At 38.3% G+C, this 265,897-nt stretch overlaps 6 protein-coding genes and 1 pseudogene across 11 annotated transcripts; 3 read left to right on the forward strand and 4 right to left on the reverse strand.

Moving 5' to 3' along the window:
- Nucleotides 1–25,135: 25,135 nt before the first annotated feature.
- Nucleotides 25,136–137,778, reverse strand: CDC73 (cell division cycle 73). The gene is made up of 17 exons (XM_072867779.1): nucleotides 137,567–137,778; nucleotides 131,690–131,795; nucleotides 130,616–130,685; nucleotides 128,949–129,011; nucleotides 128,807–128,859; nucleotides 126,908–126,996; nucleotides 124,434–124,650; nucleotides 111,727–111,825; nucleotides 110,393–110,471; nucleotides 99,512–99,576; nucleotides 46,482–46,539; nucleotides 43,327–43,362; nucleotides 42,865–42,952; nucleotides 36,143–36,304; nucleotides 34,196–34,296; nucleotides 30,702–30,843; nucleotides 25,136–29,444 (listed from the first exon to the last, which is right to left on the reverse strand). The coding sequence occupies exons 1-17, from the start codon at nucleotides 137,695–137,697 to the stop codon at nucleotides 29,408–29,410; spliced, it is 1,596 nt and encodes a 531-aa protein (XP_072723880.1). The 5' UTR covers nucleotides 137,698–137,778; the 3' UTR covers nucleotides 25,136–29,407.
- Nucleotides 68,459–76,637, forward strand: LOC140654260 (beta-1,3-galactosyltransferase 2). Its single transcript, XM_072867388.1, has 3 exons — nucleotides 68,459–68,992; nucleotides 71,011–71,113; nucleotides 73,854–76,637. The coding sequence occupies exon 3, from the start codon at nucleotides 73,990–73,992 to the stop codon at nucleotides 75,256–75,258; it is 1,269 nt and encodes a 422-aa protein (XP_072723489.1). The 5' UTR covers nucleotides 68,459–68,992; nucleotides 71,011–71,113; nucleotides 73,854–73,989; the 3' UTR covers nucleotides 75,259–76,637.
- Nucleotides 131,202–131,572, reverse strand: LOC140654954 (ubiquitin-conjugating enzyme E2 D2-like; annotated as a pseudogene).
- A 4,492-nt stretch (nucleotides 137,779–142,270) lies between the features above and the next one.
- On the forward strand, nucleotides 142,271–146,032 carry GLRX2 (glutaredoxin 2). 4 transcript variants are annotated; one of them, XM_072867782.1, is made up of 4 exons: nucleotides 142,271–142,356; nucleotides 142,994–143,063; nucleotides 144,504–144,680; nucleotides 145,251–146,032. In XM_072867782.1, exons 1-4 carry the CDS (start codon nucleotides 142,289–142,291, stop codon nucleotides 145,368–145,370), a joined length of 435 nt encoding a protein of 144 aa, XP_072723883.1. In that variant the 5' UTR covers nucleotides 142,271–142,288; the 3' UTR covers nucleotides 145,371–146,032. The 4 variants fall into 4 exon arrangements, with proteins under 4 accessions (XP_072723883.1, XP_072723884.1, XP_072723886.1 ...); XM_072867783.1 differs by lacking the exon at nucleotides 142,271–142,356 and adding an exon at nucleotides 142,385–142,636; XM_072867785.1 differs by lacking the exon at nucleotides 142,271–142,356 and adding an exon at nucleotides 142,385–142,569.
- An 814-nt stretch (nucleotides 146,033–146,846) lies between these two features.
- On the reverse strand, nucleotides 146,847–164,834 carry RO60 (Ro60, Y RNA binding protein). 2 transcript variants are annotated; one of them, XM_072867778.1, is made up of 10 exons: nucleotides 164,695–164,834; nucleotides 159,187–159,786; nucleotides 158,594–158,814; nucleotides 158,199–158,345; nucleotides 156,609–156,746; nucleotides 156,080–156,196; nucleotides 155,227–155,340; nucleotides 154,603–154,749; nucleotides 153,208–153,286; nucleotides 146,847–153,125 (listed from the first exon to the last, which is right to left on the reverse strand). In XM_072867778.1, the coding sequence occupies exons 2-10, from the start codon at nucleotides 159,764–159,766 to the stop codon at nucleotides 153,004–153,006; spliced, it is 1,665 nt and encodes a 554-aa protein (XP_072723879.1). In that variant the 5' UTR covers nucleotides 159,767–159,786; nucleotides 164,695–164,834; the 3' UTR covers nucleotides 146,847–153,003. The 2 variants fall into 2 exon arrangements, 1 of the variants encoding a protein (XP_072723879.1); XR_012043425.1 differs by lacking the exon at nucleotides 146,847–153,125 and having other exon boundaries at nucleotides 155,234–155,340.
- Nucleotides 164,835–165,063: 229 nt separating this feature from the next.
- On the forward strand, nucleotides 165,064–185,522 carry UCHL5 (ubiquitin C-terminal hydrolase L5). 2 transcript variants are annotated; one of them, XM_072867780.1, is made up of 11 exons: nucleotides 165,064–165,426; nucleotides 167,002–167,065; nucleotides 168,820–168,925; nucleotides 177,006–177,131; nucleotides 177,218–177,279; nucleotides 177,357–177,487; nucleotides 179,106–179,169; nucleotides 180,278–180,380; nucleotides 180,834–180,947; nucleotides 182,935–183,033; nucleotides 184,917–185,522. In XM_072867780.1, exons 1-11 carry the CDS (start codon nucleotides 165,345–165,347, stop codon nucleotides 184,959–184,961), a joined length of 996 nt encoding a protein of 331 aa, XP_072723881.1. In that variant the 5' UTR covers nucleotides 165,064–165,344; the 3' UTR covers nucleotides 184,962–185,522. The 2 variants fall into 2 exon arrangements, with proteins under 2 accessions (XP_072723881.1, XP_072723882.1); XM_072867781.1 differs by lacking the exons at nucleotides 165,064–165,426; nucleotides 167,002–167,065; nucleotides 168,820–168,925 and adding an exon at nucleotides 172,501–172,626.
- Nucleotides 185,523–239,959: 54,437 nt separating this feature from the next.
- On the reverse strand, nucleotides 239,960–243,232 carry RGS2 (regulator of G protein signaling 2). Its single transcript, XM_072867755.1, has 5 exons — nucleotides 243,085–243,232; nucleotides 242,573–242,674; nucleotides 242,410–242,471; nucleotides 241,380–241,546; nucleotides 239,960–240,913 (listed from the first exon to the last, which is right to left on the reverse strand). Exons 1-5 carry the CDS (start codon nucleotides 243,195–243,197, stop codon nucleotides 240,719–240,721), a joined length of 639 nt encoding a protein of 212 aa, XP_072723856.1. The 5' UTR covers nucleotides 243,198–243,232; the 3' UTR covers nucleotides 239,960–240,718.
- Between the last annotated feature and the right edge of the window lie 22,665 nt (nucleotides 243,233–265,897).

The raw sequence follows: 265,897 nt of genomic DNA on the forward strand, positions 1-265,897 counted from the left end.
ACATATAGCAATAAATGTTAGTGTCTATGCCTAGGTACAAAGAAGGCAGCAAATCCCCAAGGAGACTGAGGGCAAGCTTACAGCTGGGGTTACGGAGTGAGAGGGTTACAGAGGCCTGTTCAAAATTGTGTCTCAGTAAAGAAAAATGGGATTGTTACATACTTTAAATATTTTTAAGATTTAGAATTGAAAGCAAATCTTTCTAAATACTAATAATAGAATTATATTTTAGAGCACACAGTTGTCAGTTTCCCCCTGAAGTGATCAGGCAACCTCCTACCACACATGGTAGAGAGACCGTTTTTGCCATTATGAACGCTTCATTTATGTCATAAAGCCAATTTTAGTTGAATTAACTTTCTAACTTTACATTTCAGTATTACAATTACAGTAAACCTTAGTATGCTCTGTCTTTAGAAGTTAAAGCAGAGTTCTTATTCTAAAGCAGAAAGAGCTATACAAAAGTTCATTAATTAAAAAATCTCACTGACTAAAAAAAAAAAAATCCACCCATTACCAAGGAGATTCTAACCCCTTGTCTGACTGTGAGTCTCCTAATACTTTTTTCTTTTTTATTCACTCATCTGAAGCACTTTCGATACACAACAATGACCAAGCACAATCAGAACTAGTCCATTCATTGACACACTAATAAATTAATAGTTTACCTAATTAACCATTTTCCAAAATAGCTAGCAGCTACAATGTTATTGCTTGGACACCATCATTTCATTCTATCCAGGCAGTTAATTTCTAAGACACTCGTATGCATGGAGTTGCCAGTTTGGCATGCTGGCCTCATTAACTCAGCTGCCTTGCTTCTCCAACCCTATCTGCTATCCAGTTCTGGGAGAGTCCTCCTATGCCTTGACATTGGTTTTGTTCCTGTTTAGTTCTGTTGCATGGCTTCAAGTTTTCAAAAAACAAACTACAACTGAGGAGAGATGAATACTTAAAGTAAGTTATCCTGGAGATGAGTGTCATCTGGTAACCTTTTCAGGTGGGTAAGCAGAACTGGAACATCATCAGTCAGTACAGATAGCACTGGATCCCATTAAATTAAAATGCAGATGATGTTCAAATCTCTCATTCCCCATTTTGCTTTCTGGAACAAGCAAGTTGTCATCTGGAGGTTTATAACCGAGACGAAGTTGAGTTTTGCACTAAGGACAATGCTTCAGTCTTCTTTTTTTAGCATAAAAAATTCAGTGGTCTCCCATTGTCAAGGAGAAATCAAAAAATAACTTGTAAAATAATGAATGCATTTATTTTTAAAATACAGCAGTAGGCTACTCAAACTCACTACCTTTTTCAAATCTTAATATTAGAATAATGCATTTTCAGGAAAGCCTGTAGATAATTAGGATTCACTAACTCTTGCATATGGTATGTTTGGATTAATTTATATTTTCTCATGACCACTTGCTATAACAGAATTATCATCAGCAGCAAAATTAAAGAATACTTATTTAGAAACAGCTACCAGCTTTTACTGTTTCCTACTAAAAGGAACATGAAAAGTTACTGCTTTAATCCCTTTTTACCCATTTCTGTCTGCCCCCCTTCTTTGTAACCCAACCTTTGTCTTCTCCAAAGACAGCTTGATTTCACTGCTATGAGTGGTGGGGAAGGGAAACCCAATATTTAATTGAAGTTAATGTCATACAAGCCAGCTTAGAAACGTTAAGAAAATGAACCCTCTGGTTATTAAATGATTAGTGAGGGTGATAATAAGATTGCTTGGGTGCCATAATAATGCCTACTTTAATAAATTCATGTTTATTTAAAGGTAAGTATTTTATACTTACCTTTAGTATTTTATACTTACCTTTAGATTTTCTGAACTTGGTGCTTTTTGTGGACAGTTGCAAGAGACTTGTGGTATATATTATTCTGAACGTTAGTCTTATGAAACCAACTGTATTAAACTGTAGCTAAAACTACCCTTAAGCAGAGATTATTAGTAATAGACGTTTTAAAAATTTTGTTCTCCCTTTATGTTTTTTCCTCAAAATATGATTTTGCAGCAGGAAAAAAAAAAGCAAGCATATCGCCTTTTCATACCAGTATAAGGACCTTCTTTACTCAAAGCATAAGTATCTGACAGTCTAAAGACAACTTTTGGATGGTTTTGCAAAGTCAAATGAAAACATTGATTCAACTGAAAAATACCAAATTTACTCTCATTTCTTAACTTATTAAGAGTGAATAAAAAAAGAATAGGTAAACTTTGTAAAAGCTGGTAAAGCTTCTACAGATTTAAAGAAGCAAAAAGATTTTTGATACAGATTTTTAAAGAAGCTGAGTTTTTCTAATGAAAAGGCTTATTTAATCTACTAGACAATATTCAGCATCATTGCAACAGTCAGCATGTTCAGATACCACAATATCTATCATCAGCAAAATTAACGACAAGTCACACTTTCTTTACCCCTAAGAATAAAACAGCTGCTGAAACACCTTACCAAGGCATGCACTGGCATCTCCATTATTCAGACTTTATAAATCAAGTCTGGGTTTCTTTCTGAAAAATATGTTACAGTTTATCCTCCAGACCAGTTGAAGGGAAAGTCTGTGGCTTATGGATTAGCTTAGATAACAATGACAGTCTTTATATGCCTTTAACACCAGAAACAAAACATCTTATTGTTACTAATGGTAATAATGTGGGCAAAATTCAAGGACACAGAGGGAAATGTCCTACGTCTCAACTATGTAGGAGCTACACTAATATTTATGAAGTTAGTACAACAAGGGTGGAAACACTCTGCTGATAGGTTTTGAAATAGTTTTATATCAACACTGTATGTGTACAAATCAATAAGAAAAAATACAGGTCCATGGATAGTCAGGAGTTTTTTTCTGCACAGCTGATACTTAAAGCACAAGATGCAGTAAGACTGGAGTACAGATATCTATTAGATTTTGTTAGATTTTAAATCATACTTTGTAAGTTATTCAAAGCATGTTATGGTCCCAACATGTTTGAGAATACTTAGAAACATGGATGAGAATTGGAACTGACAAACCATGCAAAGAATCTAAGTGGACTGTCATTTTTATTTATAGTGTCAAAAAGGACCTCTTCTTACGTTACTGACATCATGATTAGGAAGCCTGCATATCACCACATCTTTTATGCATTTAACAAGCTGCACTGTATCACTGAATAGGCTGAAATTATTGTTTCATACATTTTAGGAGGGATGGTGTATTCCTAACAGAGGTAACAAGCCACTCCTCCAAGGGACATCCTAGTAACAGAAATTAATATAAAGAGATTACAACACCATCAAGTATTGCTGCTAATGACTTACTGAAATATATAATTTTAGTAGCGAACTACTACAAAAAAATAAATGCACATCTCATTAGATATAAGGTAATAATGCCTTTTTGGTTGATATTGACCCAATACCCCAAACACATTTAGCAAGCATTAGCCTTCTTTCCCATCATCTTCTAGTTCACAGACAAAAAGCTTTAGCCAGTAACGTATCCAAATGTTTTAAGTCTCAAAATAAGTCTTTGTCAAAAGTCAAGAACAGATCTTACAGCTATTGAATCCCCTCATGGCAAAAGAAGCCTAAGACATTCTTTCATTCCTCCAACTAGAATATTGGGGCACTTTTAACAAGTCCCCATTTCTTCATGATATTTGAGTACAAACACATCATGTAACATCTTCAGGTGAATTAAACAAAGGAAATAAGAAGAGGAAATGCAATTAATGCAGTAGCCTTGGATATGAGGTTTAGTGTGTTTTGCATGTGCATTTTGAACAAACTTCAGACCTTTAAAGAAAACAGGTTGGAAGAAGATCCTAACCATGCAAAGGATGAATGTAGATTTTTGACATTTAGGGCACACAGAATTATGAGATAAAATATTTGGCATTACCAAGCTCTCACTGCTCTAATTCTCTTGCCTTCCAAATCTCCATATCCTGTTTCTGCTGTTGTTGCATGACATCCTCTCCCCATTTTTCCAACCCCAGTTTCTTGCTCCTGTTGAGACCTCCTCTCTCTACCTACACAGTACTCACCATAACACGCCTACCTGCCTCCCCAACTCACTTTTGGCGACTGCTAATTCTTTCACATGCTCCTATTACCCCCAGCACACCAAGATGTTTCTGTCAGAGCACATCTAGGGATAGCACAGACTTGTGCCTGTGCCACATTGTCAAGAGAAGAGGTCCTGAGGCAATCTGGCTCTAACAGGAGCTCTTTCAAGCCCCTTCTGACTAGTGGTACAGACAGCAATAGCGAGAAACGAGTCTGCCTGTGGCTGGCTGCCCTGAAGAGCTGAGCTGAAGCTAGTTTGCCACACCTGTGCACCCAGCTGCAAGAATTTAAGTTCCTGGAGGGGAGGGAGGGGAGCTATTTCTGTAACATGCCATGGCAATCACTACTGATGCATGCAGCACACCATCCAAGGAGACAGGAAATTTACTAGGGGATGGTTATTCACATTTAATCCTACCCTCTCTACACAACATGTTACATTTTCCCTGCTGCAAAGTGAAGGTGAATCTGGAAAGCTTGGGAATGCAGGGGAGTTCCCTTTCCTGGCTTGGTGGGCTCTGACCCAGGACTCCTCCTATCCCAGTCAGACACTGGTGGCTGATGCAGTTCCCATTTGTGGGTCTGGCCAGTGGCAGGGCTGAGCATGTACACCACAGGCACAGATACACACACGCACACAAGTTCAGTAGTGTGCCTAGATACACACACAGAAGAGAGCTCACTCATACAGAAAACAGTCAGGAATAGAGCTTAGTAAGAAGATAGCGTAAGCTGGGGTGACAACGTGCAGTGCTCAGCCAGGCAAGGGTACTGACCAGCAACCTGCTTGCACTTAACCGGCCCTTTTTATCCCCCCCCTCCCCTCTATTTTTCCATGCTCATTCTTTCCCCATTCATTTTGATCTGCCCTTCTCTCCCCCGAGATGAACAACCCACTCCTACGTACTTTTTCCCCATCGGTCCCAGTTTTGCTACACCCATGCCCACATTTGGTGTTTCTGATCCCATTCTCAAGGTCACCTAAGCTTTCTACTGTATACTGACAGGGTTACCTAAGTTCTGTTGGTATTGCAAGATTTCACTCCCCCAAAGGTTTCCAGTACTGCCCTCCAATTATCTGTGAAATTCACTGTCTCTCACCTAACTCCCCATTAATCACCTGTGAAATCCAACTAAGCTCTCAACTAAGCTCACAGCACAGTACCCAAAGTTGGTATTGATCCCATTACCAAGGTCATCTCAATCATATATGGTATTACTGATATGGCTACTTAGGTACTGTTGCCTTTGCAAGATTCCCTTTCCCAAAAGGTCCCCCTTGCAATTACCTGTGAAGTCTGGATATTTCTTGTGTAATTCCCCCTTAGTCATCTGTGCAATCTGACCACTCCCCACTCTAGGACACACTTTCCCTCTACTCATTTCTGGTGTCACCCCTTCATACATCTCTCCATGCCTTTAGTTTTCCCTTCCTCTAAACCTGCCTATGCTTCCAATTGCTTATCCCAGTTATCATCCTTCTGATCTCTCTTCAACCCTGAAGATGGATACTCAGAGAAAAACTAGATGATTCATGAAATCTAAACAGGTCTGACTTTCCCTTGGATAGGGATAGAGCTATCAGAATTTTTACGTATATTTATCCTCCACCAAAGGATAAGGAAGTCATTTCATTGGTATTGTTGGTTTTCCCCCTTCAAGTCTAAGAAAACCAGCATCTTAATATAGTGTCCCTCCCTTTTCCCCCCATCAGGTTTTTGCCTCTGTTAACAGGAAAACAGTCATCCATAAGAACTCTCTCCAGCAGATGTCAGCTCCTACTTCTTTTAATGAGAATTTCGCAACGAAAACAAGCAGAGAAAAGGGGATGATGAAGCAGAGCTCTTCAGCATCAGGAAGATGAAAAGTTTCCCTTCCCATTTACTAGTGGTGCAATAGCTGAGCTCCCATTAGTTAAACTCATGCACTCGGGATTCATTTCTTTGCTACCATTAATCACTTTATCTCTCACTGAGAAAGCAGAAAGACACACAGGATTCTGTTTTTTGGGATCATGACAAGATCCCCCCAATGGAATAAATTACATAGAAAAGAGTGAATAAAGCACAATTTTTTATCAAAATTGTCAAAGATTCCTTAATGTTGATATAAATAATTATGCTTTGATGTTTTGGGATATTTGCATGTGCCTAATGCAGTCGAACAGGACTGAGCCAATTCCAGGAAGAGTTGTCAAATGAAACCCCTGTTGCCTATATTACCTATTGCTCTAATCTCCTCAGATCACACACCAGTTCAGTCAGTCCTGTTTCTCAGCTTTCCAATTTCCTGCAATACCAAAACACAATTGTGATCCATTTACACTGCAGAAACACCTGCCAGAGAAAAGATTCATTAGCAATTGCTCTTACAGGAAGCAGAGATATACAACAGAGCTCTAGCAGGGGCACCGGAGTTTTGCCATAAAATGAGCATTTTTGTAAGAGTCTTTCAGCACTATGCTGCTGTGCTTGACCTTGTTCTGAACTGTCTCTTTGAAATGGTATGTTGTGGTCCAATGCAGCCTAGAATCAAGAAGGGACCACCCTGGTCACCAATAATTCCTGGCATCCATGCAATAAGTATCTAGAGAAACAAGGCCCATATGGCAAATTCCTTCAACTTCTTTGCAATAGATACAGCTCTGCAACTAGAGAAACAACAACTCAACACCAACACAAGAGGTAAAGATCAAATCAGTGGAGCAAGGAAAAGCAACTTTGAATTCCTAAAGAAGGAATTGGGGAAAAAGGGCAAATAAATCACACCCTGTTGTCATTGTTATATTTAAGTTAATAGGAGTTGAAGGGGATTCAATTTTGTAGGCCAATGCTTTGCAGAGAAATGTAATTTTGATAGCATTCGATTTTGGGTACATTAAGACCCCCAATAGCTGCTTTCCAGAGGATACTGAACATCTGACTTCTGATAATCAGGGCTCCTACTCCCAAGTTAGGCATCTAAAATAACTTTTTCAAAATCACAGCATTCATTATTAAGGCACAGAATATTAGTGATCAATTCACTATGTCAATTCAAATTCTAAAGAATATTTATTTATTCAAATGATTTCTTCAAAGTCAAAACTGACACTTAAGCACTTAGCATTTACATATACCCTTAAGCAATTGCTCTCTAATTATTTTAAGTGTAACCATAAAACTAATGTTTAAGGGCCAGCTGAGAGTGAGGACTCGCTACTGTAAACACTATAAAAGATTAGTACATTACAGCAAAGAGCATGCAGCCTGAGCAGACAAAACAGATAAAATGTGGAGAAAAGAATATTAACACAAAGCAGAGTGATCAAGGATTTATCCTTATTTCTTTGGAAAAAAGAATAGGTTAGTAAGCTAGGAATAAGCTAAACAAAGGGGAGTGAAGAAAAAGAGGACCTTGATACTAAAGGCAATGAGAGAGAAAGTAAGAAGGGTAAATGTGGAGCAAAACCAACATGAAAAGTAATCATAGACTGGGAAAGTGGGAGAGAAAGAAAGGATTGGATGACATGATCAATTGTCACAGAACAGAGGACATCTAGACAGAGCCCAGGAAAGATACTGAAAGTCCAAAAGCTCCTGCTTTGCCTGCTTCCACATAATCCAATCCACTCTATACAAGAATATATGTAAGTGAGCAATTACCTAACGTCACAGGGAACACCCTTCCCTGAGCTCAGAGGTGTCTGATTTTTCAAGTCAATATTTAACACTGTACACTCCAAAGCTAAATTTTTCTCAGCTGAACTCCTCCACAGTGCTCAGTTCAAGCCTTAGCTTTATAGGGCTGTCCAACTTTAATATTCTTTCAGTACCTTAAAGGCTAGCAGGTTCTTGTAATTATTAATTTAATAATATAGCATTTGAAAAAGAAAAAATCTGTAACTAAATGTCATTTAATGATGCATAAAGTATTTCTAGGCCACTAATCATTTATTTTAAAAGTCACCTCATGATTGGCTTTTCTGTTCCTTTTCAAATTTCCCTACTGCTACCAATTTTTCATGAGCAAGTTTTTGTATGTTAGCTAACATGCCCTACACCTTGCTCTGTTGTCATTGGTCTGCACGTCTGCATTACAACCTAATTTAAATGTCTGCTCTCTTTATTACCCCTAAACCTGGTTTTATGCAGCTACCAAGGCTGCATTCCTTTGCTGACCAGTATGTGACCATAGGCTAGTTGGTTTTTAGCCATGGAGCCTCTGGTATCCTCACGTACCTGTACTTTCAATGCTTCTGCCCATGCCTGTACTCCTCTGCTCTGGTCTAGGGTCAGAGATAGCTCACTCTCCACAGAATAACTAGTTGTAATTACTTTGCATTAGTTTAAAAAATATTCATAATGTTAAGTGTTATGCCACACAACTGTACAAAGCTAAGCAAAAGCTAAAATGAGGTAGGTAATAGTCCCCTGGTCACTAGATAATAATCTAGCAGCAACTAGTAATTGCTGTTACAGATAAACAAGCTAAAAAAAAGAAATCTCCAGGCTGGCCAAGACAAGCCCAGCCAAAGCCTGACAGATGCTAACTCCACACTGTTAATTTAACACAACATTGTGACCAGTTACAAGCAACCACAACTCCACATTTACTGGGCTACAAGACTATGCCATAGATCATACAAACACATCCATCATAGTGGATGTCCAAAAAGACTTCCACAGCTCTATTTTCCTGGGTAGCTGTGCAGATCTATAACAAGACATTGTTACCTGATATGATTTCATTCAATGATAACAGAACTTTGCTTTATTCAGTAAACTTGATATCTTCAATTTCCTATTGCTTTACAGTTTAATATTGGGAGTTTAGGTAAGATTTCAGCTGTTATTTCTGCTCCATGTACCAGGCTTACTCTAAAGAGCATCGATATATCTAGTTTGGTTGCATCTTTTTTCTGTTAATATCCACCTTTCCTTTCTTCTTATAAATCCATTAGGATACAAATTACATTTCCAGAAACCCAGCTAAATAATATCTGAAGCAGTCTCTCATCATCCAAGGACAAAAACGTTTTATACTTTCACAAACGGAAGATTAAACTCCAAATCTACATTTGATACAGAAGTCCTGAGTAAATGTGTAAATATTCAAGCATATGCTCTTTAACTTTAAGCAATAAAAGTGTTTGTCACCTCCAAATAGTTCAAATAGGAGTGAGACTAACAAAGAATAAGATTATCTGAAAACTGGAACAAGGTAAGCTTGTTTTGATTTTTCTGCCTGTGTAGTTTGTGATCCTATAAATTATGCTTGGGTCATCTCTGCAAGACTGTCCTCACAGTTATAATGGTTAAAAACACTCATGAACATGCTCTGGGAATTTAAGAGTTATTAAAGTACAGAGAGGCCCACATGGAAATCATTAGAATTAACCTGCTAGGAACCATGAGTCTGTAACACAATGAACAGGCATGGGAAAAAAGTAGGCAGGGATCCCATGAATTTGTTTTTCTCTAGGACTCGGGCTGTAACCTTGACCATTGAGTAGCATGTGTCATACCACTGCATTTCCTGCTGAAACCCCTTTGAAGACTTTAAGTTTCTCACGCTCCTTCCAGTGCCCTCAAAGCTGTTCTGTCATTTCCTTGTTAATGTTTTAACTCAGAGATTTCTCTGCAATTCTTTAATAGAGCAGTAAAATCATTGCAGTTTTTTCCCCCAAGAAAGTCTTATGGGAAATATTTTATAGTGTTTTCCTTTTAAAAAATACTTATGGGAAAGTTTCTATAGTGTCTTTCTAGATCTTGGAGTGAAGAGTCTGTATTGCAAGTAAGAGAAGTCCGGAAGAAATACCATATAATTGGTTTCCATTAACATAACTAGGAAGCTGAGCTGAAGTTTATACAATTTTATACTTTGGGAACTGATAAAGAGCAATTTCATTTTAAGGGATGAAGGTAGAGATAGAAATCATAAGGTTCCATCATAAGAATTTTCCAGTTTTGTTGGAGTGGGTGCAGGAAAACCAGCCTTAAACAAAAGGACAAAGTTGAGCATGGGAAGAAGGGGTGAGAAGAACTCAGGAAAAAAAAAAACTGTTTCTTTTTTTTTCCCCCTACACCACATTTCTTTCCAATCAAAGGCCTTCTATCTAAGCCTCCAAAAAGCTGGTTTCTCAAAGTTACCCAAATTCTCTGCCTGATTTCTGCTGGAAGCTCAGACAAAACCAAAGCATTCCTAGGGAACTTTACAATTTCAAGGATGCAGTGTTTTCCAACAGAAAGCCATTATTTCCAAAAATTGTGAACACTTTAAATATCAATACCAGTGTTGGCTCAACCATTTTAGATTAACATTTCAGTCAATACTTCTGAATTTTGTTATATTAATTCATTTTCCTGCTATTCCCATAGCTTCAAGGATTTGAACTTAAAAATGAATTTCTGCTTATATTGAAAAGAGTTTCAGAATTCCATTTAAAAACCTCGAAGGAGAAGGCAAATAAGCAACTTCCCTGCTAAACTTATTGCATATTTAAAATCTTGTGGGTTGTTGGTTTTTTATTCCTTAGTGCTGGAAAATGGAAATGGCAACTCATTAGAAGGTCCAGCAGAGAAGCACCTAGCATATACACTGTAATAGTAAAGGTTTTATACACAACCTCTACAAATAAATAGAAAAATCTCTCCAGTTCCAGTAAGCTTAGTGCCTATGCCTGATTTTATTAAGATGACAGTTTTGCCTTTTTTCCTCTCAAGTTTTTTTTATGTACTGCTTCTTTCTTTAGGTTTCCTTCAGTTTTAGAGAACATTTGTCTCTTCAGTCTTGTCTGAATACTGGGAGTTTTATTATGCCTTAAAGGAGTATAAATAAAGCTATTAAAAAAACATGCATTTTTCTCTTCCTAAATCTCAAGGTGAAATTTATTTTCAAACTAGGTATGTCCTTCATTTCTCCTATTGTTTGCATATGCTAATTTCTAGGCAGATCAAAAGTTTGACACATTCTAGTGCTTCAAGTTCATAATCACAAGAAAAAAAACTTATTTATATGTGACTGAAAAGTGGTGTGCTCAGTTTTCACTCCATATGAAAAGGGTAGGGAAAAAGCCACATTTCCAATATACTTGGCAAGAGGTAAGTGAAGGGAAGGCAAAATTTTGGTTTATGATTGCTGAATAGAAACTGGATGAGAAAATAGCCTCTTTTTTTTTCCTCTCCAGAGACCACTTCAGCTTATGAAAGTAAACTGTTCAAATAAACCGTTTTCCAATGTTCTGAAGCAGTCATGCTTCTTTCATAAGCAAGAAAGAATTGCTTAACTTCCACAGAAATTAGTGGCGTTAAATACAGGTGTACCCTGTGTAATAAAGGTGTAACGAAGAACACAATATTATGCTGAATATAAAGTGACCTCAGTTTACAAAGATAAAGCAACAAAAACCACCTTTGCCTGACAGAGCTGTTCTTAAGCCTTCAGTCCTTAATGGTGCTAGCTGAACTTGCCCCACTGCAGAGTCTGCTAAGCAAGGCTGAGGAGAGAGAAATTTAGACAGTGCTGGACCCTACGCTCTCTTTCCTGACTTTTGCCAGCTACAGCTGTGCCTGTCACTGCAAAGGGCTTAAAAGCATATTCTCTTAACGAAGGATGGGTTGCATTATTTAGATCTTAATTTCATCTTATATGTGGATCAGTAGAGTGTGTTGAGCTGGCTCCATCCCATCACTGTGTTGCATCAGACCATCCCTTTTGGGCAGGCAGTACACAACCGTATCTTGTTGTTTGGTTATGACAATCACTATGAAACTGGCAACCTAGTCTGCAAATTTGTATTCCTTTTTCAGACTCATGATGCTATTTCCAGAAGCCTTGCATCTGCAAACCAACATACATATGTCTCCTGTCCTTTTTTGGAAACACCAAGTTATGACCTATTTAGTCCTAATCAATACATTATGTGAAGTTAATCAGTTCGGCTTATTACAGATCTTTAAATCTTAAGAATTATATCAGATTGGTCAACAAATATGAAAAGTAGCATTGCTTACACTAAATTGTTGATAATGACTAAGTGCCAAGCCCCTCATGAAATTATTTCTGTATTTTCTCCCTGTTTCCTCCCTAGATTTCTTCTCTGTCCCCCTTCTTAACTCCTGATGTTTTGCTTGTGCTCTGTAATTTTACACCAAAAATTAATGCCCTTGCAACTCACCTGTTAGGAATACTCCTACATATTTTTTCAGACATTGAAAAACATAGATACAAGAACTGTTCAAAGAGTGATTTTTATTTGCCATCATACCCATGTGAAGTAGAAGCTAACGAATTTGAAAATCATTTGTTCTAATTCTTTTGGGGGTGCAGGGAGAAATAACCAAATTAAAAATGCCTTATAAAACTATGCATTCTTCTTTCTTCTCAACAGAATTTTTCTGTGATCCTGCCTGTGAGCTGAATCTTTCAGAAGCCAACCAGCATCTCAACATGAATTCTTCTATGTATAAGACTATGCATTAATGCAAAGCACACAATGTCTACATTGAGGAAAGACAGTGGGGTCAAATGAAGGCGAAGACTCAATATTTAAAGGCTGTTGAAGCTAGAAATGAGGGAAACTATCCTTACAGTATAGAAATAGCTCACAAGTAAAGACAGAAGAACTTCTGGGTATTTGCAAGTTCTGCAATGCCTTCTGAAGCTGAGGTGTAACTGGGACACAGACTGAACCTCAAAGTTGTGGGTTTGGTGTTTTTTAAGTTTTGGTTGTGGTTTGTCTTTTTTTTTAAATGTACTCAGACTGCAGGAACAGCAAAGCTTTGTCAGCCTTTAATTCCACAGAGGAATGCACATGAGATAAACAGCTGTCATTTTAAAAGGTGTTTTCTGCTATCTGTATGCCCCTTCTTTAGCCTTCCCCTGAGAATACAGTACCAGAGGAAAAGCACTACAGTCCTGGACTGACAGCCCTAGGGATCAGGAGACTGAAGTTATCCTAAACAGGGAAAACCCTGTGCAGATACAGCAAGGCACAGCCCCTTCTCCACCTCCCTTCTTCAATTTGAGACCAGCCTGAGATTTCAGTTGAGCCGTTTCCAGCTATCAGGATAGCAAAATATTTATAAAGTTGATTTTGGGCACTCATGTTAGGATACCATACAGAGTCTGACACTTCTTGAGAAAACTGAGTCACATCAAATCACTAGTCTCTGGCAGAAATTGTATTTAAAACATATGTTGCTACCATAAAGTGCTGGGTTTATTTTAGGAAGAGATGAATCTGAAGCAGTCCGCATTGCACAAAGAACTACCAATATTGCCATATGCATATGCTAAAGATTTGGTTCTGAAAGCTGCCTTTTACTTCTGAAGGAAAAACTGCTTTCAATCTCCTAAATGAAGTACAATAGCACCAACTGCTGCTATCTCAACCGATGAGTGCTAGATCCTATTACTATAAGCGCATGAACTACTTTCCAGCACAAAAGCTCATTTACCTCATGAATCAGCTGCAACCCGTCTTTGGCCTTAGCTGCCAATGAACTTCTTTCATCTCTATTCAGATGCAAGCCTCCCCTGATCTGAGTAATAAAATAGAAACCATCCTGGGGAGGGGGGAGACCCAGCTAGAAAACATCTTCCTGGTTACAAAACAACAACAAAAACAGCTCCCTCAGAAAAGTGAGCGGAGAAGTATTTGATTCTTGCAATTAGATATTATTAAAGAACTCCTGTGTCATTCTTTAGCTTTGAAATGGCCCTTCCAGATGTTACATATCTCCGTCGCATATTTCTATGTCTGTCCTGCCTCCTTCGACTTGCTCAGTGATCATGTGCAACGCAGAGATGCACTGAATACCCAGAAGCAGGCTTCAGGGTCTAACAAAAGAAGAACTGTTGGAGCCGAGAGCTTTTAGCAGCTGCATTTATCAAATGTTTTGAAGAATTTGACTTGCACTCCTTCTCTAAAGTCTCTATTCTAACAGAATATTTGGGAAAGGAGGAAATTTTTACAGGGAAAAAAACCATTGCACTCTTCTGCTCTATTCTTATTCATAGAAATCTTCTTTCACACATGATGCTACTGCATCAATAAAATACAGCAGATTGTGTGGGCATGTCCTTTAATGATTTGGAGGTAAAAAATCATAGAGCAATTACAAGGTAACATGTACACCCGTAAAGAACCCTGATGCTCAAAATTAGTGGCTAATAATATTCAACATCACTAAGAGGTTAAATGTTATTCATAATTTCTCGTTGCCTGTGAAGTATAGCACACATCAGGACCATATCACTTTACAAAGTCTTCACTCTGGTCAGAAACAATTGGCAGTTTTCTAAGTATGATTATATCCTCTAATCTGTGCTACAATATGATTATTACAGCTTGGCTGTTTATCTGCATTATGATAACTACAGAATTCCAGGGCACCAAAACTTTCTTGACTGCTGCTTTTTAACATTTAGAAATATGTAACAAAATACTTCTGCAAAGCTCAGGGAGGAAATTTTTAAATATTATATACAAAGACATCAGACTGTTAATTAATGCAAATATATTGATGACATACGTAAGCACTGTTTGGAAAGATAGCACACTTGCTTTTCACCTCTAACACTACTTTAAGAACTAAGCAAATCATATTAAGGTACCAGCTCTAACCCCAAAGCTAACGCCCAGAATCGAAACCAGTGTCCCAAGATAAACTGCTCTTTTGCTGATAATGTGCTCTGAAAAGCCAGATAATGGCCCCTTCATTTGCAACGGGTACATACCTTACACCACCTTCCCACACAGGAATTCACATCATTTTGATCCATTGCATTTCCCTATAAAGAGAACAGATTGTCTTTGTCAAATGAGTGAATTCTAGAACAGGTTCAACATCTTTCAGGGGCAAGACATTTTCAGCAATTGTTATTTTTAACATGTATGAACCTGTTCTACTAATTTTCCTTCTAGCATTGTCCAAATAAACCTGTTTGATTATGTAAGTGTTTCATATGTTCTGCTTTTTCTTTTTTTGAGCTACTCTGATAGCAAATGACATGCTTGTGACAGTTAAGGCAGATTGTATTTTCTGGTACAGTAAAGCAAATCTTTCCAAATTTTTTCTGTACAGTAAAGCAAACCACTCTGAAAATCACTTCATTTTAAGGCTAGAAGAGACTGTGATGATCACCCAGCTTCCCACAGAACAAATCAGAGAATTTCATCCTGTAATTCATACATCTAACTCATCTCAAATTCATTATTCCATGTGCATCTTGAAGAATCTCAGTCTGAGATTCTAAAGTTTTTCTTTTTACTTTGAGTAATAGTTTACATATGCATTTATAGTACGGATCATTGCAAGGAAGAATCCTACATCCTCATACTTATCGGACAAGGCATCTCAGTGTACTTCATACAAACAAGAGTTGAAGGACTGCTCCGCCAAGCATTGAATCAGTCCTTGGTACCTCAACAATAGCAGAATGCCTTATGAAAGCCTCGAGTGTATCCTGAATAGTTCCTTTTATGTTAGGAATGGAGGTGCTTCTCAGGAGGTTCATGACCTTGCCTGAGTTCAGATGGAACATGACACAAAGACAAGAGGTGGTTTCATTTGGCAGCCTTGTTGCAGGCCAGCAAAATCTGCTGTGCACTTGAAACAGGCTTCTGAAATGGCCATAGTTTTGGATTTATCAGCTAGCAACATAGACTGTTGTCTGAAAGACCTATTTCTGTAAGAGAAAGCCTTCCTGACCTCTCCTGTATGAAGAACTGAGTAGCAAAGCCATACTCTGTGGAAAAGAAGGCAAATTAATTTCTTGAGCAATCGGGAAAAGCAGAGGGACACCAAAGCACAAAAGAAACCCCATGTTTTGTATGAAGATATTTCATCAGAAGGGATTAAATCACCTCCAATACCTTGTTAGAGGTGATAGCTATTGGAAAAGATATCATTATAGAGAAGTGCAATAGCAAGGTAAGCAAGTTACCAGTGGTTAAAATGAAGGCCCAACAAGTATAATCATATTGAGTTCCCTCACAAGACAGCCCTGGTAGAGGCATCTTTACTGTTAACCTTCTCAGGAACTGTAAAACAATAGGGTGAAAAACCAGATGCTTCCTGAAATTGGTAGGCTGATAGGTAAAAGAGCTCTATTAAATTTATCTTGGCATACAAGGGAGAAATTTGAGATCTCTAAACTTAATTAATCCAAAACTCTCAGTGCTCAGTTCCAGTAATGACAAATGCTGAAAGCCTGGTTCACTTTGAGCTACATGCATCTCAGAGATCTTTTTACTATTAGTGAAAAGCACCTTTATTGATGAGGAGCAATAACACCAAGAAAAAGATTGATTCTGTGAGACAAACCACAGTAAGACCACATCAGTGAAACTTCAAGACCTCTGTGAGATTTGGGAGCAGAAAATAAGATCTCAAAATCTTTGTAAAATGCATAAAACTATCTGGATAACAGTTTTTGCCTTGTGTCTCACCCTAACCATTGAAGCCACCTTCTGTCATGCATCAGCTGACATCTTCAGCTGGAGGGGAAGAAGGCACATACCCTAAATTAAACTAGGAAGGTAACAGGCAGAGACTACTGACTACCAGGCTTCAGATTTAAAAAAATCTGATTACCCTGTTACCGTATCAGAGACAAACAGAACTCTCTCAGAACAACCTGAAAATAATGTCCTCAGGATAGTAGAATCTCCCACTTATGAAAAAGCATAGACTGACTCAACTCATTTACCAGTGGTTAGAGGATCAAGGAGGTAAACTGATAGGCAGACGGGTCTAATTCTTTGTGCATGAGTCTCAGAGCTCTGCTACTTTCTGACAAAGGAAGAAATTTCAGGCCAATTTGTTTGGATTTCACCTGAAAATCCCCAAACTCTGAAATGCCCTGCACACTGTTGATCGCTGCAATGAGGTTTCTCTGAATACAATTCCCATCCCAGGACAGATGCAGCTGTGGAAACAGATTTGGATAAGGAATGGTGATGAAAAGATGCCAGCTCTGGATATGTCCCACCACTGTGACAAGAAGCGCCTAACAATCTGAACAGTAGCTAGTAAGGAACAAGGCACTTCAGATACATCAATATTGCAATGAATATCAGAATTGTACAATAACATGTCAAGGCTTACAACCAGTTGGGAGGTAAGGAGGACTTTGCAAAAGGGGAGCAGTGTAACACAAAAAAAAGCTAAGAGACTGAATGGGGGTGAAAAGGTACTGAGGAGTATTTGAAGCCAAGGATTTCAAAGGGCCTGCTCCTTCTTTGCTATTCCTTTTCAGTCAAATTGGCCAGGCAGCTACAGAAACAGGGTTACCCCATTCCCATTACCGTGAGCTGCTAGAACAGCCAGGAGCTTGGTGAAGAGCCTTAGACTCTGGCAGCATGGCCTCCCAGCCCTCTCACCAGCATGTTCAATACTATACTGAGGACAACACATGTATATGTATGAACGTTTCCACTTCAACAGGTCTCTGCAGTTTGTAGGTCTATTTTTAAGCAAAAAACAGTTATTTCATATTGAGTTGATATACATGGATTGGGGGGGAAGGATTGGAAGACAATCTTTTACCTTTTTGTTTCATTTAACGGTTCACCCCTCCGATCTTTTTCACCTCAGTTCTCTAGATTCAACCTTAATTCACAACTAGCTTCATTCTCCCACCATGTGCCTTTTTTTTCCTCGAGTATATTATTAATTAAAAGGCATTCAGCATTAATCTGGAATTCAAGTTAAGAAGTTGAATTTACTTCACTTCTGTGCCCAAACAGTCTATTGGTCATGCAGAAAGAGTTATTTTCACTGTGAATATGAATACATTAAGGTTTGTGAAGGACACTTACATCTCCCACAACTACTGCCAGTAGCACACCAATTTGCAGTAACACCTGGTTCAGTTCTACCATTTCTGTAAGAAATTATCATTTCAGTCTATTAGCAAGTTGCTTACGAAGTGTTTCAGATGTAAGAGTTATGAAAATAAATGAGCACTAATTATATTGGAAGTCGCCTATATCTTGGCAACTCTGAAAATACATTAAATTTCTATAAAAAGCTTGTTAAAAAACGGTTTTCATGGTACAGTTTTGATTTCCACATATAAAAGTGTACCACACTGGTTTAAGGGAGGGTTTACAGAAACATTAATTTAGACAAAACACTGTGATTATTCCTAAAATGTTTGGATATCAATTTAAAAAAACTGTGGCTGTCTCGCTAATGGAGGAAAAAAATCATAGCTAACATTTCAAGAAAGGCAGAAATATGTTTTTCCATCAAAAAAATTACTATTATGGGTATAGGTTGTATTTAAAGTACATCACAAAAAGCAATTTTTTCAATCTGGATCTGAAAAAAATACAAAGCAACTCTTCTAAGTGCTTTTCTGCTTAAGCCAAGATAGGTGTGAATTAAGCCACACTACTAATTGGCAGGGGAAACAATCAGCAAATAAACTTGATTGTTAATATTTACATAGGAAAATCATCCTGGCCATTATTAGAAGATTACTCAGAACAACATGTAAATAACACCATCTTCAGCTAATTATAAACTGACTGATTAAACTGAGGAGACAACTGAAACGCAGTAACAGGCGCGAAGGCCAGAACTTACTGCTTTCCTCTGTGTCCCAGCGCGTCCTGCTCCCCTGGACAGGCACCTCACCTACATGGAGATAGCAGAGAGAGGGGAAAATAACTTTGTTTTTTGTTAAAACTGCCGGGGGCCAGCAGGGTCAGCGACCTGGGAGGGGGGACGAGCTGGGGCCAGGCTGCAGCTCCTGGGCAGGGCCTGAGGCGGGGGCACCCTGAGGCGGGGGCACCCTGAGGCACGGCTCGCTGCTGCCCAGCAGGCCCCTGCACAGGCAGCGGTGCCCTCCCGGCCCTGACAGGAGGCAATCAATCTGCTGCCGCTATGAGCGTGTGAGGGAGTCAGTCTTGCTTTGGAGCAGTGGTTATTGTTCATTTTCCCTGGAAAGCACCCGTAAGTCTATTGTCATGGAAGCCCTCGACTCAGTAAGGAACATCAGCACGTGGCTAACTTTAGGCACTTCATATTTAAAGACAGATATATGATCAACTGGGTCCTAACACTAAACAACACATTGCACATCTCTACCAGATACGAGAATGATCATTGGCCTTGAAACACCATGAGACAGTAAGGACACAACTCAGGGGATGTGTGAGCTCATGGAAAAGTCTGGGTCTTTGGAGATCCCCAGGTCCAACCTCCTCTTAGAAGCCGGGCCATAGACTAGGTTATCCAGAGCCCAATTAAGCCAAGTCTTGAGTACTTCCAATGAGGAAATAAGTTTCCACCATTTTGTGCCAACAATTCCTATGCTGAATTGCTCTAATGAAGATTTTTTTTTTTCCTTTGCCCAGGCAGAGTTTCCCCTGAAGCAGCTTGTCCCTGTTGCCTCTTGTCCTGTTACCATGCATACTTGTGAAGAAAGAACTGCTGTCTCCTCTACAGCTACCTTTTAGGTACTGGAAAACAGAACAGCTCTTCCCTGAGCCTCCAAAAAAAACCAACCCAATCATGTTAATTTCTCTTCCAGTGATGAAATAAACAACACTGAAGTCAGATGGAGAGTCAGTCAACACAGGAGAAACATACTACATAGACAAAAGAAAACAAAAAACCACAAACAAATTGCATTCTTAGAAAAAAAAATGAACACTGACAAAATATATCTGTACCCCTGAAAAGTGAAAACAAAGTAATCTGTTTACATTGAACCACCTAAATACAACCTCAGTTTTTAAAAGAATATCTTCTATAACAGAGAAGTCTGTTATATAGAGAAGTCCCCAAGAGGACTAGTTAGCAGGGTTTACGTTAGCCACTAAGTGACCCCCACCACTGCAGGATCAAACTCAAGATGACTGCTGCTACTAGATGAATACAAGTTTTAGGCTAAGACTACAAGCCTTTCACTTATCCTGAAGGCTTAGAAGATCCTTCCATGGCAACTGAATTAGCAGTAGCAAAAGCCTAAGTTTCATGGATTTTTTTCATGAAATGTATGTTGGTCATTCTTGACCATTTTATGCAGAATCTAGAGTGAGCTTCAAAGGGTGCACCTACATTGACGCTGCAGTTTGGATGAGGAATGTGTTCCCACAGAAAACCTTAACGTTCCCCACTTAGTTTGCCTGCACTCTCTGTTGTGGCATGCTATGGAGACATCTCACATCTAATTTAGATAAATTTACTTTAAAACTGGAAATACTTGATCTAGAATCAATAATTTTCTTTCTTTGTGCTCTTTTGCAAGCATAATGGTTAAACAGACATCTGTGGAAAATGATAGGAAAATTGTATTAGCTCTGCATGACACAAATAATGATATTAGGGTTTGCTGTAACTTTGGTAAATCAGGTTTATCATTCTGTTGAAAGACGCACATATTGCTTGAAATAATTGGAGTTAAAAGGGGTGTAACAGGAAAGTAGAAGTTAATAGCACCAAATGTTTTTGTAAAGTGTACAAGGCATGCCATTTAGAACCGTATGTCAACAGCAATCATTCATACTCTCCAGCGGACAGCAGGCAGAATTTTTGCCTTCCAGGCATATATATATGATGAGATGTTTGGACTTGCTACTTCACAGGAAGGCAAAGAAATTATCAAACACTGGTGTCATTGGGTAAAAACAATGAATTTCTAGAAAATTTAAAGATTCAAAGTAATCCATCCCAAAATCAATACTTTACAATATCATTTATATCAATCACGTTATGGCATTGCTGATGCAAAATGAATCTGGCCCTGCGCAAACAGCTGTTTTCTCAGACACAGGTACGGACTTATAGCTTTTTCCTAACTTTACAATACTTAATAAAATTTTTTACATTGTGATCAATTTCCAAGAGTAGAAAAACTGCTGTCTTTCACCATTATTAGCTACATACTCAGATAATGTAAAAGCTATGTCAATTTACCTCATGACCCAAATTAAGGTTTTGCAGGCTCAGCTAGCTTACCCAGAGAGAAAGATGCAATAGTTAGCTGAGTCAGATGACTACTTCATTACAATTGTTTCAGTTGTACATTCTGATAAAGGAAATACCATGAAAAAGTTGTATCATCTTTTAGCATGTAAATCTTAACCTGAAAGTTTCCATATAGACTTTTTCTGACATTTCAGATAATAGAGAAACTATGTATTACTACCTCTAACCTCCAGAGCCTAAAACCACAACAAAATAAGCGAAGTGTTAAGCTAAGATAAATCATGATTGCCTGTAGTCGCTGTAGAAATATGACTCCTTTGATGGTCCTGAAATCTCCTCACCTTACCATTTTATGACACAGTGGAACCCTTGTTTCTCTGTCTTGTTGCTAAAAGCTTCAAGGTTATTGCTGGTTTTTAAGGAGTCTTTTAGTCTGCAGACAATGCCATACACCGCATTGCTAAGTGTGGTATGGAACATTAAGAGCTGCATTAAAGAAAACCAGACAATTATCTTTGTATTTCAGATACAAACTTTATCTCATGTTTTACTACTATAAAAAAAAAAAATATTTGACATGGATATGATACGGTCAATGACTGTTTACAAGGCTAGCAATATAGTACTGGTCAGCTGAATTATTTTTACAGAAATAAAAAGTGTGCAGGTACTGCAATACGGTAGAAAGACAGGAGACTGAGAAAACAACTGGAAGTAAATGCTGTGAAAGAACCAATGGACAGGAACTAAGAAAACTTTGCTACAGGTTGAGATAGTGTGGGAATGAGGACTTATTATGCATTTGTATTGTCGTGCCCCCTCAAACCCCATTATTAAGCAATGACCCCAATCCACCTATTTTTCCATTTTTCTATTATGTATCTCTTCCCAGATACACTACCACCTGCAATGGACATTATTTCCTGTTGCAAGAGATACTGTATACTTAAGGAGCTAAAAATTAGAAAATATTTACACCCACCCCCTCCTCTGATGTGACTGGTAACACATCTGAAGGCATTAATCCCAGAAATAACAGCATAAATCACGATTTCAGAATAAAAGAAGAGAAACACATAAAAAAGTATGTTCCATGATATGAGGCGCACAGAATTGTTGGGCTAGCCATGGCAAATTTATTACCATTTTGACTTGCAGACTGTGTGAAAGATGAGAATGTTGTGAAGATACCTGCATGACATTTCAGGACCCTCTCACATTAAATGGACAAATCCCTGACACATTCAATGCATTTACCAGATTTTTGCAGATTTTGTTCTGCTAAAGTTCTCAAAAGCTATTTCTTGCTTTTGGAAATGGCTAGAGAACACAGCCTTCTTCAGTCTGCATCAGTGTAAAAATAAGCCTCCCGACAGGCAAATTATTAAATGCAGAGTTCTCCTTACCCATAATTTCTTACGTAGCTTAGTTACCATATTGATTATTGTCTTGTGTTGTATGGCCAAATGTCAAATTTGTTCTGAAAAAATTTTCAACGTATGGAGAGCACTGTAATTTTAATACATTAAAAAAAGTAATGATGTAAAAAATTACAACGTGCATCATGAGGGATGCACATTGCTTCTCAGTGGAATAACAACATGAATGTACATACATATAAACACAGAATTAACTGTAATTTTGTACTTACTTAATTTTGTACTTACAAGATCATCCAGCTGCCTTGATATTTGGGGGAAAGAAAAGGCTAGATGAACAGACCAACAGGTACTGACCAAAGCCAGAAAAATCAAGAAGATTGAAAAATCAATTTGATAAAGCTAAAACAAGATTATTGGGAAGGCAGTTTAGGGCATTAACCCACTGAACACAGAAATAAATTTGTTCTACACAGACTTCACAATGAATTGTTGTAAATGTATTTCAGTTTAGTAATCCCACTTTAGGAAGCTTGTCTATGTTTGGGTTTGTGTGTCCCCTCCTCTCCATCTTTAATCCCATTATTCCCTTTTTAGCAACTTGTCAGCAACCAGACTAATTGCTTCCATCATGCATAAAAAACAGGCTCTTTCAAACAAGTTTTATTACAGAATAAAAAGATCTCCTCTCTCCAGTGTAACCTGCAACCTGAATTTCACACAAGATGCAACAAGTGAATTTAAACAAAGTTAGGTCAATGAATGGCTGAAAATACCTACCATACAAAGTGGCTATACATGACATTCTGAAGTAATTAATCTTCCAGTCTAATTCCTGTGTTACTCACAGAATCTTCAGCAGTGATATTTGTCGAAGTGGAACACTGCTGAACAATTTTACTCCCTTCATTTGGGTTATATCTTTTTAAAACCCACAGACATACCTTCAGTAGCATGTTAGCATCAAGAAAACCATGACAGCCTTCTCAAGAATACCACAAGGAAGAACGCCTGGTAGACAACCAAAACAAGCTCCACAACAGGGGACTTGAATATGTAAAAGACCACCTCCTTCCTCACTGCAGTAATCCTGAGTAGGAATGCTTGAATTGAGGAGTGGGTCAGCCAAGATGTCCCACTACCTACAAAGAGGCAGCTGGTGAGGTACCATTCAGTTACACTATCTTTCTCTGTGACCATCTGAACTTTTTAAGGGCATGCTGCAAAATTTATTGATAACTCATACCCCTAGAAAACAATCAAGTCCACGCTTTCTGCCCTTGGGATTAGTATTAGTTGCTGTGGTCACCTCACAATTCTTATGAAATTGTAAATAGCTCTATAAGTGTTGAACAGCATCTGAAAAACAAGTATCAATTTTTTATTTTCTTCACTGCTCATAATTTTGTTACATAAGATCTGTCTCTCACAAAATCAATAACAAAGAAAACTAGTGTGGTGCTCCTCAAATCATTTGCCAGCTGCCGAACAAAGGCTGTCAGGTAATTTAAGTGTTTAGATTTCATTCAGTCTCGGGTTAAGATTGACTTAACTCAGTGGAGCTCAGGATAATCATCCACCATTCTGCTCCTAATACTTATCTGCAGTAACAGGGAGAAATCTACAGTTAAAGATCCTTGGAGAATAACTAGAGACATAATAATTAAGGAAATAACAACTAGTATGCCTTCAGTATTTTTATGTTCAAAACCTCAAAGCTTCATTACTACAGCTCAAAACTAAACTAGAAAGAAGCACAATGAAGTATTCAGTAGGTCATACATACTTTTTTTTTTTTTTTAAGTTTGTAACAAACTCTTTGATACGTAACAGGGAGGAGCTTGTGCTTCTTGTGCTTCCACTGCCCTGTTTCTGCACTGATGAAGATGGGGAAGAGGAATAATTCATGGATGTGCACTGAGCTGATGTCCTCAGAAAGCTTGCAGGTTTGGGAACAGTCCCAGTTTGGGAGACACAGCAGAATGAACGAGTCAGGGAAGAAGATGAGGGGCTGGATGGGTCTCCTGGATAGGATTTCAAGAGGACAGGAACAAGTGAAAAATTAGAAGCAGTTTCTTTAAGGTATTTTTTTACATCCTATTTCACCAATAAAAATCCATTTGGTATTATGGAACTGCAGGGTTGGTCTTGATTGATAGGAACAAGAGAAACACGCTTTTTTTGTTTCTTCTTTCATGGCTAAGTTGACTATTGCATTTAGAAAGACATCCCACCTTTGAAAGCCGTCATCTAAGAATTTTCAAAAGTCGGACTTGAGCTGATACTAAACTATTAACTCCGTCAAAACATCAATAACATAGTCCAGATCTTAGAGAACAGGTCAAGTGGCAAGACATATCAAAAAATTTAAGATTTATCAAAACAGTCATTAAACACAAGTTTATGACAGTTATGTGAAAGTTTAAAGGTTTAACCTCATGAGAAGTTTGCCTTCTCCTTTCATTCAATTAATTCAATTCAGATTCTTACAAGATTTCATTTTAACTTGAACCTTCAAAACCACTGTTAAAATTTGGGCCCACTGACACAGGCCAGAATTTATAATCTACAAACTCATTTAACCAAACTTTCAAGCAACTGCAGCTAAAGATTTACCTCTTGACAGTTTTCAGTGATACATGCAGGAACCTTGTGAAGCAAGTAACCAGTTTTTCCAAATTTGAAATAAAACAAACTAGAGCAAAAGAATTTACAAATGTAAATAAAACCCATAAACCAAGATATTTTTCTTACAGATTTTATGTACCACCTCATATCGAGCAGTTTTACATGTGAACTAGTCTCTGCAATAAAGTTTCAAACATTTGAGATTGTTCTTTGCATTTGCATTCTGGTTAAAAAAATTATAAAATTTTTGTTTAAAGAAAAATTAACACAGTAAATCAGTCTGGATGTAGGGGCTGTCGCTGTGTACTACCTACCCATGAGTTTTGCTTGATTAAATCTCATTATTCCCAATATTATCTGTTTTGAATCACTGCCTCAGAATTGTTGTATCATGTTAACAGCCTTAAGGTAAAACCAAACCAAAGGTGGTAAACTACACAATTGCCATTGAAGTATGTAACTATTCAGAAAATAAAACTGCCATCTCTCAAAAAAAAAAAAAAAATCGGTTAAGTAACAAATGAGCAACTCAGAATATGACATTCAGAGATTCCAGTTTGTGGCACATTTTTCCACATATTAGTTGAACTGTAACCTACTTGGCCAACAGTTTCTTCAGGCGGGGATTTTAATTTCTCAGGAACACATTGCTCTAATAAAGTACTTGGCATTAGTTATGGCTTTTGAATTAAAATGCACTCATGACATTAAATTTTAAAATCACTAAGCCATTAATTTTGACCAGGGTTTTTTTTCATATAGTGTTTGCAAGAATTAGCAACTAAGTGCATATTTCATGTATTAATAAAACTTACTTTTGCAGGTCCCTGCAGAGAATGGTAATATTTTATACACTGACTGCATATCAAATGAAAGCCAAAAACAAATTTGCTGTTCTGATAAAGGCTTATCTGTAAAGTATCACATAATAGTTTAACTTATGATCAAGGGCAACTTAACACACAATCCACTATCTACATTTTCTTCTGTATTCAGAAATAAAAAGGTTTACAGCATTGCAGAACAGTTCTATAAATTGTCTAGGTCAAGCACTGACTTTAGTACCTATCTGTGAAACTATCTTGCTACAAAAATTTCCAGGTAATAACTAAATAGCTGAGCCTACTCAATTGAGGATGCTGATCTGCAATTTCTTCAGGTATGCAAGTCCCCGTGGTTGCCCTGCTTTACCTTACAAAAAATTCCCCCTTTGTCTGCTTTGTTCAGGGTAGCATTCAGAAAGCTCAAATAGTCTAAATCATAGGTATTTTAAATATAAAATCATTATTTCAGATATATCTACTGGCCCCTATAATCTTCCTACTAAAAGAAATAATCACCCACTGATAGTATGGGAGCCCAATAGCAGACTTCAAAACAGTTTTCATCTTGTTTTATCTTGTTTCATCTCGTTCATCTTGTACTTATGAAAGTGTAGAGTTAGGACACTCAAGATGTTTAATAGAAACAGCCAATTTGATATCCAATTCCCATGCTAGTATCACTCTACTGTTCAATAAACTACACTCAGTGAAGTAGCTGAGTTTTAGTTATACGTTTTAACTGAGTACAATTTACACACTTTATACACCTCTAAGTAGTGTGTCAAATTTGCTCAACAATAAGAATGCACTCACTAAAACAGATGTCTGATCCTCCAGCTTCCCTAGTTCTTAGTATTGGCTTTCTTTATTACTCTATATTAACTTGTAGATAAATTAAGCATAACATAAGTGTCTAAAATTCCAGCTGTGCTGCAAAATGCTGCTGCAAGGCTAAATTTTTAAGTCCAAGTAGTTTCATAATCTATGTGCAGTTATTTATGAAGGCAGCAGGAATGCTATTCTGACAACCTAATTAAACTTCCAATAATGTCAGCAGGAATCTGATTGCAAAATGGCTCATTTTATAAACATCACTACTTTTATGACTGACAAAAATATACACGATCAGGTGCCAACTCCTTCACAAATACATATTTTACAACTTGTGTCATAAATTGCTTGCAGGTACAAAATTCTAAGATGTTAAAGATCTATGCTCAATCCGTAAAAAATGGCACAGTTCATACAAAGATTTCATGGATTTTGCTCTTCTGCCAGTTTCACATCCATGTAACTTCACTAGTTTCAGAGGAGTTACTCCCAATCTATACATAAACTTAGATCTAAATCAAGACATCTTCTGTATACAATATTGGACCTGGGATTACATATGCGCTTAAAACACAAGTGAAATACAGGACAGAGAAAAGATAATTGGACCATGCCTATTTTAAGACCACTATATAGTCTGTATATCACAGTGCACACGAAGCACACATTTCTTCAGAATTCGCTTTTTAAGTTTTCTGCCCATTGTAGAAGTCTCTTTAAATCTGAAAAAAAAATTACATTTCTAATTGGAAACATTTGAGAGTTACAAGACCCACACATGATATCCCACTATTTAAAGTAGTAATGAACCCTAAATTGAACCACTTCCTCATGGTAGCGATAGTGGTGTTGATAGCCATTACAGCTTTTCTAATTATAGCACAGGTTAAAACAAAGTATTGAATGTTTTAGCTCACTCATGTATGACATGGATACATTTATAATAAGCTTAAGTATTGGGAAAACACAGTCATTTGGTACTGACCAACTGCCCATACAAATAGGAGAACTTCTAGTAGTTCTGTATTGCCTGCTCTTCTCAGTCACTTTGCAGAATCCACTCAAAAATCCAGCCTCCACTGCTTCCAGTCTTGGAGCCACTGGGGTTTTTTGTTTGGTGGTTTGGTTTGGTTTTCCCCTCCCCCACATTTCCATTAAGACCATTTAAAAATAGTAGTCTCAGTATAGCAGGGCTGGAAACATTTAATTAAAAGTCAGACCTCACAGTCCTCAAATTTAAGACATAGTTTTAAAAACCTCTTAGGGAGATGTGCCTTCTGATTTTATTAAAAATGAAGGTAACATCAAATAAAAAGCAAAACTGAAGAAGAATAGGTAGAACATTTTACTTCTGTCAAACCTTAAATGTAAAGTATATTAAAAAAACATGGTTTGGAATTTCAAGAACAGGAATATAAACATGTATTTTCTATCCCAGAAAAAAATTCATGCGGGTGTTACAGTATTTGATCATTCTCTACATCCACTGGTATGCAACATCAACTTAATGTTATTAAATAGATACAGAGATACCATAAATTCATACAAATACCAGGGTCTTCTGGCCTCAGTTATACACATACTGTAGATCAAGCAAATCTGTTCTTTGGTAACTGGAGTAGGTTCATTTTTCATTCCAATGCAGGACTGTTAGGAGGCCATATTAGCCACTCGTCTCAGAAAATTACAACTCTTGTAGACATAGTCTGGGCTACTTTTGTCACAATAAAATAATATTAGAGGTGGTATTAGAGGTATAAATGCAAAGAAGTTAAAATTATTCATTCCTTGTGGTGGCTCTTTCAGGAATAAAAATCCAAACTCTCTCCTTCTCTATTCATTGTTTAATCTAGGTAACATTTAGACTCATATGTAAAGGTATTTTGATAGATGGGAATGTACACATGCACAATTTCAGTTTAAATAAAGAGAACTGTGTGAAGAATGACAATTTAAAGTTAACATGACTTGAAGGTATTCCTATAATAAAGTTTAAAGATTTAGTAAACTGGGACATTACAAATCAAAAAAAGCGTTTCTAGATTTTTCATCTTCCCTTTTTCAACAAAGACTGACAGAATATACATATACAGGTTGACATTTTGATTTATCCAAAACAATTTTCACTTTGCTTCAGTTTGCAAGTCTATTGACTAAAATGTAATATCATTCACAACAAAATATTTTCAGTAAGTGAAACAATAAGCAAAGAAAACCAAAACTAAGCTCAGAAGCTAAGTAGTTCAGAAAGCCCGGTAACATCTATGTGTGCGTAAGTGTGTCTATAACTTTTTTTTATACATTATATATATAGACACACACACACATATATATACACACACACACGTGCGCACATGCGCACACGCACACACACACATTTGTAACCTGCAGTGAAGATCAATCTATTTTCTAATAAGGAACAAAACACATTATTTAAAAATGTGGCTAATTTAACAAAACAGAGAAGAAACTGCTGCTATCAAAATATACAATTTGGATTGCAGACTAGAAGGCTAACAACATTAAAAAAATAGTTTTAAGCAAAACCCCTTTGCTTCTGAATAACAACAGGTATCAACCTGCCATAGCATGAAGCATCCAAACAAGATTTTATAAAAAGTTTAAACTGTGACCCTTCTTCATTTGTAAAGTTCTTGACGTATCATATAGTGCGAGCTCTGGTCTCCGAACTGGAGCCCCTTTCATTTTTCTCAACCCATACTTCAGGAAATAAATGGCAGCTGAAAGATTCAGAATCTCAAGTGAGATTTGTGCTTTACCATATACCTGAAGAAAAAAAAAACCACAGAAAACAATGTTACTACTCTTTTGGTATTTATAGAAATTTTACTCTCAGGAATAATATGCACAAACTTTGTTAAAAAAAAAAATTCTTAGAGAATTACAGGTTGCCAAAGAGATGCAATGTCTTATACGCCATATAGCTCTGTATTATGCACAATATTTGTCCCACTAAAAGACGGTCAGCTAAAACCTTTGCTTCAAAGAAAATTCATGTTTTCCAAGGCATCACATGACTTCTAACATCGGAAGACTGTTGTTAAAGATAACTAGTTCATTCTGGGAATTCAGATATATAGTTTAGCAGAGACTTTTAAATAAGAAACCATAGAAAGTCTGATGCTTGGAATTATTTTGACAATTTCCATAGGATTTTTCTTTTTGAACTTCACTCAATCATTCAAGCAGTTTGCTGTGCAATCAACATGAAAACATTAAACATTCATGAAATGCATGGGTTTCTCCCTTCCCTCAATATTTCGTCAACTGCTTCATGATAAGAAAGTTTCTTCTCTACAACATCAAAAAGATATCGCAATGAACTTCCCATTCAGAGAGGGTTCTGAACCAGAGAAGCAGAGTCAGAAGCAATGCTGCTCTTCACAGAGCTGCTGGTGCTCCTCCATCCCTCACTTCTCACAAAAAGCGGGGCAAAGTACTTGGAAGGCCCCTAAGATACAGAAGAATCACCAGTCCAAAACTCAATTACGTGCTATATGTTTTTTTATTTCCTTCCTTTTCTACCCAGTGCTGTGGACTCAAGCACATCAGGATAAAGTAATGCTTTGTGGCTTTTTATCTTAAGGTAGTTTCTCACCTTTTCTAGACTGTCATCTAGTGAGGTGGAGAGAGAAAGGAGGAGAGCTCGTAAGCTCAGAACAGCAATCCAAGGGGAGGGCTAGGGGAACAAAGGAAAACTCTACAGCACCTAGCTTGTTCTCCATCCCTTTCCTTCTGCCTAAAGGGAGGTGAGGAATCATGGTACTAATTGATGATTAATGGTAACTATCCTTCCTTTAAGTCCATGCATATTACACTTTGGAGATTATTATTTCTAGTTTATAACAACATATAGTGGTATATATTTAACTGTGTCATCAGGGAAGGTCTAAACAAGCAGTAGTTTCAAGCTAAAACATTGTTCAGATGTCTAAGTATACAGTTCCCTTGACGCCATAACTTTTCATTCCCACCAAACATCATAAAAGCATGAGCGTAAAGGATTTTCAGCAGGAAACATACCTGTCCAAAGTTTCCCAGAAGCGTAGAAATACTGGCCTGTCCAAGTGTCTTTTGTGGTAGCTTAGTTCTAACACTGTTACATCCCATTTCTGTACATTTGGATCCAGACGTACTTCATCATATTTGAGATGAAAAGCTTTAACTGCAGGAAACAGGAAAACATTTAGTGTACAAACATGATGACTTTACAGTGTTTAATTATTAGTCAAAAAGAATTCCCACCCCACCCCTCTTTTTTCAGAATAGAGCCTGAGAACAAAAGTAATGAGCCCATCTCTCAGGAAAGTAAACTACTTAATTAAGGGAACTGAACTAAACATGGTGGTTGGTGGCCACTACCAGGTTTTCATGCTACTACAGGTTTAAGTGAAAGGTCAGCCCCTATTTTTAGATGCATAGATTACAGAATAGCACAAACTCATTGCCAATTCAAGCACATTTTCTTTGGGAAAGAAAGCTGTTATTTCTGAAAATCTTTGAACTATCCAAAAATTAAAAAAAAAACAAAACAAAACATTTCTGAGACCACTGAGAAGGAAGCCTGGCTATTTCCTGAAAGTCTGTGTAGAAGACTGACAGCAGAATGCCAGTGTAAGCCCCAAACGCTACATGAAGCATTGAGAAATTTAGTAACTGATCTAGTACTCAGTTAAAATGGTAAAATATCAACAGTTATTTTGCTCTTGAGAAGTATTGTCACGTGTGAATTATGTAAAGCCTAAGCATTAACACAGTGAGTATTAAAGTCTTCTTGCGATTCTTCTTGATTTCCTTAGCCAAATCATAGTTTTGACATAATGCAAAGTATTTGAGCCTTGTACAATTCCTATCTGGTAACCAATTTGATGCATTTTCTATTTTGGATATTATTTGAGAAGTAAAGCAGGAGCACTTGACCAGACTTGTGGAAACTAGTTATTTTTCATGTCATGGTCATACCTTTTCTGGTACCACACTCGTCATTTTTTCTTCCACAAAATCCACCCACAATTTTAGCCAAATGGCTAAAATAAATAAATAAAGATAAAATCAGTCCTCTTTTCCAGTTACAGGTCAAACTATAAAATTATATATCTAGGAGCTTTCTAGAAGACTGGTATCTGAAATTAGCTTTTTTTTTTTCCCCAGTTAACAAACTAAAGAAGTGACCATCTGGCTTGTACCATTGCCAGATAAATTTCTAAGTTTTGTGAATGAAAATTAAGAATACAGATACATTATCTTTGCCATACAATGTTGCATGTTTCAAAATAACTCCAGAGAAAGCAAATAAAGATATACCGGGGCTATGCATTTACAGAAAACTTAATCAACACCTGACAGAGCCTCTGCATTAAGGTTAAATGATATTGAACAGAAGACAATCCACTTCTGAATCTGAAACAAATCAGTATTAAAGCGCATTAATGTGCTCTAGCACCAAGATCTTTAAAATGGTATTCAAAATTAAGTATTTGTTCATTAAAGTGACATCATTCAAAATTTCATCTGAAACATTCACTTGCAGATCCAAAAATAAGCTTGTTTGCTATGTGAACATTAAACACCGAGGCCACGTGTAAATAAAACTCGGGAGAACAGTTTTAGAGACTCAACTAACAAAGTGCTATGTGACATAGCAATTGAACAAATAAAACCAGTTTGACAGGCTCTGGCCCAACACAAATTTTATCGAGGAATTCTTTATGGTAAGCTACCTGCTTGTTTTCCACAATGACAGTGATAAGCTTTGAATATTTGTTAATTGCTACGGACCCAGTGACTTACATGAAGAAACGCAGACTGCAGATGAAACAAATAACTGTTGCAGATCCCAGAAACCGCATTTACAAAGACTATTGAAGACTATAAATATGGGCAAAGCAATAGTTTCAGGAAAAGGTAAACACATACAACCAGACTGACGTTGCCTGTGCTCTCTCCATGTACACTGTTTTTATTTTGAGGAGTGAGTAAAGTCATTAGGAACAGCCCTACAGATACTCTTACCAGGAAAATATTTTTAAAATACCTCTTTGAAACAACAGAATGCATTTCTAAAATTAAAAAAGGTCCATTTCAGTGTATCTTTATGAGTCAAGTAAGAAGAGATACCCTTGCTTTCACTTGAAAAATGTAAGAATTTGTACACCTTCAGATTGAACTACGCAGGCTATGATTTTGATCTTTCAGCATAGTGAAGACCTCAAAAATGTCACAGTATTTCATGACAATTCCTATGGACCTCTATACATTTATATATACATAACGTTCAAATTAATAGGAACTAGCATGCAACTACTAGCTAGACCTTAAATAGTTAACAGCATTTTTCTTGAGTTTGGTTTTCACAATTTCTTTTTTCCCTCTATCTTCATTTTGAAGTGTTATTTTCTTCTTTCATTAGTCTCTTTTGTTAAACTCTCTCCTGTGGTGTATTTTTTCTTCTACGTTGACTTTCAGGCTCTTTCACTCTCTCCCTGTTCATTCTCAATCCCCCCCTCAAACTCATTCTACTTTCTTGTTCACAGATACATCCTTAGCCTTCCATCTGCCTGTTTTCTTTTTCTTTGCTCCTTACCAAACTAGCACGTTCTTCCCGGATTCTACTTCACATACCAAATATGTGCACACATAAAACCTGAACAAACTTGTTTCCTCATCACACTGACTGGAAGATGACAGACTGAGCTAAGGTGGTTTTTTGTTTGTTTGGGTGTTTTTGTTTGGTGTTTTTGCTTTTGTATGTGTTGTTTGTTGGTTTGTTTTTTTTTTTTTTCAAATCTGTAGCTCAGAAACCGATGGACACCATAAAAAGGTCTGTTTTCTAAGGCAGCTTCACAATGAAGTGACAAAGAACAGAATCTGACAGTTTCTTTAGATATTATCCCACACCTTACAGTCAGAAGAGTGAACTGTGCAAGAAAAGTGCAGTGTGTCTCAAAGCATACTGGGCATAATTGTGATAACTCAAAGAACCTGTTCAGATCTATACAATGATAACATCTAGCTCACAACTTAGAAGTATCTGTATCTTATTAAACTTTCAAGTTTTTGTCAGACACCAGATCATATTTGTAGAGCTTGCTTAGTGAAATACTAGGTGATTAATCCTCTGTTCAAAGTGGTAATGAAATCTGAAGACAGCCTATAAACCTGTTATCTATGAAGTATCTTTTCACTTATACATAATATACATTGTCTTTTCACCTTTTTTTTTTTTTAGAAGCTTGGAAAGTAAATTTATACACTAGCTATTTCTGAACCTCTTGTAAAGATGACAGCTCTTAGAAGATTTTTGTGAGCTTCCACAGGTCAGAACAGAACAACTGCAGAGGGCACATTAATACTTGCCATCTGTGCAAAGACCTAAGCATCTGTCTTCTCAACCATCCTAGTCCAACAGCACTTTGGCAGTACTTGGCAGTGCTTTGCCAAAAGCATAAAAACCTCACAAAAAACCCCAAACAGAATAACAAACCCCCAAACACTTAAAAACAACCCCCCCACCTTACTTTTTGCAAAGATATCAACAGGTGATCCGTCAGGCAAGAGCCAAGGCCAGCCTTTGAACTGCCAAGCAGGACCCTGTACAAACACTGCCACCACACGATCCCTACGAACACAGAAAGAGATGGACACGTTGATGGCCTTGAACATTTAAATCACATGTTTTCTTAAACAGGCAATGTACCTTAATATAGTTTCTTAGTAACAGCAGTATAGCATATTTAACAACCACACCTCCAGTGCAACTGCTTTTTCTGTAAGCAAAAAAATTTTCATGTGATTTTTCTGGACTTTTACCTCCATTCCTTTGCAGAATGCAGTGCAGTTTCTCATGTTACATTCATAAGAAGTCAAACAGTGTTTATTTCTGGTCATTATTACTTTGCTTTTAAAAAGTGCTCCAACATTTTAGAGATAATCTTCTACAAGTAACACCGTAAACTGAGGTGTATCAATTTTAAAGCCTTTATTCTGAATATCGTTAACTTCTATTCTAAAAATTTACTAGGAGAGACAGCTGCTAAATTTCTGCCTCCAGTTGCAAAGTGCATCATTTATTGTAAGGGTATGTAACCATTACCTGTGGACTAACAAAATAAATTTGAAGCTTTTACATTAATAAAATTTAAGAAAACCTTTGAGAATAAACGTCCTCCCACATATGGGCTATCTTTTTCTTGAACTTTTACATCATACAACCATGGTTCCTATCTACTACAACAAATAATTACCTCCCTAGTCTAATCGCCAAATTTAATTCATCATAAAGTCTACCAAATCCCAAATGGAAAAGAATAATCAAGGTGGAGTAGGGTTTTTTTTGTTTGTTTGTTTTTAAAACTAAAGCTTTGCCGTGGTATGGCAGAGCTTTTGTAACAGCTAACAGAAAGAAAACCAGCAACAACATGTTAATTTCTAGATACTAATATCTGATTCTCCCTTGGATAAAAACCAAGCTAAAAAACCCACACCACTTCATCTCTTTGGTCAGAAGCACTTTAGGAACTGTTTTAGATGGTTCTTAAAGGTTTGATATTAAACATTAAGTGCTATTTGATATTTAGAATTTCAAACCCATGGATTTCTGATTAGTTCAAGTTCTCAATACAGAGAACAATTAATTTAGGAACAGGACCTTTTCAAAGTATTCCTCTCCATTAAAATCTACTTCAGAAGTTACAAAACCACCAAAAATGTCGTTGTGCGTGTCTAAAATCCTCACATTTGTGAAGAAGAAGTAAAAATGTTGCCTGATTCATTACATCAAATAACAAAAAGATGTTTCTCCAGAATTTTCCTGCTCAAAGAGAAATATGTTTTCATAGCACCAAAGAATGGGCTACAGACAAAATAGACAGCTTTTAAGAAAAAGCTGCAGATTATGATTCCTTTTCCCCAACAGGGGCTCTCCCTTCAGAAGTAAGCTTTCATGATTGAATCCAGTTCAATGAATATGATTCACTACTGAAACCACAGTTCAGTCTTTACTGTCTGATGTGTTTTCTTTCTTTAACTATTAAAAAAAGTTAGAATGTCAGATGCTGAAGGCCTGCAAATGTATCTTTCTAAGAGATGTCATTCAGAAAGCAGACAAGAAAGGAGGATTTTCTCTCAGATCATGTTTCAGTGACTTGCACACTACAGTATGACGAACCGGAAAACTCATGTGAATTATTCCTATTTGAATTTCTGGAACATTTCAGGCAAACCTAATAAAAATAGTTGTGCTGCTCATACTGTTAAAATGTAGAGTGTTGGATTTCTTAAGAAACTTCTTAAAAGAAGTTTAGTGTCATATTATTTTACTTGAAGACTCCTATACAGTTAACAATCAAATCCACTCTTTTATCCGTATCTTAACTTTTTATGCAATTTAGTAGAATTTTATTGGTCCCCTTCAAATTCTGCATTCTCCCAATTAAGAAATTTTGTAAAGGGGAAATCTATTTTACCAGTCTTGTGGCATAAGTTTCAGAGGTTGGTCTACTACTCGATAAGGTACAGTAACGCTGACTGTAGTTCCCCCAGGCTGCATCTGGTCCTTCCTTCTCTGTATTAGAGTTTCATTTTCTCGTTGACAGCCTTGTTTCTTCTTTTCATCTGATGGTACAAACCTTGGGGAATAAAGAAACATTCAATAGACAAAAACAATTTATTTTATGTAATCAGCAGGAAAAGTAACAACTTTATCAGAACTTTGCATTATTGGCAACAGTCACTGAAGCCATCTCATTTTCACTATGCCAAGCCTCCATCACTACTCATTCAGAACAGCAAAAGACATAATAATATTTCATAAGCCCTTATGATAAAAACAGTCATACTAAAAGGTCCTCTGCCCCTCAAAACTACAGCCAGACCTGTTCTTATGCCTTTGTGGCATTCCTTGCCAACCTTACCCAATACATTTGCAGATGAGAAGCCAGATCACAACCTGCTGAATGGCTATAACTCATTCTTTTTAGTGATCGAGGGTAACATGGGGAAGCTTGGGCACTAAGAAACAGCTGCTTCCTGGAGCAAACTTTAGAGCTTTTGTTCTTGCAGCCATCAGAATTATGTTTTCCAAGAAACCTGGGATTTTTGGTCAAAAAGGTTTTTGAGTGAGGTTTTATTTTTTTAGATGATGGTGATTTTACATTATCAATGATTCACCTGGTTACTATGATGTATGATACTACAATTGAGGAATTTTTTTTTTCCCCTAAATAGCTTTTCTGATAGATTAAGTGCTCAGAAAATAAGGATAACGTGATCCTCATGTCTTATTTAATCTCTGTATGCCAAAATAAATGCTTAAGATGTAACCCCCCCCAAATGAATTACACATCTTTGATTTTTCAGCCCCTCACCTTGAAGAAAAATGCAATTCCATTTCAAGAGTCTCTTCTTTATGGCGATAATAAAATAGACAGAACAGTTCTCAAAATTGTCATCATAAGCATGAGAGACATGCAAGCCTTTTTACTGATGAATCTCAGTGGATTTTGTCAAAAGGAAATATAACAAAATCATGCTTTTTACAGATCTAAAACTATGTCACAGAAAGGTAAGCTGATGTGACTGTTATCACCTACCAGGCCAGCAAAAGAGCAGAGCTCAGACCCATGTTCTCCTAATATTCTGTTCAGAACCACCCAGCTGTACTACTAACACTGTTTGCCACTGAATTTCATTTCCAAAAATTCTGATAAAAAGAAACACTATGTTTCACTTAACTGCAGAAGTTATCAGGAATATTGGTGCTACATTTTAAAAACACAGTACTCTACATAATTGGTAAGATTTCTCTTCATTACAGTACAGATGATGCTTTTTAAAAGTTTACTACATTTTTTGAGTAAGTTGTTTGCACCATTTCTATTTGTTTTCTTCAAGCTATTTCTATTTGAACTAAACCCCAATTTGAATGCGCTTAAACAGGTAGACCGCACTTCCTATTGCTGGAAAAATACAAAAAAGGAATGAAAAATGAAATATGAGGAAAAGTTAAATATTCAGTCAACTTGAAAATATTCGGTTTTGCTAACATCTTATATCCAATGAGAAAATGGCATTTTGGGGAAAAAACCTCAAACACACACATCTTAAGGCAGCACGTGGAAACTGTCAATAAAACTTCAAGCAAAACTATTTTACTTTCCTAACGTAAACAAACAGATGAAGTCCCCTTATACTCTTCACGATTTAACAATGTTTCAAAAACAGAAAGTCACAACCCTTTTTTGAAGTGTGTGTCCAAATGCATACAACTGCACTGGAAAATTAAAAAACCCTGCAAATGACTATGAATTGTGCATTAAAGTTGACTAGTATTGGAAATACAGAAAAAGCATTACAGATGTTAAATGATAAGCTATAAATTAAGTTATGCTTATCTGTCTAGTACACGTAAAAAAACATCATTCTAAAGAAAATGCAGACAAAAAAGCTATACAGGATACACAGGGAAGAAGTACACTTAGGCCACCTTGAATATTATAAAAAACCCTGTTAAGACAGTCATTTCACCAATAATTGAAGTAATTAGAAAGTTAATATTTACATATATTTTATCTACCACAACTGACACATACAATTGCGTGCTACACAGAACTGTTCAACACAGTTCTACTTCGGAAAAAGCTACCAAATGTGACAACAGAATTAAGTATTTCTAGACAAGTTGGTAATTTAAAAACTTAAAAGTCAGGTGCAACTTTAATCATGAGCATACCTAATGGCCTGTCCTGCCAACATGTTGCAGGCTTTGCTTTGCCAATATTAACTGATAGGAAACTGTATTTTATAACTTAAAATAAGGATTTGCTTGGTGGTCTTGAGCTTTTAAGAAAACTATTTATGAGTCTCCCCTCACCCATCAGAACTAAGGAATCTGGGCTGGAAAGGTGAAAATAAAATGGTTTGTGGTTTTTGTTTTGTTTTTTAAAATAATTTTTAAAATTACACACTCCCCCAACACCTTTCTTTTACCCAAGTGGCAAGGTCTACATGAAAAGCCAGGAGCACCTAAAATGGTGGAGAGCTTGAGAAGAATTTTGTTCTTTATTACATGTCCCATGCACTGAATGAGAACAAAGTCTTACAGAATATGTAAATAAAAACCAAACAGCCATACATACATTACAGTGATAATCAAATATTCATATGAACAGCATTCTAAAAGGTCACATTTCAAATTTAATTTGTAAATGTGAGGAAGCAAACACATTTTAAATGGCAACAGGAAACCTAGCCACCCCTGCCAAATTAGACAAGAAGCAATATTGCTATTCTACAGTCTAACAATTTCACCACAATATCTGAGACCCCTCAAATTTGGCTGAAACAGACATTCTCAATTCTACTTCTAGCTTTAAATGTTTCTGTGTTTAAGAATTCATTTCGACACTAGTTTTTTGACAGTTTCTCTCCATTTCAGCTAGAAACTGGGTTACAGCCATTAAGGCACCATTCAGTTGTGCCTCAGTTATGTATCTTCTAGAGAATAGCTTCAGTTTTACTTATTGTAAAAATCTGAATATTTTTGAACATACATACATACTGTATCTTTCATAAGATCTTTCATAAGTCTGTATCTTTACAGCCATACTCTATCTTTCATAAGCCATCAATATAACCATGGCTTACTCCATCACCACCTGGACATAAAAGAAAAGCTTAAGAAATCTGAGTATTAAAGAAAACAGCGAAAACCCCATCTTCTGTTGGGAATTACTTGCCACAATACTATAGCTGGTGGCTTAACTACACATTTGTACCTGACACCTTTTTAATCATCCAACACACTAGAAATGCATTCTGAAACCTGACTGTGCAGGAGCTTACATTTTTTTGTTGCTTCTCCAGATTACTATTCCCTAGTGTAAAAAAAAAAAAAAATCCCGTATCTACTTAGAATCAATTTTTATACACCTACTAGGAAATTAATAGCACTCAATTCTCTTGCTGTTAATTGCCAAAATCATTATTCACATAAAAACTGGTGCACTCTCTCACTTTACAAAGACAGCAGGTCCCTTTCCTAAGGTAACAGGCAAGCGACTGAACAAGATCAAATTATGGGAGGTAATTGGTAAGATACTATCCACTGAAATGCCAGAGCTGCTCATGCCTAGGCTCTAAACTCACATCAATTGCTAGCATTAACTTTAAAACACTTTCACTGAGGCCAGGTCAGCACTTTCTGGCCCCCAACTCAGGCATACTGAAAAATGCATGAACAGAGAGTAAGGCAACTCCAATGCTGGACAGTAACCGAGATCATCATATTATACACTTGATTGTGTTTAGAACTGGAGACTTATTTTTACAACCCCCTCAATGTTTTTGTTAGATTACAGTATCAAAAGCTACATACACCTATTTTTGCAGAATGAAGCTTTTTTGGTATTACATTATCCCTGAATCTTTCAGATAGTTTGCTCAATATCAAAGCTGGATAAATCTCAATGAGTTGCCTGGCCACATATGGTAAAACATATCATGAGTAAAAGCATCATCATAATAAAAATACATAATCATCATCTCTAATCATTTACATCTGCCTGACAAAATTACTGTCTCACTTTTGTTCCATGCAAAACAGAAGCATTGCCTCTGAAAAGCCTAACTTCAGATATTCCCAAATACTTCGTCTGGAAAGCCAGATTTTACACAATAATTATGATCTGTTGCATTCAGTGTTGCATTCAGATAGTGAACTAGAATAAAGTGCATTATATGAAATTTTTTTAAAGAAGCCTCACAATATAAAGTATTGACGTTCTGATTTTAAATTAAATTATATCTTTTTATTATTTTAGAAACTCTTCATTTTTATCTTGTACGTGGCTCCTCAGAAAAACAACCTTTCAAAAGGTTATCAAGAATATTTGCATTTTATACAGCATGTGAATTGTATATATTACAATTATAGATAGAAATGTCCCCCTACAAAATCTAAGTTGCAACAAATATCCAACAGACAAATAAGATATCTTAAAAAAAAAAAATCTTAAACCAGTAACATGCTTCTGGTTTATCATTATATGTATTTCATTCTACTCATGATAGCTTTCTTGCTTTCCATATTCTCTACCTCAAAAGAGAGCATAACATTAGTGATGAATTAAACATGCTAAACATCACACAAATGTCAACCAAATTTGGCAAGGGAAAAAAACCCAACAATACTACAGAGCTATGGAAAGGGTTACTAAAAATGTTGGTGTAATTAGTAAGTTTCTTTCAGTCCTTGACAATTGAATTTAATGCCTACCATAGTACTGGATGAAGACCGTCCTGTTTATTTTACAACAAACAATCTAAAATATCTGCCAATGATACTGCAATTACTTTTTCTCATATCCAAAGTAACAATGTGTTGCAGTCCAGTTACTTATAAAAAAATCCAGCATCCTAGACAAAACTATCCTAAAAGACAGGGATTCAGCTGTGACTGTAAGTTTTGATTTTAAGTGGCTTGATCTCTATTTATAGTTTCAGCTAACTTTGTTCCTTAAGAAACATTTAAATGGAGGGAATCCCAAAAGTTGGTTTTAGTTATGAAACCCAAATACTCATTCTTTATTATCATACACTTCACAGAACTGTGCTGCCTCAGGTATCAGGCATGGAAGAAAAAGTTGCCCTGTAAACAGCCCACGTCACACATGTCTCAGGTTCCGTACTGTAACAATCCTGGGGGGCCTCATTCTCCCAGGGTTCTCCTACACTGCTTAGCACTCTCCCCTGCAATGGCTCTTACTCTTCCAGCTTCAAAAATCCCTTCTCCTTGTGCTATATCATTCATCTCCTCTGATGGCTAACACAAGCAGGCTGATTACCTCTAGAAATAAAAGAAATTCAAATCTACCTGCATCTTCCTCAGTAGGGGTAAGGGGTATTAATTTGGGTGTGTCTTTTCTATCTGGACAATATTTCTTTATTCCAAAACTTGCGGCAATGACCTGTGTCTTCCAAATCTCTACTCTTCTGTCAACTTTAGCTGAAAGTGGAGAACGTGTTAAAGGCAGCAGTGACTTAGAGGCAGAAATTAGATAAGTCTTACTTTGGAAAACCATCACATATCTATCAATCACACTTCACATCAAGGCTAGTTCTACACTCCACACACCTGAACAGTAAAAACAAATCCTGCAGCCATTCCTAAACAAACTACTTCAATAAATTTGAATGCAAAAAAAAAAAAAAATACAGGCCAGGTGGCATATTTTCTAGAACAGCGCTAGACCTGGCATGGCTAAATAAATTAAATGTTGCTCTTCTGAATTCTGCTACTGCACTTCCGATTCATTAACATACCTTGCTTCTTCACTTTGTCTTTCATACTTGTTAACTACATCAGTGTCCTCCTTTGACCCCTTAAACTTAATTTCATTTTTTTCTGGATCATGTTCTTTGCACTCTAACGATCAGCCTCCTCTTGGGGCAGGTCTTGAGAAGTTAACTGTAGCTCTACCCCAGCAGAGCTGAAAACAGTGCAAGCCTCCTAGCACAGATATACTTAGACATGACATATAGGTGCTTTATTCCATTATAGCTATTTCCATGTCAGAAAGTCACAAACTATATAGATGTAAAAGCCAGGGCTTGTACATGTAAAATTTTTTCTTAAACATAAAAACCCACATAAACAAGCAACGTCCTCTGTCAACACAATTCTATCAGTCTAGTAACTGCTTGCACATTAGACTATAGTGTTAAAAGCCAGCATTCTCTCCTATGAAATATTTCAGAAGAGGCACCGAGAGTCCAGTACGCTTACTGGATCTTTGATGATATGTGCCAGTAATCTAGGAACTAGAAATAGCCTAAGCCTTCTTCAATTGTAAGGATTTGTTATCGGTTGCACGTGTGCATATATGTTACATAAAAAAAACCCAAACAACAACCAAACCACACTACACACATTAGAAATGGTACTGTAAGACTTTCTTCTCAATCTGCCCATATGGCCCACAGTCACAACTGTGCAAAAACTCTGAAAATAAGTTTCTGCTTTTTTGCTGCTATTCAGGAGGCATTAATTTCTTTTATACTCTGGTCTGTAAAACTAGCGTGTCACAAGACAGTAGATACTCCCTCTTGCTTAATTACTAATTTGGTACTAGTACACCTTTATATATGAAAACAGTTTTTTTTACACAGTGTGTTCTAATCAGCCACTTACTTCAGATCTTGCAGAAGGTCCTTTGCATTAAGCATCGTTATTAAAGAGGTTGTGGCTGCTGGAATAATGATTATGGGAGTTCGAGATCCTGTAGAGATAATAAAGTTGCATTTGCCTGGGGGTTTTTTTGTTGTGGTTTTGGTTGGTTCCCCCCCCCGCCCCTTTTTTCATTAAAGGAACTGTACATAAAAACAAAACAGTTGCTTAACAGATCAAAATAATGGAAAAATATTCAAGGAAAATTGTAGTAAACCTTTCCTAAACTGAAGGTTTTCATTCATGAAAAAAAGCATACCCCTGTATCAGGAGTCTCTAAATATGGGTAGGACCCGTATTTAGCAAAACAGAATGCTGTCTGCATTCCACTGCTTGTTTATATTGTTGCTTGTGGTTCCAGCAAAAGATAGAGTGGGCACAATTCACACAAAAACTAAAAGAATCATGTAACTAAAATTGACTCACCTTTTTTCTGGTTTGGAGGTGGCCTTGCTTGAGAAACTGAGAAAAAACAGAAAATATGGCAGGATGACTAACATATAAATACAAATGTCGTGGTAAGACAACATTTCAATGATTTTAGTTGCAGGAGTGAACAGAGAAGAGTCACACTATAGTCATTAGATCATTTTCAGACACGCAATACACAAAGTTGAAGGAGGGATTTATAATTTGGGTCTCAGTATTCAGAAGACAAACAGCTTTTGACTGTCTGAAACAGATGTTAGGACAGCTGAGTCAATCTCTCCTAATTTTACTGAAACTAGTCATCCCTCTCCATCCTCCTCAAAAGGTTGGGGCACTATAGCATTGACAAAAATTGCCAGCAATCTTGAAAAAAGCTGCTTGTAGATCATAAGTTCAATAGTGCTGAACCAACAGGAAGACTGTTTCACAACTAATCTTTACAGACCCTCACCTTTTCATTAGTAGTTATCATTGCATGAGATCCGTAGGGTTTAGCTAACCTTAACAGATATAGAACTTTCAAAAATCAAAATCTAAATTTCAGGCTTACTCAAGTTAATTTTGGATTGCAGTTTGAATTACATGAGCTCTTTGGGTGCCAAAAACAATGACACTTGACAGATAGTGTAGCACTCAAGCAAAAAAACCCCAAACAAACAAAAAACCACCACAAAAAAACCAAAACCAAACCACAACAAAAAAAACCCAAAAACACAACAAAGAACCAACAAAAAACCCCCAAACCACCAAAAAAACCACACAAACAAATACTGGCCAGATAGAAACCAAAGAATTCTGCCCCTGCCTCCCCTCTCCCCAATAAAATGTTTCCACTTCAGTCTTCCAAGTTGTGACCTCCTCAATATGGGAGATACTTCAGTCCAAAGTTGGAAAAGCATATATATTTCTTCACTTTGGTGCTATTACTGAATAACCTGGCTTCCTCCAAATAAACATTTTATAGTTCAGTTTTCACAAGTCCTAGCTTAAAGGAAGAACTGTTGTGCTTGATAATTATCATCATACGTGTTTATCCTAATTCACAAAATCAGAAAGTGGTGAGTAGTAGAAAGATTGATGCAGACCAACTCAAGTCTCAACTGCTACTATGCATGACAAATTTCATTAATTGACTTCCAATTTCATAGCACCAACTTGCTCATGTTTATTTACAACCGTTTCAGAAACTGCCTAGAACAGTATAAATATTCACAACACATAGTTGCCATTGTTGAAATATTGGGACCATGTCCTTAATTATCTTTTCCTGACACTGTCAAATGCACAGATATAATTGGCAACACTATATTGAACTACATGAACTTTACCTACCCAATGATTTTTAAATTTTATTTTTTTAAATGTAGGTATCTCCTTAATGTAAAAAGTTCCTGAAATATATGGGCAGTGTCAGCTGCCCTAAAAAAAAAAAAAAAAGGGGGGGGGGGGGCGCGCATGGGAGGGAAGAATCATCTGTAAGAAATTTGATAGCTGTACCAAGGCAGGTTAGTAGAAAAGTAGGTACTGCAGAAAGGTGCAGAAAAAAAATCTTAAGTTAAAAGCACATCAAGGTATTTCTTCAAATCAGTATTGTACAACTGTTTTGTCCAATTCAACTACCGCTTCTTATGTGCAAAGCATCCTCCTCCTGGAAATTGCATGTTTTAAATACTTTGACTGCTAAGAACAGAACAACTGATTTTTTTAAAAGTTCCAAACCCCAAAATATCCTAGAACAGGCAGAAAGATATATATTTTTTTTTTTTCCATGAAGCAGTATATACTTTCTTCAGACTATACCTCTGTTCTTTATTCTCTTTTCAACTTACAATATATAGAGGCAAGATAATGGATTAGATTGGCCTTAGAGAAGGGCAGTATCAGTATAACGTGTATAATGTACAAAAAAATACACTTCTGCCAGTTAATGCCCGTGAAGTCACAGTTCGCAGTAGGGACCTGTGACAACTCAGTCAGATTTCTGCTCTTGCCACTTCTACCCTTTTCATACTGCTGTCTGTCAACTCCATTTGCATTATTATGCTTAACGGGGCTAGTCAGATAAGTATGACAGGCTGCATGACCTTTCTAGAACCAAACTAACCACACACAAGAATCTGTGCACAACAGCATTTAGGTAAGCTGAGAATACTGAATATTAGAATAGATTTTTGGGGAAGAATCATTTTTACAATACTAAGTCTTAGCATGAAATCCTACTAATAAATCTCAAGGAAATAGCAAGGCATGCATTGAAAGCATTTAGTAGTCTCCACAAGAATATACAGTACGCCAGCAGTACTTCTAGAAAAAGTATATTCATTTTAAAAGGTAGCTTTGTTTCCAAAAATCCCAGAATGTTCCCCTTCCAATGCCTTCATAACAACAATAACCATCATCTTGTTCTTAAATAACACCTTTCACTCGAGTCTTTCTTTGACCAAATCAGAAATTCTCATAGTACGTAAACTAAGTGCAGATATGCACATAGCTGTTTGGAAACACTGATCCTCTCATATACTGTGTGTACCCTTACACTTTTAAAAACTCTAAGGGTTTCTCATTAAAACAAAACAAAGTACTTGTATCATTCTATCTTTGAATATCAAATTGAGATTCAATCTGACATACAAAACGGACTTGGTAGCTAAAATCTACTAACTGGGAATTAAAAAGCCAGTTGAGGATTCTGGCCCCATTACAAATATCTTATGTGCTAAGAAGTGTGAAGAAGTAATGATAACGCATTCAGAGAAAGACTTATTTCTGATATGTTAATAATAGAAGTAATAATATATCTCTTTTTGAGATTAGCTTTTCTATTTAGGTTGTTTCTCCTTGGAGTATTAACCAGCTCTTATTATACATTTGAGCTGGCATTTGTGAACTACCAAGCCAACAACCAAGAAGTTCATCTCTTTTTAATTTCACTAGAGCATCCTTTCTATGGGCTAATTGGGCAACACACTAAAGAGAATGAACCCAAGCCCCATGGTATAACATTAACCAAAAAGTTATGTGTTATTTCCAATACATTTGCAGTTAAAGGCCACAAATAAACAGTCTCCACTTCAGCTAAAGTTTTAAATAGTACTTCTTTAAAACTCATACTTATTTGGAACAGAAGCACAAATGATAGTAGGCTACCTTACCTGGTCGTGGTACAGGCTGTGCTGCTGGAGTTTGTGTTTTTCGAGCAGAAGCACCTTCCTTTTAAAAGACAGAAGAGGTAACATTAACAGCTGGCCTTCTTGTCAGGTACATGGGCTTTTTAAATGAACACAGAGCTACAGAGGGTATCATGAAAATGAGGGCAATATGTTTCCATTAAAGAGAAGAAAGAAAATAGTGAAAATATTCTAAACTCGTTTTCAGTTTCTGGTTTAGACTTGGGGAGGACAGACAACCTCATAAGCTTTTATGGGTTTACATTTTAACTATCCAGTGCCAATCAGTAACTTTTTTCCTATATTCAAAGAAACCTGTTCTGTTTATAGTATTGTTTCATTTTATCTATGACCACTTTCACCAAGGGTTAATAACATAAGCATAAGCAATCGGCTATAGAAATTTCAAAACAAGATCTGCTTATGCTCTGGATGGAAAACTAGGACCAAGAAATTGCAGTGCATTCCTTCCTTGAAGAGTTTTAGTGCCCAGAAATAGCACTCATGATAATTAGTTCTGCTCATGCCTTATCCAATTACCTTAATGTAACAAACAAAAGACCTGCACTACTATTTATTCTTGTTAACTCTGCAGAGTCAACACACCACATAAGAGAATAGTGAGGTCACACGTCTGGTTCCAAAGCAACATTAAATTCCTGCAAGAACAAATTCTGTTCTCAGTTACTTCTGTGAAACCTCACTGAACAAAACATGTATTACTAACAATATTATTAACACTGTAAAAAAATGCTATATATTCCAGCCACTTCAATTTGCAAGGCTGACAGAAAACCTTTTAACATGGAACCATGAATTTTATCTGAAAATACTTAAATGCTATGTGAAGCATATCCTTCAACTGTGAGGCACTCAGAAAGGTCAGAGATCCCACCCTGGGAAAACCTGTTGGAAAGGACTCCAATATGGCATTATCACATTTGTATGTCCACGCATAAATAATATGTTCTGCAATTCAAAATAAAAAAAGGCTAATGAGCAGGAGACTACACACAAGCAGCCTCAAGTTCCATGATTTAAACAACACAAAGAAACTGCTTTTCAGTTTCCACCATGAAAGTTAAAACTCTGTTTTTAACTCAAGAACTGTGAAGTACAAATAGAAGAGAAGATCACTTGACAAGTCCTTAGAAAACACAAATTTACTCAAAATATCTCTTCCCTAAGCTTTAGTCAAAGCCACCCATGATTACTTACAATAGGCTGGAGCTGACATTTGGTACAGTGTGCAGCTTTTGTAACTTTTATAGTCAGCAACCTCCTATTAATCTTCAGCATAAGAATTTAACCCCCCATTGCAAGAAACGGATTAAACTCAAATTTCGCTGTACTCTTTTCTGATTATTAAAATACCAACATCTATGTAGGGCACTTGAGACAGTTGTTATTTTAAGACTTACTTTTTCAGTATCTGAGAAAAGGTATTTTTGCCTATGTCCTTTCACAATCATTACTCAGCAAATGATAAAAATCAAAATACCACACTCTAAAGGAAGAGCAGCAGGAAAGGCTGACTACATTTGAAAGAAGCCTTGCGACTGAGAAACAGCAGTTATTTGAAACATCATCACCTTTCTTTTCACCAAGAAAGTGGAAATAAAACATTTTGCATCTGTTTCTATAGAAAAATGTAATTTTCTGTGTGAAAAGACTGTTCCTGTGGTGCACTAATTACACATGTTGAAGAAATACCAAGAATTCTCCCATAACATTTCCTTGAATTTAAAGCATTTTATGAAATGGAAAAAAAAAAACCCTCAAGCTGAAGAAACGTCACTTCCTGCAATGCTGTTCCAAGTTTCTAAATCCAATTCCGTTTGTTTGGATCCTTAACTATTACTGTCTGCAGTCCCACACGTCCATTCCCCTTTCCGCCCCTACAGAATCAGTACGGCAACTTTTCAGCCTCCCCTTCCACTTATTCAGTGCCTCCCATATCTTAAACAGGACCTACGGCAGCTGCAGCGAAGGGAGGGAACCAGGAGCTGCTTCAGAGATTCTGGAGTTTTTCTGCAGCCTTGGAAAGAATTATAACCAAATTATAACCAAAGCCTTACTTTGGTTTCCATATGACTTGTGCTTGTGATTTCTCTCTTCACCAAAATCTCCATAAAGCACCAGAATATACAGAGAATCAAGCCTAACAAAATAATTGGCAAATTATCTGAGAGTTTTTCATACTTTCCTCTGAATTATCTTCTCTAAAGTGATTAAGTGGGAAACTTAGTGCAGAAGCCTAAAACAAAAAGGCAGGGCTTTGAGAACATTGCAACTGAAACAAACAAAAAAACCAGCCCCATAACAACAACAACAAAAAAAGCAGATAAAAAAATTGCATGAAAATATGTGAGTAATGGTAGGAAATAAATTCATTTAAATGAGTAGATACAAGAGACAGCTACCACTTCCATGCCTACAACCTTTCTATTTGTAAGAACAATTTCTGCAAATCAATAAATGATGGAGGTCACAGCTAAATCACTGCCTTAGACTGTGATAATTTCATGGATGAACCGCAGCTCACAACTCCTGATATTCTGGCATCTTCGCACAGAAGCTCATGTGTCAGCTACTGAAGGCATAACATCCACCCTTCGTAACTGATTTACATCTCTTCTCTCTTTATGTTTATCAGTGACCTAATCACCACCTCCTATTATGTAAAAACTGCAGACAATGTAGCAAAAGAAGCTCTGATCAATACTTCAATCCCATATTTCTTAAATGGTTTGCAAGGAGAAAACTGTTAAGATGAGGAAGAAACAAAAGTACAGAGCAGTGATGGTTGACAAGATACACTAAGTAGAGAAGAAAACCTGCTTTCAACAAGGAAGTCATTAGCAGGATAATTTTGCTAACATTTCACACTGTCCTGAAAACAAAAGATGCCGAGTTTAGATACAAAGTGAATGCTTTTCAAAAGCATTTAGATAGAGATATAAGTTTTTCCTATGACAACGCACTAATTTATAATACAAGCTCTGTTTACAAGGCAGGTATAACCACAGAGAACTACATGCTAGGATTTCTCCCAGAAGAAAAGAAAATTGACAGAGTTAGCTTCATTGTTGGTTCATTCAACCACACAAGGTAAGTGCTGCTGGTAATTTATGGTCTGTTGCTACTTGGAGGCAACTTCTCATTTGCATGCTCTAACTCCTTGTAAAGACAGTAGCTTATTTCTCAGTGAACACACAGTAAGATATTTCAAATCTTCTAATGTGAAGTTTTTCATGTAAAAGTTACTCGTAAGTAACTAGCACACTGCAAATTCAAACTCCAGTTAGGGGAGCTTTTGTTCATGCAGCTGTACCCTAAGCATCAGAAGCAGCAGAAATTGCTGTTCAGCTATTTAAAGAACATTCATTTCCTCAAAGTTTCCGAACACTTAACAGTTTTGCTCAAAGATGACATACCTAATTCTTATGCATAAGCTGTTTGAGACTGTTAAGGAGTATATTATGAATATTCATAAGTTGAAACTAATTTAGTAACAAAACCATGTAATTTGAAAAATACAAATCTTCTTTAAGACGACCTCTTAACATCATATTTTAATCAAAACCATATTACTTGGTTTAGTTGTGCTAATTTACCATAGCAGGTTATACATAGTTTACTTATGATTTACATTAAATATATGAGTACTTAACCATTCAGAAGCAACAACCTAACATAGAATGAAATCAGGAAAACAGATACCAAAAGCTTCATACTTTCCTGGATTTCACTGCATCATTTACAGGTACACAACTGTATATACTCTTCAGTGGAATTCATTCCATTTAAGTACTAATGTTTCCTATCATATTAGACATTTGCAAAATGTCTGCCCAATAACTGTTTTTATTTTAGTGTATGCCTTCTGCTATTTAGCATTGTCCTACCTAAACACCTAAAAATATTGGGTTCACAAACCAATGCATGAATAGAAAACAGGTTAGCACACGTGAAAAAAAAAATCCCGATTTCCACTTATAGACAAACAAGGGAAAAAAAAACCCACACCGTGCAGGATGACTGATTTCTACTATTATGGTACGCCCTGGTAATTAAGCTTTTCGTCCCTCATTCCCTGATACAATTTCTATGTTTGTCTTAACAATTCAGACACTGCTATGTGCTCCGATAAGTTTTGTGAAAGTAAACTATGCTTACAATAACAAGAAGCTTTAGGTCTATTGCTTAAAGTCCCTTAAATTTGTACATTTTGTATACAGCTTACTTCACACGTTTCCTTTCACATGTGCATTCATTTTCCCTTCCCTGTTTCTACCTTATACAGGCAAGTTGCAATATATTATGAAGATGCAAGTTGTTTTGGACAGATTCTTATAACGCTTGTCTGTCCTCCAACATATTTCATCCTCAATCCATTTTACTGTAAGAAGTTCAACAACTTTTAAAAGATCTATTTCTTGCAATAGTAAATCTGAGACATTCCATCTACACAAACATCAAAAATTACCTAAAACCAAAAAGTAAACTATGGTCAATATATAGTTGTAGTTAGTTACTCAACAGGGGGCGTTGGTTTGTTTGGTTTTTTTAACAGCTTTTAAAGCCTTCTGCAGTGTTTGTTGACCATTTTCATTTAAAAAAAATAATCTGTCATTCTTTCTATTAATTTGCAAAAATCACCAATTATCAATATTCATCTAATACCATGACCTAACTAGTATTTTTCTATATTTAGAAAAAATTCTATATTTTAGATTATCTAGTGCTTTTCTTAAGTCTAAATGAGCATTAACATCTACAGTTTTTCTTTCTTTCATTTCTCAACTGGAATCAGAAATTGCCTAAACATAACTCATGCTACATTTTAGGAAATGAACCCTCATGTTTTAAGCAATGAAACACGTTATACTGGTAGAATTTTTTTCTTGGGGGCACATTTCACATATACCCAATATAGTTTACTCTCTTGAAGCTATCAAGAGCTTCAAGAAGCTTTAATAAAAAAAGTTGTTAGTTTATTAGTAATAGTTATAACTAAAATAACTAATAGTTTATTAGTTAATAAACTATTAGAAGTTTCTTATTGTGGCTTTACAAGGTACAAATAATGGAAGGAAAAACCTCAAACTATTTCATTGCACATTCACTATCCCAACTGGTTTCTGTGTAGAGATCCATACAGTCGGTAATATTTTGACCTTTAAAAAAATGTTAGGAGCAATGGATGAAATTGACAATTTGATGCCATCTTGTGGCTTTTTTAATTTAGCAAATTTAATTTCTATCTTGTTCCTTTATAATGTTTAAATTAGTACAAGATCTTTACCCAAAAATCTAAAAATTATTAGGTAACTTGCATGCTCCTGCACAGAAGTAGTACAAGTAAATAGTAACATTTGATTCTGCAAGAAGTATTAGCAACTGCTTGCACATAAAACATAAAGCAGCTTTCAGCTTCACCATCCATAGCGGACAACAATTCAACCAAAGACTGTTCTGTTCATAAAGATGAACGTAGTAAAAGCACAACACTCAGATCTCAAATGAGGAAAAAAAACCCAAACATGTGGATGGTAAGCCTCTAAAATTATCTTTAAGAACAGGTTTAAATTTATCTATTCAATTTGGGACAGAAGAGACTCTAAGAATTCATTTTAATTACCAGCAACTATACTATCATTGCCTGAGTGATTTAAAGTATCAACTCTTTGAAAATTCTAGTAAAGCCAGCCTAAAGAACTATGGCAAAATCTAAAAGAACTGCATAGTTAAAAATAATATTATTTTTCTGGAAATTAAATCTTGTATACATCAATGTATGACAAACAGCCAAAACAATGGGATGACTTCAAAAACAGGTATCTAACATCTGGTCCAGATGCCCTACTTTAAGCTAGATAGAAACATCTATCTATTTCATATAAATAGCTTAGATTCTGACAACATAGGCCTTTGTTCTTAAAATTTAAAGCCCTTAAAGGCCGGGGGGGTGGGGAGGAAATCTTCCAAAGAATCAAGCAAAACAATCCAACTGAGTTGCTCTGCCTCTGCAGTCTTCCTAATAAGTCTCTGACTTCTGTTATATCAAGAAAATGTGAATACTATTTTAAGTTTAACTAGTGTTTCATATTATCATTTTATTTACACATGAAACTGGTATAGCTTATTTGCATACTTCTATGCACACAAATCTGCATATGCAGTCCCCCAAGACAGATATTTAAATAATAAATTGCAAGCTTTTTAACTGCCTTACTAATTTTAAACCATGCTGTAAAAAAATAGAATTTGATAACAGGATCTTAACTATTGTGCAAATACTGCTAATATCACAGTCATTTTAACTTCCATTGCTTGTAATACTAATAAAAAGGTCATTTCTACTGTTTACATTGTTTCAACTTCTTCATAGTCTAGAAAAGAGAGTGGGAGTTTAAGCAGAATTAAAGATATTTTTATAGAATGAATTTAAAAAGGGGAAAAGTTAACCATTATTTATCAAAGGCTTCTGATACCAACTGCCTAAGGAAAATAACACCATAGCTTCACTATTTCCTACTTTGACAACTAAAAATCTGATGTGACAAAAGGGGTTAGTAAAAATTATATAAATCATATTTATTTAAAAATACAAAACTGCTAAGACCGAAGATCATGTCTTATCAAGCATAGTTTGACAAAAAATACCAACGGAAGATTGCCAATCCTCAAATTCAGTTGCAAGAAAGAAAACTTGATGCCCATCTTCTTACAAAGATAAGGCAAATTTCATTATAGTTCTCAAAATACTGTTAAAGTTAGTACATACAACAAATTTTGCAAGTGTAAGGAAATCAGATGTAGACAGTCTCTTCTGAATGAGTACAGCGTTACAATGATGGAGGAGATGGAGAAAGGAGAAGCAAGGGAGGGTGGCAGAAATAGAACTATACTGATGTCATCAAGGGACTGAAATGTAGAAATACTTGTTGTTCCTCAGCATTCAAATTAAACTTTTGTTTACAAATCTACTCCTTTATTAATCCATTATAGAATTCAAACTGACAAGATTACTCAAATTCTTAGACACTGACACTGTAAAACATAATAAAGAACAGGACTGATGGGTTTTTTCAGTAGCCCTTTAGGCAGGCCTGGAGATCAGTGTCATTGAAAAAAATGAAAAATACTTACTGCTATTTCTTGTTTATTACAACCAGGTTAAAAGACGTTCAGTTTAAACATGGAAAAACATGACTGGATTAACTGGACTGCTTATAGATAGCTTAGGCAATACTCTGGTTCTGCAAAGAAAATTGATCTAAGCAACACAAATCACAACTGAATCTAAATGAATACTCTAGTGACTAGTGATCAACTAAGGACAAAACAATATAAATATGCTAAAATAGTAATAATAAAAATTATTGGAGATGCTTTTGGAAAGGGTTAATGAAAGCAACAATTACTGAGATGCCTTAAAACTTAAGCATTACCCCCAAAGCTAAGCTTTCAAAACATTCCTGAACAGTCATCAAAGTGTGCTAGAGCTCCTCCAATCTTTATCCTTGCACAAAGTATCAGTAAAATTAAGATCTTCGTCTTGAATTTACATCAGTCAAGTAATTTCAAACTGTTGCTGTTGAAATAGCAATTTTGAGTTGAAGAGGAATGTTGGTGACAAAGCCAGATTAAACATGTAAGCACTTCCATTTTCCTGGGGATAAGCTGTTTTCATCAAAAACCAACCCTTAATCCTGAAAAGAGAACTCCAGAGGTTTTGTTTGTTTAAAAAAATCAAGGCCTGCCTATACCTACCTATGTTTATTTAAATGACTCATTCCCTTGAAATGCATGAAAATAAAAAGTAGGTATCACTAAAACATTATTTTCGCTTAGAATTCTTTCCCTTTGGGTTAATTATCTGAGCTGGCCTCACGCATATTACTTTGCAATCGGTAAGATTTTTGACAAACACAATTTGAGAACAAAAGGATTGTTTCCTCTTTCTCAAAAATCAGGTGCAAAGGTTTATACACTACTGGTTTTCTGTATATTAAAATCAGAACATGCCACATCAATTCAATAGAACTGGAATTTGCGTAATTGTGAATTTACTATGATTTGCTAATGTTTTAGTCCCCAACTTTCAACTTCATGCATTCATGAATCTCTAGTTCCAATACTACCTGTAACTGCAAGTATTAGTCACTCATATGAAGTGGTTTTACAACAGAAACATCACAGAATATGGGGCTCAAAATTCATTTGCCTAAAAGCACTGCTGACATGCAAACTCTAAAGTTACGTAGAAAAGCACCGTTATTTTTCTACTCAGATCCTGCTTTGGAAATGATAGTCAAGGGAATAGTCATATGTACATTAAAGAAAATATTTCTCAGTACAGAGCAAGAGGAAGATCCCACTTATACCTGCATTCAGTGAGCAATAAATTTGCAGAGGAAGAGGCTTAAAAGACCACAAAAAGGTTCCTTTGCAACTTCTGGAAAGACTAATGAAATGTTTTGTGTGAGAGGAATGTTTTCAAAAGCTCTGCAGGTGCCTAAAGGAATACAGATGGATCCTTAACTTCTGCATGAAAATTCTTCCAAAGAACTCAAACAGAAGCAAGACCTAAGCAATTGATTAACTTTATGCGATGCTGTTCAACATCTCAATGCAACAGAAACTGATGAGGCTCTTTCCAGACTCCCCTTGGTTATACTAATCCTGTTGCTAGAACAGGGGATACTGTAATATTAGAATTCTAATACATACGAAGCTATTAAAGACCTTAGGTTTTTTCGTGATTGCTTGTTCAACAAATTATCCAGCACCACTTTTTCCCCAGTTGTACTTCATCCTGATGTGATCTTCTCCTTTCTATTCACTGAAAAAAAAGTTTTAATATTATTCTTCCGTACCTTACCAGCTTTAGCAATCCCAGCACTATAGTTATATATTGCATTATGTTACAAGAAAACATAATTATCATGGGTGGTCACAGCCAGAGAGATGAAACCAATTTTCCAAGTAATTACCTTGGAAGACTTAAAATATCAGGAGAAAATCCTGAAACTGTATTCCTTGAGGAGCCAATGCGCAAAGCTGAACAGTGGAGTGATGAACTCTTAGTTGTTTGTGTTGCCTAGACAAGTAACTGCTGAGTTTAAAACCAGCATAAGCTTTTTCAGGATCAAAAGCTTTAGCTACAGCTATAATAAATTGTAATAAAGAAGCTATGAGATAAGAGGGCTTGAGTGATGACAGTGATGATTATAAGAATACAATGGACTATAACCACTTCGACATGGAAAGGGCTATTTTGAACTGTCACAGGCCAGGGAAAAGTCTAGAAAAATGTTCCAATTACAGATTGTCTTGACACTCAAGGCTTCCTCCTTTATGAATAACAGCCAATCTATTATGCAAGTGCAGCTGCAAAAGAGTAGGAGGTTGTTTCTTTTTTAAACCACAAACGGTGACGATCTTGAGGCCTGTTATAACTGGAACAGGCTGCTAGTAATACTAAAGTACAGATCTGTGCAGTCAGTTGAGTAATATTGGTAATGAAATTTTTGCTATCTCAAATTTTCTTAACTCTTTTTACATTTCTTTACTTTGCGAGTTGTACACTAATAAACCACAGGAGAGTCTTGCTGGACACCCACTTGCTGCATTGGCTACAGCAAAGTTAAGTGATACCAATTGTACACATAGGAAATAAAAAAGGTACTATAAAAAGGAAAAACCATGTGTATTTATATGAGTTATCTGTGTCATTTGCAACGAGTAGTAAGCCTCCAGCATAACATCTATTAAAGCCCTCATATCAACAAACTGTCCGTTGAGACAGAGCAGATTCACTATCTTGGGTGCTGGTGATAAAAATATTGACAAAATATTGAGACACAAGAGATATATCTGTACAACAGCAGATAAGCAAGTTAGAAACAGAACAGTAATTTACCACAAAAATTTCTGAGTTTAGTCCAGCATGAAAGTCTTATGATTTCTGGACTTGCACAGACTTTTTTGTCTGCTTTTTAACACTGTGGCTAAGCACCCTTGATCATAATGGCAGCAAAAGGTATCACTTCTCCATGGCAAGAATGCAAATTCATTCATTTCCCCTTTCTCAAATGCCTAATTTAAGCCTTACATTTACCGTTTGTGCAATCAGAAGAGCCCCTGTGAAATGTTTGCCAAGCACTATACATGAACACAGCATTATTCAAGGTTAAAACGCATGGGAACAGCAACAAAAACTTCAGACAAAGCTTTTTGCAATAAAAGCACCTCTAGCTGGGGGGATGGGACGGGACATACTCGCACTACTGCCAGCCCAGATTCTGTTCCCCGCCTCCTTTCCTCATATGCAGCAACGTAACAGTCTTTGTCAACAGGTTGATAATGTGTTCAGAGGAACTGATCTACACTGAGTTTTTACCAGAAGCTGGGAAATCTGACACATAACAATCTGCCCCCAAACACAAAGTTATCGGTCATCTTGTGAATAAACTTTTATTTCACTAGAAATACTAAATCTGAGAGAAACCAACTATTTTGAACAGACATAGAATACCTTGCATTTTCCATGTACAGGCTTGCTATATGGTGTCATATGAAAAAACACTATTTTGAAAACTATTATGACTGGAGCTGACATTTGATTGCAATGTTTCTTTCTGCCTGGTGATTTCATACACTTGTATAGAGTAAAACAAAAGATTTCAGTAGCTTTAACTTCAAAGAACACACATCTATTATTGGATCAAAATATTTACGTTCAACAAAATAAACAGATCCTTGCAAACATTTTCCCACATTTTAACTCAGGGCATAGAGGCAATTTTGGATTCAAAAGAATATACATAGAAACTTCAAGAACCAAACCTACTCAGTTCATAAGCAGTGTATTAACAGTACCTCAATCTTAATATTAAACTTGAGGAATTACATAGCCTCTAGCTTCCCATGCTTTATATATTTAACACTGTAAAACATCGTGGAAAAAACCTTCCACTCTTTACTATCCTCAAATGGCTGCTCCCACCACTACTAAAAGTCATTAACATATCTTTCTCAGTTTGATATTCTGAAGTCTGTGCATTTCCAAAATTTACAATAGCAGCATCCCACTTTTACCAGTCACAGGAGCTCTGACAAACTCTCTTCTAGACTACCTAGATCTTTTCCCTGGACTCCATTATGTAACAGTTTCACACACACCATGATTATTAAACACCTAGAATAAAAATGCAATGGTTTTGTTACTGTTTATGCCATTTATGGTCCTCTTCTCCAATTCTCTCTCCCTCCAGCTTTCCCAGTGAAATCCATTGCCCTAGATACTTTTCATCGTAGAACTCTCATTCCAGAATTCTGTTTTAATTAAAATAAATTTTTATTTACAATTATGAAGGAGCACTCAAATTAGACCAAAACGTTTATTTTATCCCCCCCAAGAAATTTCCAATCAGTGCAACCAGGTAACTCCAAAAGGCCTGAAGTTTCCCTCCCTAGGTACAGATGTAAACCAATTAAAAAGTTAAAATACTTTGCAGGGATCACTACTACACAGCACTAAATCACACTACCGCACATGTCAGCAGAAACAGCCAGGAAGTTGCCTGAACCCAAAATTCTGTATTTCCTAGATTAAGCCTTTATACTTATCCAACAGATCCCAAGATTTAAAAAAACCTAATAATCCCCCAAACACTACAACAAATTAAAACCTTCTGGTTTGTACCCAAAGAGCAAATAGACAATGCACTGTTCAACTTTCGGTTGTCTTCATTTAAGTGTGTTCTAAAAGCCTGGCTCTTTGACAAAAGTTATACTGCCTTTTGATAGGACTGTTTTACTTCAAAAAGAAATCACGTATGTGAATCAAGCAAGGTATCACAATGTTAATGATCATATAACAAAATCATCTGGGACACAAAAGTATTTTAGTGAGCCATCATAGATTCATATGTTGAAGACAAATAGAAGAATAGATACCATATTTTCATCACAGCAACAATGCTTTCTACTTGTGTGCTTCTTGATAAATATTTAGGTTGAAAGAATTACCTTCAAATTTTTTTGCACTAGCATGCATGCAACAGAATTTGTGTATTATTGCTACAATATTATATACCAAATAGATTGTGCAAACTGCTATTGGTATTTGTATCCTGAATTAGCATATCATTCATACCACCCAATGGTAGAATATCAAAGCTGATGATGTTATATGCCTATATAAAAAACTAACTGTAATGGCAATAAATCATGCATTAAGTTAAAATACAGGAAGGATTCTGGCTGTATCACATAAGAGGAATTTCTCCATTTGGCCTTCTGCCTCTATTTTCAGCTTCCTTTGGCATTATATCTAAATTCCCCATTATTCTTCTCTCTTTAGTAGAGAAGATTAAATTAAGCCCTTCTCAAAGCACTAAGACGACAGCATTCAACTTCTATTTCTTCATTTTATACACAATCCATACACTAGATAGACTATCTCCAAGCTTCTATCTATGCATTATGAGATCTGGTTTATAATATGACTGTTTTTTGAAATGGCTAAGGCACAGCTGTATTTTTGGTAGTGCAGAAATGCAGTCCTCTTAAATGAAAGTCGACTGACAAGGTCTCATTCATACAGTCTGGGGCCATTCTATTCAAAGATGAAGACGGGACAAGGGCCACACAAAAACTCTACAAATTTTAGGATCTTCCTATTATGCTATGACTTTTATACAGTCTTCATCCATCTCTGCAGAAAAAATAACTCCCTGACTAAATGAGCAGACTCAAAAGCATATTTTAAAACAGGTTTTAAAAGTTTTCAAATGGCTGTCTCTCACTTTTTCTCTATACACACCTCCCCCGTGCGTATGTATACACACATACATACACACACACAAATTAATCTTTAAGAACTTCCCACTGTGAATAAATGTCTAAGATGACAGACTATGCCAGTCAGCACAGACACAGGTGAGGTTCTCTGCAACTATTATTTCTGCTACTCACACGTTAGCAAATATCAGTCATCCATAATGATCCTGTGGATTTCACAGTTTATCTGAAGGAAATCTGCCTTAAGCAGCAAGACCTCTTCAGCTCTCCTTTAGCCCTCACATCTGTCCTGTTACTTCAAATAGTTGTTTCGCCTTTGCAAAGTCTACTGTCAGTGACAAAAAAAATAAACAAGATTTTTTTTCTATAGCAATCTGTTGCAAAGCAAGATCCCCCTCTCCGGAAAACTGAGCACTTAGGTGGCAGGAAATAAAAATGAGTAAGCTACTAAGAACAGACAATGTTTTGGAAGAGAGTTAAGCTTTCAATGCCAAGATCTCTATGAGAAAAAAAACAACCAACCACCCAAAAAACCCCCACAAAGTGTAACAAGATTCCTCTGTTATGACACCCTGGAACTTTCTGTACGTGCTTAGGAGGGCTTCACCAGTCACAAACAGATTCAGTTTCACAGAGACTCATCCAATAACTTCCTTGTCTTACTCTGGTGGTACTCTACTTTTACAAGAGAAACACCAAGACAAAATAGCAGCATCACCTTTTGAAAACAGGCAGCATTGTAATTTCATGTGTATCTCAAAAGGCTGGTTATAAGTACAAAACCTCACATATTTCTATTTATTCCTGTTCGTCTAAAAAGGCATTTTGACAATGTACGAAAAACCAGCTATTCAAGAGCTTATGTCAGAATACATATTTCTTCCTTATTTCTCAGCTTCTACGTTGTCATATTCTTGGGTAAATGAATATATGCCTATTTTGAAGGAAAAGCAAAACCTCTTATCTTTGCAAACAGACATTTTTGTCACTGAGTAGTGCCTAGTTTGAAGAAAAACATCTGAAAATTAGATAAAAACAATGACAAGGCACTACCAGTATGAAAGCTGTTCTAAAAAAAACCCCAACTTATTATTGCCATCAGATCTCAATCAACTGGGATCAGATACTCTAGGTAGCACATTTTCCATTCGAGATGACAGAGGAGCCTTAGATTTAGCGATTTCACTAGCTCAGGGCAGCTTTGTAGAAACACAGCTAGTTTACTTCCCAGGCCAGCAGGGCTTCAGAAACAGCACCGCCACACAGCACGGAGCTACTATTTATAAATCTTGCAAGCATCTCATGTATGCTGCAGCATTGTTTCAAGAACAAGCAAGCAATTCTACACAGAGTCATCAGAGCTTATTAGCTCCAGCCACATGGGACCTGAACCGACTCCACCAGACCATTCAGAGTAGGCTGATGCATCTGTTCCCCAATGGTCAACATTCCACAAGGCTTATTAGATTGTGTGCATTATCATGTGAATACACAGATCCAATTTTAATCTGGCATTGGTCCCAACCAACCTGCTAGTGAGAAAAGTACAGAGATTCAAGAGACTCGCTCTAACTTTCCCTGCTGCATCCAGTATTTCCCATGTTACTGACATACCTCCTTGCCCATTCCCTTCCCCCAGCGCACCTCAGGTAAGTGAAAGTTAATTACACATAACAGAAAAACCTCTCCTTGTCAAACCCAGCATAAAACTATATATACTGGTGCATAGTTCCAGACAGCACTGTGTAGAGTCAACTAAAAAAAAAAAGGGGGGGAGGGGGGGGGTCTGGTGGTGTAAAAGTTTTTTCACAGCAAAGAAATCTTCTCCATATGAGGTGACCTAGATTCTAAAAAAAAAAAAAAAAAAAAGGATTCCCTTTTTGCATTGTATCCAGGCCTCATTAAATTAAGAAGGAATTTTTATTCTATTTTATTGCTTCGCTTGCTTACTTAGAAATGCAATATAAGTAGAAAACAACTGTTGTCTTTTTTGCACTATTATGCTTCTTACTGATATTAATAGAATTACAGGGCTTTTTATATTTGGCAAAATAAGTAACCCCAAGGAAAACAGTAAGATGGAGATCCAAAGGTGGAAGGGAGGGGGGAGAAGGTCAGGTTTGGTCTCCACGAAGTTATTTATTTTCTTCTGCAATGTAAACCATAATACTTGCACATGACTGAAGCACAAACATGCATTAACCAACAACTACAGAAAAAGCATTTGTAGAAGTCTGAATAATTAGTTACGCAAATCCTTGAGAGGAGACTTAAAAGAATCTGCAATGTGCAACCCATCGTCCAAGGTCATGAGATGTGTGGGGTTTTTAAGAGGATGACAGTTTTTTGTGTGTTTTTGAGAGGTTGGGGTTTTTGTTTGGTTGGTTTTGGTTTTTTTTTTTTTTAGATGACAGGTGCTCCCTATAAATTTACTCTACTTTAGTAAAACGGATCAGTGATAGAAAGCTTTGCAGATGCTGATTAAGAGTTACAAGAATATGTATCTCTATTACAGAAAAATATAATCTTTAACAAAGATTATAGATCTTAGACCAAATTTTATTAATTCAGTATTATTAAATATATCCAGTATTTTTTTCTGTTAAACACACACCTCCCTACAGTATGCATTAATGATTCTTAATATTATGTCTTGAGATGGACAAGATGCAAGAGAGCTGTCTCTGATTTCTTCTTCTGTTAGAAGTCACTAAATTACAGAAAATAAAAAACCTGGAATTTAAGTTTGAAATGTAGTTTAGAATAGCACAGAAGAATAAAAATTCTCTAGTTCTGAACCAATATACTCTGTCAATTAACATAATACAAACCAAGCTCTAAGGATTTCCTTTAAATCGTGTATTTGAGGACTAGGAGTCCTGGTGACTTTGACTCTACATTAGTAATTTATGTGGAAAAATCCTCAGGCTCACGAAATTAATCTAGAATCTCACACTGATTACAGAAGGAATTATGAATATAGTTATTCACAGAGAAAAAGCATGATTTCCACAGCACAGTTTCCTTTTCCTTGGAAGTCACTAAAGGGATGCTATCATTTGAGTTTAATGAGAATTTCAGAAGTGGAAAGAGAAAACCTGCAGAACAGACTGGCAACTAGGGGTACACAAAGTCATTTTGTATGGTAACTTGATTTCTTTGTTCATCAGAAGCATATACAAATGAACATTTACTTCCAAAGGATTTTTGCCACAAAACAGAATTAACTTTGACATAACCGGAAATCAGTTCAATGATATTAAGCACACTACATGATAAAACTCAGCACATACGAAAATCAGCTTTTTGTTAATATACACTGACTGGAAACTACTTCCAGTTGAGGGAATCATTAACCTGAAACAACATTAGGAAAAAAAGAGACATGAAACTGGCTGGCCAAGCTGAAGTAGTTCTATCAAACTAGGTGGTGTGCAAGATGCTTGGAATAATTTTAGTTCCCCCAACATGCTAAAGAAGGGGCGGCAGGGAACTGCTCTTAAAAGGGGACTTATTCTCCATTTTATGATCCAGGTTTTCTGTTGGATATGAACAAATATTGCTTGAATTTATTACAGGGGTAGAACCTTTTGGATTACTGGAGAAAGGATTTTTCCACAGATTTTGTTGTTTTTCCTAGTTTAAGCATCTGTGCTTGAAGAAAAGGCTTCAGGCATTTAAGACACTTGCTAAAGCTTTGTTATTTCTGCTGTAAGCCCTGCGTGTCCCACAGAATTAGCTGTAAATGAGAATATCTACAGGATGGAGCTATGGGAATTAAGGTACTAAAGCTACTGAGGAAATGTGACAATGGAAAGAGTCAATACAGGTCTCAACCCCAAGACACAAGAAGTTCTGACAGCTCTGAAAGTCCAGCTCTTCAATTTCACATTATTTAACATTAATTGAACATCTGCATCACCAATTTCAACTTCAAAACCAGGATTTTTTGAGGCTGACAAAACGCCCCCATATTCACGTACAAACTCATATACAAAGGGAAAAAATTTAGCAAGCAGATGAACAGTTGGAGCTGCTAATCTCTTAATCAGTCTCACAAAAAAATCTACGTAGCTCATCCAGCAGTCCAAGAAAAAGTGCTAGGCAGGAGGTCTGCATCCTGGTGATGAACCTGATGGGCCAAGGCTCTTCAAATCATTGGGAGAAGTGCTGGATGCCTCAAGAGCCTGAAGATAGCCTAAGGGAAAAAGTCTTTCTGTGGCTGTTGCAGGAAGGAATCAGGCAGAGAGAAGGGGCTGGACAGGTGGTAACAGCTGGAACAATGCATTTTTCTCCTTAGGCAGAAGAGCTGGTGGCCTATTAACTCCCATATGATGCCATCTTCCTGCTTTAAAGAGAGTTGATATGCAGTATCAGTTCTTCCCCAAAGTCTCACTTTCTGTAAGAATTTAAGTTTCATTTCAAATTCTCACGCTGGGAGTGTGAGGGTGGGTGTTAGGGGTAAGTCATAAGGTAAAGGGAAAAAAAAAAGAAGTTTTCTACAGTTTCTATTTTCCACAGTTGTTCTTTAAACTGCCTGCAAATGTTTGGTACTTCTGCTGGTTGGCCTTCTCTCCCCTGCTGTGCTGAATCAAAGCTTCATAAAGTCCCCTCTCTTCTCAGAATGCAAAAGGAACACTTGTGACAGGCAGAAAATATTACTGCTGGCACTGGATTGTCAGTTCATCAGGGGAGAACCATGCAACCAAAAATACTGCACAATACAAATGAAATTATGTTGTCCATCCCCTGGAAAAAAAAGCCTGCATTTAGCACTTGAGATCAGCAATAATTGGATGCAAAGCCTGGGGGAAGACATGAAAAATCGGAATACAAAAAAGAAAGAAGATGTGATAAAGCAAACAACACATTATTGAGGAAAGAAACGTGTCTGGACAGTAGTCCAATACACAAAATTTGTATAACACACAAAACCAGAACAGAAATAAAGTAGACTGAAACCATTTGGTATTTTGGCTTTTCAAATGAATTTTGAAGCACTCCAAACCTGTGTTCCTTACAGGAAGCTGCGATAGGAGAAAGGATAGAATGCCAGTTGGATACCTAGAATGTCAGTTTACTTAATAAAAAAATACAAGCTTTAGAATTATGAAGCATCCCCTTGAAACATTTCCGAAGGCAGACAGAATAAAAAACACCCTCCTGACTTGAAAAGATCACTTGGTCTTTTTGCTCTCCCTCACAACTTCCCAAAGTTAGGGGATGTGCTTATATTCCTTATTGAATGATATAGCAATTATCAACTACTCATTAGTAAACAAAAATATGCATGTTTCAGAATAACTGGAAACCTTTTCTAGTTCTATCACCATTTCAGATTGATCTATATTGCTGCATTTATGTTTTAAATTTAAGACATTCAAAGATTAATGAAATCACTGTTTATGGCTTCGGTGTGATTAGAATAGAGTGCAAAATCTTGACCTTTTTTAAAAAAAAGCAGCAAGAGTAAGCTGGGTTTCACAACTAAGCAATAGTGAAAATCTGCTATGGAAAATAAGGCAGACAATACTGACACTTGTGGTCATTTCTAGATTGCTATTTTTCATTCGGTTACAAACATGCTTGTGATAGTTAAGAAACAAGTTGGGAATCACAAAGTCCAAGCAAATTACAAATATTCTACAACCCTGTCCTGTCCACTCTAAATTACTTATTGGAGAAGTATCTTTCTGAAGCAAAGAGAAGAATGGCCACTGGCCATATACATAATAATTCATAACACAGAAAATTAAAACTAAGCATTTATGACATTCTGTATTAACACACTTCCAGAAGGAAAAAATAAAGTTTAAAAGCAAAAATAACCAACCTTGAAAATGTTGCCATTAATCATTTTGAACTGTCACTTGAAAGGTTTTCAACACATTACAGCTGAAATAATACTACATTTTACTATGATTAAATGGAATAAACTTTGCAAAGTATTCATGGAGTATCCAGAAAGCATGATCCATATGGGAATATTCAGTTGACATGTCAGCTATGATGTACATATTTAGTTTAACTTTCGTGGGACTTATGGCCACCAGGCAGAAAATTACCAAGCAGTACACACCTGACTATTGCGACCACCCTTAAGCTGATTTGAGAAGCTCCTATTAATGTTGTCAAGACAGAACTTTATTTAATGGCTCAACCTCAGGGTTCTATTTATTTTAAAACCAGTTAGACAAGATTCTGCTGATACTCTCTAAAAATGACATGTAGGAAGTTTTTTAAGCTTTTTCAAGAAAATATTCCAAACCTACACACCTTTGTTTTGCGTAAGTACATTTTGCATAGTTCACCGTTGTCACATGCACAGGTTATTCTAAGTAGACATCTTTTCTGACTCCTCACATCTGCTTCTAGCTTTGCAGAACTCACTGAACAGTCAAGCTTTCACTGGCCATGGTAACTCTATAGTGTTCCTTACACACACGCTGTACATCTTCACATCAGAGTAACTCCTTCTTAGTCTTAATAGATGGCAGCATTTCAAACACTAACATTGCAGCTTCTAATTTAAGATGTAACCATAGTAACATTACAGAACATACTACTCCTTGGATCAAGACCAAGCAGTCCACTGACCCTTCACGGTGAGATTTAGCCGAAACAAAGCTTATTCCAACCTCCAGCCCAGCAAGATTACTCAAACCTTCAGGTCATATTTCCAGTACAAAGCAAGCTCTGCCCTCCTGAAATACCTATAAACATAGAGTATCATATAAAAGTAGTAAAGAAGAAAGTGCTATAAAAGAAGAGGAATTTCTTCCTGAAACTTTGACTCTCTAAAGCTACATCAGTCACACCCAGATAGAAAGTAGTAGAAAAATCAAAGCTTTTCCTTACTTTTCTGTGAGATGAGCAAAGACCTGCTCATCCTTTAAAAGCAAAGAATGAGTGAACAAAAGAAATTGTTCATTAAGATTTAAGAATTCAGTATTCAGTTTGTTCACATGGCAAGATGACAAGTTTTACACATACCAACACGCAACAGCTCTGCCTGAACTTTACAAGCTATGCTAAAGTGATATGGTCATATAATTGAAAGCCAAAGCTGACATCTGTTCCCTTCTAAATTTACTTTAAAACAGATTCTATTTAGAAAAAACGGCCCTTGGGATTTTTGTACCTTTAATATTTACTAATGAGCATTCACAGAAAAATAAAAACAGCTCTGCCCACCCCAATATGTAAACATACTACATATAACTCACAAACCTTCAGAAACACATTTCAGGTACAGTGAAGCAGTAGTAAATAAAGTGGAAACACTATGGATTTTACTAACCACGCTGTTGAAATTTAGACTTGCTTCCTGAATACAATGTTATGTGTTTTACCTGAAAATTCAAACATCAGGGGCAGATTTACATGCTGGTATTCGAAAAAACATTACTTGTTTCTATGTAAATCAACACAGTTAAATTAACTACATGAATATCTCACTTGATTTCCTACTCGTAGCTCAGAATGCAGCAAATAGACAATATTCCTAGCTAAACTCTGTCACATATTTGTACATATACAGCAACAGATTATATAAAGTCCTGTATATTATATAGGGTAAGGATAAGAAAGCTTTGTGTGCTTAAGTGGAAAATTCAGTAGACTGAGCACACATGCAACCTTTCAAAGCACTGATTCTCCATTATTCATAAACATCCCAGAACAGTAAGTGGTGCTGGACACATGTCTCTCCTCTCTTGCTCCACCGCCCTGCTGACCCCCCTCCATTTTTTAAATACAAATTTTTTTAGAGTGAAGGAGATATAAATATAACCTGCATATCAGTAAAGACTTGTAACTAATATTTAGGGAATATGCTCATGCTCCTACAGTGTCCTCAAACAGGATCATAGGATTTGTGGAAATTGTCATTAGGATAGGAAATGCATACATTAAAAACCAGACTAAATTAATAGAGAAAGTTAGTGTACATAAGTGATTTTGTTAGGAGGATATAAATCTGATTATGTTTCTAGTAAATTACCAGAATATGCATCTAGAATAGTAAAACACACTGACTGCCTGGGGAAGCCTTATTTGCCAGTAAAGAACGTACCTACCCCCAATCCTACTAATCAGAGATACCATATGATAGAGCAATTATATTTTCTTTATCCTTTGGGAGAAAAAAAAAAAAAGAAGAAGAAAAGAAAAAGAACACCACCACCACCACCACCCCCCTAACCCCAGTCTAAAGAGCTAGTCATTTAACTTTTCAAAATAGAGTGGACAAACACAGTGACTAATAAATACTTGGGTAAGTATGCTGGTAGCTTTCTATTTTCTGAGATATCTATTGTGATATTTTATTTAGAACATAGTAAATATAATAAGATGCTTCAGCATAGAAGGGTCAGTCATCGAAAGGACAGAAATGAAAGGAACACAAGTTTCATTAGGACCAGAAAGACAAATTCTATAATATAGGTATGTCTGTAACTGACAAAAGACATTTTAGATCCATCAATATTTGAAATCAAGTGCCCCCGATTCTGCAATACCAGACTTTGACCTTTACCAAGGAAGAAAGCCATTAACAGCAGAAAGGCAGCTTAACAGCATGCGCTTATACATTAGTGTCGTCCAGCTTAATTGACTCACCTAAGATTACAAAAAGCTGCTTTTATAGAGTAAGCATGTGTAAAGGAAGTATGAGCAAAGAAATATATTTTTTCCTTGGCATGAAGGCACAAAAGATTTATACTCAAAGAGAGCCAAATGGGTTAAATAAGCTTTGGTATTTAAATGCTTATAATTCCTTTGCACTGCAGAACAGCTTTTGGAATACGGGAACAGAGCGTCTAGCATTAAAAATCCCCTAGAGAATCATAAGTTACAGTGTCAAGGAAAAGTGAAAACAATTTGAAAAAACCCCCAATCATTCATTTAATAATCATACAATTTTTATACTGTTCACCTATCATTGTGCTTGAACTGAGTATGTATCATTTATCAAATAGGAGCAAGAGCCTGTAAAGCTTTCTGGCTGCCTTTGGATTTAGTCAAAATGAATGCAAACAATCACGTGGGATTCAGCCAAGCAATGACGTTAAATTCTGCTCTGTCAGAAGACAGCATCTGTCAAAGCCCACATTTAAACTGCTGCCTGCCTGTGCAGCAGCTGAAGAACTACGGAATGGATTGTATAGACCAGAATCCTCGGTTAAAACAGCTCAAAACCATTTCTATTACTGCCTAGCAACAATGAAGGAAGGAATAGAGGGAAATCCTATTACTGAAGGCAACTGAACCACTACGCGCTAGCACTCCCTGCTAACATTACCGTTAGAAATATGGATACTGAGGAGAAGAGAACACAGCACTGCATTGTCCGACAAGGGAAACACTAGATGTAAAAGCTCCAATACGTCGGCTGTGAACGCCAAACAGCCCTGATCAGAACAGAAACGAGAACTACTGTCCTTTTGTTTGAAGGATGAACAAAAAGCCCCAAGACAAGGACAACACTTATGAGCAAAGAAGGTAACACAGCAACGAGCAGACAGATGGACAGATTGGATACTGCGAAAAGCAATCGCAGGAAGCAGACTGTTGGGGGATGTGCGCACATTCGATAGCATCTTTTTTGCTGAAGTGATGGCGTGCCAAAACTATTTTCTGTGGGTATAATCCTCGCACCATAAATGGCCTGACCAAGGAAGGTATGTCAAATCCTTGTGTGTGATATTCATTTGATTGTCTGTTACCTTTTCAGCCATTACAGATAATGGTCGTTCCTAATTTGCAGAGCCCTGAGATAACATGTCTCTGAACAGGGAGAAAGAATTCCAGCAGGTTTTCCTCTCCCACAGCACAATGTCACTACCTTACACTTACTAAATGCATTGCTTTCAGTCTGCACAAGGTTGGTGTGGCTAGAGAGGAGGGATTAAAGGGATAATGTTGCTACTGTAATGATTGCTTTCAACTGAGAAATTAAAAACTCAAACCCCTCCAATATAGAAAAAACAGTTAGAAATCCTCTCAAACTAGGTCAGAATTAATCCTTATCTGAAGTAATCTTAAAGCACTGATAAAATGGCCATGATGTGACACACTGAGAGCACCGAACCATCAAAACAGACCATGCAGTCAAATTACATTATCTTAAAAGTACCTTCAGACCTTTTTACACTTGCTTCCCCCCCGCCCCCGAAACACAAGCAAAATGTCATCAGGCTAGTATCAGCCAAGCATAAACTGGGAGCGTGCAAAAGATTGGACATGATTTAAACCGTCAGCAGTGCAATCAGGCACCACATTTTACAAGTAACATCAGGCTCCCCTGACATCCCAAAAGGAAACCTTCAAACACTATACTCTCAAAATGGTGAGCACATAACTTAACTCCTGCCATCGTTACAATTTCTGTTTAATATCAAAACACTGATTGTTTAGCTTTGATTGTAAAATGACATTCCATATAATTGCCACTCATTTCTATTTATTGTTGAAATTTAAATACTACTTCACTAGTGGCAAATAAACAAGATGAGTATTTGCAATACAAATTTAAGCCCTAAATCTATAGCAATTTTAATATACCACAGAAAGAAAGTGCTTATCTGCAGAATCTACCAATAAGCTATAATAAATCATTAAATGTCAATATAAATGTGCTTTCTTAGCCCAAGGCAATGCTAACATGCAATAAAACAACTGCAGCTGGAAAGAGTTCACATACCTAAGGATGCAGCAGACACCAGTCACTGGTTTCAGATCACTTTTAAGACATTTAGAAGGTTAAGTCACTTTCCAGAACTTTTAAAACAAAAAATTCTACCCTCAGGCAATACTCCTGGAGAAACATGCCTAGCTAGTGCTGCGACTTTCGTGTCTGACATCTAAAAACCTGCACATCAAACCTCATCCTGAGTACTGTTTCATGCAAAAGATTAATGCAGTTTGCAAGTGAACTCAGGCACATTGTGTGAGGCCTAATATGCAAATGCTGCTGCTGTTTATCAGAATACCGACTCAGGCTGCCTTTTGAACTCTTCCCTCTAATTAAAGAGTTTGCCCACACAGCTAATCAAAATACAAAAATCCAGGACGTGTGAATAGGAAGTCGAATGCTTCAATCTGCAAAGCTGTAATTATAGAGCAGAACTGAATGTACAAGGAACCGAAACACCAGCAGAGCACAGATCACAAATAAAAATTCAAGAGGCATTCACAGTTTATATATTTGGCATTTGATAATGCATCAGTGACTGCACAGTCAAGTGCCGAAAATGAAGTAGAATGAAGTAGTAGTATAAGTCATATCTTCAAAATGCAGAGCTACATGCAACAACACACTTCCAGAGGACAAGGTGATTGTATAGAGACCTTTTGCTATCCTTAGGGGTTTTTTTTTTACCTACTGCCAATGATTGGTGCCTGTTCATAAGCCTTCTGTGAAATGAAATTTTAAATATTTGGGCAAAAGCAGTAACGCTCTAACCCTAATTAAGAGTGAGAGAAAAATAATATTTTTATGATACTATTTGATGGTGGTTTTAATATATATTGATAGCTACTTACATTCGTTTTAAACAATGCATCCTAGCACGTAGTATTTTTGAAGGAGCAATTGCTATTGCTGTATTTCAAATGCTTAATACCCACTGTATATTTCGAAATGTTTTACACCTGAATTGCAAAGAAAATGAAACATAAAGTTATTTGTTTTTTTCAGTCAATAGTTTTATGAAGCTGAGAAACAGATGTGCATCCTTCCCCTATCCATACAATGCCTTTTTAAAGGGCAAACAAAGATTGAAGATTTTCTATGGAAATATGTAAGTGAGAAATTACTCTCTTTACATTTCTTATTACTCTAGTTCTGTCCCTCACTGTAAAACTTATGTTAATGTGCACAATGTGAGCATGCAGCCTAAAAAAGAAAAAAAAAAAAGGTTTCAACCATTACAACTGCCTTTTCTGGGACACTTTATCAGTGCATCGTGGAAAGACAGCACCTGGAAACAGTTTTCAGTTTACACAAATACGTACGTAACTTGAGATTCTCACTTTTGCCGTATGAAAGTAGGTGCACAACAAACACTACCTCAATTAAAAATTAAACACAGATTAGTCGTGCTGTGCAGACTTGCTGAAGTATTTGTATGTAATGACTGCAGTTTTAGAAGTGGAACAATTCGGCGCTACAAAATTAATCCAAATTCTAGCTGCTACTCCACATTCGTGGAATTGTGGTTTTGACCTTTCTTCCTAAATGGCACAGGCATGCAATGGAACAATAATTAATCAAATAGTCCCACTGTTGCCCTCCAAACTGGTATCAAACAATTAATTTCCCTGAGATCTCAGGTACCCTTTGAAGTGACATTTATGGTTGCTTATGGAGAGATGTTCTTCCCAAATAGCTGAGTGTTTGTTTAAAACTCACTGCACACTGCAGAGAAACTAAAAGTTTTTAGTTTTGAGGGCAGGCTTTTGTTTTCTAAGCATGCAAAAGCAGGTGCAAGTGGTCAGATAAGCATAAGTCTTCTACATTTGGGGCTTATTTTCTTTTACGTAAGGATAATGGCCGAGTTAAAGCAGCATAAAAAGAGTAGTATGGATATAGTAGTATGGATAATACGTTAATTCTCAAGCTGCATACTTTAGACACACATGTTTAACAGCTGTAGACTGGAAAATAATTTTTAGGAAAATAGCTCAGTCTCTGGTAAGTGGCATGAGTCCAAAGCAGTTAAAAGTAAAAAATCGGAAATACTTTCATTGCACTTGAGAACAAAACTCATGAACGCTGTGTAACAGCACAACGACAGGGAAGAGCTTAACAGATCACTAGGCAAATATTCTGCTATTTCAGAAAGAGAATTAAGGAGCAGGGTCGCCTTCTTAGACACGTTTACATCGTCAGAAACCACAGTTACAATCCCCACTCACTTGCTCCTCCTAGTGGAGGTCAGCAAGAGAGACAATCCCGACTCTGCAATACTGCTTCCCCCTTGCTTCCAAATACTGTGAATGAGGATTCTTCTGCATACATGTTATTTTGCTTATGTATAAACTGACATACAGTAATTAAAGTAAAGCTCAGTTATACGTCTCTCCCTACCCTTTTGAAAGACAAGTTTTCCCTTACATGAACCAGGCAGATTGAATGTTGTCACACATATACAATTTAATGATATATTATTCAACTGCCATCTCATCTTAAATTACTTCCTTAGCATGTAGAATCCTGTAATTTCCCATATAACATGTCACTTAATTTCTTCATTTAAAAACTAATCCAAATACTGGTTTTGGAAGATAGCAAAGCATTTAAAATATTACACATTTATATTAGAAATGGCATCTTCTATGGACTCTTGTTCAACTGTCATCCTTTTTCCTATACAAAACCCTAGGGCCCAGAAATAAATTAGAGCAAATTGAAAATCACAAACGAATTGCTACTGTGCAGTGAAAGGTTCATTTACAAGATGATGTGATCAGCTTTTAATATGCAGCATCATGAAGCTGCCATATTGACTCTGCTCTTGAATATGAAAAAATTTTAAGAGAAAATGAAGCACAGACTGCTTTGGCACTTTTCCCTACAGTTACAGCTGCTGGTAACAATACTTGAAATTTCTGTATGATACCAGAAGTATAGTAGTTACATATAAATTTACAGAGGAAAAAACCCAAAAATCGTGTTCATCAGATAGTCTGCCAGAAACTTAGTGCTGTGCAATTTTACTTCCAGTTAATATGAACATTTACCTGAGATCTCTGCCTACCAAAAATCAACAGCTTAATTTTACATCAACTGCATATGAGCCTGGCACAACAGCCAAGTGTTGCATTCAGTATTTTCCTTTATTGTGGAGTAGAGGGTTAAAGGTGGCTGAAAGGTGACCGAAAATGTTATCCTGCGTTACCATCTGAGGGCTGTGCAGTGAGGTTACTGGACCCTGAAAATTAATTTTGACAGGTGCATCTTCTCATTGACTTTCTGAACATAGTCGGGGCCGGTGGAAACACGCCAAGCGGTGTACTGTGACTAACACAACTCTGCCATAATCAACCTTGCGCCGTCTGTCCCACCACCAATACATGACCATTTTACAAAAAAGGTTTTTAAACTGTGAGCTGTACTAGCCTCTGCATGTCAAATCAATTTTAATTAATGCCAATAAACCTTCCATCTGGTATCAAGGCCTTTTCATTCAGTCCTTCTCAAACACTGCAGAAGGATTTCACAGTCAGTATATATGAAGCTATTTAGGTCTACCTCACACTTTTTCTGCTAACATGATCGATTTTTTTTTTTTCTTTTTATCTTTGGTACCCAGGATGTTTGTTAAAACTTTTACCATGAAAAAAGCATTTTTAAAAGCTAACAAATCAAGTCAACTTTAATCATAAAACAAGGTTGGCTTTTAGCATAAAAATCAAACCTTGTTTATATTAGCATGGGCTGTTTTTTTTTCAAAAACATTTACTTTCTCATTATAAACTTTTATATTATGAGCATGTAAAGTTAAGGATTTCTGATTTTCTTTTTTAAAATCTTTGCAGGGTGAGCCATTTGAAGACAATTACTCGACATGAACAAAAGAAAATGAATACCAAAGAATAGCAGTGGATTCAAAAACAATCAGAAAAGCATTTTGCTTGGCCATTGTCTCATATCCCATCACTGGATTCTTACAACATGCTTCAGTGGCGAAGACGACACTGCTGCTTTGCAAAGATGACCTGGAATACCAAAAGGTCTCTGTTTCGCACCCATCTTATTGGCCTGATCTCTCTCGTATTTCTTTTTGCTATGTTTCTGTTCTTTAATCATCACGACTGGCTGCCAGGCAGGGCTGGATTCAAAGAAAATCCCATGGCTTACACTATACGAGGATTTAGATCTACAAGAAGTGAGACAAACCACAGCTCTCTAAGGAATGTGTGGAAAGACACCATACCTCAGACACTCAGGCCTCAAACAGTCACCAACTCCAACAACACGGATCTGTCGCTGCAAGGAGTAACTGGTTTGGAAAATACACTCAGTGCCAATGGAAGTATTTACAACGAAAAAGGTACCGGGCATCCAACTTCGTATCATTTCAAGTACATCATCAACGAGCCTGAGAAATGCCAAGAGAAGACCCCTTTTCTAATATTGCTCATAGCTGCAGAGCCAGGCCAGGTGGAAGCTAGACAAGCTATTCGACAAACCTGGGGTAATGAAAGCCTGACACCTGGCATCCAAATTGCTCGTATTTTTTTGCTGGGGTTAAGCATCAAGATAAACGGATACCTCCAGCGTACCATACTAGAGGAAAGCAGACAGTACCACGACATCATTCAACAAGAATACTTAGACACCTACTATAATTTAACCATTAAAACTCTGATGGGAATGAACTGGGTTGCATCTTACTGTCCACGTGTTCCATACGTTATGAAAACTGACAGTGATATGTTTGTCAATACTGAATATTTAATACACAAGCTTCTGAAACCAGAACTTCCTCCGAGGCACAAGTATTTCACAGGTTATTTAATGAGAGGTTATGCACCTAATAGGAACAAGGATAGTAAGTGGTATATGCCACCTGATTTGTATCCAAGTGAACGTTATCCTGTATTCTGCTCTGGAACTGGTTACGTTTTTTCTGGAGATTTAGCAGAAAAAATCTTTAAAGTCTCCTTAAGCATCAGACGTTTACATTTAGAGGATGTATACGTGGGGATCTGTCTCGCCAAGCTGCGAATTGACCCTATGCCTCCACCCAATGAGTTTGTCTTCAATCACTGGCGAGTTTCTTACTCCAGCTGTAAATATAGCCACCTAATTACCTCCCATCAGTTCCAACCTAGTGAACTGATCAAATACTGGAACCACTTACAACAAAATAAGCACAATGCCTGTGCCAATGCAGCGAAAGAGAAAGCAGGCAGGTATCGCCATCGTAAACTGCACTAGAAGGATGACGCTCCCTCTGTCAAATGTACTCTGTGTGCAATTTGTAAATACCGCTGAACGCATGTACAGTGAAAATGGATGAGCTTAATGGGACAGCCTTTAGTTGATCCCCATCACATAGTGGAGTCTGAAAATTATTTTTTTAAGTTAAAAAAAGTATAGTTCTTGGTAACACTAATATAATGAAATTATAACCAAAAGGTTTTCCCAGCAAATTTGAGGAAAAAAGATGACAGTATATAAGGATTTTTGTGTTAATGTGCAATAATAAGCATGCACACTTTGGTGGTACAATTGCTGATTTATGTGCCAATAAAATATAATTGAGCATATTTTCCACACTAAAATTTTATTTAAAAAGAATGCATCCATAGCTCTAGTTCTCTTCAATGTAATGATTTCTTGTTATCTAGAATTGCTATAAAATGAAAAATTAAAAACTAAGGAAATGCACAAAGGGCAGATCAATTTTACCTTCAAATACCACATTAAAATTATTATACGCTTCTTCAATGTACAATACATTTAGCAATGTCACATTTACAATTTCGTAAGTCACTACCAATGAACTCTAAACCACTAAGAAAGTACTCCCTTAAAGTAGGTCCAGTTTTGGGAAGGTTGTTTATTTTGCTTAGGAAAAAGGGATAAATGAAATCAAAGTTCAGAAAACTGCCGCTTTGTACATCACCTTTGGAAATGCAAGTGGTGTTCTAGATTCAACCAGATTCTCCTCAAAGAGCTGACTAAAAAGTTACTTAATTCTCTAGAAGTCACAGGACAAGCTCCTAAAATCTGGTGCCAAGTAACATTCATCTTGGCAACTTCATGCAAATTCATTGAATCTGCTATTAATTTCCTTACATAACATCAAGGCAGCTCAAAGGCTGATCAGAAATGCAAAGTGGAACTTCAAGTTCCATTTCACCGTAGTTTCAAAAATGTCTCTTTTGGTGGAAAGAGAGAGAAAACCAACCAAGTCTTTGTTGATTTTGCTCTTTCCTGCCTACCAAAACCAAAGGATCAGTCTAGTGAAAAATAGGTCTACTAGAGAAAATTAAGCCACACATGTTACTTCATAGGTGGGGAAGACTAGGTCATAATAAGATTGAGAGTTCCAGATAGCAATATGGGTGAGAACAAAATGGAAGCAATTCTAAAAATTAAAGCCACAACATGTACCACTGAAAATAAATTGAGAAGTATGTTAAATCTATTTACAGGTTTCCAGTTTTCTAACGAACAGAACTTTTAAAGCTTATTTTCCAACAGAGTTACAGCACAGTTGTATCAGATTCAGGTTATTACTGTTTGTCACAGTGGCAGAGTAAACAATACCCACCTCTGATTTAGCAGCAAATGACAGAACTGTGATTAGCTTTCTGTTTTATTGGAACTTTTTAATTGGATCAAATACAAATATTTGATGTACTTTTATTATTTAATAAAATTGATTATATTTATGGTCTTCAGACTTCACTTTTTATGGGAAAGCTGCTCAGGAAGAAATAAATTTCTAGCTTCAGCATTACTTGAATTTTCTAGTGTTCCCTAGTTCTTAAAGCCTAGTTTTCATACCATGCACAATACAGAGATCACAGCAGGGTTTTTTTTCTTTGTAACAAAAAGACTAATCATATTACTGAGCACTCTCAGCAGTCCTAAGGCTGTCTGTATGCACGAACTTACACACATGAACAGACTGTATCGCACTGGACTAGCCCTCTGAAGAAATTCTGGGAGCTCCTAGTGAAGATGGGCATGGGAATTTGCTCTTCACCTTTTTTGGTGATCCTCCACTAAATTTTGTCATCTGCTGTATTTGAGGTATGATAATTATACATTTGTGCATTTCCAAGATACCTCAAATTGTAGAAATGTCCCTTTCTGAGGAAAGTAAATGTGCATAAAAGTAGCAACTCTCTGCAGAAGAGATTTCTCCAACTAGATTGAAAGTGCATCCACTTAGTTTATGTGATGACTATTGGCATTCATGTGACACAGAGATGCAAGATGCATTAGAAAGTCTTTGGGAGTGTTCTTTCAACACCCATGGGTAGTTTTCTTCACACTCAATCTGCCTGCTTCCTTACAGCTAACGCAGGCCACAGTTAATAACCCAGCTGAAAGCCACCTGGCTTAAGTTAACTATATGCAAAGCTTTACACAATAGTGCAAGTTTTAGACAACCAGAGTGAGTGTTGAAAGCCAGCTACTACTAAAAAGTATTCGGTTCTGGAAGGTGTACGATCCCATAATTGGCCTCTTCCTGAGTAATGCTGGCCAAGAATGCAGTCCATCCTCTTGGAGAGGACTTTAACACTGTTCCCTGCCTTCAGCACTTTCAAGCTAGATGTAGTGTACTCTACTTGGATTTTACCAACTCTGGCTAGTTCAAAATGCCGTTACGGGCTTCTGGGTATAGTCCAAGAGGTTAATAAGTAAACCTTAAATAGTTTGGCACTTGAATCATAAAGTTTGGCAGCCAGACAACCTCTCGGGTACTCCACTTTGGAGCTCATGCATGATGCTGATCTGCCCGAGCTTGGCAGAATTACGGTACGATGCCTACAAGTTCAGTATATCAAACTTCTTGCTAGTTAAAATACTAGTGAGGAGTATAAGATGTTAAATAAAAAGCTATTTTTAATGGCCTTTTAAGGGTCCAACATAATTTTAAAAAATTTGTATTAATGTTTGGGTATAAGTTGAAACTACTCTATAAATATATCTGAATCATTATCAAGACAGCCAAAGGCTACTTAAATCGTTTGTATCCAAGTACTGTTTTCTTGCACAGTTTGTTACAAAGCTTTCAAAAGCAGGAGAGACAGCTTGTATGATGAAATATGCAATTACGGAATGAGAGATCTACATTCCATTCTCTGAAATGTTTTTACTGTTTTCTAGCTTGTGTTTAAGCTATTTGCTCACTCTACTAGAATATAAAAACAGTTCATGTTAAAAATAGTGCAATAATTATTTATATCATTAAAATCTTTGACAAATTCTCTCACTTCCTTTCCCCATAAAGCAAGACAAAAAAATGCATTTTCATTAGCAATAGGATACAAGCTTGTATCTAAAAGTCTGACATGTCTGCAATGCAGTAAAAAAAAAAAAAATATATATAACTAGTTTACTCATTGAGGTATAGAAGTTTGTATAATATTTGCTATAAATGTTTTTACTTCTCTGTGTGTCTGCTTCAGGTTGAAAACAAACACAAAAAGTCATAATGACTCAAAACTTATTATAGGAAAAAAACGCAATGTCATCAGTTATGGTAAAGAAAAACCTCAGAAAAGTGAAGCATGGTAACAAAGATCAGAAACTGGAATTCCATAATTTTTCCCTTTTTATTTAACTTTCAACAAAATAAAGATTTACACATTGATACTAGATGACAAAAAGGAAGTACCACAAAAAATTGTTATTTACCAACAACAGAACTGTGTCTTTCACATCTCCAATGAAATGTGATGTGGGTTATTTGCAGATCACACATCACTAGATTTGAGCATGGAAAATGCACAACTACAGGTTTTGGTGTAATATAACTGATCCTATTCCCAGCCATTGACAGATTTTTCATGGGTAAAGCTCACAATCTGTTCTAGCCTGAAAAAAAAATTACAGGTAAAGGTACTTCCAAGCCTCAGTGGTTGGTCTGAGGGAAAATTCAGTGTCCATTAAGATCTTCATTTAAATGTTACAAATTATTTTTATGTCCTATAAATTTAAAATTATATGATGGCAGTGATCTAGAAGAGATGAGACAGACTGGCTTTCAGGTTAACCTTACTAGAACAGTAATTTAAAATTTGCTTTTCTTTGCAATGCAGTAATATAAAATGTGTCAGTCCATATTTACAAAATATTTTCAGAATATATTAACATGTTAAGACATGCATTGTCTCAAAATCCATTCTAAATCAGGCTCTGGAGGCGAGGGAATCACCTAGAAGCCATTAGACTGCCCCCCCCCCCCATTTTCCTGATACATTAACGCCACAGTGCAAGAAAATCTCATCTCTTGAATGAATACTCATTGCAATGTGTGAAAACTTCCTGGGAGGAGATGAAAGGGAGAGGGAAGATGCTAATATAGAAGCTACTACTTCTTAACGTCAAGAACAGGCTTGTAACTGATTTGCAAAAGCATCAGTAGTTGTTTACATATTTTTCCAATTTTAAAACCAATTTCTCAATCCCTATTTTATGCTGTCAAATAACACAAATAAATAAATATTGGACAATTACTTAATTACATTACAATAACTACACCTATCAAATTTTAAGAGCATTATCGTCCTTTTCATTTCACATTGTTCTTCCAAAGCAGCATGCGATTCGGGTGGCATGCAGGCTCACCCTTGCTGACCACAACAATTTCAGATTGCAGATCATACCTAATAGACATGGTACTTGCTGTATTACTACAGATTACACCTCTAGCCCACTCAGTCCCATCTCCCTTCTCCAGCTCTGCTTCGCAAGACCTAGCCACTCTGGGAGGGGAGCACGGGGGAAAAGAGGGAGGCAGGGAAGCTGCACCACCAGCTATGCAATGCTGCACTGTGAAAATGTAGGTCAGAAAGGAGGGAACATTGTCTTTCCTTTGTACCCACGGCAAGAGTGAAGTCAAAGGCTTTCCAGGGCGGGAGGCTGGGGGAGGGCTGTGGAGAACAACTTCTTACAGCAGGTCAGCTAAAAAAAGCTCTTGAATGTCAGAAAACAGAAGAGTGAAACTAAAAACACAGCAGCTGATCAACACCGCACAGGTTAAAAAAAAAAAAATATAGGGCAGGCTTGGTGATAAGGGAAAGAATTAAAAATGAGGCCAAATTAGAAAGCAGGATCTGAATTTCTAGTGATAAGTGTTACACTGCTCCCCTTCCAGAGAAAATAAAAGTCTATTAGGTAAATCTATTCTTCTAACAAAATTTTGGTTTGTGATTGCAGAGCATGCTTTTTTATTATGGCCTGAACCAAAGCAATTACAAGACATGGCACGATGGCATGGTCAGTAACTCCACAAAGAGTATTTTACATATAGGACTGTCATCACGCAGTCAAACCAAAAGCAAAGCAAACTACATCACTTGTATCTAGGATTTAAATTTCATTTTCAAAGAAAGAGTTAATTCCAGTCTTCATTTTTCCCTGGTTAACTCAAACGAAATCTAGCCCGTTACAATATGGTACCTTCCTTTCACAGTTAAATGACTGCAAAGGAATTTAGCTGAACATGGGATATGGATGAAAACTACCACGTTGCCTTTCTGATATTACCATGGCAACAGTTACAAGAGCTCTCTTAAGCATTTAAATCTGACAGTTTTCATGATAACACTAACTGGATGATAGTAATGATGCATTTTGGTTCATGAGCTAACTGCTGTATAACTCAAACCACAGGGTACGAACCATTCCCTTCGCTTTTCTCAAGACTATGCTTGTGGTCAAAATGTTCTGACCAAGACAGTAACCTTGAATTACTACTCTCAAAAAAACCAGTCCCTCCAGCACAGGGAGTACTCATGGCTTAAAGCTTTATGTACTCTCAAAGGTTTCCATTTGAATGCTTAAGTTGTGCACAGTTGGTGTACAGGGTGGAGAAGTCAGGACTGCTAAAATCTTTGACGGGATTTTTCTCAAAGGGCTTTCATTCCCCTGGGAAAGCTTAAGAGAAGAATACGCGTTCTAAAGAGTGAATTGAATTGCTGCTGATATCTTCCAGGTATCATTTCCCAGAGAGAGAGAGAGAGGAGGAGGAGGAGGAAACCAGTGTTTTTCTACAATCTTTATCAGTTTATAACCAATATACACTTTTTAAAATAAGAAAACACTGCAAGCTGCTTTACCTCACCGGAGGCCAAAGTTTACTGAAGAATATACAAGTATGCCTGAGGACAAGTGCATCAGAACAAGCACATCCATTTCCTTTTAGCCCATTTTGCTTTATCTAATATTAATTGACATTTCAACTGTTTAATATGAATATTCGGTGAACCACTCACTCTGATCTCCCAGATGCTCAGTGTGGGCATAATAGAGAAGTCTCTTTTTCTTTACCTCATTAGAAAGCGAAGTGTGTGAAACACGTTTCTCATCCTAACATTTTAAGGATACCAGCTTTGATATTGTCTTGCAATTAGTTCAACTGAAAAAGATGAAGAAACTGAGAACAGTGTGAAATCCTTAAAGGTTTAAGTTTTCCCAAGATGACAAAAGTCAGACTAGAGGAAATAACCATACTTGCAAGGATGTAAAAGATTAATTTTTTCAACATAAAGAAGTCCTCAAAAAGTTAAGTATTCCCAGCTCTTCCCTGTTAACACTTTTTAACGTTTTGTATTAAATTAAAAATTAAAAACATCCATGCCATCAAAAAAACACCAAATCCCTCCACTCTTGAAAAACCACAACCCCACCACATCTTTTCTTGTGGAAAGGCCAAGTCTTCCCACACCTCAGTAAGCTCAAAGTTTAAAACAAGAAAAACTAACTGCCACAAGAAATCCTTTGTTAATGAAATACCAAACAAGTCACCAAGGAAAACAAAAACCTTGCTCACTGCCTTTACTATTTAACATATCCTGCATTTAAACAAGCTGAGGTCTAAGAAATATTTTGAGAATAAGAGAGAGATTCAAGGTTTCATTCAGAATTTCTATGTTGCTATCATAACTTCCAAAAGAAGTGTGAATTTAGTACGCTAAAAAAAAAAATCTACGTCATAATTTAAGCCTGTTGTGCCATAACATATAGGTTGATGCAAGATGATAAAACAAAAATGAAACACTGGAAAACACCATCTGTGACTCAGTCAAAAATTTAGTACTGCCACTTAATGCAAATGACAGTCTTTTTATAGGCATTCCTCCAAAGTTCACCTAGGCATTGATTTTTGTAGACATAAAAATTCAACTCAATTATCCAGCCTTCTGACTCAAGAGAATAACCAATTTCCCATTGTATCATCCTTGGATAATTTAAAGTATTGTATTTTATTGATTGTTTTTTTTAATGTAGGAAAGGGTAACATTTTTATGTCCCAATAATTTAAAGAAACAAGATTACAATTCAGAGGTACTCTTAACATTATTAAGACTCTAAAGTACAAGTAAATATCATATACATACTTAAGGGGGCAACTAACATATCTGTTCCTCAAAAAGGAAATTACAAAGATTATGCTGTAAGCACGCTGAGGTATACCAAAGGGGAAAAAAAAAAACAAACCCAACAAAACCACAGAAACCACATTGTTCCTATAAAAATGTATCTTTAACAGAGCAGTATTTTCAATAATGCCTCTATTAATGTCATGAGAAAATTCTGTCTTTCAAATCTGAAATTATTTTTAAAAGTTGATGCAGCAGATTACTTCTATCATTTCACCAAATTTGAGTTGGTTTAATTATTTTGGAAGTCAACCACATTACTTAAAAAACCTAATCTTTTTCCTGAATTCTCAAAATGGTAAAAAACCAATAATAATTAGAGGAAGAATGATAATCACAATTCTTTTACTTTACAAAAATTATAATTTATTCATATTTAACAGCCATAGTTACTACTTCATACTATCCAGCTGTGACTTATCCCCTTTTTAAAAGTAGGCAAGTATGCTTGCTACATCCAGCAAAGGCATGATTTTCTAATCAAAATTTGGTTGAGAAACGGATGCTGCAAACAACTTAAGATATCCAACTTTCATCAAAGTTAATAAAGGAATGACAGCCTTCTGCCAATAATTTGGGGGCTTTAAGCCTGAGTAAAATATAATGCTGTCATATTCATTAAAAAAAAAAAATAAATCACTGTCTGGGTCCCTCAACCATTTTTAATTTTTTTCCCTTCCACCATTTCCTCATTTTCTACTAGTAGAGGTTAAACAGTTCGAATGATTTATTGTCCGAATTTCACGCTAGCAGAGCTGAATGGAAAAACTAGAATAAAGTACGCAACTACATTTCTTCCCTACCCCTCTTTCTCTTCATCAAAAAACTTTACACACATGAACACACACTTTCTCTAACATCTTCTGCACACATTCCATAAATCGAGTCTTTTTGAGAAACACGTTTGTTGCATGTAAGATGCCTTATGATAACCAGTCAAATACTAATATTTTACCTCTTCCAGTTCTGTAAGAGAAAAACATCTATGAATCTTGTATTAAAAATTTTTCATTGTAAAAGATCTTACATTAAATAAAGGGTTCCCCCCCCCCATTTCGTATCACAATATTCTCTTGGACTTCTGCGTATTAGCACCTGCAGTACTAATATAATACTTGGATTCATGATACCTTGATTTGGTCATAGAACAGATGAATCCTAGAATGTTCATGACAAAACTGATCATCATGAGCATTAAGTGCCATTCCTTTTTTCTCACCATCATGTACAATTGAATTGTAGAAAAAAGTACATGCTATCATATTCTAGCTAGGATATAGCAAAGTAGTTTTGCATCAGTTTAAAGTGCTGAAAAGAAAATATTCACCAGTACAGTCATTTCAGCATGTACAACTATGATCCAGTTTAAAGTTAAGATAAATTGCAGAGTTGGACAGTGCTCATGCTCTGAAAGAATGGACGGATTCAACCATGCCAGAAGGCTGAGTAGCTGGCCTTCACACTGTTTATTATATTAAGATATATAATATACAAGGTGCTGGATAATTTCCATTTTTTTCTGTGACACTTAAAGACTCTTGGGCAAAAATAGCTTTACATATTTGCTGAACATATTTTACACCGGCTTTGTCAGTTACTTGAAGTGAAAAACTATCACAATGAGATGCGTTGCCATAGAAAAAAAAAAAAAAACAACAAAACACTGCCTCCCACCATGGCCAACTAAAAAATTTGGCATTTCATTGGTTTCAGTGGCCAATACAGACACAAGAATCCATGTTCATAGTTTGTCCCTGGCTTTTAGGAAGTAAATAAAAATGGAATTCATTTTACAATGGTCAATAAAGCTTTGTTTTCTTGCTGTCCTACTTCCCTTTGACAACTACCTCTTCCCAGCTAAACTTTTTCTCAAGTTATCGAAAAGATAGGTGGTAACTCACTAGAAGTGAAACTCTGCAAGATGCAATATGAAAAACTAAGCATTTTTCTAAACAAACCCCATAACAGTCTCCCTCCCCACGCAAACACCTCAAGAACGTGCTAATGATGAAACATTCTCTGTCAGAGAAATTTCCAACTGGTCTTGTTTTAAACAAGGGAACATTAAGTCCCTAAACATTGCTTTTTTAAGACCCCATTCAGAAGAGATGACACAAACCCGTCTGGTTCTGATAAATACCAAACTACAGTTTCCGAATCTTCTATACAACATTTTCAAAGCTTACTAATAAGCTTGAGTCCTTTCGATGTCATCAGAGAATTGGTCACATATTGCAAACCAACTCTTTGCTTAACAGTGGCATCAGATGATATCAGACCAAATCTAATTGACTTGTTTCAATGGTTTGCCAATGTACCAATACAGATTTAAAAAAATCCAATAAGTATAAATAAATGTTGATTAGGATCTGTTATTACCAATACTCCCTCCCTAAACAGTTGATAAAATTTATCCAACAATTCACAGAAATGTTACCTGAATTTCCCCATTGACTAAAAAAATGTAAGGATAGAACATAGAAATTCACCTATACAGATTCAACTATAGGGACGTTTTAATCTGAAACTATATCATCCTCCATATATGTGGTACGGGAGTAGAAATTATCAATGCATTTACTGTGCTGCTGCTAACTACATTAAATGAAAAATACCAAAACAACAGTAGAAATACTTTGTCATTACTGTCCATTATTCTAAACTTTTAAAATTGAGACACTTCAGTAAGTACACACAGTATATCTCCCTCTATTAAACAGAGAGATAAAAGATGCAAAACCAAGGAAAGCCACACTTCTGGGGAAACATGTAGGCAGGACAAGCACCGAAGAAATTGTCAAGAGAAAATATTCTGCCCTAAGCAGCTTATGTAAGTAAATGAGAGGACGAATTTTAAGTGGTAGGCTTCAATTGATCAGTTTAAGTACTGGAAATGAGTGGTTTTCCTTGTGTAATGACAATTGAAGTAAAGTGTGAAAGGAGTGACTATGCCCTAAAATAAAGTCACTCTATTAAACATTCACTGCAATTTAATTTCCTATTCCCTTCTCATCTTAAAGACCCCAAACATGCTACATAAAACTGAAAGCAAAACGAACTACCCTTGGGTTTGCCAACCAAAAACAAAACCAGAAGTTAAAAAGACCTCTGCAACTTGTTTTTTTGGGTTTTTTTTGTTTTTTTTAATATGCACAGAACAACTGCATCATGAAAATTTTAAAAGGTACTGAATTTACATGAAATCCAGAAGATCTTGAACTGCGCATGCTGGAAAATGCGCAGTCTTTACAGACTAGTTAATAAATACCATCGTAGTTCTATATAATCTAGCCATTACTACCTGGACTGAAGAGCAATAGTTTAACTTTTTTTGTGGACCTGATTCAGATCAAATCTGTAAACCTATGTGAGCTAGTAGTGAACACACACACAGCACTAAGAAATGGGACCTCAGGAACAAGAGAAGCAGGAAATGCATATGACAGTCCGGGGAAGCTGATCCCAAACTCAATGGGCTAACCAGTGATCTAAAGGTTTGTAAAGGTGAGAAGTCAAAGCACATTAATTTAAATGCATTGAATTCCCATATGAATTTTCTAATGCAGGAGTAAATTGGCCTTCACTCACTGTAAACCAAGGAAATTAAACTACAGCTAACTAAAGTAATTTTATTCCTAAAGACATCACCAGCCAATGGCAATTTAATGCATTATAACTTATGAATGTTGATGTTGTACACTTTGGTAATTTGCTTTAATTTGCTTGAATGCCTTGATCTAGATATAGCCTTAAGGAATACTTGTATATTGCCATATTAGATTGCATCATCCTTTGTATTAAGGAGAAAAGGTTATTTCTAAATGGCAGAACTATGAAGCACTTGCTTTAACAGGAAAATGGAGACGATTGTCCAAGACACTCAACTTCCTAATGACTCCTAGCCACGCTCAGGTGTCAACAGCTTCACCCTGGAAAGACCTGAGGTGTTTAATTACAAATGAAAAATAACTTAAGATTTTAACCCTTTAAAACAAATCCTGTATTGGGGAGCTCAGGAGCTACAAGAGAAGGCTGGGAGGAAGTTCCAGAAGATCCTCAAGTCCCTGACGGGCACTGACTGACTGAGACTCAAAGGCTACCAGGAAGAAAAAAGGTCATGTTTCAGACACAGAGGGTTTCCCCCCCCCAAAGCTACTCACAGCTATTGTCTTTTTATTAACATTTGCGTGAGTGCAAAGGCATTTCCAGAAGTCTATTTATTTGTCACAAAATCCCTAAACAAGATAGGAATCCAGGAAGATCTGATGCTGAAAAAGGCAGAGAACTTGTGAACTTAAACTATTAAATAGCTCCCAGGTCAGCAGCAGGCTGGAGGCTACGACACCTGGATGACAGGTTACAGTGGTTAAGAATCAGTTTATATCAAAGGGAGAATGCCTGTAGATGCTGCTAGAAAGCACACAGGGTCCACCATGAGTCTCTCCTACAGCAGCTTGGTAATAAGGAGTAAGCATGACTTCAGCCAGGGCTTTATCAACGGAAAAGAAAAATATTAAAATATTAATCAAAAGAACTGAAAGCTAACTGAACCCAGATTTAGATAAGCGTATACCTTCCTATGTAGAAAAGTTCTAAGTTTTAAATATTTTACAGTGAAAAACAAAGAGTTAAAAAACGAAATACAATTTACAGTAATACCTAAATTTACCTGGAAGTATAAAAAATTCACTACAGATCAGTGTTAGAGTGAACAAACTGTTAATAAATAAAGCCAGAATACATATTTTTCCTCCACCAAGATAATGTCACAAAGTACAAGAAGTTTAAAAATGACTGAGAGCCCTCCCTCCCCACCAAAAAACAAACCCAAAATTTACTACAGAAAGGCATAAATGCCTTTCTGCAATTTAACTAGAAGCAAAACATTTTTCTCCTATCATCTTCAGACTTGCCAGAGAACCTTATTCTATTTCCTTCACCCGTGAGAAAAGAAAACATCTGCCCACCCTATCAGCTTTTAATCTTCTTATGGATGATATTAATTTAGCTTCCTTCTGGGGAATGTGGTAGGAGAGGAAACTGGCCAAGCCTACTTGAGCCAAAGTGAGTCTTTAGCTTAAAAAAAAAAAAAACCCACCCAACAACAAAACCAAACCAAACAAAAAACCCTAACATTTGTCAAAGCTGTAAACATTCTTTAGTTATGCCACGTTTATGAAGTATCAATATATCTCTATGCATTTTAATATAGTTTAAATATGGCTTCACTAAAGAAACATCACTTTACTGAACATAAGGCAGAAACTCCTTGAAGTGTGCCAAATATTAAATGTCAGGTTCATCAATCATTTTCATTCCGCTTATGAGAGGCATCAGAAAAAGTTACATTATTTCCTTAAAGATATGATCCTTGTTCATAACTGAGAACTTTCACAAATATTAGTATAGTAGTAACTGCTGTTTAAATGTAATACATTCTTGATCTTAACCTGGAGGATGTTGAGTACTTACTACCTTTTATATTCTTTTCCTTTCAGCTCCATGTAAAGGAGTGATAAAATAATATTTGAAAATATTTTCTGTATGTTTTAAATGTCCATCTATAAAGTGTTCCCTGTATACGGATTATTGTTACGGTACCCATTGTTTAAAAGGATCTAATACCTACATTCATATTTGAAAGAATTACAGTTCACACTGTTTGATAATACAGGCCAACTACAGGCAGCTTTCCAGACAAGAAAATAAAAGGACATTAAGAGTGTTGCTGAGAACTGCCAGGGGAAGGAATATAAGAAACATATTGAATATGTGGTTTTGTTGTACAGTACAATAACATGCATATGAAAGTTACCCTTATTAAATATTTAGCACATCCAAATAAAGGTGAGCAAACTGCCTGATTAGGCTATTCTTTCATTAGTCTGAATGGCAACTTTAACAAACAAGTAAACACAATTTTCAAAAGATTTCAGGTATGAACAAGGAAGTTGATTTACATGTTCAGATTTCATCACATATGAAATTTGAGCCAACTATAAAACTACCCTCTAAAACCAGATGTAACATTACACCAAGCAGTCCAGAGATCCTTTAGATTTTCATTTCTAAGATAGCATTACGATCTGTTTAGTATTCTAATATGTATTTTACTACTTTAATCTGCATTTCACTTGCTGTTCATGTCCAGATATTTCTGGAAGCTTTTTCATGACATTATTTTCCAGACCTAATTATACATGTGAAACCTACTCTAAAATTGGTGGTTTGTTACAGCGTATGATGTCACCCTAAAACAGAACAAATTTTATAGGCCAATATGAGGTAGCTGTATATATTATTATATGTATATATTTATCAGCTACAAAATATTTGGCTTAAGGCCTTATAAAGCCCTCTCCATCCAGAAGTCTTTTGCTTTACTTAGTAACCACAATAAAACACAATTAATCAGGCAGGTTATCTTTTTTAATGACAACTGGATTCCATTTTAATTTCAGTAATATTGCAACCTGTTTGCCTGATTTACATCAACTGCTCCAAAGATAACTAGTAAGTAGGACTGATGAATACTGCTGCATGACGCATCCTCAAGTCTCCTTATTCCAAAGTAAACGGAGAGGCTTCCCCCCCCCCAGGAAACAGATTTGTTAGCAGCCTACTTTAGTAACATTCCCTCCCTCCTTCCACAGTATGTTTTGAACCCACTTTCCAATTTCAGTAAAACCTGTAGAAAAGTTTTTGCCTTTGTCAATTTTATGAAAATTGCTGGCCAGGGAAATAAAACTCTCAAATTACTGCTCCCAAGGAGGGAAAAGCAAGCAGTGCTTTTTCTCTATCTCCTCAAAATGGCAGCACCAAGCCACCCAAAAGCAAACATCTCTAACTCATCAACTGTACTTCCTTCCAGCTCAAGGCAAGTTATGAGGAGATACCCACTTTACTTAGGTGACTATGGAGAAAAAAATACATTACTTTTATTCCCTATGAAGAAACCTAGAATTAAAAAAAAATATTCTAAATTAAAAGTACTATGAATTTACAGCAACTAGACTGACAGTTAACTACAAGCAATCTTATCACATCACTACATCACTTTGCTTAGTCACACAAAACTTTGCTTCACACTTTAACTGAATTTTTAAAAGCATATCTGTTGCTTATGCACAAAACCCACTCATACACCTTTACGGAGGGAAAGTGTCGCCTGCTTTTAACCTCAAAGAGCTAAAAAAGAGAGATATTTTAATTCCAATAATACATCCTAAGTCTCCTAAAGCAGCAAACCAACTGAATAGTTCAACTTCCTAAAACTTAGTCTGCCAAATGCAATGGTAATGTAAGGTGAAATAAAAACATGCTTTGTTAATATTCGTGTTGTATGAAGTCTAACCAGAAGTTTTATACCCTAGCTAATCAAAATACGTATTTGTAAAAAAAACAGTTGTTCTCAAAGTTATTTATCAGCTTCTTTCAACTTACCAACTGCTTTAGATAAATTCAACATTTTAAGTACATTGGACAAACCTTCATTATTTGAAATACTAAGTACTGAAGATCAATATGATCATATAGTAGCAAACAAAAAACTGAGAATCACTTTTACACTTCAAAACAAAATCAGAATGTTTTATCGCAAAGAAATTCATATTCACACTATGCATTTATTGACTCACAAAGATTAGAAACCAGATGGGGTTTTTTACCCAATCAGTATCTTCAGTGTTAAGTCTCAAGTCCTATATACACAAGGTTCCTGTGACTTGGAAACCCCCCAAATCAAACACATCCAGAAAATCCCACAATCCTTTTGGGAATAAAGAGGGGCAAAACAGAAGGTGGTGAATGAAAATTAAAACAGACAATACATTTTTCAATGCTTACCTACATGCACTTTCGTACATATGCAGGTCTCCCCTTAACTCTCTTAGCTTAGCTGAGCAGTGTTTTTAAGAGTTTTAGATGAATAAAGACCAAAGAACCACCCTTCCAGCAGCAGCGATGCAAGTAGTTTCTGCAATATCATATTGCTCAGTGAAAACAAATATAGCTCCAGATGGCAGCTCAGCAGATCGCAATAACAGGTATATTCCGGAAGTTATGATCAGTATTGCCTAGATGCTAGTTGAGTGAGCCATAGCTAATGCAGAGTTCATTATACAGTCTTCACAGTCATTTACCTAATGAGAAAGCCTACACTGAAACAGACTGTATCCAGGACCACCAGCAGCAAACCTGAGTAAACCAGGACTTTGCCTATAGATTGTCCTAGCAAAGATAAAAAAAACACATTCAAACATCCTGAAAGTGAGGATGCAGATTCAACAGCAACAGCATGTGGCTGCATAAGAGACACAGGCAGATTAACACCTGGATTTAGATGGAACAATAAAATCACATAAAGTTAGAGACCAAGATATAATCAGCCTTAATCAATTCCCTTCTTAAATGGTGCAAGAAGGAATTGCCTTAAAGGCTTAAAAATATCATCTCTTTTGCTGTTCTAACCGGACCTTCTCATTAGTGATATAGCGCTACATTTGAAATAGCGCTGAATGACATCACTTATAATCTGTCCCCCAAAAGACTGAGAAGCAGGGTTCTTACCTTAGCATTTCATTAACATTTGCCTCCAAAGATCTGTCTCAATTCTGAGCTCTGCAGGTTTGATATGCTTAGAAAATACCATCTTTGCCTTACATATTCTGATGCAAGAACTAAGGAACACGTACCTATAACACAGTCTTGTAATAACTGTACACCTGAGATGAAAGTCTACCGCACCGAGATACCCTCTGGTTGGATTCAAACACTAACAGCCACATATTGAAAGGGAATTCAATATAAAGGAAAAAAAAAATAAAAACAACCAACCAAAACAAACCTACAACTGCAAGAAGGAAAGGAGGTGGACCTTTAAAACAGCAACTCCAGAACGAAGTCCACAAATTCAAACAACAGTCCTTAAGAATGTTCAAAGAGGGCCTTGACAATATGAACAAAGTACAGAACTTACAAAAATTAAAAAACTCATACAGGAGAATTTGCTCTGGCTTAAGTAAGTAACATGAGTGAGATGTACATGAGACTGGGCTTTGAGGCATGTTCCTATGGATGTTGCTAGGGTAACAATCAAGCTATCCTACTTTCCAAGCTCAGAAAAAGGTATGACTATGATGCTAAGTTACATATAAGCAAGTACTCCAAGCAGAAAACTTGTTTCTACAAATAATGAATTTTACCTTACTCCATTAAGCGCAAATAACCAAGTAGTAAAGTGTCACATGGCCTAATGACAATGGTATAATCTCAACAACTGAACAGAGAAGGAAATCTTGACTCAGTCATCTCAGATCAGTTACATGACTCAGCTGATCATTAAATACTTTAATTGTAATAACTTTGATGTAGTTACTGTATAATGAATTGCAAAGTGTGTTCCTTCAAAACTTTGTTAAAACTCTTATTCAAAGACAATGGGATGGCTACCCATGTCATTATTTTGGCAAATGTGGATAAACTGGCAGGGAGAAGAAGGGATGTTTAAGTGAACTACCTTCTGGTCCCCCATCTGTCACATGCTTATTTCTACTGGGTCCATAAGACCTTTATACTGCCTTCAATAGTTGCGAATAAGTTACAACACTACATAATAGCTAAGTTGTTCTTTCCCCATTAGAAGAAAATTGACAACGAACTGTCAGTTGAAGATGCAGCTATTACATATTCAGTAGATGTGTGGAGATAATTTGTAGAGGGAAATATGTTGACAACATTGTTTAACATATAAGCTGTGTGAAGTGCATGATGTTTGATTGTTCACAACAATTAGGACAACGTAGAAAAATCTGTAGCTCAGGTTGAGCTGGTATCATTGAGCAATGCCCCATAAAACTTCCATTAATAGGTATTACACATAAATCTTAAGACCTAAGAAACAAATGAATGCAAGCACCTATATAAGTTTCAAGCAGAAAGCGGACATACAGTTCAAAGAACACAAATGAAGTTTCCTACACATATTTATTTGGGGTCATGTTTCCAAATGAGAGTGACTCCTGAGCCATTCGTAAAGGATCTGAGTCCTAGTGCACAGTGTACATGGCAGATGAGTTTCTCAAGGGACACCCATAGGGCTAGCAAATAAACTCATATCATTCCGCTTTAGATCAAGACAGGTCTAGCAAGTCATCTTAAAATTCATACCAAGAATTTTTACGGCTCTCAAGCTTTTGTAAGTAAAGCTCCCTGGATGTCTAAAGCTCCACTTCAATGTATACTCAGAAATACTTTGGATTCTCATACTTGGCACTCCTCCATTTAAACAACTCAAGGACCTGACAGGCATGCCACAAGGACACTTAGCACACTGACACAATTGAGTTCTACACAGAACAGTGACTTCAGACCCGTTCATTCAGTAACAAAGCTAGATGGCTCCAGGTCTTGCTCCCTCTTTTGTTCAGTAGCATACTGGGCAACATAGCAATGCCTAACTTCCAGATGTGCGACTGGTTATACAACATCCACTTCTTCTCTTGAATTTGCAGTTCTTAGTCCCAAAATAAAATAAAACCTATTATGAGGAACAAAACAGGCAGTTCTATTGTATAATGCAGTACGACAGCAAGATATCCTGGCACAGATGTACATGATTTACAATCGCTGAGAAAATGAGTGCAGCATTGTTCAACCTAACGCATTTTCTTGAAAGCGGCATTTGTATGTGATTTTCCTTGGTCTCCATCAGCTTGACTATTTACACTAAAACTCTTTAAGGGACAGTAATTTAATGTTTGAAACATGACTGAGGCAATGAAATGCCAACCACTGAAATTGCTGTGTGGACCTTAAACATAAAATACAGTAATAGTACTTAGGAAACTTGGTTGCATTTCATCCACTCTCATTAGAGTAATATAAACACACAAGGCCTTCTAGTCTGTTACCCCAGAGCAGTGTAAGGCTGCTGGCAGACTATTCTGGGGAGACATCCATTTCTCCAGCTCAAGGATATTTGGAGTTAGTGGTCATGTCCTAGCCCTTAAACCTCATGGACCAAGAACTTCATGGTTATGTCTGAATTACAGTTACAGATAAACATACTTAACATGAAAAAACTTTACAAATCCAATGAAAACAAAAGTCTCTACCTCCAGCATCATCTAGGGAACACTCTTCTAATAGACAATTATTACAGCTTTCCTCACCTCCTCTTGATGGTTAAAAACTGAACAGTATGCACACAGAGAGTTCATGGAACGCTGCTCGGCCTGCGGAGGGGAGCGGGGGCATGAGCAGGCTGGTGTTACACTCGTGTTGAGAATAATGACCAGCTTATGCACAGGCTGCATGAAAATTATGCTCCACTTCAGAGCCCGATTCAAACACTTTCAAAGAGTCTGTTGTTTTGTTGACTCCTCCTTCAATACCACTGCTCTCAAATATTTTAATGAGATTAGGACATGACACAGAAGACTGGTGATGTGTGGATAAGTAGTGATATCTCTAATATCTAAGATGGGGGTTTTTTTGTTTTTTGTTTGTTTGTTTTTTAAGGTAAGTGCTATTCATCTGTATACTGAGAGACAATGTCCAATTCCACCATACGCTTCTGAAAACTCATTTCAAGTTTTGGCACTGAATCACAATCTTAATTCCTCACAATAAATTAAAAAAAGATCTTGTGGATTTACCTTCTTACACAGAAGCATATCAATTATCTGAAGTCTTTTACATAAAATATGTGCATATACCATGTTGATTGCTTCTGCCCCAACATGCTTCCTCTCCAATGGCCCAGTCTTTAAAGTGCCAGAAACTTAGCATTCCCCTTCATTCTACTACACACTAATCCTTTGAAAACACACCAGAGGTTAAGCAATCTCTCAGTTAAAATAATAAAATCACTGAGACTATACCATACTCTAAAGATTTTGGGGGCAATAACAGCAACATCCTTTGATTAGTTAATGCTCAAAATCTGATACTGACCACAAACTGATGAAAAACACTGCTGACCTTAGAGGTATTGAACCAGTCTTCTAATTCTTATGAAATTAAGCCTGCTTGTACTGTGGCTTACATAGGGACCCCCTTTTTTATTAGTTGTTTTCTGTCGGAACTATGGAATGTATTTGTTTCAACTGAACTGTAATATATTTTCTTTAATTACTGATAGTCTCATATGCTTACTCAGGGTAATTTTACAACAGAGATTGTTGTAAAGCCTGGCAGTTTACACTGGAAAGATGGATGTTACTTTTGTTAATTTGCAGGAAAAACATCACTGAACTCAGCAGCACTGAAAACTTACATAGAATTTCTTACTAGAGATAAAACTTACATGTTTGAATACACTAAAGAAATTTGCATTTGAGTTTGCTACAAGTTAAGTGCCTCAACTGAAACCCTCACTAACTATACTGATTCTTCAAGCGTAGCCCTGAACTATCCGGTAAGGATATCATGTTAATACCTAAAGAGCTCTTTCATCCACCTGTTTACTGAACAGTAGGAGAAAGAAATGCCAACAGTAGTTCTGGCTGCGTATGAGTGCAGATGATCGACGACAGATTCCATTACTAGCAGCAAAAACAAAAGACAAAGGAAGCTTCTGAACTTCAGCGGCCATGAACACTAAAAGAAACCAAAAGTTAAAAACAGGAGAGCTTTCTAGCAATTAGGAAAGGCAACAAAGTAATTTCTACAAGGGTCTACTGCAGTCCTATGCAGATCTTAATTTGCTTGCACCCAGATTTATAACCACACTGAATCACAGCTCATGACCATCCAGGACTCTCAGAACTCAGAGGAAATCATTCCACAGAACTCTACAGGCTATCACTCTATTCCTTTCTTTCATATCGAAGTCATGAAAGCTTAAGAAAAAAGCACAAAGATGAGTAAAACCAGCATCACCGTGACTATTATGGTCATGGAGAAACAAATATTTGCATGTGCATGCAATTAATACAAAACATGCCCTCAGCTTGGAAGAGGATACATTTTAGTACCAATCTATAAAAGCCAGCTTTATCAGACACTCACAGAACAAGCAACTTCTCCCGTATCCTGAGATAGGTGCAGATGGTTTGTTCTGATCTTGACATCTCAAGCCATAGTAACAGTTAAATGCTTCACATATTCTAGTTACAGAAACCATTAGTCCAAAATTCAATTTCATTATATATAAAAGGTCAGACCCACTTTCTAGGCTTCCACTAGATGACACTGGCTTAGACTCCAAGTTAACATTTCTCTTTAGAAAAGCAGAAGGCTAATGCCCTGAGCATGTCAAATTTACACATGTCAGGAAGAACATGTTGAGAATATCAGCTTAAGATTCTCTTTCAGCATTCCCTCACACCCTGCATGGTACAAAAATACTAACATACTTGTCTTCCATAGCTCTTATTTGATCCGTCTCAAACAGTAAACTTTCCTACTTAAAAAAAAAACAGAAGTTGCCCTGCTATACAGGGGATCAGGCTTTGAAGTGAAGCCTGCAGGTAGACCTGTAGGTTTCTGAAAGTCATGCTGCACAATTTGCAATATGAACTGCTGGGTAACTAGATAGCAAGAGCTACCACCACTAGCTTACTTGTTTCCAAAACATCATCAATCCAGGCAAATAGAAGGTGCTGCAGGTATTAAAAAAGCCTTTCTAAGGAAAATGTCCTGTTATAAACAATTCCAGGTCCAGAATAATGAAATCATGCCTTCACAATAAAAATTCATTAAATAAGTCAGTTCTTCCTAAGAGAGAGTAAGTGTGCCAATTAAGCAAAAACCCTGTTACAGGGAAGAACTGCCAGCAGCACAAGTTATTTTAGCTGACATTACTTCAGAAAAAGCCCACCATTCACCATCTGTTCTGGCACAAATTTTGAATGCTAAGAAAGTTTCCAACATCACTGATGAAAAGAAAGCAGTCAAGATGCAGAAGTTTTTGTTTTGCTGTTAAAAAGAACAAGCATCTAGGACAACTCATATTTCAGCAAGAACAAACACAAACCAGAAGTTTTGCACATTTCTCAAAAATCATGACAGAGAATTACAATAAGGCAGAGTGCAAGTGGAAGACATGTAGGGAATATAACGCAAAACAAATAAAAGCTTCTTACAAATTGTACGTGAGAAGCAGGTGGACAATTCCAGGCAGAGGGTCATGATTTACACGCCAGGTAGTAAGCATATGTCTACAAAGTTATTTCCAATTGCTAACAAGATCAAAGCTTTTGGAAGCTAATGGCTCCATCAACCTTTTAAAAAGAAGACTAACCATCAAAACAAACTGTTTTGTTCAAAGAAAATAAAAGACAATGTGTGACAAGGAAGCCAAAGGAATCAATGTAACACAGAGAGAAGAAAAGTTGGGGTAGACGGTATTACCAATAATGTTAAACATTCAAATGAACCACCACACTGGGATAAACAATCTCTTCCAACATGCAACTCATAACCAAAGTGGAAACTAGAGCAAAAATAAGAAGATACGAAAAAGTGATAAAGAACGAAGATAAAGTAAAACACATTAATTCATCCATCTTAAGGCAATATTTATAATTGCAGAAGCAGTAAGAAATTCTTAATGCCTTTCTACAAACCATTGGTGAGATCTCACTTAGAAGACTTCATGAAATTTTACTTCTCCATGCTTGAAAAAAAGATTAATTCTAACTGAAACAGCTAGAGAAAGAAGACTCACATGGGAATTGAAAGCTTATTTCACAATAAGACTTGTTTAGCCAAGCAAAACAAGAAGTTTTAAGAGAATATGACTGCTCTCTATAAATACATTAATGGAAACAAACACCACAGAAGAAACAGAGGAGCTACCTAAGTCAAGGAGAACAATGGCATAAAAACGAACCTCTCAAATTTCACCATTCATCTGAAATCAGAGGTCTGAAGTTTGAAGACAGCCTCTAACAAAGAGCTACCTAACACTTCAATTCCTTTGAAATGTTTGATGAGTTCACAAAAGGGATTATACCAATACTATGAGGACAGCAGATGACATCATGTAGGTAGGATGCAATTCCAATGCTATCCTCTATATTCCTATGATTTAGCCAATGAGTATAATGTACTTTCCCATTAAACCTCTAGGGGAAGAAATTACTTTCTCATTTCCTCCCAACATTTGTCTAGCATGAAAAACAGGAACAAACCACAAAAACACCCCTGAGTAAAAGCATAATATGGAATTTGCTAACTGGTAGATTAAGTATTCTACACAAAACCACCATCTGAAGATTATGGCTTATAACTGTGTGGTCCCTCACTGTGACAAAGTTTAGACAAAAACAGATGACCATTTCTGTGCCACATAATTAACAGATTTATTTCTCCTTCATCTGAAACACAAAGTCAGTATGTCACCACAATTTATGAATGAGCTAAACATTTAGGGCACCTTTTTAATAGTCTGGAAAATAAGGCTCCAAAAATCCCTTACAAATTCTTTCTTAAAAAAAACGCTAAATGACAGATGGAGTTTTAATATTTCTCATGACACCAGATGATGCTTTATGTGCAGTCATGTAATACCTCTTAAATAGTTATTTCAAAACATTCTAATTTACGTTGCAAAAAGATTTACTAGTAATTTAATATCAGTTATTTTTTCTTTCTTAATGGAAGAAACCAGAAAGGACAGTTTAATAACTCTACCTCAAAACTTGAGGTAGTATGCTGAATGTGAGCTAGGATTCCTAGAATAAAAAACCTGAAAACCTTAATTATATTTTAATTAACTTTAAAAATGATTTTTTTTTTTTAGTTACTGTGCATGCCTTCACTTTTACAGTTTTTATACTGACAAGCTTAAAACTTTTCAACATTTCTACTTTACTATAATCTTACTTTTTTCTTCCTCTTCTTCTTTCTTTTTCCTCCCCACAGGGCAATTTAAACAGAACCTATTTACTAAGTCACTTACTAAGTCATTTCAAGCCACTACCACTTGAAACAGACACATACCACAGAAACCTGGGTTTGGTATAACAACACTGCTTGATCCCTCATAAAGCAGCCCTAAATTCATGCAAGGCTCAAGAACAAGTCTTCGGACATAATGGGTTATCTTCTTCCTTCACCCAATCAAATTCTGAATTAAGCTAGAAACAACACTGTTTAGAACTAAGTAGATTACTTAAAGTATTCCCTTCCCTTTTAAGTATTTTAAGTCCAGAGGATGTTGGGAATGAAAGACTTGGGCAAGAATTTTTATCAAACAAGAAAAAGCTCTAAATGTTTTTAAGAAATTTACATTCAAGATACTATTTTATGTTCAAATTAGGAGTGCAAACTAGAAGTAGTGCATGGATTTAGGAGAGTGTTTAGTGCTATCTATTCATCAGATTCATATAGGTATGCAGATGGCAAAAACCTTAGTGAGGGCTCTACATTAGTTTTGTAGCATCTGTCCTACTTACCAACAGATCAAAACAGTGTTTGTTTGAGAGCATTCAACCCACTTCCACAAAAGCAGACAAATATTGGCCAAAAAAAAAAAAAAAGGAAATCTGTTTGAGGGTCTCTCTCATCTGTGTATGTAGCAATTCCCACTGGCAGCATTGTAAAGTCATACAAAAGAAGTCCAGCCCACTAGGCTAGAAAGCTTCAACAGTAATGCAGAGGTCAAATTCTTCCACCACTAAACAAATTTATTGTTATTAAATGCAGAATAGGAAACAGAGATACTCCAAAACCTAGTTTTATTACTTCAGTTTTGTGAGTATAGTTTTATCACTTATGATTATGAGAGATGTCCTTCATAAACAGACATAAAGCTAGCAAAAATCTGGGCATCTTAATATAGTCGAGCACAAAAAGGCTGCACCTCCACAAGAAGAACCTGGCAGCAGCGCCTTCCCAGCACACCTTTTTACTGCAGACAAATCCCTTGAGCAAAGATCTCTAAAATCTGCAGACCAAATCAAAACATGCTTATCTTTTCACAGAGAAGAACTTTAATCAATTCTGTTAGTCAACCAAAGTGACCTCACAGAGCCTAGGCCAGGCTGACAAGATATACATATATAGGTACGCTATCATTTCTATAAAACATATTTAAGAAAAGACTTTTAGCTTACCGTTACAGACTTCAGAGTCATTCCGTGATAGGTGCCCATGGTATCAATTTTAAAGCCTTCCGTTTCTGCAAAGGAAAAAAGTCTCTTGTAAATCCTTATGAACATAGGGGCAGCATATCTAAATGGACAACACTGGAAATACCTTTGAAATTATTTTTGCAAATAATGCATCTTGCTATTGGTAGTGGTTTAGGCTCTGTCCACAATACAAAACCTGGTTAGTAATTAGGAAATCTGTGTTTTCTTTAGACAGAGGTCCACCTGGTATTTCTGCTTTCGGTATCCAGAGTAGGCTTTTCCTGCTGCACGGAATCATTCAAACCACTCCAGAGAAAGGATATAAATTTAAATATTTGTGAGAATATGTTACAACATGCAAGCACTCTCAGAAATTCTCTTCACTACAAAAATGGAGAAGTACCTCATATTCCCAGAAGGCACTATACTGCAACATATTCAACTTGTACATGTATTAATGGAAAAATATACTTAAGAAACTGGTTTACATGCTGACTATAAAACCGTGGCCACTTAACATGACAAATTAACTTCTGGAGTGCAGAAGAGCATCAATGTCGATTGTCATACGATACAGAGGATAGAATCTGCATAAATTCACACTACCAGACTAAAGGTGATAAAAAGAGTTGTTTTGTTTGGTTTTTTAGTAGTTTTAATCAGACTGAATTTATGCTGAGTAAGTGCCAGAAGCCTGCAAGCTCTCAGTGACTAAACTTGCTGCCACTACCCTGTTTCCTTTTGAATATTCCTTCTCTGTCCTCCTATTCTCAGCGCCCTGAGATCAAAGTCAGCTCCTGAATATTGCCACCAGGACTTGCAAGAAAACCTTTTTCCTTTTGTAAATTCCCTAGACTTGTGCATCTACTGTCAACTGACCCTATCAACCAACCACCCAATTAATTCATACTTTAAAATGGCATGATAATCACCAATCAAACCATGATAAGCTAGCATTTGTCTACACCTAAGCAACTTTTGGGCTATTTTAACTAGACTTGGGTAAAGGTAACTGATATCATGCAGAAACAGCTATTGGGAATTGGAAGATTGCTGCCATTTATTACACCACCTTCACACAATGCATCAGAACAAAAACATAATAGACCAAAAATAATACAGAATCAAAGTAATGTTCATACCTGAATCTACAAAACGTCCAAAAAAAAAAAAAGATATTTTCAAGACTGTTAGAGCTTCTTGCTCTTATCATGAGTAAATTAACTTAAATTGAAACCCAGACAACCCTGAAAACAATGCAAATGCTCTGGGAAGCATCTGTGGTTCTTTCTCCCTTAGATGAGAAAGATTACCAGACACTTGTAGGAAATGAGGCAGAAAAGTTTCCCAGATTTAAATAACTCTCCAGTGCCTAGAAAAAAATACCCAAGAGTTGAAAACTGATCATACTCTTCTCACCCCAGAGACAGGTATCTACTTTCTGAACACTGTTTTTGGTTTTACCTTCCCACCCTCAATTATGCTACCAGACCTACCACCAACTATCAAGTGGAGACGCCTCGTGTTACCGACCATGTTTTGTCTTACACAAAGTCACCTCAGGTCCAGCACTACTTCACCTTGGCTTCTTAAGGCCACCCTCCCCCTTCTGCCGGATTTAACATTTCTGAACTATTCAGAGTTGATCCTGAGAAAGCAAATGGAGGTACAGACAAACATGAATGCAGTCTTCTCCACTAAAAAAAAAAAAGCCTAGCTTCCTTTTCTAAATTAATATTGCCCAAACACCTATCCCCCCAACCCCAAGATGTAATTATGCATTGAGTCTCAGCTCAGGGCTCATACAGCTAAACTTGAACTAAAGCTAGTGCAGCTGCATCCAATCAACACTTCCATGGATAACAGTTTTCTCTGTGACTATATAGGTCACTGTTTCTGGGCAAGGAGGATATTAGTATTTCAGGTAGTGCCTGGAGCCTTGCAGAATACTTGGTAGAGCTCCTCTAAGTTGAAGAGATGCTTTTGCTGACCTGGAGGGACGTAAATCAGAGGTGTATAATCTAGGCTGACAGCTGTTTGTGAATTTCAGAACATCACCAAGAGAGGAACCTTTCCCCTTTCCAGACTGACCTATTACAGGTTCCTCTTGCCTGTGACAGGGAGAATTTCTAACTATTTCAACCAGATGTTCTTCCCAAACTCCAAAGAATACAGACACCCCTTAACAAGACCAGCAAAGCAGCATCCCCTGTTGTGCCTGGCCTGCCATGGTTCCTTTCCTCTCAGCACAAATCCTGGTTCTATAATCAGTTCTACACATTTGTTCCCTGTTTCAGTTATTTCTTTCCACTGGAGTCTTTTTCTACTTTGTTCCTAACAAAACTTTGCATTCCTTCTGAATTCATTAAAAAACCCTAACCCAAGTTTCCATCAGCATTGCAAAGGGAATAAATAAAGGGCCACAGAGCCAGTAGCACAGTTCGAAAGTAAATCAAAGGGGAGAGAGGCACCTGGCAGGGAACAATCCTCTGCTCAACTGCCAGTGGCTTCATCTTCTGCAAAAATCTCCCCAAGTCCCTCATAAAATGTGTCCTGGTTCATTTAATGAACCAGCCACAAGAACCACTAAACAGAGACTCTGGCTCTCGCCAGGTTCCTGCTCCCAGCCTTGTGCTGCCCCTTCCTCCCAGCAGGAGGAGCGAACAACTGGGATCCCACAGAGCCACCTCTTGCCTCAGGCAGTCCAGTGGGCACTCTTGCCTGCTGAACATTTCCAGCAGCTACACAGGCCTTCCCATGCTATTTAACAGCTACTCAGGTAGTAAATAAAACAGTTCTGATAATCTGTAGTAATGGCCAAGTACTTTTCCTTATTAATGTAAATCTAAGAGATGCTAAATGGTCCAAGTAGAATGTAGGTACCCGCTTACATTCTTGCAAACAGTTACTGCAGCCATTACGAGGTCTACTGCGGACCCCAGGGTCTGCTACCTGCAGGTAGGGTGGGAAGAGTAGAAGAAACCACCTCCCAAACTGCTCTCAAACTTCGAAGCTCTCAAATTTCCTGCCTCAAACTCTCAAGCAACTGGTGAATGAGAGTTAAGCATTGCCAGCTTCCAGATAACCACAGCAACGCTCCTTTAACTGGTAACAGCATGGACACTCTTTTCTCAGAATACAGCTTTTTCGACCTGATCCTCTCACATTCACCATGTGATATTCTACCAGTCAGCCACTCGCTTTTCTTGCGGAAATAAACACTGCTACAAGTGAGAGACCCACCACTTGCACTTTTGTGCTTTTTTATAAGGTCTCAAAAATGTGAACACTTGGCCACATACAGTAGTACCTTCAGCTCCACTCACTGTATACAGCCTGTGCAAAGCAGAAAACAAATGCTTCCAAGTCAGGGACTCCATAGTTACAGCTGCATTCCCACTTCAAAAATTGCTGAGGGTGTTAGCCAGGTTAATGCAGCTGGTTGTAAAAGACAATCAAGGACCAGGCTAGAAAGCAGAGAGGCGCTTCTTCCAGAGCATTCTCCGAGGGCAGTGGTTGACCCTGATGCAGCTGCTCAAAAGCAGACCTGGGATGCAAGAGGACCCACTGGCGACAGCAAAAAGGAGCAGAACACAGACCGACCTGGAGCACCAGGGGACATGCCCCCAGCATACATCAGCATAAATGCTGTACCATACCCTCTGGCTAAGAACACAAAAGCAATATGTTTCTCCCTTCCCTCCCAAACCAGCTCGAACCTGTACTGCTGAGTCAGGCACCAGCAGAGAGATGAAATATTAATGCCTGGACAAGTAGTAGTTCGCAACTCCAGTGTCAAAATCACAGCTTCACTGACGGTAATAGAGGAAGCAGATAAAATTATAAGCCATCTACTAAGACAATGGTATTTAAGAAAAGAGCCCTTTAAATAAAAGTATCATGATGACAAGACTTTGGACCCTTATTTTTAAACTTGGAATTAGATGCAGAACAACTGCTAAAAAAATCTACTTGAGTCTTCAATACATTGGGATTTTTCAATAAAATTACAACAAAGTTATCATACACATTTCCTTTGGGCAAAAAGCAGTCCATATTAAATACTTTAAACACAGGTCTAACACTAAGGAGTACAGAATGCAAACAAAGCCCAACATTAATGTATGGTGACAAACTGTATTCCCACTTCTTCTGTTTGCAAAATATAATCAGTTTTATAAACATATAAGCATTGTTAAAAACACTGACATCAACAACTGCCTTAAAAACTACATCTTTAGAGACTAAACACAATAACTAGTACTGAATAATCAAGTCTAATGCTTCAAAAACATAAACTATCATCCGTTAACATTAAGACTACCTTCTCTTCTCCAATCATTGCATGTATTATGATCACAATTTCACAGTTCCATGACCTACAGACTGTCAAAAGAACCATATACTTTTCCAGTGTGGTTCATCACTCGTTACCTTTCTAGCATCACCATGCATCAACCTGAGTGCCTCCTCTCATTTAAAAGAATTAGGCCTGGAAATGAAAATATGCACAGTAATGTATCAGCTTATTGGACTGATTACATTCTACATCACCATTTGGGCATATGTTCCATTTCCTTGCATGCAAGTATTAATGCTGAAAGTGCCTTCCATTTGCTTAAAGCCCCCTGGCTCTACACCAATCTAGGTCATTCTGCATTTTGATTCTGCACCTGCTGCAGCTCTAGCCATGCAATCCAGGTGCAAACTTGAGTACTGATACATTACCAAAAGAATAGTAGCTTTTAAAAGACTCAAATTAACCTGAATTTCTAGAAGAAAGTCTAGGCAAACAGAAACAGAACAAAGGAGCACGTCTCTGAAACACTGAAGAGCTCAAGTTAAAGACTTTGTTTGAATTGTGGATGGGTAAGATTGAATAACCACTTCTTTTTTCAGCTGTGTACTCTTCAAAACCCCAGATAGCAACAGCTCTGCAGACTGCCTGGAAATGATTCACTACCCCACTTCACACCCATAGTAATTAAATCACTGACACCAAATTTCATTCTACATAAGAGTTTACTGAACACTCCTTTTCAGTACTACACCCTAACAAGTTAAAAGTTTCATGCCTAAATTTCCAAGCTACACTAGTTACTTTACAAAATTCTCTGCACAGTTCTTATATAACAGTTCAGTAATAAACTTACAAGTAATTAACACCAAGTTCCTAAAAGTTTCTCACAGTACAAATTAAAAAAATTACAGTACAAATCTGTGTATGTTTTCCAGCACAGAAATGAATGTACAGTACTGAAAGTTATCAAACTACTTGGTCACACCAAGCCAAAAAATAGAGAGACTGCAGTCTTTTTCCACACGTGAATCTCTTGCACATATTCTCTGCTAGAAAAAAAGGCAGAATCTTATAACCTTAAAAATGAATGCAATAAATAGAAGTCTAACAAGGCAGTCAAGTTTCAGAACTCTGGATCTTCTATTAGCAGTTCTCCTCCTTGTGTGAACAGAAATCACACAATTTAAAAGAAAATACTTACAATGAGAAATACTTTCTAAAGAAACTTTCTTAATGCATAGGAGCATAAAAAAAAATTATCATCTGGAGTCACCAAGTTTAAAAACTTCATAGTCCTCTGTTGCCTAGGCTTCACACTTATGACTGATTGAAAGCTAGACATGCTTCTGAAAAACTGCAGTTATGTTTGAAAATCCAACACAATTACAGGAATAATTCAAACATAAAATGACAATAGCAGGAAGTCAACAGCAAACTTTCCTGAAGGAAACACTTGAGTGTGGTAAACAATATTCTTTTCACCATAATGGACTGAAATCACATGGCTGTACAGCACACCCCTCTCCAATTTACACCAGACAGGACCAAAAGGTTTGTTTGTTTGTTTTATAATGATTGGCTTCTGCTATGCTGAAACCATGACAACAACAATAGCAGACAAACAAGAGCAATGCTCCTGGAACACGTCTTAAAGACCTAACACTTGGAGCAGCACAGAGAAACTTCACTTTGCCATCTATACTGAAACGTGCTCAATGGGTCAAGAAAATGTTAAGTCTTCAAGATTATCATCCCAGCACTATTTCACACTCTGGAATTACCGAAGAAACAAGCATGTGAAAAGAAGGATCTCAGGTAAAGCCACCCAAAAAACTGGGGAAAAAATAAGGTGTAGCATCCAAAACAGGTTAGTATCTAGAATGTCCTATAGAACAATCACATCAGCTCAAAATTTCAGTATACCATTGGCTGAGCTGCAAACCATACACATCAATAAATATGTATTTAAATATCAAACATTGAGGCACAAAGGAGAGTACACAAGATACCTTCCTAAGCATCAAATGACATTTGGGCACAGGATTTTTAAATCCTTTTCAGGATTTAAAAAATTGTGTTGCTCAAGAAGATATGACAGACTGTAGTTTGAACAAGATGGTCTGTGGCATGAATAAAATACCACTAGTAAAGGTACACATTAATAAATGACATTAATAAAGTGTAAAAAAAAAAGCTAAAGGGAGTAATATGAAGGAAAGGAATAAAACTACAAAAGGGAAAAGTAGGGCAAGTTTAGCACAGAATGGAGCTCTATGTTGTTGAAGAGAGGATACCATCACTGACTGCCAGCATGAAAGAAACAAAATCAACAGGAAGGAAACAGCAGTCAAGGAAAGTAATTGCAGGGCATTCACCTCTTCACCTAAAACCATTTGAACAGTTCAGCATGATGAGTGCACTGCCAAGTAACTTGTTGTTCCACTGTGGAAATATCTAGGATGTACAAGTCCTACTGCAAGTGACATTCTAATACATGTCCTATGGCATATATCACAGAACTTTAAGAATGTCAAAGGAAAGATTTCTCTCTCCTGCCGAACCAAAGCTGCAGTAACAAGACACCCATTTGAGAGAAAGCTACCAGCTACTGACTCGGGGCTGCATAAGCAGTTCCATTGACTGCAGGTGCAACTGATTATTTGCTCTTCAAGAACAATACCTTACAATTACCAGCCCCCTCACATTTACTATTAAAGCAATCGAAACCATTCTAGCAGCAAAGCCTGTCCCAGCTGGCATGAAGATTTTAAGTAAGCCAACCAGAAAGACATCCTGATACACTGCATCAGAAATAATGATCCATCACAAGAAGCAGAGAAATTTGGCTGCAACTCAGCAGTTTACTTAATGCATCTCATGTTAAAATTCCTAAATTTACTATCTTAGCTCTATGAGATTTGAATTGTTTATGCTAAGAACAAGACTGTTAATGGAAAAAATCTGTATTAAACCACATGAACATTCAAAGAAAAAAACAGTGCACCTCTTTGCTGCCTAAACTTTAAATCTTCATGAATACTGCAGTATTATATGAAACTGCAGATAGACAATAAGCTGCAATCATGCAACTAGGAGAGGACTACTGTGAATCCTTCCTATAGTTTCCATACCTCTGAGGAATGAGCAAACTGTGAGACACAAAGACAAAAGCTTAGACACATTGCCTTTCTTGGCTTTGTTTCAATCTTTAGCCAAAATCACTACTACGTACATTGTTATGCATCATACAATCCCCCCACAATCCCTAGCCAAACACATGCACAGTCGGAGTAAGATGTGGAAACCCTTCAGAGTCACACAATCTATATGGTTCAGCTTTATTTCAGGTGTTACCCATCATTACCAATAAACATGGATACAATGGTATAAAGACTGCAAGTTATTATACTAGAACTTAAATAATCATCTTTCTTTTCCTTCATACTTCTTTCCCAAAATTCCCCATAGTGCAAGCTTTCCATAAACACAGGTAATTCCAAGTTCTTACTAGATTGACTGAAGAAAAAAAAAAGGCTTTAAGGAAAAAAAAAAAAAGCCTTATTTTACTTTTATTGATGACTATGTCTGCTTGCAATCTCACTTCTGTACTGAGTATTTGGGGGCCACAACTTAATTTTGAGGGCAATTAAATTAAAAATCCTTTAAGGAATGAGTTCACTTGTGATATGGTTGCAAGTGATGAGTATAGTTCAATTTTAAGCTAATCACATTACCAGTGCTGAATGGCATAGGAAAACATTTATGCCTAATTATGGCTTTTGAAAACTACCTGCACTGTGAGTTTCAGTTAGACTAAAACTTTAAAGTTATAGTTTTATAATAGAATACCCCAGAAGTAAATAAGATCATCTGTTATTTTCTAAAGTTAATTTGTAGCTGAGGAAGATCTCCAATATCTCTGGGTCCTCTCCTAAGAAATCCAGATGTTAATTACTAATTCTACGTAACTTCCATAAATGCTGTATCAGAACCTTTCATAAGCCAATCTCATATTTGAAAGACATTCTTTCAAACACCCAATTTGTTTTTCCAGTGCTAGCCTACACTTATCTAACTTGGTATTACACTAGTACTATTCTTAAACTACGTATTTCTTTAAATACACCTAGAAAACTGAAATACAAAATTAACTCTGTATGTGACTATGCCAAATATAAGAAACTGGAATGTTAAGGCACATAAACATGTCCTAGAAAGAAGCAGAGTGATAATAATAACTACTCAGGTAGAATACGACCATTTCAGGCATTTCATAACCACCACATCACAAACCAACCTTTCAACTGGAACAAGAGCTGCAGTCCAGTCCATTTCAGCACTGACGGAAACCCCAAGACTACATTATCAGAATCACATAACATACAAATGGATTTTTCACCATTATTAATTACAGGCAGAAACATTCCTCCCCCCCCGGCAATCATTTAATCTCTTCTTTGATTTATGCTCAGAAATTTCTACATTAAACCCACACCAGCGAGCTGCTCAACAAACTCTTCTGGGTTCTTTTTTCCTGCCATGCAAAACCTCTTATTTTCTGCTTCCTCTTGAATCGCACACATGCGGTAAAAGCATAAAATACATTTACCTGTTTAGTACAGATGTTGTCTACACAGGTTGCCTACCAGAAATATGTAATTTGTCATCTAGGACGACACAGACCATTCCTTTACTTACGTTTCTTGTTGTAAAAGAGTCCACAATGAATTATATGCATTGGTACATTTGAACTGTTACACTTGTCCATTAATTTCTTTCTCTACCTTTTATTTCACAACGTCCAGTATAGATACTTACTATTTTTAACTCTTAATAGGAAATGGGAGTAAAAGGAAAATTACTTGGCAGATACACAAGTCTTGAAGATTTAAAATATTATCAGAAGCAAACTGAAGAAGTACTAGTAAAAATATTCATGGTTTGGTTTTATTTTTTTTTCTCCCTTTCTTTCCCAAATTCCCTTGGCTCTTATTATAACAATGAATTCTTCATGGATGCTATTTGTAGATTATTTTTCAGTGCTGAAAAAGCTAGCAAATATACTGCTTTGGCTTTTTTCTCCTACCCCCCCGTGCAATTGTCAATGAGTAGTAGTAAATAAAAACCACTGCACTGAAATAAAAGTATATTGAGGCCAACAGGGAATAGAGTTCAAGAGGATATAATAGAATATCTGACCAAATTTCCTATAGTGAGTTTCACACACACAAAAAACCCATAAACCTAAATGATGTATTCACATGTAAGTACATAATTACAAAACTTTTTTTTTTAATTATCTCAGAGACGGCTACAGTCAGATTCTGAAATTCTTGTACATTATCCAGTATGAGGTGCATGGAAAACATAACTCTCACAAATTTCTTATGGCATGAAATTCTCCTTAGTGTTATATTTTATGCTTTTCTTTCCCCAGTTACAATCAAAACTGAATATCCAAGTAGTACTATAATATACTCTTCCTTTTTATTTGTGTAGCAAAACCAATCACGTCATTTCAATATAAAATTGAACACAATCAGCTACAGTACAGCATTTCCACAAAATCTGAGAATTCACATAGGCAGCATATGAATGTTATTCAGTTTCCCTGAACAAAAAATGATACTAACTTGGACAAAGCCAAATACTCTAAAAAGATGCAAGCTGAATTGCTCATCTACAGTTTAAAATGACATTTAGCAGCATGTAAATTCTTCCAGCCAGAAAAGAAAGCCCCCAGAAGCATGCATAGGAAGCTTCATTAAAGAAGAGAATGAATTTGTTTGAGAACTAGAAGGAAGAGGCAACTCAGAAGTGTAACAAAATTTGCCTTGCCCTCCGCAAGAAACACAAAAGCATCCAACGACAACAGACACAAGATTTGCAAAATAAAAACACAGCAAGACATGAACATGAAATAACTAGAACTGGTACTAAAACAGAAGATTAAAAAAAAGCAAGGGGGACAGAAGAGAAATTTTGAGTTAGAAAGACAAATCATCACTCAAGTTCAACCTTCCACCCTGTTTTAAAATAAGTGAGAATTCTTAAATATTGTAGATTATTTCCATCTTCTCTCCAGAAGGGAGCTAATATTTTGCACTGCTGTTACCAGTTTGTTTTGTAATTTAAAGAGACATAACAAGCTAATAATATTTACTTGTAATTACTGGAAGCAACTTGTAAAGTAATTGTGATTGTTTGAGGACAGGCAATCTATTTCATTTTATGCACCTGACAGTCGTATTTGCAGTTCTGCTTTTTTATTAATTGCATATGACCTTCCCCAAAAAAACAATTATTTTTTTCTTCTCCAAGAAGTTCTGGTTTTAAGCTTTCAGTTTGCTTCCTAAGAGGTAGAAATAATTTCTAATAAATAATATTTTTAGACTTTATTACCTGGAAAAGCTATCTTTAGGCATAGTTACAGCTTTTTTTTTTGTCTTTTCTTAGGTTTGAAAAGTAATGCCACAGGAAATGCCCTAACCCAAACTTTATAACTTGTCGGTTTCATTTCCCAATTTTTTTTTCTTTTAAAAGAAGCATTACAGTCAACTTACCCTCTTTGCCTTTGAATCTTTCCTGATCATATCTGTTGTAAGCAGCTGGAATAGGTTGCTTATTTCGTAAAGTGGGATCCTAAAACAGGTTAAATAAGATTTGTAAAACATACTAAAAAAATATTTGATGGTTTTTGAACTTCATAAAGTATTACACAGAACTGCTCAAGAGTATAAAATTAGTTCACTTTCATAGGAGTTTCAGTGCATTTGAAAACTTCTGATATGTTTCCCTTCAACATCCACTTACAATCTTAGAGAAACAGAGTTTAGAAGTACATACTGAAAGCAATGACAACAACCTGAGGCAAAACTAAAGTAGCAGTAACAAACTACATTAGCTAAAAATCTTTAAGTTTTATGAAATCACTGAATTTTTGTAATATCTCCAGAATTAATGGGGGGGGGGGGAAAAACCTGTCAACTGCCAACTCATGATCAAGCCTTCAGCCACACATAAAATATTCCTTGCCAGCCTGATTAAGCTAAAATTCTGCTAAACCTACAGAATAAAAACAAATTTGGAGGAAAAAAAAAAGGCATTCTGGGAACAAAGTTTTAAAAAAGCACCAATCTAGAGGCACGCTAAATACCAATTCAATCTTTCTTGTGGATGGATTAGTTATGTATTCACAACTATTCTGAATGGGATATTTGAATATTCCCATGCACAATTTATGAAATTCAACACAAAGCAAATATTTAAGTGTTGGAATTCATCTTGCTATTTAAATTTAGTTCTTTGTTAAATGCAGTAGCAGCAAAAACAAATCCAAGTATGATTAAATAGCTTTTATAGCAGACTGCCATTGAGTTCAAGAATATATTAGGTTTAATAGAACTCAATAGTAAACACCACAATACAAAACAAATCCTGTCTAGTACCTAGATAGACTTAAACAATAAAGCTCCAAGTCTGTCCTCCTGATTTATTACAGGCAAATGAAAGCTGGTTCAAGCTGTTCCCACTCATGAGTCATGTTCCAGATTCTTAAACATTTGCTACCCTATCTGTCAGAAAAACAGCAAAACATTTTGTTTTAAATGGCAGTAGTCTCATCTAATACATTTTTTGCAAATAGATGCAGGATGTCGCTAGTGTTTGATAGATGCAGAAGCTGGCACTAGCAGTTTAATCTCTAAGTAACAAGAACATATTGAACAAATTAAAGTAATATATTCAACTCTTTAAATACCCAATAAATGTACGTTAAGTCAAAGAATATCTGTGAAGTTATGCTTGAAAGTTGTTCATTCATTGGAACTAAACCAAAACAAATTTAATATTTAATAATGGCAAGACACAGCCTTCATATTCAAAGTGCTGCTCTTACCGTTGGTGCTGTATTTGGTGCAGGTCTTTGCTCAGGTGCTCGGCCTTCTTCTCTGGCTTTTACTGATTGAAGAATTGCAAAAATATTCTTGGCAAAGTTCTGAAAAACATATCAGATACCTGTGAACCTTGGTGACGATCTGCATTTCACATAATAACAACACAGGTAGAAGACACCATTTGGTTAACTTGTGCTTCACAGAAAAACAAAACCAGTGTACTAATTTTGTAGATAGATGTTTTCCGATTATTTCTCTGTGACAGGACTCAAACATAGACAAAGTTTTAAGGCATCATTGCTACCCCTATTCTTTAAGGCCCAAACTTGCTAAATGTAACTGGCTTCATCACAGCACAAGCTAAACCAAACTCTTCACAAAGAGCTTGTAAACTCATCTCCCTCTCCCCTCTTGCCTACCATGCCCTTACAGTCCCTTTGGAACTCTGTGCTGTAGCAAGAAAGAAAAACTTTTACCCAAGATTTCCAGGACAAGTCTAATCTCTGAGGCCCATGTATCCATCCGCTAATGAGGGCCTGTCCACTCGCTTTTGGCCTCCTGACGGGATGTCTCGGGCACAGTCCCTCTGTCTGCCTAACCCTGTGCTACAAGAAGCTTTCCTCCACCCAGGCACACTCAGCTGCCCTTAGAGCCCTTATGAACCCTCAGGAGGCTTTCCCTGATCCTGCATGGAGCAGCTGAGCACTACATTGTGGTGCAGTTCTTTTATTTCAAATTATAACTTCACTCCATTTGGCACCAACTAATTTAAGCAGTAGAGCCTTCCATTTTCAATTGGAGGAAGCAAGTACAGAAATCACATTCACAAATCCTTGATTCAAGAGTGATCCAGGATAATTCTAATAATTTAATGCAGTGTTTTGTCAGATAACCAAGTCATTCAGGCACAACTGAACAAATGATATCGATCAAGGTTTTTAAAACACATTCCTCCTGGTAAGATTAGGACTGCTTTACTCTGAACAAAAATGTAAACGCTAATTAAACTTTTGAAAGGCATATGCTTATTACATTACCACTCAATAGGCATTTTAAGCTATAGAGATATGTGTACACAATGTCTATCATTACTGACAGTTTTCAGTAATGGTTCATCAGTAAAAGAAACCTTTTATCAATTAAGGAAAACTGCTTTTTTACTGGTTCAGAATAGCATAAAGTATTCACAGAACGCTTAGATTCTTCCAGAGTGTTGTATGCTAACACCGAACTGGTGTTAATGAACACCACTGGCGTTACAAAACAAATGCATGAATTACAAAACAAAGATTTCTGGGGTGAATTTTGCAGAAATTGTTTAGAGCGAGCTGTTATGCAAAGCTTCTCTAAGCTTGTTCACTTGACCTCAGCCAGCATGTTTGTCAACCTGCTCCAAGCCAGAGGGGCAGGAACTAGAAGACCACCAGAAACCACTTATAAAGGCAAAGCCATTCCTTGAGCAAACCCAGTTCTTTTCAGAAAGACTGAAAGAAGTCATACAAAACTGCATTTGAAGTTCTTTTCAGTCAGAAAAATCCGGGGGGGGGGGCAGGACCACAACTTTAAAGGGCTGTGAGCCATGCACATATCAATTATACGAGGACACTCCAAATCAGCTCTCTTCTTCAGAAAGTAAGTCTAACTACATGCTTTTACTGGAAATTCAGAGATTTCTCCCAAACTGGACTGGACAGCACATCAATCACAATTCTTGTAATTGCTGTGCTTCTTCATCACATACTGTCTCTTGGAAACAAGAAGCTACTCAGTCTTCTGAAATTCAGGAGGAGGAACTAATTAAATAACAAAAGGAGGAATTTTATGAGAGTGATTGTCCATGTAGAAGCAAAAAGTCTTCTTTCAGTCACAAGGAAGCTACAACCAGCTTTCACATCCGTATTTCGTTCATAAAACCTACAGTTCACATACTCTTAAAGTGAGCTTAAATGTCAAATTATGAATTTTTCAAAGGTATTTTAGCATGTCAGATTTTAATAGCCTGAAATTGCATGTCCTGGACCGTATTTTAAATTCTTTCAGGTAAAAAAACAACAGGATTTTCTCACATCTGCTGAAAATAAGTCACTAGCTAGCATGGAATTACAGTGTTCTTGCTGATATCTTTTTTCCACAGCATAAAAATGCAGGTCCCCCAAGGCCACAACTAATATCGGTTTGGAAGGGGAAAACACAGCAGTGTTTTAACAAGCACTAGAACTAATATCATCATCTGGCTGCTCATTGGCTTGGTCTGACAGACAAACGATCGAGCAGGAAGTCCACTGCAGGTACCAACTGATTTGCAAAGCCCTGCAGAGTTGCAACACTGCTAAGCTTTCATTGTTCATCCCTGCAGAGGTCAGGATATGAACATCCCCTAGCTTCTGCCCTAGATTTAGTTAAACTTAATACCAAATGCAACATTTTTATTACCAAAAACTTCTGATCAGGGGGACAGAACAGAAAGAAAAAAAAAAGAAAATGTCTGTTTCTCTGCATTACGTCTTAAAAAAATTTGAACATGCTTTAAAAATGATGCTTAAGAAAATCCTTAGTATGTAAAAGGACAGTTCCATCGATTCTTGTTGTTAGCTGCCTAGAGTGCTGCTACTCTGATTAAAGCTCTCTTTGTTGATTCCAACCATGTCTACACCCAATAATTCATCACGGGGTGGGGGGGGGGGGGAGAAGAGGAAAAAAAAGGAGGCTAAATGTTTCAGCAACTACCAAATTGGGCTTTTGGTATTTTCTTAAACAAAGCCCTATCATAATAGATTTTTCCACCCATCCTCACTCATGCCTCTAAAAAGAAGACTCATACACTAGATGTAAATTGAAAGGGAAAACAATGGTAGCCAACAGACGATCAATAACAGCAGCTATGGTCAGATAAACATAGTCAATCATCTTACAGAAAGAGTCACACATATTCTTTAGGAAAGCCTGCAACAGTATGTAAATTCTCAAAATTTACTGGCACAGATGCTCTATTCCTTGCCAACAGTGACTAACATACACCAAGTCAAGTTACTATCACTTCTGGTAATTTAACACCAGGCTGTTTGAGGAGAAATACCAGAGCAAGTAAGATCAGCCTGCTCTGCTGAGGAAGACTTAAAGAAGTTGCATCACTACCAAAAATCCTTTTGTAACAAAAATACTTCCATTTAAATATATCACAATTTATTCTGAAAGACTGCAATCTTCATTCTGCAACCTGTATTTAACTTCTGTAACTAGCCAAAACCCTAATGCTCATTAACAAAGACTTCAAGTCACAATAGCAGCTTTATTAGGTTAGCAAAACAAAAAAAAAAAGGCAAAAAAACCCAAACCTTTTTTCTAAAAATTATCATCAAGGAGAAATATTGAATCCAATTCAATATTGAAATATCGAATTTCTTAAATCCTGAATTATATAGTTGTGATGAAGTAAATCCTCCTTTTTGAATTACATACACGTGCACCTCTCCTATTTTCCTTATTTGCTTTCATTTGAATAACACGTAAAATACTCAACTTCATAGAAAACAATTCTTGAGGCAAAAAAATTACAGAAAATATACTTCATCTCAATCATCTGAACAAAAATAAAAGATTAAATCTAACATATAAAACTAGAAGCAGATACAGTGTTACACAGCATGGCTTATAGGGCTTCAAAACTTTCCTATAGTTGAGTTGTAACCAATTTTAAATCGGATTTTATATTCTGGTATTTCACTGCAGAGAGAGAAGAGCCTAGGAACAACCCTCTACACTCAAATAAACTCTTATTTGAGCTGACAATAAGGATTTCTTGTTGGACACGCATCCCAGGATGATCAAGAGCTGCAGAATGCTATAAACTTTGTCCAAACTTACAGTGGGGCTGGAGAAGAAAGAATCAAGCCCCTACCACACTTCTTTACATGTTTGCTTGATATGTTCAGACATACTGCTAAGCCCTTTGCAGCCACTGACAGACTGAAAGGCATGATGCAGTACCAGAAATGCAATATTCCCATCACACATTTCCAGCAACTCCTACGTACTGCATGACAAAAAAAAAAGTAAACAGCATTCAGGTGGTCTCGTAAAAGCACAGCAGAAATTAAAAAAATTGTTCATATGGAACCTGAACTGATAAACTGTGTATTTAAAAGAAAACATTTTGCACATTTAAATTTAAAGCACATATTTAAATCTGGAGTCCTTCATTAAGGCATCACTCTCCTATGCCTAAGAATCTGTATCTTCAACCTGTAAACTGTTCACCAACATTCAAGCTGATCTTCTCTCCTCCTTGCTCTTCTAATTTAAAGACAATCCTAAAGCACTGCATTTCATATTGTGTGCTAGGTTGCCCTCAGAATCAAAGGTTGGACATATGCAAGATTGATATTCAGGGACAGTTGCAAGCAACTGCAAGCACGCAAATACATTGGTAGAACAGCTACATGAACTACTGGTATTTTCTGCACTGTACTTATTCAGACCATAAAGATTTCAATCATTTCTGACCCAGCATATTTCCTCTCCTTACACAAGAACCCTGCAGATAAAGGCCACAGCTAGAAACATGATCCTGAATTATATAGTTGTGACGAAGTAAATCCCCTTTTTGAATTACGTACGCATGCGCCTCTCCTATTTTCCTTATTTGCTTTCATTTGAATAACACGTAAAACGCACAAGATGCTCAACTGCACTGCCAGGCGTGTTGGCAGAGAGCTCATGGTACCTGTCAAACTATGCGCCATACACTTTTGACCTGCACATACCATACTACAGTAAGTCATACAGCAAGCATACTACCACACAGACAATTTTATAAAGAACCACCTAAATAAATAGGTCATCTTAGTTGTGCTTTCAGGACAACAGTAGTTTAAGAAATTCACAATAAAGTACTGGAATTTATATAGCTAACTAACCGAAGCAGAGTACGTGACTTAGTTTTTTATAGGTTACCTAATCTGACAGCTTAAAAAAATTATTAATAAAACTGAACTTGTTACTAACTGCTGGGGAAAAAAAAAATAAAAATCAGATACTCCCTTTCACAAAAAGTTATTCTGGGAATCAAATAACATTTTTTTATGTTACAGTCAAAAAGTTCATTTAAGTATTACTATAGTCTACCACATTGAATTGAAAATATAGCTATTAGCCCTGTGTATTTCTGGACTATATTTTCAGTAACAAGTTCCACTCATTTGTTCCGTATTAGCTTCACTAAATTTTTATAGCAAGAATATTATATAAAACACAACCAAACCATTTAATTTGAAACAGCACAAAGGCTCATTCAGAAGTTACAAAGAACAGCAACACTATAATATCCTGAAGATACAGCACAGCATAAAATCTGCTCAAAAATCCCCCTCATATATAATCTGAGTTTATTTCTCCTATGGATGCAGCATATGGAAATGTTTTGGGTTTTTTTAATAGTTACAGAAGTAGTGCTTAAGAAGGGTGAAGTTATTTTACAGCTGACCTAAATTTTCTTTCTGGCTTTATTCTACAGAGTTTTCTGACAAATTCGAGGTACCTATTTACAAAACAAGATTCATTATTGCTCAATATAAATACAATTTTTATAGTCTGGCCCATCTTTCCTTTAAGTGCTGTATTCAAAATGTCTGCACTAGTACCTAGCAGCAATATAATGGTCTTCCCAGTTTTACTAAGTAAGCTAAAATAGGATAAAGTGGAGTTTGTGAACTTAAGCTATACCATGCCATTACACTTGTGCACAGCCATTCTAAAACCATATGCTTGTTCCATTTGAAAGCACTAATGAGGATACCAGTTGCTATTAACCTAGCACACCTTCGCCTTTTCAATTTTGCTATTAAAGTCACCACTATTGTGAATTTCAGGAAAGTAGAACAATTCTGCCACCTAGAGCCCATACATAAAGTTGCTTTTACAATCAATTTCTTTTAAAATATCCAAAATTTTACTCTCAGATCCTTTAGCTGTCAAAAGTGGTTAAAATACTATAGTAGTCTTGCTATAAAATTATTTTAATTTAAATATTTTTCCAGTTACAAGATCATATAAAAGAATTTACTGAAATTGTGATTATAACTATAGTATTAATCCCCTCACAGGTGACTTCACTAGTAAGAATGCTCAAAAGGTATCAGAACAAAAATATGAGAACTGAAAGTAACTGCAAAAGCAATTTCTCACAGCATTTACTTCAAATATGTCAGTTGCTGTTAAAAGGATCAACCCTACAAATAAAAGACATGAATTAAAAAAATAAAGTATGCAAATACTAACTGCAGTGATAATAGTTTCCATATGATAACACAAAACTAAAAATGTTGACCACCATAAAGATGAGATTCATTTGGGGAAAACAAGAAGTCCGGCTATTTAATACTTATGTACAGGAATACGGAAAACCATAAAGGAATAACGTTCTGAAATAGTTCAGAGCAAGACACTGTATTAGATAAATTTGGAGCTGTGGGTTACGTTCAAGGAAAATGCCACATACCAGGAAAGTAGTAATCCCTCTGGCTAGGTTAGCTATGAACTCCAATCATCTTACTCAGTTCTGGACTTCTCATCACCGTGCACACAAACATAGCCAGAAGCTGGGGGTGGGGTGGTGGGGAAATAAAACCAAGATTATGGAATTCAATACATACAACTCACAGTCATGCTCTATAAAATGAGGTTAGAGCTGAGTCCATTCCCTTCTGTATTAACGTCCTTTTTTATGGATAGACAATACACTGGGCATCAACCACCTTTTTTCCCAAAAGAAAAGTATAGATAACTAGTACAAAAGGACTGCAATAAGATACCAAATCTGAAAAATGATTAAAGTTTTCAAAAAAAAGTTGTTTAGTTAAACAACTTGCTCATTATATAAAATAAGATTCCTGTGCTTTCAAAACAAAGCTTATGAAAAATATGTGCTGGATAGCCTAGTCTAAGTCCTTCACATAAGAATAGAGAATATAAAAACATCAGGATTAAGGCAGAAAAACATTTTATTTGATTCAGGCTTACCTCCTACTTTATTAGAAAGGAAAGAGGACAACTTTTATATATTTAAAAAGGCCATAATTCTGAATATTCTCTTAATTTTTTGCTAAATATTAAGCAGGGAAAAGATTAACTACCCAGACTGTGAGAGAATCAAATTGGTCAGTCTGCAGAAGTGAAGCAACAGCAAGTAACAAATGAGACCTTTGCTTCAACGTTTCAACCTAGAAACAAAAACATAAAGAAACAATCTTATATTGACAAAAAGATACAATTTCATGGCTCAAAGGTCATAACCTAGAGGGACAAAGTTTCACATAACTCTGATCCCATACCAAGTTTTAACGCTCAAAAAAGTTTTTCCATTATTAACAGATACCTGCACAAGGAGCCCACATCCGATCATTCTTCAATTTTATACACAGTTAATTCCATTAGAAAAATGTTTACCTCAAATTCAGATTTCTCATGTCCAACGTGTATGGTTCTACTTCAGTGCTTTTCCCTGGAACATATCCAGGCACACAGTAATGTTAAGATGCTGTACAGGTCACTCTAGACTCCTAGTGCCTTGCAGTGTCTTCAAAAGACTTACACGAGGCTCAAGGAAGTCAGTAAAGAAGGGATTTACAGATCTGTTAAAAAAGGCCAAGAAATCCACAAAACCAGCAGCTGGACAAGTCTCATGCAGTTGCTGCACACAGATATATAAATGTGTCTGTATATGGATACACATACATGAAGCATGTATAGCAACTGTTCCAGCTTCTTAGTCGAAGCGATTTGGAAAGGTTATGTGGGACAACCTTTAAGCCTTCGCATACATTCGATAGGATGGATTATGTTATTTCTCCTGTACTTAGGGTTAGCGTTCACTCAAGAAAAGGTAATTCTAATATACTCACAACTGTAAGAAAATATGACTGAAGAGAGCTACCCAAAATTTAAAGTTTAGCAATAATCTCTAGCATATCCCTTACAAAGAAAAGGATGAAAGATTTTTTTAAAAAACGTCAGAAATGCTCAGAGCTTACTATTCCTATAAGAACACTGATTCATTTCAAAAAGTTATAAATTCACAAGGCATTCACTAGTGCGTTTCCAAGATTCTAGTTTTAAGATTTCTCTACACACAAGTAGAGCGTGGTCAACCTGGCCCACCCATTTACCATGCTGCTTCTGTAAGCAATATCTCTGAGCCATCTGAGAGATTAAAAAAAAAGTAACCAAATACATCAGAAGTCACCAACAAAAATATGACCTCCAAATACACCTGTGAAAGCTGAAACTCCTGCTTAGGCTACTTTAATTTGTTCCTACAGGAAGAATTCAAGAGCCATGAAAACATTTACAGTAGAGATGGAATGAGGAAGTTTTTCCTTCGGAAAAGATTGCTGAAGCCTGCTACAGGAAATTATAAAAATCAAAGGATTATTCAGGAAGGAAAGATAGAGGAAGGATGTGAAAGGAAGGAACTGATTTCAGTTTAAACACAGTTTTTTCTAGGTGTTCAATGGTTTGTTTTGCAAAATAGCCAGACATTTATCTAAAAACATGTACACAACAACTGAAACCTCTGCAAAGCAGTTAATTCAAAACTTAACACTCCGCTTATGATAAGTATTCTACGTATGGGTTCAAAACTTTAGCTACCAGAGAAGATATCCAGTTCTATATACAAAGGTTCTCTCAATAAAGAAGTTACAAAAGTAGTATTTTGCTAGTATTTTCCCCTAAGATTTGCAGTTTCAAGTGTCAATATTAATTCTGACATATCTTCACCAGACAATATTTCAGTTCAAAATGATTTAACATATATAAAAATCTGGCAAACTTAACCTGCTCTCCAGAAACAGGTTCCATAGTCAATGACACGACTACATTATCAGGAACTCATTTATACCCTTCTAACATGATGTAAATAAGCATCCAAAATTATTATGTCTGCTGTATACAAAAAAGGCCACCAAAAAAAACAGCGAGACACTTAGAGCAGCAAGACACCTTGTCCAAATATCAATCTACAGATTAGATAATATCCACTTTTTCTTCTTTAAACTTCTCTCCCTACACCTGTACTGCTTCTCTCCCCCAGCATATCCAGCTGTACTGGGTCTGAATACAGCAATTCCCTTACCCTGATTTTTGTGTGTGTTTGTGAAGATTAAGAATGAGAATGAAGAGTGAGGACAAACAGAAGAGATTAATTTCTTAAAGCCCCCAACAATTCTGGCTGTTAAAAGAATGGTATAGGAATTCAGAAGTAGCTCTAGCATCAAGCACTTTTATTGCTTTTGAAATCTGACTAAATTTTCAGTTGGTTAGACTGCCAGTTGCCTCACCAAAACAGCAATGTTATGTTGCATGCCTTTAGTCAAATCTGAAATTAAATTGTTTTAAACAATACATGCTCTCAAATAGTTCTAAAATTAAGCCACTACAAGAGGAAAACACCTTAGACTAAACAGATGCAATTTGTCTCTGAAAAGTGATTACATAAAAATGTCACATTATTCATAAAGTCTAGAAGACTACGCTACAGACTTGGGGAAGGCCAACAGATGTTTAAAACAGTGCAGGACGACTCATCCACTAATGATTAAATTAAACACTGCATTTCCAAAAGAAGGTAGAACTGCATAATAACCAGGCAGAAAACTATGGAAAAATACCTCAACAAAAAGTGCTATGCAAAACAAAAATAAGCAGACAAATGTAAATTCCAGAAATCTTAAAAACAGAAGAGGACAGGTGAACTGAAATGTCTGATTTTACAAACAATAGCAACCTCACAAAATCAGTAAAAAGACAGCCAGGGATCAACGCAACATCTGATTAAAACAGAGCAACGGAGGGGGTCGCACAGATGAAAGACCTGCGTGATGCCTTATAGAAAGCTTAGAGTCAAATAAACTATGAATGACCACCAATGAATGATAGCAAATGAATGATAAGCTGTCCCAAATCATTAGAGCATTAGGGCTATATTGCTAATATGAATGGGACAGTACAGAGACTTCCAAAGAAGAAAACAGTAATTACAAGAGATTGCAGTTACTTGGTCGGTTGGATAAGTGTCAAGAAGGAAAGTGATGCAGCAATTAATTCTTTAGCTATCATAAGCAATTGCTTCTTGAAGCAACTGGCCAAAGTAGTCACAAAAGAAAAAACATCTCTTGATTTAGTCCATAGTACCTACTTTAGAGAGGTAGCTGCTGAAGAATATTCTAGAACAGAAGTATTAAGGTACTCAAATTCAACATTTTTGTAAACAAAAAAAAACCAACCCTACAGCCAGGAAAAAATCCACCACTATTTAATTTCAGCAGGGGAGCTACGTAACAATGAAGATGCTATCAAAAGATAATTAAGTATCATGAAAACTTTTAAAGATGTTAAAAAAGAACACATCATCACTGGAGACTTTAAAAAAAATCCTGCAACAGTTCTGTAAAGCAAAAAAGGCTATTTGAAGTAAAAAGCAAACTTTAGCATCAGGAAATGTATCCAAAAGGAGAAACAGTAAATACTCCATAAATATAGTTAAGATTATTGCCATGTACATAGTATTTTGAGAAGCATCATGCTGAAGGAATCAGTACTTTTTTCAAACACATCAAAAACAGAGGAAACCTGCCAGAAAGGTGATAAGGACAATAGATTCTTTTTGCTGTGGCCTTCCTCGTGTTTTCCTTTTGCACCTTAAGCTATCTCTGCATCTTTCTGTACAACTGCGAACACTGGGAAAGTTCACAGGAGTTTTTCTCTGTGGAGAAGAGAGCTTGAAGAGCTGCCTCAGACTGAAGCAATTTTTTGAAAAAATAAAATTGATGTTTTGAGGTGCTGACACTTTTGTTACCATTCTCTCAGGAGTTCTCAAGGAATTCACATATTAAAAAGTCAGACACTACATGGTATGTAAACTACTGCTGAAGTCAATTTTGTTTTTAAACATTCCAGGAGGATTCAGGAGACTGCAGATAAATCTATACCAAGCAGACAGTGAAAATTTACAATAAAAACAGTTATCAGGCACATTAGCAATTCAAGTATCATACAGAAAAGTCAAAACAGCATTTACAGAGGGGTATCATGCTTCCCTGATAAAAATTCTTTAAATGAACAGGCAAGTAGATAAGGAATGATCTGCCTGAGAGAACATATCTGAGTTTCCTGACAACTTTTGAGAAGGTCTTCACAAAGGTTTTAAAAAAAAAAAAAAAAATTTCAACCAAAAAACCCTCCCAACCAACCAACCTACAAACAACCAACCCTGAGCTGTTCTGGGATAAATCACAGCCCTGGGTAACAACTGATGTTTCCCCATCTACTTACTCTCACTGTTACTTGTACAAAATTATAAACATTAACATTCGATGATTTCTGTCCATGCTATCGAGAATGCTCCTGCAGTCCTGCGCGAACAGAAATAAAGACTTGCTATTATGCCTGTTATATTCATCAGGCTAGTCAAAGTAACTGCATGCTGGAGTCCAAGAACAAGTTTTATCTCTTATTTCTTGTCTTTCTCCCCGTGTTAGGTTTCACTTAAAACCACCACCTCATCTCACTGTTATTACAAGGATACTACAATAAAACATTCAACTCTTTCCCTAGTATCTTTGCAAGTTTCCCTTGGGAGACATGTAAAGATATGAATGCCATGAATGATTCGCTAAAGGAGGAAAAGCTACCCAGATTCCTTCAGTACAAACATTTCCGATGACTAAAATGTTAAAGGCTTTTACCACTTTATCAACTGTTCAGCAGTGAGATTGCTACAAATCTCAGACTTAAAGAAGCAACACTCACTCTGTATATAGCATGCGCTACCTGCCACATACCTAGCAATTACCCCATAATTCATGAATGAAATTATTCTACCGCTAATGCCATGAGAACAGGTTGTGAAAATGAGCACTACATAAAATACTGTTAAAAATAAGTCAAATGAAAACTGGGACCTCATTTACTTCTAAACATTACTTCAGTACAAACAGTACTAGAAATAGTGAAGGCAAAGGATGCAATTTGACAATAACCTCAGGAAAACAGACATTTCCAGTCTTTTAGCAAGTTACTTACTGCCTCCTTGAGAAATTTAGTGCCAAGTATCACTGCAATAAAGAAAGCCTAACTGTCCAAAGAGAGCAAGCTGTCAGCTGTGCTTGCAACCATGGTCTGGATGGCACATAACCAAGCACTGCTAAAGACATAGATTAAAAGAGCATGAAGGGACAAAAATATACAGAAAAGCCTCCTCATGGTAACGCTTTCTGGGTTTGTTAATTTCAGCATTTTCTCTCCTTACTTTGGTGTTTTCCACAGCTTAGCAGCCTTTGGACTTTCAATGTACACATGTTGCTACTTCTATCAGTTACTCCCCACTTTTGTCTGTTTCGAACCTACAGGTACTTTCATACAGCCCTCCCAATTGTAGGGCTCAAGCCAGCTTTGTTTAAGAGGAATTAAGTGATTACTTGGTATATTTTAAATGGCTGAAGGAAGTATTTTGAGATACATTTTAGGCTTACTGTAATAAGGTAAGAATGAACTCTTCTGTCACTGTGCCAACAGCCCTGCAAAGCCTGCCTTTATCTACAACACTAAGCATAATCCCCCCAGTCATCTACAGTTAACAAGCTAGAGATACAGAACACAGAAAATGCAGTTTGTCATTTGGATCATAAAAATAGCTTGGTATCTAGAGCATTACCTTGCCTGTGCTTTGTAGGATTGTAGTTCTTGTCCTCCATACTCTCTCCCTGCTGACAATATCTCTGGTTACATCCACTTCAGCATCAACAAAACTTCTCTGTTTAAGAGCGGTTATGTCATCATCCAGATCAGTTTTGATAGTGGATCTTTTCTTTGCCATGATTTTTGCTTTGATAGCAGCAATTTTTTCCACTGACATGGCTTCAGACAAGGACCTAAATAAGCAAAAACAACATAAGAGACTGAATAATTGCATAAACAATTATTCTGAAAATATTTGTGAATGAGTAACTTTATCCTGCTTAAAGCTTATGGCTATTCTATAAATGATAAAATGGTCACCTTACACATACTTGAAGATTACATGAGCTTGGCATTGCTGTTTTGGGCTTGAGAATCAAACTTCTGACAAAAGACTCCATCCCAGTATTAGCACAAAAAACGTCAAAAAAAACCCAACTATAACAAGCAGAAGTAGAGATTGCAAATGTAAAGCATCAGGACTAACATTTCCATTTACAACATTATCTGAATTTCAGCTCCCTGTTATTTTTAGTGGATTACAATTTTGTGTCCAGTCAATCAATCCCTGGCTGCTCTGAGGCTTTCAAAGCATTAATCTAAATTTCGTCTGAGGTGCTGTTATGTGGACTTGTCCACTTGGAAGATGTGTTACCTTTTCAGAGCATGTAGGCCAAACAAACAACAGATGGTAGTAACTTTGTTCACATTAATCTGTGTTTGAGGTAGCTCAGTTCAAGAGTGCAACATCTTTATCTATTTGCTTTTAATTGTAAACACAGAATTTGGTTGCCAAACCATGGGCCCTATTGTTTTGCAGGTGAGCTGAAGAAAAAAGGACCAAAATGCACAATCCTAACTGCACACACCCAATTCAATTTTACGTGATTTTTTTTTGAGATTACATTGAAAAATTAATACAAGAAGTCCTGGTTGTGGGGTATTCTCCTCTTACAACTAAGCTATTGGAAAAGGAACTTTTTTCTGTTGCTGTTAAAGTAACAACAGTGACAAGCACAGAGTTCAAATTCACTGCCTGTAAATGTTATCTGTACTTTTAAAAGGGCAGTCTTTTACATTCAGTGTTAAAAATCTGTAAATACAGAATACAAAGTAATTATGAATGAATATTCAGTAATCCTCACTGCAGCATTGTCTCATAACTCCAAAACAAAAGTTGTGATACACTCAAGGTAGCATCCAAATTATTAGTTTATACAAAACAATGTGTGTACTTTTTGATTTTTTGATCCTTAGACTTTCTAATTTTAAGCCAGTTATGACAATCAGATTTCTTTTTTTTTTTTTCTTCCTATAGTTTCCTTTTAAGTACACCTATATGAGAGAGAGAAAGAGAGGAAGAAGATATTCAAAAGATGTATTAGTCATGTGGTTAGGTGTAATTATGGATTCTATAAATGCCTCACTTGGCTATATTAATTGTTACAAGGCTAACTGATACATTTAGTCCCAGTAAAGGGCAGACAAGCATTCACAGTATTGTTTATGCTCAAGAAATAAATTTCTCAAGAATGCAGTCTAGCAAGTGAAACTACTTATTTGCAAAATCCAATGCAGACAAAGCAGTACGTTAATTCACACTCATACAGCTTAACAGTAGGAAGCTTAACTCCCACTTTACATTATGAGACCTGACACACTAAAGGAATTAAGCAGCTACCTTTATTTTAAGACTTCTGAACTCAGGTATTTGAAAATGAACTACTAGAGTCTGGTATCCTACTAAGCCCAAGATCTTAGCATCAACAAGGTCTTGCAATAATTTCGTTTCTGCCTGGCTTTGGGAAGACATGGTCTAAGACTCAAAACCAGCTGTCATTCTCTGTAAAATTCTGGGTGGATACAACAGAAAAGGAAAGGTGATAGGCAAGTTTTTAAGCACTTGAATACTGATTACTACTTATGGCAATGACAGTGCATTATCCTCTGGCAGTCTACTGCCTCTTCAGAGGCAAGAAGCTCACCTCTATAGGGAGTCAAACAGAGGTTGTGTTACCCTTTGATCTGTTCTCGCAATGTTTTCCTCCTTTTGCATGCAAGACATTTCTCAATATCTCTCTGTATTTCAAAGAAAAATATCCTGTGATCAGCTCCTCCTTGCAGTTCTGCTCATTGTATTTGACTGCTTAGATAAACACCATGGCAGAAGAAAGCAGAAATGGCAGACTTGGCAAGACGAAGAGACAACTCTGCTCACTTCTCAAGACAAACCAAATCTCATGCCATGACATCTGAGCTTCCACTCAAGAACAGGAGTCTGACCAGACATGAAGTTCTGCCTCCTCAAGCACTACTGATGATAGTACCTAAGGGAGGGAGACTTCCACTGAGAGCTGTTGGAAGAAGTAAAACCGGCTGTCTCGAATAGCACAAGAATTGTTACCAGTCCTTTAATTAAGCATTATTCATAAGAAAAAGAAGTATTCCTACCTGATCTGCTCCGTTTGCACAATACCTTCTTTATGTCCTTCCAACCGAGCTGCCAACCGCTCCTTGTCAAGGCGCACACACTCTTCATCCTAGCAGTAAGAGTAATGTTTAACTGTAATGTTTAAATTTTTTTTGCACTTTCATTAATAAATACAACTAGAACTAAAGCTATTCAGAATTTTTTTTTTTTTTTTTTTTTTTTTTTTTTTTTACACATTTGCAAGGACAATCTTTATTTCCAAGTATTTTTGAACTGTGCATTAGTGTTAACTGTACAGCTATTGGAAATTTCCTCTCAAGAACCACAATGGATAATTAGAATAATGAAAAGCAAACTACCATTCCCTCGTAAAGAGCCTTGCACAGATGCCAATTCAGAACAACAGAAAAATCAGTCAGAGAACTTAAAGCTGGCAAACAATGTACACATTTAGGTAGGACCATACATATACACACATATATATTTAAAATAAATTCATCGGACACTCAAATTTGCCCAGATATTTAATCAGTGACATTTTTAAAGAAAAGAACTGCTCAGAACCATTATATCTTGATGCAGAACTTATATAAATGGCTTTCCTAGTGAATATAAAAACAAGTCAAGAGTAAGGAAGCCTCTAGTTACTCAAGCCAGGTTTGAGACAGACATGTAATTTGAGAAAGCAGTAGAGAAATGTAATTTTATGTCATCTTTTCAGCTTCTTAATGCTGGTACCACTTGTGTTCAATCTGTCTTATTTTCCCACAAAACTTAAATAAGCATCAAGACTGTCCTATTGCTAAATGGCTGTTTGGAAAGGCTGAAGCACAGCAAAACCAGTCATGCCCATGTACCAGGAGAGACATGGAATCTCTACACCGAGACAATCTCTGAATAACTTAGAACAGACTTTAGAGACTCTGAGCTATGAGAGCAGCAACAAAACAAACAAACAGAAGATGGCCATAAGCTCGTTAGGCTCATATGCAGAATTCTTGATTCTCCAAATCATGATGGTGAAGATCTACAGTTTCAAAACATACTGGCATCACAACCACATAGGGTAATGTAGAACAAAAATCTATAAATCACTGATAGGTCACATCTCACAGCACTCATATGCTCATAGGCCATTAAGAATGCATGAAGTTTTTATGATTCTTATGCAGTTATAGCTAAGCACAAACAATGTTCAAATCCAATTCTGGAATAACAGAATTTACTTATTTTGATAACTCTTCTTCTAAGAATAAATCTAAAGGCTCGGTACTCTGAAAAAACATACAGCCAGATTTATAACAACTCAGAGGACACAACTGGGTGAACATAGGGTTTTAAAAAAAAAAAAATCAAGAAAAACAGTAAGTCAGTTTTTAAAACCAGGCAGAGTTGAGTAATACAATGGGTGTAATAACTAGACACATTGCTTCTATTCAAGAGGTACTTGTGAAAATACACTGTTAAATTAATTACCTAGGACACAGCTTCAGAAAATAGCAATCACAGGGACAATTTCATATACTGCTATAAAGAGACTAAAATAGCAGCTAAAATAAGTACATATCCATCAATAGAGATAAGACTGGCATTTAAGTTATAATGCCAACTCATGGATGGCAAATAACTGTAATCAGTCATTAAACAGCACTTTTATTCTAATCCCATAGCTCTTAGCAGACAAGTTATAATGCAACAGGCAATTAGAGATATGTGGTCAAGCTTTCCTCTTTCATACTACAACATACATATAGCAACTAAAACTCCATTCTTAAATTCTAACTCCTTCAAGTTCATGTTCACACTAACAGAAGTACTGTGTGCACCCAGAGGATAGGTAGCCCAACTGAATAGCTACAAAAGCAACTAAATACTGTAATTTACCACCACCCCCAACTGATGACAGTTACTGTCATTACCTCTATTCTTGGTTTCTTTGCTTCTGCTAATATTTCATCTGCTGCTCTTTTAACTACAAGAAAAAGAGGACATTAAAAATGAAAGATTGTAGTAGACTTTCATAAAATAAACCTCAAAGTTACTTTTTTAGTTAAACTGTACCTTGAGTGGACCGTTGAAGACCAATTTCAAGTGGAGCACTTCTGTCTATACTTGAAGAGGTTGCTGTAATCGAACACAACATTTCATTTAAGTACAAAAGATCTGCAAAAGTATTTAAGTATAAAAGGAAGAAGGACAACAGATAAACTGCAGCAACGGAAACTCTAACTAGATATGAGGTAGCAAAGGCAGTCAGACACTGGAACTGGAGATATTCAGAACCTGACTGAATACGAAGTTAGATCAGGTTGCTCAGGGTCATTTGGCACTTCTTTGAAAAGGGGATTGAACCAGATGATCTCCTGTGGTCCCTTCCAACATAAAATAGTGATTCTATGCTCTGTATATACCACATAAAAGAAAACAGAGTCACAAAGATAATTATAACCTGGAATCAAGATCTACTAGTTTGTCTAGTTTTTGGAATAAAGAAAACATCTTGGTCCCTTTAAAATATACATAAAAATAGTTTATTGCTCATATTAGAGAAATAATGTCATATTCCAGTATACTTAAAATTCTAAGACCACCTACAAAACAGAACAACTTACAAAAGTAAGCCGCATTTATCTTTCTTTCAAATAAACCTCTTTTCTCTGACTACTGTTAATAAAACTTTTTAGATGATGGAATACCAGACAAATCCGCCAGATTGACAAAGAAGTGATTTGATATATTTTACTATACTGAAGATTTTATCCCACACACTCATTGCATCAAGATCAATGCAGTACTGAAAGTATCCCACAGTCTACAGAAGGAAAAAATCATAAATAGTGTGCTGGTTTTGGCTGGAATAGATTTAATTTTCTTCCTAGTAGCTAGTATGAGGCTATGTTTTGGGTTTGTGCTGAAAACAGTGTTGATAACACAGGGATGTTTTGGCTATTGCTGAGCAGCGCTTACACAGAGTCAAGGCCTTTTCTGCTTCTCACCCCACCCCACCAGCGAGGAGGCTGGGGGTGCACAAGAAGTTGGGAGGGGACACAGCTGGGACAGCTGACCCCAGCTGACCAGAGGGCTATTCCATACCATATGACATCATGCTCAGCATATAAAGCTGGGGAAGAAGGAGGAAGGGGGGATGTTCAGAGTGATGGCATTTGTCTTCCCAAGTAACCATTACGCGTGATGGAGCCCTGCTTTCCTAGAGATGGCTGAACACCTGCCTGCTGATGGGAAGAAGTGAATGAATTCTTTGTTTTGCTTTGCTTGCGTGTGTGGCTTTTGCTTTCCCTATTAAACTGTCTTTTATTTCAACCCATGTGTTTTCTCACTTTTACTCTTCTGATTCTCTCCCCCATCCCACCAGGGGGGAGTGAGCGAGCAGCTGTGCAGTGCTTAGTTGCCAGCTGGGGTTAAACCACAACGCTAAGCATTCTAACACATAAGTATTAACCAAAGGAAGTTAATAATAACAAAAAAGTAGCTCACTTCTAAATAGGCATGTAGGAATGCAGCTCCTATCTAAGCATCATAAAAACAGTTAAGTTCAGAACAAAATTAAAAAATAAAAGAAATCCTAACTTTGAGAAGTTTGAACATATTCAGTTAAGCTGCAAACTCACCATTGTTAACAACCTTGCCCCTCCTACCCCTCACTTGTCCCATAAATATGAATCAGTAAAGTGCACTATGTGTCTAAGTTAAAAGAAAGCATCACTCACATGTTTCCCCATTTAGGTATGCAAGCAAGTCTTTCCTATCAGGTCTTCTTACCACAGGAATGTTTTCAGTCTGAAAAGACAGCAGACTTGGCATTAAACTGTTATTCCCTCAGAAAGTCTCTTGCTGAAGATTTTTCACTTTTCTTGAAAGCTACTCATTCACACAAAGACAGAAACGCATGTCCTGCCTCCCAAGAAAGCATAACTACCAAGCTTAAAAACACAATTACTTCCTAGAGGATGACTACACAAAAAGAAACATGATGTCTGCTATAAAACTGAAAGGGAGGACAGTCTTTTTCCTCCTTCATTTCAAACTTGCAAATAAGATTAAGAACTGGCTTTTAACACAAACACACACACACACACTTCTCTGCCAGAAGTAAATGTTGGTATGCAGAAGAGTATTTCAATTTTGTTGTTCCAAGCATGTACAACACACAGCACTGCTGTATCAGGTAACCATGTGGTACAGGGGAAGATGAAGCGTGGGCTCATAGAAAGCAGTCAAATGGAAATCAAAAGTACTTTCTTTTTAAGAGCTTCCCTATCTTTATTTGTAGTGCTTATCCAATAATTTCTTTAATTAGATTGCATACTTCTGAGTCTACTCCAAAGCTATTCTGCTATACTTTTCTCTGTTTTGTAGATCCTTGCAATCTCAGGCACTAAAGGATCATCTAGATTGGGATCGCACAACAGAGAACAGATAGACAAAAGTACTTTTGAAATAGTTAGTGCTGGAGACAACTGTGACCATAGAATATCAGGAGAAGTGCTATTAGTATTTGGGTGACAGACTCTTGTTGTAAATGCAACCTGGTGGTTTGAAGGGATAATTTGTTGGGAAGTGAATTGTCAAGAAAAATACTCCACCTTGATAGGGACTGTCATTTGATCCCTATGTAGAGGTTTTCTTTTTTAAAGACACACACACACACACACTTTATTGCACATCTTTTTCCCTTTCCCCAGCCAAATTCATACACTTAAATGCTACTATCGTTCCCTGAACATAACTATGCACATATTATAATGAAAAAGACAAAATAAAATTTTTTATGGTCTACTTACTGCAGCACGGCGGACATAAACAGGATGTGAAAGGTGCACATTATTGAGCAGGAACAAGATAGAATCCAAAGTGTAGTATTCCCTGGGTTGGCCTTCTTTCCCTGTCCTGTAAAATCATGAAACAAAGATTTTAACATTTAACCTCTCCATCTGTCTCATGCACACACTTCTTTAGCAAAGTTCTTTTTTCTTTCCAGATGATGGTTCAAAAAGCAAGCGGTAATATTATTATCAGGCAATTGCCAAACTAGTGAACTATCAACTGTGTTAACAAATACGAGTGAGGAAGATATGTTCTTGCAGCCTCTTTACTGAACAAATTATAAAAATTGTCCAAAATCATAAAAAATAATAGCTGGATGGGTTATAAAATATACAAGAAGCAAGACTTGGGAAACCATAAGAACACATTCTCCCACATCTCAAACATATTTATTCTGATTATCAAAGGAACTATCTACCTTATTTGGGACACCTAGAGGAACGCAACTGAACTGCAAATGAAAAAAAATAGTATTACGTGTTCTTCGGGTATAACGGGACAGAATTTTCACCACAAGAGAAAGCACAGTGAAGAACTCAGAATACACAAATGCCGTGAAGTCTAGAGAGCAAAAGGTTCAAAATGGTGCCGAAAGGTCAAAGTAAGGAGTGACTGGAAACTAATTGTACATAAAACTAGCAAAACCAAAACAGACTACAAAATCACAATGAACTCCCATACTTAAGTCCGACCACTTCAGAGCAACCTGACAGCATCAAGCTTAATCTCAGCTTCGAAACAGCTTGTTTGTAAGAGATGCCTTTTAAGTCTAAAAAGGAATCTGTTCTGTGTAATAATTTGAAAAAAAACAATCCCCCAAAACAAGGCCAAACAAAACCCATAGTTTCAGCTTGGCTCCACGTGCATTGAACGTAATTCCCTCCTCACACACATGTTCACCCCTTTATGCTGTTACTAGAAGATTCTGTAGGGAAAGCAATGCCTGTTCCAGTTACAAAACAAAACCTGCTCCCAAATACTTCAACTGATCTGAGAAATGGACCTTTCCATCAGTTTCAGAGCCCCCAGCAGAACCATGAAACCAATGAGACCAGCGACTCCACTGCCCAGACCTGGGACCTGCCAGAGCCCAGCTCCAAGCAGGACAGGGCCTCACCCCACTGCCCAGCCCCTGCCACCAACCAGCCGGCTCACCTCAAAGCCTGAGGAAGACGACCCACCAGAAAACCAGGGCAAAACTGTCAAATGTAAGACTGGCCCAGAATTTTGATTAAACCAGAGATTTCAGGAAGAAATCACTAAAACCATAAGAAGGAGTTCTCCATTCCAAGTACAGTGGCTTTACTCATGGCTCACTGTCGACACACACGCCACTGAAGTGCCAGCCTCACTGGGGGAAGGGAAAGGAAATAAAAATACTCAACCATAACTTTCTTTAACCTGAAAGAGCTACACAATCATCTACTAAATGCAACAGAAGTGTAAGTCTGTTTTCTCCATACTGTGGATATAATTGCTCCACTACTGCTTTTCATGCAATTATTTTTCTGAAATTATCTAGATCAGAAGTGATCTAGATAATTCTAGGTCGAACCAATAAGCGGTTCAGAACTGACTACTAGCAGTAAGGTTGAAAACATTACTTTCATAATGATGCCAGAGAAAACCAATATACCTTTATTCATGCAGAGAAAAGGGATTCAAAGTACAGGGAGAATGGTAGAGTAAAGGATCTTTCCATCACTGTTTCTTCCTTCCAAAAACTTAGTCTGCAGGGGGGGTGTGTGTACATTTTGTTGCTGATGAGGAAAGGGAAGAGACATAGTATCTTTCAACTGCTAAGAAGCCAAAAGTTGGCTTCACAATTACAGCCAACAGAACTGGATTCCTCAGCAAGGAACTGTTTGAGTATTTTACTGTTTAACTGCTATCTTTGATAAGGTGGTATGTAAACATATTCAGAGCACTGGTAGAAGCAAAAGCTTCCTTCACATAGACTTGGCTCTGAAGTGAAGTCTGTCACATGATACAGTTGTCACTTCATTTTAAAATGAACATTTTAGATTATCTAACTTCAGAATAACTCATTATTTCTTTGAAGTGTGTCATATCCACTGAACATTATATAACAAGTCCAGCTGGTCATCTGTTCAAGTTTTTATTTACACTATTTATCAATAAATGGCATAATTTAGAAACCAAGTACTGAACAGTTACCTATTAATTTGAAAATACAGTATTACAAAGCCACAGGCATTGCCAAAGCTCAGCAGGGCACAGCTGGTACTTCATCACTTAAAACCACACACACAAGAAATCCCCATGCTCATTATGGTTGTAAGAGGATGTTTTATTAGGAGGACAAGATATTGCACATTAAAGGGAAAGCGTCAGATGGACAAGCAGTTATATGCAAGAAGAAAATCTAAGTCTAAACTGACATTTCAGCATCAGTTTGTGCTCCTTTCAGGTTTTCCAGACAGGAAGAACCTGCTCAATAAACAGAGAACTGAAAGCAAGCTGATCTGAAGGTAGCTTACTTCACTCAATTTACAAACATCCAAAGTAGCAAAAGCAATTAATTTTCTTATTTCCCATATTTAGTAATGGCAACAATTACTTAAGGAAAAAAATAAAATATTTAAGATTCAGGCCTCAAAAAGTCCAGTACTTATATTTTGCTTTAATGGTTATTAAGAGTTGTATCTCTTAATAAAACAAAACTCCAGCTTAAAAAATTTAGAAAATGTTTACATAATGCAAGAGAGAAAGTTTAACTTGCTGTTTTTAACAGCAGAAATTTATTTCCAGCTCATCCATTCACCCTCAACCTGTGGGTGCCAGGAGTATATTCATTTTTAACTGCTTTATTTCCCCTTTCAGGTTTCAAAGCATGAATTTTTACAGAGGTACTAAAGGGCCTGTGTCTCATCCACAAAAGAAAGCAGCAATCTTTAAAAATACAAGACTAGGCATGCAGAGTATCACACAAATTACAATACCCATGACCAGCTGCTCACTGTTTAAGAACTTCTCAGCTGTGCATACAAGCCCCTCTGCTGGGTAAACAAAGCAAGTAAGTTTCTCTGTTAGATTGATTCCTTCCTTGGGTTTTGAAACAGATTCTGTAATCACTCTTCGGGGGCCACAGATCAGCCGTTAGATCAAAACACAGGAAACACCTAATCTTAGCCCATCTAGGCTTCTTCATGTGCCAGCAGTCGTATTCACATAATTATTATCTGGAAACTAACATGGATTAAAATTAATTTCTGCTTCCCCCCCTCCCCGCACTACTTTTAACCTGGCTCAGCTCCTCAGACCAATTCACTGCTTGGCTGACACTTGTGCTAGCACAGAGAGAAGGCAGTGCAGGGCAGCGCTGCTGACTTCTGCCAGCTTAGCTGCTCAAGGAGCCACAGTGTTAAATGTCTAGTGGGACTACTTCTAATTCTAGCAGGGACAGAATGCCACCACTGCTGTTTGGACTTGCATTACTCTCTCCAGACTGGCAGCAGAGGCGCAATTACAGCAACCATGTGGACACCTAAAACAGAAATCAAGATTTGCTTCATGAAAGACTAAGCCACTAACAACTGCTCACTGCAAGCATAGTTTGGATCCTGTTTAGTGACCTGAATATAAAAGGTTTTGAATCTTAAAAGTTTTTTAAAATGTTCCTCATAAGTCCCTGCATAAGTCTGGCAATTACATAAATTAACAGCTCCTAAACTGTGGTGCCAAAGCTATTGAGCACAGCTCGCAGAACTGGTCTCATTTCTACAGCATCTTCAATTTAAAGATCAGACATATATAGTTCCACAGTGGTTCACAAGAATTGTTGTGAATTGACAACAGTCTGATCCTGCCAAAAGTTCAGAAGCCACTGGTCTGAACCCAGATTTACTAACTTAATTCAAACAAGCAAACCAACAAAAAACCTCCAAATTCTACAACACATCTATCACGACGTGAGGACACAAACAGCTATTATGAGGTTACTGCTGCTGTTCTGCTCAGAGTATCCTCTGTTCACCCAAAGTTCCTTCTTGACCACGAAGATAAAGCTGCCTTAACATACATAATAAAGTTTTCCTCTCCAGCTGCTGTCTGTCTTTTGTTAACAATTTCTGGGCCTAATTCAAGCTCTCCTAAGCCGTAGTAGAGTTCGGTAGGAAGCAGAGGAACTGATATGCCAGCCTAACAGCAATGAAACTTGTCTGTCTAGTTAACCATTACAGTGTCAACCAGTTACTGCTTGGGAAAAGCAACTTGTAGCAAGGAAACCACCACAATTGTCTATATAGTTGCTCAGCAAAAATAGAACGAAGACTTTTCAAGAATTTTAAAACTGCTTATGCAAATATTTTTCTTCCTTTTCAGCCTAGCTACCAGTATCTCCCACTTAGCCAGGAAGTGCAAATAAATCCCAAATGAGTTTCTGAAAGCTTGAAATAAGTAACCAAATAGCACATTTCTAGCTTTAAATAGTGCAAAGTAAAATCAGTTAAAAGAAATCTGTCTACAAATTAAGATAAACAAACAGGTTTCTTTCCTTTCTGTCAAACTAGAAGTCAGGATTTGGGATCAATACTTACAGTCACATCATAATTATGAAAACAAAACAAAACAAAAAATCCCTGGTCACAGACTGAACTACAAGGGGGTTTTTTTGAGAAATCTGCAGGTTCTTCTGTTTTTCCATCAAGCTTCACAGGATAACATACTCTCTTTGATCAGTACCTGAAATGTTTGCTACCTGATATATAACAATAAGCATTATTTTCTCTTCGGTTTAAAAGAGATTCACTGAAGCCCTTCCACTTAGGACATTAAGAGCAAGCAGCTGCTAAATTCAGAGGAAAGGAGAACGAACAACTCCCTTGCACTGTAAGCAATACATATCATACTGGAAAATTCAGCAGGTACAAAACCTCAATTTTCTAGAAGTTTTCTAAAAATAAGCATTTTACCTAATATCATTTAGGCAACAGAAACACTATCTCTACGTGTTTGTTACGATGAGAACAACTAGGAAACAGCCTGCATTAGGTCCAGCCCAGGAAGCGGCCTCAGCTAGGAGCAGGCTGAGGAGGAGCAAAGCGCCTGCACAGTTCAACGGGGCTCGCAGGTAACTACCGAAGGAGCGTTGGTTTGGACCTCGCTGACTTTCCTACACCAGGACAAAGCTCCAGGAAAAGAGAAGTAGCTCGGATAAACTAATACACTAAAAAGGAACGCCTGTTTTTGACGCAAAACCCAGAAAGACTTCGAGAAGCTGCCTCCTGCCATCCCATCGCATGAGCCTGCACGACCCGGGCCCGCCGCGACCCCCCAGCCCCCCGGGGCGCACGGACAGGCCGAGAGCCGAGGAAAGGCCTCGCCCCGGCCCCGCTGCTCGTCTGGCCCAGGGCCGGGGCGCCGGCCGGCCCCTCGCCGGGCGGGGTCCTGGGAACCTTCCCGAAGGGACCGGCGACACCTCCCTGCCCGGCCGGGCTGCAGGCAGCGCAGGGGAGGGAGGCATCGCCCACCGCGCCGCGAAGGGTGCCGGCCGCAGGCCGTCGAGCGGGCCGCTCGGACGCCCCCTCCACCGAGACACCGCGCCCAGCGGGCAGGCGGCACCTCGCCGCGCCCAGGCGGAGGGGAGGCGCACGGCGCCGGTGCGCTCCCGAGGGGCCCGGCCGGGAGGTGGCAGCCAGGCCGCCCGCCCCCGCCCGCCTCGCTTCCTACAACGCAGAGGGAGCCGAAGGGCGGCGGGACCCCGCTCCCCGGGCCCTCCCCTGCAACTTCGGGGCAACTTCTCCCTCCGCCCCCCGCCCGTCCCTTCCCCGGGCGAGCGGCCGCCCGCCGCCCGCCCCGGCCCCGCCGCTCACCCCCAGATGACATAGTTGGTCTTGACGTTCTTGGGCCAGGAGAACTCGCCGAAGATCACCTCGTCGCCCTTCACCACGATCTCCTTCTTCTGCGTGTTGTACTGCCGCAGCACGCTCAGCACGTCCGCCATCTTCGCTCCGGAGCCGCCGGCCGCCGCCGCTCCGCTCCGGCCCGGCCCCTCTGCCAGCCGCGCGAGGACCCCGCCGCCAGCTGCCAGGCCCCGGGCTGCCCGCCACGAACGCCTGAGCCGCGGCAGCACCAGCGCTGCCACCGCCTCCTCCAGGGGGCGACGCCGAACCCGTTGCCATGGAGCGGCGCGGCCCCGCCCTCAGGGCGGCACCCGCCTGGGCGGGGTGGGGCCCCGCCCCCGCCGATGCGGAGCCGCCTCCCCCGGCCGGTCGCGGAAGCGGAGGGGAGCGCCTGCCGCCCTCACGGCGGCTCGGCCGTGACTTCGGGCGGCGAGGCCGGGCCGCCAGCGCCGGCGAGCGGGTCTCGGACGCCGCCGGCAGAGGCGCTCCCAGAGCCGCTGCCGGCCGACCGGCCGTTCCGCGCGCCGGCGCGGGGCCTCCGCCGGGCACGGCCACCGCCGCCGGGAGCGTAACGGCCGCGACGCCGCCCCCGGCCCGGCGCCGCCGCGCTGTGCGTCCGCACGCCGCGTCCCGGCGGCCGTGTGCGGCAGCTGCGGAAGCACCGTCACCGCCGGAGCGTCTGCGGGAGGGCCGGCATCTCGGCGAGGGCCGTTGAGGGGCTTTTCCCCACCGGTAGCCTGGCCGCCGGCGTTGTGCCTTCTCGATACCGTCAGCGTCATCAGCGCTCCACAGAGAACCATCAGCGGCGTCACGCTGATGTGCGCCAGGTACGGAAAGCAGCACAGCTTTTGGACACCAAAACAAGGAGAGCTGAGGTCGCAGCTTGTCAGTCGCAGTGCGCTGTGCCGCGGGCTCCCGCCCCGCCCTGCCCCGCCCCGCCCTTCACGGCAGCATGCGGTCGGTGCTGCCTGGCCAGGGCGGGAACAGAAACGCCTCCAGAAAAGGGTGTGAAAGCTCTCAAAAGCCGTGCGCTCATCTCACACGGCAGGTTGGGGAGAAAAGCTTCTGGAGCCTGGATATAAAGGGGGAGAAAAAAAGATAAAACAGAAAAATCTCGGCTTTATCAATGGCAAAAATGCAATTTAATTCTGACAAGAATAAGCCATCAAAAGACCATAGCAAAAAAGTAATTAGGAAAATATTTAGTGCCTCCACATCCGAAGAAGAAAAAAACAGTAACAACACCGAGCAAATATTGCCTTACCCTGCAGAGTTCAGGAATTCACAGAGCTCCTCTAATGCCATTTGCTCCTCTAACCCCATGCAACGCTACAGGCTTGGGGAAGAGTGGCTGGAAAGCTGCCCAGCAGAGAAGGACCTGGGGGTGTTGGTTGACAGCTGCCTGAATATGAGCCAGCAGTGTGCCCAGGTGGCCAAGAAAGCCAATAGCATCCTGGCTTGTATCAGAAATAGCGTGGCCAGCAGGACTAGGGAAGTGATGGTCCCCCTGTACTCAGCACTGGTGAGGCTGCACCTCGAATACTGTGTTCAGGTTTGGGCCCCTCACTACAAGAGAGACATTGAGGTGCTGGAGCGTGTCCAGAGAAGGGCAACAAAGCTGGTGAAGGGTCTGGAGCGGCTGAAGGAACTGGGGTTGTTTAGCCTGGAGAAAAGGAGGCTCAGGGGAGACCTTATTGCTCTCTACAACTACCTGAAAGGAGGTTGGAGAGAGGTGGGGGTCGGTCTCTTCTCCCAGGTAACAAGTGATAGGACGAGAAGAAATGGCCTCAAGTTGCATCAGGAGAGGTTTAGACTGGATATTAGGAAATTTTACTTCACTGAAAGGGTTGTCAAGCATTGGAACAGGCTGCCCAGGGAAGTGGTTGAGTCACCATCCCTGGAAGTATTTAAAAGACGTTTGGATGAGGTGCTTAGGGACATGGTGTAGTGGTGGTCTTGGTAGTGTTAGGTTTACGGTTGGACTCGATGATCTTAAAGGTCTTTTCCAACCTATATGATTCTGTGATTCTGTGCTCACCGGAGTAACTGAACGGCTGCAGTTGGTGGAGGCCTCCCCCTGCCAGGCACGGTTTTGCTCTCTCAGTGTCCCAGGCTCATTTCTTCTGCTCAGGCATACAAAAACTGGAAGTGCAGTACTTCCCAGCAGAACCCGACAGAGTGGCATCGTCTGGGGCTGGGATTTGAGGCCTGGAAGAAAGCTCTCCTGCTGGCTTATTCTAACCTTTGATGCTCAGAATTTTCTTAACACTTTTCAACATTGGCAGAAAACTTTGTCCCACTTTAAATCACAAAAGGCAAAATTGCATCATTTTTCTTCCTGTAAGTCGTATGCACCGAGACTGACAAAACAGACTAAAAGCCAACAACACATATAATTTCCTGTTCCGAGATGTTAGTGGTATCACCATTTGTGATACCACATTGGCACATATGATATCGAAAGAGTCTAATACACAGATACACTACAACACCTAGTAACATGCTGAATTATACCAATTACTTCCAACATTTTTTTTTCAACTAGTATAGAGTAACATTTATGTACTTAGGAGACAAAAACATAATGAATAAACAGAATATAATTTCTCAGACGGGATTTGGAATGTTTACTGTACCTACGGCTCATGAAAAATTGGAACGGAACTTGAAATGCTTCCAGTGGGCCACGTCCCGTTCCTACGTCTCATCCACAAACCCCACTGCATCACCTAAACCAGCGTTGCCCCTGAAGAGACACGTCCCATACATCTGCTAGACTACAAATACTACTTTCTTCAGCAAGATACAAAGTCATTATATTACAATGACACAAAAAAGCTATTCATCTTAGTCATGCTGAGGTCTGTTGCTCAGTACGCAGTGCATGATGCAGTACATAATCAGCTGCAACACATGGCTGCAAAGAAATTTATTTTCATGTTTTCAAGAAAATGTAGTTCTGGTTTACTTTTTCATTCAAGGATGCCTTCATTAGAAGTTTTAAATAGGAGTTTACAAAATAGTTCCTATAGTTTGCTTTGGGGATCATAGGGAGATTATTAACCGTTATTTTTATCACTAAATCAGGATTTGATAAGAAATGCCAGAGAAACTATTTTCACATGGGATTAGATACTCGAGAGTTTATCAGCTTTATCACAGATTAGGCTAGAACATTATTACCTGAAATGAGAAAGCATGTTACCATTTAATAAAATGAAGGTGTATATAAATGAAGGTGAAACATATCGCATATGTAGGTACAATGTTTCAATTGCGCTTTATGACTAGTTTAACAGAGCTGTAGTCTAGCAGGTTATGCTGACGTTTTATGTGAAATGAAAATTAAGTTGCAAAAAAGGTTTGACAATTTTACATCATAGGTAAGCTCATTAAGATTAATAGCATTAAGAAAAACTGTTCAAGTCTTATAACACAGGAGCAAGCTATACCATATCTGACTACACAGCATTCATTTTTATATATAAGTGAGCAAAACCAAAACAGTACACATTAGTTGATTTCCTTGCACTATTTTTTAAAACATAGGACTGAGTACTGAACAGCGATCCAGAGCACAACCCTGCAAAACTTATCCTCTCAACAAAGAGAAGGGCAGAGAAGTTTCTGCAGTACTGAAATTCTTTTCTAGATCCCAGTGGGGAGACTCAGAGGGTATTCAATAGGTACGCTCTGCCAAGGACATACATATTTGACCAGTGATCCAGGCTCCACAGCAACTTATGTGGGGCTGAAGCAAGAGAGTATTGCCGAACAGCTCTTACTAGACAGTCTGAGGAGAGAAAAAAAAAACAACACCCCCGCATAAAGTAGAATCTCCAAATTCCATAATTCTTTAGGAAGAGAACATTAATTTTCCAGGATTAGTCAAACACACCGCAAGCATAGCTTCCCAGATACCAGGACGAGTTCATTATCCTTCAACACACCATTTGTTGTCTGGGAACGCTCTTGTTTCACGAGTAAGTTTCTGACTATTTGAGTAACTGCAACGCAGGAAAGAAACGTAAAGAAAAGCAGTCAACAGAAATGCTTGACAGAGAAGATTTAAAATAAGTTTTATATTTGGCAAAGCAAAGGCACAGCCGAAACCTTAGCACCTGGGAGTCAGCCACAAGAGGCAGGAGACCACCTCCCCCCCGCACCAGAAGTCGCTCCGGGGCCTCCGGGAAAGCCACCCCATCTCTGTCCCCTCTCCTAACCGCCATCCCGCTGACAGGAGCGCCTCGGAGCGTCTTTACCACCCCTACGTCGCAATTCCAGAAAGGTTTTTCCTCAGAAAAACAGCCTGTCACCACCTGTACCCTAACTGGTAACTCCGCTCCGCCGCGGCTGCCAGGCGTCCCCCAGGGCCTGTCCCCTACCACCGCCGCTGGGAGCTGCCCCCGCCGCCCCACCGCTCTCTTCCCCGCTTCTGGAGACGCTCCTTTCCCCCCGGCAGCCCGCCCTCGCCGCCTTCACCTCCGACACCGCCGTTAGCCGGGCCCTCACCGCAGGGACCCGCCGCCCCGTGGCGGGGCGGGGCGGTGCTGCCCGGCACACGGCGCCTCAGGACACCGGCAGCGCGGCGGGCAGCCCCACGCTCCGCTGGGAGGCGGTGCGGGGGCCTGCGAGCGAGGTCGGGCGGCCGTGAGGGCTGCGGAGGAGCCCCGCCCCTTCCCCTTGGCGGCCATGGCCCTGCAGAGGGCGCTGCGCCGGGTGGCGGCGGGGCTGCGGCTGCGACTGCGGCTGCGGCGCGGGTGGGTCGGGCGGGCGGTGCGGGGCCGGGGTGGGAGCTCTCCGCCGGCGCCGGGACCTTGGGCTTGGGTCGAGGCCGAGAGGACGGGCCCTGCGATCTGTCTTCGTGCCCTTTGAACGCACGTCCTGGGAGGAGCCGCCCTCCGGGGAGCGGAGCGGCGGGTGCCGGGGCCGCCCGGGGCTGGGGCGGCGAGGGGCCCGGCTGGCATCGGGAGGTGCAGGCCTCGGAGCAGCACGCCTGCGGGACCCGCTCCTCTGATGAAGACGAGCGTGGTCCCTTCTGTTAAGTCGGGTTGTGACGTTGAATACAGCCCGGTGTCAGATTTGACACTTGTATCTGGATTATCGTTGGGGGGGGGGGGAAGTATTTCTATTGCAAAGGCAGAATAGCTTTACATCCAGAATAACCGTTTCGGTTATTCTTACAGTCTGCAACATCCCTCTCTTTATTTTCGTCTTCCTGCAGGCATATAAGAACTAGTGTGACTGTAGGTATTGCAGCTGAAGGAAACGTACATGTAATGGAGAAATCGCATTCAGTATTTAAACAAAACAGTATGAAGGCAACCTTTAATTTGTGAACTATAAAATGTGTCATTTGTTTTAAAGCTCGAATATCTGACTTTAATTTCTTTTTAGTTTTAGAATGGGGAATAGTCTGCCTACTTCTGTAGGATTGTCTAACGATGCTGCTGTGAATCAAATACAGGTAACATTATTTATGCAACTCTTACTTATTTGCAACATTCCTAAAAGCCATAGGTACTTAAAAGCTAATCTGATTTATACAAAGAAATTCTGTAAATAGTTCTGCATGTTGAACCTGATTCTTAAGTTTATTAAGTAATACTGGCAGCATTGTTTATCCACAGCCCTGGAACCTGATCTTCCTAGGCTGTATCCATTTTACTTTTTTTTTCAGACCTCTACTCAAATTCAGTACTGCTATCAATATTGGGGATTAAACCTTGTAAAATGATGGATATCAAGTAAAGTAAATATTTAAAGAGTAAGTTGTTTCTTAAAGTAAATTCACGGATACTGAGTAACAGCCTGAATCACCTTGAATTTACAGTAAAGTAATAGGGGTATTTCTTTCTCCCACTGAGAACCCTTTTTGTCACTCTGCTTATCACAGACACATCCTGTTTGCCTTAAAAGTGCTACTAAATAATTCAAGGAGATGCAGCTTGTTTGGTAGACTGTAGGAGGTCTGTGACTGCAGAGCGAAAGAGGGTGCGTGGCAGTCATACCACACGCTCCACAATCATTCTGCTCAGTTTTGGAGTCAAGTGCAGGTCATACACAGCTTCATAGGTGCCAGCAGTGCTTCTGGTAGAGATTAATGCCAACTCTCCTTTGTTTCTCTGCTCCCACAAGAAGAAGATCATAGCGTTCCTGAAAGTTAGACACTTTTAAGTTTTAACTGATTCTAGGTATTCTGTTCAAAGAATAGAGCATACCTTTTACTGAAAAGCTTAAGTGGAGGGGGAAAAGTCACTTTATTTTCTATGTAGTTCTGCAAACTGCTGAAGTTGTACCTCACTGCCTGCTGCACTAGTGCACAGATGCTCTCTGGGATCTGGCCAAGTGCAACTGCAGTTTTTGAGGCTGAGAGTCTGACTTCTTGGTAGCCAGGTAGGAAGCAATTTTTATTCTGATGTGAAAGTATGGGATGCATCCCTAAAGGAGGTGCTAGGCTACCACAGAGGTCTTCAGAACAAATGTGGGGGGCGTATGTTTTGTACCCACCATACACGTGATGGTATCTTTTTGACAGATGTCACTGTTCTGCTCCTTGTTTTTAAAGAAAAGTAGTTCGCTTATCTCCTTAAGATTCTTGTGGCTCTAGATCAGAAGTAGGGAACATTTAGAACCTAAACTAGCTTTTCACTTTACCTTGAAAAAGTGAAAATGAAGTACAGTGTTTTGGAAGATTCTCCAGAAGTAGCCAGCCATTGCTGTAGCATGGCTGGGAACTCCTCAGTTGTCCCTGTTAAAAATACCTTAGAAAGCCTTTTACAGAGAGTAATTTTCCTAATAGCAGATTTTAAACTTCTGTAAATGTTTTCATGACTGTTCGATACTGTTAAAATACACTGACTTAAAAACAAAGCACACTGACTTGAACATTCTTTTGAACGTACAGGAGATTATTTCGGACAACTGTGTGGTGATTTTCTCTAAAACAACATGCTTCTACTGCAAAATGGCAAAAAGACTTTTTGAGGGCATGAATGTAAATTATACAGCTATAGAACTGGACATGAATACAAATGGAAGTCAGTTCCAAGACATTCTTGAACAGATGACTGGTGGCAGAACAGTAAGTATACTTTCTTACATGTAACAAGCAAAGTAAGAATTTACACTACACACGTTCCTCATGGATTATGACCACATCAAGTTCTTCATTTTTTTGAGACAAGTAAACCTGGGATACAAGCTCCTAAACTAAAGAGAAGTTACTGCAGAAGGGTTCTGTACCATCTCTTCCTCTTGAGACCCTCTGGCTCTCCCTCTGAGGTGATCTTTTCCATACTGCCACTAAGATAATTGAGGTATCAAAGTCAGTTTTCATTTGTATGGGTATATTTAACCCATTGTGTTTAACACTTAATCTTGTCATTTCTTAATTTTATGTAGTCTCACTTGACTGAATTATTTTAATTTATTACAATCTCCCATACAGTGACTTTATCCCACTTTTGAGGGGCACGTGAACAAAGTTTTCCATCTCTGTAAATATTATGGAAACGTATGAGTTGTACAGTAATATTAAATATGCATAGGTAAGAACATAACTATTGTGCATATACTAGAGTCCACGTGGGCTTGTTTAGATTTTTATCTTTTTTCTAAGAAGTAACTAACGCAATCTTCATTTTCTTGATAGGTCCCAAGAGTGTTTGTCAATGGGATTTTTGTTGGAGGTGCTACAGATACTCAGAGGCTTCATGAGGAAGGCAAACTGCTTCCATTAGTTCATAAATGTCAAGCAAAAAGAAAATCCTGAACAGCCATCTAGCTTAGCTTAGTCTTCCTTTGTATAAACAGAATTTCAGACAAGTTAGAAGATCACAAAGATACACTGCATCAGCTGGACTCAACAACTTCAAGCCCTGGATTTCTGAATCCTAGATCGTTCTCTGACACAGAATTTATGGACTTGGCAAATTACTTGGTGTCCTTGCCTCTGCTTTACCACAACCAAAATGGTGATAAAAAACATTATGTAACTCTCGGGGCTCTAAGTGTGAGATAGTGACATCATTTTATTGCTATTATATCCTGATACTACGCTTCAGAGAAGTATAGACTGTACAAGAATCCTGTAGAAGTATAGACTGCACAAGAAGGATCCTGAAATTTTTTTGCTGCAAATTAGTTTGCTTTCTGCCTTTGTTCCAACAGTTGCAATAAATGGTCAGTTTAATTTAATGGTTCCTTTAAATTTAATTCTTCTCTGAATGTCTAATTGTAATCATGAAGAAAGTATGAAGCAAAACAAGTTTGTCGTGATATTGCTGTATGCATGTCTGCCTCTCTTACATTTCAGTGTCTGATCACCTAGCTACCGAATTGTATGTCCAGTTGCTACAGAAAAGGGAATAAAGATTCTTGCACCTTTAGAGTGGTAGGTACTTGCTTTCATCTTCACTCTGCACTATGAAGTATCAGTCTGTACAGTGTCATTCAGGAATATCCTTCTATGGGAGCCAGACAGCTCGCTGTCACTAAACTGTGCAGCTACAAACTACGTTATCATCAATCCAACACTATTATGAAACTTAAGACCAAGTAAAATGGGTCTAATATGCATAGAGTTTATTTAGTACTTAAATTCTACAGTCAGAATGCAGTTTACTAGCGATTTTAACTTGCAGTTAAATGTCTAAAAGAAATGTCTAAAATTCAATAGTTTCAGTACAATGTACATCCAAAGCCAGACCAGGCAATGCCAAGACTCTTGATTATTTCAAGAAAGTTCATATGCAAGTAGAAAATTATATCCCATTTGTCAGTAAAAGGGACCGTTACACTACTAAAGGTGCACAGTTTAGAATAAAAACATTAGTCAATGAATTTTTACTCACTTCTTGTGAATAAGACTCCCGTTATTTCCAGTGCTTTCAGCACTGTGTGCACCTAAACTACTTTTTTCCCCTCAAGGGAAAAAAGCAGCACATTTATCTTCAACTCCAGGTAACGAGGACTGTAAGAGTATAATTTAAATTTGACAGCTTCATTTTTGTGATGCAGGTTTGAAATAAGTTTAAACCACATCATTTGTAGAAAGTCTTTAGTATACAGTTGCCTGCACTGTGCATCTTTAACGTGTAACAAGCCGATTAAACACACTGGCCTTGTTATATTTTTATTATTGCCGTTTACTGTATTTTGCTAGTTTCATCACTGTCTTATTAAAATTTTGTTTACAAGGACACACTCATCAAGGTAAACACACACAAATGTGCATCTCTCCCTAAATTTGTACTTAATAAAGCAATTTATTTTGCATATACAGTGGTAACCGAGTATTCTTTTTCTCTGTGTAGAATTCTTAGGCCAGTTATGTTTTCTTAGAAGATTAACAATAATTTTGCACCTGAAAGCTCATAAATCCATCATGTAAAAAAAATAATAATAGTATGCAAAGGAATTTTTCAAAGACCTTTTCATTTTGTTCCCTGTTTAAAAAACAAAAAAAAAGTCCCAAAACAGTAGTCTAAAATAACCCTTTGAGTTCTAAGTTTAAGAAAGCCCAGGGCATTGTCACTTAAGGCAATATTCTAGTCTAACTGTCGAGAAAACATGCTGTATGCCTGCACATCCAAGTGAGTGCCCATTTATTAAAGAAGGTATGTCTTAAGGCACTCAAAGGGTTAATTATGTTTCTTTTTAACCATCCAAGGTTAAGGCTCCCCATCCAAATAGTTTCTCATTAATTTTTTTATATTTCATAGAAAGTAGCAGCAAGACAGTGCCTTCATTATCGGATGGCACAAAGCCATGTTATGTTTAAGTTATTTAAACATGATATGGCAGTTAAAATGTGGTTCTACTCTAGAAAAAAAAAAAGGGGAGGGACCCAAAAATAGTAATTAAAAATTTCCATATTTTTTGCTTAGCATTGTCTCCAGGACAAAGCTGTTTATCTTAAAATAATGCTTGCCCTGTGATCTGAGTGTTAAAAATTATCCACTAAAAGATTCTGTACTTACACTTAAGACATACCTGCTCATCCAGCTTAAATACCGTGCTCCTAAGAAGCACGAGAAGCTGGAAACAAACATCAAGTTATTTAACTAAGCAGATAGAGCTGTGAATGCGCCTATCTGTTTGCCTCATACAGAATTATTTTTAAAGAGTAGAACTGCACTTTTATAGGAGAATGTAATAGAAAAGACATTTTATTTGTAACTAGTTGTGCTTAACTCTAAGAAGCTGGTAGCATTAGGAAAACAGCTATTTATATTCATTATTTGTTAATGAAGCATTTGTAAAAGTTCTCAACATACCACATATATATATATGCAAATATATATATATTTAAACTCAAATTCAGAATGCAGAAATAACTAAAGAAACCATGCTTTACAGTATCAAAATTATAAATCCAAATGTAAGCACACATATTTAAAGACACCATACCTTCTGCTGAAATTAGCTAATATTAAATCTTAGCTTTCAGAGCAGTACATACATAATACACTGTCCTAGTGTTTTACCTTTCCCCCATAGCTCTTACTCAGCAATGTTGTACACTATACTGTATCATGGTAAGATGAAATCTCTACCATTTCAGCAATAAAGTCATTAAAACAGCTTACTTAACAGCATATTTTTCCACTGTGAACCACTGCAAATAGCAAAATAAACCTATAAACTGATGAAATGCTTAAAAAAAAAGATTAAAAGTGCAAGCAAGACAAACAATTCTTTGCTTAAGTTTACTTCTACATCCTATTCTTTGAAGATTTTCTCTAATCAATACTGTAAAGAAGCTGCCCATTTATCCAGAATATTAATTTAAATGTTTCCCTAATTCTGCATGTAACAGCAGCTTGATTATATTTAACAGAATGGTTAAGCTCCAACCCACTGAACTAATTCTAGGAAAAAGCTTTAAATTTGAAAAGCTAATTTTAAGCAGTTACTTTATAAAAATAAAACCATTCACAGGCAGGTGTTGGATTTTTGTGAATAAGCAAACTATATGTTTGTCACTGATCTTTACACAAAGTTTTACCAAAAATCTGATAGATACATTAAATTAAATGTTTTATAAGAGATTTATATAATCAAAGGAAAGAAAAAAATTATCCAGTTTTAAAAAATTAAGATAAATACTGTGACCTCAGTTCTGGTATAAATTATTTAGCTAAGCTAGCACGCTCAATGACAGCAAGAAGGCAGAAGAAGAACAGAGGCAAAAAAAAAGGAATGGATGAGAGCTTGTACATTAAAAGAGATTCAAGTATAGGCCTGAGGTGACAAGGACATAGGAAAGGAGAAAAAAGCCAGCATTAACAGAGAAAAGGAAGGGCAAAACAAAAAGGTAATACAAGAAACAAAGTAAATGGGACCAATACTAATGCTTCTGGTACAGTGGCTATGAGTTAGGTACATAATTAAGCAGCACAGCATTTTGCAATGGAGAAAAGTATTTTCCTAGTGTTTTTACAGATAGAGCTGTTATTAAAATACATTTCCAAAATTGCTGGTGTATTTTTTAAGCCAATAATATATACTTCGTTGAATAGCCTTTTAAAGCTATACCCATTTATGGGCCCCAATTAAACAACAACTATGAAAAAGAAAAACACAACCCTGCTAATGCTTTATGTTTAACAAAGAGGTTTAACAGTACTTTTAAGCGGCAAGATATTTTACGGCCAGTTATTAGTGGCCCTCACATAGTGGCACTTAGACTGGCCCTGCTGACTTCAGATCTACACCTACTTTTAGACTTCTCTTTTTTAAACCCATAGGATCATAAGTAAAGACCCCATATTTTGCCTGTAATCTAATTCTACAAGCATCCCAAACTCTCCTCCTCCTTGCTACAAGTCTAAAATTCCTGACACGAAATTCTATTTCTTGGCAAAATTATTACTTTATTGTTTTTATTCAATTTATTACACAATGCTGATGTATGCATTGCATGACTTCTAAGAAATCTTAGGTGCCTTCTGCCATCTCCACATTCTTGATTGTACCCCTTCCATGAAGAAACCTGACCTTTGATGTTCCTTCGTTACTGCCCTTCATTACAGAGGAATGTTTTACCTCTGCTGTGCTTCCAACCATTACATACTTTTCTTCTTTCTTAAAGCTAAAGTGCCTGAACATTATAGTCTTAGACATAATAGTCTAATACTTAAGAATTGTTAAGGGGGTCACAAGTGAAATGGCAGTCAAACAAAGCCTATTGATTCTGTTAGATATCAGGAAACCTGCATTCACTCAGTCTACAGTTGCACTCTGCATTGAGAGGTTCTTTTTAATTAATGTTTTGAATAAAATTAGCTATCTTTAAACTTGTCCCTGTTCAATTTTTACTGGTAAACTGCAGTGCACAATTACAGCCTCATTTTTGTTTTGTTAGTAGAAGTGTTCCTCCAATGTAAATAATATTAACTTGAAAGAGTCAAGTGTCTCCTCTTTGGTGAAAGGGTAGGTTATTTATCATATACTGAACTGATGCTTAAGCTTAGCAACTTTGTTTTAGCTCACTTATTTATTTTTTAAAAAACATTACAGTAATTATTGCCTCTTTACATGTCCAGATATCGTTTTGGAAATTATCAGTTTAATAACTGAAGACTAAAATCAGGACAAATTTATGCTATGGCAAATGAGTCATGCTGTCCCCTAAAATTCAGTACATGGACAGATAAAAAAGATCCAGTCTATGGAAAAGGAATATGCAGCATCATTCTTCTATGCCCCTTGCTGTAAGATAATAACAAAACCAGACAGAAAGCGGTAGAAACAAAGGTCAACACTATAAAGTTTCAGCTGTCAGCATTTACTTCAGTTTCCCCTCTCTGTGAAAATCTTAAAGGAGGAGCAGATGACAACATGATCTCATTGGTGTTAGTCTTACATCAGATAAGCAAACCACTTAGAATATTCTATTTCTAACAAGATTTTTTAGTACAGAGATACGGTAAATATTTAGGAGCATATTATGTACTCCAGCATGGATGACTATCTTCAACATGGTGCATAGCTATCCAGTGTCAACAGATACAGGGAGCGACATTTTCTATAAGTTCTACTGAAAAGTTCATCTTCACTTACACTCTAGTTCAAGGAATTGTATTTTAAACTGGACTGCTTTCAAAGATGCAACACTACTATAACTGTTTATTCGATCTGTTCGTAACTAGTCTAACCTTTTACTTGCAGTAAATTTATGCACCTAACTGCACAAAGTTACCTGAAATACCTGTTTAAGTTTTCTTTTTATACTTAGTCCAAAATATTTCCTATTACTTCACAAATACTACTCCAAGTAAGAAAAAGTACTTGCAAAAGATACTTATCTATCAGTTATTTTCAACATCTCTAGCTTAGAAGGAAACACCTAATCAGATGTTTGACTATCATGTAATTTAAAACACACTACTACCAAAAACAACCCCAAAACATCAGTGCATTTACTTGAAATAATTATTAACATGTATTGAGCAAATGAGTTTACTTCCCATATTCATGGTGTTTATTTAGAAAGGAGACTAAAAGTAAGAAATTTTTCACAAGAAATGGCTAATTTTCTTTTTCAAACTCAAAGTGCTATGTCTCAGCTTTTGTAGGAACACTTGTTTTTCCGGATGTCACCTGACAAGCTGGTGGCAGTCCTGTATTCTTCAAGCATTCTATCAGAGCTGTATCGCGAGAGCAGTGATAATTCAGAAGTAACGACATTCATGTCCACTGAAAGGTAACATTCCTACCATCAGTTCTTTAAACCATGGTTTTAATGTCAGAAAAGGCTTCCCTCACTCTTTTGATTTATTCATTAAGGTAGAGTGTAAGTATGTAGCAGAATACCTTCCATAACATGTAACCTCACATTTTAGCACCAAAAGAGATATCCATCCTACAGAATGCGAGGTTTGATTTTATAATCAATACGTATGAGGCATAATGAAAAGTGTTACAAGTACCAAAATTATAATATGAACTTGAATTTTACATTTAAAAGCTTGGGTTTTAGGCAGAAAAATATGATCTTACATGTCATTTACCACAACTGGGTTATTTTTATAAATCATAATTATATTCAAATTAACATCAAAATTACTGTTTAAAACAGCCAGAATTAGCATAAGAGGCTGACATATATATGTCTTAGGGGAAGTTGTAAAAGCATCACTAAAAAAAAAAACACCTTTCTCATCTTCTAAGATTGTGATCTACTAAAGAGATCTTTTAACTTCCCCCTATACACACATACACAAAAACACACACACACAGAATTAAATACATATACACACGAATTGCTATCAATTCCTGTTCCAAAGTGATAAGGTATTCACTAGCTTTCTCCTTAGTTGCTCACACTCTTACTATCAGACCAAAAAAAAAAAAAAAAAAAAAAATCCAGTTTCAATCACTTCCTAAACAAGATTTTGAGACTATGAAGGAGGCAACTGTACATTTCATAAAAGTTTTTAAGAATTGGTCACTATAAACTGGAGGTAGTTTTGAAAAATGTTAGCTTGAATTAGTTTACTAAATCAGAAGTAACGTTAATCTACAAAGAGATTTTAAAAAATGAAATACTCTCCTGTTAGGAAGATTGTTTCTGTATCATTAAATACATTCTTTTGAAGAAAATGTAGCTTTTTGTTTCTGGTTGTTACCACTCAGCTTTCAAGAGCAGGCCAAGACACATGCACTTGTTGATCTTCCTCACTCAAAGTGTGCTGATGCTTCCTGAAGTTTTAACATGGACTGAATGTGGCTTCCCAGCCATTTCCAAGGTCTTTTTCCACTAAAAACAGTTTTTAGAACTTCCTTTAAAGTGTAATAATTCTAAAATAGTGCTTCTGAAACTGCATTGTACAGAAACTGCCCCTCAATTTATCTAAAGAGAATTACACTTTACTCCTGAAAACCCAGACCATAATCTAGATAGAAAAAATTAGCATGAGCTCTTCCACGTTCAGTTTTATCAGTATAAAATTTCACTGCGTAACTTTTATACTGCATCACAGTCACATGGTCTCATACATGCCAGAAAATACTTTTGTAGATTTGAAATGTAACAATGGAAACTGTTGAACCTTAGTAATTTGTTTAAAATACAAAGATTTTTAAAAGCCCAAAGAAAAATCCCTCTCAACGAAGTTGCTATTAAACTGACATTATTAAAAATACTAAACCCACTTTTTTTTCCTGCCCCATCCTAAAAGTAATTCATCAATTTATTCTTGCAAACAAGCATTCCACAGCAATGGGGAAAGGGAAAAATTAAAAATCTCTCAGTATTTATAACCTATTACAAATGAAATTAAATTATGTATTGTGTAACCCTGTAGCTACTTTTAGCAAACTTCCCACTGTTGTTTTAAATTGTGTGCAACAGGAAAAAAGAGAAAAGAGATTTCTCATCTGCTTTTCTTGTTTTCCCTTCACAAAAAGGTAACATTCTGATATGTATATAATGTGTCATATTCTAATAAAGTATATTTGGCTGGGAGTTCCCAGGGTGAAGTCTGTTGCCAGCAATGGACCCACTGGGAAGAGCAGAAGCCTAGAAAATTAAATCAAATCCAAAGTGAAGTTTCGAATAACATCCAAAGCTCCTGTATCAAAGCCACATATATCCAACATGCCTCTGTCATCTGGATCTGCGATTGTAAAACCATTTGAGGTCATTCCACAAACAATCAATTTCGCAGGAATACCCATTTTCTAGAGGAAGGGAAAAAAAAATAATCAGAATACACATATACGGTAACTTAAACATGCCAGAGGGCCAAATCTTGCTATCTTGCTTGCATAAACCACTGTTTGAATAGACATACTGACAGAAACTAGATATGCCATAATCAGAATTGCAGACTGCCCATTAACATTGTACTTAACCTGCAGTAGATATATTTAAATAAATGGAAATAACTACAATGAGGTACAACTTCAGGGTAGAACAACTTTCCTGCAATACTAAGATTCACAGATTATTTCAAATGCAAACATTGCATTTGCTATTCTGCAGTTCATTCTGAGAGGAAACTTTCAATAACAATTATCAAATCATCTAATAGGAGTCAAAGAGTGTGTTTTTGTCTAAGGTAAGGATTTCCAAATGTTGGTTGAACATGCAGCACCACAAACAATACAACAACTGTGGCCTGGATAATTCTGCTAAATGAGCTGAATTTGCAGGTTAGTAACCTGTAAGGTAAAGCAAAGCAAATGGCGTGGAGGCCAGAGTACAGGAACTCTTTGTTTAAAGAACAAATTTAGGAATGGGAGCTAATCTCAACTAAGAAAACTAAAACACAGTGGGCAACTTAAAGATTTTTGGTATTAATTTCAACTGGGTGGACATGATATGAAGATTAATGTCCATAGATACATGCTTGCCAAAAAGTATTTTTGTAGTTTAAAAAATAGTCCCTTTAAAGCATAAAAGATTGTTTGCTGATTAAATAAGACTTTCTAATAGCAATGTGCTTGGAGAAGGTATTTTTCTTAGTTCTATTTTAAAATTATGAAGCCGCACAGCTTAGAGTAGCCCTTTTAAAACATAATGAGCTTTCTTCACAAGATACTATCACCTCATCCTATTGACACCTTCCCTACAGGCTTATCTTCATTACTTCATTTAAACTTTGTGGTATCTACTGCAGACATCAAAGTTAAATTTAATTCTGTGAGCTGAATTTCATTCTCTAAGAACTATAAAAAACTTATTCAATCAATTATATATAGAATGCAGAAATTCATGTATTCCCTGAATACCAAAAAAATTTTCACTGATATTGCAGTACACCGAGCAGGGTAGAATAATTACAAATCCTTTTAGCAATTCAGTGGTTTTAAATATGTGCAATTAGTGCAATAGGTGTACTAATGCTGCCTAACTGCAGAATATATCAGTTTTTAACAATATATAATTACTTACTGAAAAAAGCCACAACTAGTTCAGTCTCTAAAACATTTTTAGAACTGGTATTTATTTTGTATTGTATTCATCAATTATAAACAGTCAGAAGCATATTTACCTCTCTGTACTCTCTAAGAGCTGTTGCAGGATGAGTATTTCCAGCAAAAGTCTCGTTATCAGTAAATACAATGAAGACATCAGCAGCTGTCTGGGTTTTTTGAGCCCATATCATTGGAAGGGAACAATCAGTGGTACCCATTGGAATCTTAAAAGAAAAAAACAAACAACCATGGAACACATTAATACAGAAATTAGTAAACCATGGAAAAATTACTTTTTATGTAAGCTTCATGTTTTATCACACACAGAGGCTTCTTTGTTAAACAACAGTTCACTTACTCATTTCATTTCAGTTTTGTCCAGGGTTTTTTTTGTTTGATTTTTAAAATATTCTTTTCAAACCAACTCATAGTGACCCAACACTGACATTCTAAATTGCCATGTTTAATATCTGGCAGTTGAAATAATGACATTTGCTGAACTTTCTCTAAATAAAAGGGAGAAAAAAAATCCAGTGTTTTACTATACAGATACGGACTAAACACATACTAGAATTGATTACAAAGAAAATACAATGTAACTGCTGAGACTTCTACACTCTGACGTTAGCAACAGCTATTTGCTAATTTTGTTTGGGTTTTTGTTGTTGTTGGTTTTGTTTGTTTGTTTGTTTTTTACATACTTCATACATTTTCACTAATACTTGAGGTAACGTCATCTCAGCCGTCACTGGGCAAGGGACCATTTCATGTGAAAAGGCAACAATATGGAAATCCTTCTCAGTACGTGCTACAACCTGAGAAAGAGGAAGACAAAAATAATTTAGTTATATTATTCAGAATTTTTAATGTCTCAATCAAGGCATTCCCTACCAAACACATAACATGACATATCCTTTTGTATTTAAGTCACCATGGCTCCTCATATGCGCTAACGCTTCACTCTACACTTTAAATATTCTGTAATATTACTGCAAATAAACAATGCAAAAATCAGAGCTGAAGAACTACTCTAATTACTATAACTAAAGATACTTCATATTTCTTCTCTTCTCTCTGGCATAAAACACTAAACATTTTTAAACATCAACAGAAGTTCGACTCCTCTAGAATATAAATACACAAAAAGCTTTAGAGTATCAAATTGAGGGGAAAGTGATTGTGCTACAAAGGCCATGTTGATAACTCAAATGCACACAAGAATTATCCCAAAATATCTTAATCCAATCTTTATTATTCTATGAAAGCTTCTGAAAAAAATTAGAATCTATTTTCAGCTAAGGTAAGTGAAAAAGCAGCCTTGACCATTTTGATTTATACTGGAAACCAGCTTCTTCAAATTGATCTTCCTGAATTTGGTTGCCAATAGCTTTAAGCATCTGGTCTACCAGTGCAGCACAAGGTCACATCTTCTGTACCCAAAAAATACTATATATAATTTTCCTTCTGATTTCTAACCAGCTTTAGAGCACCTTTGTATCAAAAGAGCAGCTCAAGCTGCAAATAGTTATAAATAAAAGAAGTTTAATGCCTCACCATACACATTGCTGCTGCAACTGTGCTAGCACTGAGCACGCTGCCCAAAACTTTTTGTGTCATTGATGCACTGACATCAACTGCAAGTAAGAAGCGTTTTCCTGTTGGTTCAACTGTCTAAAAGGAAAAAAGAAAAAAAAAGAAAATAGGTTTATTTATTTATTAATTTCTTCTTCCTTCTTATGCTTTCAACCCTAGAAGTGGGGATTTTTTTTATTCTTTCTGGGGTAACATTAGGACAATAACGTTGCCAAAAGCTGAATATATCATCAAATTTTGATTCTTTGTTTAATAAAATCCCAATTCCTATGATTTTTGTTATAAAGTTTAAAAACTTTATTGTTAAAAATTTGTAAATTGTAAAAAAATTTATTGTAAAATAAATTTTATTGTAAAAAATTTTTTGTAAAAAAATTTTATTGTAAAAAAAAAATTGTTATCCACCTGACAAACTTTTCTTGATCATTTTATAAGCTTTCAAAAAACAGAGAATTCTTAAAAAGCTTAACAAATTGAAGAACGATATTACCTTGAAAGTTTTGTAAAACGAGGCATCTAAAGCTTCTAAAATATCTTCATCAGGACGCCACCAAAGCTTCCCTCTGCTTCCATGTCCAGCTTTATAGGTTTCTAATGCAACCAAAATATGGAATGGATGTATTCTACCCTACAGGCAAAAGAAATCAACAGTAAGTTTTTGAAAATCTGAACTCCTTAAAAAAAAAAAAAAAAAAAAAAAGTAACAAATAATACTAAAAATAAGATCCTACTACAAAAATCTCTGGTTTAGGTATTGTTACTTTAAATTTGTTAAATTTAAAGAGTTCATGCAGTCTTTACACAGCTGTTTTATGAACTGATACTTGCCAGTTACTGGTAATGGACCTCATTCCCTTTCCAGACTCCTCCAATGAATTCCAAATATTATCTTATGACATCACCAGAATTTTGGTGAAATTTCACAGCTCTATCTATGATTGTCCAGTGCTATTTTCTATCATAGGCTTACAGTAAGAGAAAGTTCCTGTCCTGCTGAGGGGAAAGGAGTTGAGCTAGGAAAAGAACAAACTTAAAACTAGTTTTGATTCAGATACAGTAAAACTGGACAAAGAAACTATTTTCAGAATACAGCATTCATTTTCCTCTTACTATAAGAAGACAGTCCAAACATTTTCTTTTTTTTTTTTTTTCTTTCCCTACATAAACCAAATCAGTGGCTGCCACATGCTAAGTATTCTAAACCACATCTTTGCTTTACTGATTTATCAACATTTTGTTATCTTTTTCCTCAAGGGGAGTTTCAGTCATTAATCACTACCAGCAGCAAACCTTAGCAAATCTGAATGCCTGTCCATTGTCTTTCTTCCATCAAGGTATTATGCCACCATCTGTGCTCTCCCTTCTCCAGTGCCTCAGTAACTACGTATGATTAAAGAAGAAACCAGAGAAAGGGAAGAGCAGTGGGAGGGGAAAAAAAGGACCTACTGTTGTTCTTCTCAATTCAACTATGGTCTGGAAGAAGTTAAGTGTCCCGATTTTAATCTCCCCAACTCACAGAACTATTAGAAAAAGCCACTTGTCTTCTCTATCTCCCATTAAATTCCTGAAAATTTGGTTCTCCCTTTTGGGAACCCTCTTTTCCCTTTTATTTTCTTACCTCCTTGATGGATAGTAAAGCAATCTGAAAGGAGGAAGTCTCCTTGTTCCAGCTGCTTATGCTAGTTTTTTCATTCACTTCCTAGGATCCTACACAAGTGACTTCCACTCACTTTTTAAGCTTATATTGCTGATTCTAAATTACAAGACTCAGAAGTGATGGATGAACCCAACAGACAAAGTTTGCCACAGCCCTAATTTAAGAAAAGATCCTAGCTGTCAATATACTTAATTTGTAGAAAAGTTTCATAAATAGGGGGGGGGGGGAATCAAATGAGAAATGATAAATAGAAATTTTAATATAAAGGTGCAGGTATTCCACCGCAGTTTTTTAAAAGAATAAACTACACATTTCCTTCAAAGAACATCCCTTTTATTTTGTAAAGAGGTTGCCTGAAGAAATAAGGTTTAGGAAGAGATTAAAAACCACAAAGGCTGGCACCAATTATGAAAAAGTTCTTACCTTTGTTAGCAGCTTCTCATTTCTCAGTCTTTCACATACTATTGCCACTTCTGAACCTCGTGGTTCAAGCACTGAATTTGCTGTCAGCTTTCCTAAATTTCTCAACAATACAGAAATGGACATCTCCTTCAGCAATGCCTTCCAAACCTATGATCAAAGAAAGATAAGGGAAAAAAAAGATGAGATCCCCAAACCACAAGAACTGACAACTGCACATTAAATAAGTGTATTTTAAAATAAGTGTACAAGTTATATGAAGATCTTCATTATTTTAAATTAGCTACTTGGGTAAATAACTTGAAAAACAGCATAAGGGCTATTTTTTATGGAAATCTAGACTTAAGACTGAAAAGTGTTACTCTAAAGAGAATACAAAGCTGATGAAATTCACCTACCTCTTTAGATTTCAGATGGTTTGTCAGGAGATGCTCTCTAGCTAGACCATATTCCTCTATTAAATAAGTAACTTCCAATTCATCTTTTGTGCGTTTTACTTTCTCCACAGCCTCCAGATACTTTAAGAGTTTTTCCGTCTCAGCAGAAACTGCTTTGTCTTTGTAAGCCTCTTGGACATCTTTCCACCCTTTGGTAATATATTTAGTGACTATAGCAATTCCTATTGAAAAGAAAGATATTTTCCAAGCAGGATTACCATCTTTATACTGGCATTTATCATTCTAGTAAGCAAATGAGTTAGCAGGTTTCATTCTCAGACCTGCCAACCAGCTATAAAAAAGGTCAGCCACACACAACTTAGAGCAGTAGTTTTAATTACTGTATTATTATCCTTAGAAGTAAGCAGCCTAATGTATTTGAAACCAACAGATCTTCCCAAATAACGAAAAAGTGTTATTTTAAAGTGCAATTTACAGGATACCATCACTAAGAAATCATCAGTCTACAATGGTACGTGGGTTTCCAAAATAGTTCCACAGTAAATATAAAAGGTTTAAAACACAGTACGTTCAGGTAAATAAAAATGTATTACCTTCATTGGCAGGTTTTAGGTGGGACAACCTCAGAAGATCTTTATGAGACCAACCACTTCTTTGTTTATATTTTGTAACTGCTAGAGCAACAGCCATGCCATTCTTTCCATTGTACCAATCTGCAACAGCTTTCCTCAGTGCACGGCCCCACATGCCACATTTCATGCCCTCCTTCAGATCTTTTTTAAATTGGATGAAAGTAAAGAGATGGGTTGGTATGCAACACACCTCAGGAACAGCTTTAAATGCTGCTTGTTTCGTTTTTGCATCAGAACACTGAGAGCAAATGGCAAGAGCAAAAAGCAGGGGCTCCTGTTTTGCTGCTCTGCCTTCTTTACTAAATGTCTTTATTTCTTGAACAACTTCACAACCTCTACCCTCTTCAATCAGTCTTATTAAAGCTTCTGCATTTTCAAAGCCCAGCTTCTGCTCCTTGATGTAGTAAGTACCACCTTCTGAACCAAAACACAAGAAACGTTGCAGTCGATTCATATCGGTGACATGCCACACATAACCACTTTCAGAGTTCGGCACCTGCTTTTCACTCAGGAGTTGCACTTGGTTTTCCTCGTCCTCCATTGTTTACACTTCCAAGAGGTCTGTTGAAAGAATAATAAAGTTTATTAAGAACTATCGTGAAAACCTGACGACTCTACTATCACTTCTTAGCAAAGTAAACATATCTTATCTATACACTTGTAATATTTCCTTCATAAATTTAATGAGTATACTCTAAGTGTGCAATAATACATATCAGTTAGGGGAAAAGAAACAAAAAAATCTCCGAGTTATAATGGTGACAAATTTATTTCCTTAAAACCACCTTAGAAACTACTTAACCCCAATAAGTGGCACACAGAAAACATGGCTGGTATTACACCCTTTTGCCACTAATATATTACACCACTTTCTTAGGTAGATTTTTGAATTGCATAATAAATTGCTCAAAACTCAGATCTTGCCCTACTCTATTTTGCTGAAGAACTGGTAATACTGACCAACTGAAGAAACATGATACTAAAATAAAGAACTAAAATACAGAAAAACTGTTCAGTCAGAAGAGTTTGTGACAGTTTAAATATGGTGGGTTTCAGTGAGGCTTAGACAACAGCTTTTTAACAACTGACAGTAGCTCAAGAAAAAATTATCTTTATTGCAGACTCAAATAGTCTGCTGTTTCAAGTGAGATCCAAGAAAAAACACAGACATAATAACAAATTCTGCACTGCTTTACGTTTGAGGTTAAGAAGCAAAAAACACCACAAAAATTCACAATCTTTCAGGTCTTTATATTTATACACTCTTGAGTTGCAAGAGAGTTCAGCTGTAATATTTGTAGGCAACAACACTGCTCTTACTTGGAGAACATCTAGCATGGTAAAATTCAAGCCATAACATTTAAACTGAAATAAATGCAGGTGAAATGAAATCAGCAGGCTAAAGGGAAGAAAATTAATCATCATCACTATCTCCAAAACAGTAATATGACAACAATAAATTTCATTTTCTCAGTTCTCACTAAACAATAAAAAGACACTAAGTAGCACCAAGAGGTCCTATTAAAAAAAAAAAAAGACCAATAATCGACTCCAGCAAACTGCATCTAGATTATCAGTTTGATCAAAGTTTGATCACCTGATCAAACTGCATCTTCAAATATGCACACACAAATGACATTTCAAATAAATCCACTTAACAATTTTTAAGTATTTCAGATATCTACTTTTAACATGCTTGTTCGGATACTGAATATAAAAGCCATTTTGCTTCATTTACCAGGATAAGCTAGCACAAATAAATGTCACTACTGTAGACAGAGGGTTTTTTTCCCCAGTTTAGGTAACACACTGATTTACAAACAAGTTCCCTGCTTTCTCTTTGACACAGAATATTCCTTTCTCTGCAAGCAACTAGAAATGTACCCTTCCTCCATTCTTGCCTATCTGCAGTGATGTGCTGTCTGCACCCAGAATTAAATGATAAATAATCATCAGTGCTCCCATTATATGCTGCTAAAATCATAAAAATAGAAGCCATATGCTGATGCCTGCTTTGAAAATGCAGGTTTCAGTTAAAAATTAACTAAGAAATATCTTTCACTGTATTATTCAGAGCACCAGTGCTCAGCTATTTTTCTTAGTGCTTAAACATTCTAACCATGTTCCTGCCAAACCAATTTAAATACACATCATGGCTGAGCCGACTTTTTCACTGACATCTGAAGCATGCAAATACACTGAGAACAACAAGGGTGGTATTTGCAATGCATGAATACCGTATCAGTATGTTTTAATGTCTAAAAACATTTTATTTCAATATATTTCAATTAGCTGGTTTCATTAAACAGTAGGCAATGTTTCATAATAAACATACAAAACCCAAACAAAAAATCCTGAAATCACAGTCAGCATCCATTAGTTTATTTATCAGAAAAAAATGGTATGTGGAAAGGTACTGAGCAGCACCATTATCTTGAAGCAAAAATAACAATGGGAAGCATAAAGGATCATGCATGAATAACGAGATCTCCATATATATGAAATCTTGAGAATAATTTCTTGTTGCATCTTTCATACCCCTGGTGTAATAAATATTACTACATTAAAATGAGACTAATGGGAAAACTCTTTTCAGTCACCTATGGATTACCAAGATTTAAACTGAACTGGAAGGACCATGCCTTTGGTTAAACAAAACATTTATCATCTCACTTTGCTGACTATATTAAGAAATACCAGCACTACTCTGAATATTTTAGAGTTTTTTCCTACATTTTTTCATTTGCACAGGTTCTATCTGATATGTCCATTTTATTTTAATTCTCACTTGGAGAGCCTCACTTGTCCTCACACACTTAGTTTTATAGCCACTAATACAAATTAGCTACCATTGTCATCACCACCCTGAGAATAGAAACAAAACCTAAATGAAATAATTATAACATTTCTAAAATTACAAATAATATTTAGCTGGTTTGAAATCCAGATTTATTTACAAAATACTGTAACACAAGATCAGTATTTCCATCAAAGGTATCAACCTGAAAGGCAAACAATTCACTACTTCATTGTTACGTGTCAATATGAGGTGTGATGTTAATTGTATTGTATTAAAGAAATTTAGAGCTAACCATCAGAGAAAAAAATTCTCCTGCTGCACTTCTCTTACACCATATAACAAACCTGTTACACACATTAATAATGAATAATTTTTATGTTTACTTTTGTATGGACTAGGCTTTTGTATGGACTCATAGCACTGAAAAGAGGTATGTGCTAGCATCCGCAGGCTTCTGACACAAACCCATATTTTAAAAGACAGTTGCAAATGTATGCTTCTAGTTTTTCTGAAGCTACTTCTAGTTTTTCTGAAGCTTAGCTCTTTAATTTGCCTTCTTAGGAATATACTGTGAGCTACAAGAACAGATGCTGTTACAATTTCTACCTTTTGTAAAGCTTCATTTTCACTCAGCCCTCAAAGCCGTCTTCTCAGAGGGAACATAGTATTTCACAATGGAATGAATTACCTGCAGTACTTATCCCATTAAAAATGCCTACAACATTTGTCTTCTGAAACCTGTAATAAAATTAATGCCTTCTGATAAGCAACCTAGGATACAAAACAGACTTATCTCAAATGGCTTATTGCTGCCTCAGGGATTTAAAAAGAGCTTCAAACCAACACCATCTTTTGGATCCTAATACGAATTGTAAATTCTTTAAAACAAATTTATATTTTAAAAATTACCCTTGAAATCTGCAATAGCTGATGCAAACCAGTAATTTCACTACTAAACAGCCACACTAGAAGTATCAAATTTAAACTTTGCCAGGATCTACTGGAAAAGCACTTATTCAGTGTCGAACTATTTAAGTCATGTTGGCCATTTCTAACTCCTGTTTTACATTTCAACCTCACAAGTTCCCAAAGCTATTCCCTCCCTCTAACCAGTCCCTCTCCTCTGCCCAGACCTCAAGCTTATTTTCTCCTTTAATGCCTGTACAACACAGACGGATAAATGCAAATACACACTTAACGTATGCTCTAACCCTACTCTTCATCTGCTGAGCTGCAGCAGTGAACTTGAATTTCAAACACTCATGGAGGATTCATCAATGATATTCTGGCTCCATCAGCATTTCCAATTTCTGAGCTACTTTAATGCAAACAGCAATGTGAAAAGCCTTGAAAGTCACAGACTACATACTTTATAATGAAAATTGCTGAACTAAAATTCATGATTGCTCACTATTATTAATGAAAGAGAAAAAACACTAAGGGAAATTTTTTTATAATCCAAACACCGTATAAATTAATCTATAAATAAAAGATGTCTTTGACTGGTCTGAAACAGCCTATACAGCACTTACATCTTGACTGGTGAGTCAATATCTTTATGTTGCTGTACCATAACGTGACTGAGTTTTATAAGTTAACCTCTGTTATTTTCTATGACTTTTACAATTCACCCCTAGTTTTCCTAAGAAATAAAATGTCTCACAGTACAAGTTTCAGGTACATATGAAAAAAAAATACAAAAAGCACAAAGCTGTAATAGAGCTATGGGTTCTAACTTAATTTCTTAAATGTAACTATGTTAACAATGATGAATCAAACTTTGTAGTGAAAACATATGGAATTAAACTTTGACCAAGTCAGATGTTTTATGAAAAAAATGCATTGACATTTTAAAGACAACACTTCAAATTGTGTTCAAATACTTCAAAACCATATACACTTAATTCTATAATAAACTGCATTCTCCCACTCTGCTCTCAAAATTTGGTATAAGCATTAAACTGAAGACTATAAATAATATCTTCTAGTTTATTGAGCAGAGAGGCTATAACCATCACACTGAGCTATGGTTGTAAAAAACACACCTGCACTACAGCAGAGCTCTGACAGCAACATAAGTCCTCATACTTCAGGAAATAAGCATCTCTGTGTAAAGAGGAATGCTAGAAGAACATTTCCCAAATCACAAATGGCATGATCACCATGATCATGGTTGACAGTAGAGGAGATACCAGACTATGTGAACCACATACTTGCTAAAAAAATTCTACTACAGAATTTGCTTAAAAGTCTATTTGCTTAAAAAAATTATTGACTGGAGAGAAAACGTATCTTAGCTGATGTAGAACCAAATTACGAGGAAAGAGCATCTAAAGTTGATACCCGAAAACCTGTGACTTTAGCTGTCAATTTCTATAAAGATGATAAATACAAGTGACGGCGAAGCAGAAGAGTAACCCCAAAGGACACGCCCTTTAATCTCCTCACGGGGCTTCCAACGCCCAGGTGCCAAGCAGGAGGTGGCCATCTACGGAGATGGCCTCGCCGAATTCCTTCAACATCCGTGCCAACCCCGCCGGAGAGGCCGCCCGCTCCTCGCCGGGGCTGACACAGAGGGGGAGCCCACACCCGCGCCGCGCCACGGGCTACCCGGCCGGGGCCAGCCCGCTCCCCCCGCCCTCAGCGCTCCCCCGGGAGGCGCCACTTGCCTGCGAGGCCGCGGCCTGGGAGGGGCCGCGGGGCAGGGCCTGCCCGGGCCAGCGCAGCCTCCGACGCCGAGCAGCGGCACAGCCCCAGGGAGCTGCGGCGGCTGCCGGGCCGCCGGGCGATGAGGAGGGGAGGGCACCCGGGACGGCGGGCGGTGGCGCAGCCGGCTCCGGGCACGGGGAGCAGACAAGGCGCGTCCCGCTCCGGCCACCGGAGGCTCCGCGTCTCCCGCAGCCCAGCCCCGCCCCGCCGGCGCCCTGACAGCATCCCCGGGACCCGGATGGGGCCGCGCCCACCGCCCCCCGCGGCCGCACCCTAGTGCCCGGATGGAGCCGCGCCGCCGAGCCGGAACCGCTTCCTGCCGCGGCGCAGGGGGCTTCCTCCACTCGCCGCCCCTCTGCCGCCGCAGGAGCGGAGCCACAGGGCGGAGGCGCAGCCCCTCCACGGCCGGGGCAGTGCCACTGCCGGCAGCGGACGGCTGCCCCGGATCCAGTCCCCGCCGCCGCTTCCTGCTCCCGCCCCGCCTCACCATAGAGATGACAGGCGCGGCGTGGGCCGCGGGGCCTGCCGGGAAGGGAGCGGCGTGCGTCGGCCTCGCAGCTTAACCCGCCGGCGGCGGCGGCGAGCCTGAGGGAGCGCGCGGGCCGCCGCCATGTCGGGAGGGAGCAGCGCCGGCGAGTGGTGCCTCATGGAGAGTGACCCGGGCGTCTTCACGGAGCTCATCAAGGGTTTCGGTGAGGGAGAAGCGGGAGCGGGGCCGGGTGCTGGGGTTGTGCCGCTGGGCAGGCGGTGGGGCTCTGAGGCCGCGGCCCCCCCGGTGGCCGCGGCTGTTCCCGCGCGGGTGCAAGACTGGCCCTCCTGCCGTGTCCAGCGGGCGCTGCTCGGTTCCCTGGTGAAGGGCGCGGGGCCCCGATGGGCTGAGCCCGGCCGCGGCGTGGCTGCGGCCCGACCGGGCGGGGAAGGGGATGTGGAGCATAGCGGAGGGGAGGCTCGGGCCGAGGTCCGGCGTGCTCCGCCAGTCCGCGCTGGAGGAGTGAGCGCTGCCGCAGGGGTGCGGGAGTGTCGCGAAACGTGCTCCTGTGGAAGCTGGCCGTGTGGCGGTAAATGGACGCGAGTGGGAATGAACGTGTCTCTTGTGACCTCCGCGCGGCTATCCCGGGCTCGGGCCGTGCTCGCAGCGCCTAGCGCTTCCCGCTCTGCAGCGCCGTGCTTCCCCGGCAGCGTGCGCATGTATTCACCGCAGGCAGCGGCCAGCCTCTCGGCTGAGGGGAGCTGTGAGGGCCCCAGCCGCGGCGCCGGGCTGCCTCGCCGCGGCCCAGGCTTTCAAGGTTTCAGGGCGGTCGGTGCCCAGTCGCAGGGCGGGCTGTACAGCGGAGCCCCTCCTATCACCCAGGGCAGGTTTCTGCCGGAGAGCTTGATCAGCACATGCCGCGTAGGGGAGCATACCAGCGTTTGCGGAGGGCTAGATATGTGTTCGGGTCCTGTGCCAGATGAATCCGTTACAGAGCCTCCAGGAGGGAGGATGTTATGGGAATGGGCTGTGACCAAGTTGAGCTGTGGTGCTTGGCCGTAGGCTGGGTAGCCTGCAAGGGGCTGCTTTGGCTTTTAGAATATTAAATTTTATGTTAAATTGTATTTAATATCTCTGGCAATACTGTGATTATATGGTTATAACAACAGATAAGTTTACACGGGATTGTGGCCAAAGAAGCAAAATGGTTTTATGCTAGGTTACATTGATATATAATGTCTGTCACATATTTTTCTCACAAGTGGAGTCCAGGCATGCTGCTGCTTTTGTGTTTCTATTTAACTAATAGATTAATCTTCCGCATACTAAGTATTTGAACTTTTTGGGCTCTGTCTTATGCAAACGTCTTGCTTGAGTGTATTGTTTACAGTATTTTCAGTCTACTACCATGGCTCTTTCTCTGGAGACAGATGTTTTAAGTTCTGCTTTGGAGTAGCTGATAGTGTCTTTAAAAACAGTATTATTTTCAGCTGAGCAAAGGATATGAGGTGACCAAAGATATGTTAATCTCCTCTGCTTCTTTTTTAAATGCAGCTGTGTTATAAAAACAACATCACCATACACAGGAGAAATTCCTGAAATAATTTATCTTGACCTGTCTTGTTTGGTTGGCTTTGTTTTTTTAATGAAGATGTGTTAAAGCCTGTAAATAGACTTTTCCATAACGTAGACATACAAGTTGTAAATGTTACCGTAGTTCTTTCATGTGTCTGTCTTTACTGGCTGCATCCCTTTTAAATGGGGTAGTTGAAGAAACCTGTATCTTTCCTTGTTTCAGGTTGTAGAGGAGCACAAGTTGAAGAAATATGGAGTTTGGAACCAGAGAACTTTGAAAAGTTGAAGTAAGGAACATTTCTAACTACATGTTTTTTATTCACATTTTTCTGAAGTCGCTGCAAGAATGTGTACTAAACTCAGGTGGTTTTTTGGTGGCTTGTTTTGGTGGTTTTTTTTTTATTTTCTGCAGAAGTTCATTAGGATTTTGATTTAAGTGAGCACTTGGCAATTAAATTACTTTTTGTTAATGCCTTGGTACTTAATCTAGCTTTTCTGATTTCAGAAAGAGATGCTAATAGCAGCTAGAATATGAAATTTCTAATGATTTTGTCATTGGCTTGCATTATATCCTTTGACAAATTCTTTGACAAACTTCTGTTCCTTGCTTTATCTCCTTTCTTCCTCACATAACATGATATTGCATCTGTTGCCTTACATAAATTAAGTTATGGTACTTACATACTTCTGTAACTCGTTTTTCCTGCAGAACCACTTCCATGTGTATGTGAAGGCAAATAGTCTTGTTATAACTGACAGTGACTGGTATTATATGGAACAGTTCTACCCTCATTAGGCAATATGAATTCTTTTACCATTTTGTCTGTGATGTGTTAAGTGTTATTCGTGTTCACATACAAGATTTTAAGAGGAAAATGTTATCTAACCCAGACCATACTGTATTCCTATGCAGATATCCTACGCTTGTATAATTAATCTTTCAGAAGATGTAGCAATTAGTTCAGAAGAGGTAGTTTTAGAATTTTTGTCTGACTGAAGATAGTTGACAAGTAACACCTGAATGGCAGAAATGTTACTTGAGAAGTGGTTTATTGGCTGCCTGTGCTATGTACTTCATACGATACTTCATCAGAACATTACCTGTTTTGTTCACAAAGTAACAGCTTTACTTGCTTGTACTGTCAGATGTATATCTTTCTAGTCTTGAACGATGTCTGGCTTCCTTCCTTCCGACACACACGTACGATATTTTAACTTAAACACTAAGAGTTAAAGAATATAGTAACAGGTAGCATTTTTAAAATTCCTTCAGTGGACCCACTCTTTAAAAAGACATCTCGGACTTCTGGTCAGAGCTTAGGAAAAGTTTCTTATGCAGTACAGTAGCACGTTTACCTTTAGTAGATAAACCTTTTGTGGTGATGACCTTAAATTCAGGTTGATATGATGAATGAGTGTTTGCTTTAATGTAGCTGTAGATTTTGTAATAATTGTTTCCTTTACTAATAAATTTTTGTTTTATGAGAATACTAAATAAAGTGCTACATGGAGTAAAAGCTGTTTACCGTGCAAGACATGCAGTCTGAAAAGCAAGACACAATTTTAGTAGAAGAGAAAACTGGATCTCTCTTCTCAGAGACATAACTCAAAGCATGAAATTTCACGAGCGCTCCTCTTTGAATATTTCATTTATGTGTAAAAGGATTACAAAAACTTTAGTTCCAGCTCTTATTTATGATTGACAAATGTTTTGATACTATTTATCACTAACAAATTCAAATTAGTATTGTGCAACTGTACTAGTTACAGTAACCAGGAGAACTGGTCCTGACTTATGAAAATTACTGACTAAATGCTAATTCAGATTGGGATTGTTTAGCATATACAGAAAGAAGCCTGAAGTATGTTCTGCCTAATTAAAAGACCACATTTGAAAATTTCAGCGCAAGTTCCCTATGTTTAGAAATAAATATTAACAGAATTACTGTACCAGCATACGGTTAAATTATAGTAGAGATTTCTAGCGTTGATATTTTTCATCAGTACAGGTGATTTTTTTCATATCAATTTTATTTTTTAGGCCAGTACATGGGCTGATTTTCCTCTTCAAGTGGCAGCCTGGAGAGGAACCAGCAGGTTCTGTTGTTCAGGATTCCAGACTGGATACAATATTTTTTGCTAAACAGGTACGGCAAGTTCAGTAGTTTTCTTAGATAAGTCATGAAACATAGCTTTTAATACTGAAAAATAAACTATCTTTTTGTTAATGTGTACACAAAAATTAACATTTTACAAGGTGAAATAACTTTAACAAATTCTGTGAGAGTAGGAACTGTGTATTAAAAGATGATTAACAAAGCAAATCAGATTGATCTGTCAAATCAGACAAAAATATCATCAGCTATGGAAGAGTAAAGCTCTTATTTATTTGTCAGCCCTCTCCTATAAAAGTAACTAACTCTTCTGTGCAATAAAGAATTACTTGGTAAATGTTCTGAGCAGAATGAGCAAATTATTTTTTGAAACCACTTTCAACAAATTCTAGGAAGAAATGTTTATTTTGGTCCAGTTTTTATTTCTTGCCTTTCTCAAATGCTCACAGCCAGGGCAGTGTAACTTGAGGATAATACTTTCCTTTAAGAGTTTGCAGACTATTTTGGCATGGAATTTTTAAGTATTTAAATCAGAAAGGTGAGTTTAAATTAGAAATTACAGGAAAAATTGTTTTTGCTAATGTAATCCATTGGGTTTTATTAAATACCGAGTAGCACTGAAATTTTGTGTTAGCTTTGACAGGCTGCTGTGCATATTGTTTGCAAGCAAGAAAAGCAAGAGAAAGTAACCAGAATGAAAGTAGGAGTATTTAATAAATGTTTCTAGCTCTTTTTCAAGACCTGCTTCTCAAACAGTGATAAATGTAACAGTCCAAACAAGAAGTGTAATTCTACATGTGTTAATTACAAAGCATTTATATCAAAGGGCAAATTATTAAGGCTTTCTGTGAAGACTGACACATAGACTGGTTGTTGGTTTTGTTTGGGTTGTTTTGTTTTGTTTTTCCACAAATGCAGAAGTGTTTTGTATGTAAATTTCAGAATATAAAGAAGTCTCCGCACACTTCTAGCTAAAAGTATAGAACTATGGAAAACAATGGAAACATTAGGTGTATCTGTAGCTCTCCTGGCTACTCTGTACATGTGCTTCTGTTGTGGAGATACTCATCTTTAATTTGTTTCTTTTATAATCACCTTACTGTTTCATGCTGTTGGGGATGACTTTATTCCTTGGTCTTTTTTTAATACTGTTGTATTCATTCTTCCCCTGCTGCAGTTCTTGAGTCCTGCCAAGCAGTGTCCACCATTCTTATGATACAATGATCAGCAGTAGTTTGCCAGATGTCTTTATAGGTTTATAGGTCTGATAGACACTGGTTTAGGTTGTGATTTCTACCTAATCAAACATACTGTTAGTGATCAGTAGGTTGTGGCTACAGAATAGCCTTGATGCAAAGAACCTCAGGGAAAATCCTTGATGTAACTCTCAAAGGGTGGTTACATGGCAGGAGGAAATCACTCTGATATGAATCTGCAGAGGGTTTTTTAAGATGAAAGCAGATTTACCCTCATTCAAGGGATTTCATTTTTCTTGTTTCCTGTGAGTAGATGAGGTTCTCCCAGAATTGCTGTTCTTGTGGATGCTGAAAACTTCCAAGGCATTTGTCTGCTTGCTCCACTTCTTCTGCTTATTTTTCCCTCTCCACTTCCCTTTTTGAAGCATGACACTGTGTTTAAAAGCAAATAGCTAAGAGGGGCTTTGTTGAGCTTTAAGTTGGGATTGCAGAATGTACGTCAGAAAATTTGGATAATGTTAGGCTTGCTAACAAAACCAGAAAACTAAAGGCTAACAATGAAAAGTCCTTTATTTTGTAGCTTGCTTTGAAGCATTCATATTTTACTGTTTTCTTAAGCCTGAAACCTCTTTGTGGAGGTGTAGGAACTTTCTAATCTTCCCCCTCCTTCACCTGCTGCCTTTAAGGAGGGGTGTGCTGGACTGACTGTAAGAATTCATTAATTTCAGCATGGAAAACAATTTCTAGAAGTGTTCACTATTTTAAAATAGTAGTACCTAGTTATGCCACTTGATGGCATGGAACATGTTTCAAAAGTAACTTGCAAAGAGTTTAGAATATCTTTTTCATGTTGTAGTATTGTCTGTTAGTCAAGTGCAGTGGCTTAGCAAAATCAAAACACTTCTTGTAGACATATATATGCTTGTGTTTCATGTCAGTTCAGTTTGGCCTGGACTGAGGTATTGTGACTGAACAACTAGTAAAATAGTCACTAAGAAATTAAAATTAAAAGTCAACAGCTAAATGAAAGAAACTGGTTTTGATATTTTGGGAGGATTTGTAATAACAGTTTAGCTGTGGTGACTTTCATACTGGAGGAAGTTAGCCTTAGTTAGAGATCTAACTTGACAAGCTATGTTTTGAGGACTAGATAGTGTTTTCTCAAGCAAATGGCTGATCTGGTTAATTGCTGATGATGAGAACAGGATGTCTTGGTCCTTCCAACCTGTCTCCTTTAAACTTCAGGGTTCTGTTCCTCTCTTGCAATGGCTCAGCTGCTCATAGAACTTCCATGAGCCAGTGCAGCTCATCAGCCAGCAGTTTTCTATAGATTCTCTGTGCATATTTTCTGGGCTGGTCTCCTGCCACATTATGAGATGTATTTGTTCAGTGAGTCTGTACAGGCCGCAGCTGGTAAAAGGTAAGTGAGAGAGAACAGGAGTTTCTTTATGGTAGTGCTGAGGTTGTTGCATTTCTTGAAACCACAGTCTGAATCCTTCTGAGTCACGCAGGAGCACAAAGGAAGACAAGCATTAATATTAAATATTTCTGTTGTAAAATAGCAACTCCTCCCAGCTATCATGCAACTGGGCTCACGTGCCTTTTTTATTTTCTCCATGTATGTTTTAAGTCCAGTTTTATGGTGGCTTTAAGGATGGGGTTTTGTTGTCTTTCAAGAGTCTTTCAGATGTCAAGACTTTTTTTTCTTAATTACAAAAGCGGTGAGTAAAATAACCATATATTCATTTCTAGGCTGGAACCCCAGAACAAATAGATTTGTTTTCTGGGTTAGCAAAATTTTTATGACATTTAAGATTATTGGTCTGTTGATCTGTATCTTCAAAACTGACATGACACTGGAGCCCTAAAAATCTCAAGAAGTCTTTGGCTCTCTTTCCTTTCCCATACATTTTCTTCTTTTAAATGTTACCACCTAAAGAGATCTGGTACTCTGCAGTAAATCTGTTTTACTGCAGAGAAGTTCTCAAGTGTCATTCTGAATCCTGAAGACTAAGTAACTGTTAATATGTAACAACAATTTAGTATGGGAAATAAATGATGCTATTACAGCATGGCTCCATTTCTGTTCAATTTTCATTAAATGTTCCATCTTAAAAATTGTTTCATTTGCCGGGGGGGAGGGGGAGAACTTAGTTAGATGTAAAAGGCTACAGCTCTCAAACTGTGTGTAGCAAAACATCTTTAAAATTGCATTAGGAAACTCAGTTTTGATAAGAAGCTTGTGCATGCTCACATTTTACTCATATCCACTTTCATAGTGATGTTGTAGTTGAATTCCAAATGACAGCTAGATCTTGTTCAAAGTTAAATAACAAGTATGTTGGGGGGGTTGAATTTTAAAGTCTGTCTAATATGCATGCGTATTAAAGGATTTTTTTTTATGGTCACTTTTATGTGCACTCATGTTAAATTTGGCCTCCCTGTTATGCCTAGGTATGATTTGGTCCTCTATTTGAGGCCACAGAACTCTGGATGATCTTACATACCCTTTGAGCTAGGATACCTAGGCACAATGAGGTGAGTTAAGGATACAGTTTCAGCCTTAACTCTGAATTTCCTGATTTCTGTGTTGCTTAAGTGTAGGCCCTTGCTGTTGTTTTTATACACAGTGGCTACATTATTGTACCACTCAATGTATTCAGCTGTCTTCAGCACTGTTTTGAATAGCTATATTCTGTGCTGATCACTGCAGAAGTGGAAGTGTCTCTTGACAAAAAAGAATGCCATTGTTGCAGACTTATGTACTAAAATTTTTTAGTTTAATAACCTCTTCAGGTTTTATTACTGAAGTATTGGTATCATGCCTTTGTTTTGTGCCATGTATTTATTTTATGCTGCATTGTGATGATAGAACATTACAATTGTGATAATAAAACATTAACTTCATTAATTGGCAATATCTATATACCTTCAGAAGGAGGATCTTCTAAATGATACTGTTAATAACAAAACATTGGTCTTTAGTTATCTTTGTGCCGCTAATGGAAGCATATGTGTATTTTTTAACATTTCTAATACTCCAGTTGATTTCAAACTCAAAATTTTTGACATTTTCAGGTTTGGTAACATTAAGATAGACCAGATATCTGTGTTAAAGCTAAACTTGGGATAACAGATAACTTATAAGTAAAATGAACTTGCAACACATCTAATCAAAGTCTGAAAGAGATTTTCAGTAATTGAATATAACTATAGGAAGATTATATCTTTATTCCAAAGGAATAAAAATAAATAAATAAAATTAGATAGTGTTTTTAAACAAGAATAAGTTTCAGAACTTTGTCCTAATGCTGAATTTTTCAAGTTGAGTTTTGTACAGCCAACTGTTTTGTAACATGGGGATGCTTAGTTAAGTGAACCCCAGAGATTTGCTGGTTATACGACCAGTTACAGCACAGGGCTGTCCACAGCTTTTGAAAAACAAAATATGTAATCCATCAGATAGAGGATGTGAGTCAAGAACTTAAAGTGCTTCAGCCTTAAGTAGATCCAGAAACTCAGGTTGGATCCTTAGGGAAAGGTGCATGCTTATGAAGTTACATGTCTTAATTGAAGAGTATGTCAGAGTAGCCTATTCAAGTGGCTCCGTTGTTTGTTTTAAGCTAAGCTTCACTTGGTGATATGTCAATCTTCTCAGTTTTCTTGAGATAATCTCAGTAATGTGCATATATATCTGTGTATATATTATTATTTTCTTTCAAATATTATTAAATACACCTTGTAGCTTTGCTAGCAAAATCTTTCAAAGGTGTCTGCTTTACATTGGAGTCCTGAATACTGATCAATCAAATATCTCACCAGGACTTCCCAGACAGAAATACACAGGCAAATGTTGGGATTTCTGGACAAATACAGAAAATCCTCTTAAGTTTCCTCAAGTCAAAATAAAAATCTTTCTGGGACAACCTGCATATCTATCTTTCATGCTGTCTAAATGCAGAAAATTTTTTCTGCCAATGCTGAGACACCTTAAGTAAGAGACACATTGGCAATTAGGTTAGATGGGTATCCTGACCAGTTTCTCTCTCAAAGGACTTACTAGCTTATGTGTATGGCAGTGCTGGACTGGCTGTGTGCATTGACAGGATGCTGTGCCTGTGTGACAAATAAACCTTGCACTCTTCTACATTTGGTACTACAATCACCACCTCTTTGTTCTGTGCTTTTCACCCTGCCCATGAACTATCATTAGCTAGGTACCTCCTTCTTCCATCTTGGTAGTTCTCTCATGTCATCTGGACCCAGGAACACACTGTCTTTTTATGCATATCACCTGCACTTGTTTCTGTTCCTCTGCTACAGGACTATTCTTGCTGCCTTTTGCTTACCTCCTGCCTCTCACTTTCTGAAGAGTATTTGTAGTTCTATAATGTATTTCCATTTCAACAGCTGGGGGCCACTGGTCTAAGATCTGCATCTGTTGTATATTGTTTTCTAGCAGTAAGACAAGATTGTTTAGCTTGGTCCTTATATACTTTAACAGACTCCTCTCATACTGTAGTTGGAATACAAAAATATATTTATGCTGAAAGGCAAATATTTGATGAGACCACAAATTCCCTGCTGAGTTTAATTTTTCCTCCTATTTTTGCTGTTGTTTAAAGCTTCTGTATCCAGCTGGTCCAACACAGTTTCTGTGTTGATCTTGCCTCTAGGCACAAAATCTGTCTTAATTTCCCTTCCCTTTTTTTAAGCCATTATTGGGTTAGTGGCCTGCCAGAGCAAGTGATTGTTCCATCTTGATTTTTCAGTAAAAATAGTTACCACTTAGTGCTGTCTCTCCCTATAATGTCCTGTATTAGTTATCATTTAACGAGTGCAGTTTGCTGTAGTGACCCTCCCTTCATTGTAATAGCATTGTTCTAATAGTTCTTCACCACAGGTGTCTCTACCTTCTTTCTCCTTTCTCTATCAGCTTAATTGCAATGTTTGTAACCACTGCTTCAGGTTAGCCCACTGTAATCTGCTTAGGATCTTCCTGCTTTCATCCTAGTACTACTTTTACAACTGTCTGTAATTTCATTCTCTAGTCATATCTCAGAGAATCTTTAGTTCTTGGTTCCTTTTACTATGTGATAGTAATCTCTTGAATTAGGTCATTCTAGTAGTCTGTGGTTTTTAATTTTTCTGCTATTGTTCATTATTTCACTGCCCTTGATGGATTTCCCTTCTATGTCCTTTATTGTGTAATTGTGTTAACTCTAAACTGCAGGTTGTGTACCTGCAGTTTGTTTAATTTGAGTTTCGGTGGCTGTAATCTGTTCTGTGTGTGTAGTTGACTCCCTTGATTACCATTCAAGTCAACTGGATTGTATTTTTCTTAAATTAAGAAGTGCTTTATTATTTCTTTATCATTTGCACATACAGACATAATCTGAACTGGGAACACCCTGAAATATAGAACATAGATTTTTTTTCTTTTTTTTTAAACTGGGTTTAAGAAAGAAACTTTTTACAATGAGGGTGGTGAGGCACTGGAACACATTGCCCAGAGAGGTAGTGGAGGCCCCATCCCTGGAAACATTCAAGGTCAGGTTGGATGGGGCTCTGAGCAACCTGATCTAGTTGAAGATGTCCCTGCTCTTGCAGGAGGGGTTGGACTAGATGACCTGTAAAGGTCCCTTCCAATCCAAAGCATTCTATGATTCTATGAAAATGAATATATGGTGTGGCTTATAATATTAACATAGTAGGTTTTCCTTTGTTAGGTACTAGCTTTGATTGTAAAACAGGTTGGTGGTTTTTTCTCCTTTTTTTTTTTCCCTCCCCCCTTCTCCTTTCTTGTTGGAAGTGGTTTCACATTCACAGCCCTGAACTAATTTTCATTTTTTAATACAAAATCAACATCCTCTTTCCCAGTCCCAAAGTTTAAGAAGAATTTTCAATTGCAAAATAGTCTCATAGACTGAGGATACATTATTTTTCCTTGCGTATAGCTCACTGAGAAAAAACTGCTAATATTAAGTCTTTCTTGTGTTACGGCCTTACACTGTTTGATTACTGTGCTTTTAATTAAATCTCAGGTTATATTTAATAATCCTTGTCTCTCTCTTTAAATACTGTAGTTTGGGTATTACTAAGCAACATTAAAGACATGGCTGTAATATAAAGGGAGTTGTTTATATTTTCTAAAAATGGAATATGTGATGCTTAAGTGTAAGGAGCAGTGTCACACAAACTAGTAACTTAAATGTTAGGTTGAAAAGGATAGGTATATTGTAAATTAAGAAAAAAAGTGAAAAAATCTAAAATTTCATATGGCTTATTGTTCAGCAAACAATCTTTTAAAAAATCTTTACATCTTGGAACACCTCTAAATTTTATTAGTTTATCCCTAGGATATGTTAAATTCTTTGTCCAACACAACCTCTTTATAAAAATTTTGGGTTCCGTAATGTGTTTTATTGCCCCAAATTAATTTTTTTTTGAGCTCTGACTCCTGGTAGGAATTCTGATTATTTGAAGGACATTCTCTTTGGGAGAGTTGACTTTTTTTTAAGACCATAGAAATAGTAATGTAATTTGGGCAGCTTGCTTTGCATAGTATTATATTTGGTTTTCCACTGAGATCAGAGGGTTCCTGTATTTCTTCTATGTCCTTTATTAATCACTTTAGGGAGGTGGTGAGGCAGTAGAATGACAGAGTTTCTAAGTAGAGGTGTGAAATATCAGTTTTATCAATGAATTGTATATGACAGCCATCCAGTGTTCATTTTATTAGTCTCCTATAGCAAAGGTTTTTCTGTGGCTACTCAGACTAGATTTGCTGCCTGTTTTAGAATGAAGCTCTAATGTGAATCAGCATAGAAAGTGCCTGTTTGTAATGAATAATGTTGCCCAGCTTAAATTAAATTTTTATCGTCAGTACTGAACAAATTCTCAACACTTTTTTCTAGGTAATTAATAATGCTTGTGCTACTCAAGCCATAGTAAGTGTGCTATTAAATTGTGCTCATCAAGATATCCACCTAGGAGAGACTTTGTCAGAATTTAAAGAATTTTCACAAAGTTTTGATGCTGCGGTAAGTGCCTACTATTTTCTCTATTTTAAGTATTATTGTAAGCCAACGTAGATATGACACTATTTAATTTTGTTACTTACTTTCAGATGAAAGGTTTGGCACTAAGCAACTCGGAAGTGATTCGGCAAGTTCACAACAGTTTTGCCAGGTAACACATGTTTTAAATCTAGGTAAAATGTGAGCAAATTCTTTTTCATCTCAGATTTTTTTAAATTTTCTTTGCAGACAACAGATGTTTGAATTTGATGCAAAGTCCTCAGCAAAAGAAGAAGATGCATTTCACTTTGTAAGTTATGTTCCTGTTAATGGACGGCTATATGAACTAGATGGCTTAAGGGAAGGACCAATTGATTTAGGTAATATTTTATATTTTTTCTGAACATCCTTCATTTTAACAATAGCTTATTGCAACAAATTGGTTGTATGTTATAGAATTAAACCAAGTTATTTATTAAAATAAAGTGTATCTTTAAAGGTTTCTTAATGTGCTATTCAGGCTTATACTTCTTTGCAGTTATTTTTATTCTTTTTGTTGGTCTGAAAATGCAGTTTTCTTCCTGCATGTTTCTGATTATCTCTCCTTTCAGTCAGTAATCAAATGAACAGGCCATGCAATCCAGCAGGCTTCTAATACCTTAATAGTTTTGTTGCAAGAGAGAAGTTTACATAACCCACTTCTTGTGGATGTTTGCTCTCCTTACCTGAGGAAGTATGTTGTTGTTCTGAGCTGTCTCTAACAAAACCTGGTAAAACTGTAATCTTTTTGGCTTTCCTTACCAATAGTGTGCAATTCCTTTTGCTAATGTTTTTCCCCACGTCTTCCTTGTTGTGATATTGTCACCCAAGACAATTCCCAAGTCATCTTTTCAAAACTTTTTTTTTCCAGGTTGATTATAAACTATCCATTTATTTTATCATTTGTTTCTTGTGTGGGAGCATATATACAGCTGACTCCATACACTTTTTATACATTATGTGGCTGGTGTTTACACACTGCGCTCTTTCTTCTTCAATAGCAAATATTTTCCCAATGGTTTAAAAAAGAATAGCTACTTCTAGCGTAGTTTTAGTCTCTGTAAGAGTTGTTCCTCTTTTGTGTCTTGTAATCTTTCTTAACTTGTGGTATGTGTGCCATCTTGTGTCTTGAAAAGCTCTACAATGCTTATCATGTATTTGCACTTTCTTTTGAGTCTGATATAATCTCAATATGTTCCACACTCCATTTCCAGAGTGTTTTCCCAATTTTTTTGACAGTTGTATTTATTTTTAGGCTGACTAATGTCTTGCTGCTAAATCTCATCTTTAGTCTGGCTAGGGAGACTATACAGTCTACAGACCTACCAGTAACATAATTTTTATGGTCACAAGATCATGAGTCTCTTCATTTGCTTTAAGGTCTTGAAATTGTTAAAGAGGCATTATCAACTTTATGAAATCACCTTTAGTTGTCTTAAAATTCGTTTTAATCGTTTATCTTAAAATCAAGTTATCTATCATATCCTTTTTATATTTTTTTTCTGTGTCTGACTTTTGAATGTTGTATTGCATCTACATAGTATTAACTCTTTATTTTACTTAAATGGAACAGCTGTAACTATCCATACTTTTTTCTTTTGCTGTCTACTTTTATGTTGTCATACCAACTAATTTCTTTTGTGTCATAAAAATCTTACATAACATACTTCCCCCCTACTCCCGTTTTTTCTTGTTGTCAACAAAATAAATGTTAGGTGCTTATGCCCTTAAAATTTAGTTTTTCCCCATTGCTTTGGCCAGTACCTTATCTAAATATTGTTATTAAAAATGTGTCTTCCATCTCCTAAAATATCACCTGAGTAATTTGAGACTGCAGTTGCCAAGGAAAAACTTGTTACATACTCTGAAGTTGCTGCGTAAGCCTGAATTACAGAGGTCTTGAATTTGCAATAAGTTTTGCTAAGTAGATTAATTTTTTTTTTGTGTGTTTTTTTCTAGGTGGATGCAATCAAGATGACTGGATAAGTGCTGTACGGCCTGTCATAGAGAAACGTATACAAAAGTAAATGGTCATGATGCTTTTAAAATATAGTGCCTTATATATGTTTAAAAATTACTTATTCTTAATTTCCTTCAATTAAAGGCTTTCAGCTGAATTTCTAAGGAATGATGCTTATGCATCATTTTTATGTGCATATCAGTGTGTGACTTCAGAACCTATTGCCCAACATGAGCCAAATGTGATGATAGATAAGTCTCAAATACGCTGTGTTCCTGTATGATTAATCGAAGTAGGTATCTGTGTAGTGAAGAGAGATCCTACTAGTACTCTGAAAAAGGAAGAGCAAGATGATTAACTCTGTTAGACAGCTGTGGGTCTTTGCGAGTGAAAAATGAGTGCTATTACCATGGATAAAAATTGGGTGTGTGCTTATAATTAAAAATCCTAAATAATAATATATATCCATACAGCTGGTATTTACAGAGAACAAGTTTTCCTTAGGTATGTGGCTTCTTTTAGAAATTTCAGCTAGAAAAACATACTATAGTATGTTTTCCTACTTCTTAGCTCTGACCGCAAACTGCAGCCCCAAACATGTTAGAATAAAGTTGATTTTATGCCATTTTTAGAAAAAAATTTTCAAAGTCTTACTTGAAGACTTTTATGATAAGCAATACATTACTACCAAATCGCATTTGGAGAATTTGAACTCTGAAAGGCCTGCTAGTCTAATTGTTGAATGTACTTTTCACATTGTATGAAGAAGTCTCCAATGTTTCCTAACAAGTAACAGTAATGAGAAAGTAAAAATTATTGTATGCAGCAGTCTCATGCAAGTTTTGTTGTCGACTATATCAGATTTTGTTTTCTTTTTTGGACAGTTTCAATATTTAATTTTTGTGACCACAGACAGGAATAGTAAAATCTTGGGAGAGGAGGTTATTAGGAGTTACATATTGGATAGTGCTCAGCTGAGGTCTGATTTTATTTTGTGGCCAGACTGGATCTGTAGCACAGCTTAATTTAATAGATCCATGTAGATTTTTTCCACAAAATGCGTTCCCTTATAATGAAATCATGGAGGAGGTTTTTGAGTTGTCCTGTTAATGATTAATTTTGAAAGTGGTTTGGTTTTTTTTGTTTTTGTGTGTGTGTGTTCCTCATTTAGATACAGTGAAGGTGAGATAAGGTTTAATTTGATGGCTATCGTATCTGACAGAAAGATGATATATGAGCAGAGGATTGCAGAATTACAGCAGCAACTTGCAGAGGTAGGCCATGGTATTTAAGTTACTGAAGTAATTCTCTGATAATAGTTCTGTGTCTTTGCTTTATTCTTTCCTTGCTCCAAATGGAGTATCACTAAAAAAAGCAGGGAAGGATTACTACATACCTGTCCAGTGCAGTGCTGTGTGGATGCACTGATGCATCTCTGGTTACTTCTGAGTGAGCTAATTTGAGCACTCAGTACAGTATGACTGTGTCATTGTGGCTCTCTGTCTTGACTAATTTGCTGTGGTAGTAGAACTATTCTTTTCCTAGTACCTGAGCTAATCTACTTATAACAAACTGTGGAAATTCCTTGAATGTGCCTATAACTGTAAGCAAAACTGAATCTCTGTGATAGAAATACTCTTAAGACAAGACTTATTTTAATTAAAAAAAAAAAAAAATTAAAAATGCAGTAACGTCATCCACTTAACTTTTTTTCTGTTTTGTGGAAGGAGGAGCCTATGGATACAGATCAAAGTAGTAATATGTTAAGTTCTATACAATCAGAAGTTGCGAAATACCAGATGTTAATTGAAGAAGAGAACCAAAAATTAAAAAGATACAAGGTATGTAGCCTTTGCTTTTCTGATGAAACTATCTGGAAAGTTGTAAGAAAAAGCCAGCTTTTATATCTGTGGGAGGCTGTTGCAATTAATCTGAAGGAACTGGATGGGTACTAGAAAGACAATGTTATGTAAATTCATGTTGCATTCCTGAATTTACGGGTTAGTTACTAGTTTGCTTCCTTTTAGCATAAGGCTTACAAGTCAGTTTGTAATGGTCTCTATAGCTCCGTTTGTTTTGCTACTTCTTTGTACCTTTCTCACTTTAAAATACTTTTTAAGCACGGTGAGTTCTAGAACTCCTACAAAGAAATTGCTCTATGTGCCCCAGAAGGCTGATGAGCCTTTTCTTGCTGGAGTTGTTAATTACAGTACTATATGTAACAGTGGCCTCTTACTAAGTATAATTTTTTGTTTGTTTTTACTAGAAGGACTTTGTGTTAGTCATAACTCTCTTTTTTTCTACAGAGTGTTCATATAAGCTCTTCCAGCTCTCATTGTATAGTAATGAAGAATGTTGATTCATCAGTTGATAAAGGAAGGCTAGTCAGGAGATTCTGTGAACTTCGTGTATAGATTAATTCTGTGTTTGCACATACATTGTCCTAATCTGACATACAGATACTTGCATAGCTTTTAGTAAAGAAGCTCTCCTAGGGTACTTGAATTATTCTTTTGTTATAGTTTACCTGTTGTCTTTTCCTCTGTTGGGAAGCAGTGAAGGCACAATTAGCTTGTTCTGCATTTTCCTAAATAAGTACTTTACGTGTGTGCGCTGAAAGCATATCATTCTTTGAAATGACATGTGGTATTAATGAAAATGAGATATGGGAAAGTTTCTCTGAGATCATAACTTGCAACTTTTAAAATAATTGCCTAATACTTTTAAAGGAATGTTTTGAGGGGGAAAAAGAGCTGAGTAACCAAATTTTTCTTTTTTTAATCCCTTAACCTGTTTTTGGGGGGGTATAGAAAAGTGGCTAGATTAAAAATAAGTTTTAAAATAGAAGTTGTATATATCAAAGGATAAAGAAATTAAATAAATGTTTTCACTAGATTTTGTGTTTCATCACTAAAAATGAAAGAAATGTTTTCACTAGTTTCTATAAGGTACAGACCAAGACTTCAATAATTCTAATGATACTTTCAAATATATTTCTACAGTACATGTGTTCAGTTGTAAAGTGTTATTGTTATTTGTCTCTAAAGCAGTGTCGCCACATTCTGTTCCACAGCATCAGGATGCAATTCAAGAAACTATTAAAAAACCCAAAAGAAAACAAAAAGAAACCCACCCAAAAAAACCCTCAAAGCATGTGCTTTACCAAGCATTGAGAGAAAGCATAGAAATGAAATTGAGGGGCAAAAAACCTTAAAGTTCCTAAGTGTATGTGGAAATATTGTGGAAACTGCTTAAAAGGCCACATTTTTTTTATGTTAGGGTATCAACTTGAGGGTCTGTGGAGGTCGTTCCTCTCAGTTGAAAAACCAATCAATCTCCTACCTTTATGAAGGATTGAACCATTGTAGAAATTGCAAAGTGTGTAGTATAACAAAAATAGTTACACTTTTGCATTACAGAAATGTTTGTCTTCAGCCTAGGCTGAGGCCACAACTACGTAAGGGACTGTAAAAATACAGAGGTCAAACTGCAATTTAAGTTGAGAGGGAAAAAAAAAAGCTAATAGTTTAGACAACAGTACTTGTCAGTGTTACAGCAGTGGCTAAACCATATAATCTACTTAATTGTTGAGGGGTTTTTGGCTAGTATGTAGACTGTAAGGATAATCTGTGCCTTAAGGAGTAAATTGATCTGGCATATACTTTCTCACCAGGTGCTCAGAATATTATGGCTTTGACTTTATTTTTAGCTGGCTGAAATTTAAAAAAGAATTCCAGCTTCTGGGGGGGTGGACGACAATGACAGGGATGGGAAAAATCCCCGTTTAGCCATATAATAATTCAGTTAACGCTTTTAATTTATTTTTAGATTGAAAATATTAGAAGAAAACATAACTACCTGCCTTTCATCATGGAACTATTAAAGACTCTAGCAGAGCACCAACAGTTAATACCATTAGTAGAAAAAGTAAGTATTTCCTAGCTGACTTTCAAGAAACAGTATATTACCATAATTCTTCATACCTTCTACTTAAAAACGCAGTCAAATATCTTGAAGCATAAATGGCATGGGTTTCTTTATTTAAACTGCTACATTCAGTTACATTGCTAGTTTACCTGATGGTCCCTTGCAATTCTCAAGAGGCACAATTCCAGTGGAGACTGGAGATTGTGGGACCAACCAACTTTGCACTATTATGCAAAGGCAAACTGTATCTCTCCTTTGATAACCTAAACACATTTTTCTAATGATGATACAGGAAGAGGCAATTCAATATCAGCTAAACGATCACATTACAGGGCCTAAGATGCCACAATACAACAGACATGTGATTTGGGCTTTTCTACACGAGAAATCAAAAGTCCTATTAAAATTGTGATGTGTAGCTCCAGTTAGTATGTGGTAGAGTTCCCCATACTGTCTTGATACCCCTTTTTGAACTGAGGAGTATTTAAACCTATGCGTACACAGACCTGTATGTAGAAGATTGATCCCTTTTGCCAACCTGGACTCTTCAATACTCAGTTTTGTTGATTTACCTAGCTGTGAACGCTAGATGGCAACCTTTGCACAGAGGTTCTGGTAATTTAGGTGGCTTGCAATTTGTTCTGTTTTCTCTGTTCTTATACTGATTTACTGGCTCATTGTTTTCCCCTTTTTATTGACATTGATTTACTATTAAGGTTTGTATTAATAAAAGTTTATTAAAGTGTGTCTGTCACTTTGGCAAGGTTTTTGAACTGTATGGCTAGTCAAGTACTTGAATTGTAATAAGATCAGTGCTGGCTTGCGTGTCTACTCATGTGCCATAGACAGTATCCCTAGTTTTGAACTCACACTGAAAAAGGATCTCTATATTATTATAATGAAAAAAGAGCTAAATACTATTTAATGAGTACATTCTTTAGCTGAATTTACTTAGGAGAGTATGTTTGCAGGCCAGTAGCTTATAAGATAGTAACTTTTGGATTCCATTTTTTAATCTTTTCCTTCTTTGGGTAACTTGTGGAGTTTTAATCTAGTTTCATGTTAATAGGAGTTATTTATAACACCATCAAGCCTCTCTTACAAGTAAATTTCCAGTGGACCTGAGCGACTGGTGATAACAGATCTTAATTCTAAATTACTGAATTAAATCCAGTTCTGTTCAGTAATAAGTGGTAACAAGCTGCAGTCTGATTCAGAATGAACAAATGTTTTGACAGAAAGATGGCTAGTATTGCATCTGAATTGTGCCCTCTTCTTGCCTAATCTTTTTTTCACTAAATTCATAAGGAAGAAAATACTAGTTCCCTGTCAATTTGAACTATCTATCAATTGATACAAGTTATATGAGAATCTGTTCGCAAATATCTTGGTAGGAACTCTTGGGGGTTTTTTTCCACTCTGCTCTTTTGAAAGATCTGAAAAACTGAGATCTTGGTTGCTTCAGAGTTTAGTTTGTGATAATCAGTATATCTGAATGCAGTGTTTTCTTGTGACATAAAATGTTTTCATTAGGAAGTTATTTCTATGTTAATGAATATGGAGGTATGAAAAATGAAGGTTAAATTACATTTTAAAAATAGTGGTTTTTTTCACCTCTCCTTTTCCCCTATGGAAGTTACCTAATTAATAGTTTCTTTCGTATTATATATTTGAACCTATATGTGTTCTTGAAAGGCTCTATATATGAACCTAGTAAAATAGTAGTAGGATACTTCTGAAGGGTCTAAATTTACATTTAAAATGTCTCTTTCTACAGCATATTTTGTTGAATGTTCAAAAATGTGATGAGTAGTCATTCAAAGCTCCAAAACGAAGATCTTTATCTTAACAGAACTTAACATCATCTCCCTTTTGTTTTCTAGGCAAAAGAAAAACAGAATGCCAAGAAAGTTCAGGAGGCCAAGTAAAGATGACTTTGCAAAATACATACAATTATGTGCTTCTGAAACTATTTTCATTACAACAAATAAAACTTTTCATAAACTTTAAATTTTGTCCAGCGCACGTTTGACAATTGTAACAGTTTGTCTTGTACTGTATGCACGGGTCTAATTTTCTTTCTCCCCCTGCATCTTGTGCATGTAGTACTGCTAAGTAACGTTTAGGTTCTCTTGGTCAAATTCAGTATTTAACAGTCTGATTTCTGAAAGCTTGGGAAGTGGACCTAAAACTGTGCAAGGAAAATGTACCCATTTCGTCCCATGTGAATATATGGTAATGATACAAATGCCAGAGTTGAAGTATAAGCATGAGCTTTCTTTGCTCATCCCTACTAACAATTATAATATTATCCAATTGTTCAGTGACATACCCTGTGTCTTTGTTTTTACAAAGTATGTGTCTGATTTTTTTTTACAAAATTGAAAAGTATGAATTTAGCTGTAGAAACATTTGCAAAGACCAATGTATAATCTCAAAAGATCTGCATTGCTTTAGTAGAAAAGATAATAAATATTCCCATTTTTATTTTGGCAAACTTTCTTCTGTGGTATTTATTATTGGATAAGATGATCAGGATATGTATTGGAGGTCATCAGCCTTGTGACTTTGAGTATATGTGTTCTAAATTTGGATTAGAAAGAAGGCACGCTATTGTTTTGGGGAGTTAATATTCTTGGATATAAGGTAGTACTGTTCTGGAGAATGTTAAATTTAAGTCTTTAAAACAATACTTTTTAATTGACCTTGGGAGGTAAGTTAATATAAGAAAAAACATGTATGGAAGATTCTTGTTGATAATAACATTGTAATGGAAGATGCTTGAACTGTCTTCCATGGACCAAAGGGGATGTCTGGGGAATGGAGCTCACATGGCGTCCTACCTTCTTAGTGCTGCTTGTCTGTCAACTATGACTAGGCAAATTGTTTTGGTAAGGATAGTAACAGGCCATTGTAACAATACATAATATTTGAATTACTACAACACTGTTAGTGTATAGTGTATATAAATTCATTTAGAAAACTTCCAGTTTCTTCCTAAAAGACTCAGACAAGAAATAGAAAGAAAAACAAGCAAAAGAACTTAGATTGTTTGGAAGACATTTTAAACCAGTAAAAGGTGTTTGTTTTGCTTGCCTTGCCTATAGGTGTACTTCATTGAACTGTGAGGTCCTTTGGTCTTGTAGGCTTGTACGATGAGAATATACTATATTTAGAGAATTTTTTGAAACCCCGCTATGAAACAAATTCTGTTTTCTGTTGGTACTTCATATATATTGCATATATAGACATAATAAAATTTTGGCCAAAGAAGTAAAACATACACTGTGCTCTCCTACTGCTGAAAGGTTCCACTTCAGTCATTGCTGTGGCTGGAAGGGTGAGATCTCTTTCAGAAAAGAACATGAGATCCATGACTGTTTTGTACAAAATTGATCAGGTTGTTGAGAACATAAACTGTGTGTGAGAGTTCCCTACTTTAGTAGTTCATTGCAGCAGTATTGTTTAGGGGAAGGGAAAGACTCTGTGTAAGAGGCATTTCTGATCTTACGATTATACTCTGAACTGCAGTTCAACCTGTTGAAAAGATTTGTCTATCTTTTTAAGTAGTAGCCTGATAATTCCTGCTGCACCCTGACATTCTTGGAGAATTCTGATACTTTCTACAATAAAATTTTGCTGTTCCATAATAGATCTCAACTTAAATTCTACTGAAGTTGTTCCATTCTCCTTTTATTTGCATGCTTGGGCATGTACAACAGGAAAAGGAATTTTGCTAAAGCAGCAAACTACTTTTGCAATTGTCAACAAATTTTAATAGTCTTTTTTTTAGAAATTAGAATAACACTACAAGCAAACTTTCTGGATTTGTGGAATAAAAAAAGAGGATGGATGTAAAGATCAAATTTTAACAAAATTTGTTAGTCCAGTGTGTGAGTGAAAAATTTTTTTTTTTTTAAAAAGGGTATTTAATGCAGAAATAGAACAACTCAAAACTAGTGTACTTTGTTATATTATAGAATCTTTTTTTTCTGATCAAAACCCGTATGCTAATTTTTGATCATTTTCACCAAGTTTGTGAAACCGTTTTTCATAATATGTATGTTGGTTTCAAAGGCAATTATTTGTATGTTGCCTACTTTTGGGATAGTGTCACGTGAACGTAAAGCTGTCTGTGAAGTCGATGAATTACCAAATTAAAGGTGCCAGAAAAATAAAAATAGAGATTTGGGCCTTAATCTGTCTTACAGTTTTAAGACACTGTATTTTGCTGTATATAGAATGGTGAAAGGTTTGTGTTCTGATTTATTTCAAGGGCTACTGCTTTCTGCTGGTATAAACATACGGTGTGGTGTAGCTGTCAGAACTGGAATTTGGGTATAATGAGAATAAATGATAAGTTCAGTTTCTGTGAAGAATTCTGCCATACAGCTGCTGTTTCCTGTTGCCCAAGAGAGGTCAGTGTGTCTCCCATTTGCTAAGTTTGTTAACATAAAATCCCAATGTGAAACTTAAGTGTGATCTCACAGTGTTGTTCCCTGGCTGTCAGGCTTAACACAGTACATAAAAACTTAAGAATCCTGCTGTAGCCTGATTTCTTCCTTCACAGGGTAAGGTTTTATATTTTGTACATTAATTATTTTAAAATACAAATTTGGTATACAGATACAAATTTAAAATACAAGTTTGCATGTTCAACAGTGCTTTGATTTACAAGTGAATAGCTGCCCAAAGACACATGAAAATGCAGTAGTCTGTTTTTTGGCTAAGAGGGTGAGAAGAAAGAAGTAAGGCATACCACTAGACTCATTAAGGGTTTGCTTCACAGAAAAATATCTTTTTTTCCCCAGTGTATTACTCCAAATAAAATTTTTTTTGGTCACAGGAAAGTCAGACAGAATGAACTAGAGCAAAGTATTAGAGGAAATATTGGATCCACATGGTTGCGGTACTGGTGGCAATGTCTCTTGCTCTGTGAAAGGAGACAGGGAGATTTTGAAAAATAAAAATTGGCAGTCATATACAAGGCCAGTGTTGTTGTATCTTTAGAATAGGTGTTTGTACTTGTTTATATCTGTTGATGAAAATGACCTGTTACTGGCAGTTCTTCCATTTGAATTGCAACATCTAAAACTTCTGCAGAAAATTCTTTACTGGCTGTTTCATTTAGTAGTGCAGATGAGCTTACATGGGTTTTCTTTAAAGTTCAGGACATCGCTTTTAATAAATAGGTATTGCAGGGAAAATGGTCACGCTATCTGTACATATGCATATAAGCTTTTAAATGTCAGATAGAATAGCAGATTTATTTATTCTCATGATGCTGTAGAGGTAGAAAATGGAGAATATGAACTCTATGGATACTTTTGTACAGCTTATCTGAATGTAATCAATAAAAACAGGGTCAGTCCAGAAAGTGAATGCTTAATGATTTTAATCTCTTAGAGATGAAAGGGAAATATGACTTAAGCCAACTGTTATGATAAATAAATTTTTATTTATCCATTAAAAGGTAGAGGAAAATTATTCCCCCTGAAACACACAAATACAAAGAGAGAACTGTAAAAAAAAAAAAAAAAAAAATCACTTGGAGATGGAAAATGTATTATTGTATTCACTTATTTGTACAAAATTCTTTTGAATGTCTTCTGGAGTGTTTTCTGAAATTGATTTTAACTTGGAAAATTTCAACAAATCTTTAATGATGTTTGAAATTTGTCTGTTTCACTGACATCCTTATTTTTAAGCGACATTTTAAGATAATGTTCATAAATCCTCTCTATGCTTCCTCAAAACTGTTCCTGTAGGAAGCTATCCTTCTTTCCCTCCCACAACTTATGCTGCATGTGTGTTACCGTACTACTTTGCAGGGTAATATTGAAGGTCATTGATTATTTAACAATGGATTTATCCTTGAGTTTCCAGGATTAAAGTGCTAGAAGTCCTTATCTTTGCAAGACTTTTGGTCCTAGTGACTTAGTTAAATCTGCAGTCTTGGTATACTCTTAAGAGGGAATGAGCAACAGATAAAATAAGAAGTTTTTAATTTATTTTATTTGGAATCATGGTGTATATTCCAAAGATCTGACCTTTTGGCAGTGAGGTGATGAAAGCTACATGAATGGACACTAAAAGTAGAAAAATACTAAGGAAAGGGTGACTAGATAGTGTGTATTTATTTCAACCAAATGGGACTAAGCTAAGTAATTTTCTATCCCTAAGATTTGTAAAAGTATTTTTCTCTTAATATCTTCTGTTGGAATAATATCTATCTCTTCATTCCATTACTCAATGAAAATAGTGCTTGCTTAATCAGCCTGAAAAGCTTGAAGGCAAGGAGATCTCTGGAAGAATTAGAGTTGATGCTGAAGCATAGTGTCAGACTGTTTTTGAATCTTGTATATGAAGTCCCTTCAAAATTAGTGGTTGTAAGTAGGATGGCTAAGCTGCATCAAACTGACAATGCAGTTACTCCTAGGGTAAAGTAAATGTGCCCAACAAAGAATGCCTGTTGGAGCCTTGTTCAACTTCTTAATTTGTTTTCAACCTCAAAAGCGTGGTAGGAAAGTTCAGTGAAGAAGTGTCAAGTTTATAGCCTGTGTTCACTAAATACCTTTGTGAAAGAATGCTGGTGTTCCCGCAAAAGCGTTTTAACATGATTTGCTACTCTAAGAGGCTGTATCCAATGTAAATCCTTACAGAGTGCTCAGAAAAGTTTGAATAATTATAGCAACAAAAGTTTTATTAATACTAGAGGTATGTTAGAGGTACTAGTTTTTGTAGAGGAGCAAAAAGGTTATTTATGTTAAAAAAAGTCAAAATTAGATTGTTAAGGATGTATGGGCTTGATCACTTTGTGCCTTGCTAGTGAAAGTTCTTTCTCTTAAAGTTTATGTATTTCTGAAATGGGAACTATGTGGGATTATAAAATACAGATTTTTCTCTGAGGTCCCTAAGCATTCTTGTAAAATAAAATATAAATAAAAATGCACCCTTAGGGAAACAGCTATGGAGGAAATAGTTATATTTATAAATTGTAGTTCTCTTTTTTTTTGTGAACACCTGATAGGGATATTTAAATCAGTCATCTGTATGCAGTGGGGTTTTTTTTCATTTAATGTATTTTTATCCCTTAAGATAAATCTCTTATTTTTTTCCCTTAAGAAATCTCTTATTTAGCAAAAGTTGTGATAATGCAGAGTTGTTCCCACAGAGTTACAATTACAAGGTTAAGTGAAATGGAGGTAGGTTTCTCTGTTATGTGTAATAGCCGCAAATGTTGCAAAAGACAGTTTAGCCATGGAGCCTTTTTGTCTGATCTGGATATTCTCGCTTCCCTCTATTAATAAGATCTAATAGAATTTCTTATATTCAAGGCACTTTGCAAGTCTAGTTAAATGTTTTGCCATGATAAGCAAGTATTTTCCATATTTTGTACAGTTTGTTTATGCTTTAGTTACATCAGTTGGAGATTGTTAATATTTGACTTCTTTTTTTAACTATACACATTGCTAATTGCTAGGGTTACATCTGTGACAATAACTAAGCAATCATCTGCAACTTTATCAGGATCTGATATTTACAGTTCAGTGAATGAAAAATAGAGCGTGCTTTTAAGCAAATATTTTTATTAATTTCTGCTAAAGTTATTGATGGCAGTCTGGTACCAAGATAATTGCTGTATCCCAATTTAATCAAGAAAACATGAAATAACTGTAACATTTCTCATAAAAAATAATTTCTGACTTGAACATCCAGTAGCACCTCTTATTTTAAACACTTTCCACAAATGTGTGCACAAGTGTGTATGTGAATTACCATTCTTCACAGCAAATGCTGAAAAATGTTTTTTATAGTAACAAGTCAAATTTCCTTGTCCTTAATGGACAATATTGCACTACGTAAGACCAAACAGTTTGTGGTTCAATGTTCCCTGTCAAGTCTATTAAGATATTATTAAGTTATTGTGCTTTTACAGTTGATGGGAGAGCAAAGAGTTAAGTCTTGAGGAAATAAAACGTGTATAATTCTGCTGATAGTATTTAAAGTAACCTTCTGAACAGTCTGGACGCATTTGACTTGACTCATTGTGGTTACTGTGTGGTGTGCTTCAAAAAATAAAACAGCATCGTGGCTTACATATTTTGTTTCTCAATAGAAAAATTGTTTTCCAAGAGTGGAAGATAATATTATGAGCTTTTTCTTGTACCACGTCTTTCTCATTACACTTTTTATTTTTCCGGTAATGCTTTGGTTGTTTCTCAAGCACTTGGAAATCTACAGAGCATTTCAGGAAGTTTTGCGCTCAATAGTTACTTTGAAGTCTAAATGTGGTAGCGCTAAGAGGTGATCTAAATGTGACTACAGATTCCTAGACTACTGTTGAAAATGTGGTTTGGTTTTAAGGGGAAAAAGAAGAGATTTAAACATGAAGCTTCTCCAGCCGCTTTATTTTTTCCCCTGTTCCATCTTTTAAATGTCACCCTAACCTCCAGCTCCGTATCCTCACTCACATAATATGAGAGCAGGGATTTGCTGTCTAAAGTGATGAAGCATCATCGGGTATGTGTTTTTAGGAACTGTGTATGTCTGTGAATTATATTTATTTTATCAGATTTTATCACAAAGGTGTAACTAGTGAAACAGACTGTGACTTTAATCCAGACTCTGACTTTAAACAGACTGTGATGGAGGCAAAAGAGAAATGTAGGTTCTTATGATCGCTCTGGGGATGACGAAAGCATTTATGTTCATATATCGCATCTTTTAACTGGAAGCTGCAGTGTGGGAAGAAGTGGTATCTTTACAGTGACTCCTGCCTTCCTCCAAAACAGTGTTTTCTTAGTTCAGAGAATATTTATGCTGTCAAAAGTTACTAGTAGAAGATGTTGTATCAGTTTTCCCTTTGACTTCCCCCCCCTCCCCCCATATAAACTCATTTCCAACTCTGGTAAAAAGTAAAAGGAGAGTGAGGGATGTACTGAGTTCTATATCTGTCTCACTGCCTTACCTGCTTGATTACATGAAAGAAAAAAATCATTAGAATGAAATGTTGATACAAGGAAGTGAGACAGATATTACTGTCCCACTTGACAGGAACTGATAGAGACTATTACTTAGAGAGAAAGCTTCTTCTTGCCTGCCTGCCAGATGATAAAGAGAGAGGTTGTCTTAGGGGAGTTTTCACACTATGCTGAGAAATGGAGAGATAAGGACAGTAGGATTATGCTGTCCCAGACACCTGAGACTCATTATCCAGAACTCATCTTTATGTCTCTGTACAGTATTACATGTGCCATGGAAAAAACACTGCGGTGAAAGGAGGTCTGTGCAGCTTCTTCTCTGACACACCATCAGTTTAGTAAGTCTATAAAAGCAAACAAACCTAACAACTGAATGCACTGGCTTCACTTGGCCAGGTTCTTCTCTGTGTATTCGCAAGTCAGAAGACAGGTTTTGCCAATATGGCCTTCCTGACCAGGGGTTAGTCCTCTGTAGTGCTGTTCTTCAGATGGCAGGTAGTGGTTACCTGAGGATGTTGTGAGATGCTTGAAAATTTTCATCACCCTCTAGAGAAAAGGTCTCTCCCACTGCCTGTGCAACTTGAAGGGTCAAGTCTTTATTGTTAAGATCTTGAAGCTGTCTGTGTGCTAATAATCCACACTTTGTAAGAACTCATTTTACAATAACTACAGGACTAACTTTGGTCCCCTTTAAGACAATTTGGATTCTGTTCAGTGATTAAGGCTTTTTGAAGTTCAACAGTCATATCTTGATACATGAAGTTGCTTATTAGTTCTAAGAGGAAAATAAATGAGAATATGTGTGCATGCAGTGATGAGTACAGGAACTTAGATGCCCCCATATGAAAACAAAGAAATTCCTGTTTCTGGAAAGTTGAATTACTCTTACTGAAACTGTCTCCCCTTTGTGGAAACAGCTGGTACACCAAATGCTGGTACAGCAGACTTCCAGCACATACTTAGGCTGTGGAGTAGTCTTGCTAGATCTCATAATCTCCACCTTCATAACTTGGTATCTTGGCCAAAGTATCTTCAGAAATATGTCTCACTCTCTGCCTCAGTTTGCCTTGAAAATAAAGAGAGAAGCATCAAAAAGTTGTATAGTGTTTCTTGGCTCTGGCAAAGGAGAGTGAGGGAGATTTGGAATAAGGTGGTAAAACCAAATTGGGAATAAAAATGGGAAAGCCTAATAGATACAGAAATCATTAGCTGTTTCTTTTTTGTTTTGTTTTCTTTTCCCAGAAGAAAGGGAAAGTTGGATGAAAGGTGATCAGGTGATGATTAGTAATTACATGTCAATCTAATAGTAAAGTTGCAAGTGAAGTCTTTAGATGTGGGGTGTTTTGGGGCAAAGGAGGTTTGCTGCTCTCTAGAGCTGCTTGGGTGACCCTTCAATTCAATACATGGCATGTTGAAATAACCATGTAGGCTTTTCACATGTGTGTATACATTTATATGAGATCTTGTGTCTGAATTTCCTGAAATATTTTTGAGGCAAATACTTGGCTTAGACAATCTTTTTGTTCATAATAAACAGAAGATCTATGCGATAAATCTGACTGATTTGTAATAATATTTACAAGTGCTAATCCATGTGATACTCAGTCATTTTTCTTGTAGAGTACAGAAATCCTGAGTGTGTCTTTTGGATGTAGTTAGGCCTATCCACGTTCCACTATGCTGTTTCTTTGAGTAGCTTTTCAATGTATACAACCTCTTCTTAGTACTTTGTTTTGCATTTTTCCAGTGTTGAGCATCTTATAACATAGGTTCGAATCTAGGGAACATTGAACCTGGCCTTTAGCTTTGACTCTTAAAAATTTGTTCTTTAGTTTTACGTCAAACAGTTCCCTGTCTGAAGGATGCTGTTATGTGAATGACGTGTTTGTTTGAGGAAGTTAATTCTGTTGGCATTTGCTGCAATTGTTTCTGTTAAGTTCATGATGTTAGGTAATGAAGAATCTAAACTTCTTAGTATGTTTGAAACATGTGAGAGTCAGACACAACAATAAAAACATCAGTGAATTCCATAAGCAGCAAGAAATTTAGCCTGAGGAAGTAGCAATAGATAATGCTGTGGTATGTGATTCATGTTCCACTAAACCTGATTCACTTCTTGTGACTCATAATAAATCATTGATTAAACATAAAATGATCTTCCTCCCATTGCAAAAAGCATAGAGATGTCCAGTAAAAATAACCAGGAGATTTGGTTCTGCCTGGGGAATCTGTTCAGTAGTTGCTTAATTGAAGGTGTTCCAGTTGTTCGTGAAAGTTCCCATAAGAATTTCATTATAAGTTCCTGGTCAGAATGAATGTTAAATACTTAAGATACCAGAAATGTCATCCACAAGTTTGATCAATTAAAGCAAGGAAAAGTACTGAAGCAAATGATTGAGAGCAGTTTAAAAGAAAAGATATAATGTGTGCAACTGAATTTCAATTTACTTGTAGTGTGACAGATTCTTTCTTTTCCCTCTCAAAATTTGTATCTTTGTAGGAAGCACTCTAGATAAGAAATGTGTTATGCACACACAAAACTTTATAACCGAGGTTATTTGAAAATTGAATCTTACTACTGAGAAGAAAAAAAGTCAAAGGAACAAAGTTTGAGTGTAGAATTTTAGTCTTTGCTTTATGCTTCAACTTAAGAAGGATATTATATTTTTTCATTTTTGAGATCATTTCACTACATACATTTAAATGAATGCATTTGACTTGCTATTGTTGCACAACAAACAAGAGAAATAACATGAGAAATTAAGAGGGAAAATACTGTGTCTATGTTCCATGCCTAAAGACAAAATTCCCTCTTTCACACCCCACCCCCCTGTATTTCTCTTTTAATGGTATGCTTGAAGTTTTGAAGATTCCTGAACTTCTTGCACTTTAATGCATAAACCAGAATAAAGCCTCTGGCTGTTTGGACTTGAAAAAACACCTTGCCAGAGCGCCAAGTGCATCCTCTCCCTTCCTCCCCTGTCCCATTGCTACATTTAAGGTCCCTGCATTGCAGCCGTGCCCGTGTCTGGCTGTGTACCCCGTTAACCTATACCCTGGCTCTGACCCACAGGCTTGACTTTCTGGCTTGACTTCAGACCTGCCTCAATACTGTGGACTTCCCTGGTGGTCACTGCTTTTGCTTGAGCCTGGTTACTGTCTGCAGATCTGATCCTGACCCTTACCTGCTGGTTCAGCTTCTTGGCTTGACATTGGACCTTCCTCATATCCTGTCTGAAGACCTGGACTGTGCCTGAGCCTGGCCCCCATCACTGGACCTGCTCTTCTCACCTTGGCCAGGTACGGTGGGACTGCATGGGACTATGGTGAGACCGTTCGGTGCTCACACTGCACTGCAGATGTTGCTTTTTCTAGCTTCTGCCACCTTCTAGCCAGCAATCCCAAGATGTAATAACATATCCTTAATGTGAAAGCAATCCTCAGTAATTTTCATAAAGGAACTGTTCTAATGACAAAACATTCCAGTCAAATTTCTAATAATTTCATGGTAGTAGTATGTTACATAGATGTCCCTTCTTTGTGTATATCCTTTACATGCTCAAACCCCTTCAATGTGTGGGAAAGTCTAATTCCATGTTTTTCTTTCCTCCTTTGTCAGTTACCAAATGGGATATGAACTGCCAGTGACATTTTGTGTTATGTTTATAAAATATTTTATAAACATGTAATTTTACAGTAAAATAGAAATATAAAAGTCAAAAGTAGAAGAGAATGTTTGGCTGACCATTTCAGAAATATTTCTTAATTTATTCAATATAGGACACTGTAATCTATGGTTGGCTTTGGAGGCCTGGCTCCTAACAGTGTTTGTGTGAGGGAAAGGAGAGGAAAAAAAATTTTTTGTTGTTTTCCCTGGAAATGATGCAGCAGTATCCAAATTCTGTGCAGCTGGATTTTTAATTCAGTGCTTTGAAGTGGGATGAGACACTTCCAGTAGATTGTTATCCTTTCTCTGTTTCATGAATCACTCAAAGCTGCACGCTGTGCCATCTGCTAACAGTTTGAAGCCACCAAAACCCCATTAACAGTATTGTCTGGATTGCTTAACAAAAGTATGACTAAGTGTGCCTAAGAGCTTGACAAAGACTTAGGATGCCAAAAATGGTAAAAGTTGTGACCACACGAGGGGAAGCCAGGTGTAATTGAAAGGGCTTAGTGCACTGCAGAAATTGGATGCTCTCCTGTCTTGAGGAAAAGTTAGCAATGCTTGTATACAAGAAGACCCTGGAATTGAAACTACTTGGAGAGTTTATGGAAAACTGAAAACAAAGAGCTGAAAAGTGGAGCTCAATACCAACAGAGAGTACTCAGACTGGAAAAACAAGAAAAGTGGCCTTTTCTGTCACATGGGCAACTGTTTGGCAGCTTCTGCAGAAGTGGAAGTGACTTGAAAAGAAATAATGAGAAGGGCAAGAATTTATATAATGCTGGAGCTACTTGTTTTTCATGTTAGATGGAGCTGTATTGTGGTAACGTTCATGCAGTATTTGCATCAGGATAATTGCGTCATACGTTCTGCCATAGTTCTTTCCAAAACAAATGAGTACAACTAGATATACAAGATACCTAACTTGCTTATCTCTTGTATACTACCATCAAAGAAAATGTCCTCAGACTTTTGTTCTCAGAAATCTGGGGCAGGGATTAGAAAGTTTGTAATGAAGGTGGAAGAAACACTTGATAATATGCTTTGGTTGTGTGATGGGAGAGCAAGAGAAGTGAAGAACCCTGTTTCTTTGTGTTGTAAGGAAATAAGAATTGTTCATTATTCTTAACTCTCACACTGATTTTCATTAACACTAATGTCTCAGAAATGATTATTTTTCATTGAGCAGATCTGGATGGCTTCTTTTCTGCTATGCAATACAGAGTTATCGATCTTTCTCTTCTGTCTGTATCCATACATTACTGTAGGTGGCAGCTGGAGATGTACACGGGTATGCAAAGCCATTAATGCATCCTTTCTGTTGGTGATAGCTTCTCTTTCACCACAAAGCTAAATTCAGTGACTCCTATCTACCACATGGTTTATTGCATACACAAACACAATGTACAGGAAATAAAGTTTATCGTTCTCAACTGCTGTAAAATCTTAACAACTGCGCTCACACACACACAGTAGGTACATTGTATGCTTCAGGTTCTATTTTAGATAGCCTGAATTTACAGTCCTCATATCTTGGTAAATATAATCCCTTGCTATATGACAAAAGGTTAGCTCTAAACATAGTAATCTTCACTGTGATGAAGCCAAAGTCCAGATCTTTGTTCTGGTATAAGGGCTTGCTTTGTCCGTATAAAATCCTTCATTTTAAAATCATACATTCATATACTTCTTCCTCCAAAAAAATAAAAATATTTAACAGAAAAATCAGACAGTATGCCAGATGCATCAGCCATTCCACTGGTGAGAAAAACTGATGTGGACTAATGGTTTTTCAAAGATGAGCTATGTTAATTGGTTATGGTTTATATGTTTCAATTAATTTTGGACTTAGGTCTCATACACACATAAGGAAGTTCTTAATTATCCTTCTCTTTCATGTGCTGATGTCATGATCAACTGTGGAGCTTAAAAGCTTCATGACTTTTTTAGATGTTGTCACAAACTATTTGAAATTTTTTAAGTGTAAGAAAATTTTTTTTCTTTCCCAGCGTTTGACTGATTCCCAGTTCTGCAAATATTTATGTGCATATGAAGAGTCCTATTAAAGTCAGATTTATTACATAAATAATTCATGCAGACATGTAGGGCTTATGCCTGCATGTATAATTTATGTACTTGATTAGTTCACTGTCTTTGAGTAACTACTTGTATTTCTAAACAGTTTTCAAATATGAGTTCCTAGTGTCTAACTGCAGCAGATAAGAAATACCTCCAATGTTTTCTTTGACGCTGTAAGTTCAGAACAGCTCTGAGAGAGTAATGAATTAAAAATGAGATGTTTAATTTAGACTGGGCTTTAGTCCATATTGTTTGTAGTCCATTATTTATAAGAGGTTTTATGCTTTACTGTTCTCTTGTGTATTTACAAACTTGGTAAACACTCAGTGTTTGAAGTCACTATTTCTTTCTGCTAAACCATGTATTCAACAATTAAAATAAAATATCTTTTACATACTGTTCTTGTTCTCCATTTTTACCTAAAATTATCTTTGTTCTTTGTTACTCTTGTAATTGCTTTCCTGACCTTTTTTCTTTTGCAACATGGTCAAGGAAAATATATCAATTTCACGAGTTCATGATAGAAGGAGGTTGAAGAAAAACAGAAAGTTGAGTAATATTTATAGAAGCAAAGACTACTTTGAAATTACAAAATATTAAACTAGTCTGCTTTGCATGAAGTACTAATTAATTAATCCAGTCCTAATGTATACTTTTGTATTTTTATCTCTGAGGATAAAGCATACATTTTTAAACTTGAAAACCCCATTTCTTTGATTACAATGTAGAAGTGGGAGACAAAGGTAATTTTTCAGTGATAGTTTGATCTTTTTTGTCCAGCTTCCTCAATGGACTTCAGAAATGTTGGAAGTATTAAGGCATATTTTTACTTTTAAGTGTGTGATGTACCACGTACATGGTTAGTACATACAGAGTTAATAAAGTATAAACACTAATTAGGTTTGCATTTGCTTTGCTGTTAAAACTACCTCAGGATTTACCAAATAGTCCAACTCTTCTCGTATCTCAAGGATACAATGTGTAAGACCAAGTCAAGGTTGGACATGCCTTTCTTTGGGAGCTACAATTAGTGTTGATAGACCCCAGCTAGTTTTACTGACTGATTCTTTTTATCTTCTAGACCGCATCACAGGCTTAATGATGTCTGACATGTCCAGAAAGGCTTGTGACACTGATGGGAGAGGAACTAGTCAGCTGGGATATTTTATTTTCCAAAGATAATGTATGTCAGGAACTTGGGAGGATGAGCTTGCTGCAGAGATGAGACTCTCCTTCCTGCTGAAGCCAGACAGGGGGAGCACCAAGTCTGGATATCCTCCTGCAGTGGAGCCACTTCTGGTTTACAAGTGCCTTCAGATGCACTGTCCTCGATGAATATTTTGTCCTAAACTCTGAGAAAATGGAGCTGATAGCATAGGATCCTCTCTAGATGTTGGGTCTTCAAGTTTTCAGGCTCTGTCAACATAGCCTAAGTTGGCTACAGTATGGCTGTAATTTATTATGGTTAATTGGAGTGAAAATGCAGAAAAGGCAGCCTGCGGAGACTGATGTAGAAAGCTCTTTGCTAGTTACAGAGTGGACAGTGTTTCTGGGTTTTTATTGTATTCTTATTTTCTGACCTTAGCTAGATTGAGGTACATCTGCCCCTACTGTTATGTTACACCCAGTGGCCTTGCTGTGGGAAAAGGAGAGGATTTCCGCTTTCTTCCTTGGGGAATGCCTTAACCATGAGGGGGTTACGGAGCAGGTCAGCACTATCACTGCTCTTTTCCTCTGCTCATCTTTAAAAGAAAGTGCAAATCCTGTTCTTGCTTGGAAAGGAAAGTTGTGGGGACGTGTTCATCAGGTGTGCACTGGACTCTCTGCACACAACGTCACCCTCACGTTCTCCTGAGCTTAGTGTCCTGTGCTGGCAGAGGAGGGAGGGGAGGATTTACAGTGGCATTACATTGGGTGTTTGCTATAGGCCACTTGTAGGAGTCTCTGTCTTCCTGGCTGCTTTGGACACTAAGTTGCCCTTCAGTGTTGTAGTAGTGAACAGCACTTTACTGGAGTTTAGAGACTATCTGACCAAAAGATACAGACTTAAATCCTCAGATTCTTTAATGGAGTTGGATGCCAAGAGTTTCTGTGAAAATCGTTGCCCTTAGCCACTTAGGATATCTTCTTTGGCAATATCTATTTTACATGATACGCTACTTTTGGAACTGTATCTCTTTATTAACAGCATTGAGGAGAATCAATGTGCAAAGCATGTCAACAAATGACTGGACTATGCTCAATTACTGCTCAGTCTCTACTGGCTTCTTGGCTTGATATTTTCATACCCAGTCACTATAAAGCACTGCTGTAGCATGTTGGATTTGCCCGTTCTGCGCTGACTGCTTTAGAAGGAGGTCTGAGTAGGCGAGATGAGGCTGAACAGTGTTTATAATTGGGTTATAATTTACAGAGTCTAACATGATTTGGCTTTAAGCATACAAAGAAAAATTAGCTTTTTAATACAATTCAAGTAAATCATAATAAGCAAGTCTCTGGCAATAGTCCTTCTGATGTAGAGAAGTCTTAAGTCTTATCTCAGCTGGCTAAGAGTGTACATTAAATTAATCACAAGCTCCTAGAAGTTAATATTAACTCAATTAGACTGAAATCACTGTTATACTATATTTTGGAAATTCATTGAAGAAGGAAGTTTGTGCTTATGTTTAGTTGCGTCAGTTCTCTTATGATCCATTTTGTTTGCATCTTTATCTTTCTGCAAGTACTTGGCACTTACTAATTATTAAAGAGAGCAGTCATGCCTATAGTTAAAACACTGTCTAAATTGTTAACAGGACTGAAAAAAAAATCTGGAGCAGCATCCCATTTTGCCTCAAGACTTGCAACTAATGACATTCTGGTTTTGTTTGGGTTTTTTAATGCAATTTTCTCTGTATGGTGGTTTGTTGGGTTTTTTTATTAGGAGGATTATATGTGACCTTCATGAGCAGGCATGTTGCATTTTATGTTCTTAAGTAATCATGTTAGTGTCTTTACGTAGATAGGAGGAAGCTGGCCTAAAATTTTCAATATCAGTATCTCAGTGAGCATTTCAATGAAATAATTTTTTTCCACAACAACCTGTTATTTGAGTTCGAAATCCTACATGAATAATGATATGATTTGGATATGTTTATCACTTATGAAAGGTTATTCTCCCCACAAAAAAACCCAACCAACCAAAACAAACAAACAAAAAAACAAAAAAACCACAAAAAAAGAGAAAAAAATAAGAATGGTGTGTAGTCTCCCAGCAAGGTACGATATCCACTGTCACAGAAAAACATTCTTGCTTGTCAGTCACTGCATTAAGTTTCTCAACAGCCATTCTGGTTTTGGGCACTTGTATGTCCAACAAACATAAAGAACTTCCATTATTTCATAGCTCTTTTGAACAGAATAACATATTTTAGTGAAATTTCAAGTGCAATATCCTATTTGTATTGGTACACATAGTGAACAGGGTATTGTGTTATAGTTTCCTGTGCAAAATAACATTGCTTTTGTACAGTTTGGCTGTGGAGAAGGAGAACTACAAAGGTTTCAAACGCCATTCATGGACTTCACACTAACATGTACCCTAGAGCTGTTGACTAATAGGAACAAAGTTTAGCCATGAGAGCCTGAGGTGCAGACGTTCCTGAAATGGAGGTTCTTGCTCGCACTAAGGATTTATCTTTAGTATATCTGCCAAAAAACTGTTATGATAACTTCTGATTTTTATTTATTTTCAGCAGAAAAATTTGATCTGAGTCGTGGATCTGTAAAACATTTTGATTTGGAAGTATCGATTAGCCCCTTTCTGAAAAGAAGATTCTGGAAAAACACATATTTTAAAGTTTAAATTGAATAGGTACATTCCAAAGGAATCCTTAGACTCTAGCTGACAGTGCAGTGGAGCCTCTGAAAGGCTCCAGTTATGGCATAATATGGTAAAAAAGATATGGTATAAAGCAAAAAAAAGACGATAGAGTGCAAGAATCTCAGATGGCACTAGCTAGCTTATCTCCTCTGCAATCAGTGACGTGAAATCAGTTTGCAGCAGTGCTAGTTCCCATATATTTATGTAATTGTGGGAATAAAATTTAACTAAGCTCCTGAAAGAAAAATGTTTTAGCATTTGTTGTTGGTTTTGTTTCCTCCCCTGCCATTTTGGGTCAACAAATTCACACAGATGAAGAGCAGAAGCAATTCTGGTGTGAATATGAATATTGCATATTCCTGTGTGTATGTGTAGGTGTGAGTGATTTTTTTAAATTTTTTTTTTAAAGCCAGTTTTGGCTGTTACGTGTGCTTGCATGTCAATGTCGGTTTGCATAAATTAAACCTCAGGTGCATAAAGACAATGACAGCTACTGCAAAGAGATGCTCCCTTCTCTTTTTCTATTCTTAGTTTTGATCTTTTAAAAAAAAAAATGCTGGAAGTTAAAACTCAAATCGTTTGATTATGGTATAAAGATGTCAGAAAGAAGAAACAAACAAAAGAACAGGGGCTCTCCTTGCGCCTCTTTCTTTCATCCCAAACCTTGTCTAAAAACCTGAAGGTGCTACGCGCAGTATTGCCAAGTTATCCTACTTCAAAGGGATGCTCAGGATTTATAGTATGAGTTCCCTAGAAACCTAGGCTGTGTCAGATTTTTTATTTTTCTTAATGCTGGGTTCATTCAGTTACTGAGGATCTTTTCTATTTATACAGTACATGTTAGATAAAGAAACTATATGCTTATATTAGGCATACCTCCCATTCTGTTACAACTTGGTTACTTTTTTTTTTTAAGTACTGCTAGAGCAGAACTTCAAAAGCAGTGTCTTATTCTTGGTCTTCTAATGAGTTGTTGTTAGAAACTGCATCGAACTCAAAAATATCCACCGTCAGCCTGCCCTTTCAGAGCTGTCTGTAACAAGACATGGTTTTGTCAGTTCCCCATTTTAAAAGGAAATGTCTCCTGTTAAATCTCTTGCATGAGACTCACCGCACCATGACCTGGAGCACACGTTTGTCTCATATTTCATAATATGGGCTGGCGGGTAGGAGAAAAGGGAGAAGATGTATGTGTCTTGCAAAAGTAACTGTAACCTGGTTTTGTCAGGGTCCAATCTTTTTCCTAATGTCAGAAGGATGTAAACCCATATAAATAGGGCCTGCACAGATTCTGACATAGATACATTACTTACAACGTGGATATCGGAACTTTTGTCCCTTGCTCCAAAATTTACTCTACTGAATTTCACAGAACTGAGTAAACTGGCTGAATTCAGCAACTCCTGAACAACTGGGTAGAGCACCTTTTTATGCATGAGGGCAGGAAACATTTTCATGAATTGCTACCTTTGCCTTTCAGGTGGCTGCAGTATTGCACCTGGGGCATCTACGGGAAATGTAGATCTTGCTGTTGGCAGAGGTGGTGTGTTGGCTGCTCAGCAGCGAACCAAGTGAGAACGAGTCCTGGCATAAATAATAACAGCAGCTCTGATTATGTAGGGGATGAAGTTAATGAGCGGTGTTTTGTCCTCGACATCAGTTTCTGGCTTTCCCCTGTTGCATGAGACATAGTCTTTCAAATACAGACCTCCAGGTTGGGTTTTGCGGCATGGGGCTTCCATGGCCCCTGCTGACGGCAGGGGGTGAGCAGTTTCTCAGTTTTCTTGGACAGTCTGATCAGCTTTTCAGTGTGCTTTCTGACACAGCTCAAATGTACTGTGTTGTGGGTGTCTCTACTTCTGTCTGAAGACTTCTCTCAGGAAATAGCTGAGCTAATTTTAGAAGCAAAAACAGTTGAAAGAGGCCCATTGTAAATGCAGCCAGAGTATCTCCCGTCTAATCAGTTATGAAATCTGATTGATGCTAAAGCTTCTTCTTAGCAGAGTGTTTATTAATCTTGAAGGGGACGGGGAGAAAAACAACACAAGATATCTTTTACGAGGCAGACATAAATGAACAGAAGCTCTTTAAAAATGAACTTGTGGGAACTGGGAGATTGATGCAATACATCCCAGGGACAGAAAGGCCAGATGACAGCTTTCCGAGTACATGTTGGCATAAAATCAGATACAGAGAAAAGAAACTATGGTACTTTTTGCCTGACATGACCTGAGGAAAAATACTGGCTGTTGTGCAGCTCTTGCATGCTTATCTCGGGCATATCATGTTCTGTAGTGATTAAAATACAACTTCTGGTGACAGCAGGAACCCAAATGCCCTCTGAATTGTGTGCAAAGTGCGACAGTTGTTCCTTCAGCCCAGGTCATGTTTCAGTGTATGTTTTAGCAACAGCTTTTTATTGCATTTGATTCCTATATCATTGCTCTGAATGAAAACACAGGAAATACGAAATCTTATAGCAATATTCTGTTTATAAGGGGAAAGGTAACTTGTTAGAGTCTATGAATGTTGTATGGATTCACACTGTGCCAGGAAGGCAGGGAAGACAAAAATGAAATGATTCATTTTTAAATCTTTCATCTAAACTATTTTACTGCTTTTTTTTTTAAAGCTGTGTTGCAGAATGAACAGCTGCAGGAGAATACTTTCTGCACCAGGAGTAGAACTAGTGTTATTTCCGTAGCAGGACTACTGTTGAGGGCTCCTCTCTTCTTATGCTGACTACAAGAGCTTGGGAGATTAAGGCAGTGCTAAAGAGGGTGTACAAGCTTCTTCACTTCCATTCTGTCGTGTGTCTCATCCATTTTCTGGTGTCTGCTCCTGAATAGATCTTTACCATGTTCCAATTCACATGGGGTGGGGGTTTTTTGCACATACTGAGGATTTTGTCTTATTTTAGTCTTGCATAACTATTACTAGACTTGAAAATGTTACTGGGCTGTAGGCATGAGAAACAGACTTTAACCTAAATAGAGCAGGTTTGAAACTAAAAGGTTTGAGCCTGGCTTTAAACACTCACAAATTTTTGGCTGCATATGATAGCCCAAGTTACAAGGCGCCACATTATTTGGAACTGTGCATACATTTCTTCTCTGATTGCTACATGCGAAACAGCCCATTCCCTCTCATTTTCAGTAAGATGATGCTTCCTGGTCTTCCTTGTAATCAGCTTCAGAAAAAGGGTATTTTGTACAGAGAAAAACTATCTGTCATAAACCTAGTGCCATTCTAGAACATTTTGTTACAACTGATTGTGCCTCAAATGTCATCTTTGGGAAGACTTTTTATCTCTCTAGTCTGGGCCAAAATGAACACTGATGAGCTATTTCTTGTGTGATTGAAGTTCTCGGAGCACAACTGATAACAGCAGTAACAGTCATGTAACGTACAACTTGTTAGAACTCTCTGCTGTAGAGGGTTTTACCAAGCCCTTGCCACAAACTTTAGTGGGAACAGATGAGTATGTGCTGAAAGCTTTTGACAAATCCTACCCAGAGCATTTTTTGAGAACTGTAGGACTTTTTTGAGGATATATGTAAAGACCCAGCATGAGGCACGGGAGTGAGAGCCGTAAGGCAAGGAAACTGTTCCACTATTCATGTTCTTAAAATGACTTTGGTGCTTAAGTCACTTCAGAGCCAAAAACAAGCAGATATTAGACCTCAGCAAACTCATGAATGTCAGAATTATTTTGGGGAATTGGGATCCTTCATTATAACTGCATATTTTGCCAAGATATGATGTGTGGCCCCAATTCAAAGAAACTGTAAAATACTACAATTTACCCAAATTATTAGTCCCTTGCTATGCCTAAACTTCAAAGAAAACCAGTTTCTTAATAGTTTGTACGATGCTATAAATAATATTTTTTTTATTGCATACCGAGAAAAGAATAGCATTTCATGAGTCATACTTATTGTGGGGTCTGTGGACAAAGCTTTCAAGGCCTGATGTGTTCCCACAATGTGCAAAAGCCTTAAGGTGCAACAGTCTTGCTTCTTCCAACAGTAAATTAAAGACAGATTCTTAAAATACTTTGACATGAATAGCTGAACCTACTTCAAGAAACACCTTGGTAACTAAGTTGCTATCAGATCTGAGCAGGGGAAAGAAACTATATACAAACCCTCATTACGGGTCAGATGAAGAAAAATCTTTGTCCAGAAATTTCTTGGGTTTGCTTGGTGTCATCAGTCAGTGTGTTGGAGGTAATGTGTTTACTGAATGCTTTAATGCGTAACTGCCAGGATTGTTTTTGTTGTTTTGTTTTGTTTTTTCTTTTAATTATTTACTTGAAACGAGGCCTGCTTAAAAGAAGTGACACTTGGCCATAATTTATTGCAAGTGGCACAAATCCTGTTCTGTTACACCTCTCTAATCCTGTTGAAGTCCATGGCAACAAAGAGAAGAATTTGACCCTCATTATTATGATTTAAAACTTGGAGCCAAATTGCAAGATAAGCTGTCTCTATACCATTTCGGACAAAGATTTTAATGTTTCTCTTGTATGAGAATTACTGAATGCAGAAATTCCAATTAGTCTGTATCTTTTGTAAAATGACAAAAACAAAAGCTGAAAAGACAGCGCTTTTCCAAGTGTGCAATTCCTTGCCTACGTAAATATCTTCTTCAGATAAGTACCTTTCTGAATAACCTGAAACATTACTTGATCCTTCCAGTGCTGCAGGCATTTTGCTGTCCTGTGTAAGTATCAAGAGATGTGAAGTTCAGTGGATGCATCTAGATGTTTAACCAGGTCCTTCTTAGCTTAGTTAGTGGCAGTATCGTTCATTTTGTCTGAATAACAGCTGAAATAATAAACCACACTCCGTGATTTGACACAGTTTTATCTTCAATACCTATCTGACAGGAGAGAGAAGCGATCAGAGCTGCAGTGAGGACAGGGTCGCCAAGGGCTGCTGGAAGTGATTGAGTAAGGTTCTTTGAAGAAATTCACTGAGTCTTCAAATATTTCATCCAGAAACATCTATCCATTTTGCAAGGGATCTGAGGAAAGCATATGATACACTGAACCACACTGAATGATCTTCTGACTGACCAAATCTATTCCATAACATTGTCAAAGATCACAGTAAATACATATGGGAATCATTTCCATTTGTGTGCAAAAGCAAACGTAACTGACCTTGTAATACATTTCTGCAGAATGTCTTACAGTCACGTCTATGAACTTTGCCTCTGCAGAGATTGCATTCAGATTGCCTCAAATGCTTTGCCCAGACTCCAGAAGGCTGAAACAAAACTCCAAGGTTAACTTTTTTTCACCCTTTCGAGAATGAGGTTCTCTTGAAAAGCTTGGGTTTGTTGATTTGTCCCCTACTTTGAAGCAGAAGTCTCTTCTCCCTACTACGCTTCCATTTTCTGCTTCGCTAACATGTAATAATCTCTCATTCCTTTCAATTTGGAGACTAGAGAGAATGATGCTGTATTACTGTGGAGTATTTTTTTAATTTGTTTTTAATCAGATTTTAATGGGATGGGGTGAAAGGACTATAAAACTAGTAATTGATCCTATATGATACATTCAATAAGGAAATGTAAGATTTAAGATTTCTAGATGAGAGCACTGAGATGAGGGATCGTGCTACCAATCTTCTAGTAACTATCAAAACACGGTAAACGCTGTGAGAATAGATTGCTGCAAATCATAGTAACTGCAGTTCTTCGGGTCGCAAATCATATACTACTCCAAGGACACTTTGATTTACGTGAAAATGTGATTTTTATAAATCCTGCACGTGGTTGGAGGTAAGAAACATTTGCATTGATTCAATTATGGTAGAATTTTCCTGTCGACTTGTCATATTGCACTGGGCTGTGTGGGTAGCACGGTAAGGTCAGCACAGGGTTCAGTGGCTTGCAAGCAGCAGCCAGCCCCCAGCACTCTGCTGTCGCCCGCTGTGCCGAGAGCGAGCTCAGCGCCTGCAGAGGGAGCAGCTCTTGCACCCTCTCCCTCTCTGCTCGCGGAATTTGCAACATTTCTTGTAGAGCTTTTTGAAGTATCTTCCTGTCGTGTTCTTTTTACTGTCTCTAAGTATGATTTTGCGTTACATACTCGATAAATGTCAAATAAACTATAGGGAAATACTTGACTGCGTGGGAAATTTGCTTTTAGCGTTGGTGTTTCTTTGTTTAACCGGACTGTCAATTCCGTGAAACAGCAAGATACTCAAGCGTGGGCCTCTCCGATGTTCAGCTTGTTTACAAATAGTAAGCGACTGCTTCCGTGGTATCTCACCTAAAACACAAATGTCAATATCTATAGGGGGGTTTCAGTATGTCATGGGGTACTAATAGCATTTCCATGCAAGGGATCATGATTTTCCACCATCAAGAAAAAAAAAGCTTTTTATTATTGTGGGGTAGAAGATACTAGCAGCAACTAAAAACAATGCTAGCACAAGTAAACAAAGGTTGACTTTGTATTTCTTTCACAGGCATTCATCCAAACCAAACCATTTCAGGTTCAGCCTGAAAAAACAGGTTGGAATAGCTGAAAGCAGACACAGAGATGCTACTTAAGGACAAGATGAAGTAATGAGCCAAGTCAGTTTTCTGTATCTGTCCTTCCCTAAGAGACCAGCTCAGCTCTTTGGGAACCACCGTGAAAATTCGTACATACCTAGGAGGAGATGAATGTAAACATTAGCATGCCTTGAGTAACACCAACCCGACGCCTGTGGATCAGCTCCCGCTATATTTTCCCTAGCTAGCGTCCCAGTGTATCCAATGCAAATTTAGCTCCAATAAGAATAATGAGGTAGAGGAAGCTGGGTCTCATGACTATACGACTGGTTTACGAGTCTAGGACTCTCTTCTGTTTGGCTCGTTAGGAGAGTGGATCTCCACCGCTTTGCAAACTTCTGCGTTTTCAATCTTGCTACCAAAATTCTTCCCCATAGTCTCAATTGGACAGACGTACCTTACAGCTCTTAAGGTAACTGGCTTAAACCAATCAAATTCCATCTTGGAATTTTTTAGGAGTTTCTTTTTGTCTAATCCTCTCCTTCTGAGACGTTCTTTCAGGATCCCACTGTTGTACCAGTCAGGTACTTTTCTCCTAACTCCAAATGCAGCCTGTTCCCAGGCTACAGATGTTCTTTTGGTCTTAACTTGAAGAAATCTGTGCAGAAAGCACTCCCTGTTTCTTCTCAATATTTCTTCCAATGGGTGTTAGCATTCATTACTGAAAACATGCATCTCATTTCTAATTTAAATGTACCTAACTTTTGTTTCTCGTTTGGCTTTTTATAATAAACAAGCAAGCCTTTCCCTCAAGGGCTGATTTTGGCCTCTTTATTCATGTCCAAATGGTAACTTGTGTTCCTATGCTTTACACCAAATCCTTAGATTTGTGCAGAAAACCTGAAAAAAGTTAACATTTTTTTCCTGTGCAGAACAACCTTCTGTGATCCATGAAGGGAAAAGAAGTTTTTTATTTACCTATTAAATTCATGTGAATGCTATTCAAATATAAAATACATACAGTGGTGGGACATACTGAAATCTTGAATTGTCAAGTTTAAAACTAGTAGATGTTAAATGACCAACAATTTCTCAGGACTATCTCCTAAATAAGTCTGAAGGATTAGTGATGATCTCTTCGCTGAAGTTCTCTGCTACATTGTAGGGTATTTATTGACTTGTTTATTGGAGATTATTGGGCAATGGTTATTTTAAGACGGGGCTGCTGAGACTGTCAGCTCCACTGACCTGCAATAGCTTTAGCACTTTTGAAGTTATGACTTTAGAAATGGAAGCTTGGGTTCTCTTAAAGATTAATAACTAAAACCCCTATATATTTCTGGGGGACAAAACAGGGACTGTTAGTTTTTCACTGAAACTAACATAAATGTCATGGGTTTGTACAAAATGCAATGTTTTGTTTCTCTTAGTCACATAACATAACAGCTGATGATAAAGAAAGTAGGAAAAAAAAACTGCGATAGTTTTCAGATCTTATATTATTTACATTAAATCAGTGTGAAAGATAACCCTGTAGCACAGCAGAAAGGATAGTATTACAAAATCTTTACTCAGACAAAATGTTATTTCTGACCGGACTTGGTATGATGAGATCAATTAGACCTTTCTGTTGGTTGAGGTATTTTTATTTCTTGCCTGGAGGAGAGCAGAGGGAGGAGGAGAAGCAAAGGAGAACTAAGACAAGAATTTATCAGTATATTTAAATAGATCAGTCATAGAAATCACGTGTGTATCAAAAGCATCTGGTCCTGGTCTTTTAGTTTGAAGATCAGCATAAAATATTGAATCACTGGGGTCAGAAAAGAGCAAAGGCAAGGGAAGCCAAATACATTGTCAGCAAGTATGTTTCCAAATATAGAATAGTTTAATTGTCTTTCCTTGTTAGGCCTGTTTTCTGGGATTTAAAAATAGCTGTGAACACTCTTTAATCAAGGACTTGCAAACTGTGATCTGGCAGTAACCTGTGTTGAGCATCCTGCAGGTCTGTGCTGTCTGGGTGGTCACAGTGGGGACAGATTTATGAGTTTTCCTAAATGCCTCCTGGACAGCTGGGGAGGCCACCATTCTTTTTGGTGTATAAATGAATGTCAGTTGTGGTAGTGACAAAACTTAAAGTTGGGCCATGCCCTTTGCCTCCACACAACTACCGCCAGTGAAAAAACAAAGCGGCGGGGTTTATCTAGCTCGCCCACTTTTAAATGTATAGGTGCTGTTACTGAGCCGCTTGCCTAGCACTGCGCTAGCTTAGTGCAGAGAAATAGGTTCAATCTGGACTGTATTTCGCCTGCTCTATTTTAAACACCTTTCCATTTAAAGCAGAGTAAACAACTTTGAAATGTCTATTTCTTTTCACTAATCTTAAAAGAAAGCTAGGCAGTGAGTCCAAACGTAGAATTTTTTTATTTAGGAGTATGAAGTTCGGAAAAACCCACTCCCACTCAAAAGAGGTGGTTGATAGAGCCTCCTTTCTGCTTATTCTATGCATCAGAACCCAGGTAGGGATGTTAATTTTGCAGCACTTAGTCAAGATCCAAAAGAGGCCCTTACGTCCTCTGAGGACCTGCTGGAGGAGCTGCTGTAGTGGCAGATAAATCAAATTCTCCCACTCCAAGCGCTTCTTGGGGGTCCCGCACTCAGTGGGGACAGAAGGCCAGAGTGCAAACTGGCATTTACTCCCTTTACATCCTTTCTCCCCTCATGTCTAATGTAAGGGGAATTACCACAATATATCCACCTTGCTTTATTAAAATATTTCAAACTGATGTTTACCAAACTCTCAGATTTAGACCGTGCTGGTCTAAAAGGTATATGTCCTGTCTTCCACTGCTCTGTGGGAAAAGAGAGGTTTTGGGGTGAAAACAGCCTAGTGATTCACAAGCATTTTTAGGAGTTGCTAGTTGATCCAAAAGAATTCTGCCTAGCCCTTTAAATTACTGTATTCACATATGTGATTATTTTTCAGTGCTCCTCCTATTTATACTATCCTTAAACTTTTTTAAAAAATTAAATGACCTGGTTTTTCTCCAACTGTTTAAAAATGAAGAAGTCATTTCTTGCTACAGGCATTAGCTTATTTATGTAATTGGGCCAACTCTTAACTGAACGTGTATCTGTATCATTCCAGTAATTTCAGTGAAAAAGAACTCATTAGAACTGGTAACTGAACTGGAACTATGCTGATTAAAAGCAGCTGATGACCCAAGAACAGTAGAAATGTCATTATACATATTTATAACACCCTCTGAAATGGGATAAGAAAATTATTGAGAGAACTTCTGGAGGGAGGAAAATATTGCATTATCTCTGCATATTGTATTGTTGTCTTTAAAAATGACTCTGAAGCAAGAATGACTCATTTTGGAAAACAGAGAATGTAGTGAAATATCCATGAAAGGTCTGAAAACTGGATGATTGCAGTGACTACTATAAATAGATTTCCATAAGCTAAATAGGGGATTTCAGTGAGTGACTTTGATCTAGTGGGATAATTAAGAATTCTTAAGTCACAACAAGTATTACAGTGTGGTCCTTACTTTGCTTACCTTTGCCCCTCCTGCACCTCTCTTCTTTCTCATGTTGCCTTGTTTGTAACTTTTCCTCGTGCATTGCAGGGTAGCAGTAAACGCCTGCAACTATCGTACCTTGATGCTTGATTAAAGGAAATGAGAATGGCGTGGGGTGGGCTGGAGGGGGAGACATCTGTGCAGTCAGAGGAATGCTTTTATAATCTGGTAAAATATTCTCAAGAAGAGAAAAAGTAATCCCTATGAAATGAACTCTGTTCCTAAATGGGCAACAGCTTATTAGACATCAGACTGATTCTTCTCAAAGACGAGTTCATCATGGAGCTCATCAGCCATTTCTAACAACATCAAGGCAACCAGGGCTGTGGAAAGTAATGGCTGTGGATACTACTTCTTCTTTTGCTTGGGATTGAAGTTAAACGTTTTTCTTTTTTTTTTTTTCTTTCTTCAAATATTGTTGTATTTGAAGTCTTTCTCTATTGTACAATCATTTTGAAAAGTGTCTTAACTAAGTTAGTTCTTCAGCATCTTTATCCATCCGTCTCACTAGAAATGCTCAATTACAAGTTCTCTGATCTTATGTGCCAATATAATGCCTCTCTGTGGCTTTGTGCCAATAGCCCTGATATTAGGTAAAGTTTTTCTTCAGCCCTGGTCTTTCGAACTGGCATGCAGTGAGAGGGACACTCATAAACACTGATGAGGAAAACAGTAGTGTCCTACTCACATGAGTATTAGTTACTTCACTAAAAACTTTATGGGACTGTACAATTTCATTTCTTTCCTCTCCCTTGGCTTGAAAAGTTCTGACATTTCTTGTTCTCTATTGTTCCACACTATTTATAACCTCTAGCTACCCAGGTTGCCCTCACTGTAGCTCCCCTGCTAGTTTAGAAGAATGTTATTGTCTTCTTTCTGTCTAAAATTACTCTAATGTGCTTTATCTTCTCTGTTTCCTCTTATTATTCTTCCTCAGATCATTGTTCTTGATGTTATTTCTAAAATGAATGTATTGATTTCCTGTCTCTCTCCCTGTCTTTTGTTTATTAAGTTGATAAATGTTTTAAGATAAAGTCTGTCATTTATTACATATATTGGATCTCTCTTTGATCTTACCAGAAAATTGCTACCCCAAATTTAAAAGCTGAATCACAAGTGTAATAAGTCTAGAAGAGCCGTCGAACACCTCTGTGTTCTTTGTTTCATTACTTCATTTCCAGGTTGCTGGTAACGAAGGGCTATTTTTTTTCCAGGAACAGCAATACAATGGTTTGCGTTTACATCTCTGCAACTAACTCCCACTAAGTCTGTGTCAGACAAACTGCTTCTAAAAAGATGCCACTGTAACTAAAGAAATAAAGGTATTAATCTTCTTTAATTTTCTTTAGCTGCTAAATTGAATACGTGCAAAGCCAAAAAGTTTCACGTTCATAAATATGCTGCTACTTGACCATTCAAGCTCAGAGTTAAATGATCCAAAGCCAAAAGTTGACTGCAGCTCATGAGCTGCTGCTGCTTTGGGTTTAAAAGCTATAAGCATACGAAACCAATGTTTTGTTTTTCTACCTGGAACCCTAAGCCAGCCTAGGTTTCTTCGATCTGGTAAACTGTTAAACTTTTGATTTAAAAGTGAATGTTTTCTCTGATAGTTTTGCACTTTTGCTCGCTTAGAGCCAAGTCTTAGTTGGTGTAAACTCGCAAACCACTGCTGCTGGGGGAACCTCCTGTCTCGGGGTACAATGCCCTCACTGCTATGTATAAACCTCATCTTTAAATCAGAACTTAGTATCTCATGTCTGTCTGCTTCTGCTGACATGCTGCAGTTAGACTTCTCTGGAGAAAGGCAGCCAAGGCTCGTCCTGCAGAATTGAATGGTCCTTGGGTGCCAAGGCAGGGAAAAGTGGCACATGAGCAACCGAAAGCCTGTATGAATCTGGGAGACAGAGAGGAAATGAGCTATGAAAAAGAAAACTGGACGAAGGGCATGGACTCACAAGAGTGGGGAAAGGTGGAAATGGAGAGGTGGACACTGCTCCCTGCTTGTTTGCTCAGAAGCATCAGGAGGATGGTATCCAAAACATCCTGCTGGACAGCCAGAGGCCGGAGCGCCCGGACCGTGTGTCCGAAGGGCAGCATAGGCGCAGTGCTGGACCTCAGCGCAGCTATGGCACCGCTTAAGGATGTGATCTAAATAGTCAAAACAAAAGATAACCCAGCCCACGTGTTGGAACATGGCTAGATACCATTGACTTGAGTGGAATTTCCCTCCAGCAGAGGTTTACTCCCATCATGGTACTATATTCAGAAAGATAAACATCAATGTATGCTTATGTCCTGAATGCAAGTTAATCAAGTTAGATAAGACAAGAGAAAGTAAATATAAGTAATACTATAGACCAGGATGCCAGCTGATCTTGTGATTTGACCGGTCACTTCTCAATATTTGTTCTGCTAAAAGGAAAACTTGCGTATTTCTTGGTAATGTTTGTGAAGGGTTTCATTCTTCGCGCTTTTCTGCCGCAGCGTCGTAAAGGAGATAATGAGTGATTAATGTACCCCGTTAACAACATGAGCACTCTGAGTGACGTGCCAGCTGCTCCCACTGAAGCCCAGCGATGAATATAGCAAGAGGAAGATGCGTTGTGTACAGTATGTAAAAGGGTCTGCAGGGAGCTGAGGATGTTTACGCAGCCATAAAGAGAACAGGTGTGAGTGTGACTCCAAAGGAAACTCAACATCCTGTTTATCAAAGGAAGTCTCTTGTTTTTTCATGGAACGAGTCGTCCTTGTGTTTGCATCTCTGGACAAGAGAAATAGGGAGCAATATTAAAAATAGCTGCAGTATCGAACCTTCTTCCTGAAAGCTGCTTTGCATGGGGGGCGTTGAAAGGCTCAGCTCAGGCAGAGAGATGTCATTGTGCAGTCAGCTCCCAGGTGGGAGCCCTGCTTTACCTCAATGCAATAGAATAATTTCCATCTGCTTGGTTGGAGCAGAAGCTCTCTCTGTTTCTGACAATACTTGGCATAGTGTTGATGCTAGAACTACAATTTTCCATTGTTGCTTTGACCCTCAGATAACTTTTTATGGACAAAAGCTTACTAGCTGCATGTTTTGTATTTAATGTAACTGGCGTTCTGCCACATTGGCTTTTCTGCTGCATTTTCATTAGCAGGAGGAAACTGCAAGGCAGTGGCTGTACATAGACGACTTCACTCATTTCTAGTCAGGCTTTGCTGAGTGGCACCGAAGGGTGATGTCCTGGCCGCTGGAGACATAAGCTGTAGAGTTAAATCTACATCTCAGTGACTTCCAGATCCAAATTAGAGATGGAAACCTTTTTTTGCCTCTTTCAGGCCAGTGAAAGTCATCTCAGGCTCCCAAGAATCAGAGCATCCTTTCCATCTTGTATATAATGACAAACAATAAATATTCCATTAGGCCCTACCAGGGCTGTAGCAACAGCAACACAGAGGCTGTGATGCACATGCGCAGCTTTGCAAATGGTTTTATTCATGATACTCAAGATGGAATAAAGCCACGTTCCCTCTAGCCCAAGAGAGCTCGGAGTGGAAACTGAGTGGGGGACGGACACTGGCTGACTATCGCAACGGCTCCCTCGGGTTGCGAGTGAATTGGAGCCCGATCGGGAGCAAGGGGTTACGGGGAGCGTGGGTGCAGGCTCCAGCGGGGCCAGTGGCGGTGGGAGGGAAGAAGGAGCTGCAGCTGCCCAGTCACCCTTCTCGAGGAAGAAGGAGCATGTTTGGGCAGTGACTTTGCAGAAAGAAAATTTGCAGGCTTAAGTTATATCACCCATACAGCGTTTACAAAAAAATTTTAATTTAAAAAAAAAAAAAAGCAAGCAACAAAAAACCTCCAAACCTCATAATTTTCTTAGTTTTAGGCATGTTCTACTATTCACATGTGGTGAACCTGATAGCTTTTTTGCTGAATAATGGCAATAATAAAGTAGCTTTAAAAATAAAATGTACAGCTTTATATATGCTGCAAAGCTATTTAAGGTGTATTTGCAAATTGTAACCCCTGACTGAACTTTGAAATGTCTGCTTCTAGAAATACAAGGCAATGCTTTTTTATAGCAGCATACTGACAAGGATAATTTATGTATTTCACAATATAGAAAATCCTGGAGGCGGTGTTATTTTTAGCTGTGTAACCTTTAAGCATATTTGTCTATATACTAGTAAATTAGTTTTTAACAGGTGAATGACTTAATATAGCAAGGTAAATGAATTACAGATGTGGATTATGTCTGTCCAAATTGCTTTTTTCCTGGCTCTAAATTATTCATCTGGGATGGCCAGAAGCCAGCTATGGGGATTATTGATAAAAGTGAGTTAAGAATAGATTAGAACATTTCTCTTGTGAAGTATAATGTTTCTCTGTTGACTGCATTATTTTCCATCTTCCATTAAGCGCTACAAGCCAGGCTTTTTTAACCCAATTTTAAACTATTCATGTTCTATTTAAATTATATTAGTATAAATGCTTGAGTTCCTTGTTTATGGGGTGAGGGGTGTTCTTTTAAAAGAAATAACGTTGTTGTAAGGAAGACAACAAACATTTCAGCATTTTGCTTAGGGTTAGATTTTTGTGGAGAAGTAGAACTCTGTTATTCTAAGGACTTGCCAGCTGTCTGAGCTGGGTGGCTGAAATGTGCAATACCCATTAATTGTAGTCGGTGGTGCAAGTGCAGTCAGTATTCTCCTTTGAGTATCAAAGTTTTAGACCATCTGTGGTTTTGTTTAGTTTTTGGTTCTCTGTCTCTTTTTTCACTATTTCTCTTTATTTTTAATAAATCCAGGTTCCTGAGAAGATTAAAGAAGTCTTTGGCCTGTACCAAAAGATGAAGGGATGGAGTTACATATGGGGAATTCATTTGAAATGTGATAGTGAAAAAAGCATCATTCATTATAAAGCATAAGATAAACAGGGTTTTCATCTACAAGATGTGCAAGAAAGCTCTAATAACTATGAAAAATAAATGAAGACTGTACGGTGGTGTAATAAATGTGAAGTGACTCTGTCCCTATGAAGGTCGTAAGGACTTTTTTCTACTGTAATGCACTGAGATTGACTGCCTTGCTGCATCTGAGATTCGTTTGGGTTCCCATCTACCATACAGAGGTTATAACTGAAATCAAGAAAACAGGCCAGAAAGGTAGAAAAAATGAATGATTCACTAATGAGGAAGCAAAAGGGTATAGAAACACTGAGTTGTCCAAAGTCCCGAGGTTTCTTATGGAAGAGAATTGGAGTATTTGAGTCCTTGGTCACCTTTCTCACCTATGTCATGGTGAACAGCTGTAAGGAAGGAGTGGTAAAAACGGTAACATTGAATAATTCTCGTGTTCTGTACCAGAAGTGTGGAGAAAGGACAGCAGGCCATAAGCAGGTAAACACTAGGGGTTAAAGATTCAGCTCTAAACTTTGACTTTGTCTTCTTGTGTCATCACCGTATATTTCCTTAGTTGTTTTTCCCCACTGTGTAATTAAGGTAATTCTTTCTCTTACGTAGAGTCAGAATTATTTTATTTATTTCCACGAATGCTTTTTTTCAGTCCCAAGATGAACATTTTCTGTTGTATATTACATTTCCATGTGACTTTTAACTGTAAGATAACTGTAAAACAAACTGCAATTCATCAGCTGTGCTGGTAATACAAGAGAAAGCGTCATCCTAAACATCTTTCCTGGCAGCTTCCCTGCTTCTGATCTTTCTCCAACTCTAGATTTCTGAGCTATTGGATATGGTGGGTATCTTGATAATGTGAGTAAGGAAAGTTTGTCTTTAGATGAGTGGAGTTTATCTGAGGTGCAGGTTGCATATATGAAGATACTGTACTTAAAATGTCCAGCCTTCTTCTTCTCATCTCTCCTGTCTTTGAATTTGTGTATAACTGGAGATACCATGAACTGTGGTGGTGCCTCTCAATTAAATGTCATTGCCATTGCAGTCATTTTTCAAATGGTCCTCTCCTAGAAAAGGAGGTTTGATAAGAAATATCAAATGTGGGGTCTCTGTGGGAAATGGAAGCTGAATGACAAAACGATCTCACAAACATAAGGTTTATAGAGGCAGTGCAATAAATTATCAGTGTTAACAAAGTATGGTCACAGAAATAGAAGAAAGTTGGAAGTAGAAGATAGCTCCAGTGCACTTTAAAACTGATACTGTCTCTCAGAAGATCTTTTTCCATTTGTTAATGTGCTAATTTATGATATGTATCATATCATTAGACATTTGCAGGTTTTTAAGATTACTGGTGTTATTCCACCAAGTCTTCCTTCTTCTTATATTCCCTTGTTATTCTTCACATCCCAGTCAAGGTATATCTTGACTGCCAGGATGAAATATTTTAGGTATTCAGCATTGTTTACTGTGGCAGTGTAGCCACTGCAACAGCTTGTTTTGCTGCTTTTTCTCCTTCCCTGCCCTAACCTCTTCCTTCCTCTGCCCTTTCCTCTGCTCACTCTTGGCTATGCAGTCCTGCCCCATCCTTGAACCAGTTACGAACCATAACTGAGCTAATTTATCTTTCTAACATAAAGCATATCAAACTTTTTTTTGGATCATTTTCTGCCATTTCAATGAGTTAAAATGGAAGGGCCTGACAAGTGCCAGAGCCGATCCTGGGCAAGCTGGCTGAGAGCAGGGGGAGAGGTGGGATGGGAGACTGGAAGCGTGCCTCTCCCTTGTTTATGGCTGGTTAGCTTCAGCTCCCTGTGAATCACATACAGAGTTGTAGACTACAGAACGCTATCTTATGGCCTCTTCCGTGTCATCATCAACCTACACGTTTGACTTTGTATGGGTTGTCCTGACTGATGGGATCGTGGGCCTGGATTGGGATCTTGGGTAAACGTGGGGAAAAAATACCGCTTTTGGTGTTTGGAAAGGGTACTGTAACCCATGCGGGAATCCTGTGTCTTTCTCTTCTTTATCCTGACCTCCTCCCAGGAGGAGGACACACCTTTTCTTCAGCTGGGGAATGGCTGCAAAATAATGTGCAGAGGGATTTTTCAGTAATGTCATGAAAATTAAGTCTTGCATCGCATCTGTGCTTGTTCTGCTGACAGACTGTAGAGGAACTGTAGGTTTGTACAGAAATACCTGGCCAAAACACACCAGGTTGGTGAAAAGGTATGGTTTAGGGAGTATGTGCCAGAATTAATGCAGCCAGAACTGGGGAGCAAGCCCTGCGTGGCACAACGGAAAATATTTCCCTCTTAACCTTGGCATTGTCATTTCCTTTCTCCCCCGTACGAAAAGTTTTCTCTTCCTGGACTTGGCATTGTGTTTCCCTGAAATGTTTCAGTCTCCCTCATGGAAATTATGCAAATGTCAGCGTGCGCACGTAAAAAATCTGACAACGGCACAAAAAGTACAGGACTAAAATAGGTTTTGCTAAAAAGAAAAATAAAAATCATTCTATGTAGCAATGGGAGACCTAATTTCCCTGTTACATATTTAAATTATTAGGGGATAATTCTGTTTACCAGTCTGCAAAAGTCTCATTCAGAAAATGAACTATACATTTTAAGGAAGTAGGTGCACAAATTTTGCAACAATGATGAAGTAAAAAACCCTCAGATCTAAAAGCAAATTCATTTGCTGCCCCACATCTTTAACAACTGAAAGAGTTTTGTTCGTATTTCAAAACAAGCTGACCTTCTAGCAGGGGCCAGGCATGAAGCTTTTCTCCAAAGGTGAATGGTTTGGAAAACTCGGAGCAGGGAAAAGGGAAACAGTGGAAACTATGCTGTGTTTGGAGCACGCTTGGGAGCTGGAAAGCAGCTATGTAAAAACGTCAGCCTCTGACTAAATAGGTCTGTCTTCTACATCTATAATCAGCATCAGCTTGCTCCCCATTTCATGTCCTGCGTACAGGTTGTTAGGATCACCGCAGTCAATATAGAGGCATTAGCGTTTTAGTCACTTAGCACTTCACAGCCAACAGCGAATGAAGTAGATGCTGTCCCAGCCCTGGCTGTAAGTGGAATTGCTCTCCAAAGATGGGAAGGCTGCAGTTCCTTAATTCAAAGAAGGAAACCTAGATGGAGATAGTGCGTATACAACCCAAAAATTTAGGCACAGAGAAGCATTTCCTGGGCAGACTTTTCTCTGCAGATCTCTTCTTGCTTCATCCTTCCAGGTGCTTGCAATGCCACCGGTCCCAGCAGTGTTCCTGTGCGTGCAATGCCCCTGGTCTCAGCAGAGTCCTCGTTGGGGGCATTTGCAGAAAGCTGGAGCTCTGCAGCACAGAGCTGCCAAGTGTGCTAGAGGCCCCTCTGCCCCGTGAAATGTAGGTGACCCTTTGCCAGAGACTCTGATGGTCCAGGATTAGGTCTGTCTTTTGTGAGTGTCACTCCAAAACTTCCAGAAAGGAAGCACTGAGACCTTACGTCTAGCAAGGCACATGAGTGATGCCACTAAAGTCAATATAGCTTCTCCTAGTGTTTTGCTGATGGCTTGAGGTCCTAAATTGTGACAGGAGCTATCCACAAACATCTATTTTGATGTAAATACGTGTATTACACATTGCTACATTTATACTTCAGCTTTCCATCAGATTTTAAGCCCATCTAAGAACTCCTGGGGTGTAAGAGGCAGGTATAAATGACCTGAAATTGAGTGTCGTTTGTCTGTCAAGGAAAGTTAATAGCGTTAGTCTTTGACGGAACTATAGCAAGAAACATAAATAGGAGCAGAACACTGTGTTCCTTGTGTGGGGTCTTGCACTAATCCTGACACATGAGCAATCTACCAAAGCAAATAACGTTATCAGATCAAAATCTCCAGCCAATAATAAATCACTCCTGGCACTAGCAAGGCTCTTGCTGTACAACAATGTGACCTCCAGTCCGGAAGAGACTTCATACTTTGTCAGAGATGCTTGTATTTGGTAAGAAGCAACTCAAGACAGTACTTGGGAGATGTATTGCACAGGTCAGAAAAACCAGTAGAGATGGGGGAAGGTGTAAATTTATACAGAATACTTATTGATGAGATTATCTTCCAGTTACCCAGAACAGCTGCAGAGGCCAGTAAGTGTTTACAAAACACAGCTGAAGTGGGTGGACAGCAGATGCTCAGCAGCATATGGGTTATAGCTCAGAATTGGATGTTATTGATTGCAAATGGCTCACTGCTAGCTTACGCTGGTAAAGGTAAGCCTCTCCATACAAACATGTAATGCTCGAAAAAATGACTATAGGTAGATGATGGAACCTGCTTTCAAAGTTACTGACATTTCCATCTACAGAAAAAAAAGTCTTTTCATCTTGAAAACTATTTGAGAATAACACTCAATATAGAAGCCCCAGTATAATATACAAGACAGTAATTTGCCCTTTTTGAAATGAGCTGGGTGTGGAAGAGCAAAGTTCAGTGTTATTTTATTTATAGACATCTCGGCGGCAGTGGGTGTTTTGTTGTAACTGAGTGCCTACATTCTATCAGCATCCATCAATGCATTTTAGCTCGATCCCAAACCAGGAGCTCTAGGGTTTTTCATTCCCTCCTCTGCATTTTCCAAGCCTTTGTAATCCCAATTGCAAACTGTATCAAGAGTCGCAACAGGTGGATAAAGCTTTAGCAAGAATATCAAGATACAGTTTCTATCACAAAAAAAAGAAGTATGTGATTCAAGATCATTGGCTAGGGTTAAACTCTATTTTGAAGTCAATAGTGAGAATCTACTGACCCTACTGCAAGATGAATTATTCCAAGAGAGCCGGCACAAACATTCTGAGCTACTTAGCTAGAAGTAGCAGGCTATCTTAAAACCACAGACAAAATACCACATTAAATGTACGTATTTACTGTTTATGTACTAAGCAGAAAAAGAAGGGTGTACAGCGCACCAGGAGAGAGCGACAGGCGAGAGAAAGAGAGAAGGTAACTTCTATTTTATGCCATGAAATTGCAGCTGACAACACAGTGTATCTATTTGTGAGCAGTGTAAATGAACCTGAACCATATAGGGAAGTAAATAAGAAGGGATCTGTGCTGTTAGATGTACAGGTGGTAACAGAGGACATTCCCTGTACTTTCTGCGCTGTACGGAGGGGGAAGGAAGGGAAGGTTGCGTGAAGGCAGCACCATGCAGTCAGGATTTCCTCCCCGAGAATTTCTGGTGAATGTCACAGAGCATTGTGTGTTACACAAATAGACATTGCTTGTAAAATTTTTCTTGGTCTTCCCTGAGTATATGCATCAAGACAAGGTCTGATGCATATACTTCAAGTATACATAAAATTCAAGGACTGCTTTGATTTCCAAAGACACTTTAAATGCATACTGTTGTCCTAGTTTGGACATGCCTGCAGCCCGCTCGTACCCCCATCTCTGTGCAGATCATTCACAGGTAGGTGACATATGAAATCCGCATGGAACTGGTATTTTTTGGTGCCCTCCTGCATTCTCTAGTTTCTGTACCGCTTTGCCGTTGCACAGTACGTCTATAAACATAACCCGCAGTCACCTTTTGTACTTTCTCATTTTCTCCCCAGACAAGAATGGTCTGGTCTGGACTTTGCAGTAATCTCTGATGTACAAGCAATCTATCTCCAGTGATGCAGGAAAGGAGTCGCAACCTCTGTCAACGATCCGGGCTTGCTGGTAGGAGGAGGTGCTGGGCTCTGCCTTATATTTGAAGGCAAAATTGCAAAACTTTGCACAGACCAAAGGGATTCAGTTGTTTGCTTGACACATGCCAAAATGTTCTGTGGCTTCATGTTGGTGTCAGAGCCGGAGTACCTGAAACAAAAGCTGGGTTTCCCTACAGCAGGGGATGGCCGGTACTAGAAATGTCTGCCTGCCTTCCCCACACAGTGGCTTGCAGCACTGCTCTCTAGCTGCGTGGCTCATGGGCAGGACCTCTTTCAGCTGCCGTCAAACTCTTCTCTTGCTTTGAAATTTATCCGTGAGCTGGTTCTTCTGCGGAGCCCGCTGACAGCAGCAAAGAGCAAGCTGGCATTGGAGACCTTCACTTCAGAGCACTTTGCTGAACTATCTCAGAGATTTGTATCTGACACTAGCAGTTCCTCTGAAAGAATAATTAAAAGTCCTCAAAGCGTTTAAGGAAAATATGGCAAGAATTTAAGTCTTGTCTTAGAAAAGTTGTTTGTATCATTCCTCAGATAATTCATTTATAAATAATGTTGTCTTACATTAACTTCTTGTGCACCTAGTCCTACCCCATCCTCTTTCTGGCTCTTGAAATGTTTAGATAGAAAATACAAATATATCTTATTAGGCTTACGTATTTTCTGCATCTTGCATTTACAAAGATGCAACAAAGTTTAGAGCTAAACTACAGCGCTTGTTTAAAAATGTGCAGTTTCAGGGACTCTTGCGTAAAATATTTGAGTTCTGGATTCTGCTCGCACTTTATTTTTTCTTTCTCTAAATTTCTCTTCTCAATGTCATCCACGTGGGGAAGAGATTCTGTGTGATTAAAAAGTGATGTAAACCCAACATATTTAGGCCCGTTGTGTGCATGTGCTCAGATCCTAAATCCATGTAGGTGCAGGTGTGAGGTCTGGACAGTACATGTCAGGAAAAGCTGCTTTTACACTGAGATTGACTCAGCATCTGTAACAGCTCCTTGCCCAACTCCACAGGTTGTCCCTGGAAGCCAGAATACTGTGCTGCTAAATGTGATTAAAGCTATTTGTTACCAGCTTGCGGTAACAAAAAAAACCAAACCAAAACAAAACAAAAAAAACCCCACTCAAAACCCCCTGAAACTCATAAAACTCAAAACTCAAAAAACTCAGGGTTTTTTTTATACCACCACTAATTACATTTAGGATTACACAAAAAAAGCCCTCATTCGTGAATTAAGTACAAGTGAATTGCAGTGAATTAAGTACAAGGTGTTGCACTGAGAAGTGAGAGACGCTGGTGCCCGGCGAAGGACGCACAGCCGTTGTGACGCTCCCTGGAGAAGGGATGAACGCAGCAGCCCGTTTCGTTTCTGCACTAATTGTGAAATCATTTCTTTGTCCTCGTTGAGGCAATTTTTACCTGCTCTTGCAGTAGTCTGTACTAGTCCTCTTGCACTTTGTGCGTGACCTTGCTGGGACTGCAAGCTGCCGTGGGCCCTGCTGTCCCTGCTGCTGGTGGCAGGGGCTGGGGTGCGGCCATCCCCCAGGGACAGTAGCAAAGACCGGGGGCTGTTTCACCAGTCGTGCTCGCACATGTTAAACCAACCATAAGGCAACAACGATGCAGTGCCTGGTTCTGGATTTGCATGCAGTTCCACGCTCGTATATCACCTCTGCCGTCTGTTTGCAGGTTTTTCCATGATGTGCCTTTATTTTGGCAGTTTCATTTGATTCTCTCAGTCTGAAACACGAGGTTCATACATCAAAAGGGGATCCCACCCCCGTCTGTGGGGTTGTGTCCATAAATGGTATTTAGATTTATAAACAGAGTAAAACAGTTGCTATTTTAAGAAGCTGCTGCTGAAAGTCTGGCTCTGACCCTCCACGACTAGGTCTAAATAATCATTTTTAAATGTTCCACAGTGGTGAGAGTCTGTCACCTTCCAGCAGACCCCTGCGCTGCAGCAACAGGGGCACCAAGGAAAGGCAATGACATTGCACCATTTTATCTTAGTCCTAAACACTCAAAATAATAAGAATTAAGAAGTAAAGACCTTTTAAATAATAAGAAAAAGAGGATTTGGGTTGGGGAGGGTGGGGGGGTTATCAGCCTTGTATTCCCTTGTGCTTTTGGAAGTCATATTTCAGCCTTTGCACTGCAACCACAAATGCTATAAACATGTTTTAAAAAGAGGATTGAATTTGTCATGTTAAACCACAACTCCAAGAACTGAGGGCTCTCATAAAAGCAAAGAAGATCCCAGAAGTTACAAATGCTGCCTGAGTACAACATGCTTTTAATCGACATCTCATTCTAAGTCATAAACTTTCACTTTCCATTTTCCCTTGCCCAAACCTTGTCAAATAATCTCACTACAGTGTATTACTAAATACCCACTTTAATTAACAGGCCACGATTGTTTTCTGTCACTCTTCTGGTAGCAGCGAGGGGTTATTTCCTCACCGCCGTACTTTTACTGCTCCGCTCAGGAAGCTGTGTCACAAGGATGCGTAAGTGCCACCGCGCTGACATCCGTAGCTGTGCATGATGACATCTCCGAATGAATCAAAAGGGAAGGGCAAATTTCAATATGTATATCCTGGTGTGCAGCAGTGACTGATACGGAAAATATTAACAAGTGGCATAATGAGTAGTGTATGTGGGAGTGCTGGCTGTACGTGGAGCTTCACTAAAAAAAGCCTCATGCCGTCTGACAATTGTTTGAATAAGTCTTAAATCTACAGAGCGAGAAAAAAAAGACTGCACCTAAGCTTTCTGGGCTGGCTTATGTGAACAGCAAATCAAACAAGCAGAGAGCATCGGGTTTCTATTCTTAAACGGGACATTTCTTTTGGTCTTGGACAGAATGATGTGCGAGCAGCGAGGGGTGCACCTTTCTATAGTACAGGCGGGATGATGGGGAGTCGGTGTGAGTCCCCGCTCCTGTTGGCTGAAGCGTGGGAATGCGCACAGACACTGCAGTGTAAATACCACCTTTGTGCTTGCTGGGATGTTCACGTAAAGCGTAATCGGCTGCAGGGTTGTTCGTAACTGTGTCGTGGCTCGCAGCGCGAGAGGTTATCAAAGCCCACTCTGCGGGTCAGGCTCCGGGTGCAGCGCAAACAGCTCCTAGGAGGACTATGCACATAGGTTTAACGCCACGTGCTATCAAGTCTTTGAGAGCCCTGAGTCACTTCTTAACCTTTCTCTCCATTACCTAAGTAGTTGGAAGTGATGAGCGGTTTTGCCACCAAACCCTGCCTCGTCACATGCTCTCGCCCCAACCCGAGAGCTGATACTTGCGACAGTGACGTGGAAGGGGATGTAGGGAGCTGGCATGCTTTCTGCTCCCAAAATGCCAGCGCTGGCATCCCGCTGAGGGTGAGAATGTGTGGGTGAGAGGGTAGGATTGCAACACCCTAAATACAGATGGGAAGTCCCCAGCTACGCTGCTGTGGGACTACATTCCAGCCTCTGACAATAGCACATGATTTTCAGACCACATTTTTGCAGCATAATGCTGGTTTTACCTCTTTCTCAAGTGCCTTGTGCTATGCTATTCAAGCCCTGTGTGTGCTAGCAACTTTGGCATAATATAGAAACACATCCCTGACATAAAGCTAGGCAAGTACTTTCATGTTGGAGTGTACGTGCTTGTCTATGATGTTAAAGAAGTTTGTCCTGGGCTCTTGCGGTGGGCGTGCAGAAAGACAACTTTTAATCACACAGATTTTTACCATTTGTGAACGGCTGCTTTTTTGCCCCTTCCTTAGCTGCACAATTCAGCAGCTGGCAGCACTGGCAGTGTGTGCTTACAGGAGCGTACAGGAGGGACAGATAAAATATGCAGCTCCCAAGTCCTAATTACAACCTCAGCAAAAGCCTTGAGAAGCTTTTCAGCTTTGCTTTAACCCATTCCCATTCCTAGATCTGCACATTGGCTGAACCCCCTAACTTTTAAGGGTGCTCTGCACAAGGGCACGAATTGCTGCTCGTTGCCTTACTCAGCATGTTGAAGGGGGCAAATACGAGATGATCCCTCTCCTTTCGTGCCCTGGCTGCAAACCACTGCTTAGAGATTTATTGCAAGCCGACCATCAGCTCTACTAATCACTCAGACCAATTTTGTGGGTTTTTTAAATCTAGCTAGTCATATATTAAAGCTGTTGATACTTTTGGCCTCTGGATGATCCAGAGTGTAATTACAGAGCATGCAAGGACATGATCCCACTTGTTTGTTTTAGATCTGCCTCCTAGCAGATGCAGTTGGGTGCCAGACGCTTCCCGTATTGCGTGAAGCAAGGAGGGTTTGGTTTGGGTGTTTTTTTTCACTTCTCTGCACTATTTGCAAAATTATAAACAGGCCTCTCTGCCACCTTTTTTTCTCAGTTTAAAGCATTAAACCCCCTCAAAACTGGCTATTGGGGAACAAGGTGTGAAGGCCTTCCCGAGGACGGACCCTCCACCAGCTCCCGACCCGGCAGGGAGATGACCGTGGATCCGATTTCACAATCCCAGTCTTTCTGCTTATTGTCTTGTTCCCATGGGCTTTTTTGTGGGAAGCAAATCTCTGAAAGGGAAAGTTGACCAATGCAGTAACGGGATTTCTCTTAAGCACTCGCTACTGAAGGCAGCAAGAGCCCAGAGAAGCCAAAATTGCTTTTGAAAGCTGTTCTGATGTTGCCTGGGGATTTCGTACATCTCTTTATTTTCCATCTCCTCCCAGTAACATATGGCAATAAAATAAGACCTAGTGCTAGGAAATTGCTCTGAAGTTAGCTCAGGTTTGTTTAAAATGTAAAGTGATTCCTGAACGTTTCTGTTCCAGGAACCTTACTCCAAACGAAAGTCCATTTTAGCTTAATATAATTCCCTGAATGGGCTAAACTAAGTAAGGAAAAGACAACTGGGTACCAGCATCTGAATGTTTTTGTCCTGGACTGGGTACTATGGAATATTTTATTCCACATTAACTATTCCAGCAAATTCTCCTGTGAAGAAAATGTTTAATGGAACCGTGGAAAGAATTAAAAACTTTTTTTTTTTCCAGTAAACCGAAGCATCACTGTAACCTCATTGAATTGCTTCATATTTTCCCAGACTAAAGAACCGAGAAGGATATTTTGGATAGAAAAGTAAAAATTTCTGTTATGCTGACATTTATAAATGCCAGTCTTTATACCAACCATCTCTTTTTTGCAAAATCTTGTACTCTGTTTAGATCAGAATCATCTTTGGAGTGTCAGGCCTCATTTTTAGTTTGAGAAGCAAGAAAGTTAAAGCAATAACTTCCCTTTTTGTAACAAAAGTATGCCAGCCTTGTTGTATGATGGAGCCAAGTCTAAGCCAGGGTGTATTTCCTAATTTCTTTAAATGTGTCCCCAAAATCTAGGCTATTTCACAAAATGAGGTTTCTTGTCTCCAGTTCCCCACATGCCCGCGCAGGGGAACGGGCATCAGAGGTGGCTGGAAAATCTTCTCGTCACTCACCTACTCCAAAAACTTATTATTGAACACGGTGGCCATTTGTCAGGCAGCGCTTCTCAGCGAATATCTTTCGGGAAGCAAAGACAGAAAACTGCAGAGCTGGAAAGCTGATGTTGGCTGCTAACAGCGGGTAGATCAGAGAGAAAAGCTTTTTAATAACCTGGGGTGGCTCCAGGGGCAGGAGGAAAGGTGTGAAGCAAGAGGCTGCCTCCGCTGCCGGGGCTGCCCCGTCACTCATCTCCGCACCAGGCCGGCTACAAAAACGTGGCAGGTTTTTCTACAAGAGTTAAAGTTTAAAGTCACAGCTTTGACTACAGTTTGCACATATGCCTAATTAACTCAAAATTAATGGCCCAGAACCTAGTACAACAGTTATGCTCAATGATACAGAAAAAAACCTCCCTTTTACGTTCAGGATAATACTTTTTTCCTAAAACAGTGTTGATTAGTCTTAAAGATCAAAGAATAGTAAGCAAGTTTAATGTCTATATTTCTTTTGCTTTTGTTTCTTGTGCTTTCTTGTTAGGAAAGCCATTGTTGTGGCTTTCCTAACATCCAGTATTGTATTTCTTCAATTTTCATGTCTTAACAGTTTTAGTTTTAAAAATACATAAATAAAACCCTTCTCATTGTATTTTGCTGCAATTTTACAAAATCCACGTACAGAAGAGGCCTCAGATGGAGCAATGAGAAAGGATGAAGTTAATGCTTCTGTGGCTGATTACTTGGTTTCAATTTCAGGCTTTTCTGAAAGGCTGAACTTGAAGGGAATATCTATTTATTCAAAACAGTTGCTATTTCATACATGTCTTATTTTAATATTAGCAAGCATTTGTATTTTAAACACAGTCTTTAAAGATGGTAACTCCTATCTAAGCACTAACTGATAGGCAGAAATGTATGACCAGTCCTTGAAGTAAATGGGATGATTTCCCTTTGCACCAGATCTAGCTATTAATCAGTAATTTGGATATATTACCTAACACCAATCAGAAAGAAAAATGCTTTAACCACCTACAGGGTGTACAGGTATCTTGTAATGTAACTCACTGTGCTTTATTTTGGGTCTATCAAGAGCTGTACCAGTCAGCCTTTTGTATCAGCACAAATGAGGGCAATTTTTGAAGCTGAGACTTTCAAGCAGAGTTGTAGGTCTTGGAGGGCTTGACCCTTACCGCGAAAGAAAGCAAGACGGCATTACTGCAGGTGTGACTTGACTGAAGTGATGTTGGCTGAGCTTCCAACACCGGCTTGGTTTCAGACCAACCCGGCTTCTTGTGAAAGATTAATCAGAAATGTAAATGCTGACTGCGTGAGGAGTCTTTTTGGAAAACACACACCGGATGCTCCCCCGGGGAGGAGAGTGGCTGCTGCGGAGGTTAATGGAAGGAAAGTTGTGCTGGCAGCGTGCAGCTCAAGATGTGCCCGTCAGTAACTGGCAATCATTCGGTGACACAGAAAAGCTACATTTCGAAGGCACTTCAATCCAGAAACCTGCCTCCAAGGTCATCTCGCAGTTATTTTCTGTCCCTTGGAGCCAGCTTCTAGGGATCAAGGCCAGATTTGGTTCTTTGTAAAAAGATGATGGAGAAAAAAAGACATCTGATGTAGCTGACTTCATTGACTCCTGCCAAGGAGGAAATGTGGGTGAAAAGGATTCCCTGAGTTTTGCAATACTGCAGCTATGGCAGTAAATAGAAACAGTAGTTGGGGAATCAGAGAAGACTGCAAGAATAGAAATAATTATCATCAGACATCAGGGTCTGGGAAAGGGAAATAATCTGCTATGTCAACTCATCCAAGTCTTTTGGCTTTTCTCAAACTGCAGCAGGGGACAAACACAGCGCTTCCTCGCTTGATCCCTATTAGCGAGTAATGTATCCCCTGCCTCTTTGGGAGAGATTGAACTAGGAGGTATGGGCTGTTTGTACACATATGTACTCTAAATAAATTTTCATTGAAACTTTAGCAAATTTTAGGTGAAAGTTGAAGCTGTTCAGGCAAGAACCGTTAAAGTCCTTGCTTTGATCGGAATTAATTTGTTTGGCCTTATTCAAAGTGTACGCCTGGTAACTGCAGAAGAGGCCACACAGTCAATAACAGCAACAGCTTCAGCTGCTGCTGCTGAGTTGTGCCTGTTTCCAGTAAATCATTTTCTCTGTTACAGATAGTGCATGAGAGGGGGAGAATATTTATAAACTACACAGTAAGAAAGAAGCATCGACAAACTAAGTTAAAACTAACCCTCATCTCAAATATACTGAATTCTTGATTAAGTCAGTCTGATCATAACTAGTTTGGGAAGATATCACTGCTTGGTGGTATTGAAATACTGTAGAAAGCAGCAAATTCAGTTGGCCACCTTAATCGCTGGTAAAACTGGCTCCTGGCAAAGGGTTTGTAGCAAGGGCTTATTCAATCTGATATTTGCTTTATAAAAATCCATACAGTACTTGTAGACAGCGTTCCCTATTCCATAGCAGTATGGGCTTTACTTATTCTGGAAGCTGCACTCATCACTGGAAAGCCATTACATACATGAAGATGTACTGCTGGAAGATATGAATTTGCATCACCGCTTTTCTAGCTCTATTTGGAAATCAGCTAAGCTGCTTTTGGAAAACGATGGTGCTGAGCAGCTTTGTCCATTTACGCCTTTGCCCATTTGCATTATGCCAATGACTCAGATCAGGTCACGTTGCCAGAGTGCTAAGACTATTTTCAGGCCATAATTGAACCTTGGACCTCCCAACAAGGCTGATCAGCGTCAGGAGGTATTCAGGTGATCTGTAACGTGAAACCACTTATTGGATGTTAAACCAGCCAACGAGCCCTTCTCTTTCCTAATGACCAACCCAACATGCCCCTTCCCTGTTTGGGCATCACCACCTTCACAGCTTTGCCGGTGATATCTACCATTTGAACGTTGCTCCCACAGTCTCTGAATGTCTCCTGATGTGCTGCTATGTGACTGGTCTGGCTGGGTTATCAAGGAAGGAGGGGCAGAAAATCAGCAGTGCTATTTCCAGATGAATGGCATTCCTGGTGAAGAGGCTGTTGATGCACCAGAGGAAGGTGGAAGAGGAATGCAAAGGGGAAAGTATGAGAAGCCAGTGATGAGGGACCCGAACCTCCAGGCTGGTCAGACCCACCTTACTGCATGTCAGGCCATGGGCCCCCACCAGCGGTTCTTCTCTTCCCCATCACCCTCGTCTAGTGGCTGGGTGGCTGCAGGGTAGGTCAGAGAAGCATTCTCATGCCACAGAAAACAAACCCACCAAAAAAAGAAAAATTTCCTGCCCAACCAGCTTGCTCATCCAGCTCCGCAGCAGCTGCACAGCTGCTAAATCAGATGCAAGGGCAGCGAGGGACATGCAGGGACCGGGGAAGGGGAGGGAGCGGGGGAGCACAACTGTCCCACTTCCCGGTAAAGCAGCTGCCGCTGGTATGTCATACCGAAGCGTAACATGAAAATCATATCCTTTGTTTTTCTGAGCAAAATACCCTGAATCCGTGCTGTTAGCAACACCCAACTTGGCCCATTGGAAAGCTCACTGAGGAAAGCTGATGGTGTCCCAGCAAAGGCATATCCTGTGCCCTGTCAGTCACCTGATGTGGCAGGGATGGGAAGGATGTGACCAAACAGCTGTCACCCAGCTGACGATGTTGCTCAAGGTCTTTCGATATGCATGTTAACAGCATGTTGAGATCTAAAAAAAGCTACCCAAATGTGGCTGGTTTTGGTAAGCTGCTATTAAAGTAACCCTGTGTATCCATTTGTGGTTATATCAGTTCTGCAAGTGGCTTGTTCCAGGAAAAAGTAATTTGGGCTGTATTAACTCCCACAGGCACAAGCCACACTCTGTTGTCAGTAACGCAGCAAGGCAGCTGCATTATTTCTGTCCTTGGGGACTGCAAGCAGTGATGCTTCTGCCAGCTCCTCTTGATCTGGGGGGAGGGATATTTCCTATCTGTTGGCAATCTATTAACTACACCCACACTTCCTTAGTGACATTTCATCCATGCTCCTCTACTGTTCGTGGCACTAAAACCTCATGCAAACCCTGCAGCTGACACGTTCTTTGCCTGTAAATAGTACTTTGTTCCCCTCATACTTGTTTGTTTCTGCTGGCATCGATTCCTGGTCCTCCCGTTGTCACCAGCAGCACCTGCCCGAGCCCAGCCTTCTCCCCAGGGCAGCTGCGGGGCAATGCTCCACAAGCCTGCGCTTACTCAGAGGAGCTGCTGCTGTCTTTGGATGTTATTTCCTAATTTGCTGCCTTGTTAATGACTGCCATCATCGTTAGTCACTTACTAATTCCTAGTGGAAAATATGTTCAATACAGACTCCCGTCCGAGTCCGTACTGATTCTACCTGCTCATGCGCGAACAGGGGATGACTCTCCTGTCCTGCTGAAACCTTTGCTTCGTGGTGATTCATGTGCAGAACCAAATGCTTGGCAGGTTTGTTTTGGTGGCCAGCCAGTCCCTCTACAATGTCCTGCTTTGACCATGCTGCCTGCCACGCATCTGCCCTGACGGAAATGCTCTGTCTTCTCTAGGGAAGCCACTTCCCGTGCCAAGGGTGCTTCTCTTTTGTCTTTTCAATCCCAGTACTCCCGTAATTATGCTAGACTGCTGGGCTGGAGTCATACTTTTGTTCTAAAAGCATACCGGTGACTGCTGAAGTGGTGTTTCAGAGAGACTCACCTTACTCTGAGGTGTCTAGGTTTCTAGGTGCTACTTTTGGGAGCTGGCTATTACAACTCCATTATAGGCATACTCCCTGCTTTGCTGTTTCAGTTATACCACATTAGCTGAGATCTTCTGGATGCTCTAGATTGGTATAATTGCTCTGCACAAAGCTGAGGATCTCTATTCAATATTTCCTAATATATCATTCTGCCTCTTATCGATGTCACTTAACTAATTAGTGATTTGGTTTCCCCATCTCTATCACAGAGTGAGGCAGTGGTGATTAACCTGCTGATGGATGTAAAGCCCCTTGCTCGGAAGATGCTCAAGAAGGGCTATAGGTATCCCAGGCTGCAGTGCTGGCGGTTAGCTGTGCCACACTGATGTTCCACTGAGCTGGTTATCTCTCTGTAAACTCTTAGCACTGCAGAGGGCACAAGTTCAGCCATGTACTGGGATTATTTGGCACCAGATCCAACACCTTGCTGAAACCCTTGATGGACACTGTAAAAAAACCAGACTTTGCTCAGCTAGGCTTTACATAATAATTACTCTGGGTTAAATACAACAGGAATGTTGCAGGGCAGGTGCATTAGCTGGGATGTGGGGTACAGCCTGTATAGTTGCTGCTTGGTACTCCTTTCGATACTAGACATTGCCATTAGTTCGTTGCCCTGATAAATGTTTGGTTTTCTCACAGGAGGGAAATTACTGAAAGAGCATAACTAACTGCTTTATGGTGGCCAGTAGAGCTGATTAAAAAATATATTTCTTCTGATTCCAGCCATGAAAAGGCAAGGCAGTTAGGAGCCACTTTCAGGAGGTTCCTCTGCAATTAGCAGACTTGAGAAAAGTACACAAGAGATTTGCTAATGTTCTTGTGTGTGTGGTGTAGGTGCCTTCTCCAGAAGTTATAGTGCATGAGCATGCCAAGAGACAAGTGACCTTTCAGTGTGCAAAGTCTGCTTGTTCCAGAGCACAGCATTTTTTATGCCACTGTAATTTTTTGTCTTTGTAAGGAAACATACAAAAGGATGAATGGTTTCAAGTGTGTATGTATTTCAGAACACCACACTTCATAAAAATTGTGTACTCTATTTCCTCAGAGCCAAACAGCTTCAAGACATTGTTATGCAAGTGTAACATTTTAGATTGTGGGGAAGAAATACTGGGATGGGGGGAGTGAAAAGGAGCAGGGAGGTTGGCTGGAAGGGAGGGCTGGTGCTCTTCAAGCCGTTTCAGAGTTTGTATCCAAACACGTGGCTTAAATGTTGATCTCCAGGAAGATGATCTGTTTGTCTCCTAGGTATTAAATGTCCAAATTCCACTGCTTCCATTCTGGACATGAACTTTCTATGGCATAGTGTGAAGGCCTGTCCTCGGTGACCGCTGCCAGTGCCAGGAGGGTCTCTGTGGCTGAGTGAAGCTCAGCGTAGCTGGGAACTGTCCTAGGATCCAATTTTCAAAGCAGATGCGAAGGCTGATGCCAAGTAGCCTTCTCACACTTGTATCCACCTCTTTCCAAAACTGCCTGCTGGCAGACTGTGCTGCTCCAGACCTTAATTATCACAATCCGTGACATTATTTTACAGCACCAAAGACCCCACGGGCAGTTCTGAGGCACAGAGCACGCTTAACCTAGCGAGAGACCCACAGAGGCCCTCTGAACCTTTGGGAAATTGCTCTGAAAAAAGCTCTGCCACATGGACTCTTCCAGCTGTTGGGAACATTTCATTTGCCAGGCGATGGCAAGTAACGGCCAAGGATTTGAGCTTCTCAGCATTAGTAAAGCATGCATACAGCGGTGAGGCTTGGGGGTAAATGAAGCATTGCTACAGCATCCCGCAGGTGTGATAGCTTCTCTCGGGATGGGGAGTGCAGGCCCAGTGAACAGTTAGCAAATGTTAGTTCTAGGTAAATGGAGAGGGTGATGTAGTGTATTGTTGCTTTAGTGCTAGCAAAAGACACATCCACTGTTCCTTCCTCGCTGACTTATAGAAAGAGCCGTATGGATGCTGAGCTGACTCCTGGCTTAGTGAGTTCCTCAAAACGACAGACTTAGCCCTGATTTGTAAGTTCCTCTCTAGAGACATAACCTAGTTGTCAGAATTTCAGCTGAAAATTAATTTGGTCCCTTTGTGTTAGGATACCTGAGCTCTTCCCACAGCCAGCTCTGTACAGCACCTTGTTTTTTCCTCTAAAAAGATGAAGCCAAGAGGCTTTATCAGAAAAATTCTGTACATTTTCAATAGCTACCTATGCATTCATACAGACATTAGCCTGTTGAAACAAGCGTGATCTCCATAGCATCACAGAAATGCCGCAGTTGGATCATGTAACTATGTCACTCCCCTCTGCCCTCCACAAAGCTCTGTGACTGTCTGATCCTAAAGTCATGGCTGATCTTTTCCTCAGCTTTCAACTGTGACCCATTTACGCTGTGTATTTATCTCGCACTTCCATCTCGAAAGGCCACCACTGCCGAGTGAGCTGACCTCTCCTTTTGAAAATGGAAGGACCCTGCTCCAAAACCCAGCAGCCTGCAGGGAGGACAAGTGGCAAAAGCAAGGTTTCAGTCTGTCAGTGGCACTGAGTGTGGCTGGAAGGGTGCTGGCCTGCCTGGCAGTCATTCCTCCCCTTGCTTGGATGCCTGGTCCCAGCCCACAGTGGGTATCAGGGGAAGTAAACAGCAGGAACCAACCGCAGCCAAGTCAGGAGACAGCTCAACTTTGCAAACAGACGTATTCAGGCTGGGCGGATGCCAGGGAGGGCAGCCACACACAACATAATCTCTCTGACGCAGTACAAAGCCTGCTGAGAGCGGGGGAAGCCTCCAACATCTGCACATGCCACAGCTGCGATGGCCCTGGGATGGCCGGGATGGCTCCCCCCAGCGCTCCTTCGTCTCCCGAGCTCAGCCCCGTCAGCTCCAGCTGGCTCCAGCGAAAGGGTTAATCCTGTCAGCCTTTAAAAGCGATAGTTGAAACAGGAGGGTGCTAGCACAGCTCCTCGATGCCCTTCTGCAGTGCATGTGCCCTGCCATGCTCCTGTTATTTCGATCTCCCTTGGACATCCAGGAAGGCGATGGAACACACCAGGACAATAAACAGCCCGCTCTGCTCCTGAGTGCCTTTTCCATGTCAGACAGCTGACTTTCCAAGCCCTGTAAATATTGGATTAGTACCACATCCCCTGAAAGCCCAAAGTCACGCTCCCAGCCAAGAAGCCACGGAGCTGCCCTCTGGTCTAAATCCGTAACGCAGAAACACCACTTATTCCATGAGATCCCAAGTGGGAAAACTGGCAGGGAAACATAAGTACTCATTTCTGTCAATTAGATTATCTTGAATGGAATATTTAATATTTTAAATGGAATATCATTTAATTGCTGTTCATGGGTACTTTGTAGCTGTCAGAAACTCTAATCTAAATCATTATTTTAATGGAAGATTGCCAAAGGACTCCCATTTTAAACTCCTACAAAGGATAACAGTGGGACTATTTTCCCTGGGTTTCTGTGCTGGCCAGGCATCATTTCCCAGTTACAGCGCTCGAGGTAATGCCCGTTAGCACATCTACAGAACTACACAAGGCTAATTTCTGAGGGCATTCACCACAAATCCAACTGCAGGCCCTCCTCCAAAATTCAGACTGCCTTGGGGTCATGAGCTGACAGGCCCATGTGGTGAGCACAGTAACCCTCAGAAAAGGGCTCCTTCCTATTTGTGTCAGGGCCCTGAGGGCACTAATGTCCTCCATCGCCCTGAGCAGCCCCACCGGGGCCCCCACCCACACCTGCTGCCCGTCGGCCGGGGCTCCATTTAAGCTCAGCCTTGGCGGTCTTATGTTTCCCCTGAGCTGTGCTGTAGGTGCAACCTCATGTCTAGCTCGTGCTCCTGGATGGCTTAAGGACCTATGCTGCAGGTAGGTCTGTCACCAGCCTGTCTCTGGGAGGGACCTTGGGTTGATAGTAGTCGTACTACCTTGTAGTAGCCTTGTCTCCAGTCCTGTCCTCATCTTCCGCTACTCCTTGGCAGTTTGTTCCTGGCAGATGTAAGCCAGTCAGTACACCAGGTATTGCTGTGCTGGTGGGGTGAGGAGGAGCCATTGGTAATGTTTTGCTGTCTGAAAGAAGATGAATTTGGGATGCTGTTCCAGGTTCCAACTGTTTTTTTCCCATTGAATCACAGTAAGTCAAATTTGAAAAAAAAAAAAAAATCCATGAAGATCCTGAAACTACTTCTAAAGGTCACTTTTCTGCTCCACGCAAGTTGCCAAGTTATGAATTCTCATCCAAGAAACCCTTCCACACGCATATACGTGTGCCTATAAAGCCTTTTAAACCGTCATTACTGCCCCCTTCTCCAAACAGAGATCTGGAATTTCAAGTGGAAATGCAGATTTTATTTATAGCCTTGGTATGTTTTTCAGCCACAATACATAAATACATGGAGAAAGAGCACTGCATTTCAGTTTGTTTACTGCGTGGCATTGCTTTCCCATTTGACTGGCGTGGTGAGTCAGCATTGCAGTTGAGCTCACCCTGTTCTCAGAGGTCCTCTCAAGCCTTTGGGCCGGAGGGCACTTGCTGAGGGTCGGCTGCTTTGCTGTCATATTTTAGGAGATTACATGTTGCCTTCTTCATAGCATGGAGGAGTCTCCTTCAGATTGCTCTATGGTGCAGTGTCAGTGCAAGCAATTAAAAAAACCAAGCTGTTGCTGGATCCAGTTGTGATTTTGGGAAACTAGGTCATGAATTTCAAGACTGGCTTAGAAAATTAGATATATTTTTTTAAATGACTGTAGAGTCTTTGCATTAAGTTCTGGTTTGGGGAATTACTAGGGATACTCTAGTTGCAATTTCAAATTTTTCTTCATAACCGTAAGGGTGAGAAATGTATTTTTTTTGTGATATGAAAGTAGGGGAGTCACTTGCCTCTAGCAAATAAGGAAAGCACCAAATATTGTAAAGACTGGTTTAAAACCAGTCATACACAGACAGTTAAAAGTTGCCTTTATTGCAGATCTGCTGGTGTTTTTCAGCAGTTCTAGATTCCCCAGACTCTACATGCCAACATCAGTTACGTTAGCAGTGCATGAACTGGCATTGACTTTCTTGGGATCAGCCAGGGTTCGCTGTGCAGCTGAAGGCTGTCCCAGCAGAGCTGGGGTGCCTTCCTACCCACCACCCTCTGCAGATGTCCAGTTCTCACTGTCCTCAGCTTTTTGCAGCAAGTCCTTTCTCTAAAAATGCTAGGCTTATTTACAGACTTGTTCAGGACCCGTGCTCCTTTGCAGCTACGGTTCCTGGAACGTAGTTTCCTCTCGGGATCCCTTCTCCTTATTTTCCTGTCTGGGTGGCTGTCAACAGGGATATGGGCTGGAGCAGTTTTATAACCAGATGGAAGCTAAAAAGGATGGTGCTCTGGCCAGCTACTTAGCAGTGCCCTCACCTTGGCCTGCAGGACCAAGCCGTCTCTGCCGTTCTCCCTTTGCCATTCCCAGACTGGTCTTTTCCCTGCAACCATGGTGAGTTCAGCTGTGTGCAGCCCAGCAGGACTGGGGTGGGAGGGTGAACTGTTCAGCTGGGCTGTGGAGGAAGGAGCATTTATTGTTTGTTGCCACTGGATACTGATACCAGAGTACCAGTTTTAACTGCAGCTGTAAGGCTGCTCAGAGTATGGAACCAGCATCTCTTAAAGCAATCAGTGGTTTTGTGTTTCTCCAGGAAATGCTCATAGCAATCTTTTGGGTTGCAGCACTCCCAACATGCCTGTAGCGTCCTTTTTCTGGTCAAGCTTACTCCTGGGAGTTGGGAAAACAGGGCTCTTATCAAAAACTGGAAAAGCAATAATTGGAGGGAATGTTGTGTGCACAGATGTGTTGCATTTTACTAATAATAAGATTTTTTTTTTTGCTGTTGATATACCAATCTGTTTTGCTGCAAAGCTTAGCCTTGAAATGAGGGCTCTTGAACACTGCAGACAGACCATGCCAGGGACTCAGCCTGGCTTGGTTGGTTTGCTACTCCGGTGGCATGCTCTGTGGAAGCTATAGAGCTGCCTGCACAGACTTCCTTAAGACCAATGTTCATGATTCAAATCTTAAATATACAAGAACAGCCCTCAGGCAGTGATGCCTTGCCTAATGGCCACACCTAATTTCCCCTCTGAACTACATACTGTGCTATAAGTAGTTCTGGCACCTGCTGAAAGGAGAAATGTTTCTTTCCCTGAAACCAGACACCAGCAGTTGCTAATTGCCACATCCCAAATTGGCACAGATTAATGCAGCTTCACTGAAGTCAATTCCTGCCCTGGCTCTGAGTCATTAATAGGTATAGTTCTGGCTATTTTTATGCTCTTCAAATTCTTTTGTTAGATTACAAAAGCCATTATCAGCCCAAATCTGTTTCTCCTGGTTAGAAAAAAAACTTTCTCTGTTGCAGTAAATTATTGGGCTGAGTTTTTCTAGTGCTTGTTTTATGTGGACTTAACCAATCAGCAAACTTAGCTGCATGAGAGCTAGCTCTCACAGCCCCAGAAATGGGGCTATATCAAAGTGGGGGCTGTACCAAATTTCTATCTTTCCATGTATAGAGGCAGTGTAATAGATATGTATATCTGTGTAAATGTGTATATACACACTGCTATATATCCTGCAATATGTATATATATATGTGTGAAGGAGTTGCTTTTAAACAATCTTTGGATGTTTAATTGAAGTGAAAAATCCTATAGTTAGAATTTTTTTGATGCTTGGAGAAGTGGACCATTATAGAAGTGACTGCTGTGCATATATGTGAACTAAACTAAAGCTGTGACCTGAGGAGTGGAGTCCAGATAGCTGGAGCCAGGACCTAAACAGACCTAGAGTTCAGACAAGTCACAAAACTAACAAATCAGGGACTGTTTTATGCACTGTTTCAGATGCTTTTATTGTAATGTTACCTCTAGTGACTCTGCATGGGTTTTACAACCTGATACTAAAGCCCTCCTAAGCCCCCCTTTTTGAAGCAGGGGTCTTGAGCAGGAGCAACTGTGCTACTGCTGTACTACTGCTGCCTGTATCCTAAACAGCATCCTGTGACCTCCAGCAGGAATGCTGCTGCTTTTTAGTTGATCTGTCATCATGTGTAGCTATATGTGTGCCTTGCACTGTCTTAGAGACTGGTTTCATGGGGACATGGTTAAGACAGAGGATGCAATGGAATATGTCTCCCCTGTTAAGCTTTTGAGCTCTGAGGATTTTTATTCTCTCAAAAAAAAAAACCAACCCCCAAACAAAGCACTTGCCTGGTAGATTAAGAACTAACTGCTTTAAAATTAGCCCTATTAAGCTCACCCAGGACATGCAATCCCCATGCTCTGGAGTTCAGTACCAGACAGTATATGTGTGTACAAAACAAGTTAAGCAACAAAAGAAGCTTTGTATCAAAATAGTTTATTAAAAACAATAAGACTTCACTGAAGCTTGCTGTCCTCAAGACAGAATTATGAAATTATTGCAGCATTCAACACAATCATAATCCACATATAAATATAACACTATACAGCTCCTGTTCACCTTGGCCAAGTTTTGCCCTCAGTCTGGCCTTGTTCAGCCCTGCTGACACAACCCAGCCCTGCATACTTTAGTGGCAGAACCTGTTCCTCTGGGAACTGAGTTATATCCCTTCCATGCTGCACAGTGCTGTTACTGTCTGGAAGTTGCACAGAAACCCAACACATCTCTTAGCAGCTAGAGGCAGTTTACAGAACCAGTGTGAACACACTGAGTGACTGATGACAGCAACACTGGTTGATGTTTAGGAAAAATAAACACGCAACCAATTACTCAAGTTGCCAGCACTGCGCAACTGCACAGAGCAGCTTCTGTTTACAAGAAGGAAGCTCTGTTCTGACCTGCTGCATTGCCACCTCAGCTGTGACAGAAGGACGCTTACACTGTACAGTCTGGTCTAATGCATGGAGTCACCTTTCACTGCAGCGCTCGCAGAGAAGCACATTGCCAGCAGCTGGCTGGCACACTTCTGCCATCAACTCTGAATGCCCTCCAACAGTGTCACTCTGCCATCAGCTTTGCACCAAAGTCAGTATTTGTCCTTGCACCATGGCAAACAGACTGAGCACTTGGTATCTCAGTCTTTCAGGTCAGGATGCTGCCATGAGCTGTGGCTTGCTTCCTCACTAGCTGAGAGGCTTCTTCTCGCTCTTCTCCATTGCTCATGTCCCCTGAGCTGCTCTGGTGATGGGTGTCTTCTTGCACAGCTCCTGATAGAATTCAGATTCCAAAAACCGTGGGTATGAGTTATTCTCCATTAAGCTGTAAACTCTCTTCTGTGCTGCACTGAAGCAGGTATGTGTGGCTTCTTGAATATTCTGCGCAATCATGTTCTTTGTTTGGAAGTCTATGTTTATCTGAAATACAAAAAGACATTTACTTCTGAACTGAATTCTGAAAACTGAAAACTGAATTCTGAAAACTGAAAACTGAAGTATAATACACAATAAAATTTCTGAAGAGGTAAAAAAGGCAAGACCCTATTACTACAGGGTTAAGTTAATGAAGTTTCCTTTAAGAAAATTCTTCTTTACTATAAAAAATTCATACATACTATCTTTCAGTACTAAACTCAAATGTTACAGGTGTTAAATGCAGCTGCTGACTTTTCCCAGTTAAGATGGAACCTCTCTGAAATACTGCTTGTACCATGTTCCAGCTTGGTGCAAAGGTAGTTAGGGAGAGTGTTAGGTTCAGACACAGATATTAACAGTGAGGTAGGTACAATGCAGTTTGCATATGTATCTTAAAGTGAGTTCAGAGAAATAAAGGCTGTAAGAACTCATAGAATAGGGCACTTATGTTTAAATAGGTTTTCTTTACCTCTTTGGGAGCCTCCTTTTCAATGAAGTCATTGTAGATTTTTTTTGCTTTTGATGTCAGCTTCTGGGGTGACTTGGTTTTCTTGAAGTCCTCACAGGCCAACCAGAACTCAATGTTCTCTTCACAGAACTCAGACTTCAGAAAAGCTCGGAAAGCAGCAAGACCATCTAGGGAAAGAAAAAAAACACATCAATTAACTATTTCAGGAACCTTCATTTACCTGTTGGTCACATCTGTTTCTACCAAACCATTTTGTTGTAGTTCTGGTCTGGTTCTTTCAGGGATATCATAGCAATAAAAAAAATTCCACATTTATGTATGCAAACAAATTAACGCTCTAACAGCTTGGTAGGCTTCACTTTGAGTTAGTAATTTTTTAGGTAAACAAAAAATAAAAACCCTTTCTAGTTGGTATGTTACCTTTTATGATGCCTGCATATACATTAAAAAAACCCCTTCTCCCCAGATGGGATCTCCTGTGTTAACCTTTACACTGTAGTAAATATTTGACTGCTACAAACCTCTGGAATATTTTTTTGCAATGGAAAGGATGATTCAAGTTCAAAGAGCAAATGGTAATATTATTTCTTAGTCTTTTTACTCTGCTGTTGAGTGCTTTTCATTGTAGCAATATAGTAAAACCCCGAGACCATTGAACTTGTGTTGCAGAATCCTTCCCAAGTTATTTGAATGCATTTGTTTTGGTTAAGCAGTGAGCTCACTGAACAAATGCTCTTTTAGCATTTGGCAAAGCCAAGCTGAGAAGCATGAGGAACTACAAGGGTTACAGAAAAAAATTCCACTACAATGAAGTATTCTTGATGTTTTAATATTAGTTTGCAATGTTTTTAAAGAATACTTCTATGAATTTGGCTTTAAACAGTTTAAAGCATTTAACTTCCAAGACCAGAATTAAAGCTATTTACATTAGAAAAGTTCAATGCTGACATGCAAAGAAGCAATCTCTTACAGACATATAAACTTCACCATCCCTTTGCTCTTGAATGTTACCTTGTGAAGACAAACTTACATTTATTAGCAAGAAGTTCATCAAAGGCTTCTGACCACAGCTGGGCTTCTTCAGGGGAAGGTCTGCAGAAAGAGATGGAGAACATTAGACTCCATTGCTCAAGCTTTATTGTTTTTGTAGAACACTTGAGTTACTTAAACAAAATCTCCTTCTCATAACTTACCTGAAGTAGGTGCGGTGCTTCCCTGCATTCTTAGATTTCATTTTAGTAGAATTGGAAGAGTTCTGCAGGAAGTAGCTCAGTCTTGTTTTCCAATCTTTAATGCTGGAAGAACAAAGATGATGCACGTTAAAAACGACAACGCAAAGCACTTTAGACACCAGCCCGTTTACTTGCAAAAGCTGCAAGAGTTCTTGCTTTTTCGGTTCTGTACCTAGAGTGTCACCTAGAGCGTCTGTCTGAGGGCAAGAAACCTATTTTCCCCTCGCTTCAATCAACAGATTCGCCCACTCGCCGATGGCCAGTGTTAGCCAAGGCACCGCCGCAGGTAGCCGAGGCGGTCAAGCTGCAGGAGCTCTGCTCCCGCTGACGGCCCAGCCCTGCAGCCCCCTGCAGCCCCCTGCAGCCCCCTGCAGCCCCCAGCTTCGGTCCCGGCTCCGCGGCTGGAAGCCTCTCCCCGGAGGAACCCTCGGTCCTCCCGGCCGCCCCGCTCTGCCCCGGGCGGGGGCACTCACATCGTCCTCTTCATCCTGCCCTTCTCCGCCTCCTCCGCCTCGCTGCGGCGGCGGCCGCCCCGCTCCATCCGCCCGCCGTCGTGCTGCAGCGCCAGGAACAGGGCACTTTGCATCGCGCTCGCCTCGCCCCCGCCACCCGCCGCCGCCCGCCCTTATAGACCGGCGGGCGGGCCCCCGCCCCGGCCCGGCCCGGCCCGGCCCCCCCCGGTCCGGCCTCCTCGGCCCGGCCCCTCGCCGGGCGGGGAGGCGGCGCAGCGGGGCCGGGCGTGCGGTCTGCGCTGCGGACAGGAGGGTGTTCTGTTTTCCCGGTAAGCCAGTACGGGAAAGTTTTGCCTTCCCCCAGGATTACGTCTCTTTTCGCCTTCATTTCGTTTTTCCTTTCTTTCCCCTCTTTTTTCTTTATTTTTTTCTTTTCGTTCTTTTTTGTTCTTCCCCCCCTTCTCTCCTTGCCCTCGCTAGCGCCTTCTTGGCGAGCCCTCAGCCGGTGGCACTGCCATCCCTCGGGAGGGGCGCCCGTCCCTGCGGCGCTGGCAGCGGGGTGCCCGTCGTTTCTGTTCTGTCAATCGGAGACGTACCCTGCATTTCTGCAGATTTTTTTTTTTAAAGGAAGCACAGACTTTTGAGTGTGGCCAGTACACGAAAAAGGGTAAGGAAGGACTTGGCCACGTTTCTTCAAAGAGTGAAGTAACCATCCCTTTGAGTGTATGGTATTTTTGGTGTCCACCTCTCTGCTAACCCAGGCTATTTATCACCTTAATAAGCTGTCTGCACATGTGTTTTATCTCTGTATAGTGTTGCCACCTACCAGCGAATTGTGTAAATTACTCTCAGTGTACGGAGCTGAAGTTGCAATGGCTTACTCCAGCCTTCGGCTTGTTGAAAAGGCCATGTGGTCCTTCTCAGCACTGCCCAGCTGAAGGGTATCATGTCCAAAGAATTTGGATTTAGGAATCATGTGAGTTTCTCTTTAACCTACCCTGCTTTTCTGCTCTTTTCTGTGCATGTGTCTTCCTTTCCACAGTACTCTACAGCATGTATTTTTCTGCCATAAAAAGCAGTGTTCAGAGAGACTGTTTGATTCCCAAAACACTGGCTGACTTCAACGCAATCATGTAGCATCAAATCTAGGTAATCACCATAGTCTTACAACCTCTCTGCTTGCTGAATACACACAAAGCTGTGCAAAGGCATTTTGCTTTAAATGAGACGTAGGGAGAAAATGAATGCCATTTAATTTGTGAAAGCATTTAAACAAGGTTGCTTTTCAGTGCTGCCTGTTGTAAGTCCTTTGCAGAATATATTGATGGTCTGATAGGAAAATAAAGTTCCATCCTCTAAGCTTTACCAAATCGCTTTAAATGATTTTTGCAACAGGTAGCTCTTAGTCTTGTCTATGATACATACATTTTTTAAATGGGAAATTATTATGAGGGTGTTACCATGGGAGGGAGGAAATGTGGAAACACTAACAGAGGTAAGGCTCTAAGTGCTGTAAAGGCATCAGTTCCAGAAACTTTATAGGGGGGAACTTGCCAAAGAAACGACCAGGGCAGGCAGTGCCTGTGTGATGGATGGAGCTGTGCTGACTCGCTTCCAGGCGCTTCCATCGTCACTAGCTTTGAGTGCCAGGGCCAGGCGAGCTGTGCAGCTGCGAATGATTTGGGCAGGAGCTTGCCAGGAGCTGCTGAACAGCCTGTAACACGTGCGAGGACGGGAACACTCTCTGCACGTGCGAAACTCGCGGCACGCAGCCCCCTGGTTGGGGGGAGCAGGCTGCCTTGCCTCAGAATAACAGATCAAAACTCAGCCCTGGGCCTTACCCAAAGTAGAGCCTCTGTAAAGGATCAAATGCTCTGCAAGGAGAACAGTACATCCTCACCTTCCACCTGACTTGTAGGAGATTTCCCCATTTTTGATGCTGGTTTCAAGTTTCTTTCACCTGATTCCAAGCTGATTGTGGGGAAATGTGCCCAAGAATAGTGGGAATTGGAAAACTTCAAAGTCTAGTAAGCTACAGTAAGGTTTGGTTAAGCATTTATATTTGGGTTATATATATTATATTTATTATATATATTATATTTTGGTTTGCTACAGGTAATGTAGCACGCCAGAGATCCTGCTGATGTTTGAAGCCTGACAAAATGTTTTCTTGATGGTCCTGGAAGAGACTTGCAAGAGTAGAGCTGGGATATTCCCAGCATCTGCCAAGTTGTAAAGTTGGCAGTGGTCAGCGTATGGAAAATTGCAGCATGAATCATGTATTTGTCTGATACTTTTTATTTTAAACTTTTTAATTGCCTCTTTCAGATACCCATAAAAATGGCAGTGCCAGTTGAGGAAGGTAGTTGTAACATTTGTAATATCTTTAAACAGTGGAAAAAATAAATAGTGTTCCAGGTAAAAGAAGCTGAATATGGAATTGTGAGGTTAGATGGCCTTATAAAACATACTTACTGTAACATTTGGTTTAAAAACTATTTAGATTAAAATTGAATTTTATTGGCTGCATTAAGGTATTTTTTTAATTTACGTTTTTATTATACTTTTAAAGCCTGGATATCACTGTTTTTTCAGTAAAAGAGAGACTTTACAAAATACTTTCTCATTTCATCATGCTGTGCAGTGTGTTTTGTGGCTACGATGCTAACCTCTGCCAGCAGATCAATTACAGATCTGCATGATAAAAGATATTTTCCATTTGCGTTTAAAAAACAAGAAAAAAGCATCTGACCTCAAACAATGTCATCAGTGTACCCAGTCAGGCCTGGGATGGGGGGAATGCTTCTGGGAGGGGGCCGCTGGCTCCCCTTGTGCCGCCTCCCCAGGGAGCTGCACGTGTGCAGCCCTGGCCGGCCAGCTGCACCAGTGGGCACTGCCTGGAAGAGTGTTTGGGCTTGCTGAGCAGTTCTAGATACACCAAACCTAAGTATTACTTTGTATTACCAATTTCTAGTTTTTCAAAACAAGGATGGCAAAATGGCTCAGTTCATCAGCCCACCTTTCGGAAGGTGGGTCTGGTTTTGCACAAATGGTGCCATATACTGACTTGGCAAAGTGAGGTTTGGCATCTCAACCCTGTCCTACACTGTCTCTTGCAACAGTATTTTGAAAATTTCAGGAAAATTAGGTATTACTGCTTTCTGGAAAAGCCCTGGATTGCAATTGCAGCACAGGTTCAGGTGCGTTAGCATAGCACAGTGCGTAATGCTGCTGAAAAATAAGTGCCACCATCTCGTGATGCCTCTCGTCGGGAGCAGGGCTGTGGGGTTTGCGACCCTGCCTGTGTGACTCAAACCAGCGTACAGACCAGCACTCCAGATTTGCCTGTGTGTACACTGACCTCTGCTCTTTCAAAACAGTGAAGCTCTTGGTAGCTGAGGACAAATCCAAACATAGCGCCAAATCTTTTCCTTTACGTGCTTCTTAAAGCTTCTGTCTGTTTCTGTAACACTAATCTCATTGTCAAGGAGCAAGGCCAATGGAAAGTGATGGGGGGGAAGCCTACAGCCCAAACTTTGCTATTGAAGTCGGTGAGAATTTCACTGTCGCCTGCAATGAAGTCTGATGTCAGACGTTTAATGACACAAGCTCTCACCCTGGAGATCACGCTTCTCTTTGCAGAGGCTTTCTTGAGAATGTTCTGTTCTTTTTCTGCTTATACAATTCCTACGAGCATCAGTGATGGCTGGATGTACAGAGGACTGTAACATATGCAATAAACATCCAGGATGGAAGATGAGGTTTTTTCCATCTCAGTTACGTTATATGTTGCAATAGCTATGCTGATCTTTTCCAAGTCCCTAGTGAGCAGTTGTTCTCACTGCATGATACTTAAATCCATGTCTGCATTTTCTGAAATGCCAGTCCTTGTTTCTTCTTTTTATAGAGAAGACTTGGATGATAGGAAAGAACATATGAAAAATGGTCCAAAGACTTTATAGCTGAGTTTCATAAAGCCAAGAGGGGAGAATATGCTTTTGCATGGTAGTTCAAATCATGCATTAGAGTTATTTGAGGGATGCCGTATTAAACCCTTGGTGTCTTTGACTAGCTGAAAAATCATATTCAAAAGGAGTAAGATGTTGACCTATGTCTCTGTTTTGTAATAGAAATTGCAAATTACACAGGTGCACTTTCCTGTATTTTTACAGTGTTCTTTTTTAATTTACAGCTGTACAGTCCTGGTGCTGTGTCTGTGAGATGGTTCATGTAAGCATCAGAACAGGAGATCAGCAAAGAACGCCACCGTGCTGCTTATTACAATAGCGTCGACTGAGCCTCTGTTCTTACCTCTCTTTTAGGCTGTGTCTTCTCTGAGGCACGGGGGACTGAGATGTATTCGTACAAAAGAGCACAGAGGTGCCCAGCTGTGGGTGGAAGCAATATGCTTTTGCGCTGTGCATAAATAATTAAATAATAGCAGTCATGCATGGTATGTATGGTAGGGCACTGTTTTCTAGGGGAATATTATAATTGCCACTCTTTCTGATATTCTTTTGTATAAGTGAAGATGTTTACTCAAACCCTTAGTCTGATTCTAATTCTGTTCATTGCATTCTGCCTTTCTAGTCCCTTTTACAATTTCAATGGCATGTAGTGTGGGTGGGTGTTTTTTTGGGGTTTTGGGTTGGTTTTTTTACTTGCCTGAAGCTTGCTGAGGTCAAGTTGTTGCATTCTCTGACTTCGGCCCTGCAGGCTGTGCCTGGCTGGCTGTTGTGCTTCCCCAGGACTATTTTCCAGTCATAAAGCTGAAAACATGCAAATCATAAGAAGCCATTTCTGGATCTAAATTTAGCACTACTGTGGATTAACATTACAACTGGACCAATTAAATGTTCAGTCTTTCCTAAATAGAAAATAAAGTATATCTCATTACAAATGGATCTCGTTTCACTTAACAGCAAAATCCTCTGTTTGAGTAATGTATAAACTAGACAGAGCTCTCTGAAAACTCATCATTCCCAGCCCTCAGCCACCTTGTTTTACATAAACACCCCCATTCGTTTATAAAAGTTCTAAAAATAGAGCTGAAATTTATCAAAAAGTGGATAAACTGGGACTATATGTCTACTTGCAGTGTTGCTGTTATGTGGATGCATACATCTCTGTTATAGTGACACTGTAAAAAGAAGATGAATTTAGGCGTTGAGCAGTTGATCGTGATTCCCTCTCCACCCGCCGGACATTTGGAAAAGTTAGTTTTTAAAGGGGAGATACTCGATAACGGCAGGCAGGAGTCAGAACAGCGGGTTCCCTGAGGACCCTGGGATGGCTGTCCTGCTCATGTAAGATCTGCTTTATCCCTTCTGCACAGACAAGCTGAAAGGAGACCCGTTAATATAGTCTGCATTTTAAAGGACAGGACATTCTCATATTCCTTACGTCTTTTGTCAATACAGAAAGCAAACAGCTTAGCAAGAAGCAGTGTATTTTTAACAATGAAATTTTCTTAGCAGATACGAGCTGGGTTACACCATCTCGGGTAAAGAGATCTGATTAATCTTGTTTGAGGTTAACTAGGTGATGCAGAACACTGGCTCCATGTTCTGTTCACATTGCAGCCTATTTTGTTCCCCCCCTCCCAAAAGCTGTATTTGTTAAACCAGGTGTGCAGAGGGACATTAAACAATCAAATATGTTTGTTAAATCTGGATGTGGGCACCATCTTTATCATATTATCTGCATGTAACACAGTCAACACACAGTCCTTTTGATGACTATTTAATCCATGTTAATGAAACTCTCTGTAAATGCCTAAATGGTATTAGTCAGATATTGATCTAGAAAGTCTCTGTGGCTTACAAAATCGTCCCTTTTACAACTCCTACAGGTGAATACTGTCAGGACCACAACAGTGAGAAAGCTGAAGATTAGAGAGGAATATAAAAATTTTTGCACCACCTAAAAAGTTCAAATTTTTTAAAATGAGCATTTCCTCTGAAATGGAGATAAAATGTCAGTCTTTCATGATGGCCAAAAAAGTTTAAACAAAACCATTTCTTGGAACAACCTGATCTCCATGCTGGGTGGAACTAGGAGAGGTTTAATTGGACTTTCTTAGTGGAAAATAAAAACACTAGCAACATATCAACTTTGTCACTGGAAATTTTTTCATTTTCTTAAAACTATTTTAGGGTGCTATTTTCTTTTTATCACTTCCAGTGTTTATGTGAAAAGTAGAGAGGTAATGAATGTCTTTCAGATGTGGTAAAGGATGCACAGTCATGGAGAGGAGAGAAAGCACTGTCTGAGCAAATCCACTTAGTAAAGTCAGAGGACATTTCATCTGAGTAAGGGCAGCCTTATACCCTTTCTACTTATCATATTGACAAAAACTATTCCAAAGTTTGTAAAGTTAAGCTCTCTGGAGTTAGAAAAGGCCAGAACGAAGGTTTCCCACGCAATATTAGTAATCCCACATTTATCCGGTGGCACCCTGGTCTACTCCAAGAGTGAAGGCTGGGAGATAAATGAAGGATAGGATGATACTTGTCTGGCTTCATCAAACTGTGGAAATTCCCTCCTAGCTGGTTAAAGAGTACACTGAAGAGGTCAGACCATAGCCAGGATTGGACTGAGGGTGCAGACTGTCTTGCAGGTAGCCTGGGAGAGAGACATGGCCAAGTAGCTTGACAGATTAGTCATTCCCTTAATGCCAAGTATTGCAAAATAATGTCTCAGTCGTCCAGCTGCATTAGTTGTAGGCAGGTACATTGTTCCCCTAGAACATTTTTCTCATCAGCTATTAGTTCAGCGTTCAAACAGGTCTTCAGAGCAAAGCAATTCATAGCTGACTTTAGGTGAATCACTCCATGTGGAAAATAATGTTCTAAATGTCTAAAATATGTGGATAGAATGATAATGTCACTTCTTGTATTTGAATGTATGTTAACCAGGTAAAACTCCACAGAAATTAGCAGAGAGACGCTCTGCTATTATTCCAGCGTTAGACTTACTCAGAGCAGTTACTGTCATACCAGACAACAATGACAGGTAATTTTGCATTAAAGAAACATTTTCTGGGATGTTTACAGTGCTAGGAAATGGCAGTGCAGGACTGTACATTACCATGGGTTGTACTTAGAAGTCTAAGATGCTGCATATAACTCATTGACTATGTTTTGGCAATATTTTAAATAGACAGTAGTTGGTTCCACGCTGTGTTGCAGCCTTCAGTTAGGAGCTGTGACAAGACCTCTACATTAACGTACTCAGTATTTTTCTGGTTTCAAGAAGATGCTCCTCAAGGATTGCTTGAAGCGTCATTGAAACGGTGCATGGTGCTCCTCATGAGCAGCAGATGAGGATGAGGTGCTCTGTGATGTTAGCTGTGATTTTACCTGATCCTTTCAGTAAGCTTTTCTTAACACCAAACTCTTACAAATGAAACCAACTGTGTGGTGTGGCAATTTCTAAACATATACTTTGAAATAGGATCCTTCAGTACTTTTTCTGATATGTATTGCTCTGAGGTGTGACATGTGAGCTGCAGTTCAAGTTCTGGAATAGTGAACTTATTTTACAGCTAACGTAAAACTAGTGTTTAGTTGCTGTGGATTTTTTTTTTTTTTAATCAAGTTGTTTACTTAATCTCTTTGTTTTAAATAAGTTTGCTTTTCTGGTAGCTTTCCAACAAAAACTGTTATTTTAAGACTGAGACAACATTCCTAGCAAGTCTGGAACTTAGAAAGAAATCAGGGGACAAGATGGCTGAGATAACTGGTAACTCTCTGGGGTATACTTGAACGTATCAGGAATCATAGCAGGCATAGCTAAATTACAAGGAGGAATGGAAAGAAGAACAAAAATTATCTTGAGGAAATTACTCCCTGCCGTGTCCTATACCAATATCCGCTGAATAACTAATGCCCAGTGTATTGATTATCTTCTGCTTGCTTTGGCTACAGGAGAAGTGAGGACAAAGTCTTCCATGTATTATGGAATTATTCCTCCTTTCCATAGTGTATTTTCTTTATTTCAGACAAATACTCTAATTCGTATACAGTAAGCAGTTAAGAGAGATTAATTTCACATCTGTGGACAAGCCTCTGAGGAATACAGCGCACCGTAGGAGTAACAGGAGCTGTTAGTTCTAACAAGAGATTTCGTTTTAAAATATCATATATGCCTAAAAGCCGAATTAGAACAATTGTACAAGCGCATTAAGTTATGAAAGAAAGAATAGCCACTAAAAACTCCCAGGACTTCAGCGTCTAAATCGGATTGAGGTGGATTTTCCAGCATTGTTCAATCAAGGGTCCATTTGAAAACACTCAGATCAAACGACCGTTATTTTCTCATTCTTTCCATAAGTCATTCACAAGTAGCCCCAAGTTTATTCAAGGCACTGTGTTTACTCTGATGGGAAAGAAGATTAGGCAACGAAAAAAATCACAAGAGATGCTTGAGTTTGAAACGCCAAAACTTCTGTAACTGCTCCAAGGCTGGAGCAATGATGGGACTCAACAGCAGAGAGGAACCTCGGCGCTGCTGGTGACTGCTTGTTCCCCAGTTTTGCAGAAGCTGCTCTAATAGTAGAGAGCTCCTGTCAATGACAAAATGTGCGTGTTGTAACGCACAAAGGAATTTCTTTCTGAACAGTTGTCCGATCCTCTTCTGCTGGACATCAGCAAACTAGCGATGTGGTTAGGGGATTTGTGCACCTTACTATTAACTTCAGCTAAAGGGGTAACGTGCGCAGCGAATATGAGGGTGACGTCTTGATATGCGTAGGGGAAATGGCGTATATTTACTGAGAAATTCAGAGATTGTATGGGGAAAATAGCTAGTGGAACAAAGATGAACATGCTTGATCTCCCTGGTTCATAACGTGCTGCATGTTTAAATGCCAGCTCTCAGGAGTGAATTAAGATGTATTTGTAATCAGAACTGTAACCTCTCGACTATTTTTAAATGTGTGTTTCAAAAGATGGAAAAAAATGAGTGTAGATGTGCAGAAAATACTATGTAAAGTGAATACCAACTTTGTTGTCATTGTGTTTAAGAAGTAACTGCTTTTTTATGTTACTGTCATTAAGGACTGATGCTGACATAGCATTTGGCACCAATTTTAGTACCATACTTCTGTTGTTGCTGGTAAGTGGTAAGAACATGGTTTTAGTCACTAGTTGACTTTATTAATGGCCTGCAACATAAAGACTTGAAATGTTAAAAAATATGTTCATTATGTCTGGTTTTGCTGACTTCCCTGGATATATGGAATGCAACTTCATTGTATTTTCCTTACATATTTAATAGAGAAGGGATGGATGTTTGGAACTGGGTGCAGAATCAACACATGAAAAGCCTTTTGAGACAAGAGGATATTTTTGCATTGGCAGTTTCTATGTAGTAGTTTGCAAGTAAATGGAGAGTAAAGAAGGACGTGGTGGTTTCCTCTGCTGTAGTTTCTGCTTTTTGAGGAGTATTACACAACTAGTCTGTATGCATCATACAGGCCTACTACTTTGAATAGTTTTTACTCACTCTTCTGCCTGCCCCATATTATTTAATTTGCATTTATTAAAACTAGCAAATGGAGAATTGAAGCAAAAGGTTATTTTGTTACAACCCAAAACAACGGAGCTACTTTTATTTTCTTTGCCAGTTTGCATTTACATTTATAATGGCATTACTAGCCAGCTCATTTTCTCTTCTGAGGGACTTTATTTTCAGTTATAATTACAACTGAGAAATCAACAGCTTTTTATTTAACTACATCCCCATTTTTTTCTCCCTCATGGACACAGTACTATTTTTTGGGGAGGGAAAAAAGCAACCTGGAAGTCTGAAGTCAGGCATCTATTTCCTTTGCATTCATTATATCCCACAACACCTTGTAGAAGCTGATGACAGGCTCAGAAGGGCAGAGATCAACTCTCATCTACTGAACCTCTAAGTAATGATCTACGTACGGCCCATCATCAGTAAAATTTGTTGCAGTTTGCTCAAGTTCTGCTATGGCTCCTGGCTTTAACCTCTCTCTTTCTCTCTCTTTTATCTGTTTTGGACTACCTGGGTTTTAATCATCAGTTCTCCCATTTTGTGGTCAGTATAATTTCTGTTGTTGGGAGATGTTTTTGTTAATTTATGGAAAGATGGTTTATCATGTTTAAGTGGCAGGACTGTAAGAATCCAGGGTGTTGGCAGATTGCAAGCTGTTAAGTTGCTTGCAAATATTGTAGTTCTTGTCCTGTTTTTCTTTTTTTCTTTTCTTTTTTTTACATACCATATGTCTTGCAGTATACGTAACTTACCATTGCATGTCTTGCTGGTTGTTAAATGCTTCTGAGTGAGCTCAGATGTGACCAAATGGTCCCCAAAAACTGTTGAGATGACACTGAATCAAGAAGGTGGTTTCCTGCCAGAAACCCTGTGGCAGGAGGAGGGAGGGAAATCTAGTAAGATTGCTTGCTTGTTTGCTTGCTTTTTAAGTTTCTGGCTGAAGAATGAACATACGTCTGACATTATTACAGTGAGTCCTTTCTGAACTGCAGAAACTGGATAGGGAAAGTCTGCTTCAATAGGTGCAGTCACACCTACAGCGGGTCTGCCTGTAGTTTGGGCTGGCTGTCTTGGTGATGGAGCTGTGTTACCATGATGGTTGTAGTACTGAAAAACAGCATTTCTCAGCTGGAGCACAGCCTCATGCGAACATGGCAGTGTGGCTTTCCTGCTAGATCTGGCTGACATCCACCCAGCTGGCAGCACAGGCAAAGCGACCGTAAGTCTGGCTGAACCCCTTCCGAATAAAACAGCCTTTAGAAGTGGACAGGTTGTGCCTTGTTCCCGATAAGCCTCCGTTTCTCCCTGGCATGGTTGAAAATCTACGTATTCACTTATCGCGAATGCATATTCAAACACATTTATGCCCGGAAAAGGAAGAGATTTTATCAAGCAGTGAGAAACCAGCATTTGCTGTTCTGCGTCTGTGCTGATCAGTATTTATCTGCTCCTGAAACAACATTCAACACGAGATCACATTTTGTGTGAAACTGCAAAGTGCCAATCTCTCATGTAGCTATGCTGATTTACACCAGCAGGTGACTTGGCCCGCAACTGCACTCACTGCGGATCTCTCTCGGGTTGGAGCTGGCTCTCGCCCCTGCGCAGGCTGAGGCATCCTCGGGCTGATCAGAGCAGAGAGCTGGGCAGCCCCAGCCCTGCAAGGCTGGGAGCTCACTTTGGGCCCCGTCTCATTTCCAGACAGGTGTGCGCCAGGGCCACGCACTTACTGCTTTTCTTCTATGGAAAAATCTGTCTGTGGCTTCCTTCTTCCTGTATAGGAAAACCTCAGGCTCAGTAAGCCCTTTAAAGTGCTGCTGGCATTTGGGAAGTAACCCTCTGAATAATGAGGCTGAAGGTTTCCTTTTCTGTATATTTTTATTTTTATTATTTTACTTTTAACATTTTCTTTCTGCTCTGAGAACTGTGTATTCAGTGCTGCTGTGATTGTAATTCTTTTTTCTTTTTTCCAAATCGTCAGTGAAATAGCAATACTGGTCCAACGTTTTAAGCTTTTAAAAGCAGCAGGTCATTACCATTTACAGTTGCTCAAGTTTGAGAGTATTTATTTATATTGTTTATTTATAAATATTTACCCAAAACGTAAAGAAACAAGAAACTGGGAATGTTTTCCCCAATTTGCTATACTGACCTGTAGTCGATTTACAGCAATTTTCCAGCTCTCTGGGTTCTCCTAGGTAAGGAACCTGCCAATGAGCAGCTCCCAGTTTTGCTTTGTGCCAGCAAATACACTGGGAAAAATGGGAAAGTATGAAGCATCCTGAAAAACTGTGGGTGTCTATGTTGGTGGCTCTAACCTACATCGTAGCTGCCATTTATCCTCACCTACTTTGCTCTGCATAAGCTGTGTGTATCTGGTCCAAGGACTGGATCAGTAAGATTAAATAGCAATTACATCTTAATTAATTAACAAATTATATACTAATCTGTATGGAAGACTACACAGGGACAACACTTGCTGTGAGGAGGATGTGATGAGATTTTTTAGATCAGTTTAGGTGGTACCACAAGATTTTAAAATCATAGGCAGCTGGGTACTAAATCATGCAGCTGCATTGTCTTTTGCATGAACAGGCTACCATGTTTTAGTGGAGCAGCGGTTACTCTCTGTGCTTTGTCTCACCCCTCTTTGTCATTAATTAGCGAGAGTTTACATGCTCAGGGACTTCTTTTCCTTAAGATACATGTAACCTTTGAATATTTTCAGCCATCGACATAACACGTTGAGCTTCCTGCTTAATTCAGTTGCTGGTTTTAAATAGATACGGTTTTTAAACAAACTTTTCATGAAGCAGACTCAAATGCACGTGAAATTATCCTCATCTACAGCAGAGCTCAATTTGGACTGGAATGTTCTCAGAGTGCGATAAGACCATTTTGTGCTCTTCGGAGTTTAGGGTAATTTTAGAGAGAGAGAGTGAGAGCGCCAATGATTCTTTTTCTGAAACCATTTCAAGGCAAGATCCTCTTTAGATAGAGACATCCATTTGCGTTGTTTACTTTGCCACAGTCACCCTTTGCTCAGTCATTACCAGGTTGGTTTTTCATCAGCTCCTGGATAAATTGAGCTTCTTTTCTGCTAGTTCCTTAGTTACTCCAATACCATCTTTCAGGACTTCACAAGACATTCTCCATTTTCTAGGCACACATTTTGTGAAATAACAAAACATTACTTTTGCTTCTGTTTTCTTTATCCATTTTTTCTAACCAGATTTTAGTCAGTAGTTAAATGTGGATGCCCTCAAGAAATGTTGCAAGTACTCAAGATGTAAGACAAAAACTTTACTAAGCAATTACTGTTTGATGCTTAATTGTTGCCCTTTTCGGAATATGGTGTTCAGAGCCATTTGAAAAATGTAGTGAAGGTAAGCCTTCCACATTACTTTGTTTCTTGGTGCATGGGACCTTATGGCACATGGCGTTAGTTCTTGCTGGGAGCAGGCTCGGACATTCATGGGCGATAGTTCTATAAATGGATACTAAAGGACAGTTGTTTTGGGCTTTTCTAGCAGAGGCGAGGAAATAGCACAAAGAAGGGAAATGACAATGATGAAAGGGATGAAACTAGAACTAGGGGATCACTTGATAAAAGCAGTAGGAGACCAGTTAAAACAGAATAGAAGCAAGTATGTCTTCAGCCAGTGGGTAGTGAATATCTGGAACTTGCTTCCACGGGAGGCTGTGGAGATAGGGCAGTCACTGGGTTCAAAAAGGCCTTAAACAAACTCATGGACAACAGATCCACAAATAGACGCTGAAAAGGATGAGGATCCTCTAACATCCCTAATGTAACAGTTGTGAATGCTGAGCCACTGTGAGGGGAACCGAGCAAGAAAGCAGTTGGTTTCTTGTTCTTTCCCTACTTAGCTACTTCTGCCACCCCTGGAAACAGACTACTGGGCTAGATGAGGCGTTGCTCTGACCCACTGTGGCATTTCGTATATCCTTATAAGTTTCATTTATTGCTCACACCACCACACAATTAGGATTTAAAGCATTTACCCCTGAAATGCCTATGACCAAGGACCTTGTATGTGCACAAGATTTTGCTAGACTCGGGCCCTATACTTTATTTGGTTAACTAGTACCATGCACATTTACACAGCTATATAAATAATCACATCCAGTTAGTGCTGTCAGCTGAGCCAAAGTAGAGATTTTAAATGCCAAGGACTTAGAACATCTCTTTCTAATTTTATCCTGGCTGAAAGTATGTTTAGAAGATGAGGTATAGATAAAATCAGATAAGCAAAATTATTTAGTATTCTGTCACTTGTAAAATGTTTATCAGTTAAAAATAGAAGAGGTGAGAAAAACAAGTTAATCTTTTACAAGAAACAAAACCATATCTAATGGCTGGATTAGGAGCCTGTGTTTAATAAGCGACAAGAGATGATTACAAACAGTTCACACTGGCTGTTGACAGACATCCTGGTTTTGGTGGCTTGTGCATACTTCACAAAGAGATGCTACCTGCAGAGGTAGCAAATGTCCATGCGTTGTCTTAGCAGTAGCTAATTAGCTGGAAGATGGATAGAAAAACATGAATGACTAAACTGAGTACTGGAGCTGTTTGGAGATGTTCCAGCTGACTGGTTTTCTGGTAGAAAATGCTGATTCTTACAAATGAAAACATTTTGCTGGAATATGTAGTCTCAATGAGACCACCATTTGTGCTCCTTCCAGGCTGTTGTCCCCCTTTGCCAGGCTCTTCGGCAGTCTGCCAGGCAGGTGGTATGGAGCTGAGCTCTTTGTCTCTTCCGCTGCTGGATATGCAGTGCCTCCTGGCTGGTCTGGGCACCAGGCTCACTGGGCTCTCCCACCCTGGGGGCATGCAGCCAGTGACCATATCTATTCTTACAGCCCTGTCAGCTGACTATGTTGGCTCTCCAAGTCTACTATTCCAGATTATATTTTTTCATATGTTTGAAACATTTCATAGGTTGGGTAGAAAGTTGTATGTTGTTTTGGCTCTGAGGGGTACAGGTTCTCCATCAGAGAGATTTATTTTGTGCTTGGTGATTTATATCTTTGTGTCATGGATGTCAAGACTTTGCAACATACAAGGCAATAAAAGTGTTGAGCTCAGCAAGTCATATTCCAGGAAGAAATGTCAGCCATGAACTTGTCCTTCCTGGAAGTTGAGTCAAAATATTACCTCAAGGAGAAAGAGAGAAGTCACTTATGTTTGTTTATTACAGCAGAAGGATTAATTTACCCTGGTGGTGGGAAGTTTGTATTCATCTTTGTCTTTTCTATACAAAAACTACTGTACTAATAAGGAAGGAAGGAAGAAGAAAAATGGGGCAACTGCTAGACATTCATTCTTGCAAAAGAGAAAAAATATGTTTACAGAAAAATGTTTATGTTATGGGATGGAACAACCATTAGTGACTTTAAACATGAGCCATTTCAGTCTCTATAACTCCCAGATGTTCCTGCTGGCAGAGGCTGGCTGTCCCTCAGCCCTACCGCTTGTGCATCCTTAAAAGGGATATGGAGTGATGTGGTTCACCTCACAGCTAAACAGATCAGATTGTGATTTGCTTCTGCAGGGAGTGGTCTTGCTGTTTCTCCATGTGCTGGGTCCAGCCCTCGTATGACCTTTGGGTGCAATTCAGCTGGCTATTCCAGTGCAGAACTAGTGCTTTTTTCACTTGCCCAGTCACTGTATCTGACATGAAACAAATAATGGGAAGAGGGTGCAGGGTAAAGCTCCTGTCAGTCCTTCTCTATGTGTTACACTGGCTTGACTGCATGGCATTATACCCTAAGGAACATGTAGATTACTCCTTTGTTCCGGAGAGAATCCCATGCCTGGAGTTCGGGACACCTACAGAAGGAGGAAAAATAGGTATTTTGTGGATCAAATGACTTCTCCTTTTTAGTGATAATTGGTGAAATAAGAACAAAGCCAGTTTTTAGAAGTGTGTGTTGTAACAGTTAGAAAAACAGGGTTGCGTTGAAAGATTGGAGATGGTCCCATGGCACAATGTTTAATCTGCATCTGGAATCATGCCTTTTCTCTTTGTTTTCCTTGGGACTCTGTAATTATTTAAAAAAAGAAAAAAAGTCCAGCACAGCAGCTAAATGAAGCAAGACATTTAAAAAAACCTTTTTTTTCCCCCTGTGAAACATTTCCTTTTAACCCTGAACTGATGGGCACTGGAGAAGTGCCCTGTTATTATTCCTTTCCTTTACAAGGAGAACACACCAGTCTTTCCCTATTTCTGATCAGCAGATTTCACCAAGGACACACACAACATAAAATACTTTTTTTTTTTTTTTTTTTTTTACGTTATGTGCACTAGCAAAATATGCTTGGCACAGTTCAGAGTACTTGTGAGATGGCCAGGTTTTAATATTCAAATAAGAATATGCCTGTGCTTTCCAGTTTGTTTGTCCTATTTATTGACCTTTTTTAAAGATAACAAACTAGCTCTCAAGAATAAAGCAACACATGAGAAATACTGTGGCAGGAATCCCAGTGCAGTGCAGCCTATACAGATGTTCAAAGAAAGGCTGTCAGCCTTAAGCTAGAGTTAAAGAGAGGGCTCAGTAAAGGAAGGCTGACAGTACTTTTTAAATGGATCACCACTGGCCAGCAAAGCTGCAATAGCAGCAGGGGTTGGTGATGACTTATGCTGCATTTTAGTTGATAGATGGAGTTGGGGGTAGTGCTAGGGTCTGTAAATATTATTGCTGGACTTTGCATGGCCTAAAAGCTTGGATAACAGGGTCCAGTAAGGTATGAATGTTTTTGTATACATATTATATGGTCTGTCTTGATGGGCTGAATACTACAGACAGGATTGTGGACAGGTTTCAAAAAACAGGTGCTTTATCGTCACATCTTGTCAATGGTGCAGGGTTTGTGGTTGCAATGAGGCCTGCTGTGGTTAAGTTTCAGTGACAGTGGCTTAGTTTTAGTACTCAGTTTTAGTACACAGGGCACAGCAAGTTTGTTTTGGGGTTGTTTGTTAAAAATACAAGCAATCCACTTCTGCAGTGAAGATTCCAGTTCTGAAGTTCTCACATTCCTTTAATCCCTGGGAAGGGACAGGAGAGGCACAAGCTCCAAGAGGCAAGCCCATCTTACGTTTTTAGAAGGTACTTTGGGGAACACGTTCATATTATTTTCGTTACATGCATTCCAAAATTAAAAGCAGTTTAACTACAGGAAAATGTTAAAATAATCCAATCTCCTCTTGAAAAAGTGGAAAATGAACTTTGCAGTATGATATTTAAAGGGTGGCTTGTATTAAATGATCCTGTCTCTTGCAGTGCAATATCAAAAGAATCAACCTTCTCAGGACCAGAGGTAGATTTTAAAAAGCAGAGAAAGGATGGCTGCCAGAGCTCCTTTTCCAGCAAAGGTTCTTCTTGTACGTTTGCTGGGATAACAGGAGTGTTGATCTACCTTTTCTCCAAATATATTCTAAGAATGACCTAAAAAATATTCTGTCTCTAACCTTGCAATGGACGTGCTCTTGCCTCTCCAGGCCCTCTCCAGCAATGAAAGAATTGCTGGAACAGGAATAAGATCAACTCCTTATCTGTATTTTTTTTTTTTCTTGCCTAGGAATAGATTGTTAAAAGAACAACCTGAGACCAAATTTGCTCCCAAATATTTTGTAGAAATGCTAGCTTGGTGGAGTATGTGTGTGTGAAAGTCATAAGAATATGCTCAATCCTCTAGGATTTTTGCTTACTAATTTTAAACAGGAAAGAGGTACCTCAGAAGGTAAATAATCTCAACGACTATTTGCAGACATTCCCACAAGGAAAGTTTTCAGTGCCTACGAAAATGTAAACAGTGCTATATAATTTGTTTTCTACTGACTATATATTTTGGCTTGGCTTTGGTAGTACAAACATTGGAGTTTTGATTGGTTTGCTGTAAATAGATGTCGTGGGGATGCTGAAAATTCAAAAATGGATTATTTCTGTTGTGTTGTTTCCTTCTCATTGTGTAGGATAGCTAATGACCAAACCTATTTTATGGTATAGCTTTGCTACTTATTACATATTTATTGTTATTACACATTGGTTATTACATATTAGTGCTAAAGTTGCTTAAGGAGCCTCGAAGGACCTTCTCCTAACAGGAGCCAGTCTCAAGAACCAGGTTCCCAGTTCTCAAAAAAGGAGACTTGTATCTGTTGTCTCGTTTCCAAAATGTTTGTCTTTCATTTCCCTCATAATTGCGCAGTACTTTTAGGAGACATTCTGTGTCCTGAATCTCATCTCTTCTCATAACTAGACAGAAGAGGCTTTATGAAAGTCTCTTTCAGTGGGATATTGTTTGAATAACAGCACTCTCATACTGGAACAATTTTGAAGACTCAATGCATTGTTTAGCTTAGTTTATTTTTTGGATAGTTATTTAAGATGGTAAAATACACTTTTGTGCAAAATCATCATGTTCCCCAGAAGAATTAGATGATCCCACTTAACATCTGTGTAGTTTATCTGTAAACAGGGGAAACAAATGAAGAATTATTAGGAGGCATTGGCTTGTTTTCTTCACGCAACTCTAGGCTCAGTGCTGTAAAGGTCTTCCTACCCAAAACCTAGGAAAGGCTTCTTGGACATGAAGTGCAGGATGATGGCTGTTTTGAGAGAAAAAAATTATTGATTTTGGTGTGTAAGCTCAGAAATTCAGAAGCATCAGGCGGGTAAGAGGAGAAGGAAACATTCTTGGGCTGCATTCAAAAAAATAGCAATAAGCCAGATTCAAGGAACTGGCCACCAGGAAATTAATTTTTAAAAAGAAAAAAACAAGAAAAGGGCACGATGGTTTGCAGCAGGAGGTGCTCTTCTGTACTGCAGGAGGCCAGCAAGGGTGGACATGGTGAAAATTCTTATTGAGAGTAGATATTAATGAGAGTAGATATTCACAGTTTAGCATTGTCTGGGGTGAGAATTGCTTGTATGCCTGATGACAACTAAAAGCATATCGAGGAACTAGATGAGCTTTGCCATTTCTGGGAGAACAACGTCCCAGGCATGTCCCCACCACGCTGGGCCGGGCTGGCTGGGGCTCTGTGTGTCTGCGTGCATGCAGATGTGGCTTCCTACGTTCCTCTCATGTCTGAGGCCACGAAGGTAGGCCCACAGGCCTCCCGGGCCTGGCCCCTCACCGCAGCCGACCTTGTGGCTATCCTAGCCCTCCCGGCTTGCTTCCCTCGTGGGACAGGGACGGCTGAAGAGGGCAGGGCCCGCGACTGCCCAAGCTTGTTCCCCATGCGGGCCGCCAGCCCTGCTGCCCCCATGGCTCCTTCTGCAGGGCCTGTGGGGGAAGGCCTGCGCCGGGGGGGAGGTCACCAGAGTAGGAAAAATTTGTACCACTATAAATATTCTGACTTTAGCCATTTAAAAACTTCTACAGACAAACACCACAGGGAAGGATAAGAATGCCTGTTTTGGGCAGGAAGGAGTGCAATTTATTCCCGCATGAGAAGTCCCAGTCAGAGTGCCCGGGCTAGGGCACAGGTACAGGCCCCTTGCCAGGCCTGCCCGGAGGCAGGGGCTCCTGTGCCAGCAGAGGGGTGCCAGGCCCGCGCTGGAGGGGCGACTCTCCTGCTGAAATATCTTCAGGGAGGTTACTTTTACTTGCCAAAATATATTAACATTACCTTAATGTTTATGGATTGAACATAGAGCCCTAATGAATGATCGTTGCCATAGAAGTATTGAGCCACTAAATGCAACCTGTTGACAGATGGTTTTGATGACTGTAATGAACTTATTCTGGAGAAACCATCTTATTACAACCCTCTACTTGTTGTCTAATTGCAGTTATATTATTCGTGTAGCAGGAAAAGAAATGTGCTTACTCTTTCAACTTTCAGAGAATGAGTCAGAGGACTTAACCCATACAATATAATATTTTTTTCCTGTTTGTGGTTTCCTGGCTTTACCTTACTAATCACAGTGTAAACATTTGACATATTTCCAGGTAAACTTATCTGATAAGTCTTATATTGCATAAAATAGTATTTTACATTACTGACCAAAATATTTATTTAATCCTCAACTCATAGGAATGAGGCTGAAAGTCTTTCATAGAAAGACACAGTCAAGGTTTGAGTGACTTCCTCTAGCATGAATGTTAACTTATTACTAGCTTTACTAGCAAACTCATGACAAAAACATGGAACTACTGCAGTCTTATAAATGTCTGTGAAAAAGGTCCATGAAATCTAGCTGAAGAACAGGGATTTCATTCTCTGGATGGCTCCAGCGGTTCCTGCCTTCAGCCATCTGCCTGCTGCAGGGAGGACAGCTCAGCTGCCAGCACCTGAGCCCCTATCAAAAATGTATCATATCAAGATAAACTAAAATTGCTGTTTTATGCTGTGGAGTCTCAGCAGTTGTTTTATTATCAGCTGAATCATTTCTGCAATAGGAAAGGAAATCTCAAAGAATAGGGTAGATAGCTGGATACAAACTGTCCCTTCCTCTAATAGGGGAAAGATAAAAATTGGAGATAATTCAATTTGGGAACATAACTGCAAAACACAAGAATGGTAATAGAGAAATGTGGGAGGGAAAAAAAGGAAAAGAGACATTGAGAAGGTCAGGAAAGATAATGGGTATCACATGGCTTGCAGGGTGCCATGACTTCTTGTTTTCAAGTATGTGTATGTTTAAAGGGGAATAGGAAATGGGAGGCAAGTTTTGGACTGTTAAATTTGGCAAGCAGTTCCTCTGAGGATGAATTGGTTAGTTTTATAATGCTTATGCTTACAGCCAGGATTTGCTACATAGTACTGAAATGTATATTGTAAAAGGAGGGCTGGAGGGATTAGTGTGGTCTTGCAAAGCAATTTCTTTTTTCTCAACAGGAACATTTTTCCTTCCTTTTGGTAGCAAAAGGGAAACTTAAGGAATAGGTGCAGTATTTGTGAATTGCACCAAATACTACTGAAGATTGGACTAATATTGACTTATGTAAAAGAGAAGCAGGAAAAGGTATACAAAATTCTGCTTACCCATCTTGTATGGCTTGGACAACTCACACTGTATGTGAGATAGTTCCTCTGCATACAATACGTTGAGCTGAGCTGAAACTGCAATAAATCTGAAAAAGCTGCAGTACAAACTAAATGTACCGAACCACAAAATTTATGAAACATGGTCTTATCTCATGTTCTGTTGTAGATTCAGACTGTTTCCTAGCCTGATGCCAAAATTTAGTCAACAAGGTGTTTTTTAAGGACTAATAGGATTTGGAAAGAAAATATTTGCATAGGCATCAGATGCGCTTTTTGTCCCATCCTCTTTCTTAAACTGATATTGAGGATGTGCCACTATTACTGAAAGTTAATACACCATTTTTGGACAAAACTATACTACTCTTCGGCAAGACATATTGTAGCAGTCACATTTAATGAGAAAATCACAGTAGATCTTTAAAATCACTTCATTACCAGTCAGTACTAAGAAAACATTGTGCACAATGATTAGTTAACTGCTAAACTCCAGTCTTTCAGCAATGGGCTTCTCCTGGTGAAATGATTTCTTATGCTACCTTGTGAGGTTAGTTATCTGTTACTAGCTTGGGGAGGTTTATATTTTTCACTTTACCTCCCAGACCCAAGCTTCCAGCTTTGTGTATAAGCATGCAAATAAATGTCTGGAATTTAAGAAAGGGCAGAGTGACCTAATATCTAATTAAAACCTTGTGCAGTTGTGATTCAGGCTTCTAAACCAAAGTTCATGGGGGCTAATCAAATGCAGGTCATACAACTATGTGCATAAACACAGACAAGAATCTAACTTTTGGAGCCTGGTTTTTGGAGAAGTTTGGCACAGATTTCCTGAAGTGCAACACATAAGCCATTGCTACTTGACAGCTTCTCCAGAAAGTAACTGATAGCTTGTGATGCACCTTCTATTAAGAAAACAAGGACAGGCTCAGATGATCACATTTTAATCTCCTGCTCTGCATTTCCTCTGAACTCAGGAGGAGTTTGGCCAGGGCTCTCCACTGGTCCATCTTTACTGGAAATTTGTGCTGAAAATTAATTGGCAGACTCTGTAATGCTTTTCTACTTTTGCCAGTAGTGATTACAAATCAGTGCAATAGCAACCTGGAGATGACAACTGCTCAGTTGCTTAAAAAGAATAGCAGATAGCTGTCCTCCTGAGGATATAGACTGCAAGCAGAAAGTTCTCTTTTTGTTAATGATCCTTAATGGCATGGCTGTTTCAAGTTTCTCTGGTTCTTTAATCATGGTGTTATGTCAAGGGGTTTTGCAAATTCAAGTTTAACGCCATGTTTTCTTTGCGTGCCAAGGATATGTACTTGCAAATGAAATGCAGTGCTTCAAACTAGACAAAATGATGTTTTAGAGAACACTATAGAGAAGAAATACCAGGAAAAACATGCCATACTTTTGGAGAGAGATATTCACATCTAAAATTGGCCATATAGGTAATTTGAGTAAGGGTAGCCTAACTCGGACAAGTAGCAGTTCCTGCCCCACTGCAGATAGGGTTTAACAGCTCACTTAGCAGCTGCTGCTGATTACAATCTTGAATCTCTGTCGGTTTGGGGTTGTCCTAAATGGCAAACAGGTGATGTGGTAACTGCTAACTAAGCAACTAACTGCTATTATATAGACAAGCTAAAATTTCAGGAGGTTTTGAGTGAAGGGAGGGCATATATTTGAGGAGGGAGGAAGGAAGGAATGGAGGTGTCTTGTAAATTTTAATGTGGAGAGTTTATTTTGTTTAAGGTACTTATGTAAAATGTATAGCTTAGTGATTTAAGAAGTGAAAGCTATGCTGAATTACCCTTCTAATTCACTAACAGGATACTTGCACCAAATCATCTGGGCAGCTGAGGTTAGAACATTCCTATAGCAAGCTCCTCCAGTACAGATGGCTGGATATACAACCTACAGGTGAGTTCAGTGGGATTCTAGTACCACAGTTTTAAGTACATATGTTTAATCAATTGAATAATCACTCAAATTTTATCAGAAGGTCCCTGCTATGTGGGCTTGAACCCCTTCAGGGGGAGGAAAGATCAGAACCTGGGTTTCCTACATCCTGAGTAAATGTCACCTCCCTTACCACTGATGGTAGCTGTATTTTAAAACAAAGATTGTGAACTCTGTTCAGCCTGTTAAAGTGATATGGTTTGGAGCAGCAAAGTCTGAATGAACACTGTGATGATGTTCTAGATATTATAGTGCCTAGAAGCAGTGTTTCTGAGAAGTCTGTACTGTTGTTTGCAGGCAGAAATCACCTTGGTCTGCCTATGTGCTGAGCTGTT

The sequence above is a fragment of the Ciconia boyciana genome, chromosome 7 (assembly GCF_034638445.1).
Source record: "Ciconia boyciana chromosome 7, ASM3463844v1, whole genome shotgun sequence".
In the NCBI taxonomy this organism is placed as follows: Eukaryota; Metazoa; Chordata; class Aves; order Ciconiiformes; family Ciconiidae; genus Ciconia; species Ciconia boyciana.

Coding starts and splice junctions, on each gene's coding strand:
- LOC140654260 (XM_072867388.1), top strand. CDS start 73,990: ATGCTTCAGTGGCGAAGACGACACTGCTGCTTTGCAAAGATGACCTGG.
- CDC73 (XM_072867779.1), bottom strand. CDS start 137,697: ATGGCGGACGTGCTGAGCGTGCTGCGGCAGTACAACACGCAGAAGAAG. Junction 124,651..126,907: donor GTGCAAACGGAGCAGATCAG/GTAGGAATACTT, acceptor TTGCTTATTTAG/GTCCTTGTCTGAAGCCATGT. Junction 34,297..36,142: donor AAACTTATGCCACAAGACTG/GTAAAATAGATT, acceptor CTGTGTTCGTAG/GGATCGTGTGGTGGCAGTGT.
- GLRX2 (XM_072867782.1), top strand. CDS start 142,289: ATGGCCCTGCAGAGGGCGCTGCGCCGGGTGGCGGCGGGGCTGCGGCTG. Junction 143,064..144,503: donor CTGCTGTGAATCAAATACAG/GTAACATTATTT, acceptor TTGAACGTACAG/GAGATTATTTCGGACAACTG. Junction 144,681..145,250: donor AGATGACTGGTGGCAGAACA/GTAAGTATACTT, acceptor TTTTCTTGATAG/GTCCCAAGAGTGTTTGTCAA.
- RO60 (XM_072867778.1), bottom strand. CDS start 159,766: ATGGAGGACGAGGAAAACCAAGTGCAACTCCTGAGTGAAAAGCAGGTG. Junction 156,197..156,608: donor CGTTTTACAAAACTTTCAAG/GTAATATCGTTC, acceptor TTTTCCTTTTAG/ACAGTTGAACCAACAGGAAA. Junction 154,750..155,226: donor TATTAGTGAAAATGTATGAA/GTATGTAAAAAA, acceptor TTTTCTTTTAAG/ATTCCAATGGGTACCACTGA.
- UCHL5 (XM_072867780.1), top strand. CDS start 165,345: ATGTCGGGAGGGAGCAGCGCCGGCGAGTGGTGCCTCATGGAGAGTGAC. Junction 180,381..180,833: donor TACAGCAGCAACTTGCAGAG/GTAGGCCATGGT, acceptor GTTTTGTGGAAG/GAGGAGCCTATGGATACAGA. Junction 183,034..184,916: donor TAATACCATTAGTAGAAAAA/GTAAGTATTTCC, acceptor TTTGTTTTCTAG/GCAAAAGAAAAACAGAATGC.
- RGS2 (XM_072867755.1), bottom strand. CDS start 243,197: ATGCAAAGTGCCCTGTTCCTGGCGCTGCAGCACGACGGCGGGCGGATG. Junction 242,675..243,084: donor GGCAGGATGAAGAGGACGAT/GTGAGTGCCCCC, acceptor TTGTTCTTCCAG/CATTAAAGATTGGAAAACAA. Junction 240,914..241,379: donor AAAAGGAGGCTCCCAAAGAG/GTAAAGAAAACC, acceptor TTTGTATTTCAG/ATAAACATAGACTTCCAAAC.